This window comes from Nelumbo lutea, chromosome 1, assembly GCF_056320005.1.
Source record: "Nelumbo lutea isolate HS-2025 chromosome 1, American lotus-T2T, whole genome shotgun sequence".
NCBI lineage: Eukaryota > Viridiplantae > Streptophyta > Magnoliopsida > Proteales > Nelumbonaceae > Nelumbo > Nelumbo lutea.
The window spans coordinates 106,063,207-106,351,564 of record NC_142684.1 but is presented as its reverse complement, the minus strand read 5'-3'; the positions used below and the strand labels follow the sequence as shown (position 1 = coordinate 106,351,564).

General features: G+C 38.6%; 4 protein-coding genes and 1 long non-coding RNA gene across 11 annotated transcripts; 1 reads left to right on the top strand and 4 right to left on the bottom strand.

Annotated features, from left to right (window-relative positions):
• Window positions 1–25,151: 25,151 nt before the first annotated feature.
• Window positions 25,152–26,771, bottom strand: LOC148876618 (transcription factor bHLH30-like). 3 transcript variants are annotated; one of them, XM_088965872.1, is made up of 3 exons: window positions 26,639–26,771; window positions 25,887–26,142; window positions 25,152–25,812 (listed from the first exon to the last, which is right to left on the bottom strand). In XM_088965872.1, the coding sequence occupies exons 2-3, from the start codon at window positions 26,115–26,117 to the stop codon at window positions 25,339–25,341; spliced, it is 705 nt and encodes a 234-aa protein (XP_088821998.1). In that variant the 5' UTR covers window positions 26,118–26,142; window positions 26,639–26,771; the 3' UTR covers window positions 25,152–25,338. The 3 variants fall into 3 exon arrangements, with proteins under 3 accessions (XP_088821998.1, XP_088821997.1, XP_088821999.1); XM_088965871.1 differs by lacking the exon at window positions 26,639–26,771 and adding an exon at window positions 26,239–26,605; XM_088965873.1 differs by lacking the exon at window positions 26,639–26,771 and adding an exon at window positions 26,327–26,605.
• A 31,288-nt stretch (window positions 26,772–58,059) lies between these two features.
• On the bottom strand, window positions 58,060–64,756 carry LOC148876617 (uncharacterized). 3 transcript variants are annotated; one of them, XM_088977586.1, is made up of 3 exons: window positions 63,017–64,756; window positions 61,567–61,643; window positions 58,060–58,755 (listed from the first exon to the last, which is right to left on the bottom strand). In XM_088977586.1, the coding sequence occupies exon 1, from the start codon at window positions 64,636–64,638 to the stop codon at window positions 63,172–63,174; it is 1,467 nt and encodes a 488-aa protein (XP_088833712.1). In that variant the 5' UTR covers window positions 64,639–64,756; the 3' UTR covers window positions 58,060–58,755; window positions 61,567–61,643; window positions 63,017–63,171. The 3 variants fall into 3 exon arrangements, with proteins under 3 accessions (XP_088833712.1, XP_088833794.1, XP_088833629.1); XM_088977668.1 differs by having other exon boundaries at window positions 58,275–58,746; XM_088977503.1 differs by lacking the exon at window positions 58,060–58,755 and having other exon boundaries at window positions 61,313–61,643.
• Window positions 64,757–92,645: 27,889 nt separating this feature from the next.
• Window positions 92,646–94,719, bottom strand: LOC148876616 (uncharacterized). Its single transcript, XR_016102741.1, has 3 exons — window positions 94,430–94,719; window positions 93,083–93,211; window positions 92,646–92,919 (listed from the first exon to the last, which is right to left on the bottom strand). It is a non-coding gene; the product is annotated as an uncharacterized LOC148876616 (long non-coding RNA).
• A 3,650-nt stretch (window positions 94,720–98,369) lies between these two features.
• On the bottom strand, window positions 98,370–229,575 carry LOC148876615 (kinesin-like protein KIN-14B). 3 transcript variants are annotated; one of them, XM_088977309.1, is made up of 25 exons: window positions 229,237–229,326; window positions 228,794–229,006; window positions 215,386–215,509; window positions 208,990–209,081; window positions 208,589–208,675; window positions 194,361–194,531; window positions 194,068–194,174; window positions 193,401–193,532; window positions 193,085–193,263; window positions 192,056–192,217; window positions 186,263–186,354; window positions 180,090–180,241; window positions 179,654–179,827; window positions 173,972–174,118; window positions 173,608–173,793; window positions 173,192–173,263; window positions 158,604–158,659; window positions 158,265–158,481; window positions 147,997–148,188; window positions 147,654–147,869; window positions 112,963–113,313; window positions 111,860–111,958; window positions 99,665–99,805; window positions 99,404–99,562; window positions 98,370–98,993 (listed from the first exon to the last, which is right to left on the bottom strand). In XM_088977309.1, the coding sequence occupies exons 7-25, from the start codon at window positions 194,068–194,070 to the stop codon at window positions 98,544–98,546; spliced, it is 3,180 nt and encodes a 1,059-aa protein (XP_088833435.1). In that variant the 5' UTR covers window positions 194,071–194,174; window positions 194,361–194,531; window positions 208,589–208,675; window positions 208,990–209,081; window positions 215,386–215,509; window positions 228,794–229,006; window positions 229,237–229,326; the 3' UTR covers window positions 98,370–98,543. The 3 variants fall into 3 exon arrangements, with proteins under 3 accessions (XP_088833435.1, XP_088833354.1, XP_088833517.1); XM_088977228.1 differs by lacking the exon at window positions 208,990–209,081 and having other exon boundaries at window positions 229,237–229,575; XM_088977391.1 differs by lacking the exons at window positions 98,370–98,993; window positions 99,404–99,562; window positions 99,665–99,805; window positions 208,990–209,081 and adding an exon at window positions 111,127–111,343 and having other exon boundaries at window positions 229,237–229,524.
• Window positions 229,576–235,698: 6,123 nt separating this feature from the next.
• Window positions 235,699–236,286, top strand: LOC148876614 (uncharacterized). Its single transcript, XM_088967694.1, has one exon. The coding sequence runs from the start codon at window positions 235,699–235,701 to the stop codon at window positions 236,284–236,286; it is 588 nt and encodes a 195-aa protein (XP_088823820.1).
• The last annotated feature ends 52,072 nt before the right edge of the window (window positions 236,287–288,358 follow it).

Below are 288,358 nucleotides of genomic sequence, written 5' to 3'. Positions count from 1 at the left end.
AAGAACTTACTCTGATATCCCCTGGACAAGTTCTAGGAAGATCGAGGGAGGAATTCTTTAGTGGATGCAAAGGTGCAGAGGACAAGGAGACTTGGGACGCAGAGGGTCGAAGGGTTGCCATTGCGGATCATACAAAGAAGATGGGAAAGAAGAAAGTAGATAGAGCGAGCTTCCAGTCATGGAGGAGGTTGGATCACCATTTGTCTACAAGGGAGACGGAGAAACCGAAGAAGGAATCGATTAATCCCTTCTGGTTTTTTCGAACACTGCTTCCTATCACCATGGAGCTTAAGGCTATGTTTGGTTTGATAGAAAATAAAAGTGAAAACTAAATATTTCCTTCATCATTGAGGGTTTAGAGCTTTTCCTCAAATTTCTGTTTCTCTACCAACCAAATACAGCCAAAATAAAATAAAATAGGGTAAATTTTTAAAGTACCCTTATGGTTTAGTTAATTGACTAACTCCACCCCTACTATTTGATTATTATTTTAAAGTACCCCTACTATTTTGGACAATTGACTAACACATCCCTTACTGTCCATAGGATCCGTTCACATGTGACATCAATTTGGAGGAAGAAAGTGGAAGGAGGAAGGAGAGGAGGGGAATGAAGAAAGGAGGAAGGGAAGGGGGCTGAATAGGTAATGCATGATGACCACCTCCCAAAAAATGCTTCATGAATCATGATCATCTCCCACTTCTCACCTACACACCCACACTGCCCAAACCGCCCTTGTTCGTAGTCGCCGCACACCCAGCACACCTCCCCTGCACGCTTAGCAACTTTAAAACAATGTTTTAACGCCTTTACAGTACAAATAGTTCACTAGTCGCCTTTAAAATTTGTAAAATAGGGCAAAATAATGTTTTTACCCATAAAAAGAAAAAGAAAAAGAGGAAGGAGGGAGAAAGCGAAGAAAGTTGCTACTGCCGCTGGTTCGAGTTTTAGCGGCGAGAGAGCGAAGAAAAAGAAAAAGAGGAAGGAGGGAGAAAGTTGCTACTGCCGCTGGTTCGAGTTTTAGCGGCGACAGCAATTGCAAATCCTCGGAACAGTAGTGGTCATGGTGGAGAAGGAGGAGAGTCTAGCGACAAGAACAAGATGGAGGCGATTTTGGCACTAGTAAAGATTGGGAGGTCTTTGGGTAATATTCTGTTGGAATTGGCTTCCGCTGGTTCAAGTTGCAATGGCCACGGTGGTGGTTGTGCATCCTCGGAACAGTAGCAGTGGTGGATGTGAATCAGATTTCCAACGTTCTTCAGCTTGGGCTTGGACTTGAACGGCGATGAGAGCGAAGAAGGGAGTTGCAGCGGTAACCCACACAGTCGATGGTGTTCATTCTGCACTCAGATTCAAACTAAGTTCTTCTCAATCAAGATGCTATTAAAGTGATGAACAAAAACATAATTTCCAATTTGGCACGTTTATTGAAATAGGGGTAAAATTGATATTTCACTTTACCCTAATTAGTATTTAACAATTCGAAATAGGAATGGTGGAGTTAGTCAATTAGCTAAACTATAAGGGTGCTTTAATAAATTTATCCAATAAAATAAAAGGAAAATCGTAATAGATATTCTATAATTTAGGCCGAATGCCAATTTAATACTTGAACTTTAAAACGCGACAATCTAATACCTGATATTTTAAAATGCAACAATCTAATACATGTTATTAACCAGCCGTTAAGTATCATGTGAAAAAACACAAATACTCTTGACCTAGAAAGCTGAATACCTATAAACAATTGAACAGTTGACCCAAAAACCGGTGGCCAAAACGGCTCCGGCTTTGGATCATTTTTGAAAACATTGAAATTTTGTATTACAGTTTCTCTGTTATCCTTCTCACATGACATGGTTTGACAAAAGAAGCAAAGACCAAGCCAAACTATCTCTTCCGTTGAATCAAGTTCAGACCGTCAAATGCTTACATAGCAGGGACGCGAAGACCGACGACTACACCCATGACTAGAAATTTTCGTTTAAGCTGACCAAAAAACTATGTTACCGTTCCTAATGGGTTTTAGTGCCCCTGAAACTTTGATACTCCACGATTGTGTCCAAGTCGTCCTGATGTATAGAGTAAGCATCCATTAACTCAACAACATTCTGAACTACTTTAGCCATAGAAAGAGGCTCAGTTAATCGTTTCAGAAGAAGAGTGAAGTACAAAATGCAAGAAGATGAGCATGCACATTTTCCAAAAGCCTCAATTTTTTCCCACTATAGAGTTCTTTCCAAGCCACCTACCAAATCTATTAAAATTGCATGTGCTCCCCCTGTTAAAGGGTCTCTCTCCTCCCATGCAGCACAAAGCAGCAGGGATTATGCAAGATGCAAAGCAGCTAGTTTGGGAGGGTTTCCACTGTTGATATCTTCTAATTTAAACATTGATTATATCGCCATTTGGAATAGACTTTGTAGCCCGTGCAAACAAGTTCAGTCCGTTGATCCCATTATCATCCTTGCCGGCAAAGCTAGGTACATAATTGATGCAATTTTCCTGCATAATAAGAGTTACTATATCAGGGTCGCTCATGCTTAAGTCAATTCTCTCATCCATTTCTCAACTTCCCCCATTAAAGCCATATAGCTTATCATCGGAAGTAAAAGGGTGAAATGTCTTCATCCTTTAAACTATTAAGAAGACCGTTTCTTATGTCATCGTATTTGATTTAGTGTCATTCACATATCTCCATTAACCCTCTTTCTTTCTCTCTGCAAGTTCATCAAATACAAGCTAATTAGTTTGAAGTCCTTTGTTTGCAGGAAAAAAAAAGCCTCTTTGCCATCTGTTGTTTTGTCTATTTCTAAAAAGTAAGAATCAAACAACACTACAATAGTTGATAAGGTTTTTAAGCTTTTAAAAAGGTAATGTTGATATTTTTCAAAAGTTTTAAATCGCAAATAAGGTCATGTGATATACATAACTGGCGGTTCATTAACAGTAGGTACTACATTGTCGTATTTTAAAAGTTTGGGTATTAAATTGTCGAAATTTAAAATTTGGGTACTGAATTGACACTCGGCCTAAAGTACAAGATACCTATCAGGAATTTTCCCTAAAATAAAATTTATCTTGAAATATTGTCAACAATTGGTAGGGTTTCACTGCCCATCCGAATCTGACTACAGTAGATAATACATGCAGAAATGGTGTATAGTATATAGCTTCAACAAATGGGTCGGACAGCCCAACCTTGGGCCAGATTTTAGCTCAAGGCTTCTTTTGTAAGTTGCAAAGATAAGCATCAATATGGTGTTGCCGCTTGAATCTAGAAAGTACATTTTGCAATAAACAACGAGATAAGTAAGGCTTTGCTGGTTCACGGTGAAATTATATTGTACGCCCCTTTTGATTGCCATAGCGGATACCGCATTTCGGAAACAGCCCTCATTGCTTAGTCATGGGTATTCAGTTATTTGATGTTGGTTTACATCAAATACGAATCTTGGGTTGAACACCTGGGGTTTTGAAAATTCAATTGATTCCATTCATTTTTCTTTTTTATTTCCGTATATTTATGGCACTTCTTTCTCTCATGTTCTTTGAATTTCTAAAAAAATAGAGCTTAATGGAGGGGCCCATCTCCTCGCTCCCCTTCTCTCTTTCTCCCTCATTACCTCTGATTTTGTGCATCTTCAAAAATTTGTAGTTGCTTTATTATTGTTAAGAACCCATTTGAGAAAATCATTGAAGTTACAACCTCTCTAAGATAACCTGAATGTAGAAATTCGTCCAATAATAGAACCCTCTGAAGGGATCCAACCTTCAAAATAAGAAACCAGAAACTAGAGAAGAGAAGAAGCAAGGGCCCTATCAACTAGTGGAATTTGTTTTTGGAAATGTAGATTTAAATTAAAGAAATTGTTTTGGGTTCTATACCGAGGTAGTGATTTGGAGACGAAGGAGAAGAGGGTTCAGATCTATCTCTTCGCAGAAAATTCTATTGTTTCAGTTGGTGTCTGTGGTTTTCAGTAGATTGCGTCAGGACGCAGCATTATAGTCTTGAATATTCATGAGGAGAAATTGATGAAAAAGACATTTGAATTGAAGGAACTAAGAAACAAAGGCTTACGCCAAGTTACAAGGGAGGTTTGAGGAGCTTATTCCCAACTTCCAATAGCATTTCTTCCAATGATTTCTCTGAGTACACCATTTCCTATTCGTTCCAGATCCTCGAAGCTTCGAGCTTCACTGCCACTTACACCATTGAAACCCTAAACAAACCCTAAAAACCAAACCATGGATGTGACAAGCAGAACTGTAAAACCGTTGAGTTAGAGGTTAAAGATGGGGAGAATTGCACGATGCTGACGTGGTTGGGAATTGCTTCAAAGGGTGTCGTTGACATTTACGATGCAGGCATCATCTCCCGTCTCTGTCCACATTGTCACACAGGCATTACTGGTCTTTCTCTATCCGTTCTATCAAATCTTCAGAAAGCCACTATTGTTCTTGTTGCAAGCATAGGAGGGTTATATCCTTGAAACAATTTCGCAGGTCTATGATGGTCACCTTCGTTAGAAAGGGTATTTTAGGTATAATGTAAAATTAAATCAAACACGTAAAATCATGTGTAAATTGTGTTTGATAAAAACTTAACAGGAAGGGAATTGTGTGGCAATTGTCAGAAATAATAAGAATACTTTAAGATAATTCTAAAACAATAAAGGTATAGTTAATCAATTTCTTAAACCTTACTTACACGCCGCGTGCCGTAAGGGCATTTTCATCATCTTGGCCTTGCCCAAGGGTATTATCGTTATTTCCTGGTGACATTACTACGAAGACGTTAATTGCAGACGTTACAGTCTCGGCTGAGCAGAGCTCTCCCCAACGCATTTATGGCAAGGTAATGCTGGGCTGCGTGGATCTCGTTCCAATAACTCTCACAATCACGGCCCTCGATAAGCAGAACCATTACATCGCACCCACCGTGCATTCTCGCAGGCTTCAACTATATAAAGGTTCCACAGCCACAAGTATAGCTCTTACGCACTTTAACTACTCTAACTTACAGAGACTTTGACCTTTCTAAAGCCCTTGGCTAAGACTTTGACCTTTCTAAAGCCCTTGGCTAACTTTACAGTCGGATCCTTTTGAATCTTTGAAGTGAGAAGTTGGAGTGATTGTGGGAGAGACTAGGGCCCGTTTGGTGCATCTTTCCTGACGGTCTTTCATTTGTTTAAAAGCCTAAAAGACTGACTTTTGGTGTATTCCTGTTTGGTTCATAAAAGATCTTGCTGTCAAAAGATAAAGCGTCGAAAAGCCACGAGAAGCCCATTTTTGACCGATTTCGAGAGAGTTTGATCATAGCTTCGAAGCGTTTACGCCCTCTCGGAGCTTCACCATACGTGTGCTTGACGCTCATACTGTTCTTTTATGAAAAGTAGCCTCTCAATGAACCCCCCATCCAAAACCCTCATTCGCACATGCATCTCTCTCAGGTCGCAACAGGCTCGCTCTTCCGCTTCCCCCTCCTCCTCCTCCTTCTTCTTCTTCCTCCTCCTCCTCCTCCTCCTCCTGCTCCGCCATCGCCATCCTCTGCTTTGTCTCTCTTCTGTCGTCGCCTCCACCACACCCTATTCCACTATTCATTTCCCCCTTTTTACAGGAGATTACAAATCACTCGGTGCTCGTTTTTCTCGCGGTGGTGGTCGTCCACCATTTGATTGGTGGTTTGCATAGGTACAACTCAATATGTATTGTTAGGTACAACTCAATATGTGGTGGCGGTGGTCGTCCACCATCCCAATATGTATTGTTAGTGTTTTTTGTTTAATCGATTGTTATTTGCATAGGTCCATCTCATATCAATTCCATTTTCTTGCTAGTCTGATACGTGCATGTGCATGCATGCACTAGGCGCACAGCAGCCGAAGACCTGGTCAAAGTGGATAGCAGCAGAAGACCCGATCATGTTAGCTCTTAGTTGGGATAAGCCTTAGCCATTCAGTTTTAATTCTATTAGAATAGATAAGTCTTCAATTATGTTCCTAGATAAGTGCATTCTGTTTTTCTGTTGATAAGCTCCTAAGATTAAGGGGCAGTAGTTCCTATTTCTACTCCCAGTTTGTAGCACAATAAGGCTATAAATATAGCCTGAATGAATGGAGTTGGCATTGGCTTTTCTACAAACAAACTCTCTCTCTCTCTCTCTCTCTCTCTCTCTCTCTCTCTCTCTCTTCTCCTTATTCTAGATCCTTCTTCCTCTTGTTAGATAACTTGAGCGTATCATTGGTATCAGAGCCGGTTCAACCATGGACACCTGTGGAAAGACTAATGCGGAGTTCTGCAATGAGGTCAATGAAACCTTAGCGCGACATGAGTCGAGCATCGACTAAGTGAACACTGTCTTACAAACAGTGTTAACCGAACTCCAAGCCCTTCGAGCCTCACGAGCCACTCCTGAGACCAACCCCTTCGCCCATGAAGAATCCTCACATCCCCATACTTCCCGTTCAAGCTCCACCCATGACCACCCTCATCAACACGTCAAGTTGTCATTCCCAAAATTTAACGGGGATGATCCGAGCAGTTGGATTTATAAGGCGAAACTGTATTTTGAATTTCAAAATATTATTCCGGACCAATAGGTGCAGCTAGCTTCCTTCCAATTGGAAGGCATCGCCTTACAGTGGCACAATTGGTTGACCAAGTATCGTGGACCGCTCACATGGGAAGAACTCTCCAAAGCGGTGTTACAACGGTTCGGCCCCACCGACTACGAGGACCCATCAGAGGCGTTAACCCGCCTGAAGCAAACCACCACTGTGACGGCTTATCAAGAAGCCTTCGAGAGGCTCTCTCACCGAGTTGACGGCCTACCCGAGAGTTTTCTCATTGGCTGTTTCATTGCAGGACTTCGTGATGACGTTCATTTAGATGTGAAGATTAAGCAGCCTTGAACCTTGATAGAGGCGATTGGAGTGGCCTGATTAATTGAGGAATGAAATCACTTACAGTGGAGAGCTAGCCAGCCGATTCGATCCCCATCAGCCATGACAACCCAGAAGGCGTCACCCAAGCCCATGGCCGGTGTACTTGGGCCTCCACTAGGCTCGCGCGCGAACCAGGTTTCCAGTGCTCATTCGCCAACATTTCGACGACTCACCAACCAGGAGGCGTGAGAACGTCATGAGAAGGGGTTGTGTTAATACTGTGATGAGAAGTTCACCCCCGACCACCGTTGTGCACGTCAACAACTGTTCATGATTGAGGATCCTGAACAGGCGGACGTGGAGACTATCAAATAAGAGGAAGAAAACCAAGAAGCCATCCCTGAAATCTCCTTCCATGCTATTGTAGGAGCTGAGCACCCACAAACTATACGTGTTCTTGGGAAACTGAAAAACAAGAATGTGACTGTATTAATTGACGGCGGCAGCACCCACTTCATTGACCAAGCTATCGTCTCCAAGTTCGGGTTGCCAGTGAACCGAGACAAGAGATTTCAAGTTATGGTAGCCAATCATGAAAAGATCGAGTGCATGGGGCAGTGCCGAGCTCTCACCCTCGCCATTCAAGGACACCCCGTTACCGCTAACTATTATGTTCTTCCCGTCGCAGCATGCCAGTTGGTGTTGGGAGTATAGTGGCTAGAGACGCTTGGACCCGTCGAGATGGATTACAAACAACTAACCTTGATGTTCAAAAAGGAGGGACTCTCTTGCACCTTCCAAGGATTGGGACGAGCCAACATCGAAGCCTTAACCAACAAGGAATGCAATGGGTTATAAGGTATGGGATTTTTTTTTCAAATAGTTCCTTCACATAGCAGCGGCCAACCAGGTTTTCTCCCACTCGAGATGGACCACCTTCTCACCAAATTTTCCCATGTGTTTGAGCCGCCCACAAGCTTGCCTCCTAAACGACCACATGACCACTAGATTGCACTGCTTCCTGACAAAGGACCTATTAGTGTGAGGCCATATCAATACCCGTATTACCAAAAGACCGAAATAGAGAAGATGGTGAAGGAGATTTTGCAGACAGGGTTGAGAAGACCAAGCAATAGCCCATTCTAATCACCGGTTTTGCTAGTGAAGAAGGCTGATAGACCTTGGCAGTTTTGCATGGATTACCAAGCACTGAATGAAATCACTATTAAAAACAAGTATCCCATCCCCGTGATTGATGAATTATTAGATGAGCTCTATGGCACCAAATTTTACTCCAAATTAGATTTACAGTTGGGATACCATCAGATTCGAGTGCAAGAAGAAGACGTTCCTAAAATGGCTTTCCGAACACATGAAGGGCATTACGAGTTCTTATTGATGCCGTTCGGCTTGATGAATGCACCTGCAACTTTTCAAAGCCTCATGAACGACCTCTTCCGCCCATACCTTCGGAAATTTATTTTGGTCTTCTTCAATGACATTCTAGTTTATTCTAAATCATGGGAAGACCACCTATCTCATTTGAGAGTTGTTCTAACTGTATTATCCTCTAACAAATTATTTGCAAAAATGTCAAAATGTCAATTTGGTGTTCCGCAGGTCGAATACTTGGGTCATGTGATTTCAGAAAAGGGGGTCCGTGGCTTCCTCGGGTTAGCAGGATATTACCGGAAGTTCATCCGCGACTTCAGAAGCATTGCAGCTCCCTTAACCCAATTGTTGACCAAAGGGGGATTCCAATGGAACGAGGCAGCAGAGCTGGCCTTTCAACAGTTGAAGAAGGCACTCACTTCACCGCCAATCCTACGTCTACCAGATTTCTCCCAACAGTTTGTGATTGAATGCAATGCGAGTGGAACCGGGATTGGCGCCATCCTCATCCAGCAAGACCGACCGGTGACCTACTTCAGTGAAGCATTGAAAGGTTCAGCCTTGGCATTATCCACCTATGAAAGGAGATGTTAGCTATTGCCAAAGCTGTTAAGAAATGGCGCCCATATCTGCTTGGGAAACCATTCACAGTCCGCACCGACCAAAAAACTCTTAAATATTTACTTGAGCAGAGGATAACCACACCGGCCCAAATGCGGTGGCTGCCAAAGATACTGGGCTACGACTATGAGATCGAGTATAAAAAAGGGGCTGAGAACCAAGGTGCGAATTCCTTGTCACATATGACTGAATTTTAGTTTCTTTCCATCTCTATACCACACGCAGACTGGTGGCCGGCGCTACATGAAGAGGTCAAACAAGACACCTTTTATGGGGAATTGATGAAAAGGCGACCCCCCCACAAGTTGCTTCAACGGGATGGGGTATGGTTCAAGGGGGACAAGATTTATTTGAGCCCCGCCTCCACCTTGATTTCAAAGGTGATGGCGGATTGCCACTCATCCCCTGTAGGGGGACACTTTGGGTTTCATAAGACCCTCTCTCGCATCAAGCACAACTTCCTTTGGCCCCACATGCGTCAGATGGTGAAGGAGTTCTTGCAGCAATGTGACGTATGCCAATGCTTCAAAACAGATTGCATGAAGCCAACAGGATTGCTTCAGCCATTACCAATTCCTACTCAAATGTGGACAGACATCTCCATGGACTTTATCGAAGGATTGCCTCCCTCTAATGGGTACACAGTTATCATGGTAATTGTGGATCGGTTGACAAAATATACCCACTTCATTCCCTTAAAACACCCATTCACTGCCACCACAGTCGCGAAGGCATTTGTTGCCAACATTGTCCGCCTACACAGAGTACCAATATCCATTGTTAGCGACCGTGACAAGGTATTCATCAGCTCATTCTGGCAGACACTTTTTCAAATGCATGGGACGAAATTGTTTATGAGCTCAAGTTACCATCCCCAAACCGACAGGAAAATCGAAGTTGTTAACCGAACATTGGAGCAATGTCTACGGTGCTTTGCAGGTGACCAGCCGCGAAAATGGTTAAAGTGGGTTCCTTGGGCAAAATACAGCTACAACACCTCCACTCACTCTTCCACCAAAATGACACCCTTCGAAGCAGTCTACGGGATCCCACCCCCTAGTCTCCTGACCTATGTACTGGGTACTGCTCAAGTAGGGGCAGTTGACGAATACTTGCATGATCGGGACATCATCCTACGCGAGCTACAACATAACCTCTAGGTAGCCCAGAACCGGATGAAATGTCAAGCAGACCAGCACCGATGAGGAGTCTCGTTCGTAGTAGGTGACTTCGTATATGTGAAGCTACAGCCTTACCGGCAGACATCGGTGGCGTTTCGGCATTCCATGAAGCTCACCCCATGTAATTTTGGGCCATACCCAATCATTGAGAAGATTGGTCCAATAGCCTACCGCTTAGCCTTGCCCTCTGGCTCTCAAATCCACAATGTGTTTCATGTCAGTTTGCTACGAAAGCACTTGGGACCCATCACCCCTACTTCCACTCAGCTTCCTCAAATCTCAGATACTTCGACCATCCTACCCCAACTGGAAGCAATCTAGATCGTCGTATTATTCACAAGGGCGAACACCGCCCAAAATCTGAAGTCTTGGTCAAATGGATTGTGGCGCCAATTGAGGATGCAACCTGGGAGAATGAATGGTGCTTCAGAAAATCTTATCCCGACTTCCTTGCGGACAAGGATCCTTCAGGGGGGGAGGAAATGATACGTGCATGTGCATGCATGCACTAGTCGCACAACAGCCGAAGACCCGGTCAAAGTGGATAGCAGCAGAAGACCCGATCATGTTAGCTCTTAGTTGGGATAAGCCATAGCCATTCAGTTTTAATTCTGTTAGAATAGATAAGTCTTCAATTTTGTTCCTAGATAAGTGCATTAGATAAGTCTTCAATTTTGTTCCTAGATAAGTGCATTTTGTTTCCTAGATAAGTGCATTCTGTTTTTCTATTGATAAGCTCCTAAGATTAAGGGGCAGTAGTTCCTATTTCTACTCCCAGTTTGTAGCACAATAAGGCTATAAATATAGCCTGAATGAATGGAGTTGGCATTGGCTTTTCTACAAACAAACTCTCTCTCTCTCTCTCTCTCTTTCTCTCTCTCTCTCTTCTCCTTATTTTAGATCCTTCTCCCTCTTGTTAGATAACTTGAGCGTATCATAATCAAATTTGTTGTGTTACGTATGGATTGATGTTAACCACTGAGATTTTTTTTGTATTTATATTCATCTGTAATGTGGTATGTGGTTTGATATGGATTAATGAGAACCACTGATTTTTTTTCTATGTTTATCATCTGTAGTGTGGTATGTGCTTTGATATGGGAATCACTAATCTTTTTGTGTTTATATTCATCTATAATTTGGTATGTGGATTGACATGGATTAACTTGAACCATTGATTTTTTTTTTCTGTGCTTATATTCGTTCGTAGTGTGGTCTGTGCCTTTATATGGGAATCATTGATTTTTTTTTTTTGTGTTTATATGTCATCTGTAATGTGGTCTGTGGTTTTCTATGGATTAATGTGAACCACTGTTTGTGTGTGTGTGTGTGTGTGTGTTTATATTCATCTGTAGTGTGGTCTGTGCTTTGATATGGGAATCTCTGATTTTTTTTTTTGTGTTTATATGTCATCTGTAATGTTATGGTTTGATATGGATTAATGTGAACCATTGATTTTTTTTTTTATGTTTATATTCATCTATAATGTTTTGATAATGGATGGATGAATGGCTTTTGGCTTAAGATTTACAGTCACAAAGGAGGCTATACAAGAGAGATCTTTATAATATGCAAGTCATTTTAGGAAGAGGCTATAGTCTTGCATACGATTTTCTTATCTTGGTTTAACTACTGTATATTAGAAGCAATTTTCTTTTTTTCATTTTCTTCACATTACATCTATTAATTGGATTCAAATCAATGGCACTATAGGTAGCTAGCCTTCCTTACCTATAAACTACCAATAATGAACAAAGAAGTTAATCAAATACAAGAGAGATCTTCATAATATGCAATTCATTTTAGGCAGAGGCTATAGTCCTATATACCGTTTTCTTATCTTGGTTTAAATACTATATATTAGAAGCAATTTTCTTTTTTCCATTTTCTTCACATTTCATCTATTAATTGGATTCAAATCAATGGCACTATAGGTAGCTAGCCTTCCTTACCTACAAACTGCCAATAATGAATAAAGAAATTGGCTCATCAACTTGTATGCCATCACTAGGTTCTGCTCTCAGATATATCAGATACAATGAGTTCTTAGATATACATACATGCACAAACTAACCTTACAAGCTTTGATTTAATTGAACCACCTACAGTGCCATGAAAAGTATAACCAAGTTACTACAAAGGTATAGAAGATCACAATAAGCCACCAAAAAAAGTTTTTTTACCAAGCAGAGTACAATGAGTGAAGTTTTGATACTAGGACTGCTATGATACTATAATCATACCATCACCAAACATCTATTATGATGCTAGGATCATGATGACTGCTATTGTATTATAACATGATTGAATTGGTTGGCATGTAGCTTATGGATGGAGAGAGTTAGTGAGAGAGGTAAAGAGGGAGGGAGATAGAGAGAGAGTTGGTGAGAGATAAAGAGGGAGAGTGAGATAAGAAAGAGTTTTATTGTGTTATAACATGACTAAATGGTGGTTGGCATGTAGCTTATGGATGGAGAGAGTTTAGTGAGAGAGATAAAGAGGGAGGGAGATAGAGAGAGATAAAGAGGGAGGGTGAGATAAGAAAGTTTTATTGTGTTATAAAATTATTGAATGGTGGTTGGAATGTAGCTTATGGATGGAGAGAATTTAGTGAGAGAGATAAAGAGAGACAGGGAGGGAGAGAGAGGGAGATAGAGACAGTTAGTAAGAGATAATGAGGGAGGGTGATAGAAAGAGATGGGGAGGGAGAGAGAGGGAGAGAGAGAGTGAGAGAGAGATGTGGATATTGATTTAGGGAGAGAGGGGTATGTGGTTGACCTATAGGGAAAGAGATAGAGAGATGTGGAGATAGAAGAGTTAGAGAGACATTGAAATAGTATATGACTGTTAGAGAGTGAGGGACATAGAGGATTGAGAGGTATAGAGAGGGATGGACATATATATGAATGACTATGCAAAAGTTATATATAAACTACCTATAAGCATGTGCTTGTTTTATTCTATGAGTTTCTTTATTGCTTTGCTATTCGGTGTATGGTTTGCACATATTGGTTAATGTGGACTGTACTAGCAATTTGCTGAAGCTATAAAAGTACCATTGTTATTGCTTGTAGGATCATAAATCCTATCCACTTACAAACTATAGAAGGGAATAGCTACTTCAGGTGACTCATATAACCATCAAACCTTGTTATTTTGTATTAGTTGATTGGAAAAAAGTGATTGAATGTCAATACCATGCGTGTCTCAGTCGTCTCTTGGATATAATTATGGAAATTTTTACAAAATTGTGTCAATAATCAAAAGTTTATTTGATGATGACTAGATGGCGACTAGTGTAACTAATACATCATTTGAAAATGCCCCCACTACAAATGCAAACTGGACACTTACACAAGAAAATTTTTTCATAGATTTACTTGTACAACAAGTCCAGAGTGGAGGGGGGGATGGTAGTAGGTTATTTGAAACCACCTGCTTGGAAAGAGGTGAGGCTGAGCTTTTTCACACAATTTTGGCTGAAGTTCAATAAGGAATCATTTAGTAACAAGATACATGATTTAAATGGTTGTAGCCTCACTAGAGACATGGGATAACTATTTATTGGCATTTGCTAAACATATGCGATTTTTTATTTAAATTCAATACATTACATATAAACTGGTTGGTGTCCCAATGTCTTTTTTTCATAGGCTAACCCCAAGGCCAAAAGGTTTCGTAATGTGGGCTGCCTAGAGTATAATAACCTAGAGGCCATACTTGGGGGAACAACACCCATTGGAAAGTTTTTAATATCATTGGCACGAGGCATAGAGTCCCTATCCCGAGACAAGGGAAACATCTCAACTGACCCACTAGTTGATGAGATCCAACAACCATTAGTAGGAGTTGATGAACCAAGCAATGATGACATTGACCAGGTTTCGACTATAAGCACCAAAACTCCATGTAGGCTGAGAGTTCTTCTTCCATGGCACGACCATATAAACCCATTTACAACCAACAGTTGCTTCCCAGGAGGAAGAGCAGTGAGGTCCCAAGTATGATTATGATGAAAGGCTGAGAGTTCTTCTTCCATGGCACGACACCACCCTGGAGAGGCAAGGGCTTCCTGAACATCTTTAGGAACAATAACTGATGATAACAAGGTAACAAACTGGTGATGGGAAGCGGAAAGGTGAGTAAGAGAAACAAAATTAGAAATGGGATGAAGGGTGCAAGTACGTTTACCTTTCCGCAAAGCAATGGGTAGATCAATCTCAAATTTTAGGTGGGGGTCTGGTGCCGGATCCGTTGACGGAGATGTAGCCAGAGGAGTAGTAGCTGGTGCACATGGGCGATGTGTATACACATGACGGATAGGTGGGCATTCAACAGGTGGTGGCACTGGAGGCAAGGGTTTGGTCACGACTGGAACAAAGGGAGGAGGATCGACAACGGGAATTGGAAGAGGAGGAGGTGATGAGGAGGAAGAAGCATCACCAGAACCCAAAAAGAACGGAGTAGACTCAAAGAAATTGACATCAGTACACACAAAGGACCGTCGAGAACCAGGATGGTAGCACATATACCCTTTCTGGGTCTGAGAATAGCCAAGGAAGATGCACTTGAGAGAACGGGCGTCAAACTTGTCGTTCCCGTGACCTAGATTATGGACAAAACAGACACACCCAAAAACTCTCAGCGTAAGAGGAAACAGAGACAAAGTGGGAAATAAGACCTGAAACGGAGACTGACCATCAAGTATGAATGTGGGCATCCAATTAATAAGAAAACAAGAGGTAAGCACTGCATCACTCCAAAAAGGTTTGGGAACATGCATGTGATGCATTAGGGATCTTGTTGTTTCAAGGAGATGGCGATTATTTCTCTCAGCCACCCCGTTTTGTTGTGGGGTGTAGGTACACGAGGTCTGATGTATAATGCCGTGTTGGTCTAAGTATTCCTGAAATGAAGAGGATAAATATTCGCGGCCATTATCAGAATGAAAAACTTTGATGTGGGTACCAAATTGGTTATGAATTTTAGCATAAAATTTTTGAAAAATGGTAGACAATTCACTTCTTTCTTTCATTAAATAGAGCCACGTCATCCTTGAAAAATCATCCACAAAAATGACAAAATATCTGTATCCATTATATGACATTACTTTATAAGGACCCTAAATATCTGAATGAACTAAAGAAAAAGGATTCGACACACGGTTATCAACCCTAGAACTAAAGGGAACACGATGGTGTTTCTCAAACTGACACGACTCACAATCCAAAACAGAAAGCTGACTCAAGGATGAAACCAAGTACTTCAAGACTTTGAACGACGGATGACCAAATCGGTAGTGCCACTGGAGAGGAGAAAGAGATGACTGGAGAGCTGTTGAAGTTCTACCACCACCACCATCAAAATAATACAGTCCACCTGCTTCATGCCCTCCACAAATCTTCATCACCGTCTTGAGATCCTGAAAGACACACATAGAAGGATAAAAGGTAATGGAACAGTTAAGTGATTTGGTCAGCTTACTAACAAACATATGGTTAAAAGGCAATTTAGGAACATACAGAACTGATGAGAGGGATACAGGATCTAGGTCAACATTACCAATACCACAAATTGAGGATGTGGAACCATTAGCAAGGGTGACAGATTGTGATGTTGAGCAATGAGATAAGGAGGAAAACACGCCTGGAGTTCCAGTCATGTGATCGGAGGCTCCAGAGTCAATGATCCAGGGATTGGGTGTAGATGCCAAACAAGCCATACCTGAGTGAGCAAAAGTTGCCATGTTCTGCTGTGATTGGATAAACCTCTCATATTCATCACGGGGAACACTCACCATTTGCTTCATGGGACAATCTGTGGATGTAGGAGGCAACTGGTCAGATGATTGATTCTCCTGTCTAAAGCTAGAACTTGAGTCATCGGTCGCGGCATGATTGGCCCAAGTTGAGGGAGGACCATGTAAATCATAACAATAGTTGATGGTATGTCCATCCATACCACAATGAGTGCACTTCCTCGGGCCTGAGCTACGTCCTCTACCACGGGCTTCCCCTGAATCTCTGCTCCCAGTACGACCACCACCACGATTATAAGTAGACCCACCATTGCCACTTTGGCCATATGCAGAACCACTACCAACACCACGGCCAGACTGAGCTCCCCGAGCTCCACCTCTACCACCACGGCCTCTTGATGCAGCAAAGGCAGATCTGTCTGAGATATTAGAGTTCTCAGTAGATCCGATAGAAATCCTCTGAAGTCGAGAAAATACCTCTTGTAGGGATGGAAGAGCTGATCCCCCTAATATTTGAGCCCGTACTGGTTCATATTCAGACTTTAATCCCACAAAAAATCTAGTCAAATCAAGCTGCTCTCTCTGTTGTTGCTGAATCTTGACATCTAAAGTGAGAGGATGATAGACATTCAACTCATTATGTATGTTCCTCATGTTGGCATAGTACTCCTCAAGATTCTGATTGCCTTGTTGCAGATTAAAGTACTTTTGATAAAGCTGATAAACTCTGGTTGTATTGTCCTGCCCCGAATACAATTTCTTCGCATGGTCCCACACATCTTTTGTAGTATCAAGGAACATGAAGTTCACACTAATCCTGGGTTCCATACTTCTCCACAACCATGTGATGATATAAGCGTCCTCTTGCTCCCAATCTTCATACTCGTGAGAGTCAAAGGAGGGTTTCTCATCTCTGATATGTTTTACCTTTTTCTTTGCCTTTAGAAAGACTTCAATGGATTTAGCCCAAGGCACATAATTCTCTCCATTTGACTTAATGGAGGTCATCTGAACATTCAAGTAGTCTATAGGCACCATCACACTAGGTTTATAATCATTGTTGTCTCCCATTATGCTATCACCAATTCTGCACATTTGCTGAATTCTATTATCACTGAGATCTGCACATTACACACCACTAGGTCACACCTGTCACATTGATTGCAGCACTAATTGTTGCTGGAATGTGTGCTCTTTACACCACAAACCCTAAATCACACATGTCACACTGATTTCAACACTTGTTGTTGAAAAATGTGCTCACACCACAAACCCTACTCCTACAACTACCTGAAATCTCACCACTATATGATCATATCTATTCCTTCAACATGCACAAAGAAATCAACATAAACCCTAGCACTTACTGGCCGAAACCCTAGTAAATGGTCTGAAACACACCTCCTATTTAATCCATAACAAACATCATGCACTGAAATCTCTTACCTTATCGCTGAAGTAACACCCATGCGAGCAGGAGAGCAGTCCACACACAACAGCCACACACAGCTTGGCCCTCTATTATTCCTCTATTAGGAGAGGGCAATCTCATAAATCACAGCAACTGACCACATACGACCTGACTGGAGGCATAGAGACTCCCATGGGAAGAGGGCGATCACTCTTTTTCAGCCCTTTCCCTTATCTCCAATCGAACACAGAAAAAAAAGAGAGGAAAACCCTAGATAGGGTGCGCAAAGAATGAACCTTAGGCAAGCAGAAATCTAGGCAAATTTAACCTAGCTCTGATACCATGTTATAATTCTGGTCTGCCTTAGAGTTCGGCCTGACTGAGTTCAGTTATGTAGAAGAAGAAAGAGTAATAAAGAAAGAGAGAAAGAGAGAAAGAGAGAAGAAAGAATTCTGGTTCGAACTGAAAGAGTCAATTTTACTTCTCCCAGTCGGCCAATAAGTATTTATATTATTATTAAAACATAACTGAAAAGATCTATGTGCCCTTACTTAAGTTAAGAGCACATGTTTCAACACAACATTACAGATCAACAACATCAATCAAGGTATAAAGACAGAAATGCCCCTATGCTAACAAAAACAAGGGTAGATAGTCCAACATCAATTTCTTGTGTGCTAGAAGAGGTGAACACCATTAAAGAGCTTGACCATAATGATTATGTCAAGCTATATGTGGTTTTCCAGAACGCAAATGCAAGAGTGGTTTCTGAACATACCCTCCACCCTTAGGAAGAATTGGGTGATGAGTGTCTTAAATTGTTGAACATGGTGGTTGTTTGACTTTCAAAAAGTTGACTAGTAGCTTTTGTTTGTTTGTTTGTTTTTTATTTTTTATTTTTTTTTATGAGCAAATGGTTGTTTGGATGGTTAAACTTGAAACACATATGACTTGATGCTTTGTTTTTTTTTTTATAGTAAATGGATGGTTTGATAGATATATATTGTGAAGACAGGTTTATATATATTTTTGCTCTCATTTTTTTGTTATGGTTATAATAGTTACATGTTGAATGGATGTAGATGTTGGTGATTGTAGGTTTAGTTGCTCTCATTTGTTGTTATAGGTATATAGGTATATGGTGAATGGATGGATTGGGGAGAGATGTATGATAAATGCAATTTTATTTGCTCTTAATTGTATGTTTTCTTCCTTGAAGGTTACACTTGACATAGGTGCATGGTGAATGAATGCATTGGGTAGATATGAATGGCTATGTGTTACATGTTTGAGACAAGATAATGGGCTTGAGGCAGGTTGATGATTAATGAATGGATGGGTATATTTTTATGCTTGTTTTTTTTCCCATATGCACCATCAAAGGGATGGTATTGTAGATTACGGGAAACATGTGTTTGATTATCATGATGTAGATGTCAATGTATGCTTATGGGTCACCATCATGAGATATGTCATTTGACATCATGATCTAAACTCGATAGGTATCTTATAGTCGTTCATTATTCATATGCTAGATCAAAACGGTTGACAACCCAAATAGGATGGCAATGCTGCAAGAAGTTTTAATTGTTGCAGTTGATGATGAAGAGCAATGGATGATGTCAAATGCCCTCATTGCGATAGAATTGGAGAAAGAAGAGATGTCAATCCTTAGGACACCTTACCATGATGACATACTAACAGGGTCAGAATATTTAAATAATGTCATCTACAGTGGTGGCACTAAATGCTTGGATATGTTCAGACTGACACCAACAACATTTCTTAGATTAGTGGCCTTGTTGAGACAGAGAGGGTTAGTGAAAGACAGTTGATATGTATTAGCTAATGAGCAGGTTGGGATTCTATTGCAAGTGATAGGGCACAACAAATCAAACCGGGATACTAGAGACCATTTTCAGCATTCTAGTGAAACAATTTCATGAAACTTTAATAGTGCTTTGAAGGCCATTTGAGAGTTTGGCAAAGAAATTGTGCAACCCAGTGTTATGATAGTTGTTCCACCCCAGATTTTCAATAATCCGAAGTATTATCCATGGTTTGAGGTAAATCATTTTAACTATGGGGTGTTTTACTTTTCCATATACCATAATAACAAAACTTTTGCATTTCTTCCTCTCTCTTTACAGAACTGTGTTGGTGCTATAAATGGTACACATGTCCATGAATGTGTTCCAACTAGTGAACAAGTGCCATTTAGGAAATGCAAGTCAATTATCACCCAGAATGTGATGTGTGCATGTTCATTTGACATGGTATTCATTTTCAATGAAACATGATGAGAGGGTGCTACTCATGATTCAAGGGTATTTTTGGAAATAATCCAAAACCCAAATAATAGGTTTCCTCTACCACTAGGAGGTCAACAAAACTACTAAAATAATTCCGATATATTAGAATCATCATTACACTAATAAATACGATTGCAATTTCGTGTAGGAAAGTATTGTGTTGTTGATTTAGGTTACACAAATATGCCTGGATTTCTATCTCCATACCAATCAGAGAGATACTGCCTGAGAGAATTTCAAGTTAGAGGTGGTTGTCCAAGGAATGTCGAAGAATATTCAATTATGTGCATTCTTCACTAAGGAATTCCATAGAGCGGCGTTTTAGAGTTTTGAAAGCACGTTTCCCAATTTTGAAGTTGATGCCTCCCTACCCAATTCACAAGCAAATTAGGATTGTTTTTGCTTGTGTGCTACACAATTTCATCTAGATGTTGTGGATACAAGATCTGTATTGGAATGGATTCCTACAAGCGGATGTTCCCATTGAAGGAGAGGGGGGGATGTTTCATGGTGTAGCACAAACTCCTGGGTCACAAGCCACTAGACAGATGGAACAAGTTAGAGATGAAATCATGTTCAAGATGGTTGATCACTACAATGTACATGTTAATCATAATCGACCAAGAAATAGTAGGAGACAATCTACATAGCTTGTGTGGGTTTTGATTTGATACTTGGATTGCTTGTTTTCTCTTTAAACTTGTATGTATACTACATTGGTTGTTACTTGTTTGTATTTGTTTAATGTTTGGATGGTATGAATTAATTGAGTACTTATGGAATGAAGCTATGGCCACTATTCGAAAGGGGCCTATTTGTGCATGCTGTGAGGTTATTCATGGCAAAAACCAAAAAAAAATTATGGAAGATGGTTTTATAAGTGCCCTAGTGGTGAGCTACGAAACCAACAAAGCAATATTTGTGAGTAATATTACTTAATATGAAACATGAATAATGTGTAATCATTTTTTGCTATTATTATATTTCAGCCACATGTGAACATATAATTATACATGGGACAAACCTCAAGTATAGATCATTGAACAACACAATTGCAAATTCTTATGAAGATGTTTATGTAAGGTACACCTACATAGAGATACAATATCATATTATTAGTTGGACCAATTAAAATTAAGTCAAGTGGGACCCACAAATGTTGTGGACCCCACATTAAGGACATGAGGACCCCACCCATGCTAAAGCCATACGGGAACCGTATGGTGTTTATAATCAATGCAAGATAGTACTCAGTATATGTGGGGCTTACACATTGTTATTATAGATGGGACCCACAAGATTCGGATCCACTGTCATTTGGGTCACTGTGACCCGACCATGATGGATCAAGTGTCAAACATGCAATAAGTCGCCCAGATCAATAATGTGCATACTCGAGCAATTCCAAATGGTCTTTGGGCTGATATTGTCTTCCAATAGATCGATGAATAACCACACTTACCAAATGATCTACAGGTTGTTCAAATCATATGTCAAAAGCTTAATGCATCTTTTGACTGTCAAAGCTATCAGAAGATCTTCTCAAAAAGGCTTGCCAAACGGGCCCTAGATTTGCTCTTCATAAATCATGCCTTACACCAATCTCACAGTACTTGCAAATGAACAGTTGCAGCCTACCATGAAGAGCAAATCCAAATTCGTAGTGGGTGTTATTATTGATTAAATAGTCCCTAATACTAATTAAATAATGTCTATTTAATGTCTATTTAGCGGGCTGCGGAACCAATGATATACACAGGGCCCATAGTGAATAGTTCATTAGTTGTGTATTTCATGTTTTTTATTATTGGAGTGGAATTTTATCATTGGTTTCACAGCCCACTAAACGGCTATAGAGTTTGGTTAATCCTTTCTCAAAATTGCTACCCTCAACCATCCAATGAAGAGTTAATTTGGTTGAGCTTTAAATAATTATAAAGCTCATGGCAATGATGTGGGTACATCTTATGTTCTTTTTTTTTTAAGCTCTCATGATGACTTTTAACGTTTGATTCCCAATTCTATGTTGAGCAAGACTAGTCCTACTCTGACATTGCCAAAAGCTTTAGGCCTTATTTGCATCTCGATAAGTTGTATTTATCTAGGTAAATGCATTAGGAAAATGTTTCATAGGAAATACTTACCCAAATAAGTAGACTTATTAGTTTTCTTTTACTCTCTATGCAAAATTATACAATAACCGTTTTATCTGAAAAAAAATTGATATTATTAAAGGAAATTGCCCTATCATGCATTAGCAGTTTTGTGAAAAATGGGAAAGTGATTTATTGAAGCCTTAGGAGAGTATTACTTGCTCAGGTAAATGAGCCATTAGGGAATCATTCTTTTTTCGCGGAACTAACTAATAATGAAATACGAATGTGGGTTTATTTTTATCCATGGGACCCACCAACATACTTGCCCCCACTTCTTGGAAAATGAACAAGGCGTTAGAGTTAGGATGATTGAAACTAAATTTCGATGGATGTTTCAAGAAAGTGAGAGATGGCTCCTTTGTAGTTGTTCTAAGGAATTCCAATTGGGGTTTAATTTATTGCTGCTATTTGTGGCCCTGGCTCGCTATTTTTCCATTTCAAGCTACGTTGATAGCTTTGATTGAAGGTTTAAAGTTTGCCAAGTTTTAATTGTGCTAAGTTGGTTGTTGAGAGTGATTGGCAATTGCTCGTGGAGTGCATGTTTAATCATGACATCATTCCACCAAAGGAAGCATTATCTCTTTTTGTTGAGTTGTGGATCTGGGTAAAATAGGTCATGTTTGGTTCAACTCTCATTCTTATTCAAAATCAAATTCTAAAATGGACAAGAATGGGTAAAAGTGCGTAGAATGAAAGAATATTTTTATGGACTAAACACTTTTTTCCTAAAAAAATAAATTTTGTTCAAACTAACAAGTGCCCTATGTTGTCCATTTTCATTATTTAAAAAAACTGCATTGACGGTCATAAACTGCCAGCCTAGGTTTCCAAAACCGTTGACATAGATGTTTACCAGCAGATGGCTAGCGATCAATGTTTGTCGGTGTAAGTTTCCATGACAATCCGTTAATAAACATCTATGGTGGCAGTTTTGTAAACCTAAGCCAACGATTTATAACCATCAACATAGAGTTTCTTTAAAAAATGGAAATGAACAAGACGGGGCATGATGATTCTTTATGCTACAGGCTACCTCAATTTTTGTGTTATGGGCTGATTTTTCATTCTGAAAGGAATGTGGCCCACGAAAAAACTTTTGTAACCATGCAAACACTCTAATATTATTTATTCTTCCCAGAATGAGCAAGAATTAAACAAATGAGGTCTATAGTAGCAAAGCAAAATTGGCCTTAGTGTTTGCTTGTGTTGTTTGGAGTTTGTAGTCTTTGTAAGTTGTTTGTTTCGTTGCTTGTTGTAATTTGTATATTTGCTTCATAAATCATTTTTTTACCAAAAAAATCCTTTATAGAGGTATATGGATTTTTAATATTCATCAAAATTCATTGGAGGTTGTGATTGGTGTTAATTTTTTAGGTACCATACTTTTACTACATATATATTTCCTTTTTACTAAGTGATTATATAAAGTAGAAACTTGCCTTCGTTGGTTGCATGTCATAAAAGTTAAACCCAATTACTATATACCATATATGGTTATACTTGCAACTTGCAAGTTGCAACATACATAGCAGTGCTCTTACACTAATATTTAACAATGAATTTGGATTTGTTCCACATATAACGCTCCTCACACCAATCTCACGACATGTTGTAGTCATGTGGTGAGAACATCTCCTTATGAATGACAACATACAACTATGAAAGTTGTATAATATATATTATACTTTTTTTCCTTCAGTATTATATTATATGGTAAATTACAAAGACCCCCTAGTACTATGGGGTCACAGACAACTACCCCCTTGAACTTTCATTTGCAGTAAAGAACTTGAACTTTTACTTTATGACAAATACCCCCTCTGTTAGCTAACTTTGAAAAGTATTTTCATTTATTTGAACGACTTATGATTCAATTAGCTTTTTAAATATAATTTTGAAGTCCTCTTAGTTGCTCCGATATATCCTTGTAGATTTCTGGTTGGATTCAATACTTAGATAAAATGATAAAGGTTTCTTTCTAATAGATATAAATTTAAGTTTTTGTTTGTTTTTTCTTGATTTATTGGAGAAAAGAGTGGTTATATTTTAAGACAAAGAGAGACATTCACGTCAATGAAATGAAACAAGAATTAAAAGAACTTGTTTTTCTATGTTAGTGAAATGATTGTTGTTATTTTAGTTGGTTTCATTTGGAGAAAATGTAAGAGAAAAGGAGTTACTCAAACTAAAAGAACACATTGGTCGGATATTGTAGTGCAAAGTTATGGCTTCCCGAAGTTTGCGTACACATTTAATGTGCAACCTGTGACCCAGTCATTAGGTCGAATGGGTCAATAGTCCAATCATCAGGGTTAGATGGTTTTTTGACCAAGTCAATAGTTTTGACTATTCTACCATTCAACCAATCAGATCAACGAAAGGTTGAAAACACTATCTCAAAGTGAAAATTCAAGGCTGCATTTGGAAGAGGTGTACAATACACTGATGACGTTTTACACTGAACCTTAAATATATATGACCGTTGTATTTTGAAATTGATGTAAAAAGTTGTTTAAGTTTTACATCGATAAAATCGATGTAGTTTTTACATCGATAAAATCGATGTAGTTTTTACATCGATAAAATCGATGTAGTTTTTACATCGATTATCGATGCAAAACTTTAAATGTAATGAGATTTTGCATCTATCATTGACGTAAAACTACACTCCATCCAAACACATGCAAAACTGAACCGGAGTGTAGTTTTACGTCAATAATGATTACACTTTTTTACCAAATGTGTACAAAAGCGAACCGATGAAAACACTATCTCAAAGTGAAAATTCAAGGCTACATTTGGAAGAGGTGTAAAATACACTGATGACGTTTTACACTGAACCTTAAATATATATGACCGTTGTATTTTGAAATCGATGTAAAACTTTAAATGTAATGAGATTTTGCATCTATCATTGACGTAAAACTACAGTCCATCCAAATACATGCAAAACTGAACCGAAGTGTAATTTTACGTCAATAATGATTACACTTTTTTACCAAATGTGTACAAAAGCGAACCGATGTAAATTTTACATCAGTTCTTGATTTACATCACATCCAAATACAGCTCAAGGGGTTTTTGTGCAAATAAAAGTGTAGGAGGTAATATCACTAACCCATACTAAAGGGGTATTTGAATAAGTTCTTACTATATAAGCACTTAAAAAAAGTTGGAATTTTAGACTCATTCCATAAACACTTATTTCGGACTTATTTCCCAAATGGCAATAACTGAGGTCAATAAGTGTTCTTATTTTTAAACACTCCCAAACTTAGCCTTAGTTTTATTGAAAAAGTCTCAAAGGATTTTCGATAATATTTATTTATTTATTTATTTATTGCCAATTTGACCTGTATCTCCATCTTTGAGTAATGCCTCTTTCATAGAGAAAGGAGAGGAGAGGAAGTGACTTTTTTTTCCCATTGAAAACTTACCTGAGAAATCAATACCCATGACCTAATTCTTCCACAAAGAAAAAGAAATTCCAATTCCCTAAAAAAGAGAAACAAAATGAAAATCATTTTACAATTCCGAGCTCTGAGCTCAATCTGTATTTGCATAAAAGAAGGGTTTTTTTTTTTTTAAATAAAAATAAAAAGAAGGTTGAGAAGTCAGAATTATTGGTAATGACTTGGCCGGAAAAGACGCGGCCGCTTATTTCCCGGCAATATCTCGCCCCAAGCAGGCAAAACGGGCTTGTCGAAAACAGACTTCAGTGCCCTTCGCAGCATCTCCAAATCTTCGTTATCTCCGCTACCTCCCCCATTTCGCCTTTCTATCACAAACACGCCTTTGGTTCGACCCCCCAACGTCGCCATCTCCGCCTTCAAAACCCTCCCCCCGGCTGACTTCAGCATTTTCGTCAGATCCGACAGCAGGTCCGGTCGGTCATCGCAGCACAACGACGCTTTTATCGTCTTCGATTCCTCGTCGCAGTAACCCAACGTCAGCTCGTCCGTCTCACCCGGGAACGCCCACTCTCTGCTGCTGCCGTTGCATCCTTCTCCATCCTGTGCTGCCAAGTTGGCAGCAAGCTTCTTCAGCTCCTTCACATGCCGGACCACCTCTGCTAGCAGCGTTGCCTTGTCCGTCTGCACACCTCACACGATTAGTATTAGATCAACAACTGATGCCCTTACAAGCTCCGGATTTTCTGCGACTTAACCTTGGTTATGTTTGGAAGAAGAGTACGAAGGGTGGCGAGGTGACCGTTGATCCGCTCCCTGCGTCTCCTCTCAGCTTCACTGTGACTCTTACATGCAGCCACCGCTTTTGTCTCCGCCGTTATTCTCGAACCTGAAGTCGGACGTCCATCGTTCATCATCTCCAGTGACCAGAGAAAGCAATTCCGACTTGAACTATTATTCCCCCATTCGTAGTAACTTGGAAAAGGCATCGTCGTCTTCTTCTTCTTACTTTATCTGAAAGAAAGAAAAGGAAGATTATAGAAATCGGACCGTACCCAGAAAAAAGAAATCTATAAACTGTACAAAGAAACGAAAGTACGTAATAAGTACGTAAACTACTAGGCTACATCTCTCTCCCAGTGAACAGGAACATTTAAAAACGGTAACAGGATACTGAGAGAATGGAGATATATATAACTGTAGACGATTCAGGGCATTAATTGGACGAAGATACTCCATAAATAGCAAATATTCATTTTCTTCTTCATTTATTCAGACATCAGAGGGAGAGGGGGAGAGAGAGAAAGAGAGACAGAGAGACAGAGAGGAGAATAAAGATTAGCTTGATCTGTAGGGAATCTTTCCTTTTATAGAAAGTAATAAGAAAACCGTATCAAAAGATATCTCACAGAGAAACAAAAACAAAGGAGAAAGAGATGACAAAAGCAAGATGAATTCATCCTAGTGATACTTATTCTTGGTGCAACACCAACAAAGATAACCCTCGAACCTTTCCGGTTTTATTCTCCACGTAACGAAGCAGAAAATCCGAAATGCCAATATTCTCCGTGATCTCCTCTTACAAATTAAAAATCGATAAAGAGAAAGGAGAGCTTCATGAAAGCAGCCTGAAACAAGATGGGAGTTTCTTCTTGTTTCCACTTCTATTAGTAGTGGTGGTGAAACGGTGGAAGGGTGAAAATTAATGCACTTTTACTGCGGGGTGTTCTTCTTAATTACTTTCCAGTTTTGTAGGATAAGACAATTGATCTTCATCATAGGGCAGAAAAATAGCGCCACCCAGCTGGGAAAAGACATTTGATCTTCATGTGAAAAACGTCTGAAACATTGCAAAATTGAACTTGGGTCAGAAGACTCGGGACTCAGGAGCTAACCGACATTGTTTAGGGCCCTGTTAGTCTGTTACTTTGTCACTTCAGAGAGAAAAATGAGCCCATTTGAAACATGGGCCATACCCATATTTGCTTTCTACAATAAATACTTATAAAATCCTTGAAAGCACTAAAATCAATACAAAACTAAGTTTCAAGGTAAATATTGGATCAAATGGAGTGTCTATCTTTTACATATTCAATATGGCAAGTTATGAGTTAATCATCCCCACACCACAATTACTGATCTGTAGTTCCAGTTTCCAAATAGTTGTTCCTTTTAAAATTCCAATTGTTTGATCTAATAAGAGGTGGGAATTAAAAAAGAAATAAAAAAGAATCTCATATATCCGTCCCTTTACTATATGAACAGATCAATTCATGAGCAAAAATCATCCAACTATGTAACATTGAGGAAGACAATATTAATGTTGGAGCTCATGATGATCTTACAAGGTAAAAAAAAAAGGATTAGAATATATTAGTTTAAATTAATAGGATAGATATCTCTTATTTATTTTTTTAACTTACAAGTATTAAAGGTGATGTCATGCCATCTGGAAGCTCCTACGTGTTTGATGACTTGTACTTTCGACTTGGATGTTTGCTTGACTGGGCCGAGTTGTGCAGGGCCGAACTGGTGGATAGTCGAGCTGAAGTATACTGCAAAGAGAAGAGAATGAGAGTGCCTAGATGCCTTTTACCCGAGGAAGACACTCCGATGCTTAAATCAAAAAGTGTTTGAGAGTTTTCTGAGAGATTTAGAGTACTTAGTGCACGTACCTTTCCAAGTGGAAATAGGTGCCTTTTATAGGCATTAGAGCTTAGGGCCCCCTTGGTAATGGGCCTGAGCTCTTCATGGAACTGTTTCCATTTTGTCTGGCACATTAATGCATCAATTGCGAGATCCCCGCGGCGGTTATGATCTGCCCAAATTAAGTCGAGGCGCATGGTACGGGGAGCCATTGTAACGGTGGAAATGCCGATGCTTTTGATAGCGCAATGCTGAGCATAGTTAGCAAGCTCTTCCTCGCAAGTAGCCTTGGACTCATATAGCTCGGCAGGCTCTTGCTGAGCTGTTTTGCTTGCACCTAAGTGTCATCTGAAAGTCAAGTATTGCTATACGATTGGGAAGAGCAAATTATCCCTCATAAAAAGAGTTTTACTAAAAAACTTTTATATCGATATTATTCAAATATTATATCTATATTTTAATCCTTATAACTTGGTTGAAGATAGCATTTATTTCAAAATGTAAGGTGGCAAAACATGACTTTCATTTTTCATATACTGTTTTCACGTTGGACATTGGTGCGTCCGTGAAAAGGAGACAATGTAGCAGGAATAGTTTGGTCAATGGGATCACTGGTTGGTGTTTTGTCTTTTAACGAGCGTACGTATGACTTATTGTTTGAGTGGCGCTAGGTTTAAAAGGTCTACAGCATCTGCATCTGCATCTACGTCCACTAGAAACAACCAATGAAAATCAGGCTAGACGACAGTTCAGAACTAAACACGTCAGTCTGGAAACAGTACGAAGCACTGATATGTTTGCTTCGGGTCGGTGTTTCTAGCCTGCTTCCCATGTCTTGTTTGTAGCAGCTCTTCTGTCTTTAATGGTAAAAAGACAAATCTCTCTGTGTGTTTAGAGAGAGAAGGAATTTCTATGTTTTTGCCTCCCAGTAAAATCGCTTTTGAATGAAGCTTACACCTAGTTTCTTTCCGATGCAATTTCATTTGTATTGCTTTTTTTCTTAATGCTGCGTTTGGTTGTAATGCAAATAAATTTGTATTGATGCAAAATTATGATGGTGTAAATAATTTGAGTGTTAATTTTGACCTATTTTTGTTTTAAATTTTAGCTTATTTTGTTTGATAGCAGTAAAAATGAAGTAAATTAAGTCATGAAACAGAACAAAATAAAATCCAAAACAAAATTAAATAAGAATTTGCATTTTTTATATTTGCACTGTAACCAAACACAGCTAAGGAATACAAATACAAATATGTAAAGTGCAAAACCTTGAATTTTGTGAATATATACATACATACACGCTCCGCCCCTATATATATATTGTATTTGTATCCAAACTGAGCCAAAAAAGGGAAGTTACTAAAATATACACACGAGTTCAACTATGAGTTCATTTGAACTAATATATTATCCCTATTAGTGTTTCCTTATTACAGGTTGGTCAATTTCAAATTAAGAAGGAAATAACTCTAAACAAGAAATAGAATCCTTGTCAAGATTAGATTAGGCATCCAATGAAGAAACACTCAGAGAGAGAGAGAGAGAGAGAGCGAGCTTAACACCACTAGATTACAACTACAACTTTAGATCACTGTGATAAAACATAGGTTAAATTGTATATTAGTACCCCCATTTCAAAATGTGCCACTATAGTACTTGTACTCTCGAAAATTGCCAATTTAGTCCAAAATCATTAATTAATGTTAGGTGGCATGTACAGGACAAAAATGCCCTTTTAAGTGTAATCTAATTTTCATTTTCAACCAAACATATTGAACTCACTTTATCTTAACACTTTTCTTTCTCTCCCATATTAAGTCCCTCTTGATGTTGCTTCCACTCATCTCTTTACAATCTCATATGTTGAAAAGACTATTGCCATGGGTAATCATTGGGGAACAACAATAATTTTGTTTTTTTCTTTTTCTTGTTTCTTCTACTATTAATGGTCCTTGTGATTAATGAATAGGGTATGTTTTTTTTTTTTTTTTGTTTTTTAATAAGTTTATTTATTTGAGAATGATCAATGCTAAAAAGCATATTAAAGTTCAATAGGGGAAACATTTTTCAGGTAATGGCTATAAATAATGGTGGATTTGGGACTCTATCAACCGTTACTCTGGTTTGATCTCAAGAAAGAAAACAATGAATAGTTCTTATTCTAAAGGGTAAGTTTAGAATTTTGAAATGTTACAAATCGCATGTGACATCATGTGCGTCAGATAATTGGCGGACTACTAACGATAGGTACTAAATTGAAAGTTTTTGAGAATTCAGATACTATAGTGGCACATTTTAAAATTCAAGAAATAAAGTGAGACTAGCCCTAAAGTTTAGGGTACTAATATGCAATTTACCCTAAAACATAACACATATTGGCTGTTGTGCAATGAAACTAAAGCTATTCCCATGGATTATTAGCAATTACCTTTTTCGTCAATTTTATTTCCAGATGTAATTACTTTTATTTGTTAACATCGTGAGCTTACGTGATGGTTGAATCACTGACCTTTTAATTGCAATCTCGTCGTTTAGATGTCCTGTTCATTTGTTTAACATTGTTGCAACCAAGAGCAAAAACAACCCAATTAATGAAGATTTTGAAAATTTTCAATTTGGTTTATATCTTCTTCCTAAAATATTTTAGCTATATTTTCACTTTTTTCTGCACAGTTAACATCAAAACAGATAAAACAGGGCAAGAAATTTGTAAAAGGAGCTGGAACAGTAACTAAATCATGCTTTGGAAGAAATCTAGCCTTGGGCACACAAACAGAATGACCTACTCCATGGTTCTAAGACTATGTTTGGTTTAAAGGTAGGGAAAGGAAGGGAAGGCAGGGAAACCTATCAAGGTTTGTAAATGTTTCCTTGCCTTTCCCTTCCTTTTCCTACTATTTCCTTCAAACCAAATACAACCCAAGGAAACCATTCTAAGGCAAAAGTTGAAGGTTGATTGTCTTGATTGATCTCCAAGTAGACCCATGCGACGAGTTTTGTTAACCGAAAGTTAAACAATAGAAATACATAAGAGTAGACAATCATTTTAAATTTTAACTTTTTAAATAACTAATAATTATTTATATTTTATATTACTACTTTTAATATTTTTTTTGCAATACAAAATTAGTAATAATAAATTTCAGCTAGGGTTGTTCATCAACTCGACCTGAACTAGTCAGTTTTTTAGTATTTCCAGTCAGCTTTGGTTCAGTAATTTCCCTTGGATCAGTTTTGGTTTGACCATCTGTAAACCAACCAAAATTAAATTGACCCGACCTTAGATATACATTAATATTTTATATTTTAAATATAATTTTGTAATATGACAAAGTGGGAAAATTCTCATATTTCTTAGTCCAAAATATTTTATATTATAAATTTAAATTTTTTGAATTTATTTTTTCAATAATACAGTTGTAATTTTTAAATTTAAATTTATTTTTTAAGTTTAAATATTTTGAACCGACTAACCAAACTGAAAACCGACCCAAACTGATACAACCCAAGTTGTCCAGTTTTCACTAATAGTCGGCTGGTTTTGGGTGACCAACTCCCCAATCTGACTAGTTGGTTCGGTTGGCCAAAGAATCTGCAACGAATCGACCCAACCCGTGAGCACTCCTAATTTCAGATAAATTAATAGTTAAATCTCCAATAAATAACAATAGTTTAATTTCCAATAATTATTGATAATTTATAGTGAAAATACATAATTATTGAAAATAAATTTATAACAAAAGTACAACAAATAAATAACAAAGATAAAACAAATACAATAAAATATTTAAAAGTTTTCATTATTTAAATTTTATTTATTTGAAAGTTATTACATAATATTAAATATTTTGTTATATAACTATCGTTGTTTTTAATATTTTTTATTTAAAATATTTAGTTAATGAAATAATGAAAAAAATTTAACTATTTTAAAGTTTTATTATTTCAAAATAAATTTAAATAATTGTGTTATTGAAAAATTTTAAATATTATTTAGTTATTATATAATATTAAATATTTTGTTATATAAGTATTTATCTATTTTTAATATTTTGTTATTGAAATATTGAAATAATATTTTAATATTTTAAAATTTTATTATTTAAACAAAATATAAATAATTTTGTTAATAAAATTTTTAATCTATAAAATAATTATTTATATTTTTACTACATAATTTCATTATGAGTTTCATAAAAATATAAAATTATTAATAATCTGAACATTATCAAATGTATTATAATCATTTTTTGTTTTTAACAAATATTTTTAAGTTATTACATAATTTTGTTATAATATTTAAATAACTATTAAAATTTTTAATTCAAAATTTCTTTAGGTAGACATTGATGAAAAATGAGGGCGATGGTGAATAGGAAGTAGAAATAATTTAGGAGAGAAAATATTTCACAAATTAGAGATAATCTAGGAGATAAATAAGAATTAGAGGTAATAAGAGACAGTTTAGGAGGAAATAGGGGATAGTGGTGCAACTTGGCTAGAATAGGCATGTAAGATAGATTAAGAGGTATTTTATGAGGAATTTTAGATGGGAGAAATAACATAGGAGAAACTTTAAGAGGGGGCTGGCTAAGTGATTAGGAACATGAGAGAGAGGGAGTTGGAGTGAGACTCTAGTGAAGGGAGTTGGGTAGCCTATGATCTGAATCACCCTCTTGGCCCGTTACCCACGAAAAAGAAAAGCTTCAGTTTTTCAGTGACTATTGCTGGTCTTGCAGGAAAGGCTGAGTGGGAAAGAGTCGATGTCGATCAGTTGAATACAATGAACCCTAGTTCATTAGAACAGCTTACCTCTTTACTTTGTTTCTTCATAACTTGGCTAGTTTTGTTTAATCTACTAGGTTTGATGAGAGAAATATCCTATATATTTTCATAGTAAGCAGAATTAAGAGAGAACCTGTCAATTAATTTATGTTATTGAGATAAATAATTTTATTTGGAACTAATGAACAACTAATCAATTAATTCTAAAGGAAAAGAAGAATGATCACAGCAACATCAAGACGTTATAAAGTCATAAAGATATATACAAACCTGCCTGAAACACTAATGTGGCGTTTGGAACTGTGTTCATCTTGTGGATGGACCATTTCAGTCCAAGCCATAGGATGAACGGTGCATTTAGTTTGTTGTGGATGGGATCGGTCCATACTATCTCATGGACTAGTCATGTCCACACTCCAATTTCTCGGCAATGCCTTTTTTTCGTGGATGGGGTCGGTCCATGGGTTGAAAATGCTAATATGCTTCATGCATGCTCTTTATAACCCTATATCCTTTACCGTTGTCTCCGCCGAAAGTCTCCAAGCTGTTTTACTCTACTAAGGTTTCCATCAAAGCTCTCCTCCATTCAAGTTCTTCACTGCTCCAAGTCTCCACCGAACCTCTGTTGTGCTCCACTGAAGTCGTCTAAGCTCTCCGTCCAAGCTTGGCACGGTCATTTCCTCTTACCAAGCTTCTAGTTGCGAGCAATAGTCACCATTCATCGACTGAGAAAGAAGATTAGGTGCGAAAAAAAATCTTAGATCCTTTGTGGCATTATTCCTATCAGGTAAATCCCATTTTCACTGTGTTTTCCTCTATTCTTTTTTCGTTCAATTTATCTTGCATCATGGTTTACCTTATTGTTTCGCTATAATCTCTTACATTTTGAAGAGATGTATATATATGCTCAGAAGTTTTTGAGAGATAACCAACTATTTTTTTATGCGATTTCGCATGAAACTTGCTCTATTTCCTTAATTTTGATCTGCTTACTCTAGATACTTAGTTATACTTCAATGGTTATATTCCAGCTTTGTTAATTTTATTGTAAAGTTGCTTGGTTTGGTTTCTTGAAGCTGAGATGGGAAATATTGAAGTTGTTTGGCTATGTGAGTGGCAGTGGACTGTGGTTGGAGGTTATCGGCAGTGTGAGACTCTGGGTCACTGGAGCTCCTTCCATTATAAATAAAATTGATAAGTGGAAAAAGACCCATGTTGCATCTTTTTTTTATCTTGATCAACATCCTCTTTTTTTGCTCTTCACCGAAGCTGTCCAACCTCTATTATGCTCCACTGAACCTCTGCTGTGCTTCTTTTTAATCTTGACCAACATCCTCTTTTTTTGCTCTTCACCGAAGCTGTCCAACCTCTGTTGTGCTCCACTGAACCTCTGTTGTGCTTCTTTTTAATCTTGACCAACATCCTCTTTTTTTGCTCTTCACCAAAGTTGTCCAACCTCTGTTGTGCTCCACTGAACCTCTGCTGTGCTTCTTTTTAATCTTGACCAACATCCATTTCAGATGATCCAATTTTTTTCTCATTTTCATCTAACTGAAAGGGCTCTATGGCATCATCCATTCTGTTTTGATTTATTTCATATGCATTGGCAGATTTTTGCGAGATCTTTTCAACCTCACATTTTTTTAATGTTTTTATCAATGAAATAATATTTTATTTAAATATTCAATATATATTTTATAAATTTTATAATTATTTTACTATTTTTTATAAAAAAATTGATATTTTTTGTTAATATTAATTCATTGATGCATTTTTTTAAATATTTATTATACAAAATGCAAAAATTAGATATTTATAATTAAGTGTGTATATCATTCATTTCATATACATGAGATACATGGAATAAAAAGAATACAGAATGTCGCTATGAATATGGACTGGTACTGTCTACGGTTTGTCCACAATTCAAAATAACTGTGAATTATGGTGTGGTGTGGTGTGGATTAATCCCTGCCACAAAGTGTAGTATAGACCATTCCACACCCATCAATTTTTCATCTACACTACATAACACCCCCTAAATAGTTAAGTGAGGACAAATCCAATCACTGAACAATCAATCGGTTGCAATTGATTCATGGTCAAAGAATAACTTCACCTTCTAAACCAAATATCAAATATCTCAGGTCGATGAACAGAAAACTTTAGTGAGACTTGGTAAAGACATCTCGTATCTTTGCAGGCCACCATGAACAGGCAATATTCGTAAAGACATCTACGTACCTACTCTTTTTTTTTTTTTGCAATTTGGCGTGAGCATTATTTGCAGAATCACTTTAGAGACACTCATGTTGTGCACTAAAACGCAATTAGTAGCTAGTGTTGAAGGTCTTTGTGAATTGTGACAGCTGAATCCGAATTCACTAATTTTCCAAGTGGGATCCATGTGATGGTGGATTCCAATACTCAAAACATGTGACAAGTGGCAACTTATGTGCTGTCCAGATCCATATACGGGTCTCATCAAAGCTCCAGATTAGGTTCTTCCCATTAAGGAATATGGATGAACAGAAGGAAGACATCCTAGTTCTTAACACCTTTCTCTTTTTATAGTCAAAGTGGATGAACATGATTGAAATATTGCTCCAATAAGAGTTCTTGACGTGTGGAGAACAATTTAACAAGAGAAAAATGGTTATAAACAGTCAATACCACGGTGCAGTCTACAGACTTCGGTCAGAGATTGGATCCATGTAACCAAAACTAATTTTGAGCTGAGATTATCAGATGGGTTGCTACCAAATCCAAGGGAAAAGAGAATATATTCATAAATTATCTGATATGCAAGAAAAAGAACAGCAATAGGCAATTGGTTGTGTACTGATTCCTTCATGACACCCTTAAGCTCTATTGAATTTGAATGGAATTCATTGAACTCGGACGCTGGCGAGTCCAATCCGAATACAACCCGTTTACAGTGGCAGCCTGTAAAAAGGCAAGAGTTGAACGAATCTTCTTCCGGGAGAGGCTTTGACGGTAGAAAGGTGAAACGTGAAGGTGGTGTAATAATTTTCCGGCACATTAGGGCGGCGCCGACAGCTTTTCTGGCCTCAAGTGAGACTGTGGGAGATCAAGATCACGAGCCGACAAGCCTCTTCACACCCTGTGGCTGGATGCATGCTTCGAGTCTTTCAAATCGATCTGCCACTCTTTGTTTGCTAATGGTGTATGTATAAATCAAGCCTGTAAAATCATTAACTTGCGTTTACGTCGTTCATCATCATCATTATCTAATGTTGACACCGACCCATGCAGAGGCAACTTGATTATCCGTTCACTGCCTCCCATCAAACTGTTCAGCCGCTGAACCGCCAATCTAATCAAGGGTTCGACCATATCGTGGCCCAAGCAATAATGGTATCAATGATCAAACTCCAAAGCACGTCAGTATATATATATATATATATATGAGTAATAAATAATGTAAATATATTTTAGATATATTATATGTATTATTTTATATTTAATTTATATTTTTTAATTCAATTTATATTTTTTAATTATAAAAAATATTAAAAATTGTAATTTGAGGATAAAAAAGTGTTTTTTTCTGCAAAAATAATGGAGCAAGGCGCCTTGGGATGCATAGATATAGAAAAGTTATCCAAAATAAAAAAAATTACTCCAATCGGACATTGGAGTTCAAAGAGCAAAGTTATGGCCTCCAAAAGTTTTGTATGCATTTAGTGTGCAACCTGTGACTCGGGTACTAGGTCAAATGGGTCAATGGTTGAACTTGCTAGGTCAAACGGTTCTTGACCAAGTCAACAATTTTTTACTGTTTAGCGGGTCTTGGCTGAATTGTGCCTGGAATCCTGATCGGGTGATTGTTCGAATGGTTCGACCGGCCTAGTCAATGGCAGGTTGAAAACATTGTACGCTAGTAATAAAATATATGGTACAGGCCGGTCCTGATCAAGTAAGCATAGCATTGTAAGCATAGTATTGTGGTAGCGTATTATTAAAAAGATTAAAAATGGCTTTTGACCATTGTCAAAATCTATATCTATACCACTTTAAAAATCACGAATAGCCTCAATAATATTTCTGAATTTTTTTTCAGGACAACATTTACCCTTCCATATTTAGATTTAATGATAAAAAATGAGGGCAAAAGGGTAATCAATTATTAATATTAAATGAGTTGAAAAAAGACAATTACAAGATATTCAATGCATTCAATTTCTTCTCATTAAATCCAACACTTAAGGTATTAATTTGCATTCACCTTCACTGAATCATATATTTAAGGCATTTTTATTTCTTCTCATCATTAAATTCTATTAATTAAATCCATACATAATAAATTAATAATTCCACTAACATAAAAACATACTTTTAAAATCTACCTGAAAAGATAGTGTTTTCATTTAAGCAATGGTAAGAAATTAAACTATTTTGTGTCAAATGGGCCAATTCATGTTGTCACAATTAAATAATAAAATTCAAAAATAGATAAAATGCAAAAAATATAGAAATTAAAAAAATTGGAAACATTTTTAACAACATATATTCAACATATTAAAAAAATATGTAAAATTTAAAACCAATTAGAAATAAAACTATTTTCCTATTCTCTCTCATTAAATCCCATATTAAGGTATATTCTCTTATTAAATCCACAAAATTAATTTTAATATTATAAACATAAATATTTTGAAAAATAATTTTAAAACAAAACTATTTTCTTCCCTCCCATTGGTGGGTAAGCAATTCAACCATTTTGGGTCAAATGGGTTAATAAGTAATGTCATAATTAAATAATAAAAAAATGAATATATTCATAAAAATAAATATTGGGTACATTTCTAATATTATAGATTCATTATCAATGATGGAAATGTAATATAAAATTTAGTGTCAACCTAGAAATCAAATTATTTTCCTTTTTGAGTTGTGGGTTAGTGGTTTGGGTCAAATTGATTAATCGGTGATATGATAGTTAAATAATAAATCTTTAAAAAATAAAAAGTACAAGTAATCAAAAGATTATATAAAAAAATTATATATTAATTATGCCAAACAAAAATTAAGTATGATAAATAAACATTATTTATATAATGTAGATGATATATAATTTAAAAAAAAATCCAAAAGTAAAGCAATTTTCTTATCTAGATGGTGGACAAATAGTCCAACTTTTCAAAGAAACTCATGATATCATAACTGAATAATAAATATTTAGAAAAAAGATTGAACAAAAACAATGAAAAAAAAACAAAGTTCAATCGCATTTGGGAACATTTATAATGTTATATATTCATCATAATAAATAAAAATAATTGTTAAAATAAAATTTATTCTTATTTAATGCAAAAATGGAATATAAAATTTAATAATAATAATAATAACAATAATTATTATTGTAATTTAAAATTTTCAACATGCAATGCACGTGCACATTTACTACAAGCATTTGAGTTTATTTTTAATCATATTGTTACTTTTGTTAATTTTCAATTTTTACCTTAATTATGATATATCTAAAATTCAAGTAAACTAATATGAAAAAAATTTCTCACCTGCAATGCACACACTTAATTACTAGTATTTATAAAGTGCTCATGAAATGTGTTTACCATGTCGTGCCTACTAGATATGGTCCCGATACATGCACCTTTTACAGTGGAGTCCATGAATTTACTATTGGTGTGGAACATTATCATTGGTTTCACAGCTTGCTCAACAACCACCACATTCAACTAATCTGATCTATTCATGATTGGGGCTGCAAATAGTAAAGTATTAATTATCTAAATCAAAATTATGGGTGATCCAAATTTGATCTATTTATAATCGAACCAAATATGGATCCATTCCTATCCATTTTAATGTATTCAATTTGATGAAGGGTTATTTGGCCCGACCTAGTAAAGAGGGGACACGTGGACATGACCTGACCAAGAGATAACTTAGCCTAACACGACCAGTTCGCAGTAAGACCAAGCTCGGATATTCAACCACCTAGGGATAAGGTGACCTCGGGACACCTCGGACGAGATCACCTTGATGCTAGATCACAACAGATCACTTCGATCCCAAAGCACTTCGGCATTCAATTCAGTTCGGAACCTAAAAGCATCAGCTCAGGGATACCAACTCTGGACTACTACGTGGTGACCCCGAAAATCCCTCCAACGGATTCTGAATCACCCGGGATCACTCCGCGTAACAGCTATCATTATCTCCTCCCCACCCGATTCGAGCAGAATTGATAAGCCTTATCAGTTGACAACGTTATCCCTTAATTAACGAAGAGACGAATCTCATCGTGACGAATATCCCAGAACTGATCCGCGAAACCTGCAAGGACTCAGCTATATAAAGTCTCCAACCCCGGGGGCATGAGGTATGCGTGATTTCTCTGCTCTCTAGCTCTCTACATTCTTAAGCTATTTCAGCTCGCAACAAGTATACTAACTTAAGCATCGGAGCAACCTCGCCGGGCTAGCCACACCGGGTTCTCTGATTGTCCTCTTGCAGATCAAACTAGTTTGTCGTCCGACTGGAAGCCAGGTCACCTCCAGTAGGGAGCAGCTAGATCGCACAACATCATTTGGTGTTGTCTATGGGAATCACTACAGAAATCCTTTTCCAACATCAGTAACAAACTCGAATCCATGCCATTTTCCAGCAATGCCGGACAAAACAACGAAGTGAACGTCTTCGGGGGCAGCCTCAGTTCCCGTCTATCTGCATCGGTCAGTTCACCATACCACTTACTGCGGCTAGGGTCCCGACGCTGACCATGCCTCAAGCGACTATACAAGTAAACGCACCACTCCCCCTGTAGTTGGCACGACCTTCGTTGAACCGTCTGTGGTTCCCCTGGAGTCGGGAAAGCCCAATTCGATGACCTGGTACATTGTGTGCAGGCCATTCAGGTCCAAATGCAACAGGTCTAGCAATTCCAGCACTATCAGTAGCAAGTCTTCCATCAGTTCTACCAGCAATAGTACCAACAACAATTCCCTTTGTTGTAGCAAAACCAGTAGTCGGGCCCACCCCGACACCCAACAGTACAGCTGAATCAGCCTCATTTACAGAACACTCGCTCTTCCTGCTGAGGCAAGACTCCCCAAGTTCCACCTCCTCTTGGGAGCCAGGTCTCGCCCCGTGGCAAGAGGGATGGACAGGTTACTGTGCCCGCTTCACAGGGCAACGGTGGAAGCCGATCAGGAGATACTCAGCCCGCCAGGGCTATCTTACCTCGGCCCTCGCATCAAGAAGGTTTGCTCGCGGGAAACCGGTTTGGTGTTCTGACCGCGAACTCAAGGTGAGGCCCTTCCGTCCATGGCAGTCAGCCTTAGCATCTAGAGCCACTCCGCGCCAAAACAGTTCTCGACCACACAAAGGTCAGTAGCACCAATGCGGAGCCGATCAAGAAGCAGCAGCGAAAGCGTTGCAAGGCACGCAAAACCACAACTCAGAATAGCCAGTTCGCCAGACCCAGCCAGCCAGAGCAAGTAAAAGGTAAAGAGGAGACGAGCTCAGCAGCTACAAAGACCGCTCCCCTCCTCTCTGGGTCATCACCTCTGTCCTCCGAGCTCCTAGCGACCCCGATGCCGAAGGGCTTTAAAATGCCGTCTCTCAACAAGTATGATGGATCATTCGATCCAAATGACCATATGGACTCCTTCCAGTCCCAGATGCACCTAGCTGGGGCTGACGAGTCTTGCATGTGTGTAGCATTCTCCACCATGTTTAAAGGAGTAGTTCACACATGGTACCGGAACCTCGCGCCAAGAACAATCAGAAGTTGGGCACAATTCGTAGAGATGTTCACCTTGCACTTCATTACCAGCAAGAAGTGCCCGAGGTCCCAAGAAAGCCTCCTCAACATAGTCCAAAGAGAAGGGGAGTCTATCAGAAACTATATTAAACGCTTCAATGACACCTGCTTACAGATCCCTGATCTTGGTCCAGCTATGAGGCTCACAGCAGTGAAAAAATGTATTACCCACAGGGAATTCAAGTGGCACGTAGTGGCCAATAAGCCTAAAGAAATCATCGAATTCCTCAAGCTCACCGACCAATTCATCAGAACCGAGGAAGAAATGAACCAGAAGACTGAAAACCCAGCGGAAAAGAGAAAAAGAGAAGGAGACAACACAAGTAATGGCGGCAATTAACGAAGAAAGAGCAAGTCCCCGACCAATGGAGGAAACAAGTCCGAAAGCCGATCTCCTTCGCGATCTCATAAGTCAAGTCGGCGTTCCCGAACTCCGTCGGTTGAAAGGACGAGCTACACACCCCTTAACGCGAAGCGAGAGAAATTCTTATGGTGATCAAAGACTCCTCCTACATGAAGTGGCCACCTCGGTTGAGGGGAGATCCTACCACCAGAAACAGAAATGTCTATTGTCACTTCCACAAAGACCATGGACATAGTATAGAAAATTGTAGAAACCTTTGTGACGAGATCGAGGAGCTTATCTGTCGAGGTTATCTAAAAAATTTCATACAAAAAGAAGATAGGAATCAAGCTGATCGCCAGACAGACCGACAGGGGGAGCAAAGAAGAAGTACTCCCGAGTCCAGCAGCAAACAAAGTGAGCAGCAGACAAGGCAATTGCCAGAAGAAAGACCCATCCGTGGAGTAATCAACATGATTATTGGCGGGTCCATCATCGCGGGCTGCACCTCGGCAGTAGGCCGAGCTTCAGTTTGCGAACTAGAGAATGAGGAGCAGAACCCATCGAAGCAACCCAAGCTCAAAGATCCCATCTACTTCACAAAAGATGATGCACACGGGATCCAATATCCTCACGATGATGCCCTGGTAATAAAGCTGAGGATAAATGACTTTGAAGTCAAGCACGTCCTAGTGGATTCGGGCAGTTCGGCCGACATTCTATTCAAGGATGCCTATGACAAGCTCCAGCTCCAAGAAAGTGATCTCAAGCCAACAGATACCCCCTTGGTAGGCTTCAGCGGTGAAGAGGTCAGACCGATAGAGCGAGTCTCAGTACCTGTAGAGGTCGGCACGTGGCCTAGCATTGTAAGGTTTGAGCATACTTTCCTAGTGGTCACAACTCCATCCGCGTACAATGCCATAGTAGGTCAGCCCATTATGCATGCCCTTCGTGCGTTAGTATCCACCTACTACTTGGCGATGAAGTTCCCTACGGACTATGGAGTAGGGGTTGTGCAAAGCGACCAGCTCGAGTCTCGCAAATGCTATGTTGTCATTCTCAATGGGAAAGTCAAGCTAGCAGCTAATATCGAGCTCGAGAGACCTACGGAGTATCTCAAGGAGTGAGCTACACCAACAGAAGAGACGGTTCACATCCCAGTCTCAACAAAAGATCCAGCTAAGACTCTCCAAATCGGAACTTCGATTGAGGAACCGCTCTGCTCTCAGTTGGTAAGTTTTTTATTTAAAAATTTAGATGTATTTGCATGGTCCGCGGTAGAAATGCCCGATATAGATTCCATAGTCCTAACTCATAAGCTAAACACTGATCCCTCAGTTAGGCCCGTTCAATAGAAAAAACGCAACCTCACCCCGGAGCGCTGGAGGATAGTTGACGAGGAGGTAAGGAAACTTTTAGCGGCTGATTTCATCAGGGAGGTCCATGACCCGAGCTTGGTAGCTAACCCAATTCTGGTAAAAAAGGCCAACGGTAAATGGCGCATGTGTTTCAATTATACCAACCTGAATCGAAACCGTCCAAAGGATTGTTTCCCGCTGCCCAAGATTGACCGCCTAGTGGACGCGATCTCAGGGCATGAGTTGTTGAGCTTTCTGGATGCGTACTTGGGAGACAACTAGATTAGAATGGACTCTGCCGATGAAGAAAAAACGGCCTTCATAACCGAGCTAGGACTATATTGTTATAAGGTTATGCCCTTCGAACTAAAGAATGTCGGGGCAACCTTTTAAAGGCTTGTAAATATAATTTTTGAGCCGTTGATCGGCAATAAAATTGAATGCTATTTAGATGACATGGTCGTTAAGACCCAACTTTCAAATTTTTTATTAAATGATTTGCAAAGTGTCTTTGAAATTTTGCGTAAATTTAACATGAAATTAAACCCCAATAAGTGCATCTTCGGTGTCACCTCGGGTAAGTTCCTGGGCTACATAGTCAATCGACGTGGCATCGAAGCCAACCCCGAGAAAATAAAGGCCATCTTAGATATGAGACCACCTCACAAAATAAAGGAGGTTCAAAGACTGAACGGCAGGATAGCCGCTCTGAGCCGCTTCATGTCCAAGTCGGCAGATCGCTGCCTACCTTTCTTTAAGGCCATAAAGAAAAGCAAGGACTTCAAATGGACTGTAGAGTGTCAGCTTGCCTTCGACGAGCTAAAGAGATACCTAGTTAGTATCCTCGTTCTGACCCAACCCGAGGAGGAAGATGTGTTAAAGCTGTACCTCTCTGCAAGCGACGAGGTAGTCAGCTCGGTACTAATAAAAGAGGTTGATCGAGCCCAACGACCCATCTACTATGTTAGCAAGGTTTTGCAGGATGCCAAAACAAGGTACCCAGAGATCACGTCATCATCCACACCATCATCATCCTCACCAACAAGCCTCTAAGGAAAATCCTGCTCAAGCCCGAGGTGTCTGGCAGACTGACGAAATGGGCCATCAAACTTAGTGAGTACAACATCCGGTACGAACCTCGGACAATAATTAAGGCCCATGCCTTAGCCAATTTTGTAGTAGAATGCACGTTCAGCACCGCAACCCCTGAACTGGCCAAGCTTGGGGGCACGGAGGAAGCATCATCTAGTGCGGTACCGATCCTAGTTCGAGAAAGTCCGACCTAGGATGAGGAGCCCTGGATCCTCTATGTTGACGGCTTGTCCAACCAGCAAGGAAGCGGAGCAGGCATAATTCTGTACGGTCTAAGTGGGGTAAAACTAGAATACGCGCTCCGATTCAAATTCGTCGCATCCAACAATGAAGTAGAGTACGAGGCGTTAATAGCCGGGCTCACCTTAGCAATAGAAGTAAAGGTTAAACATCTCATCATCTACAGCGACTCCCAACTTGTGGTCAACCAGATCAATAGTGAGTATGAGGCCCGCGACCCCACCATGGCTGCTTATTTGGGCTAGGTCAGAGAGGTTCTACACGACTTCCCGGTTGGCCAGCACAAGTAGTAACACAATGAGGACAGTGTACATAGAGGACCTGCCTCGGCCTAGCATTCTCGAGGGGGTAGGAGAGGTCACTCCTATAGTACAAGAACAACCGAGCTAGATTGACCCACTCGCGAGCTATCTGCTTCACGGGACCCTCCCTACAGATCGTAATACGGCCTGAAGGGTAGAGCGTCAATCAGCTAAATACGTCGTTATAGATGGACAACTGTACCGGAGATCTTTCATGCTCCCCTACTTGCGACCCTTAGAGGCCGAGCTCGTTCTCCGTGACACCCATGAGGGCTTGTGTGGTGGGTACTTGGGGTGCAGGGCTCTCGCTCAGAAGGCACTACGACAGGGGTACTACTACCCCACAATGAAAGCAGACACACTTGAGCTCGTCAAGAAGTGCGACAATTGTCAGAGACATGCCAACATCCAACACTGACCTGCCGCCAACCTCAAATACCTCACCAGCCCGTGGCCCTTCGCACACTGGGGGATCAACATTCTTGGCCTGTTCCCGCCAGTGACTGGACAGAGGAGATTCCTAGTGGTAGTAGTGGATTACTTCATGAAGTGGGTGGAAGCGGAACCCCTAACGACGATCACAGCCCGCAACATACAAAATTTCTTTTGGAGGAATATAGTATATCACTTCAGGCTACCTCGAATACTCATCTCCAACAACAGAAAGCAATTCGAAGACATCAAGTTCCATAATTGGTGTGCCGTGATGGGGATACAACAGAACTTCTCCTTGTTGGCACATCCCCAGGCAAACGGGCAAGCGGAAGTCACCAACAAAGCCGTACTCCTTGGACTGAAGGCTTGCTTAGCTCGAGCCAAAGGACTGTGGGTGGACGAACTGCCCAGTGTGCTATGGGCCTACTAGACTATCGTCAAGACCGCCATGGATGAGACCCCCTTCCACCTCACCTATAGCACGGAAGTGGTGATCCCAGTAGAGATCGAGGTGCCAACGCTATGTTTAGAGGCTTACAATGAGGAAACAAATGACGATGAGCTCCGTACCAACCTCGACCTGATGAAAGAAGTATGGGACATGGCATACATTCAGATTGTAGCCTACCAGCAAAGGGTGGCTCGGTACTGTAACGCCCGGGTCAAGAAATGACACTTCCGTATCAGCGACCTAGTTCTTAGGAAAGTTATGGTAACTGAGCCCAGTGTCAGTAAGCTCAGACCGAACTGGGAAGGTTCGTACCGAGTAAGACGGGTACTCGGGGAAGGTACGTACGAGCTTGAGACCTTGGAAGAGAAACAAGTACCTATGATACTACCTATGATCGTCGAACTGGAGAGAGGACTACGAGACACTCTCAGAAGCCCAAGGGCCATGGTGCTGAGCTGGCATAAGATCTTGGCACTACGACAAGTCCCAAAGCCTCCTCGGCATGGGTAGACAAGTCTCAATCACCTCCTTGGCATGGACAGACAAGTCCCAGTCGCCTCTTCGGCATAGGCAAATAGTCCCCCACGCCTAAGGCACAGACAGTTCGGGTATAAACCCTCCAGTTCGGAGTATAATAACAGGTTGAATCCACTAGCTCTAAGGGACAACCGACATTTGAGTAGCACATGCGTAGATAGGTCGAATATATACCCTACAATGCCCGCTCACCTCGGCGTAGATTATATGAAGTTACCCCTATTAGTAATCCAACTCAGGAGCTCGACTGTTCGGGGTAACCACTTAAGATTCTATTTTCGGCTACCCTTACTTGTTGTCCAGCTCAGTAGCTCGGCAGTTCAAGGTAACCTATACCTACTCCTATTTGGTTAGTTCGCCAGTTAGGAAGTTTGCACTTGGAACATTTTTCATCAAAAAGACAAGTCAGAAGTGTATTCCATTAATATAAAAGTTTGGTACAAAAAAAAAGAGAGTTCACTATAGACCGAGCTCGGAGGCCCAGGGTATACAATATGAAAGATAAGGGAGTCTATTCGTCTGGATGCTCTTCGTCCTTGCCCGAGGCTTCAGTAGGGGGGTCCACGCTCTTGTCACCTCTGGCCTCTTCAATGCCACTGAGCAGCTCGCTGTCACTTTCCGCCTTGGAGTTCGGATCTTCGGCAGCCTCGACAGCCATCTCATCTGTGACCCTCGAAGTGGTGATTGTGCTCAGGTCGAGCTGCGGGAATTCACGTTGGGTCAGCCATCTACTGAGCTTGAAGCCCTTGCGATAGCCTTCCGTTCCTGCCTCGATCAGCTCTCCATGGAACTCCTCCGAGGTTTTATATTCCTCGACGACCTTGGTTTTGGCCTCCTCCACTGCTTGAAGGAGTATCCAGTTCGCTCCTTCACGAGGGTTTCCTGGTTCCTCCTCGACCAAATCGATCATTGGAGGTTGTGCAGTGGAGGGCTGCTCGAGCTCAGGGACTATAGCCGGCGGAGACTCGACGCAAGCTCTTTTGGAAGCTCGTTTCCTCTTCCCCTTCATTCTGCCAAGAAGTTTGTTCGTAGGGAGTTTCATGATTGCTGTAACAAAAGCAAAATGTCAGAAACAGTATCAAGATAAAACAAAGGCAACACAAAAGTGACGACCTACTAGGACTCAGACCAGGCTGCACGAGCTTGTCTTCGGTCACATAGTCTGCGAACTTGAGACCGATCTTCGCCAAGGAATGCAGCGCTTCCCGTGTCTTCAAGTCTAGCTTGACACCGGGGTCTTGGATGGCGGCCCTCCAATGGGTCGGGAAAGGCCACCCCTCAGTGTTACGGACCAAAAAGTAGCCCCTTTTCCAGGTCGGGACCTTGTTTGGGAGTTCGTATAAGAGCTTGTAGCCCGGACGGGGTGACAAGTAGTAAATCCATTTGTGCTCGGGTAGAACACAGGAGGAGTTCTTCTTTATTGAAAGGATAGAAGAAAAAATATCAAGATCAAGGGGCAGGTTATAGTCGTGGAAGAGTGAGATGGTTCCTACTACATTGTGGATGGAGTTCGGGTGCAACTGATCTATGGTAATGTTGAAAAGTTCAATGACTTCGACAATTAGGTAGTGAAGTGGAAGACGAAAACCAGTTGTGAGCTGCTCCTCGAAGATCATGATCTCGTCGTGACCGTGCTCCCAGGGAAAGTTACCTATCGGAAGACTATAGACAAGGTCGCTCGGAAGCCTATACCGAGCTACTAAGGCCTGAAGCCTGTCCACTGTCATCGTCGATGGGCCAAAGTTATCTGGCTGCCGACCTCGGTGCGAGGTGGACGCCAGACCACCGGAGGCCTCTCGTGCCTCCCGAGGTGATTCCACCTCAGGACGACCGTGGACTATTTCTTGACCCGAAGTAGCTTTTTCGGTAAGGCGATCTACGACTTGAGCCGAGGTACCCACCTCGGCCCCAGCGGATTCATTGCTCCCATCTAGGAGACTATCAAAGCTAAAACTAGACATGGAAATGACAACTGAATCAGAAAGGAGAGCTAGGGAAGACTCACAAAGGAGAGACCGAACTGAAAGAAGACACCGAACTGGAAGAACCGAGCTAAGGAGCTTGAACGCGACCTCAGATCGAAGGCTAGCGAATTTGTGGTGAAGCAAATGAGTCTCGGGCCCCCTATTTATAGCCGCTATGTCCAAAAATCAACGGTCGAGATCGAAGCAATCCAACGGCTCCTAGGAAAACCGGTTGCACGACCCTCGAGATTGAAATTGGTTTAGCTCATTTTTTGACGTCCGCAGAGTTTATAGATCGCGTGATGTCCACGCGCAAACTAGACGCAACCTGGGTTATTCCCGGTTGAGTCGGGCAGCCGAACAAGTCCGACCAGCGATTCGCCCGACAAGCTGCCTTAACCTCAGGCCAAATCCACTTGGACTCGTCATGAACTCCCTGCATTGGATCAAGACCCCTGGCTCGAGGAGTGGGGGGCAATTGATGAAGGGTGATTTGGCCCGACCTAGTAAAGAGGGGACACGTGGACATGACTTGACCAAGAGATGAAAACTCAGCCAAACACGACTAGTTTGCAATATGACCGAGCTCGGATATTCAACCACTTGGGGATAAGGTGACCTTAGGACACCTCGAACAAGATCACCTCAGTGCCAAATCATAACAGATCACTTCGATCCCAAAGCACTTCGGCATTCAATTCATTTCGGAACCTAAAAGCATCAGCTCGGGGATACCAACTCTGGACTACTACGTGGTGACCCCAGAAATCTCTCCAACGGATTCTGAACTGCCCAGGACCACTCCACGTAACAGTTAGCATTATCTCCTCCCTGCCCGATTCGGGCGGAATTGATAAGCCTTATCAGTTGACAACGTTATCCCTTAATTAACGAAGAGACGGATCTCATCGTGACGAATATCCCGGAACTGATCCGCGAAACCCGCGAGGACTCAGCTATATAAAGGCTCTAACCCCGGGGGCATGAGGTACGCGTGATTTCTCTGCTCTCTAGCTCTCTACATTCTTAAGCTATTTCAGCTCGCAACAAGTATACTAACTTAAGCATCGGAGCAACCTCACTGGACTAGCCACCCCGGGTTCTCTAATTGTCCTCTTGCAGATCAACCTAATCCATCATCCAACTGGAAGCCAAGTCACCTCCAGCAGGGAGCAGCTAGATCGTGCAACATCACAATTCATTCAAGTTAAATATATATGTTCATATATACTTAAAATTTATATTGAATTTATGAATAAAGTTGGTTTTAATGTTCTTTTTTACCAAATTGTCATGGACTTAAGTTTCATACAAGTAATTTTCCATTCATTTTGCTTAGGAATTACAATGTAAAAATCTTTTTTTTTTAATTCATTTCATTAATAACAAATAATAATTTTATTATTTTTATTTAAATTCGTTTATATTAGGATAAAAGACTTAAACATACTACATACCCTAAGTTTTCATAAATTTACTTAATCATACCTTAAGTTTTTCAAATAGACTTAAACCTTGTGGGCTGACCCCACTTCTGGTCTGTAATTTAAAATTTTAAAAATCCTATTTTGCCCTTCTAAACATGAAAGAGAAGAAAGAGAAATGAGGTGGAAGAACTTGGTCTGTAATTCAATGCACCTAAGCTACAAACACAGGGATGGACTTGCCCAGATAAGATTGCCATTTTGTCCGATATTCTTCTTAAACCAAAAACATTACATGAAGAATATGAACTACCAAAAACATTACTCGAAAACTGATTATATGGCTGGACCGTCCGTGTATTGAAATCCATGAACAGATGATATTTCCAAACTATAAGCACCAAGCCCATTATTGGTAGTTCTGTTGACCGAGAAGGAGGACCGGGCCTCTCTGAGGTGGTTGGTGAGTATGCATTGAACTTACAGTCCATGTGAACTTCCACATCTGTTCAGGATGATGGGTGGGTACACAGTGAGATGAGATAAAAAAAAAAAAAAAACCTGGTGCTGGTTCCCCAACCAGCAAGCACTACAATAGGTCTACATAGGTACAAATATAATCAATACGTCTGAGCAAAGAAAACTGCAATCTGAAGATATTTGATGGAAAAAGACATTCTGATTTCTGGCAAAATCTCTTCCACTGCTTCACCCTCCCAAGCTAGACTCTACTCAGCTTGATTTATTGATCCAAAGACCTTAAAACAATTCAATCATAAAGCATGCAAAGGTCAGGGTCATGCCCTGTTAATAAGCTGGAGGTTGAGCAACTGTTGAAACTGAAACAGCAGCTTACCCCATTGTTTTCCCCTACAGATGAGAATGGCAAACTTGTGTGACAGTCGGGTTTTCATATTGTCCCTCTCCTGGGAGACTACTACCCTTAAAAGAGCTGGGTCCCCATTGGATTGGAGGTCACGGACTCACAGATTCAAAGTTCAAACCTGAAACAGGAAGTTGAAGAAAAGCGAAGAGGAGGGAGTACTAGAGACACCCAAGACAAGCGTTGCAGTAGTGGAGCCTTACGAGTTACGGCTTGTCTGCCCTTCCCATGTCAAACCAGGAGACCAGTAAGACCAGTAGCGCCCCAGCCCCAGGTCGCACCCCATAAGGCTGTCAACGAGTACTTAACCATCTGGTCCGGGGGAGAGGGCAAAGGGTTCAGCTTACATGGTTAATTAGTCAAAGAGAGGAAGAGGATCGACGTAATCAGGGGTGATGCCTCTTTGCACCCATTGATTCAAGAATAGAGCCAAGGGCAACGGACAAACGATTCCCTTCAGAAAAGGTTTCGGATTCTGTTATTATACGATACGAGCAAGTCCGACTAGCCATTTATAGCGTGAAATGTCAATGGTTCCTTTCTAGTTTCTACGATATGGTTGTGTTGTAGAAAGAGAGAAAAGGGGAAATCCAGATGTCAACGGGTCAAGATAGACCCGATCCTAAATCGATGAAAAGCACACCCAAATTGATTAAAACCCGAACAGACTGTATTGGGAGGGCTGAAACGTACGCAATGTACAGCTTCTGCATTTCTGAGGTGAGTCCGCATGGATCGACAGTTGAGTTGTTGTGTTAATGTGTTTGGCGAAAAAATTCAAATCGGCTGTCTGTCAGTCATCTGAAGGGTTGTCCGCTTCTCTGCCTCTGAATGGCTGATCTGGAGCGCTTCAAAACAACTGAACCAAATCTTCAACCCAACCCTTCCACAGCGACATATTGTCAAATTACAGGTTAAAGCTTAAAGAATATTGTCAAGACTCAAGTGTCAACTATGATAGAGTCTTACTGGTTCAGACCCCATTGTCCCATGCCAATTAATAATTGGGTTAGTTATTGGATCTATTGTTACGGACCCCAATAGTCTCTGGTGCAGAACTGGTTATGCACTTTTATTGATGGGTCGGGACTGGATTTATTCTCCCTCACACCAGACCCGACCCAACCCGACCCAGTGACAGCACTATCCAAACCGACATGCTACTTGCCAAGAGGCGCAATGCATTAAACCTTCACCTCCACCATTTGTTAGACCCCTTTTGCCTCCTTTCCTGCTCTTTCAATCATATTTCACAATCTGTCATTCAGTTGCAGTGCTTAATTTATTAAGGCTTAGTTTGGAAAGAATATAAATAATATAAAATATAAGGTTTTTGTAATCAATAAATAAATACATTGTATATATTTGTATTTATACTCTTTTCGAATTGAGTTTAAATAAATGGCGCAGATAAAAAATATAGGCGCGGTTGCATAAACAAATTGTTAGGATGGAGGTCGAGTGGATTACAGCGCTGAACTCTGGCTCTGGCTTCGCAGGGGCTATCACTGGATTATTTTAGTTAGCCTAAATAAAAATATAAAATGATTTTAACTAATCTATATGGCGCAGAGGAATTGAAGGGGGATTATAAAAGCAATTTACCGACTAGTGCAGTTAAGAGAGAGGAAGCGAAGCACAGGGCTTCGACCTGTAGTAATGATAGGAAAATAAGGGAAGAAACGAAGAAAAAGATTGTTAAACATTTATTTTCTCTAGTTTCAGAACGACAACTTCCTCCTTCCCTAGTCTCTTGCTACTTCTTTCGGTTTCTGAAAAAAACTTTGATGGCGAAATCCAGGTATTTGATGGAGGGCTCTTCAGTCAATTCATCAGAACTTAAAAAAGAATTGCTGGAATTGTCCACAAAAACCTATCTAATCAATTCTTTCAAGTTTTCATTGGGTTCCTACATAGTTAAAATGGGAAAATAGGTAAAATCTGTAGTTTAGAACTCAAAGCAAAATTCCAATTTAATACCTTGAACTTTTGGGGATAACGTCAAGTTAGTACTCAAACTTTTAAACGTGTTACTATAGTACCTAAACTTTCAATAAGTGTCAAGTTGATCCCTATCGTTAATTGATCATCAGTTATTTGTTGAAAATGTCAAAACTACCTTTTAAAAAAGACAACTGAACCGGTTATCTTCAAAGAAAAAGAGAGAAAAAACATGAAATATGATAGAAGGAAACAATAACTAAAAGCAAAAAAATAACTAGACAAGAATGTGTTTCAGATCTATAGGTAGAAGACAATGACTTCATTAGTCTAAAATCTCAAACACCTCAACCGGTTCAGTCTCAAGGCAGAAGACAATGAACGGTGTCTTCTTTTGAATGATAGTTTTGACATTTTCAATAGATAACTAATGATCGGTTAATGGTAGGAACTAACTTGACACTTTTTGAAAATTTAGGTACTGCAATGACACATTTGAAAATCCGAGTATTAACTTAACACTACCCCAAAGTTCAAGGTACTAAAATGAACATTTCCCTAAAATTAATAAACCAACCTAACAAGTATATTACTTGGGGGAGCACATTTAATGGTTGCCTAATTGCAGAAACATAACATTAGTGCAGAAAAGGTACAGATTTTTAGCTTTTTCACATTTCTTAAAAAAAAATAAAAATAAAAAACAACAACTTACAAAACGAATTGGTGAAGCTTTTAAGCCTATCTGTATATAAAGAACAATCGGTGCAAGAACTGTGACGAACAACAAAAAAACCAAGGCTTTCAAAAAAACCAGTCATTCAAGATGCCAAAACTTACTGCTGAGAACCGCTCATTCCCTGCTAAAGCCATATGCCAATGTTGATTTCATTAGAGATCGAGAGACGAACTGGCGAAGGTTTCAAAGGAGGGAGAGAGGAGATGAGAGATGAATAGGGTTCGAGAGGGAAGAGAGAAAGCAATGGGTTTGAGAGGAGAGAGGCCAAAAAGACCAGAATAACCCCGATGAAAACATGTGGGGTGGTAGAAACTAAAAACTTTAGAAATACGCTCGAATGGCATAATACGTATAAAACAGTTTAATGAACCTTACACACTCACATTATGGTCTGCTCATAGGGTTACCATTTATTGAACGCTTTAGCATTCACATAGCATTATTTTGTATATTCAGTATCTAATATTGATAGCGGAAAGAGTTTTGACCGATCAAAACACACCTATGAATTTTGATAAATAATACCATATTCCCTACCACATTTATGATTGTGATTTATTGGTCAATTGTTTTCGGATATCATATTTTTTCCATATCTATGATTGTGATTTATTGGTCAATTGTTTTCGGATATCATATTTTTTCCATATCAGAGTATCAGAGTCGAACCCAATTGATAGACAATCATTACCTCCCTAAAACATAGTCACTTGGTGGAGGATGTAAAGACCTTGGCTTACTCACATGGTCTTATCCTTTTTAAGTATATTGTAGGTTGTTAAATAATATATATAGGTGGTTTCCATGTTCAACATTCAACAATAAATTTTGTACAAATAGTTTGGTTGGCATTTTTTTCTTTGATATTACATATTAGGGATATGTAGGAGTGTACGGGAGGTGAAAGATCTCCTCACGAGAGGCCTCACATCCAGTTTCCTCTTCTCCTAGCATTTGCGAAAAATTAAAATCAGAGAATTTATTAAAATGAAAAAAAAAATGAGCTTTTAAATTAAGCATCTTAATCTCCTATCATAAAGTCTCATAAACTTCAAGTTACAAACATATCTCCTCATAAAAACCCTCTTAATTTTTTTTTTCTATTAAAATCTATCATTACTCTTCTCTAATAAAGTTATTCCCAAATCTCTCTCTCTCTCTCTCTTCAATAGTCAATATTTATAACATATTCCCTCTCACATTAAATTCCTCTTTTCCTATTTTATGTCTTTGAACCCCTTTTGACCCTCACTATTAAAAGATGGGTAGAATTTAGATGGGTTAGGCCAGGTCAAGGGCCAACCCAAGACCAACCCTAAACACAGACCTTGGATTAGAATCAAAGTAATGTCAAAATTTGCCAATCCAAACCAAGGTTTCAAATTTCGATATGATACGCCTAATACGGGGCATATCATATCATATCTTTCAAATTCTGATACAAGATACGGTAGAAAATTGATGGTATCATCTTTTTTTTCCACCATATTAGGCCGTACGGAGGTGTATCAAGCATATTGACTGATGTGCTATGAAAAATATAGGGAAAATAACAAAAAAAAAGGAAAAAAAAAGGTTCTTTCCCTTGAAACAAACATTCTTTCACCCCTAAATGACTTTAGAACTCCAAATCTCATTCATAAAGTTCTAGATATGCAAAAAACACAAAAAAAAAATGTGTGAATCATCAATGTTTTTGAATTATTTTCAATTTTTGAAAAATATTACAAAAATATGCAAAATTTTCACCCCTAAATGACTTTAGAACTCCAAATCTCACCCCTAAATGAAAAAGTGAAAAAAAAAAGGTTCTTTCACCCCTAAATGACTTTAGAACTCCAAATGTCATTCATAAAGTTTTAGATATGCAAAAAACATACAAAAAAAAAATGTGTGAATCATCAATGTTTTTGAATTATTTTCAATTTTTGAAAAATATTACAAAAATATGCAAAATTTTCAATTTTTCATAATATTTTATGTTTTTTTCCTTAAATGTTTGAAAATATTTAAGTCTATGTTGATCTACATTAAATATGTTCAAAATCACTTTTTTTATGTGTTATGAATAGATTTACGGAAATTTTATGAGGAGATTTGAAAAAAATGTAAAATAACAAAAAAGATTGAAAACGTATTTTCTCACCTGCCTAGAAAGACTTATTATGTTTTAGATCTATGGATTATCTATCATATACAAACAACAACTAAAATTTATTCTTTAATAATTATTTTTTGATATTATATAATGTTTATTTATTTTTTATTTTTATAATTTTTGAAAACAAAAAATAAATAATAATTATTTAATAAGAAATAATTATTAATTATATTTTCACTTAGAAATTGTGCAAATGTATGTTTTATGGTTGGATAGGATAGTTAGATTTTTCCATCCCTTAAAACTTAAGAATTATAATTTATAAATTATAGTTAATCATATGATTAAAGTATAATTCACTATGATGTATTTCTTCATAAAACCATTAAAGTATATTAATTTAATGTATGTACACATCATTGAGGCCTTATACTTAGTATCTTAATCAATGATTAAAGTATTGGTATCGGGTATCGTATTGTACCACTTGGATATAGATACAGATACGCTTTGGGAACACATAGATATGGACGAAAAAACATGGAAACGCTTGGATATGTTGGGAAATGCATATAAATTCCATAAATATATTAATAACATTACATTTTAGGTTAAAATAGTCAAAATTAATGTAAAACTACATGAGAAATGTATATTCTAATGGTATTTCTAAATAAATATATTACAATTAATATACTGGGATGCATAGAAATCATACAACTTTATTAATAATGTATCAATCCAGAGTCTTAGGACATATTATATAAATTTTTACAAATTAATACATGCACAAAGCTATTATTTATTTTCTATGAAATTCATATCACAAAACACATGCAACTATTATATGTAATTATTATATCAATTATTTTTTGTTTTTTGTTTTTAACATAAAGAAAAAATCAACTAAAAATTATTTCTCAAATGTTTGGTAAACAATATTTTTGTTTTTGTAAACAATAAATGTTATTATAAAATGTAGTTAAAATATCAATTAATAATTTATAAAAATATATAACCTTAGCTTAAAATATCTCAAATATACTAAAATTTCTAAAATTCATATCATATACAATTTTATAATTTATAGTTATTATTTCATTATTAATATTTTTATTTTTATAATTATATGAAATAAAAAATCATTTTTGATATAAAAGTAGATTAGTTGATTTGACAAATTCAATTTACATTACATTCTCAAGTTTTTTTGTAAATAATGATTTTATTTAATGCAAATTAAAATATTGATTAATAATTTATAAACATTTTAAGATACATATCATGTTTGAATTTATAAATTTTAAGTACTAAAATAAATATTTTGTAAACAATATTTTTATTTATAAATTTATAAACAATATTTTAACTTATTATCATAAGATAATTGTTGTGTGAGTGGCTTACCGGCATGTATAAGTCTTATGTGCTGATGATTTGGGTTCAAATCACGTCAGTTGCACTTTTTTAAATTAAACGTGTGAAAGTGTGAAACGCAAATCACATTGTTATCAGACGAATCACATGTGCATCACACTATATCGGCGTGAATCGACCGATACAATGCAATACGGATGCATATCGCTCTAGCATCGACAGTTAAAGGAATACAGGCTTAATCGTAGTGTTTCATGTATCCCTCATGACTGATATCGATACGACCGTATTGTGTCGATATTTAAACCCTTGATCTTAATTTTTCTCTGATACATATGCATATCCTGATATATCTCTTAAAATTGCCTTTTCGATTCACTTAGTGTTCCCGATACTTTGAACCTTCACCTAAACCTAAACAAATTTCTATTAAACCCCATTCATCTACATGGGCTTGCTTTCTAATTACCAATGTTTTAAGAAACTAACCTAGAATCAAAACCATTTTGGCCACTTTGGGTTGATAGTTTGATTGTCCGGTTCGGATGGATGGCCTGTTCTAACAAAAATTTAAAATTTAAAAAATAATTAAAATGAAATGGCCAAAATTGTTGAACAAGTCAAATGGGTCAATAGTTTGACCGTTTGGGTCAATGGGCTATTGACTAATTCAACTGTTTTTAGCCAATGACCGAGTTTGGGGTAAAACAGAACTAGTTGCTTAGATGATTCCAATGCCGAATGGTCCAACCATCCAAGTCAATGGTGGTTCAAAAACCATGGTAGTTACAATGGGATTCAAGGAGTGAAGCAAAGCCACCTCAAATCTCCTTCTTGCACCATTGTATATCCTTGCTACATAACTTATCATAATGCTCAGTTTGGAAGGAGTACAAATACAAATATGTAGAGTAAAAAACTTGTATTTTTTATTATTTTATATATATTTACACTATACATATTTGTATTTATACTATTTCCAAACTAAACCTAAGTGAACATGTCAATGTTCCATACAATTAAAGCTGTAATCGGGTCCGATTTGGATTGGACTCAACAAAATCCAACTCCATTTCAATTATAGGAAGATTGTATCCGAATTTGAATCCTTAAGGACTCATATCAGATTCAGATTTAATCTGATTCTGCTTTAATTTTTTAAAATACAAAAAATAAAATATTTATTTACTTTTCAGCTTTTATATATAGTAAGTTCATGTAAATATACATACTGAATTATATTTTATATATATATACATCATCAGAATTTGATCCCAAGTATTGCGAGCATGTATATGAAGCACTGGCATGTTTACTTGTGATTGGCTATATAAAACAATATACAGTTATACAATGGTGCGAGCAGCAGATCCAGATCCCAAGTGGGACAAGTACACGTAAAGTCCATTGACCTTACTATGGAAAGCCTGCATACATGTGGGTTTGATCTTGGACCTCCATATTACGAGGTACACTAAAGCTATGTCTGGTTTGAAGGAAAAGGTAAGGAAAAGTAGAAAAACCTTTACAAACCTTTATAAACTTTGTAAAAGTTTCCCTGTCTTTCCCATCCTTTCCCTACTTTTTCCTTCAAACCAAGGACAGCGTAAATGACCATCTTAGCTATTGGGTTTGTGTCATTGGCTTGATTGGGAATTCAAGACCAAAACCATGAAAATTAAAAGAAAGAGCTATTTTTGTAGGATTTAAGAGCCAAAATCTTTTCTCCAATGATCCCTTGACTTGTAGGCTTAACTTGAAAAGAGTGCAAATACAAATATATATAGTACAAAGCCTTATACTTTATATTTATTTGAATATATAGACAGATATACAAGCATATTCGGGTAGAGATATCATTAAATATTTTAATCCTTTATATACATTACTATACATTATTAGTTTTTTTGGTAAGAACATTACTGCTACACTATTAGTTTATTTCTAATAAATGCACTTAGTTTTGCATCCGGTGCTTCCTCAGAGTTTGAAATGCTGAAGAAATGGTTAAAAAAAAAGTGGTTCCAATTCCCAAGATGGTTTTTGTTTGAGTTTCAGACTTTCAGGCAATACACACCAAAATCTGCCGATATGCTTCTAGCCTTCTAATTTATAAATGCAAGAGAGATTTGATTGTTTATAGAATGATCGATCATTTATTGACTTATAATCATCACGGAAGCCGAAGGCAAAAGTAATCACTTTGGAAGTTGGAACTGAGAAAACAAGGAAAAGTGGGATTGGAAATTTTGGTTGGAAAGCAGAATGTCACGGACCCGGCCATGGCATCCCCCCTCAAATACCAGTTGTCCCAAATCCCAACAAATGATGCCTTGCCCACACCGTAGCCCAAGCCCCTTTTTGCGACTCCATGACAGTCAGTGAGTCAGCTTACCAAGTGGTCTTGGGCCAACATAACCGATGTGGACTCCAAATATTTTCTACCCATGTTTTATAAATCTGGAATACAGGATCGCCGTCCGATTGGGCGATGGACTGTGACATTCAGTGGCAGCACTCATCATCATTATCAATTCCTTATCCCAACAACATCGGAGTCAGTCTTCACGAAACAGTGCTCACACCATCCTCAGAGCCACTTACCACCGTGTATTAGGAATATCTTTGTATTTTGTATATTTTTATTCATGAAAGATAGATATTCCTAATGCACAACTGCAGGTGGCTAAAAGTATCCTGTGACAAGGTTCAAAGTATCGGCCCCTATCAGCCAATACATATTGTTCCAGGACCCTTCCAATACACTCCTATAGTGAATGTATCGGAGGTCTAACCGGTTCAGGGGGTGGAAGAGCCCTAAACCGGCCCCCCTGAATCGGTTTCAGAAAAAATAAAATAAAAATAAAACAAAAAAAAATAGTATCGATTTGCCTAATACGCCCCTACCAGCGTATCAGGCATATCGAACCTTGCCCTGTGAGAACCATATCCCCTGTTCAATTATGCGGACCCCAAAAACAGAACTCGGTCCCTTAGGCCCCCCAAGGATCCCTTTCGGTCTTTCCATTCTCCTATTCTACTTCAATCAGTTGGCCGTGTAGTCGTCAAACGCCTTCTGCCACTAAGAAATGTTTTAAAAGCTGGGGACATGAATCGGCCGAGTTGGCGATTCATTGTTGTAGTTTTTTAGCTTTCCATTGTCCTGCCGAGTGCTGATGCTGATTCACTGTGATTTCTTAAAAAGAAAAACAAAAAACAAAAGGGAAGAATGGTCAAATCCATAGCAAAAATTTACCAACATCATAACCTAATCAAGGTAATATAGCCTTTTGCTTATGGGCCCTTTTCATTGAGACTCATTCAGAATGATTTTCTGTCTTCTGAGACAATAATCTGAGGGTTAACCCCAGCCACAGAGCTCAGCAGTCAATGACAAGGAAAAAGATCAATCAGTAAATTGGATATCCGGTTTGAATTTACAAAACTTTGGTCAAAATGGCTGATATCCAACTCATTTTGTTGTTGATAATAAAACTATTATTAAAAAAAAAAAAACTTAAGAAATGGTTAAGCAGGGTGCCAACCAGCTGGTTGGTAAGGTCTCCTGCTGGTCGTAGAAGACTTGGGGTCGAATCTCACTTGCACCTGGGTTGGGGGATGGGCTACCCCTGTTGTGTAGCCCTTCAAAAGAAATAAATAAAAAAATTAAAAAATAGTTACAAGGAAGCAAGGGGAGGGATGAAATCTCTTAACCCTCCCCGAGAACAAAAAGAAAAATACATGGCCCAAAAATGACTGTTCCTTCCCACCCACATCGACAAAAGAGTTTGCACTTCTTCTCTTTAACCCACTGAACTCCAAGTCCTGGGTCAACCACTTAAACTTCTTTTTTACATTGGCAAACTCCCAAATTCCTTTCTCTTCTTTTGGAAGCCAGCCTATGGCCAGCATTGAGTCACCTTCTCTTAATCCAACTCATTATGCTCAAACCATTAAACCTAAAAGGCTAAAACCACTTGAATTAACCTATAAAATAGTATATTTGGTTTATATAAACATAAGTTTAAGCAAGTACTATTGAGAAGTCCAGACGATACAAGCCTCAATCATTAATATCAAATCAACTTCCTTAATCTTGCCCCTGCTATTCCACTCTGCTGTATGGAGATGTTTCATCAATTCAACGGAAGTCCATTAACAACTAAAAAGCAGAAGTCCAAGGTACACTAGGTCTTCTAAATCTTATTGCATGTGCATTCCCCTATAATCTCTTTAATTTGGATTTCTATCCGGAATAAGTGTGAAAACGAAGGTTGAAAGCCTCAGAAAAACCCACCCTCCCAAGACCCAGATTAGAGGTATTCACATTAAATGTCAAACTGACCAAACCAGCCCACCCCAACCCAAGTTGGTCGGTTTTTCAAAACCACCGATGGTTTCAGTTGGTGTGAGAAAATAAACCGACAACTCAGTTCCATTTTGACTGAACCGCCATGTGCAAAGCAGTGTTTTACAAAGATTTCTTGGTATTTAATAGAGAAGAATAACCTTCTTCGTTTATCACTACCAACAACAATCATCAATCACAAACAAAATGAAGATTTTCAACACATGCGTCCACATGTATGACAGGCTGAAGAAAACACCGCTTTGCACGTTTGCAGGTTATGTGCATCATTAACCTGATTAGTATCATGCTTTGCAGCTTTTTGGTGTATATTGGGCTGTAGCTCCTGATATTGAACCATTAATCTATTCCTGGAGATCCCAAGCTTTCAGCAAGAAGGGTAAAATACTGTGGAATATGATTCCTCTAGTGATCTGTTGGTGTATTTGGAGAGAGAAATGACAGAACCTTTCAAGATCAGTCTCTTCCCATTGAGAAATTGTGTGCCAAGAATGAGAGTTCCTTAGAGTATTGAAAATATCATAGATGTACTAGGCTGTTGTGGAAACCTCTCCCTCTACACCATTTGCCAAATTACCTTCATGTTTGGGTGGGTTGCTTTTGGTTTATCAATAACCAATTAGGTTGGATCAGTTGAAGAAAATAACTCAAACCGACCCAGTCCGACCTGTGAACACCCCTAACCCGGATAGCCAGGACCAGCAATAGTGATCATTTTAGGAGCTCAAATTTGGGACAATCAATATATATAAATTAAAAACAATAATAATTTATATAATAGGCAACCCCAGTAGCTCAACCCAGCCCACATACAACCAGGCCTGAGCATGTATTATCAGGCCCAGATAGCTAGCTGGGCCAGGCCCAGGGCAGCTCAAAACGCTGTTATAACCCTATAAAATCTCTATCTAGTCCGGCCCAGTCCATGATTATGCCTAATTCAACTGCTCATGTCATAATGCACAAGGATGGCAAGGGTTTCTTTTCAGAAGCTTATTTCTGGTAGTGTAACGAGACAATAGAAACGTATGATTAATCCTAAGCACTATATTGTCAGTTCTCCCTTTCTATTGACATGAAAATGAAAGCTGCTTCTTTTTTTTTTGCTAAACTTGAAAACGAAGTTTTAGACTTTAGACGAGGATAAAGATATTGGGTTGGATCAAAGGTACATGATACTGATAGAGAATGATTTTACAGTAATACAGTCACCAGCCACATTTTTAGTTCAAAATGACAAATCTAACCCCCTTATAGGATGTATTATAGGATAAAGTTGATGCTAATTCTTACATATTCGCAGAGTATTTTGGTTATCCATGTTTTCATTTCCTTGTACTATCTCGTAGCACGTGATCTAAAAGGTTTTAGAGGAACAAAGAAGGCTTGGAAAACAATGCCTTATAACATGAGGGATGGATACAAAGCAAAATATTCTCCTCAATGCACATGGCTATAAAGTTTTTATGTGAAAAAAAAGTACTCATTCAAAGATTATATGCCTAATGCCGCAAGACAACAGAGGAAGAGCCCACCCCCCACCCCCACCCCACACCCACCCCCACCCAAAAAAGAAAAAAAAAAAAAAACTCCATGTATTACTATAACCAAAAGAAACAAATTTGAAAGCAACCTTACTCGTGGTTCCAGTGACGCACCAGAGTCTCCACCTGCCTATGTATCCCAGCAAAAGCAGAAAAGGATGAAGATAAAATCTGAGAAGAAAGATACATATGACAGAATCATTTCTATTATTTATCAAAAGATAAAAATATGTATGACAACCACAAGAAAGAAAGCGACTAGAAACCTATCTCATATCTAAGTGAAGTAGTCAAAGGCATTTGTAGAGATATACAGTTACTTGTAAACAATTCAGAAAGTATAGATTTTGTGATCAGGTAATAATTCCAACACCATATTCACAAGTCTCCATTTCCAAACTCCAATTTGGTTGAGTTAATAGGTTACACAATTCAGTTGAGTTACAATCTTGATAAGAAATTTTTGTTGTCGTTAAGGTGATAAAAACAGGTTCTTTATTAAAAATAAAAAAAACATATAGAAATGCATTGGTTAGTTTGGCCAAAGTTCAGAAACATTTTTGCATTGCAAATGTATGGTTCATTTAGAAGAAAGTTGTGCAAAATATTAGATGAATGGCAGAATAGATGCAAAAATTCATGTGGTCAACCAGGTAGCCTTATCTCAGGAAGGAAATTTGAATCCATTTGGGCTACAAAAGCAGTAATTTATGCTTTCACTAAGGCTCAGTTTGGAAAGATACAAATACAAATATGTATAGTACAAAGCCTTATATTTTGTATCCTAAACCTGTATCTTTTTTTTTTTTTTTTGGGGGGGGGGGGGTATTCAGTGCTATGCATCATTAATAACTTCCCCCTGACCCCTTTTCCCCTGCGGTATTCGATTCCGCATCAAAGCTGGACCAAACCAGCTAACACACCAATGAGCCAGCCCTCGGTTGGTTATCCTAAACCTGTATTTGCACTGTACATATTTGTATTTGCACTCTTTCCAAACTGAGCCTAAGGCTGCATTTGGCTGCAGTGCAATTTTATTCACATTAGTACAAATGCATGGGAGTGCAAATGAAAACAATGTAAATTTTGTTTTGGGTTTTACTTTATTCTACCTCAGATCTTATTTTACTTTATTTATACTGCACTATTATAATCTTGCACCAGTACAAATTTATTTGAACTGCAACCAAACACAGCCTAAAGGATGAAGTAGATCAAAACAGCCTAGAGCTGGGGAGAATCATATTCATGGGATAAACCAGGGTAGGCTTCCTCTAATGAATGAAGTTGAACTTATCCTTTTTTACTGGTAGAAAAATTTGAATTCATCTAAACGTCAGAATAAGTAGTTCATGCCTTCATAAAAGAAGAATATAAACAAGGGAAAATAAGTCCTTCAAAAGAGCCTAAAGCCAGAGGATTCACATTGCTGCAGACTACAACTTACAATTTGCCTAGAAGGCAACCAGTTGAAGTAAAATTCTGGTTGCTTGGTTTTATACTGTGCAAAATGACAATCATACAAAAAGCTACAGAAGCTCTACCTTCCTGAATCTTCAATTTTCCATGCTCTACAGAAGAAAGTATTTGCAGACTGCCCATCATCAGGTTATCAAAAATAGCCATCCAGTCAGCAGCATCTTCTGATTGCTCGTCTTTCAGACTATCCAAAATGTTACAAATATAAACATCAGAAATTCTACACCCCCGCACCATCAACCTTGTTATCCTCTACAACAGAGAGAATTGGCAGACTGCCAATGATATCGTCTAGTCCCTCAAAAAAGCCAACCCCTGGATCTTCATCTTTTGTTCCTGTGTCTGTGCTTTCACCCGTTGCAGGTGTAGACTTTTCTACCTCATTCCTCAACTCTTCATTCAAATCCCCTTTCTCAGTTTCTTGGGGTGATTTTCTTTCGACCTTCTTACTGGGTGAGCTTTTGCGCATCTGCTTCTTTGTTTTCTTTGCCACCATCTTTTTCTTTCTCTTCTTCTGAGGTGATGCAACTTTGGGCACCTCTGTCTGCTTACCTCTTCGAGCTACATTTCCATCTTGAGAACCCTGACAATCCTTTCTCATAGGCCCCGAAGAGTAATCATTTCCCCTGTTTGCATTATCCGTCCGCAATCCCCCAGGTTTCTTAATCGTCGAAGCTTTCTCCTTGACATCGGCGGTTCTCCCCTTTTTTCTAATGTTGGTGTCAGGAGACAAATCGCATTCATCGGAAACATCTTCAACACCTAAACTAGTATTGGGTGCTCTCTTGTTACGTTTCCCCTCTGGCGGTTGAGCAGGGGGAGCGACCATCGGAGAGAAAGGCATCCAATTGGGAAAGCTTGCATTTTTGGTAGAATCTAAATTGGGCAACGAGAACCCCAAAGGGAAGAAACCCCAACAACAGTAATAAACCTCCTTTCCCGGAGCGACAGGAGGAGGAGAGAGAACCATAGCGGCATGAAACGCCCTTCGACAATTCTGACACCTAAGAGAACATTCTTCATAAACCTTAGGGTACTCGTAGAGATTATAACAATAAGGGCATGCAGTCCAGAAAGTCGTCAATAATGGCGATAGCGCTGGCCTACCCTCGTTAAATGAAGTAGACTTGGGCTCCCTCGGTGACTTCCGCTTCTTATTTCTAGGGCTCCGTCTAACCGGGTGTTCTTCTACTTCTATTTCTCCTTCTTCATGTCGTTCTGGTTGCTTTCGTTGGTGGCAGTGCTGCTCTCGAGGTTGTTCGTTCTTCGAAGCAATCGAGAACAGATTGAGCTCCTTATCGTACAGAGACTTCTTGGATGGATTAGACAACACCGTCCAAGCATCGGCGACGAGCTTGAACGCGTTAGTGGCGAAGACGCGCTTGTTCTTGTCGGGATGCAAGAGCGAGGCAAGTCTTCTGTAGTTTCTTCTGATGAGCTCCAGATCGTCGGACTGACTATCAAGTTGCAAAATAGCGTACCAGTCCAGGTGGTTGTTGATCCGCTTCTCGGAAGCCAGAAGAACGTCGGCGATGGCGAGGATCTGATCTATGCCGTCCAAAAGTGGGTCCACCCCTTGAGCTCGGACAGCAAATTTCTTACTCCCGATGAGATCTCGCGCCGTGAGTAGCTTTTCCGCGATTTTGATGCATCGTTGAGCCTCGGCTCTGTTCCTTTCTTCATCCATTTCTTGTTTCAGCTCGCAGTCTCTCTCCCTCGCAGCGATCGCTGTGACAAAGATTAAAAGAGGAAAGTAGTTCCTCTTCCTCCTTCCACTGGAACCCAGGCATGCAACTCGTGTTTATTTGCGAGTGAAATTGCAGAAATCGAGTTCGTGCAACTCTTAGTTTCATCGCTCTACAGACAAGACGGGACCCATGAAAAGATGTCCCCAGTTTCTCTTATTATGCGTCTTTTCAGGGGCCCCACCACGTCTAGAGGGTGAAGTATTAGTAGATGCGTTGCTTACTAGCACCTCTCGTGTTTCTATTTAATGGGAAGATCAGGATCCTACGGTAATCTGTGGCATTTTCGTAATTTCAGGTCTCGCCATTCTAGAACTTGGACACGGTTGAGCATGGCATCTTTCGCGCTAGCCGACAAAATGGACAACGATGTGGCACTTTTCTTTCTCACGTGATGGGCTGACATGGCCAATCTGATAACTGATATCTGAGAGCTGTTTTTCTTCTTCTTCCCTGTCTTGCCACGAGAAGAGAACTCATTGGAACAAAACTCGGCAGACGAGGAGACAATGTTTCCAAAAACAGGGACGTGGTCCGACGTTGTTGGGTCGAAACAGGTGAAGGAGGTTCAATCCATGTGGCAAAACTCAAAAGATAGTTTCTTAGGAGAAGCTGACATGGCTGATAAAATATTAGCCACGTGTCCAGCACTTATATGGATACTTGTGGTGCCGATTACCCACTAGAAGTTCAGGATATAGGATCTGCCATCGGATGCCAATGCTACAAGCGAGCAGAATAGATATTGAAAAGAATGGGTTTTAACTGTTCAGTCCACCCTTAGAATTCTTAGCTCCACCCTAAGTGTGGAATGATGACCGTGGATTGATGCCAAATCATCAGCAGTCGTTTCATGTAGACTCCACTAGAACGTGAAATTAAATATTTGGTCCACATCCTTTAAATCAAAATTTTGGAATATTTTTCCTATCAGAAAATAAATTCAGAATATTTTTATCACATGATTGAATGAGACTTTGGGCTTCTATAAGACGTGCATCTGTGGTTTATCAGTTAGGATTTAGGACGATGATAGTATGGGCTTGGAAGTAGGGGTATAGCTTCTGAGCTATAATAACTAGTGCAAAGTCAGGGTACCTGGTCTCAGCTGCTTGCAAAACCTTACTGATATAATAGACAAGCCTTTGGACTAGGGGTGAGCAAAAAAAATCGAAAAACTGAACCGGTCAAAAAAATCGATCAAAATTTAACCGAAAAAATGAACCAAACCGGTTAGTTCGGTGTTTCCAAAAAACCAACAATTTTGGTTTGGTTTTGGTTAACCATTTAAAAAACCGACGATTAATATATATATATATATATATATATAAGTTTTTTTTTAAATCAAATAACAAAGTTCAGTTTTCAACCTTTCTCTTCGAAAATCAAACCTGCCACTACCAATTTGGGTTGTCTAGCAATCTCTCAGTCTGACTCTGACAGTCTCTTCGAATGATGCGCCATTCTAGTTTCCAGTGTAAGAGAAATAGAGAATACGAACTATTAGACTAAGAAGGACGTTTGGTGTTCATTGTTCAAGTATTACTTCAAATCTTCAATAGCTTCTCCGAGTTCTCTCAACGTCTTGAGCCCTAGAGGCCCAGACTAATGCTTTTCCACACTAGAAACGGTTTCCACCCTTCATGGGCCTTTTTCCCTTTCCAGTTTTCTTTGAACATAGGAACACCTTCAGCTGCTTCAGGAATGCCTTCTCTGTTTGTTTCGCCATGGTCGAGAGATTCTAAGAGAAGGACGACTGAAAGGAGGAGAAACTAGGCACTCTACAGTCGGCTAGAGTTGTTGTTCATCTTAACAACTATCAAACCCCCTGTTCTCTCTCTCAAACTCTTCTTCTTCTTCCCCAATGGCCAGACCTACTCTTTGTTCTCTCTCTCTCTCTCTCTCTCTCTCTCTCTCTCTCTCTCTCTCTTACTTGACACTCACTCAAACTCACTCAGTCTCTTCTCTCTTAGTAGGTCTTTTCCTTTCTTTTTTTTTTCAATGCATAAAAAAATGAAAAATCAAAACATAGTTAATCGATCCACCGGTTTGGTTTCAGTTCGATTAAATTTAAAAACCTAACAGGTCGATTCGGTCTAAAAAATTATCCCACGGTTCGGTTAACCAAACTGTGAGCACCCCTACTTTGGACCCGATCTACTTCTCTACTTCTCTTATTAGTACCAAACTAACTACCTCGTCGCTCGTGAGAGGTATAGTTTTAGCTTGTCCCTAGGTTTAGGTCGGGTCAAAACCAAGGGTGAACTTAAGTATCTTTTGAGCTCGTCAAACACAAGTTGGCACTCTTTGAACCATTCAAAGTCCTCGTTCTTTTTTATAGCCTTGAAAAAGGGCAAACATCGACCAGCTGACTTAGACATAAATCTAAAGGGTACGACTTTATAGCAGTACAACCCTAGTTTTGTTACAAAAGAAGTCTTATCCTAGTCGGCTAAGTCCATTTGAATTTGGTTGTAGCCGGAATAAGCATCCAAGAAGCTCAGCAACTTGTGTCCTGAGGTCGTGTCTACCAAGCGGTCAATTCTGGGAAGGGGTAAGTTGTCCTTTGGGTAGGCTCTATTAAGGTTAGTGTAGTCGACGCACATGTGCCACTTGCCGTTTGCTTTCTTTACGAGCACAGGATTTGCTACCCAGCTTGGGTACTAGACCTCTCTAACAAAATCTATTGCGAGGAACTTCCTGACCTCTTCATCTATTATCCTCCACCTCTCTGGGGCGAGGTTTCTTTTCCTTTGCTTGACTAGCCAAACTAAAGGGTCCACATTAAGTTTATGAGTAATGATACTAGAGCCAATGTCGAGCATTTCTATTGCCAACCATGCAAAAACATCTAAATTTTTAAGTAAGAAACTTACCAGTTGCAACTGAAGTGGTTCATTTAGGCAAGCGCCAATTTGGAGAGTCTTCATGGGCTTGGTATCAAAGATCGGGACCTGGACCGTATCCTTTATCGATGCAGCTTTCTCGTCGGTGTGTTCAGGGGGGTGGCTCTAGCTTGACATCTTCTGCTAGCATTGCTTTGCCATTTAGTGTCGCGACGTAGCACTTCCATAATTCTAGATGGTCGCCTCGTACTACCCCTGCTCCATACCTCGTCGGAAATTTCATCGAGAGGTAGTAGGTCAACACCACCGCCCGAAGTGCGTACAAGATGGACTGACCCAAGATAGCGTTGTAGGGGGATAGGGGGGGGGGACCACGAGGAAGGTGTGTTCAAATCAGACAGTTTTGGGCTCTGCTCCTGCTGCCACTGGCACTTTGAGCCTATCGAGGGGCTTCACTACATCTCCACTAAAACCGACCAGGGGCATGTCTGCTAGCTAAAGGTCTTTCCGATCCAGCTCCATCTTCTCGAAGGCTTCCAAGAATAATATGTTCGTGAACTGCCTGAATCCACCAAAATTTGCTTTACCTTGAAGTCGTTGATCACCATTTTGACCATGAGGGCGTCATCATGTGGATACTGGACCCCGTGGGCATCGTCCTCAGTGAAGTATATGACTTCCTCCACTCGAGGGTGCTTCAACGGGTTCTCATCGTCGTGCTCCAGTTCTCGAACTACACTCTTGCCCGTCCTTGTGAAGTATATGACCTGCCTGTAATCATATTAATCACCCCGCGGATCGGTCTCTCCGGTGTTGGTGGATCTCGGGGTGGATGCTCTCTGTCGTTCCACATGCTCAACTCCGGTGCATCTCTGCCTTGCTCGGTAGGTCGGTGGTCTCTGTTCTCATACTTGATGAACTGTCTGAGGTAGCCACGACGGATCAGCTCCTCAATCTCATCCTTCAAGTTACAACAACTTTCTGTATCATGCCCGATATCCTAACCGGTTCGGGTTATGGTTGATTGGGTCTCCTCTCATCCTAGGTGGCCACTTGACTTAACTGGCTTCCTTAATCTGCATCAAAATTTCACCCCATTTTGCATTTAGGGCGATATAGTTTTGGTTCAAGACTGGGAGGGGGGGGAGGGGTTCTAGATCGCCGACCTAACCTAGACCCCCAACGTGGTGACCAACTCTTTCTTGGTGACCTACTTCGCCTACTACATGGTGACCTGCTTCTTTTTGGCAACTTACTCTTTCGTCGTTGATGCTTGTTGTTGCTGCTTTCTTCCTCTGCTCTCTTCCTTTTGCTGGCCTAGTGCAACTCTAATCGGGACCCGAGAGTCTCCTCAGCCTTGATGAACTTATCAGCTTCTATGAGGAATGCCTCCATAGAAGTTGGTGGGTTCAACTTAAGCTGCCAATGGAGATCAATGTGGCAGACTCCCTTCTGAGCCATAATGAGTTGTACGGCCGGGTCAAGGTTTGGCACCTGTAGCCTTTCTAAGTTGAGTCTTTTGAAATAGTCCCTAAGGGACTATTCTCTCGCTAGACAACATTCAACAAGCTCGTCACTGACTTGGGGCACTTCTTGCTCTTGGCGAAGTGCGTGGTGAAAAGATCCATGAACTGGCTCCAACTTTTTATCGAGCCAAGGGGTAGTCCTCGGTACAATAATCTCGCCGTGTCTCTGAAGGTCATAGAGAAATCCATATAGAGATAGGCTTCATCTGTCCCATGGAGTAACATCAAGGATTGGAAGCTATCACTGTGATCATTGGGATCGGTGCTTCCATCATAGGTCTCTAGGGTGGGCATTTTGAAGTTCTTCAGTCGCAGGGCTGAGAGAATCTCTGGTGCTAAAGACCAAGGGGCCAAGAAAATCTTTAGAGCTAAAGGGGAAGGCTGACTTAGTGGAATTGAGGTTGGATGAACTGTTACCAAGCTAACTTCTTCCCTCCTCTTCTCGACTTCCACGGTAGGGGTGGCGCTACTCTTTCCAGCAACGTGCGCATCTGCGGCGTCGCTTCTTGGTCACCCTGTTGGTGTTGTTTGCTTTTGTGTTGGCCAGAGTCTCCGCCCTAACATTCTCCCGGTCTCTGACATTGTCTCGAATAGGGATCGAGTCCCGATTGTTGAGGTGGTAGGATGGATCCGGGGCTGGGACCCTACTTCTTACATCGAGTTGTTGGTTGTTGGGTTATTGATCATCTTGTAGATGGTGCTACTGGTCATGTTGGTCATAGCAGTACTAGTTGTTCTGTGATTGATGTTGTTGATCGCTCTGACGACTACATTGTGACTAGTTATTCCGCTAGTCGACCATAAGATCTCAAGGTGGTGATGGACATCGAAGAGGGGCTGGATCCCGAGGTGGTAACTGGCCCCAAGGTGGAGATGGACCCTAGGGTGGTGATTGATGTCGATGTTGCTGGTTCTACTAATCTCAATACCGATGCTGTTGAGGCTACTAAGGTGGAATGTATGCTCTAAACCTTTCCTCCCAAGCTCGTGGTTGTAGGTTCATGATCCTGACATTCTACACTAGCTCATAGAACTATCGTGCATCTATCCCGACGAAAACCATAGAGGACTCTACCACTGAGAGAGGGGCTCTCACATGAGGCAAATGCGCGCTGGCTTGCTGTAGGGGGAACGCTGGGTTCGGGACTACAGAAACTCCTGGAATGGTGAGGGCCACAGTGAATTACCCAATAGTCACAGAGGGGATTTTTGGGTTGACTGCAAGCTGATCTTGCCCCCCGATAAAGGGAATCTCAACATTCTTGTTGTTACTTAAGGATGCAATTGAAATTTGCAAGAGTGAAAAGGGTAGGAACTAAGCTTTCGTGTAACAGTTCCCATAGACAACACCAATTGATGGTGCACAATCTTAGCTGAAAGGCAGCTCGGATGTCAGTCCACTTTGCTGGCCAAATGAATTGCAAGAAAAAGTCACTCAGAGGACCTAGGGTGGTTTACCCGGTGTGTGTGCTTTGATGCTTAAGTTAGTACTTTGGTATACGAGTTGAAAGCTTGAATGTTAGAAGGCTAGTGAGCAATATTGTGCATACCTTGTGACGTTGGGGTTGGTTCCTTTATATAGGTGACCTTTATGAAACACCTCCAAGATCCCCGACCTCGTACTACTAGGAATCCATTCCAAACCAAGAGGTGGACTTCGTCCGAGCTGATAAGACTTATCAAGTCTGTTCGATCCGAGCGGAATGAGGATAAGGCTAGTAGACATGTGGTGTGATCTCGGAGAGGTCGGAGATAGCTGGCTAGCTTCTAGAATTTGGCTACGTGTCACCTTAGCAGGTCGGGGCATCACGAGCTGCTCGAACCTCGATCTTGGTCGAGGTGCCCGAGGTACCAGAGCTAACCTAACTTGATGAGGTGGCAAGGGATTTTGAGTCATCATCCAGTCAGCAGGTTGCTTCCACATGTTTGGGTGTTGATAGGTCGGGCCAAATTAACCCTGATCAGGTAGAAAGAATTTTATAACATAGTAGAGGATTTCTGAGTACAACGAAGAGAGAAGCAATTTTGTGCCATCATTTACATTAGGATTTTATTGGGTATGTTGTGGCTTCAGAGATGCTTGCACTGGTGGAGCTTAAATTGCTGTGGTCGTGAATTACTCAGTTCCGATTACCTGGGATTACACTTGTTAATGGGTTGGATAGCCCAACAGGCCATCTTGGCCCAGCCTGTTCTAAGTGGAGATTGGACTTACATTTAACCCCATTAGCTTATACGAGGACCCAAACGTACCGGAACTAGTTGTATTTCTCGGCTTAGGGTCGGGTATTTTCATAAATGCCTTGCCCGATCCTGAGCACACTTAGTCGAGCTTAGGTTAGTGACTGTATAACATCATTATGGATATAAATTCTATTAAGCAGGATTTTGTCAAGAATATCAATAATAGCTATCAAGGTCCTTGGGAAAGAACTAACATATCTATAATTTAATCTATAATATTTCGGGTGCTGAATTTTGTTCTAGGGTGGATAGTATTTTAAAACATACTAGAGAAATTCCGAGTACAATGAACATAAAAAACCAATTTTTTCCTAGCACTTACTTCAGAATTTTATTGGGTATGTTGCCACTTCTAGAGATTCTACTATTTGTGGGGGATAAATTTTGTTGGTCGTGGCTTACCCAATTCCATTTCCCAAGAGTTAAACCATTTTTTGGGTCTAACGAAATGAATTTTCTTGGCCCGTTTCAAGTTGCTATTGGTCATGAGTTTAAACCCACAAGATTGTCCACGAAACCAATATACCAGGCCCAAACTATTTTTTCAGGTTAGGCTTGGGCTTTTTCATAAATGCCCAACCCGAGCCCTACCCCATCCCACTTAATCGAGCTTGAGTTGGTGACAATAGAACATATGTGTATATATAGATTCCATTAAGCAAGATTTTGTAAAGAATATCAACAATGACTATCATGGTCCAAGTGGAAGATCTATTTCATTAATAGCTGAGTCTAAAATTTTTCAAACGTTGAGTTTCATCCATAGGTAGAAAGAATTTTATAACATAGTAGAGGACTTTCGAGTAAACGAACAAAGAAAACCAAATTTGTTCCGGCATTTACTTTAGGATTTTATTGGGTATGTTACAACTTTAGAGATGCTTGTGTTGGTGGAGGTTAAATTGCAATGGTCGTGGGTTACCCGGTTCCAATTACTTGGGATTACACCTATTAATGGGTTGCGTAACCCAACTGGCCATCTTGGCTCGGCCCATTCTAGGTCGGGATTGGACTTGCCTTTAGTCCCATTAGCTCATACGAGGACCCAATGTACAGGAACCGACTATATTTGTCGGCTCAGGCTCGAGCTTTTTCTTAAATGCCCAGCCCAATCCCGAGCCCACTTAACCGAGCTTAGGTTGGTAACTGTATAACATCTTTGTACATATAAATTCTGTTGATCGGGATTTTGTTAAGAATATCAACAATGGCTATCAAAGTCCTTGGGAAAGAACTCAAGTATCTATTGTTTAATCTATGATATTTCGGATGCTGAATTTCATTCTAGGGTGGAAAGGATTATAAAACATACTGGAGAAATTCTGAGTACAATGAACATAGGAAACCAATTTTGTCCTAGCATTTCCTTTAGAATTTTATTGCATATGTTGAGACTTCTAGAGATTCTACTATTGGTGGGGGATAAATTTTGTTGTCGTGGCTTACCCGGTTCTGTTTCCTAGAAGTTAAACTAGTTTTTGGGTTAGGTAGGTCGCTGAAATGAATTGTCCCAACCTGTTCCAAATTGGGATTGGTCATGCGTTTAGACCCGCAAGTTTGTTTGCAGATCCAATATACCAGGCCTAAACTATTTTTTATCGGGTTGGGCTCGAGCTTTTTCATAAATGCCTAACCCAAGCCCTAGTCCCAGCCCACTTAATCGAGCTTGGGTTGGTGACAGTGGAACATCTGTGTATATATAGTTTCTATTGAGCAGTATTTTGTCAAGAATATCAATAATGGTTATCATGGTCCAATAATAGTTGAGTCTAAAATTCTTCAAACATTGAGTTTCATCCTTGGGGAGAAAATAATTTTATAACATAGTAGAGGATTTTCAAGTACAACGAACAGAGAAAATCAATTTTGTTCCATCATTACTTCAGGATTTTATTGGGTATGATACAACTTTGGTGATGCTTGTGCTGGTGGAGGTTAAATTGCGGTGGTCGTGGATTACCCGGTTCAGATTACTTGGGATTACACCTGTTAATGGGTTGGGTAGCCCGACAGGCTGTCTTGGCCCGGCCCGTTCTATGTTGGGATTGGACTTTCATTTAGCCTCATTACCTCATACGAGGACCCAATGTACTGGAACCAAATATATTTGTCGGCTCGGGATCGAGCCTTTTCATAAATGCCCAACCTGATCCCGAACCCACTTACTGAGCTTAGGTTGGTGATTGTATAACATCGTTGTAGATATATAATCTGTCGCACAGGATCTTGTCGAGAATATCAACAATGGCTATCAAGGTCATTGGGAAAGAATTGAAGTATGTATTGTTTAATCTATAATATTTCAGTTTCGAAATTTTGTTATAGGGTGGAAAGTATTTTAAAACGTACTAGAGAAATTAGGAGTACAATGAACATAGAAAACCAACTTTGTTCAAGCAATTACTTTAGAATTTTATTAGGTATGTTGCGACTTATAGAGATTCTACTATTGGTGGGGGATAAATTATGTTGGTCTTGCCTAACTAAGTTCCATTTCCTGGGAATTAAACTGGTTTTTAGGTCAGGTACGTCAATGAAATGAGTTGTCCCAGCCCGTTCCAAGTTAGGATTGGTAATGAGTTTAAACTCGCTAATTCATCCATGAATCCAATATACCAGGCCCGGACTTTTTTTTTGTATTGGGATCTGGCTTTTTCGTAAATGCACAGCACGAGCACTACGCAACCCACTTAATCGAGCTTGTATTGGAGACACTAGAACATCTGCGTATATATAGATTCCGTTGAATAGGGTTTTGTCAAGAATATCAACAATGGCTATCATGGTCCAAGTGGAAGAACTATATCATTAATAGTTGAGTCTAAAATTTTTTGAGCACTAAGTTTCATGCATGGGTATAAGAAATTTTATTACATAATAGAGGATTTTCGAGTAAACGAACAGAGAAAACCAATTTTACTCCAACATTTACTTCAGGATTTTATTGGGTATGTTGCGACTTCAAAGATGCTTGTGTTGGTGGAGGTTAAATTGCGGTGTGATGCGTGCACAATTTATACATAATTCTAATGTTTATGCTTAGTTTTTGTGCTGATTTGTGTCAAGTTTTCCCCAATTCAGCCTAATTATAGGAAATCTTCAAGGGAAACCAGCTTAGGAGAAAAAGAGCATAAAACAAAGGAAAAAAGAACTGATTTGAAGGAAATCTAGCCCATCTAGAACAAGCCCAGCTGAGAAGTCAAGAGAGGGCCATTCGGCCCATGAAGCCCATGCTGCACTCTCGGGGAGAGCCCAAAGAGAGAGCCTAACCATAGCCTTCCAAGGAGCTTATTCGGCCTAGCAAGGAAGAGGCCCATGTGCAACCCATTTGCAGCTCCTAAGCAGCCCAATGTGCAGCCCAAAGAAGCTAGGGGCGACAGCTTCTAGAGAATTCAAGAAGAGGCTAGGGGTAGCTACTTCTAGAATGTTCAAGAGAAGTTAGGGGCAACAAACTCTAGAAGGTTCAAGAGAGGCTAGGGGCGGTAGCTTCTAGAGAGTTCTTGGAGAGCTATTTAAGGAGGTCTCTAGGAAGGGAGAAGGGGTCCAACACTTGATCTCAAACTCTCCTTGAGTTTGAATTCTAAGAGAGTAGAAGAGAGAGATAGGCGCAAGAGAAGGAGGAGAGAGGAGAAACGAGCAGCTTCAAGAGAAGAAGCTGATTTTGAAGGGGGAGAAAGAAATTGGAGATCAATGTTTCATTCCCACTTGATTTCTGCACAACTTGGTAATCGAATTCAGGCAAGATCTATGTAATTTCTCCATAAATTTTTTTTTTCTTGCTGTGATTAAAGCATAAGTTATGTAATTTCAATTCTATAATTTGTTTGTTGAGATCATTCGAATAGATTGGATTCATTCTTGTAGCTTCTTGCTTGGAATTTTAATTATGGAACTGTTGGCCGAACTAATATTCTGAGATCTCAAATCTAAAATTTCAGATCATGAATTTACAAGATCTAAATTGCTATTTTGCAAACTCAAATCTGTAAATTCAGATCATGAAATAGTGATATCCGAATTGATATTTTATAAAATCAGATATGTGATTTCATATCATGATCTTGTAATACTTGAATTACTTGAGAGAGAATTCAGGTAGCTTCAATTCAGTCTGGCTGATTTGTTCCTCATTCTTGGAAATCCTAGAGTGCTTGAGAAAGACTATAAGATTTCAGATCTGCCAATCAAGAGCCGAATTGAGTGCAAGGTTAGAGATAACTTGCACAATTCGGTTGGTGTTCATTCAGTTGAGTTGATGATCATCCAGTTGAAATGAAGCCCTAGAATTGTTAGATCTGAATGCATACATGGTGATTAGATCCTTGATAGAGATATAAGGATCATCACTCATGCATAGATTGAACATGCGCTCGAGAGAGGTTGCTCATTGCTTTGGGGTTTCACCAAACCAAGGCTAAATCCTATTCTACTCGAATTGCCTAGAAAACTAGTTGCTGAAATTATTTTTTTATGCATCTTTAGCTTGTTTCCTCACTTGCATACAAGGTGTTTGGTCCAACGTGTTAGAAATAGCTTTGTAGTTAGAATTTCAGATTTTCATTAGTTTTACATTTCGACTGATCAGATAACAGTAAACTGATTTATTAATAGTAGTTGCTACACAAGTCCTTGTGGGAACGATACTCTACTCACTACTCTATTACTTGAGCAGCTAGTGCACTTGCTAGTGTCACCAAGATGCATCACAGTGGTCATGGGTTACCTAGTTCCAATTACCTAGGATTACATCTATTAATGGGTTGGGTAGCCTGACAGGTCATCTTGGCTCGACCCGTTTTAAGTTGGGATTAGACTTGCATTTAGTCCCATTAGCTCATATGAGAAAACAATGTACCGAAATTGACTATATTTGTTGGCTCAGGCTCGAGCTTTTTCATAAATGCCCAACCCAATCCCGAATCCACTTAACCGAGCTTAGCTTGGTGATTGTATAACATCTTTGTAGATATAAAGCCTATTTATCAATATTTTGTTAAGAATATCAACAATGACTATCACGGTCCTTGGGAAAGAACTGAAGTTTCTATTGTTTAATTTATAATATTTCAGATGTTGCGTTTTCATTCTATGGTGGAAAGGATTTTAAAACATACTAGAGAAATTCTAAGTACAATGAACATAGAAAACCAATTTTATCCCAACGTTTACTTCAGAATTTTATTGCGTATGTTGAGACTTCTAGAGATTCTACTATTGGTGGGGGATAAAGAATTTTATAACATAGTAGAGGATTTCTGAGTACAACGAACAAAGAAAACCCATTTTGTTCCAATAATTACTTCCATATTTTATTGGGTATGTTGCGACTTTAGAGATACTTATGTTGGTAGTTGTTAAATTACGATGGTCATGTATTACTCGGTTCCGATTACCTGGGATTATACTTGTTAATGGGATGGGTAGCCCGACAGGCCGTCTTGGCCCGACACGTTCTAAGTCGGGATTGGACTTGCATTTTGCACCATTAGCTCGTATGAGGACTCAATTTACCAGAACCAACTATAATATTTCAGATGTTGAGTGTCATTCTAGGGTGGAAAGGATTTTAAAACATACTGGAGAAATTTTGAGTACAATGAACATAGAAAACCAATTTTGTCCCAGCATTTCCATCAGAATTTTATTGGGTATGTTGTGACTTCTAGTGATTCTAGTTTTGGTGGGAGATAAATTTCGTTGGTCGTGGCTTACCCGATTACGTTTTACAGGAATTATACTAGTTTTTGGGTTTGGTAGGTCGATGAATTGAGTTGTCATGGGCTTAGGTTTTTTTATAAATGCCCAACCCGATCCTGAACCCATTTAACCGAGCTTAGGTTGGTGACTGTATAACATCTTTGTAGATATAAAATTTGTTGAGCAAGATTTTGTCAAGAATACCAACAATGGCTATTAAGGTCATTGGGAAAGAATTGAAATATCTTTTGTATAATCTATAATATTTTGGATGTTGAATTTCATTCTAGGGGAAAGGATTTTAAAACATATTGGAGAAATTCTAAGTACAATGAAGATAAAAAATCAACATTGTACTATCATTTACTTCAGAATTTTAATGGGTATGTAGCATCTTCTAGATATTCTACTATTGGTAGGGGATAAGTTTCGTGGTCATGGCTTACCTGGTTCCGTTTCCCAGGAATTAAACCAATTTTTGTGTCACGTAGGTTGATGAGATGTGTTGTTCTGGCACGTTCCAAGTTAGGATTGGTTAATAGTTTAGACCCAAAAATTTGTCCATGGATCCAGTACACTGGGCCCAAACTATTTTTTTTTTGGTTGGGTTTGGCCTTTTTTGTAAATGCCCAACCCCAACCCCAGCCCCGACCCACTTAATCAAGCTTTGGTTGGTGACAGCAGAATATCTACATATATATAGATTCTATTGAGAAGGATTTCGTCAAGAATGTCAACAATTACTATCATGGTCCTAGTGGAACAACTATATCATTAATAGTTAAGTCAATTTTTTCGAACGTTGAGTTTCATCCATGGGTAGAAAGAATTAGAGGATTTTCGAGTACAACGAACAGAGAAAACCAATTTTGTTCCAACATTTACTTTAGGATTTTATTGGGTATGTTGCGATTTTAGAGATGCTTGTGCTAGTAGAGGTTAAATTGTGGTGGTTGTGGGTTACCTGGTTCTAATTACTTAGAATTACACCTATTAATGGGTTGGGTAGCCCGACAAGCCATCTTGGCCCAGCCCGTTCTAAGTCGAGATTGGATGTGCATCATGCCCCATTAGCTCATACGAGGACGCAATCCCAATCTCAATCCCACTTAGCGGAACTTAGGTTGTTGAATGTATAACATCTTTGTAGATATAAACTCTGATGAAGAGGATTTTGTTAAGAATATCAACAATGGCTATCAAGGTCCTTGGGAAAGAACTTAAAGTATCTATTGTTTACTTTATAATATTTCGGATGCTAAATTTAGTTATAGGGTGAAAAGGATTTTAAAACATACTGAAAGTACAATGAACATAGAAAACCAATTTTTTCTTAGCATTTACATCAGAATTTTATTGGGTATATTGCAACTTCTGGTGATTCTAGTTTTGGTGGGAGATAAATTTCATTGGTTGTGGCTTACCTGATTCTGTTTCCTAGGAATTATACCAGTTTTTGGGTTCGATAGATCGATGAATTGAGTTGTCTTGGCCCGTTCCAAGTTGTGATTCTTCATGTGTTTAGAGCTGTAAATTCGTCCACGTATCCAATATATGGTGCCCGAACTATTTTTTTCGGGTTGGGCTTGGCCTTTTTTGTAAATTTCGAAACTCAACCCCAGCCCCAACCCACTTAATCAAGCTTTGGTTGGTGACAGTGGAACATCTATGTATATATGGATTCTGTTGAGTAGGGTTTTGTCAAGAATATCAACAATGATTATCATGGTCCAAGTGGATGAACTATATCATTAATAATTAAGTCTAAAATTTTTCAAACGGTGAGAAAACCAATTTTTCTTTAGCATTTACTTTAAGATTTTATTGGATATGTTGCGACTTTAGAAATGCTTATGTTGGTGGAGATTAAATTACGGTGGTCGTGGGTTACCCGATTCTGATTAATGGGATTACACCTGTTAATGGGTTGGGTAGCCCGACAAGCCGTCTTGGCCCACCCGATCTAAGTCGGGATTGAACTTGCATTTAACCCCATTAGCTCGTACAAAGACCCAATGTACTGAAATCGACTATATTTGTCGGCTCAAGCTTGGGCTTTTTCATAAATGCCCAACCCGATCCTAAGCCCACTTAATAGAACTTAGGTTGGTGACTGTATAACATGTTTGTAGATATAAATTCTGTTGAGCAAGATTTTGTCAAGAATCTCAACAATGACTATCAAGGTCCTTGGGAAAGAATTGAAGTATCTATTGTTTATTCTATAATGTTTCGGATGTTGAATGTCCTTCTATGGTGGAAAGGACTTTAAATTATACTGGAGAAATTCAAAGTACAATGAACATAGAAAACCAATTTTGTCCCAACATTTACTTTAAAATTTTATTGGGTATGTTATGACTTCTATAGATTCTACTATTGCTAGGGGATAAATTTTGTTGGTCGTGGCTTACCCAGTTCCGTTTCTCAAGAATTAAAACAGTTTTTGGGTCAGCTAGGTCGATGAACTAAGTTCTCTCGAGTTTCAAGTTTTGATTGGTCATGAGTTTAGACCCGCAAGTTCGTCCACGGGTCCAATATACCATGCCAGTACTATTTTTTTCGCATTGGGCTCGAGCTTTTTCATAAACGCCCAGCCCTAGCCCCCAACCCACTTAATCGATCTTGGGTTGGTGACAGTGAAACAGTTAAGTAGGATTTTGTCAAGAATTTCAACAATGGCTATCATAGTCTAATTGGAAAAATTGTATCATAAATAGTTGAGTTTAATATTTTTCGAATGTTGAGTTTCATTCATGGGTAAAAAGAATTTTATAACATAGTAGAGGATTTTCGAGTACAATGAATAGATAAAACCAATTTTGTTTTAGCAATTACTTCACAATTTTATTGGGTATGTTGTGACTTTAGATATTCTTATGCTAGCGGACGTTAAATTACGATGGTCGTGGGTTACCCGATTCCAATTACTTGGGATTAAACCTGTTAATGGGATGGCTAGCCCAATAGGCCATTTTGGCCCGACACATTCTAAGTTGGGATTGGATTTGCATTTACACCCATTAGCTCGTACGAAGGCCCAAGGTACTAGAACTGACTATAATATTTTGGATGCTAAATGTCGTTCTTGGGTGCAAAGGATTTAAAAAAATTTTGGAGAGATTTTGAGTACAATGAGCATAGAAAACCAATTTTGTCCCAACATTTAGATCAAAATTTTATTGGGTATGTTGCAATTTTTAGAGATTCTACTATTGGTGGGGATAAATTTCGTTGGACGTGGCTTACTCGATTTTGTGGAAGAACTATATCATTAATAGTTCATTCTAAAATTTTTCAAACGTTGTGTTTCATCCATGGGAGGAAAGAATTCTAATAACAAACAAAGAAAACCAATTTTGTTCTAGCATTTACTTTAAGATTTTATTGGGTATGTTGCGACTTTAAAGAGGCTTATGTTGGTGGAGCTTAAATCACGGTGGTCGTGTGTTACCCGATTCCGATTACCTGGGATTACACCTTTAATGGGTTGGGTAGACCGATAGGCCATCTTGGCCCGACTCGTTCTAAGTAGGGATTGGACTTACTTTTTAGCCCTATTAACTCGTACGAGAACCCAATGTACCAAAACCAACTATAATATTTTGGATGCTGAATGTTGTTGTAGGGTGGAATGGATTTTAAAACATATTGGAGGGATTCTAAGTACAATGAACATAGAAAACCAATTTTGTCCCAACATTTACTTGAAAATTTTATTGGGTATGTTGCGACTTTTATAGATCCTACTATTAGAGGGAGATAAATTTCTTTGGACGTGCTTACTCGGTTCCGTTTCCCAGGAATTAAACCAGTTTTTGAGTCAAGTAGGTAAATGAAATGAGTTGTCCTGGCCTGTTCCAAGTTAAGATTTGTCATGAGTTTAAACCCGCAAATTCATCCACTGATCCAATATACCGGACCCGAACTACTTTTTTCGTGTTGGTCTCGGGCTTCTACGTAAATGCATAGCCTGAGTCCTACCCCAGCTCACTTAATCGAGCTTGGGTTGGTGACAGTGGAACATCTACGTATATATAGATTCTGTTGATTAGGATTTTGTCAAGCATATCAATAATGGGTATCATGGTCCAAGTGGAAGAACTATATCATTAATACTTGAGTCTAAAATTTTTCGAATGCTGAGTTTCTTCCATGGGTAGAAAGAATTTTATAACATAGTATAGGATTTTCGAGTACAACGAACAGAGAAAACCAATTTTGTTCTGGCATTTACTTTAGGATTTTATTGGGTATGTTGCAACTATAGTGATGCTTGTGCTGGTGGAGGTTAAATTGCGGTGGGCATGGGTTACCCGATTCCAATTTCCTGGTATTACACCTTTAATGGGTTTGGTAGCCCGATTCCATTAACTCGTACGATGACTCAATGTACCAGAACCAACTATATTTGTCAGCTCGGGCTTGGGCTTTTCCTTAAATGCCCAGCCCGATCACAAGTCCACTTAATCGAGCTTAGGTTCCTGACTGTATAACATCTTTGTAGATACAAATTCTATTGAGCAGGGTTTTGTTAAGAATATCAACAATTGCTATCAAAATCCTTGTGAGAGAACTAAAGTATCTATTTTTTAATGTAAAATATTTCGGATGCTGAATTTTGTTCAAGGGTGAAAAGGATTTTCAAACATTCTTAGGAAATTCTGAGTACAATGAACTTAGAAAACCAATTTTGTCTAGCATTTACTTCAGAATTTTATTGTGTATGTTGCAACTTATAAAGATTCTAGTATTGGTTAGGGATAAATTTCATTGGACGTGGCTTACCCGGTTCCATTTCCCATTAATTAAACCAGTTTTTGGGTCAGGTAGGTTGATGAACTGAGTTGTCATGGCTCGTTCCAAGTTGGGATTGGTCATGAGTTTACACCCACATATTCATCCGCGGGTCCAATATATCGGGCCCGAATTATTTCTTTTCATAAATGCCCAACCCGAGCCCTAGCCTCAGCCCATTTATTGTTAGATAGTTATGGCCTTAGCTCCAATAAGATTAATATATCTTTTGACATTTATTGTAATTGAATAAAGTATATAATTGATTCATGTCATTGTGGTGTGTTTCTGTGTAATACCCTTAAATTGGACACTTATGAGACTCATGTTAGTTTAAATATTCATAGCCATTGGATAGATCTAGGGAGATTTATCCTGCAAAAACTAGCACTGATTTGCCGCCAAGTTGGTTGGGGTGACTTGTTTCAGCTACCAAGGTAAAACATAAGATACATGTAGTGTGAGTTTTCTTGAAACACTGAATTGGACCAAAATTTCAGTATTGCCCTGGACCTTGGAGATAGATGGGCAAAAGTGAAAAGTTACACAAAACCCTTAGACTCGATTATGGTAATGCACTAGGTGTTGGATCGAATTGTCTTTGATATGCCAATTAGCGAGATTTTTAAAAGGGGTCAAAACCTGGGTATGTTGGGATAATCTGAGAATTCATCTGAGTGGGTGATCATAGTGACAGGATTAGCCCCTTCGTCGGACAAAGTGAATGATCGGGTAATGCACTATCTCTGATGAAAACCTAAACTACCGATAATTGATTTCAAACGTTAAGATTTGTTTTTGCAAAATATATTTATATATATATACATTATGGTTTCAAAATGTTTGCAAAAGATTTTAATTCACATGATCCATGTGAGTAGAGAGTGCAACACTATTCCTGGTAGCCGAGTGAGATATTATCTCTTGTCGGATAGTGTTTGATCATTATGGGCTAAGAAGTTAAGTGTAATACCATTGAAGGTAATACCTGATGGGCTAATCTTGCTTCTGCCCATAGTCTTTAGGTTTTCATAAGGTGGCTGGACCAAATGACCATTTAGTGTAAATGTTGAGCCCATTAAGAGCTCATGGTGATGAACTCAGGGGTTCACCGTCTCCTACAGTGAATTCGGCCAGGCCTTGTAACAAAGGTTGGGCTAAACTCATGTGGCTGATGTGTAAATCAATGTTTAGGTCTCATGCTATACAAAAAGAGCCAACTGGGTAACAGGTTAAGAGGTTAAGTGAGTACATAAGCTTAATGGGCCTAAAGCCCAATTTGAACTAGACTTAAGTTAGTTAATTAAAATGAGGCAAGATATGATTTATAATCTGATTAGGATTAGCTGAAAGATAAGATAAGTCTTATCCATTCAAGAGTCCAAATCCAAATATCAAATTTGGATTAAGGAACTTTCTCCTAATTAGATTAAGAGACTGATCTTGAGAAGGCTATAAATAAAGGGGGCGAATTCCTCAATTACATAACACAACCTGTAGAATTTTCTCCTATTCTTGCCATCCCTACCCATGTTCGACCTCTTCTTAAGGAATTGATCAAGAAAGATTCTTGATATTGTTTCTTAGTTGAAGAAACAATCTGAATTCGTGCTCACTTGCTCATATTTGATTCTTGTTGAAGGATTATGGTTCTTGTTGAAGAGTCATCCTGCTGATCATGCTTCATTACACAGTGTCATCTTTGGCAGAAGCGGGTTTTAGTATTCTCCTTAGGCGTGAACACCTTCATTGGGAGAGAGATTTTGGATTCAAGGTATATCCCGCTCATCTTTTGGTTCCAGATCTGATTCAATTTTGGATTCAAGAACAATCCCTGAAAATATAGTTTTCTAAAATAATGAATGCGATTCCTAAATGAGAGAGAGATTTTTGAAATTTTGCACAACTTCCTACGGGTTTCGGCCATCCATATGATGAATCTCTTATCCCTTTACTTATGTGAATTTGGGTTGGTGATGGTGGAAGATTTGCGTATATATAAATTATGTTGAGCAAGATTTTCTCAAGAATATCAACAATACCTATCATGGTCAAAGTGGAAGAACTATATCATTAATAATTGAGTCTAAAATTTTTCCAATGTAGAGTTTCATCCATGAATAAAAAGAATTTTATAACATAATAGGGGATTTCTGAGTAGAACGAACAAAGAAAACCAAATTTGTTGCAACATTTACTTCAAGATTTTTTTGGGTACATTGCAAATTTAGAGATGCTTGTCCCGATGGTGGTTAAATTGCGATGGTCGTTGGTTACTCGGTTCCGATTACTTGTGATTACTCCTATAAATGTGTTGGGTAACCCAACAATGCCTCTTGGCCTAACATGTTCTAAGTCCCCTATTAGCTTCTACAAGGACCCAAAGTACTGAAACTGACCATATTTGTCGACTTGAGCTTGGGATTTTAAATAAACACCCAACCCAATCCCGAGCCCACTTAACCAAACTTACGTTGGTGACTATAACAACTTTATAAATAAATTTTGTTGAGCAGGATTTTGTCAAGAATATCAACAATGACTATCAAGGTCCTTGTGAAAGAATTTAAGTATCTATTGTTATAATATATAATATTTCGAATGCTAAACTTAGTTCTAGGGTGAAAAGGATTTTAAAATTTATTGGAGAAATTCAAAGTACAATGAACATAGAAAACCAATTTTGTCCCAACAATTACATCAGATTTTTATTATGTTGAGACTTCTGGTAATTCTAGTATTGGTGGAAGATAAATTTCGTTTGTCATGGCTTACCTGGTTCCATTTCCCAAGAATTATTCTTGATTTTGGGTTTGGTAGGTCGATGAATTGAATTATCCCAACCCGTATGAAGTTGGGATTGGTTATGAGTTTAGACCTACAAGTTCGTCCACGAATCCAATATACCATGCCTAAACCATTTTTTTCGGGTTGAGCTCAGCCTTTTTCCTAAATGCCTATCCCCAACCCACTTAATCGAACTTTGGTTGGTCATAATAGAACATCTACGCATATATAGATTTTGTTGAGTAGGATTTTGTTAAGAATATCAACAATGGCTATCATGGTCCAAGTGGAAGAACTATTTCATAAATATTTAAGCCTAAATTTTTTTGAACGTTTAAGTTTCATTCATGAGTAAAAAATTAACGGAACTGATTATATTTGTCAGCTCGGGTTTAAACTTTTTCATAAATGCCCAGCCCAATCCTAAGCCCACTTAACCAAATTTAGGTTGGTGACCTTATAACATCATTGTAGATATAAATTCTTTTGAATAGGATTTTGTCAAGAATATCAACAATGGCCCTCATGGTCCTTGGGAAAGAACTAAATTATCTATTGCTTAACCTTTAATATTTCAGATGTTGAATTTCATTCTAGGGTAGAAATGATTTTAAAATATAGTTGAGAATTTCTAAGTACAATGAACATAGAAAACCAATTATGTCCCAAGATTTGTTTAAGGATTTTATTAGGTATGTTACGACTTTAGAAACGCTTATGTTGGTAGAGATTAAATTACGATGGCCGTGGGTTACCCGATTCTGATTATCTGGGATTACACCTATTAATGGGTTGGGTAGCCTGATAGGCCGTCTTGGCCCGATACATTCTAAGTCGGGATTGGATTTGCATTTAGCCCCATTAGCTCATACGATGACCCAATGTACCATAACTAACTATAATATTTCGGATGCTAAATGTCTTATAGGGTGAAAAGGATTTAAAATATAATAGAGAAATTCTAAGTACAATGAACATAAACAACCAATTTTATCCCAACATTTATTTTAGAATTTTATTAGATATGTTGCAATTGTAAAGATTCTACTATTGGTGGAGGATAACTTTTATTGGCCTTAGTTTACTCGATTTCGTTCCCTACGAATTAAACAAGTCATGACCTTAATAATTATTTAAAAAACTATTTTTTGAAATAATAAAAGAAAGCTATTCATATTTTAATAATTATTGAAATTTTATTTTTTGAAATAAATATTTTTAAAATTTTAATAATTATTTAAAATATTAATAAATATAAAATTTGACATTATTGATTCCGTAATGTATTTATTCTATTGGATCATTCACAAAGCAATGTTTCAAATCCCTAATAGCTAGCGGTTCGGTGAAATTATTTAAAATATTGAAGCAAATAGGAACAAATAAAGAAACGAAATAAGATACAAACACAGGAATCAAGGAATGACCTTACCTGACTGGGATGTCACCTAGGACCGAAATCGACTGCTACAAAGTATACCCGGCTGGATCTCGAGTGAGTTTCACTAGATTTGAGAAGAGAAAACTGACAGTTGATATTTGATTCTGGCGTAACCGGCGAAGTAGATATTCTGTTCTCGTCAAGAAGACGATGAACTGTAGCTCCGAATTCAGCTCAAGACTGTGAGTGCCAGTGAAATAGTTATGCTGATGGAAATGTGATTCCGAAAAGAAAAACAAAGGTTCATCGACGATGAGAAATAGGGAAGGGAGAGCCGCCGTCGCCACCCCTGTTCCGTTCGGTGAAGAATCTAACCAGATCGATGGGGCGGAAGATGAGGGGGAGAGAGAGGACGGAGGATGGAGTGTTTCGAAAATTCTGGGTAGGAGAGCTTTTAGAGGGTGGATTTGTTGTCGCCGTTGGCTAAGCTCGAAGACACCGCAGCAACGACTTGCAGCCGCGAGGGAGACACCTTGGATGATCGTTGCAGCGGCCGGAGATATGCCTTGGATGATCAATGGCGGACTCGAGAGATCTGGACAGAGAGAACAGTGGAACAAAGAACGTGTGAGAGATTGAGAGAGCTGCCTTCGCCCTGCCACCGTCGCCTCCCATATTTGAATGGGGAAGGCGATGAGTAATAACTCTGAAAACCTCTCCCTCGTGAGATTAGGAGAGAAAGAGCGAGGGGTGAAGCCGGTGTGAAACAGCTGCCGCTTGGGCGGGCAAAAACAATGATGAACAGTCCCAACCAGTTGCAGCGGCGGAAGAAGAAGAAGAAGAAGAAGAAGAAGAAGAAGAAGAAAGAGGAAAGAAAAAGGAAGAGGGAGGGAGAGAGAACGACCGGAGGTTTAAGGGGGAAAAACGTCTCTGGGTTCGTCGCCGCTGCAACTCTGTTTGAACGAAGGGGAAGAGGAATAGGTGGGGGTCGATTAGGCTAATGAGAAATGTTGAAATGTAATCTTCGTTTGATGAGGGGTAAATGAGAAATCTTGAGTTCCTGGGTCTAATGGTTGTGTCTGATCTAATGGTTGAGGTGTAGGTGGGGGTCGATCAGGGTCATCGGATAGGTATCGGGATAATTTTAACGGTGGATCTGAAGGTTTTTGGGGGTAAAATTCGGGTTTTTTTTGGATTTTTAAGTGTTTCAAAGAGGTTGGATGAGTCTGATTGGGTGTTTAGGGTGAATTTGGATATAGGCAACAAACTAAGCAAAAATCGGGTGTTAACAGTTATCCCTGTTTGTTATAAGGTAGGAAATTACAAAATAACAAAGACCAAAATAAAACACATAAAATTTTTTGCAAAGGGTAAACTTGAAAGGGTCGAGACGAGGAAGGGGGATTGAGACGAAAAAGAGTTCTTATGTAGCATTTCATTATGTTCAGACCATTTTATTCTTGGCAAAGTGACATCTCCTAGGTATCAAGAACCTTTGAAATCAGGGTACATTTATCGTAAAAGAAAATAATAAAAACAACTGATAATATGAGAACTACTATTTTTGGAAGAAAGACCCCTCCTAAGTATTAGAAACCTTGCGGAATCAGGGTACATTTGTTGTAAAGAAAGGAATCAAAAGCCAATCAAAACACAACATTGAAAATAATTCAAGAGTAGAATACTTAAGCTTATCGCAAAGAGTAATCACGACACAAACACATATATTCTTTAGAAAGCATTTTAAAATCCTTGGCAAAATATTTCGAAAACTTAACAAAGGTCTTGTGGATGATATAGCGTAACTGCTCTTTTAATAAGCAAGAGACATCATTTCATGTAAGATCAATCTACGCTTGAAAACTTCTATGAAACACCCAAAAAATCCAATAAGAATGTAGAGTGTTGTGCTTTCAGATGTGTGAAAGATGCCAATGCATGATTAATATGATTCCTTTAGTTACTATTCTCATTTATGCTCCTTGAGGGATGACGGGGCAACTTCAACGCAATAACAAAATCATCAAAGGTTGTAAGATTGTTGGATATGCTACCATACGCCTAAAAATGAAGTGGACTTGTCATCAAGATTCTTGTTGCTAAAGTTTTTAATAATATGTTGTGCTACAATTTTAAATAATGTGTGTTATATCGCAACACAATAGCAATCATTGTAAGCCGAAAAATCACAAAAACTCATGATATGCAAATTGGACAATCCATTATAAGTCGGGAAATCAACAAACTTTATGATGTGCAATTGTGCAACAATCAAAATTTTTAACACGCTAAGCCATGATACAAATTGGACAATCCACTGTAAGCTGAGAAATCACAAAACTTATAATACTTGAGATTTTTAACACATTAAGCCGTGATGCAAATTGGGCAACCCACTATAAGCCAGAAAATCGAAAAACTTATAATATTTAGGATTTTTAGCACATTAAGCCATGACGTAAATTAGACAATCCACTGTAAGTCGAAAATAAAAAAAGCTTACGATATTCAGGATTTTTAGCACTTTAAGCCATGATGCAAATTAAATTATCCACTATAAGCCGTGAAAACACAAAACTTATGATATTCAATATTTTTAGCACGTTAAGCCGTGATGCTAATTAGACAATCCACTATAAGTTGGGAAAATACAAAACTTATTATATTCAATATTTTTAGCGCATTAAGCCATGATGCAAATTAGACAATCCACTATAAGTTGGGAAAAAACAAAACTTATAGTACTCAAGACTTTTAGCACATTAAGCCATGATGCATTGATACTCTGTCGTGAGGGACTTTAAAGCAAACATAATTATTATGATCAAATATTGATTTCTATGCTATAGGGTGGAAAATGATATGACTATTTAGAAGCTAGATGATTTTTAAAAGAATTGAATGATTGATTAGAAAATACAATTCATCTTGTAATGAATGACTTTCAAATGAGATTTTTAATTGATTAATCAATTAAGAAAAACATAATGCAAAATGCCATATTCAAATGATTCAAAGCAATGGATACTCAAAGATAGCTGAATTGGAGAATTTCCTAGACTTGAATAGGAGACAAAGTAACCACCTCCACTTCGGAATAGAATGGTCAACAAATTTTAAATCTTAAAGACATAAACATTGGGTATACAATGATTGTTAATCAAAGATTTACATCGAGAAACATCTATTAAAAGGGGGTTACCCCCAATATGGATCAATTAAGAAGGATAATTCACAAAGGAGCTTACTATTCAATTTTGCACAAAAAAGATTATGATTCATTAGAATGGGTGCTGATCACAAGTTTTAAAAGATGGATGAAGCTAAATTTGCTCAAACTGGGTTAATTGTTACTCTTTAATATTATAATTGATATTAAAAAATTAAAAGCTTAAATAGATAACAATAATAATTGCGCAAGTCATGATACACAAGTATTAAGTATATCTATGATTAAATTAGGTGTCGCTTGCCAACTTTTTCTAGGAAGATATTTTAATAGTTTAGATGGTCAAAAGATGTAATGTGTTTTTGGGGTCATGCTTGTAAAGATACTAGTAAGTGTGTACGTATTTTGCACGTGTTAATTCTAGATGATGATAATGATAATAATAATAATATATCCAATTTTTTATAAATTTTATGTAATTTTTATTTTTTGATATATTATATATATATATATATATATATATTTGTTTTTATTATTAATCAGATGAGAGTTGAAAATTCAAATCTGATTACATATATACCTCATCCAAATATGTGATAATTGGACCGAGTTGTGAAGTTTCAAGTATCATTGATAGCATACTTGTTTGGCTAGATTCTTCTTTTTGTAATATTTAATTTTTTGGTTCATTTTTCAAAAAAAAATGTAAGATTTAAATAGAGGGAATTGAATGGGGTGAAAAGTAGTAGTTCAATTTAGAATTTAAATCCCCATAGTTAAATAGGGACTAAATTCAAAATTAAGTATTTTAGTCAAAAGAAATTTCCACAATGTTATTCATATTTTTAATAGTAGTGTAAATATAGAATTGTAAATGTGTTTAATTTTTTTTTCTATAACCTTATTGTGTTTTTTTGCAAAATTTATATATTTTTATATTTTATTAACTTTTATTATTTATTTATGACATTAAAGATTAACATGCTTGACCCAAATTTTGAACTATTGATCTTTGCCAAATAGTAAAATAGTTTCACTTTTGGTTATTACACTTATTTTTTAATTTGATTGGTAAAAATATCATAAATGTGCCTAATTTTTTCTATATTTTTGTAAGTTTCTATATTTATTTTTATTTTAAATTTTTTCTTAACTAACTATGACTTTGCATGCTAATGAATTTGATTTTGATGGTTGAATTGCTTAGCAACCACTTGGATTAAAAATTGTTTTGTTTTCGTCAATTTTAAAATATGAGTTTATATTGTTAAAAATATTGACACGGATCTAATTTAATAAGAGAAAACGAGAGTTAATAATTTAAGTATAAGACTTAATGAGAGTGGATTAAATAAAGTGGAAAGTAATAATTGAAGTTACAATTTCCACCTTACCATTAGAGATGGACTAAATACACAATTATGGACATTTTAGTAGCCATTGAAGGTGACATTAAAATTGTAATAAAATGACTTTTATACCCTTTTTCAAGCAAAGAAGTAAAGGGTGATTTTAGCCAAAAAAAAAGCTTCACATTGCATTCACACTTTTATATATAGTATACATAGACATTTGGTAAGTATCATCTACTGTGATCTATATATTGAGTTGTTAAATGAAAAATTTTAGATGCAAAGACAAGAAGTTTCATTTGAAGCTTTTAGGCTCCGTTTGGTTTGTAGGATGGGGATGGGAAAAAATGAATATTCCAAAAATATTCATTTTTTTCTCTCATTTATTTCAAGGGAAACAGGGGGATGGGATGAAAAAAAAGTGGGATGTGAGATCCCAAAATTATGTAATCGGGTTTGCACCAAAACTATGCAACCCTGGTGGAAAAATCGAAAAAACTCGAGTTTCGTCTTCATCCTCATCACTATTGGTAATTGCCGCTACTGGTAATAGCCACCACCGCCATCACTGTTGCTAGTAATCGCCGCTGCCCTTCTACCTTATGCTGCCACCACCGTTGATGGTAATCGCCTTTGCCCTTCTCGTTGCTGCTGCCACCACCGCTGCTAGTAATCACCGCCACAAGTCAACAAGAGAAGCTAGCTTCTTCGTAAACTCAAGGTCGTTCTTCTCTTCCACCTTGTAAAACTTAACATTCTCAAGGAGTAGAATACCTCATTATGAGATTGCAGCCACCAGCTTCTTGACTTCCTCACCGATAGTCATTGGCCATCTCACAATTCCAGTTTCGTGAGATTGTAGCCATCTCACCTGTACCGTCTAGGATTGCAGCCACCAGCTTCTGGGATTACCCTTCTCGTTGCTCCTTTTGAGATTGCAGCCATCTCTCAACTTTTTGACTTCCTCTGCCGCAATGGTAGAATCCAAATCAGAGAAATCTACCAATTCCAGTTTCGCATGAGGTAACACCGTTGATGACGATCCTCACCAAGGCATTTACCGATGATGAGGACGGATTGATCTCTACAAATTGAACCTCTGAATTCTCTGTTTTGCGTTGGGTAATTTTCCTATTATTTTCCCATGTAAAACCAAACAATGAAAAATTAAATTTTTACACTTTTCCATCCTACTCAAATCTTTCCACAAACAAAACGAAGCCTTAAGATTTTGGTCATTTTGTGCTTTCATGAGCATTTCTAGGCATAGGTCTTTTTGATATCCCGTCTTTTATTGTCAAACATAGAAAGACCAAATTTTGATTTTCCAAACTTTAAGAAAACTGACAAACCTCCTTTAGCAAAATAGTAAGGCATTATGCACATATGAAAAAAAATATTAACCATATGAAATATGGCATTTTGATTTTTTTGATTCATCTAACATCAAGGTAATATGATATCTGGATTTAACTTTTATAATGTGCACATCCAACACAAGTATCGAAGTATCGGCTTTATATAGTATAGACATAGATATGGCTTTTGAGTTTGAAGATGTAATCAATGAATTGGGTATTGTATACCATGGATGGTATGGATCTACCACAGATCCCACCATATGATTAAATGTGGACGTACCCTTTGGCCCAAATCCTTGTTATTTTTTTGGACATGGATTTGAAAACCATGTCACAAAGTCTTAAATGCCCCTAAAATTTTTTGAAATAAACCATGCTGCCTCTTCTTTTAAACCTAATTTGAGCCTAATTCAAAATTTCCCTCTACAACGATAGAAGAAAACACCATCTACCATTATTTTGGGCATTTAAGACTGTTGTCATAATTTATGGATTTCTTTATGAAAATCAAACTAGTTCTGGTTATTTAATGAACCATTGAAGTTTCACAAATAACAAATAGCAGCGGATAGTTTAAAATGTCAATGCTTATAAGATCATATCAATCCTTTGATCTTCAAAATCACAGTTATGAAATTCACAAATGGGCATATACAACAAATGAAGAAAAAAATAATGTGAGGACCCGAAACACTTGAAGCATAAGTTTATCTGCTACTTCCTGTAATGAAAGAAGTGAAGATTTGTGGTTCCCGGTTTTTCCGGTAAGTTAAAATACAAATTCAAGAGTACGGTAAGGTAATAATAATAAATTTGTATCAAATGTTTCAAGTTCTAACAACACACTCTATCTAAAAAAAAAAAAAAAAACTAAAACAAAAAAACAAAAAAACAAAAAACAAACAAACAAACAAATAGCACACTCTTAGAATTAGAATACCCAAGCAAACAAACAAAATAATGTGTATCAAATGTTACACAAACGCATTCTTCACTTTCTTCTATCAACAGTCGCTATCATGCTCCAATCCCGGTTGTGCGCTTTTGACCTTCTACTAAGTCCCTAAGGTGGTGTAAGCATGTTTAGTATTTCCAAACAATTTGTTATTCTCCCTATAAACTCCAGTACACAAAATGGTGAAACCATAGACATAGATTATAGTCCATAGAATAGAACAAGTGGTAGCATAGATGGCTAAAGAAAAAAGGTGTATGAATTCACATACCTGATCATCATTTAATTTCCATCTTAAGGTGTTCAAACGCTGAGGCTCATCCTCATCCCAAGAAAGATGGACTTTACTTTGTTGTAGTGCACGTGTATGGAAATCTAATCCTTGATAGTTTGTTGGTGCCTGAAGAAAATGGGATAAATAAGTGATGTGCCCCACAAATAAACATCCTTAACCACTTATCATAGTTCACAGAAATCTCTAACATCCTAATGTTAAAGTTTTAGGATATACCGCAAAGATGTTAGGAATTTTCTTTTTATCAGTAACTGAAGATGTTAGGAAATTTATGAACTGGAAATTGAAAATATTTCAACTGAAGCCATATACTTTGGCTAAAAACAAAGTTTTTTTTTTTTTTTTTTTTCTCTTTTTGCCTTATGTAGGCAAAAATTCCTGAGAAGACGCCTTTTAGACTGGGAACAAAGAAGGTGTATCTTACAATGAACTGGCAAAAATCCCTAAGAAGGTAATATTGTCCAAACACCCATGGCCATTACAATGAACTGCTAAGCTTAAGAATGTGTATCCATGAAACAGACCAAATACTATAATCATCATGCCTTTTGAGTCAACATTTTTAAACCAGAGTCCAAAAGCTTCTGAAACATTTATAATTACAGTATGTTGGTTAGCATATACAACTCATGCCTGTTAGCAATGATCAGTGTACTGCAATTATTACCATTTCAAAAAATAATAAAGCCTTTGAACGAACCCAAATAAATATCAAATTCAGATACAAACCCAAATAAGGAACAGATAGCCTAATTTGTTCCCTTTTGACCTTCTCACTGATACTAAGACAAGAACTGCAAAATGGGAAAACTTCAAATAACTGTATAATTACAAATTACACGAGATCACTAAAAAACCAAATATAAAGGGTTAGTTCACACTTAACAATGTAGAAAAAAGGATATTCGAAACAAGAACTAGCTGAAGCGAATCAAATCAGTCTAGATCTACATCATATCCCCACCATAACACATACAGGGCCGAAAAAAAAAAAAAAAACAGAAAAGTTCATATAGTCCACACAAACATAAAAGAGAACATTATACACCTTCTCCAGCTAAAAGAAATAAAGCTACTACAGAACACGAATGAAACACACGAACTACGCTAGATCCGACTCAGGATCCCATGCAACTATAAGATTTGGACCTCTTCATCTAATAAGTGAGAAAACCCTTAGATCTTCAGCTCAGAACCAATAAAACAAACATGAATAGCTAAAACTCAAGCACTGAGAATCTCAGCATGATCTAGCTGACAAAGATGAAATTAGACAACATTGTATTGCAAGATCTGCTGAACTAGCCCTAAAAATCCAAGTACCTTGCTTCTCTCTTTCCGTGAAGAGAGGAAGACGTTGGGCGTCGGTGAAGAGAATACGAGCTGAAGAGGAGGAGAAGTCGAAGAGAGACTGTATCTTGTGGGGGCAATTTTGAGATATTCCTTTTTATCTATTTACCCTCCACTCGGAAAACCAATTTCGAACACAGGTAAATTGGTGAATAGAATGACCAAACTAGACCAACGGAACAAGGGCAGAATCAAATGACTATGATGGTGTTTGATATTATGGTACTTTTCTTATGACCTGTTGTTCCTATCTCATTGACGCATGAAAAATCGGGAGAGTCGTTGGGTTATGTATATGACCCAAATGTAATTTGCTCGTATTATTACATCATTACGTGTTATATACATACATACATTCATACACACTATATAAAGTTAAAAAAATGCTCCTTAAAACAAAAAACATAATAATTGTTTTCACAAAAAAGAGACATAATAAAACTGTTTTATTAAATATATAAAAATATAGATGAGTTTGCATGAGCCCCACAAAATGCAACTCACAGCATATTAACATTTCTCATTCACAAGTATAGAAAATGTTTTCAATGCGTGCTGAGCTGTGCGAAGATAAGAAAAGCAACTGTCTCCCCACTCAAATTAGATAAATTTTGTTCTATATCTAATTTTCTTTATTCATATTTTATACAAATTTTTATAATCAAACATCTATTTTATGGGCAAATTATTAATATATAATAGAAAGCTAATCAAATGAGCTCTGAAAAAATAAAGTAATTGAAGAGTCTCATTCATGGGCCGGACCTCAAATAAAATCTAACCAGACAGCTTCAGATTAGAAGATATAAAAGGATAAAAATCCTTGTCCGGATCCATATAAAAAACACAATGATCTGGATCAATATCAGACCCTTTTAATCAGATCAGATCTTGGCTTGCACTCTCAAGTCTCAACAAAAGTAACACCCTGCCATCCATATCCAACCCAATTTGAATTCTGATATGTCATGTTGAATTCAGTTCCAACTTATCTAAACCTATCGTGTGGAGCATAACAGAGCTTGGATGACATGCCGTAACACTCAATTCACAAAGACTGCAGGCTGCGAAGTGCAGAAAGAATTAATTGTATTTTGCAGTGTTTTTAAAATCAGACCGGACTGGATGGTTGGACCGGAAAAACTGGGAATTGGTCATTTGATTGGTTTTGTTTTACCCAAACCATTAAACTGTCGATTAGAACAACATTGTTTATCCATTTTTTATTTTTTATTTTTATTTTTTTGTCAGAGTGGGTTGTCTGTTTGGACTGGATGGTTACATTTTATGAATGATATACACAATTAATCATAAATATCTAATTTTTGTATTTTATATGATAAATATTTAAAAAATGTATCAATGAATTAATATTAACCAATACGCATTAATTTTTATAAAACAATAGTAAAATAATTAAAAAAATTAAGAAATTAAAAAATATATTTTTAATTTTTAAAAATATTATTTTATTGATAAAAAACATTATAAATTTATAAAAATTAAAAAATTAAATAAAATAATTAATATTTTAGATCATACAACCAAAATGTAACTGCAAGAATTTCAGAGATAAAACTAAAGGTGTATCTCTGTGTATTTGCAATCTGTCTTGGTTCACATAACTTCTGACCCATACTCCTTGAAGCATGGGATCAAAAATAAATTGTGGAGGGGAAGTGTCTACGAGTTTTTGCCATTGACAATATATTGGAGTGTGGACGAGACCTGTTCATACTATATTGGGGTGTGGACAAGACCGGTCCCATCCACACCCAGCCAAACGAGGCCAAATCCTGTGGATGGTACCGTTTTTGGTCCTATCCATGAGATTTACGTGATTCCGAACACCGCCTTAATGAAATCATTTTGCCTTCTGTAAGTTAGTATTTTGAAAAGTCGTAACTCTCACATACGTTTCTCTCAACTTTCTTTAAGAAGAGCTCATCTTAAAATTGAGTCCAGAATTGAAACTTAAAAAGTGAAGAACGATTTATCTTCTTCTTCCCCAGTTTGACATCCAACATCCAGCTTTAGTCTTCATCAGCACCCCTGTTACTCTCTTTCATTTTTCAACGGTAAAAAAAAAAAATGTGTAGTGCCCAGTCTAAAATTAAATCAATCTATTGAATCGTTTTTTCTTTGTGAGTTTCTTGTCTTCTGCTTGAGTTGGGTGTTTTACTGCTTTATTTTTTTTTTACCTCGAAATTGGATTTTGTATCAATTCCGAAATCTGATTGTGTGGTTTTTATTACCCATAACTGAGATAAGAATAAGACAAAGGAAGATGCAATGTTTTAAAAGACGACCCAGAACCGGAACCATTTTGGCCACAGGTCTACAGGTCAGCGGCTCAACTGTTCAGTTTGAATGGATAATCCATTCTGACAAAAGAATTTAAAAATTAAAAAAAAATAATTAAAATAAAAAATGGTCAAAAACCATTGAACGGGTCGAACAAATTGATGGTTTGACCACCTGGGTCAATTGGATCATTGACCGATTAAATGATTTTTGGCTAAGAACCGGATTTGGGGTAAAATGGAACTAGTTGCCTAGATAGTTCCTGAGCCAAACAGTCCGACTATCTGGATCAGTGGCAGTTTGAAAACCATGGGAAGATGTTAAGTTGGGGCAGGCCAATCTGGTGACTGGTGCCACTCACCCTTTTGAGTGAAGAGTGGCACAAAGCCTCAAATACAACTTTTCTAATTCTCATAACTAAATTCCAAGGTGAAATTATGAATCTAAATTTAATGGGATTTGTCTGGTAATTAGATCCATTGAAAATGTAGACAACTACATTTCAAGGAAACTATGTAAGGCCTTTGGATATTAACAGAAAGGATTCGGGTTGGGATTATTTGATCTGTTGTTTTACTCGATTGCTATTGTTCTTTCAGTTGGAATTGAAGAAAATGCAAAAAAAAAAAAAAAAATGATGTTTCGAGTGCGTTTTGAATGGAAAAAAACTTCGGTTCAAGAAAGCGATAGAACCTGGCAAGTGAACATATACTGGGAAATGGTCATCAATTGGAAGTTTGGGCTCTCTGCATATTCCGATGGTTGATTTTATTCGAGTCTATCGTGCAAACTGAAAATTCTAGTGGCATATCAAACATTTCATAAGAGTTTTAAGAATGCATCAACACATTTCTCATTTTCCTTAGGCCCATGAAAAGTAACTGGAAGGCATAGTGGTGAACCCAAAACTCATACTACTAGCAGTAGCTGTAACATCAAGGCAATCTGATTGAAGTGCATCCCGTACCCACCAAACCCATTGCAGGAAATCCCGACTCCTTTAAAATTCATCAATGCTTTGAAAACTGGCCTAAAAAAATCAATGCTTTGAAAAGGATTGGTGCTTTAGAATGCTTATTTTCATCATTTGATTATTTGTTAATGTGGCCTAAATGGACACTTAAGTAATTTTATGTTGACTATCAACCCTATCATCATGGTTTCTGAACCGCCGTTGACTCAGACAGTCAGACCATTTGGCCCAGAAACCATCCAGACAATCAATTCCATTTTACTCCAAACTTGATCCTCAACCAAAAATCATTAAATCGGTCAACAACCCATTGATCCAAGCATTTAAACCATCGAGCTGTTCAATAGTTTTTGACCGTTATTTATTTTTAATTATTTTTAATTTTTTTATTGTCAAAATGGGCCATCCATTCAAACCGGACAGTCAAACCATCAACCCAGAAACTAGTGGCCATAACGGTTCGTTTCCAGGTCATTTTTTATAACCATGCCTATCATTGAGTCAAGGGGAAAATTATTGAAATCTAAAAGTTGGGTTGTTTTAAAACCTACAGAAAGGGGATAAAAAATGCGACAGTAGTATCTCTAGACTCCCTTACCCGACCCGACTCTTAAGTATTACATCTGAACAGGAACCTTCATTCCAAAGAATAAATCAACTAAATAAATACTATTGTTGTAGTAAACAAGTTCTGTATACAAATCCCAAAATGGTATTAACAGTCCCGAAGAATAACTTAGGGCATATCAATAGAGGCTTGTCTTTAATACAAAGTATACAAGGCATCTGCAAAAAACTCCAGCCCTTCACTTATGACCTCACATCTTTCAATGCCCCTCCTTTCTCAAGTTCACCAATTAGATCCCTCAGTGATGGGACCTTCATTGCGAGAGTCCTGTACAATCTAGAATATCGAGCTCGGGTTCCATCTGCTGTCCTTGCTAGAGCCAGCAAGCTTAAAGCCTCTGGAAGTTGTGCAAATACCTGCTTCATTTCTTCCACGCTCATATTTGCCAATACGGTAGGTCTTGGGACAACTCTGATAATTTCCCCACCTTTGGGGTCCTGAACACGAGCATCTGCTTTGACAACCAGCTCAGAATTAGAGTTTGATCCACATTTGATGATAAATGGTGTTGTTGAGCCTGTGTTGAACTGCAGGACATTCCATTGTGACACATCAGTTTCAGCACCTGATCCCCAATCTGCAGGTTGAAATGCATGTGCTTCTTGAAGATGGTCGCCTTGTTCTGGAATGGACTGAAGAGTCAAGCCAATAAGAATGATTCAGAAATTGCTTGTACTTCATAAGAAATTTTACACCCTAAATTTTATATTTCTTGGATAATTTCACCACCAAAAAAAAACTGAATAATCTATTTCCAATATCTACCCAAGAGAGGCAAAAAATCAGAATACAAGCTACTATAATGGACAGGTTAGGAATATTGGGTTTGATAGCTGTTCATGATTGTATTCTATTCCCACTCACAAGGCAAAGAACTACCAACACACCCAACACTGAAGCCTGAAGAAAATTAACCCAATGACACTTTATGAGAATACATATTACCACATAGTTGCATATCTTCTTGATTAGCTTGAAGCCTGAAGAAAACCACTTATGAGAGAAGTATATTGTGCTGCAGAAGACAAGATTTGTAGCATACCTCTACCAAACTACGAGCATCTGCAATTTGCTTTTTAGCACATGGATGGTCAATATCAAGAAGAGAGGGCATTCGCTCTGCCAGTTCATCCAGAGATGCAAGCATTGCTTTCTTCTTACTTTTAGTCAGTGTGTTTGCAGAGGCCTGGCTTGTTATTTCCTGTAACATAAAATGTTTAGTTTATAGTCTGTTGGGCTTCATCAAGAGAATGATCCCAAAATCATTTTAAGAAATATATGGATCAAGTTTATCTCTGAAAACCTTGACTTGCTTCAATATGCCATCAAGGGATATAAGAGATGCTAAGCGTGCATCTTCAGATGCTGTAGAAGGATTCCGAATGGGTGAACCACCTTCTTCTACTGCTAGTAAGGCTACATCACTCCGCATTTGTTGTAAAATCTAAGTAGAAAAAAGAACATTGTCAAATCACAATAAGAAAGATTATTTAGTAGTTCAAAATTGGTCACCAACTTACTGAGGCATTCAGGTAAACCTACAATGAGTATGATTATTACTAAGCAATTGAACATGGTCAATTGACAGTTCAAAGAAGTTTCTTTGATATAGAAATACAGGTATAAGACATTTATTAGAAATGTAACAGTCTAAAAGAAAGGTCTAGGACATCACCTCTCTGAACTTCAGAGTAAATATTAATAGCCAATACATTCTAAAATATACATCAGACATAATTAAGCATGATAAAACCAGAACAAATAAATCAGAAAATATTCACCAGGTAAATCATTATTGGTAGAAATATAAAGGAATAGAACACGCAATTGATAAGAAATCCCTTTAAAAGCAAACTATTCCAATGCTAATTAAGTAACAAACCAAGTGCACTAATACATATTTTATGCAGTATCTACCAATAAAAAAAAGTAGTCCCACAAGGGAATAAAATAAATAACCACCCCAATTAGTATTGAAATTCGTATTTACATAAAAAGCACCTATGATGCCTAAATATGGATAACAACACAGAAACTGATATTGGGAGAGGAGGATAAGACTCTCATTCCCTAAGATCCTGGGCACAAATATTGGTATGATTATCCCATTTAATGTGCTTATATCAAGTGTCACTGATTGATACTTATATCTTTCCAGAGTTAGCATTTTACACTGCTTAGGGCTCAGGCCTTTACACGTGCCCATTCAAATTTTGAGAAAAGCCCAACCCGAGCCCACCCAAGTTGCACCTCTGAGATGTTTTTATAGTATTATTTGTTAGAACATAGCATTTGTGGTGATGCTATAAAGCGTAACCTAGAAAGATCCATGCAATATCTATTGTCATATTAGGTATGTATTGTGTGCATGATCTGTGTGTGCACGGTCTGTCATTCATTGATACTTGTGTCCTGTCACATTTAGCTAAGGTTCTGATTGATACTTATTCAGAGCATAAGAGGCATAGGCCTCTCGAACACAAGGAGGCATAAGACTCCTTAAGAGGAGGGGATGAGGAGGAATAAGAGGAAGGAGGATCTCATTTTTCTTTATTTTTAATAAGAATATTTTATATTAAGAAGAACAAAGCAGCATAATACTGGCTGAAAGGGGGGGGTCCTTTTCTTTTCTTTCTTTTATCTTTTTTCCCTTCTTTTTCTTTCTTTCTTTCTTTCCCTTTCCTTCCTTTTTTCCCATCCTTTCCTTTCTTTTTTCATTATTTTTTTTTCTGTCTTTTTGTATGAGGTGTGTGTGAGGCCCATGCCTGTAGCACGCCTCATGGAAAAGGTGCACCTCCAGGTGTACACCTCCCACACCTTTTAAAACACTGATTCTAACATATACTGATTTTTATAGAATTATTTGTTAAAACATAGCATGTGTTTTTTTATCACTAACTGAAGATTCACAGAGAATAATATTACAAAGGAGAGGAGCTAAAATTTCTTAACTCCCCAAGACAGTCAAACATATACCCAAGGAACAAAAAAACAGTTACAACTGAGCCCAAAGCACAGAACTCTTATTCACCCCTTGCCTGGCTAAGCCATCAGCAAAATGAATTTGGACTTCTCTTTACCCATCTGCATCGAACTTCTATGTTCTTAGCAAACCATTTAAATTTCCTCTTCTCATTGCTGTAGTTCCAAAGCCTAGAGGTGTCTTTATTTAACCAATTCACTATAGTCTCAGAGTCTCCTTCTATGATCATTTTATTGACATTCAGATCTTTAGCCCTACCTGTTTTGGAATGGTAGAATACTGATGTATTTCATTCTATTGCAAATCGGCATATTTATATGTGTTCGCTGAAATAGGGCTGTCAAATGAGAGAAGAAGAGGAAGAAGAAGAAGGAAAAATGAGATGGGCGGCAGAATAGTGCTCAGCCAGCCCTAATCTATTATATATAAGGATATTACATAATGTTATATAAATAGACAAGAATGCCCCTGATTAGTGATGGGACACCTAGTCAAAATAAACACTAAATAAGATTAGGCCCAGTAACTAAGGCCCAATAACTAAAGACTTGAGACCCAACAAAGATAAACATACAAATTAAGACTGCCGAACCAACACTCCCCCTCAAGCTAAGCATGGATGTCAATCATGTTTAGCTTGCCAAGTAAGTCCACGAATTTCACTGTAGCTAGCCCTTCAGTCAGAACATCTACAATCTGCATCTTGGAGGGAGTATAAGGAATGCAGAGTTCTCCTGAGACAATTCTTTCTCTAACAAAGTGACGGTCTATCTCAATATGTTTCGTTCTATCATGTTGCACTGGGTTATTTGCAATGTTGATGGCAGCCTTGTTGTCACAGGACAACCTGAGAGGGCACTCAATCTTTATTCCAAGTTCACCAAGCAGGATCTTAAGCCATAAGAGTTCAGCAACACCATGAGCCATAGCTCGGTACTCGGCCTCTACACTAGATCTAGCAACCACATTCTGTTTTTTACTCCTCCATGTAACTAAATTTCCTCCAACAAAGGTACAGTACCCAGAAGTAGACTTCCTGTCCCCAACAGAGCCAACCCAATCTGCATCAGTATATCCTTCAACTTCAATTTTACTATTTTTCCTGAACAGAATCCCTTTCCCCGGGCAAGACTTCAAATATCTGAGGATCCTTTCCACAGCTTTCATGTAAGGGATTTTAGGAGTGTGCATGAACTGACTGACAACATGTACAGCATAAGCAATGTCAGGGCGAGTGAGGGACAGGTAAATCAACTTCCCCACCAGCTTTTGGTATCTTTCCTTATCAAGGTAGTCCTCTCCTACTGACACCTGTAGACCATGATTCTGTTCTATTGGAGTATCGGTTGGCCTACACCCCATCATGCCTGTCTCTTGAAGAAGATCAATGATGTATTTCCGCTGACATATATAGATGCCCTCTTTGGATCTTGCAACTTCAATACCAAGAAAGTATCTCAGTTGGCCAAGATCTTTGATCTCAAATTCATCAACCAAAACCTCCTTTAGTCTTTTAATCTCTTCCTGATCATCCCCTGTAATTACCATATCATCTACATAGACAATAAGTGCCGTAAGTTTACCATTTTTCTTCCTTATGAATAGGGTATGATCTGCCCCACTTTGAGTGTAACCCCCTTTCTTCATGACCCCACATAGCTTCTCAAACCAAGCTCGAGGGGACTGCTTAAGGCCGTATAGGGCTTTTCTCAGTCTACATACCTTCTTCCAAAACCATAACCTGGTGGAGGATCCATGAACACCTCTTCATGCAGGTCGCCATTCAAGAAAGCATTCTTCACGTCCAACTGATGTAGCTCCAATGAGAAATTTGCAACTAATGATAATAGAACTCGGATTGTGTTGAGTTTTTCCACCGGAGCAAAGGATTCTTTGTAGTCAATCCCTTCTTTTTGAGTAAACCCTTTTGCTACCAGTCTAGCCTTGTACCTCTCAATGGACCCGTCCTCCCTATGCTTCACAATGAACACCCACTTGCATCCAACAGTGCCTTTCCCTTCTGGTAGATCCACTAATTCTCAAGTCCTTGCTTTCATTAAGGCTTTCATTTCTTCGTCCATAGCCTCTTTCCATTTTGGGTCAGATACTGCCTCAGAATACCTGGTAGGAACATGCACAAAAGATAGAACAAACACAAAAGAACAATAACGATGAGACAAATGTGAGTAAGACACAAAATCAGCAATGGGGTATCTGATAGTACAAGAACGAATAGACTTACGAAGGGCAATAGGAAGATCCAAGTCAGAGGAACTGATAGGATTACCTTGAGTTTCTGAGACAGGTTGATCCGAGTCCAATTGGTCGCTGTCATGAGTTAGAGGACCCTTCTTCCTTCTGTTGTAGGTGATTCTGATATCTCTTTGCAGCCTGCTGGAGTCTTCAGTAATATTTCAAACATCACTAGTAGTAGCTGGTACAATGGGAGCCTCACTAGATTCACCTGGGATACCACAACCAGGTGGATCAGGAGAAGAAGATGGAAGGCATGAGGTCGAGAGAGGTACAAAGAATGGGGGAACAGAGGAATCCTCTTCCATCCCACTAGTCTCCCCCTGAAGAGGATTCTGGGAAGAGTGAAAATAGGATTGACACTCAAAGATTACCACATCCTTTGTGACATTTTTTCTGGGTGACTGGATCATAACACTTGTATCCCTTTTGAGTAGGGGAGTACCCCAAAAAGATTCCCTTTGTAGCCCTAGGATCCAATTTGGTCTTCTTCGGATCCTTGACATGTATAAAGCATACACAACCAAAGACTCTCGGTGGAAGAGAAAAGTCAGGAAGATGAGGACAAAGAACAGAGAAAGGAGTTTTCATCCCCAATACCTTGGATGGCATTCGATTTATCAGGTATGATGCAGTAAGTATTGCTTGAGACCAATAGCTTTTTGGAACTTTGTGCTGAAATAGTAAGGCTCGAACAGTCTCCAATAGGTGCCTATTCTTGCGCTCAGCAACCCCATTCTGTTGGGGGGTACTAGCACAAGATGACTGATGAATCATTCCAGAATCCTCCATAAACAGATTCAAGGACCTTTCAAAGTATTCTGCAGCATTATCTGACCTGAACTGTTTGACCTTCGTACCAAATTGTGTTTCAATCATTTTGCAAAATGTCATGGTTACCAAACACTTCTTCTCATGCTTTTAATAAGTAGATCCATGTGCATCGAGAATAGTGATCAATAAAACTGATAAAGTATCGAAAGCCATCAACAAAAATAATGCAAGAGGGGCCCCAAACATCAGAGTGGACTAAGTCAAAAGAAGCTCGAATTTCATTACTTGAAGTTGAATAAACAGTTCTACATTGCTTTGATAGTTGACGGACTTCACAAACTAACTCTTGACTTGAAACACCTTTGAATAATTCTAGAAACAACACTTCCAGTGATGAAAAAGGTAAATGACCTAGCCTAGCATGCCATAGATGTAACCTAGCTATTGACTCCACATTGGACCGACTACAAGTAGCAGATGTTTGCAAGCCTGAACTGATCTCTGCATCAAGGTAGTAGAGACCTCCACACTCATGACCGCTCCCAATCGTTCTCTTCGTCAATCTGTCCTGAAAGACACAATGAGTAGGAAAAAAGGTTATGCTACAATTCAAATTTTTGGTAAGCTTTGAAACAGATAAGAGATTTGAAGAAAGATTGGGAACATGCAAGACAAATTTTAGTGAGAGGTCCTTGCCTAGGTCAACCACTCCTTTCCCAGAGATGGTAGAGAGTGAACCATCAGCAACCCTCATTTTACCTTGGCCAGACAATAAATGATAGGAAGAAAATAGAGAAGACATGTGTGTCATGTGGTCAGTTGCACCAGAATCACTAATCCAAGAGGCAGGATCAATAGTACTAGTTGCACTAAAGGCAGAGACAATACCTGATCTGGCAAGGGAGGAGGATGGAAGAGAATTGGTCCTTAGACGGGCTAGGGCCCAGCTAAGTACCTCTACCTCATCGACAATAAAACCCAAGGACCTGGTTCGAGGGGAATTAGTTGTCTGCCCCATGGAAGAGGAAGTAACTGTAGATGAGTGTTTTGAACCATCATCACTTTGACCCATAGCCAAATTCACACTTGCAGATTGACCCTTCAGATGCTTCTTATCTTTCCTTAATGCAGCTGGCTTCAGATGCGGATGGAGAACCCAACAAGTCTCTTTCACATGCCTTTCCCCTCCACAGTGGGTGCACTTCAGATGTCTCTTGTCAGAGTGCCTGTTTCCCCTTTGATTTGTAGAGATTAGGGCCGAATGCTCCAGAGACTGTTCAACTAGTTTTGTTTGAGTATCAACCTGCATCTCTTTTCTTCTCACCTCTTCATTCCTCACAAGGTAGTAAACATGATGTAAGTCTGGCATTTCATCCCTTCCCAGAATTTGGGACCTTATGCTCTCATATATAGGATCTAGGCCAGCCAGAAACTTAGATGCTCTACCCTCTTCAATTTGTTTGTCATGCTTTTCTGTCTCTGACACTCTCCCAATCAATAATAAGGTGGTGATCTAACTCTTCCCATAGTCCTTCTACTGTAGCAAAATATGTTGCAACACTCATACCTCCTTGCCTCAAGGCAACAATGTCTTAATTTAGTCTATAAACTCTGGCATTATTCTTTTTCTGCCCATAGGTTTTAGAAACTTTTTCCCATATCTTGGCAGCCGTGGAGAAATGTTGAACAGTCCTAGCTACTCTTGGAGTCATTGAGGCAAGTAGCCAGGACATAACTGTAGCATTCTCTTTGCGCCAAACTGCATATTCAGCACTCCCTACTTCTGGTTCCTTCTTCTGCCCGTCCAAGTAACCAGTGAGTTCACGGGATGTGATGAAAAACATAGCTGAGACAGACCATTCTCTGAAGTTGTACTCATCCAACAACACACTTGTGATTTGTAGGCTGTGCAGATTTGGATTCTCCAGATTAGGAGACCTCCCACAAGCCCTAACAACTCTAGAAGACACTTCCCCGGTTATGGAAGACATCTTCACTTACTTGTAAATGTTGAGACTGTAAACGCAATATATAGAGAACAGTTTCACACTTACGGAACTTGCTGCACTGTAAACTCAGTCCTGAGAACCCGACACTGAGCTGAAACACCGAGTACTACACTGCACACTATGCCCTAATTACTACTGTCACAGATTATACTCTGTTGTGCTACCTTCTGCTGTGTTCTAATTACTGCTGCCGCAGCCTGCAACTTGCTGTGCTGGCTTCTACTGTGTGTTAAGCACTGCTATCGCAGGTTATAACCTCACCCACGAACAGTTCTAGGACTACTGAGATTAGTCCTTCTGCCTAGATCTGTTCTACACAGATCTATCTTAGCCGAATGGCTACAGTCTGCTGTACTGCGTCTTATTAGGGCATCAACCTCTGGGTCTAACTCCCCTTGGGCCCTACAACCAAGGGAAACCCTAGATGTAGGTCTAGCTGTGTTCTACGACCAACCCTAGGGTTTCTTTGCAGCAACCAAAAAGAAAGATGGGAGAGTTACCTGCGAGTAGAAGAAGAGGCAGCTGCTGTAACCAGTCGAAAGATCAGTGCTCTGATACCATGTTTGCTGAAATAGGGTTGTCGAATGAGAGAAGAAGAGGAAGAAGAAGAAGAAGGAAAAATGAGATGGGCGGCAGAATAGTGCTCAGCCAACCCTAATCTATTATATATAAGGACATTACATAATGTTACATAAATAGACAAGAATGCCCCTGATTAGTGATGGGACACCTAGTCAAAATAAACACTAAATAAGATTAGGCCCAGTAACTAAGGCCCAATAACTAATGACTTAAGACCCAACAAAGATGAACATACGAATTAAGACTGCCGAACCAACAATATGGTAAGCTGCTGCAATAAATAGAAAGTACAAGAATAGAAAGAAAAACTTTCTAAATCAATCCTTCCACAATCCTAAGAATATATACAATTCTATTTTTACACAACTACCAAATATAAATCTGCACCAGTAACCCCACGTTTTCCAACACTCCCCCTCAAGCTGATGAATAGAGATCCTCCATTCCCAACTTGGCTATAATTCTTCGAAAGTCTGTACTATTGAGCCCTTTAGTAAGTACATCGGCCAGTTGTCCTTTTGTAGACACATAGGGAGTGCAAATCAACTTGATGTCCAGTTTCTCTTTTATAAAGTGTCGGTCAATTTCGATGTGCTTCGTCCTGTCATGTTGAACAGGACTGTGAGCAATATTGATGGCTGACTTGTTATCACAATATAGTTTCATAAGTTCTTCTCGTGGAATCTTCAGGTCTTCTAAAATTACCTTCAACCAGAGTAATTCACACACTCCTTGTGCCATAGCCTTGAATTCTGCCTCTGCACTTGACCGAGCCACTACATTTTGCTTCTTACTCCTCCAAGTGACTAAGTTTCCTCCCAAGAAGGTACAGTAACCAGAAGTGAACCGTCTATCTACTGGAGATCCTGCATAATTGGCATCTGTATATGCTTCAAGAGCAAGTCCCCCATTTCTTCTTAATAAAATTCCTTTTCCTAGATTGGCTTTCAAATAGTGCAGAATTTGATGAGCAGCTTGCGGATGAACTTCTTTAGGATTATGCATAAACTAACTTATTACACTTACAGCGTATACAATATCTGGCCGTGTATGTGCAAGATAAATGAGTTTTCCAACCAGTCTTTGGAACATCTCCTTGTCTACACTTGCATTCTCGCTGGCTTCTCCAAGTGTATGATTGGGATCTACAGGCGTGGAAGCTGGTTTACATGCCATATTTCCTGTTTCTCTCAAAAGATCAACAACATACTTTTGTTGAGAGATAAAGATGCCTAGTTTAGAATGTGCTACTTCAATTTCGAGAAAATACTTTAGTCTCCCCAAGTCTTTTATCTCAAATTCCCTGGAAATGCAGTTTTTCAATGCTTCCTTCTCCTTTTTATCATTCCCAGTAACGATTATATCGTCCACATGGACTAATAGTGCAATAACTCCCCCTGAGGCTGTGTGTTTGATAAACAATGTGTGGTCACCTTGACTTTGCTTGTAACTTGTACTAAGCATCACCTTTGTAAACCTTCCAAACCATGCTCTCGGAGATTGTTTGAGGCCGTATAATGCTTTCTTCAACCTACAAACTTTGTTCCCCTTAATGCCTTCTCCAAAACCCGGTGGAATGTCCATGTATATCTCATCTTCTATATCACCATGGAGAAATGCATTCTTTACATCAAACTGTTGCAAATCCCAATTATAGTTAGCAGCCAAAGACAGCAACACCCTTACTGTATTCATTTTAGCTACTGGGGCAAAAGTTTCCTAATAATCTACCCCATAAGTCTATGTATATCCCTTGGCTACCAATCGTGCTTTGTACCTTTCTAACGACCCACCAGATTTGTACTTAATTGTGAACACCCATTTACAACCTATAGTCTTCTTGTTTCTTGGTAGATCCACAGCTTCCCATTCTTTTCTAGTGCCTCCATTTCCACTCCTTATTAGAAAGTGCCTCGGCTAGAGTATTAGGAATTGGAATGGTGTTAAGGTGGCTAGAAAACTTTTATGGGATTTAGAGAATCTTTGGAACGACACAGATTTGGCTAAAGGGTACAATGGGCGTTTGGTACATTCTCTGGTTCCTTTTCTCAGTGCAATAGGTACGTCATACTCAGATTGTGAAGGTGCAAGTTTAGGTTCTGCATATCCCTCAGTTCCAGGATTAGGAGTTGAATCTTGGACTTGCACAAGTTGAGGATCTGGTATCTCACATCATCATGCACATCATTGGTGGGATTAACAGTGTCTGAATTTGGTTCAATGGTCGGGTTGTTTGACTCTTGTTGAGACTCGGGAATGTAGGGCTCAGAGGATTGTGACTCAAAGGGATGTGATTCTTGACGATTGGATGATTGTGAGGAGGGTAATACATCTAAGGAGAGTAGATCTGAGGCCTTATCTTCCATTAATGAGGGCTCCCCCTAAAGATAAGGTTGAGTGAAAAAGGATTGTCCCTCCTCAAATGTGACATCGATGGAGGTGTAGAATTTTCTGGTGGCTAGATGATAACATTTATAACCTTTCTGAGTTGGGGAATATCCCAAGAAGGCACACCTGATTGCTCGTGGATCCAATTTTCCCTTACTATGGACATGAACAAAGGCAGTGCAGCCAAAAATTCTTGGTGTGAGATTATTTGAGGTTCGAATATCAGGGTAGAATTGAGAAAGGACTTGTATTGGGCTTCGGTTGTCAAGAACATTAGATGGTAGTCTATTTATGGTGTATGCAACAATAAGGACAGCTTCCCCCCAATATTGTTTTGGGACCCGATTTTGAAAGAGAAAGGCTCGGGTGGTTTGCAAAAGATGGTCATTTTTCCTCTCAGCTATCCCATTCTATTGGGGAGTGTTAACACAGGAGGATTCATGCACAATGCCTTCTTTTTGAAAAAATGGGTACAAATTCTGATTAAAATAATCTGTAGCATTATCAGATTGAAACCTTTTAATTCTCACACCAAACTGAGTTTGGACCATGTTATGAAAGTTGGGAAGAATGGTACCCACATCAGATTTAGACTTAAGAAGAAAGATCCATGTGACCCTAGTGCAATCGTCAATAAAGGTGACAAACCATCTAGAACCAGCAATGTTGGGAATTTGAGAAGGGCCTCATATATCCGAATGAATCAAATAAAAAGGAGTTGAAGATCTTCTATTGCTGATTGGGAAAGAAACCCTTTTGTTCTTAGCAAGTTCACAAACATCACAATGAAAGGTTTCAACATCAATTCCTTTAAACAAGGAAGCATTGTTTTTAAAACAGGAAATGAAGGATGACCGAAACGGAAGTGAATTATCCTTCCAAATTGAAGCTGAATTTGCAGTTTCCTTCCACTTTCTTAGCAAATCATCCACTGAGAAATCTGCAAACATATCCAGAGTTTTCAGCCATTGAATTATCCTTATGTGAGTCACCTATAGAACTGCTTCCATGCTTCTTTCCTTTTCTGAGAAAATCCTTAAATTTCTTTCCTCCCAAACAGTCCAGCATATGGCTGTCCTAACACATCTCCACATAATCTCGCCCTTTTTGTTGGCCAGTCGGAGGGAAGGGAAGTAAATAAGCTCTGCGCATTCAATGGAGAATTACACCTGCACCCAAACAAAGAAGCAAACCATTCCCACATATATTTTGCAAATTGAAAGGTGATTAGTAAGTGAACACTAGACTCGCCATCAACTTTACAAAGGACACATCAGTGAGGAGACAAACATCTATTGGGCTTTTTCTTTGAAACAAATCATCCGTGTTAATTCTTTCCAGAAAAACAAAGGCTTCCCAACAGAAACTCCCAACCTTCGAAGGAATAGGTTCATACCACACCTCTTTGATAGGGAAAGACAAACCAAAAGGAACAATTGGTTGTGCTAGGGCTTTAAAGAAAGAAGAAACAGTAAAGGAACTCGAAGGAGAGAGGGTCCAAATTCTACTATCTACCTTTGTTGGTTCCAGAAATCCCCTTCAAGGATGGATAATATAGACAAAGTACTCTCCAATTCTAAGTCCCTAATATCTCTTTTCAAACCCAAGTTCCAACCAAAGCCAGAAGTCAAATTAGAGAGAACAAGGAAAGAGAATATTAGTTTATTCTTAAACGTAGAGATAGCAAAGAGAGCCGAAAATTGGTCTTTTAAAGGATTATCCCCAATCTAAACATGTTCCCAAAATTTAATGAGACTGCCTAAGTATAAGTCATACCTGATCCATGGAGAGAATAGAGGCAAAGTAGCTTGGATTGCTTTCCAGGATGATGCCCATCCGTTCTCAACAAGCCCGTGAATACTGCCCACTATCCTAGTCCACAACTTTTCTTTTTCTAGTGAGAATCTTCATAACCATTTCCCTGGTAGTGCCAAATTTCTCTTCCTTATATTCCCGATGCCAAGGCCTTCATCCCTCTTGCTCCTGCACACCACTTCCCACCCAACCGTATGGTCCCTTTTAACATAGCATTTGTGTTAATGCTATAAAGTATAACCTAGAGATATCCATGCAATATCTATTGTCATATTAGGTATGTATTGTGTCCGCAATCTGTATGCTACATGTATAAGGTTTATCCAGGCAAGTATCATAGTAAACCACACAAGTAGGGAAATGATCCTACAGGTTATGGACACAAAAGATGTGGTTTAGGAAAAACGGAAGTGTTGAAAAGAAGAAAGAAAAAGAAAAGAAAGAAAGTAGAAACTTACAATTACGAGGATATAAATGTGGATCTTGGAATGGAGATCAAAGCATGACTACAATAATGAAATAAAGACAGATATCAAATAGTCCAAAGGAGGAAATATGGTTTGAAAGGTTTATTAGGTTCTAAACAACAGGAGACTTACAATGCAAAAGATATAAATCCAATTGTTCACACATGACTAGGTATTTATATAAACAAAGACAAATCAGAGTTCCATTTATGATCAGAAGTAGATACCTTCCTTCTCTTGTGATCAACAGACTCAAGGGCAGAGCGCAGCTTTGCTACTTGTGCTGGATCTTCTGCCTCTTCAGTTGCCAAGGTACCTGCAATATCCTAATCAAGGACCAATGCAAGTATCAAGAGAATGTACATCAATAAGATAACACAAACAAATTGATAAAAGTGCACAATAATTAAAAATGTAGTGATGAAATGTCACCCAGCTTATAGGTATCAAATGCAAATGCACCCTGGATAGTAGCTAACCAAATAGGTGAAACTTGCAAATGACTGACTTGACTCCTGTGGAGGCCAACTTGGATGATTTGATGTGATCGGGCAGAGTCCTTATAATCTATGATGCCTAGATACAGATACAGATACAGATATGGAAAATGGGAATATGATTCTCTGTTTGCAAAAATCCTGGACACAGATAAGGGCACTGGCATCTATTTAACTAGCTAAATGTCATTTTTCAAGACTTATATCTTGCCAAATTTAATTAAACTTCTAACACATACATATGTTTTTTTATTGTATAGTTAAACATACCCAATTTAGTTAAACTTACACATTTTAAAAGTTTTAATGCCAAGCACATATAGAAGTACCCAATGCAGTATCCAGTATCATATCTGACACTGGTACACTGGAGATGTACAAGTATGGATATCATAGCTTATAATAATAAGACGGTATTAAAGTATTATGAACACCATGTATGTATTTCTTTTCTTTTTATCTGTCGTTGTACACTTTTGTCGTGATCCATGTTATGTTAGTCATTGCAGAAAGGTTTATTCTCATCCTACTGAAGCTAACATGACTAACCATACAATTTTATTTTTCTATTCTCCTATTTATATTTTTATGAAAAAGGTAATATAATTTGCATTGCAATCAAAAAATATATATATACAGAAGCCCCTAAATAACATCGGGAACTCATTTAACTTAGACTTTTTCCAAGTCTCAGCACCCATCTAGGTCTGCTAACAGTATCCAATTATCCAAATTCAAATCCAAATCAGATTCCATTAAGGATGACCTGAATTCAATCTGTTGAGAAGATTACATTTGCAAAATTAAACATCAAATATACTACATAACAATACCTTCAAGTGCTGCAATTGAGAAGTGTAAACCCTCCTTGCATATTCAGATAGAAGCTGACCAAGAGCATCAGTACTGGGTGGAACTGCAGCACCAAGACCAGCCATCCATCCATCCATAATTGCTGTTGAAAGAAGTTCTAACTGACCAGCCGTACCCCCAATAGCATCAGCTCCAGTAACAGAAAGAAACTCGAAGTTCTCAGCAAGCCAGGATCTGATTTGACGCTGCAGTTCACCAGCTGGAGTATGAACAAAGAGGGCAGCAAGAGACTTGTTTCCAACTGCAAAACTTTTGGCTTCCTCGGTTATTTCCCTAAGCTTTCCACCAGTTACATGTTGCCTCCATGTTTCCTGTCAATTTAAAATTCACAACCTAAGAAAATAGATACATAATGTCCACTTACATAAGAACTTAAAGAAAAAGAAACACTACAACTTTTGTATATTACATGACAATTGTGAGCACAAAAAAGTGTAAACATAGTCCACAACATGCATAAGTTTACCAAAACATTCTCTCCAAGGAGAAGCAAATGTATGATATTGCTTCTGATACTATGTGAACCAAAAAGTTCCTTCACCCCCACAAAAGAAAAAAAAATGAAAGTGATACTATTATGATATTATCTTCACACAGTTTCTCTGTTGTTTGATCCACTAGCATTTCCTTTAAAGAACATATTTAATAGGATAAAGATAACTCAGTCTTGGACAGAGTATTAACACAATAATAGCCACGAAAGTGGATTTGCAACTTGTCTTCTGAGGTACTACAATATAATACTTCTCTGTACTAGATAACAAAGAAAATTTATCAAAGAACAAAGAATGATGTATAAAAACAAAGAAGCAAGGTTCACCTAGTTGACGGGAGATTTTGTGCTTTGAAGTGAGGTCTTGGTTTGCTGGGAAAATGGATCTGGTGGTACATTGAAGAAGTTGCCAGCTCATGGAGTGAGGCAAAGTACAGCTCAAGAAATGATTACTGGGACCCAGGCCAGGTTAACCTATGGAATGTCCATATGGAGGTAATCTAGAAACCTATTCTTCTTTCACCACGGGTGTAGCTTATGAGGTTGGTAATGAGGAGAATATTCGTTTCTTGTTTGACAGTGAGAGAACAGGTCTCTATGATCTACTACAATCTGTTTTCAATTGCAGTCTGCAGAGAATAAGGAGACAAGGGTAGCATAGCCTGCTGAAATGGAAAACGGGAATGCAATTAGACTTCACAATTCACAGGAAAACTGGAAAATTCATGGTTGAGAAGAGTATGGAAGATCTCCTTCATGAGATGCAGAATCATTGAACAGAGGTAAGTGATTGTAGAACATGCAAGTGGGAGAATTCTGGTTACTTCTTGGTAAAATCCCTGCTCAGACACGTACATCCTCTACAAGTAGGAGATCCTTCACAGACAACATGATTTAGAGAATCCGTGTCATCCGAGGTAGCTTTCATGGTTCGGGCAGAGCTTCTCAATATAGTTCAGAATCTTGAACCATCATGCCTATTGCTGAACTTTCCCAAGGTATCTAAAAGCACTTTTAGAGACTTGGAGAGCAAAGAGCTTTCGTAGAAAGTAAAACTCATTTTGAAATCCATTCTACCAGCAATCATTTGGTCAGTGTGGATGAAAAAGAAAATAAAAGAATTTCTAACAAAAAGGTGGCTAAAGAGGACAATGTCTTTTAGAAGGTTGATCTATATTCATGCTTTCATGGCTGCTGGAGTATGCCTTAGATGTCTGTCTTTGCTTTTTTTTTTTTTATGCGCAAAATTATTTTAAGGAGTAAATCAATGCATATTGTAGTCGTTTTCTTTGTACTCTTTTGGCCTCTCCTTGAACAGATTCTTGCTTTATAGGAACTATTATACTCTCTTGGCTTCTTACACTAGCTCTGGCACATTTTTAGAATTTAATAAAATACCACATCTTCTTCTTCAAAAAAAAAAAAACAGAAAGAAAGAAAGGAAACATCTATGATGCTGGAAAGACACGATAAGAGAAAGGCTTTGACCAATAATGAAAACACCCCATGAAATTGGTTACCACTTTTATGGTGCCAGTTAATCGGTTAAAATTCTTTCCAGTATCATAGTCGAACCCAAAAGAAGAAAGAAGAGAAAAAAAAGGTGTCGGATAATACCATTTTTACCAAAAAAAGAAACATAGTAAGGCGACAGTACAATTAATAAAAAGAATGTAAAATGACAGTAATACCCCTATGGCATATACAGAGATAAATACACAACACTCCCCCTCAAGTTGGGGCATAGATATCTATCATGCCCAACTTGTCACAAACCTTGCCTTACGTGATGAAGACCCTTTGTAAGTACATCTGCCAACTGGTCTTTAGAGCTGACATAAGGTGTACACACCTCCCCACATTCAAGCTTCTCTCTAATAAAATGTTTATCCACTTCTATGTGGTTAGTTCTATCATGTAGGACTGGATTGGCTGCAATATTAACGGCGGCTTTGTTGTCATGGTAGAGTGACATAGGACCATTGACATCAATGCCCAATTATTTCAAATATATTCTATATCCATAGGATTTCTGTAACTCCATAAGACATCTCCTGATACTTGGCCTCTACACTTTGACTACAATGCTTTGTCTTTTGCTTCTCCAAGTGACCAAGCTACCTCCTACAAAGGTACAATACTCACTGGTAGACCTGCCATCAACTGATCCATCCTAATCAGCATCAGTGTATAGTTCTCAACCAGCTATTGAAGAGAAAGAACCATTGGCTAGTCTCACCTTTTCTCTGCCAGAAAGGAGTATAGGACTGAAACAAAACAGACTTACCAGTCATATAGTTAGAAGTTCCAAAGTCAATAATCTATGGTGATTTCAAAGACTGAGAGGAAACATGGAAAGCAGAGGTAGTGTTACCTGATGTAGACACGAAGGAAGTTAAGGGAGTATACACAGAATCCATGCGTCAAAGAGCCCTACCATATAGTTCCAAATGGTCACAAAAGGCATTGATGAAGTCTTCCTTGGGATTCAAACCAGAAGAATACTGTTGAGATGTGTTCATAGAAGAACCAATTGTTTGCTCCTGAGAAGCCACATTGGCAGAGTTTGGTTTCCTGTTCTATTCCAGTGCTGATTTCTTACTCAGTTCTTGAGCCCACTTTGGTTTTCCAACTAGGTCCCAACAATTTTCACGTGTATGTCCAAACCACTAACAGTGGGTGCACCACAACTTATCCTCCCCATCCCTTTTCTTCTAGAAATCACCTTTCTTATTGATATTCATAACACCCCTTGCAGATAGAGCAATCTGCTCCCCCTCTGAAGTGTTCATTACACTCATACTTTCCTCAGATTGTATCAAAGCATACACTTCATTGATGGAAGGAACATCCTTGCCACCTAATATTTGAACTCTGATAGGCTCATACACCGAATTTAGCCCCAGTAAAAAGGCAAACACATGTGGTTGAGAAACTAGGGTCTTATAGGCTTTAGCATCTTTATCACTCTCCCATTCAATGCTTTGATAGTAATCGAGTTCCTTCCAAATGGAAGAAAGGGCAGAATAGTAAGTAGATAAACTTTGTTATCCCTGCTTGCACGTAGAAGACTCTGCTTGCAACTAATAGATTCTAGCATAGTGCCTCTGTTCAGATTCCACCTATCATGTTCAGCAGTGTCAGTCTTTGGTTCTTTTACTGTTCCACTGATGTAACCGATCTTCCCCTAGCCATAATGTATAACTTCATATCTTTGGACCATGTTAAATAATTTCTGCCATCAAGTGGAGTAATGACCATTGGAAAATTCACATGGTCAATGTTACTATTCAATCCTTGTCCAGATGCAACACCAGAGGTAGCACTGTCATCCGAGGCCATTGTAACTGCACCCTAACTGCTTCGGTTCAAACTGGATTTCCCACAAAAAACTGCTATACCCTAAACAGCACCTTCCCAACACTGATCTGGGCACTTCCAGGTCTGTACGAACACAATTCTGTAGCATAACAGACCCCACAAATGCACCGCAGCACCAGTTCACAACTTTCACTACACTACAAGGTCATATGAGACCTACTGAGGATACTTTCCTCATTACAGATGGATCATATGATCCACAAGAGGTCTCTAATCTCCACGGCATCAGTTTTAAGTTTCTGGGTTTTCTTGGTACACGACCAAGAAGAAAAAATGAATGGGGTGTCAACACACCCAGAGCAGAATACAAAATTCTGGGGATGAAAAATGGATGATTCGACCCTACCCCAAGGGTCCTTTATATAGAAAGTGAAATTACAGAAATTATGGAGAGGCCCTTGTAGGGCAACACAATTTAGAGAATTTACAGAGAGGCCCTTCCAGGCTGAAGTGAAAAATAATAATAAGAAAACAATACAATAAGGACTACAATAGTACATCAGGGAGTTTCTTCACACTCCCCGTCAAACTGATGCAGAGGCATGAGCATCAGTTTGCTTACTAGAAATAAGTGTCTAGATCTCATCATGGCCTTTGTGAAGATGTCAGCAACTTGCAAATCAGAGGCAACATGAGGGAGAGAGATAGAGTTTGCAAGAAACAAATCACAGATAAAGTGACAATCCACCTCAATATGCTTTGTCCTTTCATGAAAGACAAGATTAGAGGCAATCTTAATAGCACTAGTGTTATCCGCATACAGAGGAATGGGCGTAGGAGAGGAATGACCTAACTCATGAAATAAAGATTGAAGCCAAACAACTTCACTACAAACAGATAACATTGCCCCATACTCTACTTTTGTAGAGGACATGGAAACAGTATGTTGTTTCTTGCACTTCCATAATATTAGAGAGTCACCCATGAAGACACACCACCCGGTAGTGGAGCGTTGTGAATCGAGGCATCCAGCCCAATCTGCGTCAGCATAGTCCTTTAGTTGGAGAGAAGAAGATAAAGAGAAGAAAAGACCCTATGATAAAGAACCTCGAATATAGCGGATGACTCGATGCACCGCAGCCAAATGAGGTTGACAAGGTGTAGAGACAAACTGACTAACAACTTGAACTGCATGTGAGATGTCAAAACGAGTCATGGTCAGATAGATGAGAGACCCTACAAGTTGCCAATAGTGGGAAGCATTAGGAAGCAGGGAGCCTTCTGATTTGGATAATTTGACATTCAGCTCCAAGGGAGTATTAACCTGTTTATTATCAGTGAGGTTGGCCAACTTAACAAGATCAGAGGCATACTTGTGTTGTCAGATAAACTAACCTTGGGAGCTCCGTTGGACTTCAAGACCCAAGAAATAGTTACGAGGGCCGAGATCCTTCATGTGAAAGGAACTATGGAGAAGAGACTTGAGGCCCTGGATTCCTTCTATATCATCTCCAGTCAATAATATGGCATCCACATAAAGTAAGAGAATGGTAAGGCCTCGGGGTCTTTTCCGAACAAAGAGAGAGTAGTTTGATGCACTTTGGCTATATCCGGCTTGCACAACATCTCTGAATTTTTCAAACCAAGCTTGAGGGGCTTGCTTGAGCCCATAGAGGGACTTCTTTAGTCTACAAACGAGGGAGGGATCACTACAGTACCCTGGAGGATGTTTCATATATACTGTTTCCTTTAGATGCCCGTGTAAAAAGGTATTTTTCACATCCAATTGAAAGGTTGTCCAAGAGTGAGCAGTAGAGCTTATATCCCTGTAGTAATCTTGGCAACTGGAGCAATACTCTTCATAGTCAATGCCATACTCCTGCTTATATCCCTATGCCACAAGCCTGGCTTTGTAACGGTCCAGAAACCCATCAGATTTCAGCTTGATGGAAAAGATCCATTTGCTCCCACTAATAGAGCCATTTGAAGGTGTTGGGACAAGGTCCTAAGTGTCATTCTCATGCAAAGCTTCAATCTCTGCATCCATGGCTTCTTGCCACTGAGGGCTGCAAGTAGCTTGCTGGTAAGAACGGGGAATATCTGTAAAGGTCAAAATAGCAAAGAAGGAACTATGGTTTGAAGGAAAACCATAGTGGTCAGGTGGTTTAGAGATACAAGTAGAACGACGTAAAGGAACAGGGGAATAATTGAGGAATCTAAAACTGAGGCATCACTTACAGGGTTGTTTATGATGGGCGAGGGACCCAGACCAGAAGGAAGAGGGGTTGTAGGCATAGGAGCTGGACCACGAACCCGCTTGCAAGAGAAGACGAGTATCCGTTCAAAATCATGCTCCAGTTTACCAAAGGAAGAGGGGTTGTAGGCGTAAAGGAACAGGAGGAATAGTGGATGATGGAGTATCCGTTCAAAATCATGCAAAACTGAAACAGAGGGTGCAGAAAACTTGGCTATTCCTGAAAAAAAGGAGTTATGCTCAAGAAAAATCACATTTTGAGAAATACGAATTCAACGTGAGGGATCGTAACAAATGAATCCCTTGTGGTTCGGGCTTTACGCCATAAAAGCACACATGACAAGCTGAGCCGAAAGTTTTGAACGTTCATGAGGAGGAAGATGAACAAAGCATAGACACCTAAAGACATGAAGATGGGAAAGATCTGGGTAAGATCCAAACAACTTTTGATGAGGAGAAATGTTAGCAAGCACAGATGATGGGATACAATTGATAAGATATACTGCAGTGCTAGCAGCCTCAACCCAGAATGTGGGAGGCGCATGTGATTCTTCTAGTTGAGTCCTTAACATCGAGAATGTGACCAATCTTTCTTCCTGCCACACCATTTTGCTGAGGAATGTCTAGGCAGCATTGTTGGACTTGTATGCCATGATGTTCCAGGTAAGCCAAAAATTCACCGTCATTGTATTCTCCCCCCCGAGTCTGAGCGTAAGGTTTGTACATTCACTTGGAAATGAACTCGAACCATGTTATGAAACAACCTAAAGGTTGGAAAAACTTCTGATTTGTGTTTGAGAAAGTAGATCCAAGTGTACCTGATACAATCATCAATGAATAGCACAAAATACTTGTATCACATCCGAGAAACAACAGAAGTCCAAACATCACTATGAATAATTTCAAAAGGCGAAGTAGCATGTTTAGCTCGATGAGTGAACGGTAAAATATGACTCTTAAACAGCAAGAAACATAAGATGTATCAAAGGATTTCATAGAAGAAATTTTAGTTTTAATATAACTAGACTCAAACAAGTATTTAAGTTTTTCAGAATTTGGGTGGCCAAAGCGTTTATGCCACAAATCCCAAACATATTTTCTCTGACTTAAAACAGGACTCAATGTAGAAGAGCTCAAAAAGCAAAGGATGATGCTGATGGAGATTTCTAAAACCCCATTGCAAACAAGCGGTCCATCCTATGCCCCTTCCCTTTCACCTTCCCAGTGCATTGGTCTTGAATCAAACAACCATCAGAGGAAAATGTTAGAATATGACCTTCATCAACTAATTAACCAATGAAATAAGGTTGGCAGTAAGTTTAGGTAAAGGAAGGTTTTAGCAAGGGACAAGGAATTTGAGGGGTGTTATGCAGGAGAGAAGAAGAGAGGAAGAGAGAAGAGAGAGAGAAGAAGAGAAGAGAGGTTTGAAAGCGAAAAGTTCTGCTGGCGGCACCAACTTTTAATATTTATACTAGGGCGATAGGATATAAAAAATAAAGGGAGAAAGTTACAATAGTATCCCTACGATACTATACTTAAAGAACAAACAGCCTTTTAACACTCCCCCTCAAATTGGGACATAGATGTTAATCATGCCCAACTAGCCACATAAATCATGATGTCGTGAGTGGTGTAACCCTTTTGTAAAGATGTCTGCAAGTTGATTTTCAGAGCTAACATAAGGAGTACACACTTCCCCTGTGACGATCTTTTCTTTGATAAAGTGTTTGTCGACTTCAATGTGTTTAGTTCTGTCATGCAACATTGGGTTAGCAACAATGTTTTGTTAGACAGTTTTGTATGCCCTTAGCTTCAATCAGAATGATGCACTTTATGAGTTTATTGTAAATGAATAAAAGTACATATTTGATTCATGTTCCCTTGGTATGTTTCTGTGTAATACCCCTTAAACTGGACACTTAATGAGACTCGTGTTAGTTTAGAATGTTCACAGCCAGTGGGTCGGTCTGGGGAAACCTATCCTGACAAAGCTGACACTGTGGTGCCACCAAGTGGTTGGGGTGGCCTGTCTCAGCTACCAGGGTGAGACCCTAGGCACATACAGTGTAGGATTGTTTGAATCTTTGAACTGGACCAGATTTCCAGTATCACCCTAGACCTTGGAGATTGATGGGCAAAACTGGAAAGTTATACCCGACCCCTAGACTCGATTATGATACTGCACTAGGTGCCGGATTGGGCTGTCTTTGATGTACCAATCAGTGAGATCCTTAGCGGGGGTCAAAACCTGGGTATGTTGGGACAGTCTGAGAATTAATCTGAGTGGGTGATCATAGTGACAGGATCAGCCCCTTTGTCGGACAAAGGTAATGATCGGGGATGCACTCTCACTGATGGAAACCAAGACTGTCGGCAGTCGATTTCAATCATTGAGATTTGTTTTGCAAAATATATTTTATATGAGATATAAAAGTATATATGTGTACATATATATATATTATGGTTTCGAAATGATTTGCAAAAGGTTTTAATTCCCGGGATCCATATAAGCAGAGAATGCAACACTGTTCCTTGCAGCCGAGGGAGAGGTCCTCTCTTCTCAGGCAGTTTATGATCATTATGGGCTGGGAGGTTAAGTGTAAGACCATTGAGGATAATACCTGATGGGCTAATCTTGCATCTGCCCATAGTCCCTGGGTGTTACAAGGTGGCTTGGCCCAGGGACCACTTAGGGTAAGTGTTGGGCCCATAGAGCCCATCTGATGGGTTTCAGGGGGTGCACTGTCCATAACAGTGTATTCAGCCAAGCCTTGTAACAAAGGCGGGGCCGAACCCATGTGGCTGATGTGTAGATCAATGTTTGGGTCCCACGCCATACAAGGAAGCCCAATTGGGCAGCAGTTTGGAAGGCTAAATGAATACGTAACCTTAAATGGGCCTTAAGCCCATTTCGAACTGGGCTAATTTGATTAGTCACTTAAGGGGCGAATTCTGAGATGGATCAGCTGATAGGATTGGGCCCAGACCCTATCCACTTAGAGAGTCCAAGATCTAAATAAGATTTAGATCTAGAAGCCTCCTAATTAGATTAGGAGATGGCTGATCTAATCTGCAGATAAGATAAGGGTTATCCCTTATCACTTAAAGGGACTTCTAATCCAAATATGATTTGGGTTAGCAACTCCTAATGGGATTAGGAATTGATCCCTTTGAGATTATAAAAGGAGGGGGCAGCAACCTTTAGACATGCAATCCACAGATTTTTGTCTTAAGAGCTGAGATTACTAGAAGAGAGAATTTTGCACCCTGCAAATACTCTCTTGCCACCTCCTTCCTGCAACCGCTGCCTCCAGTAGTTCGATTTCCAGTTCTTGGGCGAAATCAAGACTTGATCTTGATACCAATCTTTTGGAGAAAAGATTGGTGGGAGTTGTATTCACAAGTCGTCCAGTTGATTCTAGCGAAAGGTTCAGTTCTTTTGGAAGAACACTGTTGATTCTGCTCCAACCTACACTGCGACATCTTCAGTGGGAGCAGATTTTGGATCCTTCCTTGGGCGTGAACACCTCCATTGGGAGATACTGCTTCTCTGTATCAGGTATTATCCCTCCCTACTCCTTTTGGTTCAGATCTGGTTCAAGAATGATCCTTGAAAATATGATTTTCTAAATAGGGAATTCGATTCCCGGTTGAAGGGAGAGAAAAAGTTTTGAAATTCGCCCCCTTATTCCGCAATCTTTGGGCGTCCATGTGATGGATTTCCTATCCCTTCAGTTTATGGCTGCTTTGTTATCACAAAATAGAGACATTGCTATCAATTGGAAAGCCCAACTCACTCAACAAAATTTTTAGCCACATAATTTCAGCCACTCCATGAGACATTGCCCGATATTCAGCTTCAGCACTAGATCTAACTACCGCATTCTACTTTTTTCTTCTCCGGGTAACTAGATTCCCTCCTATAAAAGTACAGTAGCCGCTATTGGCTTTCTGTCATTTAGGGATCCTACCCAATTTGCATCAATATACACTTCAACCTTCAAATGCCTGTGCTTTTGAAACAACAAGCCTGCACCTGGGAACTTCTTAAGATATCTAAAAACTCTTTCTGCTGCTTCAAGGTGGGTAGTCTTAAGGGATGCATGAACTGGCTAAGAACACCCACTACATAAACAATGTCTAATCGAGTCAAAGAAAGATATAACAATTTTTCTACAAGTCTCAAACTATTTCACATCCTTGATGGGTTCACCTTGACAGTCACCTAATTTGTGGTTAGGATCAATAAGGGAATCAACTGGCTTCACTCCCAATTTTCCTGTATCCTGGAGTAGATCTAGGACATACTTTCTTTGGAAAATGAAGATACTCTTTTGTGAGCAGGCCACTTCAATCCCAAGAAAGTACCTTAGAGGACCTAGATCCTTTACTTCAAACTGGGTGGCAAGAAAATTCTTCAACTTTTTAATTTCATCCTTTCAATCATCAGTGATAACTAGACCATCAACACATACTATCAATGCTGCAATTTCTCCTTCCCCTCTTTTCACAATGTGTGATTAGATTGACACTGCTTGTATCCTCTTTGCTGAACTACTACATGGAACCTGTTGAACCAGGTTCAAGGTGATTGTTTCAACTCATTTAATGATTTCTTTAACCTGCACATTTTCTATTCATTACCTTGAGCCTGAAAACTAGGGGGTTGTACCATGTATACTTCCTCTTCAAGGTCACCATTTAGAAAGGCATTTTTTATGTCAAGCTGATGAAGATCCCGGTCAAGATTAGCAACTAGGGATAAAAGGACTCTAATGGAGATCATCTTAGCAATGGGTGCAAAAGTTTCTGCATAATCTACTCCATACACTTGTGTAAACCCCTTTTCCACTAAATGAGATTTATACCGCTCCACCGTGCCATCAGCCTTACGTTTTACTGTGAAAATCCATTTACATTCAGCTGGATCCTTCCCCTCAGAAAGATATACTAGTTCCCATGTGCCATTTTTATGTAAAGTATTAATTTCTTCCTTCATAGAATCTGTTCATTTAGGCACCGAAAGAGCTTCTACCACATTCTTAGGGATAGTAACACTGCCAATGGAAGAGAGAAAGGCCCGAAAGGAGGGTGAAATGTTTTTATTAGGATTCGGCCTGCCTCTTAGGCTGATAACAGTCAAGGGAAAGAAAGAAGAGAGAAAGAGAGGGAGAGAGAGAGAGAGAGAGAGAGGTGAAGAGGAGAAGAGAATAAAGGGAGGAAAAGGTCTACTTCGAATGAGAGAAAAGTCAACTCTCCCATTCGGCCAGATTGGTTTTATATTGTGAAAAAGTCACATGTGCCCCTACTTAAGTTAGTGACATTAGATGTAACATAATCTTACACATCAACAACCAAAACATAAGCACAGAGATAGAATAACCCCTACATACTCGACACTAACACACCCCCTCAAGCTAGAGAGTATATTTCATACAACTCCAGCTTGTTACATATGTAGTTCACTCTTCCCCGACTCAATCCTTTAGTAAACAAATCTGCCCACTGGTTCCCTGTGTTAACATATGCAGTATCTCATGAAACACCGAATCAGAGGAAATATGAACTGCAACCTGATTGTCATAGTAGAGCTTCATCGGAGTATCAACAGTGTATCCCATCTCCTGTAGAAGGTTCCTCAGCCACACTAATTCACAAGTAGTATGTGCCATAACTCTATATTCTGCCTCTGCACTGCTTCTTGCCACAACTGTCTGCTTCTTACTTTTCCATGTCACCAGATTATCCCCAAGAAAAGTGCAATAGCCTGTAGTAGATCTCCTATCAAATATAGAACCGGCCCAATCAACATTAGTATTTCCTTCTATTTCAAGTTTTCCACCACTTCTGTATATCAAACCACGAACAGGAGCCCCCTTTAAATACCTCACAATCCTTAGAACCGCATCCCAATGTGGAACCAGAGGTTTCTGCATGAACTGACTTACCAAACTAACTACAAATGAAATGTCTGGCCGAGTGATGGTTAGGTAGTTCAGTTTACCACAAGCTGCCGGTATCAACCAGGGTCTTCAAACACTTCACCCATATCACTACTTAGCTTAGTGTTTGTTCCATAGGTGTTTCAGCTGGTTTAGCACCTAACAAACATGTTTCTTCAAGCAGATCAAGAACATATTTCCTCTAACACAAGTTAATACCATGCTTAGACCTTGCTACGTCTATCCCCAAGAAATATTTCAATCTACCAAGGTCCTTTGTCCGAAAATGTTCCTCAAGAAAAGCCTTCAACCTGTCAATGCCCATTTTATCATTTCCGGTAATGACAATATCATCTACATACACCACCATAGGATCTTCCCTACCTGAGAGTCATGACCGAAGACTAAATGGTCAACTTGGCACTGTTTCATACCAAACTTCTTTACCACCTCACTGAATCTACCAAACCATGCTCAAGGAGACTGTTTAAGCCCATAAATGGCCTTCAATAGTCGGCACACCTTACCATCCTCCCTCTGAGCAACAAACCCCGGTGGTTGCTCCATATAGACCTCATTGAGCAGATCACCATGCAAGAAGGCATTCTTGTTATCAAGCTGATAGAGGGGCCAATCATACATCGCAGCAAGAGAAATCACAACACGAACTGAACCAATCTTAGCAACCGAGGAGAAAATCTCTGTGTAATCAATACCATAGGTATGGGAATACCCTTTGGCAACCAGTCTAGCTTTCAGCTGCTCTACACTACCATCAGGTAAGTACTTAACGGTATAAACCCACTTGCAACCAACAACCTTCTCACCAGGGGGAAGAGTGGTGAGTTCCGATGTATGATTATGAGCTAAACCTAAGAGTTCTTCTTCCATCGCATGACGCCATCCTGGAGAGGCAAGGGCTTCTTAGACATCCTTAGGGATAACAACAGAAGTTAACAGGGAGAAAAACTGGAGATGGGAAGAAGAAAGATGAGTGAGAGAGACATAATTAGAAATAGGATGAAGGGTACAACTACGTTTACCTTTCCTCAAGGCAATGGGAAGATCAAGATCAGATATTGGGGTTGGGGCTGATGTGGGAACAACTGCTGGATCTGTCGATGATGATGGAGATGGAGGAGGAGCTGATACATATGGGCGATGTGTATACACGTGACGGATAGGTGGTCGTTCAACAGGTGGTGGCACCGGAGGCAAAGACTTGGTCACAATTGGAACAAGAGGAATAGAATCCACAACTGGAAGAGGAAGGGGAGGAGGTGATGAAGAGGAAGAAACATCATCGGACCCCAAGAAAAATGGAGTAGACTCAAAAAAGGTAACATCGACATACACAAAGGAACGTCGAAAGCTAGGATGATAACACTTATACCCTTTCCAAGTCAGGGAATAGTCAAGGAAGATGCACTTAATAGAACGTGCATCTAACTTGTCCCTTCCTGGCCCTAGATTATGAACGAAGCAGACACACCCAAAAACTTGAGAAAGAGGAAACGGAGAGAATGTAGGAAACAATGTGGTGAATGGAGAATGACCATCAAGGATAGACGTGGGCATCCGGTTAATCAAGAAGTAAGAAGTAAGCATTGCATCACTCCAAAAAGGTTTGGGGACATTCATGTCGATTCTTTCTCTCAGCCACCCCATTTTGTTGGGGGATATAGGTACATGAAGTCTGATGGATAATGTCATGTTGGTCTAGGTATTCTTGAAATGATGAAGAGAAATATTCACTACCATTATCGAAACGAAAAATCTTAATGTGAATACCAAATTGGTTGTGAATCTCAGGATAAAATTTTTGGAAAATGGTAAACAATTCACTTCTTTCTTTCATTAAATAGAGCCACATCATCGTTGAATAAACATCAACAAAAATGACAAAATATTTATATCCATTGTATGACATTACTTTATAAGGACCCCAAACATCTGAATGAACCAAAGAAAAATAACTCAATATACGATTATCAACTCTAGGAATAAAGAGAACATGATGATGTTCCCCCAACTAACACGACTCACAATCCAAAAATGACTCAACATACGATTATCAACCCTAGGAATAAAGAGAACATGATGAGAACATCTGAATGGACCCCACTGTTGTTGACGTACTTCCACCACCATCAAGATAAAACAATCAGTCTTGAATTCGAAAGCAAAAAAGGAAAGATTTCAAAAGAAAAGAAGAGAGAGAGAAAAGAAGAAGCACACGAAGGGTTTTAGAAAAAAAAGAGAGGGTTGATCTTAATGATCTACTGACCCACCCTTATTATTTATATATGTTGACTAATTGTAAAAGGGCTGAATTGCCCTTATTGCTTACATGGCAAATAAACTAATAATAAAGCTGAAATAACAAGCAGTAACAACAAATTGAAATAACTACCACTAACACTGACATAACCAACAAAATAAATATGCTATGCTACCATGCAAACACAGTGGGGACCACAACAGTGGGGTCCACATCAGTGTTCTCTACACTCCCCCTCAAGTTGGGAATAGATATTTGTCATTCCCAACTTGCATAGGTCTGCCTCTAATTTCTTCCTTGGAACAGCCTTGGTGAGAAGATCTGCGAGCTGCATGCTGGAGGTGATATATGGGAGACACACTTCTTGAGACGAAACCCTTTCTCTGACAAAATGTCGACCGACTTCAATGTGCTTAGTTCTATCGTGCTGTACCGGATTATGAGCTATATTAACAGCAGCCTAATTATCACAATACAACACTAATGGCTTCTCATAAGCAATACATACTCCTCAAATAATGACTTCAGCCATAGGATTTCAGCCACACCATTAGCCATAGATCTATATTCAGCTTCAGCACTAGAACGAGAAACAACACTTTGTTTCTTACTCCTCCAGGAGACAAGGTTACCTCCTACAAAGGCACAATATCCAAAGGTAGACCTTCTGTCATCAATACTCCTAGCCCAACCAGCATCTGTATAGACCTCTACCTTCATGTGATCATTATTCTTGAATAATATACCTCTACCTGGACATCTCTTCAAATATGCTAATACTCTCTCAATTGCAAGGAGGTGAGTAGTTCTAGGAGAGTGAGACAAAGATAGAGGAGTTTTCCAACCAACCGTTGGAACATAGATTTGCCTTCAAGAGGCTCTCCACCCTCTGCACTGATCTTGTGATTCTGTTCAATAGGTTTATCTGCAGGCTTAACACCCAACTTTCCAGTTTCTGCTAATAGATCTAGAACATACTTCCTTTGAGAAATAAAAATCCTATGTTTAGATCTAGCAACCTCAATACCCAAGAAGTATCGTAGCTCTCCCAGATCTTTCACCCCAAACTCTTGATGGAGTTGTTTAAGAGACTCAATCTCACTGCTATCAATCCCTGTCACTATAATATCATCCACATATACAACAAGCAAAGTCAAGGAAGAGTCCACTCTTTTAATGAACAATGTATGATCTGACTGGGCCTGTACATAGCTGAATTTTTCAAGGGCTTGTCTGAATCTATCAAACCAAGCTTTGGGGGACTGCTTTAGTCCATACAAGGCTTTATTCAACCGGCAAACCTTCTTACCTATCTCTGCATCATAAAATCCAAGAGGTAACAGCATGTAGACTTCTTCTTGTAAGTCTCCATCGAGGAAGGCATTTTTAACATCCATCTGGAACAAGGGCCAAGAATAATTGGCTGCAAGGGATAGCAGAACTCGAATAGTGGTATCTTTGCTACTGGAGCAAAAGTCTCCAAGTAGTCTATACCATAAGTCTAAGTAAATCCCTTTGCAACTAATCAGGCCTTATACCTTTCAATGGAACCATCAACATTATGTTTCACAGTAAATACACATCTACATCCAATCGGTTTCTTTCCTTTAGGCTGGTCAACTAGCTCCCAAGTACTATTCCTTAGAAGGGCATCCATTTCAACCTTCATTTCATCTTTCCAAACAGAAACTGACAAGGCTTCCTACACTGTTCTGAGAATAGGAATATCAACAATGGATGTGAGAAAGGACCTGTAAGAGGGGACAGGCGATCATAGGACAGATACTGGGAAATGCAGTGAGCTGTGGATGTGGTGCAACACCGTTTGCCTTTACAAACAGCAATGGGGAAGTCAAGGTCATCCAAAGAAAGTGAAGTAGCAATAGTGGAAGGTATCTCAGGGAGACCTAGATCTGATAAAGGGGCAGTGGTACCTGGATCTGGATCCGCAGAAGGAACGGGAACTGGCCTGGACTGCTGATGACCGAAATCAACCTGCCTCCACCACCTGTGATAGACTCTCAAATCCTGACACCTCTGACAACCCTCCCCATTACATCCCTCATCACTCAATGGAACAGGTAAATGAACTTCTGATGAGTTAACCCCACTCTCACTACTCTCCCCCTGAGGAGAAACCCTAGGGTAACAGGGTACCTCCTCAAAGAAAGTAACTTCCATCAAGACAAATCTCCTCCTAGAAGTAGGTTCATAGCAACAATAACCCTTTTGAGTTTGTGCATAACCAAGAAAAATGCATTTGGAGGCATTAGGATCAAATTTGGAACGATGAGGTCCAAGAGTCTGAACAAAGAAAATGCAACCAAAGGTTCTAAGGGGAATAGTAAATAATTCTTTATCGAGGCATAAAAGAGTCAAGAACCCGTGAAAGAACTCGATTAATGAGATACACTACTGTAAGAATAGCATCGCCCTAGAAATGGATAGGCACATTAGAGTTAAATTAAATGCTTCTAACCACCTCCAATATGTGCCTATTCTTCCTTCTCAACATCCCCATTCTGCTGTGGTGTACAAGGACAAGTACTCTGGTGAATAATCCCATGATCAAGTAGATAAAGGCCAATGGCTTGGTAAAGTATTCTTTCGCATTATCGGATCTGAAGATTTTGATTTTCACACAAAACTGGGTTGAAATCATCTGATGAAAGATCTGGGTCAGAGCAGAAACCTCATCTCGAGAACGCATAAGGTAAACCCAAGAAAAACAGGTATAAACATCAACAAACAAAAAGAAATATTTGTATCCCCCCATAGAAGGAATGTGATACGGGCCCCAAACATCGGTGTGCACAACATCAAAAGAATTACTACTTTTATTACTCAAGGAATAAGATGTTCTACAATGCTTTGCAAGCTCACAACTCTCACATCTCAAATTTGACATCTGAACAGACTCAAACAAATTTGGAAACAAACTCTTCAAAGACCGAAAGGATAAATGACCTAACCGATTATGCCAAAGTATAACCGGACTAACAGACTGAGAAACAAAAGACTTCCTATCTTCATGACCTTTTCAACGAGAACTCTCTCCAAGCAGATAGATCCCATTTGTCTCACGGCCAGTCCCAATCACCTTCCTTGTCTCAAAGTCCTGAAAAATACATCAGTCAGGGAAAAAAGTTACTGAACAATTCTGATGTTTTGTAATGCTACTGACTGAAAGCAAGTTAGTATCAAACTTAGGAACATGCAATGGAACCATCAGCAAGGGACACCTTATCTCTACCAGAAGATAAGTGATAGCTAGTGAACAGTGATGGCAAGCTAGTCATATGGTCAGATGCACCTGAGTCTATTACCCAACAAGGTTCATTGCTACCTGAAGCTGGAGCATGGTAACCTGAGGCCCGAGTACCTGAATGAGCAAAGGCTGATGGGGAAGGAGCTGATGATGACTGAGATGATTGAACTGAATTCCCAACTTCCTTTTCCAACTGAGTTAGGGCAGCCCGAACAACAGCTAAGGTGTCTAGAAGCATGCCTTTTGTGCCCGATGAGGATGCAAAATCGGTATTAACAGCCATATGGGCATTACCCCTTTTGTTCCTCAGTTTTGCTGGGACTAGATGAGGGTGCAGCTACCAACATGTGTCTTTAGTATGCTTAGGTTTCTTGCAATGTTCACACACTAGATCACGCTTATCTTCCTTCTTTATATCCCTTTTTGTATCACCCCCAGACTTAGGTTTAACTGCTGCCAAAGCTAGTGGGAAGGGTTGATGCTGCATCATAACCTTTCTCCCAGTCACTTCACTATGCACCAAGGAGTAGGCTTGAGATAAGGTCACACTGTCCCTTGTTAGTATTTGTTGTCTCACAATATCATAGTTAGGATTCAGACCAGCTCGGAATTCAAAAACCCTATTAGTTTCAACTTGCTTTCTATGAGTCTGCGCATCCTTCTGACCTTCCCACACAAGTGTTTCTAGGTGGTCAATTTCATGCCACAAAGATTTCAAAGTAGAGAAGTAAACGGAGACTGGTTTCTCTCCTTGCTTAAGGTTATTAACCTCACACTTCAATTCATAGGCCCTAGCAACATTAAGGGGTTAGGGGTAAGTCTCTTTCATGACATCTCAGATTTCCTTGGCTGTTTTTGCCCCCAAATTGTTCCGGCTGATATGTAGCTGCATAGAGTTGCACAACCATGTCATAACCAAATAGTTCTCCTGAACCCATTTGATATACATTTGTTCCACCTTAGATGGTTATTTCACATCTCCCAACACGTAGCCAAGTTTTCCTCTACCCCAAATGGCCATCATGGCCAATTGGGCCCATTCTAAGTAGTTGGATCCATCAAACTTCACAGTTGTAATCTGAAAGCCATTCTCAGACAAGTTACCAGAATTGCTAGCCCCAAAAACACCTTCCCCCTGATTCTTGAACTCCATTCTTGGTCAAGAATGAGCAATAAAAAACTTTTGAAGCTACTGTAATAGAAAACAGCACCTAAAAAACTGATAACAGCCGGCATAGGTCTTCCAAAAACAAGGAAAAACAGAATTCTATATGAAACCAGTTCAAATCTGATCTGAAACCAACAACGGTTCTGAATTTTAGGGTTTTCTCTCAAAACCCTAGAAAGAAAAAAAAAGGTTTTTCAGTCGTGCCTCTCAGAATAGACCAAGATGATTCTTTCAAAGTTATTCTCAAGCAAAAAAAAAAACTTACTTTATGAGAGAAAATCTCTGGCCGCCACCTTCTGTCTGATGCAGAACCCTAATCTTGGGGATCTAAAGCCTTTTCTAATTCTTCCTGACTACTGGAACTCACCCAGCCTTCTACAATCTTCTTAGTAGTAGCCGCACACTACCAGTAGCCTCCAAGAATCATCTGATCCTCCTTCTTTGTTGAAAAACTTCTAAACCTAGGAAATTCTCATGTAGTCAATCTAATTAGACTAACATAAGACCTCCTTCTCTGCAACCAGTTTTAGGTTTTGAAAAGAAATTCTAATCGCCACCTTCAGTCTTGATAAAGAAACTAATCTTGGACTCTTTATCTTCCTCTAAATCTTCCTGATTATCGAGAACACAATCCACTCTTTGGACAACTGCTACAGTCTCTGTTAATCTCCAAGAATCAGCCAAAAAAGGGATCCTCTTAATCTTCCAGCCCTAGGCAACTCATGTGGTTGGCTGGATCAGACTCACATGAGAAACCCTAATCCTTGCTCTGATACCAAGTAGTCGATCAAGACTACAATCAGTCTTGAATTCGAAAGCAAAAAAGGAAAGATTTTAGAAGAAAAGAAGAGAGGGAGAAAAGAAGCAGCACACGAAGGGTTTTAGAAAAGAGAGAGGTAATAGAACAATTAAGAAATTGTTAGCATTACCAATAGTGGAGACCACAACAGTGGGGTCCAAATCAGTGTTCTCTATCCAATCCACCAGCTTCATGCCCTCCACCAAGAAGAAGGGTAAAAGGTAATAGAACAATTAAGAAACTTGGTCAACTTACTAACTGACATAAGATTAAAAGGAAATTTAGGGACATACAAAACTGAGGATAAGGGTACAGGGTCCATGTTAACATTACCAACACCACAAATGAAGGATGTGGAACCATTAGCAAAGGTAACAGATTGCAATGTTGAGCAATGAGTGAGGGAAGAAAACACACCTGGAGTTCCAGTCATGTGGTCGTGTTCTATTGAGATGTGGCTTGAACAAACCTCTCATACTCATCACGGGAAACACTGATCATCTCCTTCCCGATAACATCTATGGATGTAGGAGGTATCTGATCAGCTAAATGACTCTCATGTCTAAAGCTACTGTCACTAGTCACGGCATGATTGGCCCAAGTTGAGGGTGGACCATGCAAGTCATAACAATAATGAATGGTATGTCCATCCATACCATAGTGTGTACACCTCCTCGGACCCGAACTACGACCTCTGCCACGAGCTCCCCCTGAATCTCGACCTCCAATATGACCACCACCACGGTTATATGTAGGTCAACTACCACCACTCCGACCATATGCTAGTCCATTGCTACCACTACGGCCAGACTGAGCTCCCCGAGCTCCACCTCTAGCACCACGACCTCTCAATACTACAAAAGTTGATCTATCAGAAACACTAGTGTTCTCAGTAGATCCAATGGAAATGCTCCTAAGTCGAGCAAACACCTCTTCTAAGTAAGGGAGAGCTGACCCTCCTCTTCTTCCTTCCCTTATCTTTATCGTATGATTCTTCTGCTATACAATTTCTTCCATCAAAAACTCTTTTCCCTCTACTGTAATCACTTTTCTCCATTTCCCAACCATTGAGAACCCTTCGTTAGAAGAGAAGGATTCAGAGGAGTTTGAAAGCGAAGAAGCAAAAGAAGAGTCATTGGCTGAATTTGTGGGAAAATTGGGTTGAAAAATAAAAAATCCAAATGAGCTGAAAACATACTTGAAGAATAGAAAAGAGGAAGAGAAGGTGAGAAAAAGAAAGATGAGTGAAGTTGAAAGGATGAAGCTAGATGTGGATGGGGAGAAAAAAGTTCGTAAAAGAAAGGGAAGGGGAAGGAAAGGAGGTAAGATAGGAAGAAAGGAAATTAGGGACAGATAAAGAAAGCAATATGAAGATTGTGAGTTGGAATGTGCGAGGTTTAGGGAATGCAAGAAAGAGGGTGTTAATAAAGGAGCTGCTAAGAAAGGAGAATCCAGATATACTACTAATTCAGGAATCTAAGCTCATGACGATTAATAGTAGGTGGGCCAGAAGTGTTTGGAGAGAAAATGGTATTAGTTGGGCAATGAGCCCTTCATGGGGATCTTCTAGAGGAATAGTGACCCTATGGAAAAATGAAGTTGTTGAAAGAATTGAAAAATTGATTGGAAAATTTTCAGTTTCTGTCAAATCCAAACAAGTAGGTGATGGAATTTGAATGGGTGTAAAAAGGTGTGGCAATGAAGTACTACAAGCATGAGGAAATTCAATGAGTTTATTAATGTGTTTGAACTCAAAGAATTGAATCTGACGCATAGTCATTTTACATGGTCCAACCTCCAAGCTGATCCAATCTGTTCAAAATTAGACATTTCTTTTTACTACTAATTGGGAAGAACATTGGGGAGATTTGTTGTCAAGGACAAAGCCTAGAGTCACCTCTGATCACTGGCCAGTCTTGATTAGTAAGGTGGAGCCTAGGAATAGAGGACCAACCCCTTTCAAATTTGAGAATATGTGGCTTTCCCACCCAGGCTTTAAGGAGAAAGTGAAAGAATGGTGAGTAGCAAGTAATCCAAGGGCTAACTGGAAGGGTATGAAATTTCAATGGAAGCTGAAAGATTTGAAAAACAAAATCAAAGAATGGAATATTCTTCATTTTGGGAGACTTGAGGAAAGAAAACAACAATTGATGAACATGATTGAGGAGTTAGATGCAAAAGAAGAACAAGGTTTGTTTGGGGAAAGGGAAAAGGAGCTTAGGTGGGAGCTGAGAAAGAACTTGGAGGATGTCCTCTTCAAAGAAGAAATTAGTTGGAGACAGAAGTCCAGACATAAGGAGGTGAAGGAGGGTGATAGAAACACAATTTTTTCATGCTATAGCCAATGGCAGGAGGAAGAAGAACTTGATTTCTAAGCTAGTGATTAACGATGCAATACTGAGAGTTTGGAGTGGCTAAGAATCCCAGAAGACCTATGTCTAGCAGATTACAGATTGAGAGTTTGGAGTGGCTAAGAATCCCAGAAGAATCAAGGGTGTGGTTGGAGAGAAGCTTTTAATTGGAAGAAATAAGGGTAACCATATTTTCAATGAATAGATCTAAAGCACCTAGTCCTGATGGATTTACGATGGCTTTTTATCAAGACTGCCGAGAGATACTTAAGGAGGATATTCAAAGGATCTTTTCTGAATTCTTTGAAAGAGGGGTGATTAATCCAGGTCTAAAATCTACCTTCTTGGCTCTAATTCCGAAAAAGGGAGATGCTTGTCATCCCAAAGAGTTCAGAAACATTAGTTTGGTACACAACCTCTATAAAATCATTGCTAAGGTGCTTTCTCGGAGGATTAGAGAGCTACTACCCTTAATAATTTCCCCAAATCAGGGTTCCTTTGTGAAGAACAGACAAATCTTGGATCAAATCCTAATTGCAAATGAAAGTGTGGAAGATTTCAAAAGAAGCGGGAAGAAAGGGCTCGTGTGCAAATTGGATCTCGAAAAGGCTTATGACTTGGTGGATTGGTCATTTCTATTGGAAGTTGTTAGAATTCAGGTCTGCCTTAGAGTTCGGCCTGACTGAGTTCAGTTATGTAGAAGAAGAAAGAGTGATAGAGAAAGAGAGAAAGAGAGAATTCTGGTTCGAACTGAAAGAGTCAACATGACTTAAGTTAAGAGCACATGTTTCAACACAACATTACAGATCAGCAACATCAATCAAGGTATAAAGATAGAAATACCCCTACGCTAACAGAAGCCTTAGAGTATTTTGGATTTGGGCAGAAGTGGTGCAAATGGGTGAAAGGATGTATTAGGACTTGCCATTATTCCATTTTAGTGAATGGTAGGGTGGTGGACCATTTCCAGGCTACCAGGGGCATCAGACAAGGAGACACCCTTTCTCCTTTTCTTTTTACCCTAATTGCTGAAGTCCTAGGAAAACTCAGTGAGAGGGCAGACTCTAGAAAATTGGTGAAAGGTTGGAGGGTAGGGAGGAATAGGGTTCCAGTAACACATCTATAGTTTGCTGATGACACAATTCTTTTCTGTGGTGGGGATGAGGTAAGTTGGGTGAGTAATCTAAAACAAGTGATCAATGTCTTCGAACATGTGACTAATCTTAAAGTGAATCTAGACAAGAGTTGTGTGGTTGGCATTAATTTGAGTGAAAGTTAAGTGGAGGATAGAGCCCGAATTTTGGGTTGTGAGATCGCTCATTGGCCATTAACATATTTGGGGCTGCCACTAGGGGACAACCCAAGTAAAAAGAGTTTCTGGAACCCGATGATTGAGAGATTCACTAAGAGGTTAACATCTTGGAAGAAAAATTACCTATCCATGGGAGGTAGAATAACCCTGATTAAGTCGACATTGACAAATCTACTTGTATAGTTTTTTTCGGTGTTTAAAATGCCCAAAGGAATATGTGGAATTTTGGAAAAGTTGATGAGAGACTTCTTATGGGAACCAGAAGAGGAGAAAAAGGATCCTAGGGTCAAGTGGGATAAAGTTACCAAAACCAAAAGTGATGGTGGGCCTGCTTTAGGCAATTTGCAAAAAAAGAATGAAGCTCTGTTGGGGAAATGGCTTTCGAGATTGACTTTGGAAAGGGATAAATTATGGGCTCAAGTTGTCTTAAGTATTCATGGGCAAGCGATGGATGGCTGAGACTCTAGAGTTTCAACTAGGGCTACGAGAGCTTCTCCTTGGAAATCAATTCATGCCATACTTCCTTCTTTTCTACCTCTAATCAGGTATCATATGTGCTCCCGTAACTGCGTGAAATTTTGGGATCATGTTTGGGTGGGAAGCACTCCACTGAAAGAACTTTTCCCTTCCTTGTATTATTTATCACGGTTTAAAAATGAGTCGGTCTCCACTGTTTTGACCACCTATAATTCAACCAATGATTGGAATTTGGGTTTTAGAAGGGCCCTTAGAGAACCGGAACTGAACCTCATTGCTGACCTGCTAAATATCCTTGATGGGGTGGTTACTGACCCCCTTAGGAAGGCTAATAGGATTTGGGCTCCTTCTCCTTCGAGTATCTTCTCTTGCTCCTCATTCTTCAAGTAACTGGCTCATTCTCCTCCTATCTTTGGAATCCCTTTTCTAGTTTTGGAAGTCTGGGGTAGACCAATTCCTCCCAGAATTAGTGTTTTTTGTTGGGAATTTTTCCTTGAAAAGTGTAACACTTGCGGCTTATTTCAAAGAAAAAGGCCTAATTGGTGTTTATCCCCACACTGGTGCATCCTTTATAAGAAGAATGGTGAGACTTGCTATCACTTATTGGTTTCTTGCCCATTTGTTTCAGAAATTTGGTGTTGGTTTTTCTCTCTTTTTGGTGGCAGGTGGACCCCTCCCCCAAATGTTCAAAGCCTATTTCATTCTACTTCTATTAGGGGGCTAAAGAAGAGAGGGAAAATTCTGTGGAGGTGTGTAAGAGCAGCTGTAAGTTGGACAGTCTGGGAGGAAAGGAATCAACGGACCTTTCATGGGAAAGAAAGAAATAAAGGTGTAATCACTGAACTGATTTCTATAAGGGTGATCCATTGGGTTAATACTTTGCAAAGTTTTGAAAATTATTCAGAAGGAGACATCACCAAGAAGTGGAAAGAAGTGGCTTGGTCAGCTCCAAGAAAGAATGTATCCCACCCAATTTGGTCCCCTCTAGTTTCAGGTTTCACTAAACTAAACTTTGATGGTAGTAGTGAAGGAAATCCAGGTCTGTCGGGTGTAGGGAGAGCCTTCAGAGATGATGATGGTTGACTTATTGCAATGTATTCTAGTTCTATTGGATGGGGGGACTCCCTTAGAGCCAAAATATTGGCTCTCTTGGAGGGTTAAAAAGAGCGCGAGAGTTAAATATCAGAAAATTGATAGTGGATGGTGACTCTAAGTTGGCTATAAATTGGTTGATGAAGGATATTTCTAGTCTATGGAAGTTTCTGAATGAAAAAAAGAAGGTTAGACATCTCACCCAAAATATTGAAGTCAAGTTTCAATGGATAAAGAGGTGTGCCAACTCCTTGGCAGATTCATTGGCCAAACAAGGGGTGGGAAGTGTTAATTTCTTCTGGGCAACATTGTAATCTGAATTGCTTTCTTGAGAGGGTTAAGAATTTTTTCCCCTCCTTTTGTACCTTTTCTATTATTATCTTTTAATAAAAGTCTCTGTTATTTATCAAAAGAAAAATCAAGTCACGTCAAGTTGTTCTCTTTGTTGTTGCTGAATTTTGACATCAGAAGTGAGGGGTGAAACATTCAATTCATTACGAATGTTTCTCATACTAGCACAGTACTCCTCAAGAATCCGATTACCCTGTTGCAGATTAAAGTATTCCTAATACAACTAATATACCTTGGTTGTATTGTCTTGACCCGAATACAACTTCTTAGCATGGTCCCACACTTCTTTGGCAGTATCAAGAAACATGAAATTTACACTAATCATAAGTTCCATATTGTTCCATAACCATGTGATAATCTGTGTATCTTCTTGATCCCAATCATCATACTCATGAGAATCGGTGGAGGGTTTTTCTTCCCTTATGTGTTTAACATTATTCCTTACATCAAGAAAGACTTCTATAGATTTAGCCCAAGGTACATAATTTTCTCCATTCAGTTTAATGGAGGTCATTTGAACATTCAGGTAGCCAGTAGGGACCATCACACTAGTCTTGCTATCACTGTTGTCTCCCATTGCTGAATTCTGGTATTGCTGAATTCGGCACACTGCACACTAGACCACACTACACATTGAACACACTGGTTTCAGCACTTAGTATTGCTGTAAACTGCACCCTTACACCACAAACCCTATCTCACGACTACCTGAAACTTCACCACACTGTTTCAGGACCACTCCCCCTTCAAATCATACTGAAAAATGCACAAACCCTAGCACACTACAATCTGAAATCCCACCATACAGTCCGAAACAGACTTATCATTCGATTCACACCAAAAAAAATTGCATAGAACCTCTTAGCTAATCACACAAGAATCAGACAACATAAGGCACCCACTGCACCACACGAATCAGCCCTCTTCTCTTCATCGATTAGGGAAGGGCTTCTTAGAAACCATAGCAACCAGCCACAGCCGGCACAATTAGAGGCATAGAAACCTCCAAGAGAAGAGGGCGATCACTCCTTTTCAGCCCTTTCCCTTATCTCCCACTGATGGTGAAAAAAGAAAGAGAAAACCCTAGACTGGGTGTGCAGAGAATAGAATTCTGGGCAGATCCGATTTGCTCGATTTGGCTCTTATACCATATTAGGATCCGGCCTGCCTGTTAGGCTGATAACAGTCAAGGGAAAGAAAGAAGAGAGAGAGAGAGAGAGAGAGAGAGAGAGAGAGGTGAAGAGGAGAAGAGAATAAAGGGAGGAAAAGGTCTGGTTCAAATGAGAGAAAAGTCAACTTTCCCATTCGGCCATATTTGTTTTATATTACTAATATATTGTAGAAAAGTCACATGTACCCCTACTTAAGTTAGGTACATTAGATCTAACATAATCTTACACATCAGCAACCTAAACATAAGCACAAAGACAGAAATACCCCCACATACTCGGCACTAACAGTTTTTATAGGAAACTAAGTGAGAAATGGAGTGCTTAGTGGTGCAAGATCTAACACCTTTCCAGTGAGCAATAGGATGGTCAAAGTCATTGGCAACAGAAGTGCCGATAGCAATAGCTTCAGGAACATCAATAGGAACCATGGTACCTAAATGGGCATGATCCACCCCCTGAGAGTTTGATGGCATTGGTGGTACAACTTCTAAGTGCTCCACAACTCTTGAACATGGTTGGCCTTTGTGACGACAAAATAAGACACGAAAGGGAGGAGGATCAGGAAGAGGAGGGAGCTAAACCAGTTTCTCCTCATTCCTACACTCCTCCTGAGTGTACCCCATAGAAACATGATACCTTCGAGAGACAGGATCAAAGCACCGGTGTCCTTTCTGAGTGAGAGAGTACCCCAAGAAGATGCAAGGAATAGCACAAGGATCTAATTTTCCACGAGTGGGTGGCAAATTTTGAACAAAACAACAACCGAACACATGAGGAGGAATAGAAAGGAGAGCTTTAGGAAAAAGAAGCTGATGTGGGGCTTTGCACTCTAACCAACGAGAGGGCATATGGTTGATGAGATAGGTAGCACAAAGGATAACCTCAAGCCAAAAACGTTTCGAGACATTGATATGAATTAGTAACCCCTGGGCCACTTCAAAAGGTATCGGTTCTTTCTTTCAGCAACACCATTTTGTTGTGGTGTTCAGGCACAAGAGCTACGGTGAAGTGAACCACGTGAAGCAAAAAACTCCGTGAGATCACTATGAAAATATTCTTTGGCATTATCCGATTGAATAATTTGAATTTCAGTTTGAAATTGGGTAAGATCATCCGCTAAGTCTTAGATAATTTTTGTTACTTCATCCCTGGTTCGCATGGGATATACCCATGTATATCTAGAGTAATCATCGATAATGGAAATAAAATACTTGTAACCACTCTCAAATGGTAAAGTAACAGGGCCCCAAACATCAGAATTAACAATGTGGAAAGGAAATTCAGATTTGCTTTCTTTGAAAAAAAATTGAGTTCTACATTGCTTACTCAATTGACAAGTTTGACAAGTAAATTCTAACACTGGCGCTAACTCAAACAACTATGGAAACACCATTTTTAAAGACTCAAAAGATAAATGACCAAGACGCCTATGCCATAAATAGACCTGACTCTTACAAGACTAACTCTTAGACTATGTGCTTGTAAAATGAGCCTTATTCTCCAGCATGTAGAGACCATCCACCATACATTCTCTACCAATCGTCATCCCCGAGGCCAGATCCTGGATCACACAGTAAGAAGGGAAAAAGGTCACTGAGCAGTTTAAGGAATTAGTAATACTACTAACAAAGAACAAATTAATAAAAAATTTCAGGACATCTAAAACATTAGGCAGGGTAAGGGCAAAGGGAAAAGAAATGGTTCTTTGACCAACTATGATAGGGTATGATCCATCAACTAGTCTCACCTTGTCTCTTCTAGAAAGGAGGTGATAGGTTTGAAAGTAAGAGGACTTACCAATCATGTGTTTAGACGCTCCAAAATCAATGATCCAAGGAGTGCCAGGGAATGGGATGCTACATGGAAAGTTGTGGTAGATTTACTTGATGTAAACGCAAATGAAGTTGAGGGAGGAGCATCCATCTAACAAATTTCTCTACCATAGAACTCTAAATGGTCACGGAAGGAATTAATAATATCCTCCCGTGGGTCAAATCCAGAGGTGTGGCGGAGTCACAATGGTAATGGGGGTTGATTCTCCTGAGTAGCCATGTTTGCCATAGTGTGCTTTCCTGTACCTTACTCAAATCTTGAGTCCATTTCGGCTTCCCATGAAGATCCAACATGTATCTCGGGTGTGTTGGGGTTTCTGGCAGTGAGCACCACAGTTTGTCTTTGTCATCCACCATTTTCTAAGAGTCCCCCTTCTTAAAGGTATATCCCCCACCTATAGTAACACTCCCTTTCGCTGCCAACACAACTGCATCCCCTCCAGAATTGTTCATCAAATTCCTTCTATTTTCTTTTGATTGTACTAGAGCATAAACTTCTTGGACAAATGGAAGATCCTTCTACCTAGGAGAACTCTGATAGATTCGTATGGAGGCTTATTCAAGCCATGGAGGAAAGCAAACACTCTTTGCTGGGAAACAAGTTTCTTGTACAATTTTGCATCTTCATCACACTTCCAGTACACACTCTAAAAATGATCTACCTCCTTCCAGACAGAGGTCAAGTCTGAATAGTACATCAAAAGGCACCTCCCCCCCCTGTTTACAAGTGGACAATTCTACATGTAACTGGTAAATTTTTGCATAGTGACGTAGCTCATAATAGGTTGATTTTTCTTGTTCCCATATCTCATTTGTCGTTTCAGCCTACATAAAATTCCTTCTTATTTGAGGCTGCATAGATAGTAAAAGCCAGGACATGACCATGTTGCTTTCCTGGTTCCATCTGTCATATTCAACACTCCCAGAATTGGGTTCTTTGGTTCTCCCATTTATATATCTCATCTTTTCCCTTGCAATAACGTATAACTTGATCCCTCTTGACCACTCTAAATAATTTAAGCCATTGAGAGGAATAACAGCCATGGGAAAGGATAGGTCCACACCCCCACTCATTCCATTCTGCATTGAGGAAACACCGGATGTAGAAGAATCTTCACCGCTCATGGTTACAGATTCAAAAACTCTTTAAAGTGGGCACAAAACCTTAAAAAAAAATCTAACACCAAGGGAGATAGGAACCCCTTTTTTCCTTCGGAAACACAACCTTTTTTGTTAAACACGGGTGTTGTTACAGCACTAACAAGTCATCCCTTGACCTACAGAATCAAACTGGTTGTTGTCGCAATGCATACATGTCATCTCTTGATCTACGCATCAAACAGAGGTGCTGTTACAGAACTTACAAGTCACTCTCTGACCTTTAGATTGACCATAAAAGCTGCTATCGCAGCACACAAAAGGTATTCACCGACCTACAGTTTATACAGGGATCAGTCGACCCCACAAATAAGGAAAGAAAAAGAAGTTGATCACCTCACATCCAACCAGTAGACCTAGTACAGGTTTTGCCCTAGCGCACGACCAGAAAAAAAGGAAGGAGATAGGTTATTTCAATGCGTGAGAAAAAATTGGATCTTCAATCACCTAAACAATAGATGAGGACAGCAGATCTGGAAATTTGGTGCGAAGGAAACAATTCACTCGATCTCTAAGTTCATATCTGATAGTCCCACTCTGATACCATGTTATGCAGGAGAGAAGAAAAGAGGAAGAGAGAAGAAAAGAGGAAGAGAGATTTGAGAGCCAAAAGTTCTACTAGCGGGCCAGCTTTTAATAATTTATACTAGGGCGACAAGATATAAAAAATAATAGGAGAAAGTTACAACTTACAATAGTACCCCTGTCGTACTATACTTAAAGAACCAACAACCTTTTAACAAGGGGGAAGTTTGATACACAAGTCATCACTCACAATTATGTCAAGTTTCTCACTATTAGCAGCGACAAATGTGTCTATGGTTGGTCTTAGATAATCTGTTTGAAGGTCCAGGTTAGGCCCCAGTCATATGATTTGTAGCACCAGAATAATTATCCAAACGGGAGAAGAGCAATAACCAAAGAACTCACCAGATAGGCCGCTAGTAGAAAAGGCAGATGAGATGGCAGAAAATACCAATTGTTGTATCACTTCGTTATTCATGGAAGCAGAGGATTCTCCCTTGGCAATAGGGGTATTGGACACTCATCCCTCAAACACTTGATAAGGTCGTGGTCGATTCTTCTTCATGGGTTCCTTGGGTGGACGAATTGGGCAATCTGGAATGATATATCCATGTTGTTTGCAATATGTGCAAACATTCTTCTTTTTGCAATGAGAGGCTATATGTCCATATCCTTTACATTCATAGCATTGAGTTTTAGAAGGGTCCTTTCCACCAGATTTCTTATTCCCTCGTCCAATATGTGCCTGAATAGTATTCTTGTATCTTTTTGCCCTGATAGATTGGACTAATGATAAACCTTTATCAAGTAGGCATACATCTCATAGGCAGTCCTCAATCTTCTCAGAGGAACACTAATGTGAGGCACAAAGGAGCTCAAAATCCAAGAGACTAACTTTCCGTTGTCAAGCTTCCATTGTGTATAGGCTTTACTATCAGCCTCAGCCTCACCAGGTTTACATACAGTCCAATTCAAGTAACCTTCAAGTCCCTTACCCTCAATATAGAAATCAAAATGGAACTTCCACATATTGTAGTTAGTTCCATCAAATTTTACAAGGACAAAATCCACCTTTTCAGCCATCATAAATGAGCAAAAAAACAACCCAGAATAGCAGTACAGATGTTGGAAAAGTACTCAAATCAGCAATGAACAAGGCAGAAAAATTACTTCAGCTGAACACAGTATTCTACAGAAAAGAAAAATGAGGGCTGAGGCAAGAAATACAGACAAATCCAAGGCAACTTCAGCAGAAAACTTTAGAGAAGAATAAAAAGTCCTCCAATAAATATCACAGAATTAGGACAGCACAAACTAGGGTTCCAAGGACTGATAACAAAGAGAAGAAAATACCCTAGGGCAGCACAAAAACTAGGGTTCCAAGGACTGATATCAGTCGATTATGACAATAGTGTGATACACCAACCTGAAATGAGAAGATTTCCAAATCAGCTTGAAGAGAGGACCTGATGTCGGTTGAAGTTCCAAAGTCAAAAAAGAAACCAGGTTCGAATACTGCTGCTGTTGAGGGAGGAAGCAGCCAGACCATTGAGACTCCTTAATCTGTGACTGTTCGAAACTGAACCACAAAGAGAAAAGCTGCTGCCACCCAGGAGAAATCAGTACACAGTCGGAGGAAGAAAACAAAACTGCTGCCGCCTAGGAGAGAAAACCAGAACTCCTCCAAGACTTGTCAGTTTCTGCAGATTTTCTGAGAGAAAGAAGAAGGTTCTGGGCGACACAGCTGGTCAGAAATCCTTCCAGACAGAAGCTTTCAAGAGGAACAAGGGTTAGAAGAGCCCTAATACCAGCCAAAACACCTAATATGCCCAACGAATGAGCAAGGAAAGAGCATCCTACTTGATACCATGTCAACAGACCTAGAGCAGAATACAAAATTCTGGGGATGAAGAATGGATGATTCGACCCTACCCCAAGGGTCCTTTATATAGAAAATGAAATTACAGAAATTTCAGAGAGGCCCTTGTGGGGCTGAAGTGAAAATAATAATAAATAAGAAAGCAATACAATAAGGACTACAATTGCCACAGATCAGGAAGTTTATTCACATGGGGAGCCCTACAGTTGTCTCAGATCAGATCTGTAATCTATAGGTGTGTTTTGATCCAAGAGAGCAAGAGGGAAAAGAAAAATAAAATCTCAATCTGTCCTCAGAGCCCCACAGCCTGCTCCGATACCATATTATTAATGATAAAGAAAGAAAACTGAGAGAGAGAGAGAAGAGGAGAAAAAGAATGAGGGCCAAAAGTAGAGCTGGTGCCACCTCTATTAGTATATATAGGGCAATACCCCTACGGCATATACAGAGATAAACACACAACAGAATCCTCAAAGGGCACATTGGAGTTATCTCTATTAATAAAATTCCCAAAGGCTCCCCATTTCCATTCACCTTGCCTGCATTCTTATGGCACTAAAGACCTATCACTCTTGACAAGACTATGCTACAATAAAAAGATAAAACAAAAGAAAGTAAACAAAGAAACTTTTTGATATTGCATTGGAACCCTAGGTGATTGACAGCTTCAATTTGGAAAACTAGTAAAAGTTTGAAGGTGCTTTAGTAGTGAATCTTTTTATGCATCTTTTGTAGTTTTAGACAACAGGAGTAATTTGATCATTTCACATGTCTGTTGGGGGAAGGGGGGTATCTGGCCTTAGAGTTTGATTTGTCTTCTTATAGTTAGTTTATGTTTAAAATTGCAGTCATAGGTTAAATCATTTAGGATTTACTATTTTCTTATGATAGTTACAATTCAGTAAGTGTGTCTGCTTGTTATGCTTATTGTGACTCTCATAAACCCTATGGAGACTGTATGGGAATGAAATTTGAATATTGTTTCTGCTTGCTATGCTTATTGCGACTCTCATAAACCCGATGATGATTCAGCCATGTGAGTGATTCCTAGGTTTTTCTTCCTCTCTCCATCTTCTCTCTAAATTTTGCAAGCATTAAGGGAGTTTATTCTGAAACCCAAAATTGATCCAGGTATGCTTTAAAGTTTATATTGAAATCTGAAATTTCCCATTTCAGTAGTTTTCAAGCCTTTTTCTCAAACCAAGTTCCATTGATCCCATATTTGGGCACTCCCAAATTTTGTCACCCCTTAAATACATCTAGGACAAATCCACAAACAGAATTTCATAATATAATTCAAAATCTAGACCTATTTTCCAATTCAGAACTTCCAAACGTATCTCTACCTTTCATCTTAAGGTCATCCCTAAACCTTATTTCAGTCAATAAATAACATCATGGAATCATTTTTGAGTTATAGTGGTCCTACATCTCTACCTTGTGCAGTAGAGCCATGTCAACAAATTCTCTATGATTTCGTAACTCATCAGATGATCAGTAAGCCTTCGAAGTAGGGGTAATCATGGGCTTGACCGAGCTTAGCACCTATGGTAAGGGTATAGCCTAGGCCCAGAACTACATGGGCCTGGGCTGCGTTCCTGCCTATATTTTAAATATAAAATATTAGACATATTTAAAATAGAACATCAAATCTATATGATATATGGAAAAATATATGTATAAAATTTATGTTATACTTTATATAATATAAAATAGCAAATACATTCTTTACACTTCAAAGGCCAATTGGTCCATCACTTCTCAAATCTAGCACAATCTTAAGGATCTCCGTCAACGATATAACTTTCATAGCCCATACAGACTTAATAGGCCCCATCAAGGAGAGATTAGAGCTGACATCTAGTTGAAACATCTCTATAAACCGAGCTAGGACAAAGAAATAACAACACCTAGTGTTCTAAAAGGTCTCCCTTGGTTGGTTAGGCTCGTTTCAGCCTCATCAGAACCCAAGTGTGTCTCAACTGGCTTGTAGCTATTTAATGAATTACCCTTGAATTTTATGCTTGAATAATGTAATACACTGTGTTGTAGAAATTGAAGTCAAAATTTTAAATTCGTTAACCTATTGTAGGAACTGAAGTCCAAAGTTACAACTTTTGCATTAATAATAATAACTCAAACTTTTTTGATAAATATGGAACTCGAACTTATTGAGCCAACAGAATTTTATTTCTTTCATAATTTACATTTGCATATACCAAGCATCACTGGAAGCAGGGATGATAAATAGGGCAGAAGATGAACATAGAAGCTGGTTGTCTATACACAATGTATTTAAAAATGACACTTTCTTCTTTTTTGGATGTGAATTTTTTGGCATGCCCCTAATGGATTATACTTGTACAGCATCTCATTGTACGGAGGCCATTTTTTGATTTTAATGAAATTAGACTTTACCTTTCTAAAAAAACTGCTTACTTCATTCAGGATCATGCTACAAGCTATACGAAAACCTTGTGCTATAACTGTGCATCTCACTTTCATAATACTGAGAATATCATTACAATAGATATACAGTTTATCAATATCTGACAGATGCACATCACCTAGACAAACACACATCAAAATTAAGTTTGATGTTCTTACACCAGTGAATACCAAGTAATGCAACTATGTATTTTCTTTACCTTAAAAAATAACCTAGGACAGTCACTCGTTCTAATTTATTTTCTTTTGAGTGAATTCAAGGTGAGGTCAGATGAAAATGATTTTCATTTTTTTATGCATAACACAACATATATGCACCATACTGAAAGTGAAGTTGGAAGAACTTTTCCTGTTGAATAAAATGATACTGGAAAAACCGATGAAACACTGAAAAAAATTGACATAGGAATGTGCAATTAAGTTACAATATTAATAAACATAGAGTGGTAGACACAACGATAAAATGTTTCACCTCTATAAAACAGAAGATGAGCCAAAAAGCATACCAGAAGAGTTGACTACAGGTACCTGATCAATTCCTCGGAGTTTCAAGACGATTGATGAGAACTTGGACTTCTTTTCTTGCTTTATATTTACTTTAAAACCATGGATGTGCTCATCAACCAGAGAAGTTCTTGTACTGGAGTCATAACGAACAGGAGACTTGCCGGGACTACTGCCCCTGCTGGAGCTCCTACTGCGGCCAGTATTGGCTTTCTCTAAAAAGCGTTCAACTGGAGAAACCTACGAAACAAAAGACAGCAGGCAATTCACCCACCTTTATAACTGTAGGAGATGCAACACTAACAAGTATATTCTCAACAATCAAACTAAAAGAAAGAGAAGGTAGTGCAACTTTATGTTCCATTACCTTGATGGATTGCAGTTCAGGTGATCTAGCAAGCAAAGATCTTATGTACAGAATTCTAACACGAGATACAAGCATAGTATCCATCACTCTCCTAGGCTCCATTTTACGAATAAACGAAAAAACAGCATCTCTGATTTCGGCAAGGATTTCATGCTCTCTTGCTGCCCCTGCTTTAATTACTGCAGCCAAAACCTGAAGTACAGTAATTGACCAATTTATTTTGTTTTCATTTTTCTTAATGGTAACAGATAAACAAAATTTACTAAGAAAAGTGCAGTAAACTAAGGACATGAGAAAAAATATATATATAATGTATACTACCACTGGCTGGCCAAAGACACATCCAATTGGTAAGATCATTTAAAGAGATAAAAGATAAAGCTTTCTCCCCCCACCCCTCTTTTTCTATCAGTGTGGCGGGAGGAGACTAGAATGCACCCACCATAACTGACAACTAGTCACTATCAATGTCTTAAATCAGAACAAACAAGCATGATTGAAAAAATATTGGCATATTCCCATGGGTGTGGACAGTAATATTACTAGAATATATCTTGATATATTCTCAAATTCTATGATATCTTTTATATTGACTTTAAAATTGCCAGTTATATCAATATAAGGTTTCCAATTAACAGGTAAATACATATCATCCAAATAATTTGTTTTAGTATGACTGTTTTCTCTTTAATCAATTTTAATATTTTAAATGATATTATCATTTTAAAAGCATCTTTTTTTACTTTATAATGATACTTTTTTGAGAGTAGTACATCAGTAAAATAAAAAGCACCATGTACAGCAAGAAGCTTTACACAGGAAATAAACAATAGCTGCCCATGCAGCACTGTATTTTTAAACAATTTATGTGGAGCCAACCAAGAAAACATTTTCCCCAAATTTTTCTGGAACACTGAATCCACTGTACTGCTCTCATTTCTGAATATCTTTGTGTTTCTTTCTTGCCAAATGCTCCAAAAAACTACAGCCAGAACCACATTCAAGGCCAGCTTCCCTTTTCTACTTAAACCTTGTACCCTCCAGCCCTTAACAAATTCCACCACTGAATCTGGACAGGAGCTCCTCACTTCAAACAAATCCCAAACTTTGACCCAAACATCATAAGAAAATTTACAATGTACCAATAGATGGTCAACCGATTCAGAGTTCCCTCCATACAAAACACAGTCTGCTGAATCCAACACCATACATTTAGCAAAAGGTTGTCCCTTGTACGATTCTTTTTAGGCAGTCCATATAAAAAATGTTATTTTTGTGGGAACGTTCTTGCATCAAATAATGTTGACAGGGACTGATTGTTCATGTGAACAGTCAAGCATGGACGTGGACTCGATTCCCACAACCACCAACTTTAGGGGTTATTTGAGGTGTGTATCACCCAATACCAAAAGTAAAAAATAAAAAATAAAGATTTCACAGTGAAGTTTCCTGCTCTCTCACCGAGTGCCATATTCTTCCATCAGGATTCCAGCTTCCACTTGATTGCTGTACAACAAATGTGGCATTTCCACTCTAGCCTGTTTATCCACTGCTAACTCAAAAAGAGCAGATAAAAACTTCAAACAGGGCCTCCGCACAAAACAACCTTCCAAAACTTCACATGCATCCCATTTCCAATCTTAAACTTCACTCCTTTTTTAAAATCATGATATGTTTTTCAATTCCTTTCCAAAGACTGATAGGAAACACCCAGGGTCCAACCCAAATTTCTAATTCCATGTTTATCTTGTACCACTCTTCTCCACATCCCTCCCTGACTCTCCCCAAATCTCCAAAACCATTTACCTAAAGAGGCAATATTTATATTCTCCACCCTCCTTACTCCCAAACCCCATTGAGCTTTAGGCTTGCATATTTCATTCCAATTAACTAAATGAAATTTCTTTGCTTCTTTCCACCCTCTCCATAAAAAGTTCCACATTTTCTTCTCAATGATGGCTGCCATTTTCTTCAGCATTGGATATAATGATAGAAGATACATGAGGTGTGAGGACAATACACTTTTCAACAAAGTAAGCTTACCTCCAAACCAAGGTTCAAAATTTTGATACAGGTCGATACACCAGTTGGGGTGTATCAGCCTGTATCTTGGCTTGCTTGTTTTTTCAGTTTTTTTAGCTGGTTCAGAGAGGTCGGTCTAAGGCACGTCTACCCCCTGAACCAGGTCAGACCCCGAAACACCCACTGTAGGGGCGTATCAGGAGGCCACCCATATGATGCATATCAAAATTTTGAACCTTGCTCCATACAAAAGGTATTTGGCTTTCCAAGATGTCAATATCCTATCAATCCTTTCCACAATTGGTCCCAAAATTGATTTTAGATGCATTTAGCTCCCAAAGGCATTCCCAAGTATTTTATAGGTAGTCTTCCCACCCTACAACCCCACTCTTCTGCCCATTGGGCTAATCCTGCACCTCCCCCATGGCTATCAACTCACTCTTATGCAGATTACTTTTAATCTAGAAACAATTTCAAACCATCTCAGAACAACCATGATATATTGCAGCTGCTCATGAGAAGCATTACAAAAAAGAAGGGTCTCACCCGCATATTGAAGCGAAGATTCCTCCACTCTCTCATTTCCCACCGCAAAACCTTCTATGAAACCACCAAACTTAGCCCTTTTCATCTTTGGCTTGGAGCTTCCATTACACAGAAAAATGGAACAATAAGAATGGGCCCCCTTGTCACTTTGAAACTCTCACAAGATGTTTCATTTAGCAAAACTGAAAAAGAAGGGGTAGTAACACATACCTTCATCCAATTACTCCATTTGGAGCCAAATTTCATTCTTGCAAGAACATAATCCAAAAGCAATCGCATTGACTTGATCATAAGCCTTCTCTAGGTCTACCTTGCATAACAAACCAGCCCTTCCACTTCTCAACCTAGAATCAATCAGCTCATTAGCTACTACTGCCCCATCCACCATTAGCCTTCCTTCCACAAAAGAACTTGGCTCTGCAAAATGATACTCCCAAAACAGTTTCAGCCTCTTTGTTAAAACCTTGGCAATGATTTTATATATGCTCCTACGGAAAGGGATCTCACCTTGTGAGTTGGTCTCAAGTGTACAAACCTAAGGAGGGTGGCGGCTTGGGAGTAGATTACCTGAAGGAATGAAATACAGCTCTTCTTAGCAAATGGTTGTGGAGATTCCCTCAGGAACAAATGCTCTTTGGACTACAGTCATCAATAGAAAGTATGGGAAGCACGCCAACAGTTGGGATAGTAATATTCACTTGAACCGGGTTAAAGACACCAACCCTTGGCAAGATATAATCTCAACTTACAACTTCTTCAAAGACACCAACCTTTGGCCAATTCCTTCCCTCGTTTCTTCAGCCTTACTCTAAACCAAGAAGCTCACATCTCCCATGTTGTCTTCAACCCTTCCCTAGTTCAACTGGAATCTAGACCTTAGAAGACCACTAAGGACATGGAACTCAGTGAAGTTACTAGTTTTCTGCACACCCTTAGAGAGGTATATCTCTCCCCAAACACCTCTGACCTAGTGTTTTAAAAAAAAAGGTAAAAAAATTCAAAAAATAAAATAAACATAATGTTCATAAAAAATATAAACTTAAATTTTAAAATAAATGTTTTAAAAAACCCATTATCTAAAATTAAAATACATAAACATACCAATGTAAAGTGTATTCAAATGAAAATTTTAAAATAAAAGCAAGCATATAAAGCATTTTCAAGCATGTAAAACCCACAATCTCTTTTTTTCCTCAATTGCGTTACTTCAAGTAAAGTGATGTAAAACATATTGCATTCTTGATTCTATGAGTCACTTTGTACCATGCCCCTCAAAGCAAGCCCGAACAAGAGTTTTAAAAAAACAAAAAGCACCGAATTTTAAAAAGGCACACGCCTGGGTTGAGGCACAAGGCACATCAGGCGCACCAGGTGTGCACCATTTGAAAGGGACCTGGGCGAGGTGCATACCCAAAAATGTGCCTCGTTTGTGTGCCTAGGCGCACTTGAGGCACGCCTTTTAAATCACTAATCTGACCTTCAAGTCCAGACCCTTCACCTAGGAGGTAAGTTATCAACCAAGTCTTGCTTCAAGACTTTAATTGATAAAGAGCACGCACATTATTAGTTCCCCTTCAAGAGAGCTTGGTGTGTGTGGGAATCCACCTTGAAGAGAATCAATATTTACAGCCTTCTTCAAAAAAAGAACCTTAGAAGATCTTATTTTTCCCCACGTGTCTGCTGCTTCTGTTGAAAAACTGGGGAATCAGCAAACCATATCCTGCTTCACTATGAGGAACCAGAAAACTTTGGAACTTTTTCCTCACCCTTTTCGATTATAGTTGGATTTTCCCAAAACATGTGGCAGACTTCTTAAGACAATGGATGGGAAGAAGCTTCAGTAAAAGAGGAAAGGCGTTGTGGCAATCTGTTGCTCATGCTACTCATTGGAGCATTTGGGAAGAGAGAAACAACAATGTTTGTAACAACAGAACTATAGATGATTCCTTTGGACTTCCAGTTCACAGTACTTTAAAGGAATCTCTATTTCTGATCTTCAAAGGAATGCAGTAAACTTTTTATATTCCAAACATGTGTACTTCACTACCCCCCATAGTTTCAGGGTTTCTGAGGAAGGGGAGATAACCTTGTGTTCCAATGTAAGTGCCTTTCGTAATCCAGGTGAAGCAGGATTTGGAGTTTTTTAGAGGAAGAGATGGAAACATTAGTTGGGCTTTCAGTGGACCAACTGGGATAGCCTCTTCAACAAAGGATGAAACCTTGGCAGCCTTAACTGGTATCCGGATAGCAAGAGACCTGGGTTATTTGAATATCACCATCAAAGGAGAGTCTGCTAATACTATTAATTGCTTAGCTGTTCCTGATAGTGGTCCCTGGGCTTTAGCTCATTACTTGTCTGAAGCAAGAGACGTCATTTCCACTTTGGAGGCACAATTGGGCTGGGTCCCTAGGGAGCTAATCACTGCAGCTGATAGTCTAGCAAAGGGTGGTGTTCACAGGGATTGCCTTTTCAGTGACAGCTCTCTTCCTGCATAACTCTGAGTCTTTAGCCTTCTTGAACATCTTCTCATGTATTTTTACTTTCTCAGAAAAAAAAAATTATGATGATTAGTCTATAATCTTTGAGTTGTTCTGCCCCTTCTTTCTATGGGATTAGGGTGATGAAGGTTGAGTTTAAACTCCTTTCCAAAGCTGTTGAAGCATGATATCCACCTCTAGGAAGTCCCAACAATGTTTATAAAATGGCATGGTGAAGCCATCTGGTCCTGGAGTCTCATGACTCCCATCCCCTTCCATTTCCTTTGATTGCTTCTCTAACTTCCTTTTCCTTTAACTCCCTCTGAGATGATGTCAAAATCTAGGCCATCAAGCTTGAGTCTGAATCATGCATCACAAAAAAAAAACGAAAAAGACTTGGGCCTTAAATCTGAATTTCCAGTCTTGTATAAATTTTCGAAATATCCAGTATGGAATTCTTGATTTTACTCTTTCTTCCACCACTTCTCCATTCACTATCGATCTTTCAGAAGAGTTTCTCCTCCTTCTAGTAGATGCAATCTTATGCAATCTGAATTTCCAGTCTTATCATATTCCAGTTTGGCAAACATTCTTCTTCACTTTTCTACTTGAGATATTTGGCCCTCCTCTCTTGCTCAATCATCTTCAAGAATAATTTAAAAGAGTGGATAATCATTTTTAACACCAAAATATGCCGCTAGAAACATTCCATCAAAAATAAAGGAAATTTTGAAAAAGAAAACATTAGTGAAACCCATTAAGACATATTGAACCTAGGCAAGAATTTATTCTGACAAGTCATTCTAAACAAGTCACAATATTATCCAGAATCTAGATATCAATATATTATACATGGCTCAAGGTATCAATAGTTATCAGTGTATCATAAGATAAGTATTGATTTTCAGGGTCACCAATACATGCTTTATTAAAAGTCTAAACTTTTTAAAGCTTTCAATGTTCAATCATTAAAAGACAAAAAATGCATCTTCTATTTCCACTATCAACTAGTCAAAAAAATGTAATAATAAGTAAGAGTGTCAATGATTCAAAACTCTCAATACACAAAAATTTGTATCTCAAGGGTATCAATACTCTGAACCTTGATATTACACAAGTCATGAAAGAAATCATTATGTTACATGTTCATCTTCTATATGAATCACCTAATGTGATTAAGTAGGTCCAAATCCAACAATATAATAATTTTATCCATATAAAATTAATATGATTATTAGCAAAGTAGGTTTGATGTGTCTTTTTTTTCCCCAGGGGTCATAGGTTCAAGTCTTAGAAGTTACATTTTTAAGTCATTGTACTCAACAAATAAAACTAAACTCATTTCTAGTTCACTTTATTTAAGTAATACTGATGCAGGAGACAGAGTTAAAATTGGAATTCTCCAAATTTTTATATATCTTTAAACTGTTGGGATACTTTGGTCACTTTACATGTTCTATATGGGGGCATAGCCATACAGTTAGATTTGTTTGATTGTAATTAGTTTGTTTTCAAAACTTTAGTCATTTGCGAAGTCATGTACGAGTTAGCATGTTCTCTTATGATAGTAGCAATTGTGTAATTTCCATGTTTCCTAGTTCTAGTAGGATCAGACACTCCTATATATTACGTAGATAATATGTGGAGTCAAAAATGTGGAGACTGATATTGGAATGATAATAAATTGAGTTTTCTGCACATTATGCTCATGCTGATCGATTCACATAAATCCTAGAGTGATTCTAGGTGCTCATGGAGTCTAAAACTAATTTTTTCAAGCTTACATATTTCCATTTTGGCAGTTTTTGTCTTTTATACAAAGCCATGTCCAATTGGTCTCATACTTGGGCACTCCCCATAGACCTTTATTACCTTTCATGTTCATCTCACTATGTTTCATCTAAAAAATCCACCTAAAACCCCAAATTCTGTTACTCCCAAGTATGTACATAAGAGATGTACAAAAGGCCTCAAAGACAAAATGAAGGCCTGAAACAATAAAGAAAGCATTGAATCAGAACCATACAAAATTATCTGCTGCATGATTAAGCTAATGGGGGATCCATCTGAAAGAACAGTTCAGCAAGGACGATAGTTCTCCATGGTCCTTCCTCCATGCCTTTACCCACTTGATGATGTTCCTTGAATCACCGTCAACAGCTAAGGGGCTAAGGGGCTAAAGTGTAATCTATCAGTGGAGTGTTACTGGACCACTATAAACCCACACAATGTCTCCATTTAAGTTCTGGATGATACCACTGATTCCAGCTGCTGGGGTGGGGGAAACAAAGGATCTTCTAAAGCTACCATCAAACTGCAAGTAGTCATTCTCCCTCATTATGGAAATGGACTGAAGTGACACAAACAGATATACACAAAGCAGTAAGAATGGAATGGAAACCTCCAGAGCCAAATAAACTGAAACTAAATTTTGATAGGAGCTCCTTTGGCAATCCGGGGAGAGCAGCTATAGGGGGAACCATCAAGGAGTAGTAGTGGCCTTATTCTCAGGGTCAATTGGTTTTGGAGACATGGGTAAGGCTGAAATAACGGCCCTATTATGAGGACTAAAGCTAGCATTACAGCTGGGTGTTAGAGAGCTCGAAGTAGAGGGAGACTCCTTATTGGTCATTTCTTGGGTGAAACAAGTCAACTTAGCCACTTGGAAACATAGATTTGCCTTCAGGGAATTTGACTTTCATGCAAAAAGTTGTAACTCTAGTTTCGGCTGTGGGTAAAAAGAACAGCAAATGCCATCCATAAAAAAAAAAAAAAAAGAAAGAACAGCAAATGAGTTGGTAGATGTCCTAGCAAAACAGGGAGCAGACAGATCCATATTATTTTGGGCAATTTTGTAATCTGTGGTAATAAAAGAAGGGGGGATGGAAAACCAAAATAGGGTGGGCAAGGTACTTTTCCGTTGAGTTTTTGAGCTACTGTGTAGCACTGTAGCTAAAGCTTTCTATCTTTCTCAAACATTAATTAATAAACCCATTTTGCTGATCAAAAAAACAAAAAAAAAAAAAAAAACCAAACTCCCTCCTGGGGAAAGGGTACCTACTGCAGGGGAAGGAGCTGGGGATTTGAACAAAATTTATGGCCAATTCCATAGTAGCCATCTTTGTTAAAAGCTTGAGAACAGCTTATTGGCCAGCAACCAGGAAAAAAATTAAGGACAAGATCTTCTCTCTTATACTTTCCCTGAAATTTCTCTTACAAGACATCACAGGTGTTCCATTTGCCACAAGAAGCCTCCCAAATAAAAAAGGTAATTCTAGTGGGAACAGAAGAGAGCCAAATCCTTTTGTCTAGGAAAGCAGGGGGAGGGGGATCAGCTCTAAGCTTATAGAAATAAGAGCCTGAGGAAAACTGGCCTGTTGGGGTGAGGGACCAAATTAGCTTGTCTTGAGAGAAGGGAACAAAAGGCTTCAGAAGTTGAGGAGAGAAGACAAGAGATGTCCAAGATTTCAGTACCTCTAAAGGCTCTACATAAATTGAAGTTGTAAGTGAGGTTGTTGTTAGCCCTGAGGATGGTTGAAGAACAGGGGCTTGTTTATCTCTGACAAAAAAGAATAAGGGAAGGATTCTGATAGGGGTTTATTAAACCACCAGAGATCAGTCCAAAATATGATTTGATTGCCATTACCCAGTCTAAATCTAATGAAGGGCTTGAAGGTGCTTTGGATAAGAAGGATACCGTCCCAACGATATAAAGCAAGTAGCTCAGAAAAGGTTGAGTACTGCCCCTTTCAAGAGAGTTTCTTCCATATTTGCTACAAACTACTTAAGTACAAAGAGAAACCTGATACATACAAATTCACTTCCCAAGCAGAGCCCTGTCCTCCAGTTTACCAAATGATTCCTTTTCTCTTCCACCCCATCCCAAAGTAACTTCCGATTTTCTTCACAGCCCATATTTGGTTTTAGTACTCTGAACTACACCAAATTTGATCAGTACTTACATCTACATAGGACAAATCTACAATTTGACAAAAAAAAAAGTCATTTTAAATTTCAACACTAGACCTATTTTTCCCAATCCCCAATTCAAAACTTTTCACAGTTTGGGGACAAACATGCAATTGTTACAGTTCATCCCCGAGACCCTTCTTAACCTAAGCAACCTATACATCTTTTTCTTAAAATCATTCCAAAACCCCATTCTAGCTAACTTATTTCTTCTAGGGTTCACCCTTGGGTCATTCCAATACTATATCAGTTTGAGACCAGAGCAGGTGGTCCTACAACAAACATAATATTTTAGTCATTTTTATTTAATTTATTAATCATTTAGATAATATTTTAGATTAGATGTGAGACTAATCTAAATCAAATAGATAAGATTAATTTCTATTTAAAATAAAAAAATGTGTGAATAGTTTCTTAAACAATAATAGAAGCAAGTAGTCATACAGCATATTCAGATAAGCATCTCTGCATCACATGAAAGGTTAAACTCGAAAAACAAGTTCTTGGTCAAATCACAAAAATGTCCATATAAAAATGCCACTCCATATGGATCAAATAATTTTCAATAAATAAATCTAAGCCAATTTACTGGTAAGTTTGTATCAAGTAAATTCATTTATAGAGTTTTTCTGCAGCCAAAAGGCAGTTCTGTGGAGGATTTAGCAGGGAAAACATTTATGGTGTTGGAAAGGGGTAAGATTGAGAAGAATGGTTGAGTTCAGAGCTTCTGAGCTTGAGGAGTCGTCATCAGGAAAGGTTTGATCTACCTGGGGAGAAAGGAGGTTCGTTGGGAGGTTAAAAGCATTGGTGGTGGTCTAGTGGCTTGGAAACATTAATTGGAATTTTGTTTGGGAATTGGATTGATTTGTTTTGTTTCTATTAGGGTGGTTTAGTTTAAGTGGGTGGTTCTCATTAATTTGTTTGGATGGTGTTGGGTTCCTTTTTTTTTAGGTTTTGTGGGGTGATTTCTCATCAACAATCATTGTATGTTGTTTTTTCGATTTTAGTAATTTTTCCTTTTATTTCTTTTCGAAAAAATGGCCTGCTATAATCCAATATAATTTATTTATCCAAAAAAAAAAACACAACTGCACAGACATCAGAAAAATATTTAACTTGGTATTGCCCATTTCTACCACTAACATCAGTTCTAACTTATAACCTTACTTTTAATTTTCCTTGCTAAAATTAGTCAGTTATTTCTTCTTTTGAGAGATAGTCACAGGCTGGCAAATGAAACTAACTCAAAATACCAGCATTAATAGCTTGTTTGCTCCATCAGCTACAGTGGCGAGGCTGCCATATTGTTCAGGATCAAAGTCCATCAATGCAGCAGTAAGATATTCTCCTGCTGGAGTTGACTTTACTTTCTCGGAACCTGATTTAACCAGAGCAACTGCACTATCAGTTTTATCAGCACCTGATGGCAATGGAAGAACATCCGAAGAAGGCCCTTTGCTATTATTCATCCTGCCAAAAAAATACAAGATGTATATTGCTAAAAAATCAAGAGAAGTGTGAGAATACTAGAAATGGAAAAATTAAAACCTTCAGAACAATTACAGAATAATCCAATACAATTAAAAGCATACCTCCCTAACTCCTGAGTCTGATGGTCCAATAATTCTTTAGGGGATGAGTTTGACACCTAATAAATTAAAAAGAAAGAAGAAAGATTATACGCTAGTGTAACTCAGTACATATAGTGCTTGGTTAGCATGAAGTTTATAGAATTTATATGTGAATAACTGCAATAAAAAGATCTCCTAAGGATTTACTTTTCATACTAAATAAAAAGATTTACTAAAAAAAGCAAAAAGCAGATAGCTACATCCATGGGAGATATGGCATCACAAAGAACAACCCAAAATCAAAAACCTTGCACACCCTTAACCAACTGCCAACAGAAAGCAACATACCATCTTGCCAATCTTATCAACCAACAACTTGCTACGATCCAACATTATACATTCAAACAACCCTCTTACCCCCTCCCCAATTCATTCCAATCCACCTCTATCATCATCCTACACACTGCCCCTTTCTGAATCTACAACAACCACCCAGTCCAAGCTCAACATCCTCTATTCTCCTTTTCTTCTTCCACTAATGGAATCCTCTCTTTCCTCTTGCATCTGAAATACTCTCCTGGCCGCGTTTATTGCCCTATGTAAAAGACAACCAATGCTTCTATCTCCAACTCACAATAAATAAATTTACTCAACTCCACCTTTCCATTATACATATGCACCTTTTGTTCTTCATTTTCATCAGATTCTCCCCCATAGACTGATATCCAACATCAGTTTCCTTTACCTTATTAAGAGCTGAACCATCACCGACCTTTACTTGTTTCTCTGACACATCATCATCTTTCTCTCTATTAAAAAAAAAAAAGATTTTTTCTTTATTCTTTAGGGTACACAATTCATGTCATAGATTTTTTCTAGCGTTTTTCATGCAGTAATGCACTAACAATCTGACATACCATAGTATCATACTAGTGTCTTCTTGTAAACCCCCTTATACTTCCCATATTCTAATACTGTTCTTTTCCTTTCTACATGTTTCTAAACTGTAAACAATGATAGAAATGATATTAATGTAGAAAACTATTAAAAAATGTATTCTGAGTGCAGCTACAGGACTTCCCACTTAAATTCCATGGAACAGGACACAGTATAATCAAGACTTGCTCCTGAAACATATTGGTTCATCCTAGAAACCTATAGCTACTAGGTTTCTACAAAAACTAGATAGGAAATCCTAAATATACTATTTGAATTCCTTTAAAACAGAAATCTAATGGGGAACGATGACAATAACTAGAAGGTAGCTTTAGATCAAAGATATTTATGCCTATGAAGAACCCCAAACACTCAATTGAAGGACATCAACAAGTGTTTGCATGGAGATGCACATCGACAAAGGAGTAAGCAACCCATATGTCCAAACATCTGATTTTGCGGAATGATGAAAATATTTGGATTTGTGGACACATCTATAGAAAATATATATTATAAAATAGTTAACAAGTTTTTAAATTCTAACCAGTGTTTTCAACCCATCACCAAGATAACAATATGGCCAAAACCTGTTCAACCTAGACATTTAAACCCCTGAGCTGTTCAACACAGTCATGGGACATAGTTCATTTCAATTTTACAAGTTGCCATAAATCAGCAATTAGTGACCTCCTGTCATTCAACCCATTCGAGCAAACCCCCTTCATTCTTACTTCACACATATTTTTAAGTTATTCTGAACTAAGGATCTAGATTTACCATTATGTGTAATAGTCCAACATGTTTTCCCCAGACAACCAAACCAGTGATCCATCCCCCAAAAACAAAACCAGGTTGATCTGCATTTGGTTTTTAAAACATTGATCATAACACTATATAACTATAAAATACGTCTAAGATGTTAGTATTTGTTACTAAGTAATGTTTAACTAGAAATGAATTCAGTGTGTACTTATTCATTTGTGTCAAATAAGTTAGAAGAAAAAGGAAATGCCATTTAGAAATACCTCTAAAGAAATAGAGTGAAGAAATCCAACATTGACATCTCGTTTACGAGAGCCCACATAAAATTCATCAATACAAAAGCAAATAAAGAGTGTTACTGTTAATGTTTAATGTATTACGGGCTGCAGGAGTACTGTGACCTTTTCGCTTACTGTTATTGGTTTATTTATGTTGCCCTACTATATAATAGAAAGCTGATGCTGCCAGCCAGAGATTTTTGCCTCTCCAAATCTCAGTTTCTCACTTCTTCTCTCCTCTCTCACTCCTTTTTCTTTTCCCCCTTCCTTGCTGATATCCAGATTGATCTCAGGAGAAATCACATTAGACTGATTTGGGAGTAGTCTTGATCTTCCTTCTCCTTTTATTTCTTGGTTTGTGTGCCAAGATAGCTGTTTGCTAGTGGTGGACAGGATGCTGTGAAGTTTTTTTTTTGTGGTGTTTAACACCTGTATGGATCACGTGGTCCTTCTTATACAGTCATACCCAGATGGGTGGTGTTTTTTGGTCAAGTATGATCAGTAGTGACAGTAACAGAAGTGGTAAGTTCAGTTTGGTGACTGTGATAATTGTGTGACCTCATTGTGATAACAGCCGTGTTTTGGGTCTGGTGGAGAACCCGGCACTGTAGCTCTGTGTTTCTGGCCCCCCAGTAGTGCTGTCTTGTCTTGCCAGGTATGCGGAGTGTCCTATACCAGATTTCTTTTTTGTGGTTGAGACCAAGGTTCAAAGTAATGATACAGGCAGATACACCGGTAAGGCATATCGGCCAGTATTGGTGCTTTTTTTTGTGTTTTTTTATTTTTTTTTTCGAATCTGGTTCAGAGGGGTTGGTTTAAGGCCCGGCTACCCTCTGAACCATGGTCTGACCCAAAACACCCCTTCTAGGGGTGTATCAGGAAGGCCACGATATGATATGTATCAGCCAACACGGGCCAATATGTAACGATATTTTGAACCTTGGTGGAGACCTCTGATTTGTGAAAATGGTGGTAACTCCTTTAAGACAGGTCATTCCTAAAAAAGAGTGGAGGACAAGGACAAACTTTGGTGTACTCACTATCATATGTCTAGACACACTAGAGAGACTGGGACCTCCATGGGAAGTCAAAGTGGGCTTAGGAGTTGAGTAAAATATCAAATGATTAGAATAAGAAGCCAATCCAGCAAAGCCAAAAAAAAAAAAAAAAAAAGTATAATTCAACAAGTGTGGCAACTCAAGAGACTACGTGCCTGTTGTACACTTGTATGTCAGGATTGTCGTTCAATTTCTGATCCGAAGGAAGAGATAATCAACTCTTTCCGTAACCATTTGGAACTGTATGGTAGGACACTTTGTCGGGTGGACTCTGGTCCTACTTTATCTACCTCCTTTATGTCTACATCAAGTAACTCTGCCACTGCCTTCCATGTGTCATCTCACACATCTGAATCTCTTTGGATCATTGATTTTGGTGCCTCAAATCACATGATGGGTGAGTCCAACATGACTCAGGCATATAACCTCCTCTCTGGGAGAGGCAAGGAGAGACAAGCTGATAAGTTGTTCTCTACCATAGCTTGTTAAGGAACCATCTCCCATTTGGCCTCACGCTTTCTAATGTGCTACATGTTCCAAAAATGCCTATTAATTTACTTTCCATTAGCAATATTTTTACTCACCCCTTAAATTGTTTAGTAACTTTCTCCCTTCTTATGTGTTTCAAGAATTGAGCTTTGGGAAGACAATTGGTAGAGGTACTATGGTGGCTGGTCTCTACGTGTTGGAGAATTAAACTGGCCTTGCTACTTTAGAGTCTACAAGTAAGTTTAGTAAGATTCAAGCCTATTTATGGCATAGTCATCTTGGTCATTTGTCCTTTAAGTCGTTTAAAATTGTGTTTCTAGAGTTATTTAAGTCTATGTCAATAAATGAGTTGCAGTGTCAAATGGGTCAATTGAACATTGTAGACACTCGTCCTCTAAGATGCTTTGATCTTAGGTTATTTGTGTGTCTTCTTAGGTTATTCTTCCTCTCAAAAGGGCTATTGATACTTTGATCTTTGTCTATCACAAGTATTATGTCTCCATGGAAGTGTCCTTTTTTCGAGAACAAACCCTTCTTCCATGTTTCTCCTCAAGGGGAGAGTAGGGTTAAGGAGAAACATGCTCAACTTCAAATTCCTCCTTTATGGTCCTCCTCCATACTGTGTTTTCTTTCATCGTTGTAAGGAACAGCAGAGTTCAACAGTTGTGGAACAACCTAAATCAATGCAACTAATGCCATTAGACACTCCAGAGGCAAATCCTTCACAACCAGGTATTCTCATTCCAATTAATATGCCTGACCCCATGGATGTAGATACTTCTACTATTGATTATCTGGATATTCCTATTGCTAAGAGAAAGGGTGTTAGATCCTATACTACTAAACATCCTATCTCTCACTTTGTTTACTATGATCATGTTTTATCCTCTTTCTGAAGGGATAACAGATCCATCATATAGATGGCCGAAACCTGTAGGAAGGTAGGGAGAAATTTCAAAAATTTCTCTCTCTCCCATCTGGAATCACATTCCCTGTTTTAAAAAAACTGCATTTTTCAATGATCAATCTTGAACCAAGAACTGAACCAGATCTGAACCAAAAGGAAGGAGAGGGATATACCCGATACGAAGAAAATAGTATCTTCCGATGAAGGTGTTCACGCCCAGAGAAAATCTCCAAAGACTGCTCCCACTGAAGATAACACAGTGTAGGGTGGCGCAGAATCAACAGTGTTATTCCCAAGAACTGAACCCTTCACAAGAATTCGATGGAGGCAGTGAGCACAACTTCAAATCAGTCTTTCTCCAAAGACTGATATCAAGATCTGATCTTGATCACTCCTATGAAACTGGAGAACGAACTGGCAGTATGGCGGCCGCAGGAGGATAACGCAGGGAGAAGGCGCAGTCACACTGCATTCGACTTCTCTCAATGCTCTGAGATCTTGTATCTCTGGAAGGCAGGAGTATTTGATGATCTGAATGGTTCGCCCCCTTCCACCTTTTATAGCCTTAAAGAGAGCTCCTAATCTCATTAGGAGTTTCCTATTCCAAATCTGTATTTGGATTAGGAGTCCTCTTTAAGAGATAAGAACAAACCCTTATCTTATCTGCATATTAGATCAGCTCTCTCCTAATCTCGTTAGGAGGTTTCCATATCTGAATCTGTATTCAGATCTGGACTCTCTGAGTGGAAAAGGTAAGACCCTATCCTATCTGCCGATTTAATCCCAGATCCGCCCTTTTATTTAACTGATCATATCAGCACAATTCGAAATGGGCTTTTAGGCCCATGAAGTCTAAGTGCTCAAACTGCTTCCCAGTTGGGCTTCTTTGTATGGCGTGGGACCCAAACATTGATCTACACATCAGCCACATGGGTTCAACCCAGCCTCTATTACAAGGCCTGGCCGAATTCATTGAAAAGACAGTGAACCCCCTGAAGCCCATCACTTACACTAAGTGGTCTATGGGCCACGCCACTTTATAAAAACCCAGGGACTGTGGGCAGATGCAAGATTAGCCCATCAGGTATTACCCTCAATGGTCTTACACTTAATCTCTCAGCCCATAATGACATTACAGTGCCTAACAAGAGAAGACATCTCCCTCGGCTGCAAGGAACATTGTTGCACTCTCTACTCACATGAATCCCGGGAATTAAAACCTTTTGCAAACAATTTGAAACCATAATATATATATATATATATATATATATATATATTTTTATATCCGTATATAAAATATATTTTACAAAACAAATTTCAACGATTGAAATCGGTTGCCAGCAGTCTTGGTTTCCATCAGAGAGAGTGCATCCCCGATCATTACATTTGTCCGACAAAGGGGCTGATCCTGCCACTATGATCACCCACTCAGATGAATTCCCGGACTGTCCCAACATACCCAGGTTATGACCCCCGCTAAGGATCTCACTGATTGGCATATCAAAGACAACCCAATCCGACACCTAGTGCAGTACCATAATCAAGTCTGGGGGTCAGGTGTAACTTTCCAGTTTTGCCCACTAATCTCCAATGTCCAGGGCAATATTGAAAATCTGGTCCGATTCAGGGTTTCAAGTAAACCTACACTGCATGTACCTCGGGTCTCACCCTGGCAGTTGAGACAGGCCACCCCAACACTTGGCGGCACATTAGTGTCAGCCTTAGCAGGATAAATCTCCCCACACTTATCCAACGGCTATGAACATTCTAAACTAACACGAGTTTCATAAGTGTCCAGTTTAAGGGTATCACACAGAAACACACCATAATAACATGAATCAAATATGTACTTTATTCATTTACAATAAATGTCATAATGCACATCAATCTGATTGGAGCTAAGGGCATACACTATCTAACACTTTCCATATTTTTCTTACTTCCATTAACAAGGTTTTGATTCCTAAGAATGTGGCAAAAGCTTTATCTATACGTGAATAGACAAATGAAATGAAAGAAGAAACTAACACCTTACATAAAAATGGCACTCAGGAATTGGTAGATCTTCCTGAAGGAAAAGAACTAGTGGGACGTAAGTGGGTGTTCATAGTCAAGTATAAGGTTGAGGGTTGATGGTACAACGGAAAGGTGTAAAGCTAAATTGGTAGCAAAAGGGTTAAATCAGATATATGAGGTAGACTATGTGGAGACTTTTGCACTTGTAGACTCCATTAGAGTCCTTTTTTTTATAATTTCCATTAGAGACCTCCTTTCATTGGCAACAAATTTTGATTGGAACCTTTAGTAGCTAGATATCAAGAACGCTTTATCGAATGACGATTTATAAGGTATGCAGCAAAGTTATCAAGCACCTAGGCAACTAGGCGATTTTTAGAAGTTGCCTCGCCCAACGCCAAGTGTTTTTTGTATTAGGCGCTCACACATATACACATTATATCATTTTTTGAATGCCTTTATATATATTGAATCATTTTATTTGTTGGTTTTATTTTATTAGAATACATCTTGTTGTATGTTACAACGTTATTTATAAAGATAAATCTTTCTTACTAAAGCTACGAAAGTTTCTTTGGGTTTGAGTTCTGAACTGAGACTAAGAAGAGAAACCAAGGACTCAATCCAAGTCATCTGAGACCTCCCGATAAGTTTCTTCTTCTTAAACAATCCAATTGTTTTGTGGTCCTCTTTCTCACTTTTTTGGAATGAAACAGGGGATCCGCCTCTCTAACCTCCTCCTCCCTCCTCCATTCTCAAATAAACCCAGTACTCCAATAATTTATTTCCATTTTTTTTTTTAACTTTTGGAAACGAAACAAGGGTTCCGCCCCCTTCGTCTTCTTCTTCTTCAACAAGCGTTGCGCTCCAACTTTCCTACATTTTTTTGCACTTTTTTTAGTTATGCTTTGTTTGGGACAAAATAGGGGCTTTGTCCCTTTATTTTTCTCTCCTTTTTTGCAGCATTCTCCCTTTTTATTAACCCGAAACAGGGCCTCTGCCACCTTAAACACAGTTCAAGTCTCTTACTCCTATTTTTCTCTTTTGCTCCATGTCCTTTAACTGCTATGTTTTTTTCTTTTGTAGGAAATATTTTTTGGGAACAAAGCAAGGGCTCTGCCCCCCTTATTTTTCTCTCTTTTTTTGCTACATTCCTTGTTTTTTTGTTAACATGAAATAGGTATGATGTATATGATGGAATTTTATGTTTTATTTGAATAAATTTATTGCTAATAACTAGTATATGGCATGTTGGTCAATATAAAAAACTAAAACAGTAGATTTAGAAGGGTTAGGGATCTTTATTTTATACTTTCAAATTCCATTGCCTAGGCGCCACCTAGGTGACCACCTAGGCATCATGTGGTCGCCTAGGCGCCTTGTGGTCACTGAGGCACCTTAACAACTATGTTATACACTATGCAAGTTGAAGACTGTAGAGATAATGGGCCGAATGGGTCTTAGTTTCATTGTTTTGCTTTAAGTTGTGTTTATGAATTGTGTTAATAGCTAGTGGGCCCTAGTTATGAGCTTGTTTTCTCTTTTTTTATTGTTTTTTATTGTTGTCTTTACTGATGGACGCCCTACTAAGGGCACTCATGTAATTGTCCTTATATTTTACAACAAAAGAATAAAAGAGATCGTTGGGGGCTGAAGAGAGGTTCGGAACTACTCTATCTTCTTCTTCCATTTCTTCCATTTTCCTCCACTTCTCTCTCTTCAATCTCCTTTTCTCCTTTTTTTTCTTTTAATTCGGATTATTGCAGGTGTGATTTACAACTCGGTATTAGAGCAGGTTCTCACCTTCTTTTCTTTCTTCTTTCTTTGCCCATACATTGTGTATGGAGAATTGATCGGATGATTAGGAAGCAGCTTATGCAGCCAATTGGGAGGGGTTTTGGAGAGGTTTTCTGAAATCTATCATCCCAGTTGAAGTTCAAGGCAGGTTATTGGAGTTTTTTCCCTAAAACCCTAGACAACTAGAGAAAACTAGTTAGAGGTCCTAGAGACACTTTGAAGTTGGCGCTTGGGATCAAAGGGTAGCCTTTTGATTTTCATTAAGGTCGATTTGAGTTGGACAAGGTTCTGGAACCTCTAATAGGAGCAGTTGATCTTTCTCCTCTTCTCTCATTCGAGTGGGTCCTATGAAACTCTAGATTTGGTTGTTTGAAGAGTAGTTTTTTGCTTGGGATAGCAATTCTATCTTAGTTGAGACTTATTTTGATCTTCGTTTCACTCAATGGAGCAAACAGGAGGAAAAACTAGATATCCCACAGATTCTAGGTTTGGACATGGGGAGTTAATGGAGAATCTTTTAGGGGCAGTGGCCATTGTGAAGTTGGATGACACCAATTATTTAGCCCGGTCTCTATCTCTTAAGATACATGTGTGTTGTAGAGGGAAATGGGGTTACATCACCAAGAGCAAAAAGAAACCGGGGGAGGATGACCCTATCTATTCGAGGTGGATGTAAGAGAATTGTACAAAAGTGGGTTAGTTAGTATATTCTATGCAGCCACATATAAGCCAGCACTACTTGTGGATAGAAACTGCAAGGAGGTGTGGGATAGTGTCACGAAGACCTATTCCAAAAATTGAATGTTGTCCAGGCTTACAAATTGAAGAATGATGTAAATAATCTAAGAGAGGGGGAGAAGCCCTTAGTCATTTACTTCTCCATGCTAAAACTTCTTTGGCATGAGATTGATTTGATGGAGATTGTGGTTTGGGGTGTACAAAGGATGTTGAAATACATAAGAAGCTAGTGGAAAGAAATCGGGTTTTTGAATTCCTTACTAGACTCAACTCGAAGTATGATATTGTGAGACAAAATGTTTTGACAAAGGATGAGGTGACTTTATCTCAGGCTTATGCTATGATGAGTAGTGAGGAGAGCAAGAGACAAGTTCAGTTTGTAGAGCTACAGATGGATCACTATGCTAATGTTGGGATGAAGCCAAAGGTCAATACTGGGAAGAAAGAAAGATGTTTGTGAATATTGCAAGAAGCCTAAACAAACTAAAGACATCTCTTGGAAGTGGCATCCAGAGCTTGTACCTTGAATACTCAAAAATGCAAACAGTGGAAAAAGGAATGAGACTGGGAAAGGTGGAAATGCAAATGTACCCACCTCCTCACAGAGTAAACAAGGGCATAGTGGTGAGAAGTCAATGGGAGAGAAACTAGCAGCCTCTAGGGCAGAGTATAAGAAGTATGGCTGAATAATTAGTCACCTAGAGTCTACTGCTACAACATCTACTTCAATAGAGGCAATTCCCTCCTCATTTGTATATGTCCATTCAGGTATTCGTGATATTGTGAATCATGCTTCTATCTCAAGTAATCATAGGATCCCTTAGACGATTGATTCTGATGCCTATGGCCATATGACTAGTTTATCCTATTTATTTTCTAGTTAACCAGCTTTTATCAAGTCAAGATAAGATTATCCTTGTTGATGGCTCTCTTGCTCCTATCCCTGGCAAGGGAAACATCAGAGCTTCAGACACCCTCGCCTTAACCTCAATCCTTCTTATTGTGTTTTTTTAAGGAAATAGACCTCAAAAGGTGATTGAGAGTGGCCATGAGGCAAATGGGATATGCCTACTAAACATGCCTGGACAAAGTCAAGTATCACCTCCGAGAGCAGCTTTTGGGTCAAATGTGTCAAAGTCAATCAATCGTACTATGTTATGTCATTATCGTCTGGGCCATATTTCTTTTTCTTCGGTGAGCTTTGTTTCCGACTTTGTTTAAAGAAACTAAGTTGCCAAGTCTACATTGTGAGTCACGCAAGTTGTCAAAGCATTGTAAAAACTCTTTTTTTGCAAGTAGAACTGGCAAAAAGTTGACCCAACCCGCGAACCCGACCAAAACCAACCCGAAAAAACAAGGTTAGGGTCTCATACTTAGCTACATGAATGTGAGAATGATCCGACCCGGCCCAACCCAACCCAGAAAAAAATGGGTTGGGTTGGGTTGGGTCATGGGTCAACCCGCTAACCCGATTGTCAAGTCTAATTAGGAATATTTATGCACCATTAGAAGTTTCCACTCTTTAATTTTTTCTATTTAGTCTTTACTCTTCATTGTTTACTCTATAAATTGTTAAATGTTCAATTTTTTTATTTTATATTTGGAATTTCAAGGTTAATTCCTTTAACTTCGGCATTTTTCATGTAGTTTTTCTTTATTCTTTAAATTTCAGTTATTTATTAGGATGACCCGAATTGACCCATGGGTCAACCCTAACCCGAACATTTAGGGTTAGGGTCTAGCATTTGATAACCCAACCCGAAATTCAACCCTACCCAAAATCAACCCGACGTGTATTTACCCAACCCAATTGCCAGGTCTATCTACAAGTAATAAAAGATCTATAATTCCTTTTCATATTGTTCACTCTGATGTGTGGGGGTCATAACATTTACCTTGCATGGGTGGATATAAATATTTTATCATGTTTATTGATGATTTTTCTCGTTACACCCGACTTTATCTTTTGTTTCCATGCTAAAGTAGCCAAACTAGTAAAACAATTTCATGAATTTGTGCATTCATCAAAAAAAAAATCATGAATTTGTGCTCACTCAATTTGATACCTGCATCAATATATTTCGATCAAATAATGCTAAGGAATGGGGTAGCAGGGAATGTTAACCTGGTTTTATCTTGTTTCTAACCTTGAGAAGTTTGGGGTTATACATCAAAGTTTTGTCCCTATACTCCATAACAGAATGGTATAGGAGAGAAAAAGAATCGGCATGTTGTCGATGTAGCCAAGAGCATCCTTTTTGCCTCCCATGTTCTAGTGAGATTTTGGGGTGATGCAGTGATGACAACTATCTACCTTATTAATTGCATGTCTTCTCGAGTATTGGGGTTCAAATGTCCCTTTGGTGTCATGTTTCCTATGAGTGAATTGTTTCCAATTCCTTTGTGTGTCTTTGGGTGCACGAGTTATGTTCATGTCCCTAGCTCTCAGACACATAAGTTTGAACCTAAGGCCTAGAAGTGCATTTTCTTAGAGTATGCCTCCACACAAAAGGGATATTGTTGTTTTGATCCCACTAGTGGAACTCGTTTTGTCTCTAAAGGAAGATTAGATCCATCATATGGATGGCCGAACCATGCTGGATGGTTGGATGAAATTTCAAAATTTTTCTTGCAACCTTCCAGGAATCGTATTCCCAATTTTAGAAAAACTGCATTTTTCAATGATCGTTCTTGCACCGAAACTGAACCAATTTTGAAACCAAAAGGAAGGGAGAAGTATACCTTATACAAATTCCACAAGTGTAGTTCCCAAAGTAGTAGTTCACACCCAAACTAAATCCCAAAACCTGCCTCCACTAAAGATGGCGCAGCTTGGAATGAAGCCAGTTCAGCAACACAGTTTTCACCAAAACTGCAATACAACATATTGGATCGTACAAGGGAGGTGAGCACGAAATAATTCTGATATTTTCATGCAAAATCAGAAAGCAGAACTGATCAAGATCAGTCAAAGGTGGAGAACGAATTAGGGTTTCCAGGGCGGCAAGAGCAGAGAGAGAGAACTGATAGTAGATGTGTAACTGGAGCAGTTCGATCTCTCCTTACTTATACCTTAAGGAGCACCACCCCTAATCAAATTAGGAGGTTCTTAATTGAAATCTTTATTTGGATTTGGACTGTCTAAGTGGATAAGACTTATCCTCTTATCCTAATGGATGCTCTAGACCCTTATCCAAACCCATATTCACCCAAGTCACATTACTGCTTAAGTTGTCATGTGACCACTTGATTAATCCAATTAATCATGAGCTTTAGGCCCATTAAGTAAGTGGCTCAAGTCCCTAGGTAGTTACTGGCCGATTTAGGTTCACTTTCTATTGCATGGGATCCCAACAATGACCTTACATAAGCCCACAAGGGTTCGGCCCAACCTCTATGAAAAGGCCTAGCCGAATTCACTGTCAAGTACAGTGAACCCCTGAATCCATCAGTATGGGCTCTTAATGGGCCCAATATTTACAGTAAATGATCCTTGAGTCTAGACATCCTATGAAGGCCCAAGGATAATAGACTTAAGTAAGATATAGCCCATCGGGTAAACAGCCCTTAATGGTCTCTTACACTTAACCTCTCAGCCCATAATCATCAAACACTGCCCAATAGGGAAGGACCTCTCCCCTGGCTGCAAGGTGTAGTGTTGCACTCTCTGCTCGATTGGGTCCCGGGAATTAAAACCTTTTGCAAACCCTTTTCTTAAAACATAATATATATGTTATCATATAAATATATTTTGCAAAACAAATCTCAAACACGGTTGAAATAGACTATCGGCAATTTTGGTTTCCATCAGAGAGTGCAGTCCCGATCATTCACTTTGTCCGACAAAGGGGCTTATCTGTCACTATGATCACCCACTCGAGTGAATTCTCAGACTGCCCCAACATACCTAGGTCTTGACCCCCAAAGGATCTCACTGATTGGAATTTCAAAGACAACCCAATTCGACACCTAGTGCACTACCATAATCGAGTCTAGGGCTAGGTGTAACTTTCCAATTTTGCCCATCAGTCTCCAAGGTCCAGGGCATAACTAGAAATTAGTCTGGGTTCAGTGTTTCAAACAAACACACACTACATGTGCTTCGGGTCCAACCCTGGCAACTGAGACAGGCTGCCCCAACCTTTTTGGCAACACATTCTAAACTAACACAAGTCTCATAAGTGTCTAGTTTAAGGGGTAATTACACAGAAACACACCAATCATAACATGAAACAATTATGTGCCTTTACTCATTTACAATAAATGTATTAGTACATCAATTTGATTGGAGCTAAAGGCATACACTGTCTAACAGTCTCCATAGATATTACCTTTGTAGAGTCACTTCCATTTTATGGTCATTCTTCTGAGGGGGTGCATTCCACTGAACTGTTTTCTCCACCACTTCCTCAACCTTCTCTTATTGATCCTAAGGTTGAGCCTCCTGTGGTTCCTTCTACTCCAATGGCAAAGCCTTCATCTCCCAATTCTACCACTCATGCTCCTCCTACTAATCCTCCAGTTTTCATTACTCATCTTAATGTTCAAAGATGGTACCAGAGACAAAGGCTACGATATATGATCAGGTTGTTTCCTCATCTACAATTGAGCCTCAGACACTCAACCCTGAAGAGAGGACAAGCCCTTCACCATCAAGTTGTTCCCTCCCAGAGTTGGGCATACCAATTGTTGTGAGAAAAGTTAAGTTCCAAACACATGTCTTACAACCTGTTATCCCATCTTATTATTAATTCTTAGCCTCCATTTCTTCTCAACCTATACCCAAGTCAGTCATAGAGGCCTTGTCTAAGCCAGAATGGAAAGAGGCTATGAGAACTAAAATAGCAAGACTTCATAAAAATCATACCTATGATATTATGGATTTGCCTCATGGGAAGGAACCGGTGGGATGTAAGTGGGTGCTCACTATCTAGTATCATGTTGATGACACCATTGAGAGGTATAAGGCTCGGCTAGTAGCCAAGGGTTATACTCAGGTATATGGAGTTGATTGTATGGAGACTTACTTAGTAGTTGCAAAAATGACTATAGTGAGAGTTCTTTTATCCTTTTTTTAGAAAAATTAACCGATTTCATTTTATCCTTTGTAGTGAGTTTCGACTAGCCCTTACATCAATTTGATGTGAAGAATGCTTTCTTAAATGGAGACTTGAATGAAGAGGTTTATATGTCACTTCCACTAGGTATGTATGGTATGGAAATGCAAGGCAAGGTATGCAACTTGAAGAAAAAGAAAGCATGCATCTAACCAAATTGGCTACAATACTACAATCAATTAATGATTTAATTATTTAACTTGGTTAACCGAGATGATTACTTTCATCAATATTGCAATGACTAAACACCAAATTGAGTTTTTAACTGGAAAAAACATATATGTACTCATTTATTGCCATACTCAACAACTTTTGAACAAGATCAAGTAATTTGTAATTTTATGTTTTCCTCATTAAGTGACCAAAAAATTCACTTAAATAGATGTGTAAAATAGAACAAGTTATAAGACTAGTTACATTTTCTTAAAGTAAATAAGGCAATTCACCTACACTAAAATAAAAGAGCACTTACACCATGAAAATACAATAAACTGCTAATAAGAATACTAACCTTGGTTGATCCACCTAATGCAGATTTTTCTGTCAACCTATCAAACAGCTTCTCATTTTCTTCATGCAACCTCTGCAGAAATCACACATTAAATAATATATAAAAAATTGAAATTAAAAAAAAAAAGAAATGTAAAAGAAAATAAAGTTTTCATGTCTGAGTTCCATTACATGATATCACAATTCGCAATACTTTACAACACAAAAATCTTGAACAAATCATAGGACATGATTAGCACTGATAGGCAAACTACGAATCTCTATATTCATGGACAGAAAACAGCCCAAATAGTACAGAATCTCTACCCCTAATAATTAAACATCCTAAGAAGCAATTAAAAACTTTGCCTGTTCCAAATAACCATTTGAATGATAGTGAAACCTCAACAAAGCACTAAAGAGCATATGAGCATATACCTCAATAAGTGCATCACGTTTTGAGAGTTCCTCCTCAAGTTTCTTGGTAACAGCTGAAGAATCATTACTGTCTCCTGTTGATTTTGTAGTTGGTAAAACCCCAGTAGATTCTGAACCAATTGCTGACCTCGCATCAGCAGAACGGAGAGTTTCGTTCAGTTGCAACTCGATGCTCATAATTTTTGCCTACATTAAAAAGGAAAATTGAGAGGATATCTGATTAACTTAGGGAAAAACAAATTATACACCAATCCAGAGAATATCTCAGATCTCACAATTTCAAGAGTATTTATCATGGTTTAGCACCTTTATATCATAAAGCAATGATAGAATCTCACAAAATTTAATCTAGTTGCATTGATACCTGCAGGGCCTGAACTGTTGCATCCCTTTGTTGTATCTGCATTTTCTGTTCTTGCTCTAATTGTAAGAGATGAGCAACTTGATTTCTAAGCTGAGCATTTTGATCCTTTTCAATTTTAAGCTTCTCTGCAACCATTATGTTTTCTGACTGCAGCAAAGGAAAAAATATCAGAAATTTGATAATGTATGAACCTGTCATAACAGAATCAGCACAATGATATCAACGAAAGTAGACAAGAGTACAAGACTAGTAAAGAATATTGTGTCAAGGTTTTGTTTTGATAAATAGTATAGTATCAAGTTAACTTCCACATTCAAACCTTTCAAAGTTCTTTGGATTAATTGTCAGCAATGATCATATATCATTTTTCAAGGACACTAGATGGATACCAAAGATGGTCTTTTGAGATGCATATAAACATGCAGTCCCCTTCTTGTTGGAACCTGAAAATTACATGACATGTGGTATTCCTGTATATTAGCATATAAAGCTGCACTCAAGAATGCAAACGTTGAACTGAAGCAAATTTGCACCGGTTCAGTTGTAGGCATTTGGTAAGAATATGTTTTTGTATTGAAAATGACAATTTGTCTGATATGCTTGCATTCAAAATGGGAGCAAAACTTGCTACGAAAAAATGGAAGCAAACTTTTGCACTCAAAGTTGCTCAATGTAAAAAAAAAAAGAATAGATTCCATTCTTGGAATTCGTGCTAGTACCCACCACAATGTTTGGTAAAAATACAAAATTTATCAACACAGAACCCAAACCATGTGTGCATTTTCATGAACCATATATATTTGCATTTGCATTATTAACAAATGCAGCCTAAAGGGTGAGAGTCCTATCAAAGGTGAAACAATAGATCCATGGATCAGTTATCACTCCCATAGATCCATCACCATGTCACCTGAGAATTTCATCTTTTTCCCAACTTTTGCTAATTTAAGGTATTTAAATTTTAAATAAATCATACAAATAATAATTTAAAATATGAACTGTTTTCTGCATTTGAAACTCAAATAGTTATGGATGGTCTGCCATAAAAATTTTTTGCATATTTTTCCAAAGAATATATCATTAGAGGCTGCCAAAGCGTTGATTTTTTTTGCTAATAAATAAAAAAGAAATTTTATTAGGAAAAAGAGAAGAGAGTACAAGAAAAGGTGACAAGGAATCACCGACCACCAAAGAGAAGCCCCCCAAAAACATCTCCCCCAAATTCAAAGAAAACAAAAGAACCCAACCAGGCAACTGATGAGACCCAAAAAAAAAAGAAAAAAATAGAAAAAAAAGGAAAAAAAAAAAAAGAAAATGTGAATGTATTCTGTATTTGTATGTTTTTGTAGTAGGATTCCAAATTGTTGGTTTTGGGTAGCATTGTTGACAGATATGATCCAGGGGTATTTTCGTCATTTTATAATTCACATTCTCGTCAAGGGCAGTTGGGTGTACATATGTTGGGTTTTGGTCTCTTGGGTCTTTTGTAATAAAATTTATCTTTAGGGGTTTTGTTTGAAGTAAGTTTTGTTAAGGAGTTATTTGTGAAAAGAAAACATTCTAGGGGTTTATATGTAAATATTTTAATTGGCTTGTCCAGCAAGCCATTGAATCTTATTAAAAGAGAAGGGGGTTTTTTCTGTAGGGATCTATTTTGGTTCTTTCTCTCTTGTTTGAACTGTAGCTCGGCCCCAGTTAGGGTTTTCAAGTATTGGGAGCTTGGGTTTTGAGGAGTCAACCCTTTTTTTTATAATTAGGAGTCAAACCATTTTGGCACCTTCCAATCCCTCTATCACTGTGTATCTGCGTGGGAGGCCAGCTCGATGCCATTGTTACTGTAGCGGAACTGTTCCAGGAGGAGTTTTACTTCAGGTTCAGTTTTGAAATCCCTAAAAATCCAACTTGTTTTGTTGTTTTCAGCTTGGTATTTCTTGTGCATATTGCTGTACACTTGAAGCAGTGCATGTAATTTGTTTTTCTATCCACATCAGCAACAAAAAACACCCGTACCAAAATAAAAACACTCACCAGACAAAAGCTCACTCAGCCAACAATAAAATTTAACATATTTTTGAGCTGACTCCTTACAACTAAATTAACTATGCTTCACCAAAACCAGCCTAAAGGATGCCTAACTAAACATCTCTTCTATCAGATTTAGCAGAGAACTCTGTGTCTCTTGCTTTCTTTGTTTTCTTCACCTTCTTAATGGGCCTGATCCCAAATAATCCCACCCTCAATTTGATGGTTGTTTTGGCTCTTGAATCTTCCTACTGCATCAGGAATCTTTCCAAAAGCCACAGGACTCTTAGGATTATCAACAATCCTTCCTAATTCAAGAACTGCATTTTTCTCAAAAAAAAATGATCTGCTGCCAGATCATCACCATCTTTAAGACTATCCCCTTCAACTTCAACAGAACTCAGACCAGCCTGAACAACTCCTCCCTTTGCAAAAACAGCCAGGTCAAGATTTCTTTCAATCTCATGAGTTTCATCCAAAATCGCATATGCTTCTAGCAATTTTTCTTCACTTCCCTTGTCCTTTGAAACAGGTCTTATTCTATATTTTCTCTTCTTTCTTCTAAAGACTTTCTTGTTCACCCCCTCTAAATCCTCTTCGTCCGGTTCCTTTCCACCTAACTCATCTTCCAATCTTAAAACCTCTCTTCCTTCCCTTTGTCTGTTCCCCCTTCTGAGTAAACATATTCCACCTCCAAAGCCCTTTCAGAGTCCTCAATGTTCAAACCTACAGTTCGACCCACCTCACCCGAGCTAATTTTTACCTTTCACTTATTTGTTGACTCACCTGGAGCTTGTGATCCTTCACTAGATTGCTTCTATATTTGTCTTCATCTTGCACTTTCCTTTGCTCATGCATTCCATCTTCCACTTATGTTGAAAAAGTTACCTCATGTCAGTAGCATCCCCAACCTCAATCACTTTCAACAACTCTCCCTTCGTCATTTCTTTAGACCCTTCAGAGCTTCCACTCTTAGCTTCACCTATTGTCTTCACTAGCCCCTTTCTCCATCTCACGCCCCCTAATGCCTTCTCAACTCCCTCACCTCTAAAATATTCCTCATCTAAAATTACTGTCTTGCCCCTGTCATTAATTGTTTCATTTTCCTCATCTTTCTCAACAAAGAGACTACTCACCTTCCCTTCAACCACCTTCCCCTATTCAGAAGAAGACTTTCTGTATCCAAAAAACTTCTCAACCAACCCAAACATTGTATCTTCTCATTCCACCACTATTCTAAGTTCATATGTTTCACCTGCATATAAGAGATTTATACAAGTTGGGATGGACCGGATTTCACTTAGTCAACAATGATTCTTGCACACTATGGTCGAAACCAGCTTTGGTTATGGGAATCAAATCTTTTAAATCTTCCACAAGCATTCTCAATCTCATGAAACGTTTGAGAACACCAAGCATGAACCGAAGACATGTATCAAAACAAAATTGTTTTTCCTCGATCCTCTAAATGTCTGACCATTGATGTCCATTTCCCCAGTTGCAACTCTGGGCACCTCGATGATCTACCTTCTTCCGAAAGTAGAACCTCTTCTGCATCTTCCTTCTTCTTGAACATGAACATAAACAATCCTGCATTCAGCTTTCTAACATCAATGAAACTAAACATGCTCCTCTTGATCATCGCCCATCTGAAAACATCCTGCTCATCCAGAAAAGAATTGAAAAAGTCTACAAACCAGACACAAACTATCCATTGCAAACTCTCTTTCAACTTCCCGCAATCCTTCACCACTACCCTCATTGACCCCCGCTGCCATCAAAATCCAGCTTTTTAGTAAATACCCACTTTCAATTTCCTCTGCATCTTTGAATAGAAAGAACCCCTAGCTGATAACCATGCATTTGCCAAAGATTGGCTTGTCATCCTTCCTTAATCAGGAGAATGGAAACACCAAGATGGATACCACCTTCAAACAATTCAATAAAACAAACTTTCAATGCTTGCAGCTTCAACAAGCGAGCAAACTCAGGAAAAGAGGGTTTAATCAGAAAGGGTGAAGTGTTAGCCACAGCAATTTAATCTGGTCCAGTTGGGTGTGAAGACTCAATTGGATTAAGATTCCACAGAAATCTTAACTATAGAGATGGAAAGGTAGAAGATTGACTCTTGGGTTGTAGTGGAATGGTTTAAAAAAATACCATAGGCTTATGGCAATATAGATGTTTAATAAGAGAAGAAAGGATTTTAGCAAGGGAGATGAGGACAACATTCACTTGGATCAACAGATCAGCCAGAACTTTGGCTGATAAAAATTAGCAAGACAAGGAGTCAAAGAAAACCTTATTATTTTGGATCATCCCCTAGGAGTTTTATCTATAATTTGAAACAATGACATAAACTAAAGGCTAGGCACATAGTTGTCAAGGCGATGCCTAGGTGGGCGCCTAGGTGAGCCTAGGCGAAAAGGCGCCCTTGAAGGCTCGCCTTGCCCAGTCGCCTAGCAGTTTTGTATAGTGTCTTATAAAATTCTTTTATATTGTTACTTTTTTTAGATTATAATTACAAAATAGACATTATTAAACAAAACTATTCATTTTTTGTGTTTATAAACTAATTTCTTTTTATTATTTTCTTATTTGTTAGGGTTTAATCAACACAAACATTGCTAACTGCTGTATTGAACCCCTGAAAGACTTCAGAATTTAAACCAATAAGTAAGGGAAAAACTTAAAGTTTTGTCTAATCAACACATTTCTTTCTCCACATCTTCTTCTTCTTTTCCTATAACAAAAATAGGGGTTCAGTCCCCATATTTTGTGATTTTTCTTTTCTTTCTTCTTTTTCTTCTCATAAATATGTTGATTTTCTAGACATAAACATGAAGTTAAGAAAATTATGGATAGTTATTAAGGAAATATGGTTATGGCTCCTAGGGGACTACCTAGGATATGTATTTTTCACTTAAAAAAATCCATCACCTAGGCAACCAGGCGACAAGGCACCCCCCTGTTGCCTAGCCTCGCCTTGGCACCTTGAAAACTATGGTTAGGTGGCTAAGCTAAACTAAGCTTTAGGTGTTTTTGTGGCATAATCAAGATTGTCTTCCAATCTTCCTAGTAACTTTAATAAAATAGACACATTACTAGTCAAAAAATTACAATGTATTATTTAGTATTTATTCATACAAATTTTTAGTAATGGGTTCATGAGTAACGTTTTAGATATGTTGATACTTGAAGCTTGATTGCATCATCTTTTAAGGTAATGGTTCTCATTAACCATACATGGTGTGCTGGCTGATCAAAGCCTAGCACATACTGTACTTACTAGTTACCTCTACTTTCTGTTTTCTAACAAAAGTTAATTATAATCCATTACTGACTCAAAAGAAATGAAAACTAGAAGTTGTATGCTACATTTCACACATTTTGTATGCTTTCTCACATCCCCCACAGGCAAAGTCAAGTGGCTTTCCCACAGAAGAATAACAGTGAGAAGGGATGACAGATAATAAGACCATGCTTATAAGCCATAAAAAGATATTGCAAAAAATCCTTACAACATATGATAGAATGAAGCACAGATAGTGCAAAAAATCCTTACAACATACAATAACAAGAAGCACAGATAGAGCAAAAAATCCTTACAACATATGATAACAAGAAGCACAGGAAAGAACAGTAAGAAAGTTTCAACACCTTCAGATCAGACTGTAGGGTAAAAGACACTTTCCAAGCTTTTTGGACTTCATTGAAAAGAAGGACGCACTGATCATTTGCATCATTCAGTGCTTGCTTTAAACCCAACACTTCTTGTTTTAGATCATGGATTTCCTTTTCTTTCTCATATAATTCTTTTCGTGCATCATTAGCCTACAAATCCATCCAAGGTTATGAGTAAGCCAACGGAACATAATGCACTTTAAGACATGAGCAAATCAACACATTAACCAATATGAGATTTTTATAGCATTGATATAATTAGACAAAATTTAGCCAAACCACCAATTATTCCAAGACCAATCTTTTACTACAGTAAAAAAGGAATCACAAAACATTAGACTGAAACTAACTTTACTATACTTGACAAACAACTTTCATAAGGAAAAAAAAAAAGGTTTCATAGGGAACTTACCACATCTCTCCACTTCTTGATGGTATCCCGATTTCCAAGACTTAGTTCAGCATTGCGAGCTCTTGCAGAAAACTTTAGCGAAGACAATGTCTCAGATAGATTTGAAACATTTGGGCAAATATTTACAATCATCAATGTTTTTGAGCTTCCACCTATAAATGGAGCTTGACAATTAAAAACTAAGGTTTAAAAAGAAAAAAGAAAAAAGAGAGAGAGAGAGAGAGAGAGAGAACATTCCCTATGACACAGTACAGATACTTTTTTCTGTTTTGTCAGTAACCAGATCGGAAGAGCTTCATTGATATAAAAGTTGAGAAAGTACAAAGAACTAGTTTCTAAGAGAGGAAAATAGACATTAAACCTTTCACACAAGGATAAATGAAAAAAATGAAATGCATCACTGATGTACAATCATATGCATAACCAATACTTTAATTACATCAGGCTGGCATCACAGATACATCTCATCATATGTACAAAATTAATAAAGAAAACTTCCCTGCACAGATGCACAGAAAATGGAAAAGTAATCATCATAAACAATCAGATCTCAACAACAATCAGTACAAATGTATGAAAGGTAAAGGATGTTATAAAAAATTTGGATCAAGTGATAATGCTAGAGCCCCACAAAGAGCTTTAGGGTGCAGACCCACTGAATAAGGGAGTCTTCACTTCTGCTTATTATTCATGGTCAAGCATTTGCCTTGAAAGATCCTCCTATATGCATTCCTTCCATACTCCCAGCTCAAGGCAAAAAGGGTGGATTTCCACAATGTCTTCCCTCTCCTGCTGAAACCTTTCAAACGCCACGCTTCAAGCAGTACTGGAAGGTTTCCAGACAAGACCAATTGAACATTAATTCAATATTGCAGGAAATGACTCCATATACCATATGAAATTATACTTTATCTCTTCTCAAAAAAAAAAAAAGCATGTCCCATAAGTGACTTTGTAAGGGATGAGTAAGTGTTGATTGTTTCCCCTTCTCCACAAAGATTACATACATGAGCAACGGCCATCCCTTTGTTGGATAGATGACTGATGATCAATATACAGTCCAAAGCAGCAATCCAAATGAAAAAATATGAATATAGATGGTGCAGTGGCTTTCCACAGCCATCTCCAATATGAGAATCAAAATCCATCATTCCTATTTATCATAAAAAATCCAACCGTAAAATTTCCCGAGCTTTCAGCCAACCGTACTCTAGCGTCAAGGGTACCAAGTTGAATCCTTACATGACTAAAAACCTCCAAGAAATTTGTTAGAGAATCCAACTCCCAATCACAAAATTGTCTTAGGGAAGGCAAACAAACAATGCAACCACATACAAGTTCATGACATTCCTTTATAGAAACCCCTTTACTTGCAACCAGGGCCCTCCACACCAAGGGTCCTTCCAAAAGTATATCCATTCACCATCTCCCAGTTTGAAAGTTACAAATTTAGAGAAATTACCTCTAACGATAACAACTCCCTTCTAAATATTGGTGTCATAGGCAAGTTGGATGAGTTTTTTCCATAATCCAAAGGCTTTTGGCCATACTCAACATATGAGCCTTCTCCAGATACTCCCCTTTTTTCCCTACACGTATCTCCATAACCATTTACCTAGGAAAGCATTTTTTTAAGTGCATATTTGAGATCTGTTTGGTCAGATTTTCTTCTATCAATGTACCGATCTGATTAGAAGACATCTCTCAATTTCTCAATGTTGATGCAACTGAAGCTGGAATTGACAGCATACATAGAAAAGCATGTCGACAAATTCAATGAGACACTTTCAGTCATTATGCTTTCTTCTCTTAGACAAATAACACCACTTCGATCCAGTTGGCTTCATCTCAAACCTCTCTAAAATTGAATTCTATAGCTCCTTGGACCTGTAGTTTGCCCGCAATGGCAGGCCAAAAAATTAAATGACAGAGAACCATATCCAAAAGTAGCAGCTAACTCTCTAGTTTTGGCACCTCTGCAATAGCCACCATTTCACTCTTTTAACTTTTATCTTTAGACCACAGGCCACTTCAAAGTATATGAAAAGACATCTGGTAACATGATGTTAGTAAGATATTTGAATCTAGGCTGTCAATAGAACATATTTGGGTTGATATAGACCCATTCCACCCAAAGAAAGAGATTTCTGCTAGGAAGTAGTTCACGGGAAGATAAATACTATGGGCTTGCTTCAAAAGAGAAGACCTAATTCCTATCTCTCCCTAACTAGTATGTCTTATGCAAACCCAGTAATGAGGGTTGTCTTCGTTTATTGATTTCCTGCCCCTTTGTTGCAAATATTTGGCTTTGGTTTTTTTTCTTTGTTTCAGTGCAGGTGGACTTTACTGACAGAGGTTATTATGTTATTTGATCCCTCCCAGTTTACTTTGCCAAAGAAGAAAGGGAGGATAATGTGGAGATGTGTTAGAGCAACCTTGATTTGGACCATCTGGGAAGAGAGGAATGCAAGAATCTTCTCAAAGAAGGGGAGAAGCAAGGAAGAAATCAGGATTTGTGTAATGGTTAGGGTGACCGACTGGATCAAGACTCTGGAGTTGTTTTCCTAGTTTTCTTTGATGATATCTAGAGGAACTGCGAAGCAGTTGGTAAAATCTTGGTAAAATCTCTAAGAGATAGGACAAAGTGGAGGTAGTCTAGTACCACCAATTGAAAGGTTTGTTAAACTGAACGTTGATAGGAGTAGCCAAGGTAATCCAGGCCCTTCTGAAATAGGAAGGGTTTTGAGAATTGGAGAAGGTAAATTTATAACATTTTTTTCTGGCCCTGCAGGTATGGGTGGCTCCCTCAAAGCGTAACTGCTTGCTGCAATTCAACGGGTGTAGATAGTTATTGAGATAAACTTGACAAATGTGGTGATCGAAGGGGATTCAAAAGTGGTGGTAGAATGACTAAAGAATCCCGAGTCTATAACTTGGTGCTGCAGGAGTGAAATGAAAAAATTTACATGGCTAACCAGGAATATGAATTTGAAGATACAATGGGTGAGGAGATCAGCAAATGGGATGGCGGATGCTTTGGCTAAACAAGGAATGAATGGTTCAGGAATGACAATTCTAGTAGCATCCATGATGATCAAGAAATGAGAAACACAAAAAATAGAAGAACAATTTTTTATTAAGTTGTGGTGCATGTAATAGGATGCTACTGTGAAGTGCAATGTGGTAGAACAATAAAAGCAGGAGTTAGAGGACTTATCAGCTAAGGAGTGTCTGGAACACAATCCTTAAACAGAATTTCACCTCCTTTGGATCAAGTCCAGTGTAGTAGTGGAAAATTGACATTTTACTCTAGGATTCAATAGCCTTGAACGGCACTTAAAACCATTAACTCGGAATACTGAGTCACACAAACTGCAATAATATTTAACTCGGAAGTGAATGATGAATGTGGTGCGAGAATGTGTGTGTGCGTGCAATGACTAACTCGAGCATAAGTATAAATAGCCACATTCCTACAAGTGAGAAAGGCGGCGACTCTTTTGAAAGAAACCATATAAAGGCACTAATGAATGATGTGAATTTTGGTTTGAATTGAAAGGTTATTTGAATTCAAAAATGAATGGTCACTTTATTAGAATGAAAACTTACAAAACAATTGAAATTTAAAATGGAAAAGTCACAAAAGATATGTGGGCAGATAACCCACACCCACACCCAACCCAGCCTGACTCAGCACACAATTGCAAAAACCAACTTTCCTTGAGATCAACAGGTGGCCCCCTCGCATTTTAGATTTGAAAATATGTCACTTGCACATCCAACGTTTGCAGAAAATGTCATATTATAAGATCCGGGTGGTCTAAATCGATTGGGGCTGATCATACACATCATATCTTTTCGAGAATTAAAAAAATGCAGACTCTGCAGCTAATAAAATAGGGAAAAGAAAGACCTCCGTGTTGTGTTAGGTTTGAAGGAAAAGGTATACAGGTTTCCCTACCTTTTCCTTCAAACCAAACATAGCCTAAGATCTAGAAAAGAGAGGTATTTAGCAAGGTTCAAAATTTCGATACAGGCCAATACGCCAGTTGGGGCATACAAGCCTATATCCTGGCTCGCATTTTTTTAGTTTTTTTTTTTTCTTTTCTTTAAACTGGTTCAGAGGGGTCAGTTTAAAGCCCATCTACCCCCTGAACCAGGTCAGACCCCGAAACACCCACTGTAGGGGCATATCGGGAGGCCACCGATACGATATATATCGGCCAATATGGCCCGATACATGTCAAAATTTTGAACATTGGTATTTGGTCAACTTAATGAAAGGATGCTAATAGGGAAATGGAATGGAAATATATATAAAAAAAAAAACAAATTTTCATTTGATTTTGAAATAGAAAAAAAAAATAGTTGAAGACAAAAATCAAGAATTAATTGGGACAAGGAATAGGGATTGGATCCAGGTTTGGTAAACACTTTTTATGATTGTGCACTGTGAAAGGGTATTGAGAAATCTTTCAACAAATTCATTTAAGGCATCAAGTATGAGTTTGAGGATGGATCAAAGATGGACTTTTGGGGCTGATATTTGGGCTATGGAAAGACCTAAGGAGGAATTCCCATCTCTGTTAGCAATTGCTACAAATAAGGAGTATTCAGTTTTGAAGAACTATATATGTTGCAATGAAGCTGTTGTCCGTAACCCTTACTTCAGCCATAGACTGAATGATTGGGAGATTGATTCGTTAGTAGAACTATTGCCAACTCTTCAGAACTGCAGGCCAAACAGGGATAGAAGAACAGTGTTTTAAAAGAGAAAGGTGCAAAAAGAGCACAAGGTCCATTTTGCACCCGAGGCGCAAGGTGAAGGCAAGGCGCACGCCTTTCTGAAGCAAGGCACAAAAATACAAAAAAAAAAATTAAAATTTTCAAAAAACTCAAAAAAAAATATTCAAAAATAAGTCAATTGCCAAAAATCAAAAAATGCAAATTATTAAAATAGCAACACATTATTAACTAAAAATATAAACTTAAATTTGAAAATAAATGCTATAAAGAAACCTATTACCTCAAATTAAATACATAAACATAATATGTAAAACATATCTAAAATAAAAATTTTAAAACAAAATCAAGCATAGCATATAAAACATATTCAAGCATGTAAACTCTTAATCTCTTTATTTTTTCCCAATTGCATTACATCAAATAGCTAATGTGATGTTAAACATTATGTATTCTTGATTCTACAAGCCGCCTTTGTACCAAGCCCCCTCCCCCCAAGGCAAGCCCAAACAAGTCCATATTAGGGTATTAAAGTCTTAATCCATATAAAAAAGAAAGGTTTTATAATTTAAGTGTCTTTTAAAATTATCTTTTATTAGGATAAATGAATGAGCAACATTAGAAAATTGCAATTTGCAAATAGGGATCAGTATCAATGTTATATTTTTTCCATAACCCGCAATACTGTTAGAAGTAAACAGTGTGTTAATGGATTAGTACCAATGTTATTGCCAATGAACAAGATAATCTTCCACATATTCATAACCATGTTTACTAATAATGCTGCCTATTACAGTTTCATTTCTTATAAGCAGTGACACCATACTCAAAACTCGGCATAAAGATTACTATGCTCATAACAATATTTTCATGGAAATAGTTTTTTTTTATATATTTTGAAGACAATTTGTATAAGCAAATGAGATCTTTACATACACATAGAAGACCATTTACAGAACCTGTTTGGAAAAGTGATCTGCTACAAGAGGCTAGAAGAGCTGGGGAAAGACCAAAAAGGATTTGGGTGGAAGTAATAAGATATGGTTTAAGCACCCATAATTTAATGATGGATATAGCGCTAAACAGAACAGAAGGGAAAAACAGGATACATGTAGCCGACCCCATATGGTTAGGACAAGGCTTAGATGATGATGATTGATTGATTGATCTACACGTATGTGTGTGTGTGCAAGTGCAAGAGAAAATGGGAGAATATATATATACAACAAGCAAAGCTTAATCCAACATACATTGCAAAAGTGAAAGCTAATTTTTCAAAGAATCAAGTTGCCATGAGTTTCAATCAGCACCATGTAGCGATTATTCAACTTACAAATGAACTCAACAATGAGGTGACCATGCAGAAAGTGGTCAAATTTAATACCTAGAGAAAATTTTCATTGCTTTACAGTTTAAAAAAATAATAATACCTAGAGAGTCTGCAAGTATTCTTGTAAGTCTTGAGTTCTCATGGGGTATAATATCCTTCTTCAAAGTCAAAGACGACAATACATCTCCCAACCTACAAAATAGAATAGCAAAAACAGTAGAAACTTAAGGAGAAATGGCCATAGATAACTGATAAAAGCAACATAAGGAATATAAGATCAAGTAGTTTGTAACAAAAAAAAGAGGTTCATTTGCCAGAACAGCAACTATGTGCATAGAAGGAAAAAGAAATGCAAGAAAATCCATAGTAGAAATACAAAGTTGCCAATCCTTACTAGATGCTAATCTAAATTATTTCTTTGCTATGTAAATAATACATATTTACTTATGTAAATAATACATATTTACTAGATGCTAATCTAAATTATTTCTTTGCTATGTAAATAATACATATTGAAAATATCATCCCAAAGGCTGCAATGTCACTGTTGAGTACAGATTTTGTTAACACAATACAACAAGCAATTACTGAAAGGTAGGACAAGGTGATGAAAAAACACCTTCAGAAGAATAGCTAAAACTCTTCCAAGAATTTTTTGGTTTTGCTTCGTTCTCAAATATTGTAACATTCTTTTGCCCCATCTGGTCCACAAAATCAGCAAAAGGATTCACGGGCAAAAGGGCTTTTCCTCTTCTGTCCAGTATTTTAAAAGCAAAGCACAAGGGGCAATTTGCACCCGAGGAGCAAGGTGAGGTGCACGCCTTTTTGAAGCAAGGCACAAAAATACAAAAATGCCAAAAAAATAAAAAAAAAAGTCAGAAATTTCAAAAAACATTGCCAAAAATTTCAAAAAATGCAAAGAAAATCAAATAATATAAAACATAAATATTAATAATAAAATATAATCTTAAATTTTAAAATAAAAGTTCTAAAAAACCTATTATCTAAAATTAAAATACATAAACATAACATGTAAAGCACATTCAAATGAAAATTTAAAAATAAAATCAAACACATAAAACATTTTCAAGCATGTAAAGCCCAAAATCCCTTTTTCCTTCAATTGCATTACTTCAAATATCTAATGTGATGTAAAACATCTTGCATTCCTGATTCTACAAGCTGCCTTTGTACCAAGCCCCTCAAGGCAAGCCCAAACAAATCCATGTTAGGGTCTTAAATTCTTAAATCTTACACAAAATAAATGATTTTATTTTATTAATTCTCTTTTAAGAAGATATTTTACTAGGATGGATGAATGAACAACATTAGCAAATAGGGGGTTCTCGGAACCAGGAATGTACGATGTTTTATATGTTTGAACAACATTAGCAAATAGTGCAAGGCACGCGCCTTTTGAAAGTGCTGCACCTAGGACCTAGGCATTACTTAAAATGTGCCTCGCCTGAACACGTAGGCACGCCTGAGGTGCACCTTTTAAATCACTGCTTCTGTCAGACCTTTAAAATGCCAGATTAAAAAAAAAAAAAAAAAGAAACTCAATGGAGAAGCCAGTGCCCCAGGAAGCACCACATTTGAAAACTCTAGAAAATGAGACCAGAATTGGTAGAACTAAAAATTGGTGAATTAGTCATCAGTTTCTGGAGTATTAGAGAATAGCACACTACCAGTATCACCAATGCCCTTTTCCTGTTCAGTTCAAAGTTCAAACTATCAACATAAGGCCCCCAATTACAGACATACCATAAAAAGACCTAGATAATATTGATTGTTTGGCACCATAAACAGCTAGGAAGGATCCAAGGGAGGTTGAACTTGGCCATTTAACAAAAGATCAGGCTGATAACATACCATAAGAGTCCCAAGGTCAAATTCTAGGTCAGACTGGTTCAGTGCAGGGCTGTGACTTGGGTCATTTGGCAATTTAGAAGCAAGTCAGTAAAGACTTGTTCCTCCCAGTCATTAAGGTTTCTCCCTAGTTAGAGAGTGAAACTACATCCAACAGATTAACTTTAAAACATTGACCAACTAAAGCATCTCTTTCTTCTGCTGCTAGAAAAGACAGGAATGCAAATGTTTTAGGAACAGTTGCAAGGGGTTTAAAAGAAAACCAGAAGGTTAGAGATCAGAAAATTATTAAAACTTTACTTGTATATATTGGGTTCTACTCATCTTGGGTTCTACTCATCTTAATAAAACTTTACTGTTACTGATCTCTAGACTGTAGTTGTACATATTGGGTTCGACTCATCTTAATAAAACTTTACTGTTCCTGATCAGAAAATTATCAAAAAAAACAGAGAGAGAGAGAGAGAGCAACACAAATGTTTTGGGCACAGTTGCAAGGGGTTTAAAAGAAAACCTGAAGGCTAGAGATAAGACTCGTTATCTCCATATTGTGTACTTGTACATATTGGGTTTTACTCAAATTAATAAAATTTTACTGTTATTGATCAGAAAATTATTCAAAAAACAGACAGAGAAAGAGAGGGAAAGAACACCTCCAACTATTTTAAAATATTGGCCAACTAGTAGCATCTCTCTGCTGCTAGAAAAGAGAGAAAAAGTGCTCCTCCATTAGAGAACAATCATCAAACCATAAGCCATTGCCATGTAACCTGATTTCTCTGATGACTTGTGGTAGATTTTTAAATTCCTCCCCAATACCAATGTCTATTCCATCCACCTCACTAGAATGCATGATGGGCCACTTGCATTCTTGGAAGCTGCTCATGTCTATGCTGTTGATGGTTTTATTTCACCAACCATGTAAAGTTTCTGCATCTTTAGGAAGCCTACCTTTTTTCTGGTTATATCTCATATATGATAGAAATATAGAATTCTATAGCCCGTTTATGAAAAAACATAAAAATAATAAAAGTGAAGCTCACTGCCTCCATTTTACCTCTTATTCATGAAAGCCATTCCATCATATTCTTCCTTGGCTTCAATTCCCTTACCCTGGTCCTTCATTAGAGATACATCCATGCTCCTCAACCCTTCTGATGGAAGACAGAGAATGCAACCATTCACTCTTCCTTGCTTCAATCCAGCCAAAGACTTCCTCTATACTTCCATTTTGTCTTCAATTCCTTCAATTTCCCATTATATGTCTAGCCAATCCAACAAACTCACCTAAATTCCATCTTTACAGTATTAGGTTAAAAGCCTTGTTTCTTGCAACTGCATGTCTAGGCAATGGTCAAAGTACAGCTTCGTCTGTAACCTCTGGAAGGTCTTCTTCCCAATCAGATTAAACCAAAAGCCCGTCTAGTTTTTTCAACATGGTTTGTCCATGCAAAGATAACCCAAACAAGGTTAAGTAAAAAAAAAAAAAAAAATCCTTATGTGATGTCTACACATATTCAGAAAAGCTCTATATACCTGAAATGATTATTGACCTTCTCATGAGAGAATCTGATCGTTTTGAAGTCTACTCCCTTTTTTTTCCTTTGATGAGTAATATTCTACTCCCAATTATGCACCAACAGATTGTTTTAATTTCACTGTCAAAGCTTCTCATGAGAGAATCTGATTGTTTTAATTTCATCTCAATCTACATAATTTGTCTTAGGATTTCATCATCTGGTCCATATACTATCACAATTACCAATTGAAACTTATCAGTTATCATGTTTATTGCAAATGCAGGGAAATGGAGAAGTGGCCCATTTTTTGCCCTTCAAAGTGACTCCCCACATATATCATATAATTATAATATCACCAGCTGTATCTAAACAAGGAAAACCCAATGACATGGCTTGAAAGTTGAAACCCTGAAGCCCACTTATAATGGAGTGAATAAAACTTTGGAGCATTATCACTTGGAGCAACAGGATGTCTGGTTGCCATTTTTTTGAGAAAAGAGATAGGTATATATTTTCTATTTTTTCTGACAAGTACAAGCACAATTATGTTAAATGGTACAAAAAATGCTGTAAATGTGCCAAAGCGCCTCTAATATTGCAGCAGTACCAACTATCCACCCTATCCTTCTTTTATTTCTTTCAACTTTACAAGTCCCCCCCTTGGGGAGTTATTCCCCAAAACAACTGATCATTGCATGCTCCACGCCTCGCCAAAGCATTAGCCACACTAATGGTCAATCCCAGCATAATGTTATGGTAAACTCCCAACTCCCTAGCCAGCTGTTTTGTCTCTGTAATTACATATCTGTAACTCCCATGATTCTGTCATAGAAGCCACCCCATAATAACATAGGAATCCCCTGCCATCAGATTTCTAAGGTTTACAAGTTTAACCAAGCCCATCTCTTGCTGGGCTTCAATCACCAGTACCCTTAAAGAAACCCCAAACCCAATGGGACTGTAATCACCTGTGCACTTCAAGGTAGCCACCAAAAGCGCAACCATTAAAATTTAACTTAATCATACTAGAAGAGGGCAGTGACCATGAGACACGTGAAGATCTCCTTGTTGATGAAGATCATGCTGCAATCTTCCAATTCCTAATAATATCATGAGAAATGAAAGGTGAGAAATCATTCAATGGTTTCAAACAATGAGTCGGATTCATAGTGAAGATTTCCATAAGAACCTCTTTAGATTAAATCTTTTCTTGAGAACTCTAGTATTCCACTTGCAGAATGTAGATGCTCAAAAATGAACAAGATGTTCAGAAGAAGAAGAAGAAGAAGAAGAGAGAGAGAGAGAGAGAGAGAGAGACAAAACAAGAGAGAAATTGAAGAGAGACAAAAGAGCCAGGTGTGGGCTTTCATTGAGATATGCCAATTTAAGTCAAAATTACAGATTAGCCCTCCATTAGTATAAACTATAAAACATAAATAGACAAAAATGACATTAAATTGACACCTCTCAACACTCCCCCTCAAGCTAGATATACATATTGTGCATGCCTATCTTGAATAGGTTCTCTTCCAACTTAGGCCAAAGACAACCCTTTGGTCAAACAATCAGCTAGCTGGTCACTTGACTTCAAAATGCTTAGACGATGAATTATACTATCCACTAAAAGACAAAGCAATAAGTCATTCAGTTCAACCACTTCAGTTGTTATCAAACAGCCCCTTAGACTTCCCTTTTTCTTTGGTTTTCAAGAGAGTGAAGGTTGAAGGTGATTTGATGGACAAAGGATCCCTAATTGGCTCTTGACCACATTTTGACAACATATCAGAGAACTCAGCGATTTAGCACCCAAGGTGAATTGTGAACATCTCATTAATGGACACCAAGGTGAACTCAGGGAATTTTCCTACATTGTTTCTCAATTATAATAATGTCTCCTTCACTCTTACAGGGGCCTTGTAATAGGGACATTTCCAACTTATGCCAGACCTTGCTGTTGTCTTCTTTTGATGTTTAGTAAAGTTATCATTTTTTATTAAAACAAGAAGAAGAAGAAGAATTAAAAACTGTCCTAGTAACAACATCAGTATCCCCCACCTGAAAAACCACACAAAATCAACACTTTCCCTAAAAGGCTATTTCAAAGCACCGGATCCCAAGAAAGCTAATAGCATATCAATTTGCACTATAACAAAAATACTGCAAATCTGCAACATGTCTTTACCGAACAATGCAATCTGATGACCAAAAGGTATAATCAATATTTAAAGAAAAAAAAATGATGAATGGTGGAGACTAATAAATCCAATAGTTGAAAAAAATAATAATGTTAGTAATTTGACAACTTCATTAGACAACTAAACACTATTCAAGCAGGAAAAAAATATATATGCTTAAGTAGGAAGAGAGATTAAAAAACACAATGTATTTTCTGCCAGAAGAAGTATCAAATAACTTAGATACATTTTTATAAGTAACCAATATACATATAGTGTATACAATTCGAAAGAATGAACAAAATAATTACTAATGCTTACAAAACTTACGCAGAAAGCGAGTTCATCACATGCAGCAAATCTGTTACTCGCTCTCCACTAGCATCTTCGTCGAGCAAACCTTCACTTCCAGCCAAGTCCACAAGAGAAAGTTTACTGTACAAGTTTTCTCTGGTAATCCAATTGCTATAGTGCATGTGAATTGTAATGATCCTAAAGAAATCACAGCCAGGAAAAAAAAACATAAGATAAATTTATGATGGAACCTATATTAATAACAAGCAAAAAGGGCACCCCATCATATGCCTTCCAGAATCTAACAAAGCTATCCCTAGCTTCAGGTAAGAAAGATAAACTGTTTTGGAGTGCCATCTCATTTACAGTATATTGTGGCATTTGGAAAGAAATGAATGAGAGGATGTTCTAAGGCAGGAAGAAAGGAAAAAGAGAGTTCACTTTCCAAGATCAATTATCTTGTCCTTGATTGGATCTTGGCTCATCCACAATTTGAAGTTGCTCAAAGAGATGATTTTGGGTCTGATTTTTGGGATGCTTTTTAACTTATAATGGATGGATGACAATCAGTAAGCTCCTTAAGTTTTGATTTTAGGTAGTTTATCTGTTATTGGTGTGTTACCTCAACACCCACAACCTTGTACATTTTAGTTTCTCCAATAAAGTTTTCTATCCACTTACTATCATAGAAAGGGAGTTCATTTCCACCATATGCAAAATATGAAAACTAAGTAACTAAGCAACAGGAGTATGCATCGTTTTCACTCCCATTTCTCCAAACCCATTCTCCCTTCCTCTTTCCCAAAAATAAAACAGACCACACAAGAAAGCAGCATATAATTTCTTCCTATCAAATAAATCTACATTGCCAACTGATAGCAGGGAAACAAATTAAATTTAACAATACCAAAACAAAATTGTCCAAAAAATATTAAAATGATATTATATTAAAATAAATAAAGAAGCCCAGCATTCTACAACTGAAATAAAACACACAAAAATATAAATTGAATAGATTGTAAAAGAAAACAACTAATTCCAGACTAAAGGGAACATAGACCATACAAATGAGAAACGTTGAATTTCATTATGTCTGTCCCTCGATTCTGAAGCCCTGCTTTTAGAACTTTAGAGAAGTCTAAAGGATTTTCAACCTTTTCCTGAACAAGTTCTATGAAAGAATCTGGTGGACCCATGCGGACCTTCGATAGATTATTCCTCAGTTCTGAGAGTAAATCATGTACCTATTAAAACATGAGGTTGGACCACAATTAGAAATATGACAGTGTTGAATTCAAACTACCTCTAAAAAACAAAGTACTGCATCTAACAAATATGCAATTATGCATAGGGTGGCCATCAAGTGTAATTCAATTGGTACCTGTTCATTGTATAGCTCAAAGATTGTAACATAAAAATCAAGTCGTGAAGAAGAAGTCATATCTGAGTTGGACAAATCAAACAGCTCCTCAAAGCACCTAACATACAAACCACGCTCATGACTAGATCCTTCCTGCAAAAGTTCATATCTAGTAAAGAAAAGGTGAAAGAAGGAAGGGTGAAAGATGATGATGATGATGACAATATGTGTTGACTGGATAAAATTTTGAGTTATTCGATTCTTATCAGTTCAAGTTTTGAAGTTTTCGAGGGTTCAAGGTAGCATACATGCTGATTGAACCCTAACAAATGAGAAAAAAAATAAAAAACTAGTATTTAACTTAAACTGAATAATTTAGCTTAATAATGTCTATTTTATTATTAGAATCTCAAAAGTTAAGAATATAAAAGTATCCAAGAGCACTGTGGAGAAAACTTCTCGGCAACTAAGCAAGCCAACCCTTCATAAGTGTCTTATCGCCTAGGCATCACCTAGATGCCACTTGACAAATATGGAATGTATGTTCTTGTTTTAGTTTTCTACAATAGAATATCTTTGCGTCACTTTCTTTTATCAGCACATGTCTCTACATTTCTACTCTTCTTAATTAATATCTTTTGCTGTCAACTAGACACATGTACATATGTGGAGAGAGAAAGAGAGAGACCATAGTGTGTGTCTTTCCTGAACCAGTTTGCCCATAAGCAAATATGGAAACATTATACCCATCCAAAGCTGATTGTACAAATGGCTGGACATCATGGAAAAGTTCCCCTGAAAGTACAAGACATCAAAAAAGGTAAATAACAAAAAACGTATACTTGCACTCAATTGGGAATTCGAATCCCATATAAATTAAATGCAGAAAAACCTAACCAACCTTGAGTTACTAAACAAGAAAATACACAAATCAAAGAAGAAAAGAAATAAAAATAGCAGCAAGAAACCTATGTTCCTTACCTTGTCCAACATGAGGTCCATAAACCCTATCAAATTCAAAATCCTTCTTAGGGTTGGAGAGAGAATCATCAGTAGTAATAACACGGATTGTGAAATCATCAGGAAATTCAACGCAGGATAGGCCTTCATTTTCAAATAGTGGCCTTGTGCGGCAAAACAACTTTATGTTTCCTGAAATCATCAGTCCAGCTTTTCAAATAGAAAACTACCACAATGGTTATAAGAACTTAACATATGTCTTTACTCCTAATATTTGTTCAAATATTTTCATTGATCTGGGTATATATGCAAAGCATAAGTGTAACATTTTACAACATATTCCCCATACATTTCTTATTGTCTTAACTGAACTTTACCATCTTAATTATATCAATACAATGATTTCACTTAACACCCTTACTACCAATATTACATTAAGGCTTCACCCTGTGTCTGGCCATGGCATCAGCCAGCATATTTGCTGATCTCCAGGTCCATATAAAACCAGTGTTTTAAAAGCGCAAGGCACAAAAAAGGTGCAGGGGTCAATTTGCACTTGAGGTGCAAGGCGCAAGGCGCAAGGAGAGGTGCGTGCCTTTTTGAAGCAAAGCACAAAAATGCAAAAAAAAAATCTAAAAATCAAAAAAATATATATCAGAAATTTCAAAAAAATCAAAAAAAATTAAAAAAAATATATTAAACATAATCTTAATAAAAATATAAACTTAAATTTTAAAATAAATGTTTTAAAAAACCTATTATCTAAAATTATAATACATAATCATAAGATGCAAAGCATATCCAAATGAGAATTAAAAAATAAAATCAAACATATCAAACATTTTCAAGCATGTAAAACCTCTAATCTCTTTTTTCACTCAATTGCATTATTTCAAGTAGCTAATGTAATATAAAACATATTAAATTCCTGATTCTACGAGCCGCCTTTGTGCCACACCCCTTGAGGCAAGCCCAAACAAGTCCACATTAGGTCTAAAAATCTTAGTTTTCACACAAAAAATAATGATTTTATAGTTTTAGTTGCTTTTTAAGAAGACATTTTATTAGGATGAATGAATGAACAACATTACCAAATTGGGGGTTCTCGCCTGGGCTGAGGCACATTTTAGGGTATGCGCCTCGCCTATATTCAAAAAAAGCAAAATAGCGTCAAATTTTCAAAAGGTGCACCAGGCGTGCGCCTTTGGAAAGGGTTGCACCTAGGACCTAGGCAAGGCACATATTGTAAAATGCACCTCACCTGTGCGCGCGCCTTTTAAATCATTGTATAGAACTTGCAATCAATTATGATGTGTTAGTGGTGTTAGTGAAGGGGTATTTCAGTCCTTGTACTTGTTGAGAATGTTGATGTGTATGGTTATGTTAGTTTGAGTGCCTCTTACTTAAAGAAGGGCACTAAAGTCTTTTCCAATAAGTTAATAATATAATAACAGGTATGGCCAAATCTAGGGATAACTCTTCTCTAATTCGAACAAGCCTTTCTCTCTTTTCTCTCTTTTCTCTCTTCTTCTTTCCTCTCCTACTTCTTGCTGTTTACTTTACTTTACAGTCAACGAACAAGACAGAATTCTAGGGCAGGTCAAACTTCAACATGGTATCAAAGCGAGGTTCACCAAATCAGACTTGCTAGAATTCTGTCTTCTGCGCATTCGAAATAGGGTTTCTCTTGGGTTTCTCAGCTGAGTTGGAGACTGGGAAAAGGGCTGAAAAGGAGAGATCGCCCTCTTCCCTAAGAGGTTCCTATGCCTCCGATTGTGTCGTTGGTGATTGGTTGTTGTGGTTTCTAAGCCCTAGTTAGGGCTGGTATGTGTGGTGCAATGGTGTCTCAGCCCTTCGTGTGGTTGGCCTTCAGGCGATGAGGTAAAGTTTTTTTATGCATATTTTTCTGTTATGCAATACATGAGAGGTGTAGTACAGTTCGCATGATGGGTTTTCATATTGCAGTATGCTAGGGTTTATGCTAGGGTTTATTCTGGTTTGTGTGTGATTCGAAGGGCAATAGTGTCTACTTAATGGTGAAACTTCCTGTAGTTGTGGATTAGGGTTGGTGGTGTTACAAGTGTGGTTTTCAGCATTTGATATCGCTGAAATCAGTGTGTAGACTTCGGTGAGTAGGGGTTGTGGTGTTGCAGTTTTCAGCATTATATACTGCTGAAATCAGTGTGCAGATTTCGGTGAGTAGGGTTTGTGGTGTTGCAGTTCTCAGCATTTATTACTGTTGAAATCAGTGTGCACATTTCGGTGAAGTGTCTGTGTAGTGTGCAGTGTGTAGTGCTCATAATTCAGTGCTCAGAATTCAGTGATAACGGAGTTCGGCAATGGCAAATAACAGTGATAGTAAACCTAGTGTCATGATATTTACTGACTACCTGAATGTCCAAATGACCTCCATTAAACTGAATGGAGAGAATTATGTCCCTTGGGCCAAGTCTGTAGAGGTTTTTCTGAAGGCGAAGAAGAAAGTGAAGCATATAAGAGAGGAGAAACCCCCCACTAATTCTCAGGAGTATGAAGACTAGGAACAGGAAGATGCACAGATCATTACATGGTTGTGGAACAGTATGGAACCCAAAATCAGTGTGAACTTCATGTTTCTTGACACAGCCAAAGAGGTGTGGGATCATGCTAAGAAACTGTATTCAGGTCAGGATAATACCACTAGGGTATATCAACTGTATCAGGAATACTTCAATCTGCAACAGGGAAATCAAAGCCTTGAGGATTACTATGCCAGTGTGAGGAATATCCGTAATGAGTTAAATGTCTATCATCCTCTCACTTCAGATGTCAAAGTTCAACAGCAACAGCGAGAGCAGCTTGATGTGACACGGTTTCTGGTGGGGCTGAAGTCTGAGTATGAACCAGTACGAGCCCAGATACTAGGGGGATCTGCTCTTCCATCTTTAGAGGAGGTGTTTGCTCGTCTTCTGAGGGCTTCCATTGGATCTATGGACTCCAATGTCTCCGATAAATCAGCATTTGTAGTGTAGAGAGGTCGAGGTGGCAAAAGTGGGGCTCGAGGAGCCCAGCCTGGCAGGAGTGGTAGTGGTGGATCTACACATATCCGTGGAGGTGGTCGTACTGGAGGTAGAGATTCAGGGGGAGCTCGTGGTAGAGGATGTGGCTCGGGTCCACGGAAGTGTACTCATTGTGGTTTGGATGGACATACCATTAACTACTGCTATGACTTACGTGGTCCTCCCTCGACGTGGGCCAACCATGCCATGACTAGTGACACCAGTTTCAGCTCTATACAGGAGAACCGGTCAGCTGACCCGATGCCTTCTACTCCCTCAAATGGTCCAGGCAAGGAGATGGTGAGTGTTCCTCGAGATGAGTATGAGAGGTTTGTTCAATCCAAGTCGCAACAGAACACATCTTCCTTTGCACACTCAAGTATGGCTTGTTTGGCATCCACACCCAACCCCTGGATTATTGACTCTAGAGCCTTCGATCACATGACGGGAACTCTAGGTGTGTTTTCATCTCTCACTCATTGCTCAACATCACAATCTGTTACCCTTGCTAATGGCTCCACATCATCTATCTGTGGTGTTGGCAATGTTGACCTAGACCTTGTATCCATATCCTCTGTTTTATATGTACCTAAACTTCCATTTAATCTTATGTCTGTTAGTAAGCTGACCAAGTCCCTTAAGTGCTCCAACACATTTTACCCTTCTCTGTGTGTTTTTCAAGATCTCAAATCGGGGATGAAGATTGGTGGAGGGCAGGAAGCCGGTGGACTGTATTATCTTGATGGTGGTGGACGAATGTCAACGGCCCTTCAGTCATCCATTTCTCCTCTCCATTGGCATTGTAGATTTGGTCATCCTTCGTTGAAAGTGTTGCAGTCCTTAGTCCCTTCATTGAGTCAACTTTCTGTTTTAGATTGTGAGTCATGTCAATTTGGGAAACACCATCGTGTTCCCTTTCATTCTAGGGTCGATAACCGTGTGTCGAGTCTTTTTTCTTTAATTCATTCAAATGTTTGGGGTCCTTATAAAGTGATGTCATATAATGGATACCGATATTTTGTTATTTTTGTTGATGACTGTTCAAGAATGACGTGGCTCTATTTATGAAAAAAAGAAGTGAATTATTGGCCATCTTCCAGAAATTTTATGCTAATATCCGCAATCAATTTGGCGTTCACGCCAAAATTTTCCGTTCTGATAATGGTCGTGAATACTTGTCTTCATCTTTTCAAGAATACTTGGACCAACATGGCATTATACACCAAACTTCATGTACCTACACTCTGCAACAAAATGGGGTTGCTGAGAGAAATTACCGCCATCTTGTAGAAACGACACGCTCCCTCATGCACCACATGAATGTTCCCAAAACCTTTTGGAGCGATGCAATGCTCACCTCTTGTTCCTTAATCAATCGAATGCCCACGTCTATCCTTGATGGTCGTTCTCCTTTTAGTGTCTTATTCCCCAACATGTCTCCGTTTCCGCTTTCTCCTCGGGTATTTGGGTGTGTCTGCTTCGTTCATAATCTGGGTCCCGGGACTGACAAGTTAGATGCACGTTCCCTGAAGTGTATCTTCCTTGGCCATTCCCGAACTTAGAAAGGGTACAAGTGTTATCATCCCAATTCTCGCCGTTCCTTGGTATGTGTTGATGTTACACTCTTCGAGTCTACGTCGTTCTTCGTGGGGTCTGGTGCTGCTCCTTCCTCCACATCACCACCTAGTCTTCCACTTCCTGTGGCTGATCCACCTCCTCTGGTTCCAGCCATGCCTACGTCCTTGCCTCCGGTGCCACCGTCGGTTGACCGTCCACCCATCCGTCACGTGTATACACATCGCCCGCGTGTACCGGCTGCAGCTCCTCCAGATTCATCACCGTCGACAGATCTAGCTCCAGCTCCGACACCAGCCTCCAACCTAGATCTTCCTATTGCCTTCCGGAAAGGTAAACGTACTTGCACCCTTCACCCTATTTCCAATTTTGTTTCACTTACCCACCTCTCCACCTCCCATCGCCAGTTCATATCTTTGTTATCCTCCGTGGTTGTTCCTAAGGATGTCCAAGAAGCCCTTACCTCTCTAGAGTGGTGTCGTGCTATGGAAGAAGAGCTCTCTGCTCTACATCATAATCACACTTGGGATCTCACCGCTCTTCCTCCCGGGAAGCAGGCTGTCGGTTGTAAGGGGGTGTATAGCGTTAAGTAATTGCCAGATGGTCGTGTTGAGCGCCTGAAGGCGCGGCTGGTTGCCAAAGGGTACTCCCAAACCTATGGCATTGACTACACAGAGACATTCTCCCCGATTGCTAAGATAGGGTCAGTTCGTGTCGTCATCTCCCTTGCAGCTATGTATGATTGGCCTCTCCATCAGCTAGATATCAAAAATGCCTTTTTGAATGGTGATTTGCTCGAGGAGGTTTACATAGAGCAACCACCCGGATTTGTTGCTCAGGGGGAGGATGGTAAGGTATGCAGACTTAAGAAGGCTATTTATGGACTTAAACAGTCCCCTCGAGCATGGTTTGGTAGGTTCAGTGAGGTGGTCAAGAAGTTTGGTATGAAACAGTGCCAAGTTGATCACTTTGTCTTCAGTTTTGACTCTTCGGCAGGCAAAATAATATTGGTGGTGTATGTGGATGATATCGTTGTGACTGGGAATGATAAAATGGGCATTGACAGATTGAAGGCATTACTATAGGAACACTTTCAGACAAAGGACCTTGGCAAGTTGAAATACTTTTAGGGCATAGAGGTAGCAAGATTTAAGCATGGCATTAATTTGTGTCAGAGGAAATATATGCTTGATTTACTGGAAGAAACAGGGTTGTTGGGTACTAAACCGGCTGAGACACCTATAGAAACAACTACGAGGCTGAGCAGTGATATAGGTGAAGTATTTGAAGACCCTGGCAGATACCGACGACTTGTAGGCAAACTAAACTATCTAACCATTACTCAGCCAGATATTTCATTTGCGGTTAGTGTGGTGAGTCAGTTCATGCAGAAACCTTTGGTCCCACATTGGAATGCAGTGCTAAGGATTATGAGGTATCTGAAAGGAGCTCCTGGTTGTGGTTTGTTGTACAGGAGTGGTGGAAAACTGGTAGTAGAAGGATACACCGATGCTGATTGGGCAGGTTCTATGTCTGATAGACGATCTACCACAGGCTATTGCACCTTTCTGAAGGGTAACCCGGTAACGTGAAAAAGTAAGAAGCAAACATGTTGTGGCAAGAAGCAGTGCAGAAGCAGAATATAGGGCCATGGCACATACTGCTTGTGAATTAATGTGGCTGAGGAACCTTCTACAGGAGATAGGATATGACATCAGTACTCCAATGAAGCTCTATTGTGACAATCAGGCAACGGTTCATATCTCTTCCAATCCAGTGTTTCATGAAAGAACCAAGCACATCAAAGTTGACTGTCATTTTGTGAGAGAGAAGGTGCTGAATGGGGTGATAGAAACTGCATATGCTAGTACGGGAAACCAGTGGGCAGACTTGTTTACAAAAGGTTTGAGTCGGGGGAGAGTGGAGTACATATGCAACAAACTGGGATTAAATGATATATACTCACCAGATTGAGGGGGAGTGTTAGTGGTGTTAGTGAAGGGGTATTTCAGTCTTTGTACTTGTTGAGAATGTTGATGTGTACGGTTATGTTAGTTCGAGTGCCTCTTACTTAAAGAAGGGCACTCAAGTCTTTTCCAATAAGTTAATAATATAATAACAGGTATGGCCGAATCTAGGGATAACTTTTCTCTAATTCGAACCAGCCTTTCTCTCTTTCCTCTCTTTTCTCTCTTCTTCTTTCCTCTCCTACTTCTTGCTGTTTACTTTACTTTGCAGTCAACGAACAAGACAGAATTCTAGGGCAGGTCAAACTTCAACATGAAGCTAAGGCTCTCAGCTATTTCAAGTAGTTTCAATATTGCCATGGTCCTTATTTGTTGTGTTGCAGTCGTGTCACCACCACTTTTGAGTCCCCCTCCACAACATGTTTCCTCAAATTTAAGTTCCTCAACAATCTTAAGCCCGGTAATATTACAAACAAGTCAACCCTCATGGACTTTCCTTCCCCTATAGGACCTGAATACATAACCAATATGTTGTCGTTATGATCCCCAAACTCCAAAGATTCCTCCTATACACAAGGGCATAACTCCAGGGCTAGCCAAGCTGCATACATCAAAATTTAGTTTGACCTCTCCAACTATTGGTGGGACCCAATGTAAAGAGACCACAAACCTAAAAGTAGGAAAATGTGCTACTGCACTACACTTTCAAATTTATTAAGATTTAAAAAGCCCTTTGCCTGATTTGCCTGTCCACTGTCTTCCATTTTCTTAATATTGGCATCTGTGACTGAGATCATAGAGAAGAAGGAGATGCACTTCCTCTAGGATGGACCAAATGAGAAAAACAAAATGCCATTTAGTAAATTCAGGACAATTGTGCACATCTGAGGAGAAAGGGGGTACGGTTTTAGACCTGTTAGAATGATTAAAAAAATCTATGTTTTGGTATTAAATAAAAAAGAAAATCCTATTAATAAAGAAAGAGAGTACATCAGCTAGGGTGATGAAATCTTTTTTTTTTTGTAGACATTATTTTTGCAATGTCTGAGAATCACTTTTTGTACAGGTGGTTGTTTTGTATTCACAGTTTCTTTCTGGGTAGAGTGGTGGTGCTTTTTCTTTAATACAATACATTACCTTTTCTCAAAAAAAAAAAAAAAAAAGTTCTACATATAACTCAAGAAAAAACATACATTAAATAAGACAAACAAAGGACACAATTACATGCTTAAGTCCAGTTCAAGAAGAGTCCAAAAACCAGCACCAAGATCTTCCTTAGATACCCCTTCAAATTCTGGAAGTATGAGAACCCAGCCCATTATCTTCTTTCCACATATTAGAGTGATTTGTTCCCTTCTATAAGCCGTATTTTCAAAAATCCTTCTGTTTCTTTCCTTCCACACTTTCCCAACATATAACAAAGAAATGCAGCTCCATACTATCTTTCCCTTGGCGTTCTCTCTCACAGTTGGCCAACAAGCAAAAATGTCTCCTGGAGCTCTTGGTTCCACCCAAGAAGATCTGAATAATCCAAAAAAGAGGCCCCAAATAAACTTGTGAAAGGGCATCCAAAATGCAAATGAAGAGCAATCCCCTCCGCAGCTTCACGCACGTAACAGTGTAACACCTCCCAGACAAGTGGATACCCCTACTTCAATGTGATCCAATGTCAAGTGTCTATCCAGGGTCACCAATGAAGCAAATGTGTCTACGCTTGGTGGAATTCCCCCAAACTCATTTAGTAAAAGAAAAAAATATTAAAAAGGAAAAAAAGATGCTAAATGCATCCACCAATAGGGTTCTGAGACAGCAGCACCAAAAAGATGACAAGAGCCCAAGAAGAAAGAACCAGAGTTTGCCTTTTCAGAATCCTTCCTTCAACAACCCCAATCAATTCCTAGCTTTCCCACAAAGATTTCAGTAACCAGCTGTTTACTACCAACTTCAGGAAAGCACACTTTATCAAAGACAACAAGTCTTTTTTCCTTATCCCTCTCAGCATTCCCCTCCACTGCTGCCAACACCTCTAACCCATTTCCAGATTCAACCTTCGCCCCCTCTTTCTCCCCCCCTCGTTCTTCCATCGACCTCAGCTGAAACTTCAGCACTCTGCACTCCTCGCCTGAACTGACATGGCCTGATCCTTCGAAAATCTAGGAAGAGACCTTGAAGTGTCTAAAATGATTTAACAGAGAACTTTCCACTCGATTCCTTAGTAAGGCCTTATAAAATGATTTTAACAGAGAAAATGCCATTGCTTGGCTCTTTCCACCATCTTGAATCCCTCCTATCCACTTGCAGCCATTAGCTTGGATTCTTGCTGCAATACTACATTCTTAGATATTTTCATTTGTTGGACCAGTGCTTCTGAGTCCTTGCTTGGATTCAATGTACAGTTGCTATGCTCATTTTCGTGGATTCCTTGTGTTAACTTATTTGCTTGAATTCACTATGCTATTGATTTGTTCTTTGGTTATATTTTTTTGTGGTAATAAAAAGAAAAAATATTAAAATAAAAATGAAAAAACAAAATAAGGTGCCCAATGGTTACAAAAGAGAAGAAAGAAAAAAACATGTACCTCCAAAATATCAACTTTGGTTATTTGTTTGAATTCTTATTATATGGAAATTCACGATTTTTTATTTCTCTTCCCACTTTGCTGAGTGAACTAACTATTTTGCATGTAGAATTTTTAAACTTATGACAAAGTAATATTGCATTACGAAATTAATTAGGTAATATTTACTTATATGTAAAATTATTTATTATTAGCTTTGGTTTAGCAATTTCAACTACAATATTAATAAAAACTTTAAAATATGGCACATATTAATATTAAATATCAATGTTTTAAAAGCACAATGGGCTAACACTACCTACAAATAAAGGAGGTTTGGCACTATACCCTGTACATCTTATACTTTTTTATAGAGTGGTCTTGTACATCTTATCCATGTTTTATTTTTCTCTTGTACATGTTTTCTTACAACTAATAAAGTGAACAACTACCAATTAGAAAAAGGAATAAAATGCTAATACATATAAAAAACTAGTAGAATAAAAATCATACTCACTTAAAAATGGCTTTTTACATCAAATAAAATAAAATAATGCTAAAAAACCAGAATACCAACATGGAGCAATTTGTCAATTTGTCTTGTATGCTTAGCTTTATAATTATAAACGGTCATATACATGGTTTTTAAAACCGGACCGGACTGGACGGTCGAACCGGAAAAACCGGGAATCGGTCAGGTGACTGGTTCCGTTTTACCCAAAAACCGTTATTTTGCCAAAAAACATTGATTTGGTCAACAAACCACTGACCTGGACGTTCGAACCGTTCAGCAGTTTTGGCCTTTTTTTTTATTTTTTCATTTTTTGTCAAACCAGGCCATCCGCTCGGTTCGAATGGTCGGACTGTGTGACCCAAGAAACGGACCCCTGAACGGTTCATTGTCTGGTTCGGTTTTAAAAACCTTGGTCATATAATAACTCCAAATTGTGCTTTAGGCTCCATTTTTTCATTGACCAGTAAAGGATATTCATTAATTGATGAAGTCCTGGGTTGTGTAATGTCTCAATGGCCTATGATCTATTTGGGGCTACCTTTGGGTGATAATCCGAGTGCTAGCTCTCGAAACCCAGTAGTTGAGAGATTTTTTTTCTTTTTTGATCAGCAAAAGGAGAACCTTATTCAGTTAAGAGAATCAGTAACAGAATTACAGCAAGTAGAAAGCAGACATTGCACCACAAAGTGTCACAATAAACCCCAAAAAAGTTGTTGCTTATTAACTCCCTGTTTGGCTTATGAACCAGCCATCCCATTTGCATTTCTCCTGATCCATGTGAACGAGGCATTGAGTTCCCTTGCTAGGCTTACAATCTCCCTTAGGGGATGTCTATAAATCCAAGGAGCATTACCCCTTGAATTGGTTCATGATATCACTATTTTTTAGTCCCCTTCTATCTCCAAGTTCTTAAGATCTGCTTGTTTGGCAAGTTTTAACCCCTGTAGCAGAGCTAATAGTTCAGCCTTTAAAGAATCACCTTCCCCTAAAGGTCTTGAGTACATAGTCAATATTTGCTTGAGGAATCTCTGATCACACCACCAATGCCTGCCAGACCTGGATTTCCTATAGAGCTCACATCAAGCTCAACTTGACTTTGTTGAGACCTGGAGGCTTCCACTCCATCACATTTCCTTCTTTCTTCTCAAAAGTGTGTGCCACTTAATTCCACACTCTTACTATATCAGTAATCGAGAAACTTTTAAAAAGATCAAGTGTTTTCACCCAATGTGCAACTTTTATCTTTAGGGCCTCCATTAGATCTTCTTTTGACCTATACTTCTTGTTGAAAATTCTTGCATTCCTTTCCTCCCATACAGTCCATACCATCGCTGCTCTAACTGATTTCCACATAACCCTTCCTCTTCTTGTTGGCTGCCCTAGAAAGTTTGGGTTGAAAAGGCTTACTACATCCTAGGGAGTACTCCACCTACAACCAATGAGAGAACAAAAAGATTCACAAGCAAGGAGCATAAAAGGGCAATGGATCAGTAAATGGGGTAGGGATTCACATCTGCAGAACAAAGAATGCACGTATGAAGGGAGAGGCATTTATTTGGACTCCTTTTTTTTGAAGCATGTCGCAGGTGTTCACCTTCCCAAGAAAAACCTCCCAGCATAGAGCTTGATTTTTTGGTGGAATGGGCTTGCTCCAAATCTCTTTCACCAGGAAATTCTCACCCCCAACAAGAGTTTGCACAAGAGTATTAAAAAAGGAGGCATAGGTAAAGGTGCCATCAGATGAAGTAGACCAAACTCTACTGTCCTCCAAAGATTGAACCAAGAAGGCTGACTTAAGTTCACCAAGCAAACAAAGGGTCCCACACACATTATCCCTCAAACCCCTTCTGAACCCAAAATCCCAACTCGGTCCAAAGTGACAAAAACTGACAATTTGATATAGGTTGTAACTTGTAGTCAGAAACTGAATAAAGTTCAGGGAAAAGATCTTCCCAAAAGAGCACCATAGAACCACAACACACATCAAATCTAATGGGATTAATAAAGATTGGATATACCTCTTGTATTTCTTTCCACGAAGAGCTCGAGGATGATGTGGGGGCTACCTTTGCATCCCCGCTGTTGTTCATCAGCCCATGAATGCTTTCTATCACTTTGTGCCATAGCATGTCTCTTTCCAAAGGAAACCTCCAAAGCCACTTTCCTAAAAGAGAAGTATTTCTGTGAACTAAGCTCCCCAATCCTAGACCCCCTTTTCCCTTTGTTTTGCCAACTTTTTCCCACTTTACTAGGTGTAGGGAATATCTAGAAAAGGAATACAGCTCTTTTGGGCAAATGGTTATGGAGATTGCTAGTAGAAAAAGGATAAGTTGTGGGCAAAGGTGATTATAAGCATTCATAGGCTTGTGGATGACGAGTGGGATACTGGACTATGAGCTAGAGCAACAAGAGCTTCCCTCTAGAAATCCATCCATGATATTCTACTTGTGTCCTTACCTTTCATCAGATATAACCTATGGTCATGAAACCTTGTTCAATTCTAGGAACATATGAGCTTCACTCACCACTAAAGGATCAGTTTTCATCTCTGTTTAATTTGTCTTACCTTAGGGATGGTCGTCTATCTTCTTTCTTGATGCCTTCTAGCTCAAGTGTTCTGGCTTTGCCTAGAATTTGGGGTTTAGGAGGGGGCACAGAGATGCTAAATTAAGTAATGTTTGGGACATCATCTTGCATCCTTTGGTTCTTTCTCCTATGCCTCCTTTTCAGCCTTAATCCAACCCCCAAATAGCCCTGTGGTACCTTTTCCTATCAAAGAGATATGGAACAAGCCTGTTCTTCCTAGGGTTAGTGGTTTTGTTGGGAAGTTTACCTTGAAAGAATGAATACTTGTAATCCCCTTCAAAGATAGGTGCCTTTCCCATAATTGGTATATCCTTTGTACGACTGATGTTGACACTTGCTACCACTTATTAATCTCCTCCCCCTTTTGTTTCTGCTATTTGGAAATGCTTTCTCTCTTTGTATAGGTGTAGGTGGAACCCCCACTAAATGTACAAAGCTTGTTCAATTCTACCTATGTCAACTGGCAAAAAAGAAGGAGGAGAATTATGTAGAGGTGTACAAGAGCGGTTGTTTGTTGTACAGTCTGGGAGGAAAAGAAACAAAGAGTTTTTTTTTTTCAGATAAAGAGAAGAGTAGGGAAGCACTCATTGAAACCATTACCATCAAAGTGGTCCAATGGGTAAAATCTTTGAGCAGTTTTGAAGACATTTCCACTGATGACCTGCTTAGAAAGTGGAAGGAGGTGGCTCTCTCTCTCTCCCGGGTCCCCACCTACTTGTGGGTTTATCAAGCTGAACTTTGATGGTAGTAGTGAAGGGCACTCAGGTCCATCAGACATGGGAGGTGTTTTCCGGAATGAGGAGGGCAGAATTATTGCTTTCTACTCGAGCCCAATAGGTACGGGTGATTCATTGAGGGTCAAAATCATGGTTGTGGTGGAAGGAGTTAAAAAAAAGCAAAGGTGTTGAACATCAGAAGGCTGATAATTGAAGATTTCAAAATGTAATGGTTTTTGTTCTGATGTTGTTTATGGTGTTGCCTCGACACCTATCATGGATGTACTACTTTTTTATTTAATCAAATTTCTTTTATTTATCAAAAAAAAATCATTGAAGGGGATTCAAAGTTAATAGTGAGATGGCTGCAAAATGAGACTGGTTGGTGGAACCATGTTAATGAAAGAAGGAAATTCAAGTGGGTAACACAAAGCATAGAAGTTAAGCTGCAGTGGGTAAAAAGAAGTGCTATTTCTTTTGCTGATGCTTTGGCAAAGCAAGGGGTGGGAAGGGATCAACTTTTCTGGGTTGTGTGGTAATTTGTGTAATCAGCTGTTATCTCAGAGAGAGTAAAAAGAGTTTACCTCTCACTGTGGTGTTCCACTGTACCTCCTTTTCTATATTAATGAAATATTTTGTTAATGATCACAAAAAAGGAAATTCATTGACTAAATTTGAAGTTAAATTTTAGTACAGCGGTTGTACCATTCTAACTAATCCCCAAAAGTAAGAATTTACATTTTTGCCCAGAACAAATGATTTCTATCCACCCCTTCTTTTGCCAGTACATCTGCCAACCCATTTGCAGTTCTTTTAATCCATCTGAAGGTGATATTAAGTTCCCTTGCTAGGTAATCTATCTCTCTGAATGTGTGTATAATTCCAAGGTGCTGAATTACAATGCCTTGTCCAAGAAATCAATATATCAATAAATGCCTTGCCCAAGAATTACAATGCCTTTAGGCTTTGTTGTCTTTCCAAGCATATCAACAAATGTTTAAAAAAATTTTGGCAACATTTTAAATGTTAAGCAGAATCTACATTATTTTGACACAAAATTTCCAACATTTCTGAAATATTTTCTATTGTCAAGTAACTAGCATTTTTACAAAAACCACCAGTTTAAACTTCAATTACCATAAGCACCAATGGAATTTAAAAATTGGAATGAAATAGGTAGAAGTGACGAATAGATTGTGAATTATTTGTCTAAAGAGTATTCCAAAATTTGCAATGCAACACTCTTGGGAGTGCGGAAACATATAGTATAGAGGGTAAGTTGAGGGAAGTTATACCTTTGGCTGTCAACAAGTCATTAAACAACCTTTTCTTCTCAGTGACAAGGGGAGAAATTCTTGCCTCAGTCTCAAGGGCAGCTTGATCTAAAATACACAAAAAAACTTATGCATTATCAAATCAACACATAGACTATATATAAAACCAAAACTATTTATCATCCTATTTAACAAGGGCAATCTTTGATCATCATCTAACATGTTATCCTAATACTGAAATCATTAAAAACAAGAAATAATGAAGGTTACTTCCATCAATTACTTTAAGATCAATCACTAAAAGGTAAAGCAGAGTACACTGTACAATCGTTGCCCCCAAATCAGGGAGGAATCATGAACCTTAGAAGAGGTTAGTAACAAGTACAAAGACAGAACCAAAAGTACTTCGGGAAATTTCCTACCCTGGAAGGTATACACCAAATACAATATGCTTCTCCCAAGTCAAAACCACTCCCCAAGCAAGACTCTTCCACTAGAGAATTAGCTGCCCTCCCTATTTGAGGTTGCGACTAAGTTAGTGCCCATGCATCCACCAGATGAGCATCAAAAAAGACATTAAATTAATGATAATAATGCAATCTCATATATGTCAATAGAGACTGCAAAAAAACATATTTAGTAGAAAACTAAGCATTCATCATCCTATTTTACAAAACATAAAAAGGGTGGATGGGTAAAACTAAGCATCAATATGTTTTACGTTGTCCTCTTGTTTGTGAAAACTTTTGTACAACAAAACAAACAGAATCCAAAATGAACTCTTGATGTAGAATTGAACATTTTATTAGAAACTGATGTTGGATCACCCATTCTGATACTAAATTATGTAAAACTGATGTCGGGTCACCTATTCTGATACTAAATGATGTAAAACCGACTGTCCTAAGAAGAGATCAGTTAGGTTAGGAAGGGCTTCAAGGCTTAACTGTCAGATTAATAAATTTGTCCCAAAATGGTGAAAAACTATGGTAAAATGCTAACTCGGGCCAACCCAATCTGTACCCCTAGTACTACCTTAAGACAAGCATAATTGATCTTGTCTCTTTCTTTTTCTTTGTTATGCAGCCATAGTAATGATAAGGTGCCCACGTTTTGATTTTTGTGACCTACGTGGGCACGTTATCACCTATCCTGTTGATATAAGTCAAGGCATTCAGGTGAGGCACCCAACCGTGGGTGCCTAGTCAACTAGGCAAAACCTGGACAACACCTTGCTATCAGACTTAGCATAAGATGTAAGAACTCAAGGAAACTAAATCCATTTATCTCTTTCACGTTTTAGAACTTCAAAATATACATAGACACTATAATGGTGGCCAAACCTACTAAAACTAACATAAATTACAGAATTGCCACTATCATAAGAAAATAATTCCTAACTTTCGACCAATGAGTAAAGCTTCAAACATAAACCAACTATAACTAGAAAAATCAAAATCTAAGGCTAGATACACAAACATGTAAAATAACCAAAATACCAATCCTCATCATTATCATCTAAGCCCTGTCCCAACTATATGGGTCAGCTACATAAATCCTATTTCACCATTCCATTCCATTCGGTACCATATCCATTGTTAAACTAAAGTACTTAAATCATTTATTGCTACTTCAGCCCATGTACTTTTCAGCATGCCCCTAACTCTTCTGGCCTTAGCCTCTTCAACTTGTAACAGATCACTTTTCTCTTAAAGGAACTATAAATGGTCTTCTAAGCCGATGACCAGACAATGTTAGTCAACTTTCTTCATTTTATCACCTATTAGAGCTACTCCTAGGTTCCTTTGATTGACCTCATTTTTTACCATGTAGGCACAGTTTGGAAGGAGTACAAATACAAATATCTAGAGTGCACAACCTTGTATTTTGTATGTATTTGTATTTGTACTCTTTCCAAACTGAGATATCCTTTCTAGTTTTTCCATCCATCCATCTCAGCATTTGCATTTCTACCACTCATTTTTTGGACATGCTGTTTCTTGACTGCCGAACACTACTACATACCACTTTTTCCTGATAAATTTATACTCCATACAACATTACTGTTCATAGAACTGTTTTATAGAATTTTCCTTTCAGCCTAAGTGGCATTTGCTTTTCACATAAGACTTTTTTTTTGATGAATTGCTTTTCACATAAGACTAAGAATACAGCCCTTGAATTTTGCCCATTCTGCTCTCGTTCTATGGGTGGCATCCTCCTCAATCTCTCCCTTGTTATGAATTATTGAATCAAGGTAATGGAAGTGGTCAAATCAAGTTATCTCTTGGTATCCAATCCTAAATTTACCATGATTTGCACTCCTACTAAATTCATGTTGCATATATCATGTTTTAGTCCTACTTATCTTAAAGCCTCTTCTTTATAAATTATTTGTCCATAAACCTAATTTTGCATTTAAGCCTTCACTAGTTTTGGCAATTAATACTATGCCATCAGCAAACAACAAGCATCAAGGGACCTCTTCCTGAATATGTTTAGTTAATTCATCTATGACTAGTGCAAATGAATATAAAATCTGATGACTCACTCCCACAGGTGTACTAACATTGGTTGTTGCACTCTCATACATATCCTTTATTAGGCCATATACCTTTTTAGAACTTCTTTCTTTCCCAAGAGCCCACCATATTATCTCTCTAGGTACTCTATCATATGCTTTCACTAGATGAATGCCGTATGAAGATATATAAAGGCAAGAAAAAACTTTTTGGAGCTGGAGAAGAGAAAGAATGAATGTAAGGATTCAAAACACTTTGACGAAGGGTTGGAGGCGGAAGAGGAGTTTGAAGAGATTTGATCGATTTATGGTCTCACTAAGGTTTAAAATTCCATAATGTGGGGATGGGTCAATGGGCTTTTTAGTGAAATTTGTTCTGCTTGCGTTTGATTTATAAATTTGTAAGGGCATAGGGAATGGCAATGTTAGGTGTTCGAGGGTTCAAGGGTTCATCTGAAATGGGGCTTGGTGTATTTGTTTTGAGGGGTTCTCTAAGTGGGGTAATGCCTTATCATCTGTCACCTTGTATCCTCTTTTTTTTTCTTTTTAATAAATTTTTGTTTATCATAAAACGAAAAGGCCATTACCAAATGTTGGATTCAGCTATCTAAGGTCTTGAGAGGGGTAGTGGGTACAGTCCTAATCATTGAATTTTCTTTTTTTCTGAACAAAGTGGCCGCCCTCAAACTGGAACCAATGTTCTAATTCTGACCAGCCCAAGATTTTAATAGAACACAGTATGGAGATATCTCTTCTCTCTTAACTTCACTACCAACTGTCTCAATAGATGGGTGACTTCCATGGTTTATCTCCCTGACATAAACCCAAAATGGTTTTCCAATATACTTGTTTCATGTTGTAATCTTTGCTCAATTATTCTCTCCAAAAATTTCATATTGTGGCTCATAAGTTTAATCCCCTATCATCTAAAAGCACAAAATACACAAATTTTAGAAAATTCCATATTTGGTCCCTCACCAATTACATACCATCACAAAAATTTTAGAAAATTCCATATTTGCCTGGCATATGTCATAGTCATACTATTTTAAATAGTTAGAAATAAACACAAACAAATAAGACTTTCAAAAACATTGTTATCCTTGTCATTAGTCAACTAATTCAACATAATTAATGCTTAGTCATCCCAGGCAATGTTTTAAACCGAGTCTAGAGGCTGACCCATTTTTCTTCCCAGGTAACAGTTCACCAGTACCACCATCCAAGTTGAATTGGTCAAACCATTTGATCAATGTAATAGATCTAGACCATTAGATTTAAATAATATTTCAGATTTTACACTACATACATACATAATGAAATATTTGAGAGAGAGAGAGAGAGGGTGAAGAGAAGAAAAGAGAATGTGAAAGAGGTGGTTGTGAAAGAAGAAGAGGAGGTGGTGATGATGGAGGTGGCACCAATGACAATGGTGGCTTAGATAGAAGAAGAAGAAGAAGAATGAATGAATTTTTTTCTTTCACACTCTCTGTTTCTCTCTCCTCTTAGATTTTCAGGTTTGATTGTTTAGTTGGCTAGTTGGTGAGACAAATTTTAATTTTTAATGGTCAAATATACATTTTTAGGTTTGACTAGTTGGTGAGTTTTAGTTTTCAATAATAAATCATGTTGTTTTGATAAATAATAGGAATTTTATTACTAAATAAGAGAGAAACAAAAAACATACATCAATAGGACATCCCAACCAAAGGAGTAATGAACAGCCTCAGGACATAATCATAAATTGAACCCTGTTCACCCCTTGCTTGGTTAAACAATCAGCTAGCTCATTTGCCCAATAATCAAATAATATTAGCAAAGAGATGGTGCAAACCAAGACCCATCACTTGGATTGAAGGGTTCAACAATTTAACCATCTAGGTTGAACAGGTTTTAACCAAGTCAATATTTTGTTTTGTATTGACATGTTTGGAATTGGACAGGACTCGCTAGGCCTCCAAGTGACAGATTGAATGGTTCGACTGTCCAGGTAGCAAGTGAAAAGATTGGTCCCAAAAGACTGCATCAAGGATGTCAATTCACTGGTAGACCTGTTCATGGGCCGAGCAGGGCCGGGCTTTCACTTGTCACTAATGAAAATATACTAGGCCCGAGCCTGAGCCCGGCCCTGGTAAAAAGCCCGAAACCCGAGCCCAAGCCCAAACCCCGACCTAATTGAAAAAAAAAAACAATTTTCCCTATTCAAATTAGAATTAAAAATTCAGATAGTATTTTTTTCTATTTAAATGAACAATGGGCCTACAAGATGGTATTTTTCCCTTTCTGTTATATTTTAAAACACAATTTTACATTCTTAAATCAAAAAAAAATTATTCAAATGGACATAATCACATAACTAATTTTAAGTTTAATATTAGGTCGGGTCGGGCCGGGCTCGAGTCAGGCTATTTTGACAAAACCCGAGCCCGGCTCGAATTTATTGTGGGTCGGGCTTTTTGGCCCAAATTTAAGCTTGCGGGCCTATAAGCATGTTCAAGCCCTTCCAGGGGTCGAGCCGGGCCGACCCTTCGGGCCACCCGGCCCATGAACAGGTCTATTCACTGGTGAATGACGCAATCAGTATAGTCCTCAACTAGTCATACTATAGTAGCATCACCACTACCATTATCATTCAATGGACCATGATACAAATGGAGTGGGGAAAATTCTGTAAGTTTTCAGAATTTTCTGCTTGGGCCAAAATTGTAAGGCATATATAGAATAAATGAGCACAAGAGAAAATAGTGCCAATCATCAATACTCAAATTCTAGCAAAGAGTGTTGATGAGGGCAGATTTGGCCCTCCACTGACATCATGACACATGGCATCTCATAACAGCTGGATGACATCCCAACATCACCTAGGCGATGACTTGCCTTAGCCAAAATGATGGAGTCCCAACTGGCAACCTACTTGCCTTTACCGCCGACCCGGGACCTACCTCCACCACCAACCTGGCGACCTACCTCTACCACCAACCTGGCGACCTGCCTCTGCCCACCAACCTAGTGACCTGCCTCTACCGCTGACCCAGTGACTTGCCTCCGCCAACCTGGCGACCTCGTCTACAACTCAGGCCCCCTAACGTGCACGGATGGCTAGCAACACCTCGTCCAGGGCCGACCTGTGGTACCTCGTCAGTACTAATCTAAGTGATCTCGACGTGAGGAGCGACCTCCCTCGAAGGGTTGCCGACCTAGTTGAGGTCCAGGTGGTGATCTGCGAGATGTACTCGCCGACCAACTATGCATGCATCCCATCAATCCCGGGTCTCTCGGAAGTCAGCTCTCACACCGAATGTTTCAGAGGAAACCGAGTAAGGCGCAAAGATTGGCCTATGTGCACGACTACCTCCGAGGACTTCGAACCAGTTAGGCACGTCTTCCCAAAGATCCCAAACGTGGTGTGTGATGCCCACGCCAAACAATGCCTATATAAAGGCCTTACCTCCAACCTTAGAAGGTACATGTGCAATTTAGTTCTCGTAGCTCTCCAACTCTCTCATATTTAACTATCTTAAAAACTTCTGATTCGCTGACTTAAGAATTGGAGTGTCCACCCTGAGTAAAGCAATCCGAGCACTCTGACACATGTTTCCTTGCAAGTCGCACCAGTAAACTATGCAGCTAGCCACCTTCAACTAGGGACAGTTCAGCTAGGCGTCAGAGCCACCTTCAACTAGGGACAGCTCAACTAGGCATCAGAGCCACCTTCAACTAGGGACAGTTCAACTAGGCGTCAGAGCCACCTTCCAGGTAGGGATAGTTCAACTAGGCGTCAAAACCACCTTCTAGGTAGGAACCATTCAACTAGGCGTCCGGGCCACCTTCCAGCTAGGAGTCCAAGCTGCGTTCCAGGTAGAGATTGTTCAACTAGGCATCCAAGTCACTTGCCAACCGGGAGCTGCCAAAACCCGCATCATCAAGTGCCACTATCTCAAGGAATGCTATCTATCTTTCCACAGAAAAGATGAAAGAAATGAGTAATTTTTTTACCAATGTATTAGTTCATATGATTTTAAGATCCCTTAAAAATTTAAGCAAGCAAGTGAACATTCAGTAAACCAAGCACAAGCATGTGATGCCTAAAATAATCTATTAAAAAAAGATGTGGTGCCTAAAATAAGAACTATAGATTAAATGGAATTAAGCCCTATAAACAACAAGAATTTAAAATCACAGTTACATAGGATCAAAGGCATACTCTTATATCATCAACTTATTGATCAATAATAATAAAGGTCCTTCAAGATCATTGATGTGTTCCATACACGATACACCACAACCAGTTCCTTACCTAGTTTTCGAGCCCTATCAGCAAGCACACCAAGATAGCGTGTAACACGATCAAGTTTTGCATTAGAATACTCCTGCAGGTCACTGGCTTCTTGTCTCAACTCCAAGCAATCTTCTCTTGCACACTACCAAGAAGATGTGACAAGATTATTTAAGATTTGAAATGATTTTAGAAACAAGATAATAGTGAGATTCATGATGGAAAACAAATCAACTACAGTTTGAACCTGTTTTACAATAAGAAGTTATAAGAAAAAAATACAACAATCTGGATAAGAAAAAGCAAAATTCAAGTCCAAAGTAGTCCTTATAAAATTTCTCAAGTTTCCATTGACCAATGGATGGAATGCAAATTTGGCGCATAGAGCCTCTTTGGCATCCCCTTGCAAAACCATTCCAAATATCCTCCACCCCCCCCTCTTTTTTACTGTACATTAGGTACAATGTACCTAATTAAAGGAAGATTTAATAATGGGAGAGGGGACATAATTAAAGGAAGATTTAATTATGGGAGAGGGGGCAGCTTTCTTCTTAAGGGCCTTGTCCATGACCTTTTCTCCATTTCCACTAGTAAAGATAAACTGGTTTGTCACTTCCCTCCCACTTCCAACTCTGGAATTATACTTGGGATTACAGATATAGACAACGGCTTAGGGATTGTGAAAAGCTACTGAAGTTAACCTTATTAATATCCTTGATGGAGTTCTTCTAGACACAGCAAAATCACGTTGCAGCATTTGAACCTTCAACCCTTCAGGATTGTTCACTAGTACTATTTTCATTTCAGCTATCTCTTCCTCATCTAATCTTCTGCAAGCCTACACCACCTAAAATCGAGGCTTTATGTTGGGACTTGGGAGGTGACACATATGAAAACCAACACAAAGATCCTTAAAAGTGGAAACCCCATTAGTGTTTTTTTATAATAAACCCTGTTACTGCTTATTTCTATATATTTGTTTTCTTTGACTCACAAGCAGCAAAGCTACCTATTATCTACTAGTCTCCTGCTCATTTGTCTGTAGTATTTGGATTTGATTTTTTTCTCTCTTTTGGCTGCTGGTGACCCCTTCCCTCAGCAGTGGAAGGTCACTTTAGCTCATCCTTTTTAGCATTTGGCCACAAAGAGAGGTAGAATATTGTGGAGAAAGACAAGAGCAATAACCTGTGGTTAGTGTGAGAAGAGAGGAATGCAAGAATCTTTCAAGGCAAGACAAGAACCAAAGAAGAGATCATAGAGAATAATACAATTACAGTGGTGCATTGGGTCAAAACACAAAAGAAGTAAGCCCCCTTAACTATAGATTATATCATCAGTAACAACCCATCTTTCAGAAATAAAGATATAGCTGCCACCAATGCAAAAAATGATTCAACTAAAGTTGTTTTTTTTTTTTATAAGTAACAACTAAAGTTGTTTTTTCTTTCTCCATTCACTATTACATGAAAGAATTTAGTATTACCATCTCTCTCCTTAGACAGTTATAATTTAGCTTTTATCTCTAACCAATCACTTTTCTAAAAAGAATATCCTCCAAGTCTCTCTTTAGTATCCTTCTTCCCTCCCTCATTATCATTATCATGCATTTGTCCCCAGGCCTCCTTAATGTCCAATTATTCAATCTTCCCATTATTCTTTCTCTCCCTATCCTCCCAAAATGATCCGGTTTTTCTTTTTTTTGAGAAATACCCAAAATTGTCTATATTCCATTCCTTAGTTCTTGCCTTTAGCATTTGGAGTTTATTATAGAACTTGATTCCTTTTCATTTAACTCTATTGACCTCTTGTCCCCACCATTCTTTCACTTTATCAATGAATTCCGGATGACAGGGTAGCCACATGTTTTCAAATCTTATAGGTGATGGGCCTCTCACCAAATCTTTTAAGCCCAGTCTAATTGGACTATGGTTTGAGGCCAATCGTAGCAATGCTCTGTTGAGAGTATAAGGGAATTTTCATCCTTTTCTATGTTTTTTGTATTAGGGCACCTAGTTATGGACATTTTTGAAATTTCACCATTATGTTCAAATACGAAGTTTCTGGGTGTGAACAATAACACATCTCATTCTCTCGACAAACTCTTCTTCTCCTTCTCCTCTTCTCTTCCTTTCTTTTCTTTTTCCTCTTTATCACACAATCTTTTGTAACTCAGTATCAAAGCGCCTTGAGATCAAGGGACACGTCTACTGCTGGTCATGACTCACAGACAGACCTGCGGACATCAGCAGTCCATACAGTCAACGGCAACCCATGTGTTTCTAATGCATGTTGATGTACCTCAATTTTAGAAGAATTTTGGCACATGTTTCATGGTACGTTGAAGGTGCTTGAGATTTTCTTTTGGACTTTCTGGATGAAATTTGACGAAAATCCAGATTTGGAGTTTAGGGCTTCTGTGCTCATATGGTGGGTTGGTTTCCTTTAAAATCTCTTGTTCCTGGATCGTGAGAAATTTCAAGTATGCAGGAGGTGATCCCCAATTCTTATAGCCCTAAAAATTCTTTTGAGAAATTTTTTTTCTTCCTCTATTTTTCCGCCAGCACTTGTTTTCTCCCTTTTTTATTGCTGCAACCCTTGTTCAACCTTGTGGGAAGGGGTTTTGGGTGTTCAGCTAGTGTTGGGATATTATGGTGCTGGTGAGAAAAGTTTTTGGGTAGGGTTGTGATCAATGGACTCACACAAGGATGTCTATGTGCCTACCTATGTCTTCCTGAGAGGTAATGATAATGCCAGTGGACAAATTACTACTGTTAAACTTAATGGAACAAATTTCCTTGGATGGTCTCAATCATCTAAGCTTACAATTGATGGGAGAGATAAGCTTGGGTTTATTACCGGTAAGGAAGCTAAACCAAAACCTAAATATTCAAATCATTTCAAATGGGAGTAGGATAATATGTTGGTCATGTCATGGCTTGTATTCTATGCAGCCACACATTGCCCGCAACTATATGTTACTTTCAACAACCAAGGATATATGGTACAGGTTAACTACCACTTATTCTCAAGCTAGAAACGCTACTAGAATCTATTAGTTGCAGAGAGAAGCATGTAATGTGCGTCAAGGGGAGAGGTCAATGGCTATGTATTTCTCTTCCATACAATCAATTTGAGAAGAAATTGATCATTTAGAGGCCTTGGTGTGGAAGGATCCTGTAGATGCTGAGCAATACAGGAAGTATTGAGAAAAAACAAAGTTTTTGATTTCCTTGCTAGACTGAATGCTAACTATGACTTCACCAGACAGCACATTCTTAGAACCAATATCTTGTCACTCTCCATAGCATATTCCCTTGTGCAGAATGAGGAGAGTGGGAGGAATGCTACGATGCAGGTACCTATAGGTGAACAAACTACCCTTGTGTCCACCAAGCCCAAACAGAGTTCCAATAAACCTCCTATGTTTGAAAAAACCGAAGAGATTATTTGAGAATATTGCAAGAAGCCAAAGCACACCAAGGATAAGTTTTCGAAATTAAATCCCCATCTGAAGCCTGAGAAGTTTAAAACTAGAAAGAAGGGAAATGCTCATATTGCTACAAGCAGTCATGAAGCTCAAACTCATATTCTTGAGGGAAATCCTCCTGCTCAGCCACCTACTCATGACACCTCTGATGTGATGGACAAATTGAGAGATATCTTACGTGAACTTGAAAAGAACAGGCTGCCTACATCTGCTAGCTAGTCCACATACACCTTACAATGCCTATGCAAAATCAAGTATTGCACATGTGTGTAGGGGTGTCAATGGACCGGTTTTGGGCTGGACTCCGTCCAAATCAAAATCAATTTGGACAGATTGGACGGACCAATAAGACATATTGAATTTGGACGGACTGGACATACCAATATGACATATCGGATTGGACCTGGTCCATCCATAATGAATTTAAATTGGATTAAACCAATATCTGGTCCATTGATAGAAGATAAGAACATAGGTGTCAATGGACCAGGTTTGAGTTGAAACCAATCTAAATTAACAGGAATTTGAACAGATTGGGCAGTCTCTGAACTGGTCCAAAATGGTCCAAAATATTCATCGGACTGGATTGGACCAGGTCCATTTGTAATGGACTCACAATGGACTGGATCGGATTGGACCAAATCCAGTCCAATTGACACCCCTACATGTGTGCCATGCCTCATCCCCTAGCTCTTGGATAATTGACATAGGAGCCAGTGATCATATGACTGGTACGCCTTCCTACTTCACCACTTATAGATATTTTCAGGGAAAGGTAAGATTACCGTTGTTGATAGATCTCAAACTCCAATCTCGAGTTTGGGTGAAGTTAAACTTACCAACAACCTTTCTTTGAACTCTGTACTCCATATTCCACAATTGCATAGAAATGTCCTATCTATTAGTTCCCTTACCAAATCTCATAATTGTTTCATAACCTTCTTTCCTTCACATTGTGTCTTTCAATATCCGAGTACAAGGAATATGATTGATAGTGGAAATGAAGCCGGTGGAGTTTATCTTCTTGATCAGTCTCCAATGTTAGGGATAACGTGTTAGCCTAAGTCTTGTCATGATGAGAAACTAAAGTCAATTGAAATTATGGCATCACTGTCTTGGGCATGTGTCTTTTGGTTCACTAAAGTTTTTGTTTCCTAGTATGTTTGATTCTAATTTGCAATGTGAAATTTGTCAACCATCAAAGTAATAGACCTATTCATGAGCCAAGCTTCGGGCTTGGATTTACATTGTTTTGACCTTGGGCTTCGAGTTGGGCCCATTCAAATTTTGGCAAAATCCAAGCCCAAGCCCAGCCCATGAACACCTTACAATGCAATGTATAACCACATATTCTGCAAGTAACCAAAATAAGTAATATTGCTTTTCATTTAATACATGTTGACATTTGGGGACCTTATTCTATTCCTTGCATGAGTGGCTACAAATACTTCATTCGTTTAATTGATGACTATTCGCGATATACATGGGTAGCTACAACTTTTCTGGGTTTAACTCCCCCTATCAACCGATGATTTCTATTTTCCACCACTCTTCTTTTCTTTTTCCCCTACCCTTTTCTCCACCCCCAACAGATTCTCATAGTCTCACCCACCTCCTTCGAAAAAGAAACATTGGGGGATCTAATAGTACCTACGTCACCATTGAGCTGGACCACTTGGTTTGTAGTCAGCCCAAATTCACTCCCAACTTCCTATTCCATAAGTGCCACCGCACTTGAATCTCCTTCCGACCTCAACTCTTCTAATACAGATCCAATCCCAATCACCAATTACGACAAATGGATCTACGAGGACAAAGAGCTCGCCGATCAACTCTGTGACTCAGTGTTGACACTCTAGTTCTGAGTTGTTGCTATCGTCACCTCCTTCTCCCTTCCAGGTTGTCTCCCCTCCTGTCAGCCTTTGCTCTATCTAGTTCTTCAAATCTTCAACTTTGTTTCCAAACTATTACAACTTTTTTATCTCCTTCAAATCGAGCTATTACCCAAATCTAATCCTCCTACAAATTCAGATTTCTAACTCTCGTCCTTTTCAAAAAGCCCTTTCTTGCTAGCCTTTTCTCGATAAATCCCTTCCCCCTCCTTATTCTCAGCCCATTCGTCCGAAAGACAAATTTGACTTTGGTCAAACCAATGGAATTAAAGTGGGCCTCACTTGATTTCGAACCCCCTCCAACTCCACCTACCATCTGGGACTTTTTGTCTCCTTTTATTTCAAAATGTGTCAAGCCATCCTCCCTGCACTCAATCCCACGCCTCTCCACCTATCCACCCCCTTTAACTCCCCCAGCCCCTTCCTTAACTGAAATTCCACAATTGCCCTCCCCCCACCTTATCACCTTCTCCTACCTTCAGCCGCCTATTCAATGTTCCACCTTCCCCTCTATTCTCTATTTCATTCTCGTGCACCCCATCTTCTCTTTCATCCTCCCTTTCTTCCCTGCTACTCCCTTCAGTACTACTGAGAGTCGTATTGTCCTCACCTTCCTCCATCAATCTCAAATCACAAGTCTCCCTTTTTTATCAGCAACATAGAAAAAGATTCATTAATTAGGAAGAAGTTGTGGGCAAACAAGCAGTCCACATTGTCCCACTAAATACATCACAGCCCCAAGCAAACCCAAAAGACAATCCCTTTAATTACAACACAGCCCAAAGGGTAACCCAACAGAAATATCCTACTAACTAGAACATAGCCCAAAACATAGATTGTCTTTGTACTCCTTGCTTAGCTAGACCAGCATCCATGCTGTTAGCCGATCTTCTAATCCATCTTATTTGAATCACCATGTCTTTAGAAGCCTTTGAAGCTCCTGAACTCATTCCTTAACTGCCAAATAATTCCCTCCCCTTTCTTCAACCAGTTCACCACAGTTTTTCAGTCACCTTCAACAATCAACCTATCGATCCCCATTTCTTTGGCTTTTTCAACACCAAACACTGCAGCCCTCATTTCTGAACTCACCACATCACCGTGTTGAATAGGACTTGAGAACATGGCTAGCATATTTCCATTCTCTTCCCTTATTACCCCACCAATGCCCGATGGCCCCAGACTTCCCAAACAGCTGCCATCAATTTAGTTTCTTCCACCCAGCATCCGAAGGGGACCAGGATTCAATCACAATATATTTCCTAGATGTAATGTTTACAATTGTTCCCCACGGCCTGAAAAAGTCTTCTGTCTTAAAATCAGCAAATAAATTTAGTGTTTCCACCCAATGCACCACCCTTAGAGTTATCACTTCAATCATAGCTTCTTTGCTTCTTTCTTTGTCATCAAAGATTTTCTTTCTTCCCAAATTGTCCAAGCAACTACTACTCTAGTACATCTTCCCATAATTCTACCTCTCCTTTTAGAACACCTAAATAAGTAAGAGCTAAAGAGGCTTTCCAAATTAGCAGATGGAGTCCAGCTGCATCCAAACAGAGAGGAAAACTGCTCCCAAACGAAGTTAGCAAAAGGACAAGATATTAAAAGATGAAAGGCAGTCTCACCATGCAGCTTACATAAGGAGCATGGATTTGGGGACAAGCACCAATTTGGTCTTTTTCTTTGAAGCAAATCATAGGTATTGATGGAGCCAGGGAACACTTCCCAATAGAAAGCACTGACTTTAGGAGGGATAAAAAATCATAAGTCTCCCTTGCAAACTTCAAGATCAAACTACTTAGAATACAAGAAACGTCCCTCCTTTTTCCATGCCTATTCTTGCACAAGCTACAACTCATACTGCTAGTCCCTCTTCTTCTCCTCCTGCTTGTGGTGGTAGTAGTGCTCTTGTGCCTCCTATTCCTCGGTATTAGCACCAATGGTTCATTAGATAGAAAAGATGATGGCTCCAGAGATTGAATATCCATTACAATCTGACTTCCAAGACTCAAGTAATTTGGAACATGAACTTCCTGCTTTTTATGCTTCTATTACCAGTGTTTTAAAAGCACAAGGCGCAAAAAAAGCGCAAGTGTCAATTTGCGCCTGAGGCACAAGGTGCAAGGCAAGGCAAGGTGCCCGCCTTTTTAAGCAAGGCACCCGCCTTTTTAAGCAAGGCGCAAAATTACCAAAATAAAAAATAAAAAATAAAAAATTCAAAAAATAATAAACATGATGTTAATAAAAAAAATAAACTTAAATTTTAAAATAATTTTTTTAAAAAACCTATTATCTAAAATTAGAATACATAAACATAACATGTAAAGCGTATTCAAATGAAATTTTAAAAATAAAAGTAAACAAATAAAGCATTTTCAAGCATGTGAAACCCATAATCTCTTTTTTCCTTAATTGCATTGCTTCAAATAGCTAATGTGATGTAAAACATATTGTACTCTTGATTCTATGAGTCGCCTTTGTACCACGCTCCTTGAGGCAAGCCCGAACAAGTATATATTAGGGTCTGAAATTCTTATTTCTCGCATAAAAAATTATGATTGTATAACTTTCATTGCCTTTTAAGAAGGTATTTTATTGCAATGAATGAATGAACAACATTAGCAAATAGGGGGCTGGTGGAGCCCCCGGCCCAGCCATTAGACTCAAAAAAAAACAAAAAGCACAAAATTTTAAAAAAGGTGCACGCCTAGGCGCACCAGGCATGCGCCTTTTGAAAGGGGTGCATAGGACCTAGGCGATGCGCATTCCCTAAAATGCACCCCACCATTGCACCTAGGCGCGCCATTTAAATCACTGCCTGTTACTGAGCTTCCTAATGTGAGTTCTGACCTTAACATCCCTATTACAGTTCATAAAGCAACAAGATCATGTGCTAAATATCCTATCTCAAATTATGTCTCTTATGATACCTTATTACCTTACTATTGTGCCTATATTTGTCATTTCTTCAGTTTTTATCCCTCACAGTGTTACTGAAGCAATGCAATTCCCTCATTGGAACGATGCTATGAATCAAGAGATGGAGGCCGTTGAAAAAAACCAAACATGGGAAATTGTTTCTCTCCTAAAAGGTAAAGTTCCTATTGGATGCAAGTGGGCATGCATTATGAAGCATAAAGTTGATGGCTCGATTAAAAAGTATAAAGCTCACCTTGTGGCGAAAGCGTACACTCAACCTTATGGTATTGATCACCAGGAAACCTTTGCTCCTATAGCCAAGATGAACCCGATTCAAGTTATTATGTCTCTAACTACCCACTATTCTTGGCCCTTGTATCAAATGGATGTTAAGAATGCCTTCTTTAATCGCAACCTTTAGGGAGAGGTTTACATGGATCTTTTCTTTTTTTTATTGGGTAGTAGAATAAAAAGGCAATTTATTAAGAAAAAAGGAAAAAGAAAAAGTACAAAGGAGGTCATAAGGAATAACCCGCAAATTAAAAAGGAACCCAAGAACAACACAAACTCCCAATCCCAAACAAAACACAGCTTTAATTTAATACTCAGACAATAACCCCCACTTGCTTCCAAAGCATGCAACCCTCAACAAAAATAAAAAACCCAACCAACAGAGAAAAACCCTAAACATAAACCTCAAAACTAACAACACACTAAGTTAGGACATTTCAACAACCATTGGATATTGAAGCTCTAATTCCCAAAACATTTTTCTAGTGTACTCTTCCCCTCCCAGAACCAATAATCCCAATTTTTGGCTGATTGGTAGACCAGTTTCCACCACCTTTTCCACATCCACTTTTTTCTCCACTTTTCAAACTCCACTCCTTCCTCTTCAGCTTCATCAATTTCCTCTTCTAAGCTATCCTCTCCCCTCCCCCCCCCAACAAAACCCCTTCTTTTACATGGATCTTCCTCCAAGAGTGAACATCCCTAGAAGTGAAGGAAAGATTTGCCGCTTGAAGAAATCCCTTTATGGCCTTAAACAATCACTTAGAGCTTGGTTAGACAGATTTAGAAAGGTGATCTTGAAAATCGGCTTTACGCAATCTGAAGATGACCATACCTTGTTTATAAGAAGAGCCAATGGCCATGTGACTATGTTGATAGTATATGTCAATAATATTGTTATCACAGGGGATGATGTTTCAGGCATTGCTGAATTGAAGTCTTTCATTGCTACAGAATTTGAAATTAATGATATTAGAAATCCTTGTACTTCCTAGGGATTGAGGTTGCAAGATCAAAAATGGGCATTTTTATTTCTCAAAGGAAATATGTTCTTGATTTTCATCAGGAAGTAGGAAGATTGGATTGTAAACCAGTTGAAACTCTAATTGATCTCAATCATAAGATAGGAGCCGATAACAAAGATGTCCTTCCTAATAAAGGTGGGTATCGAAGACTTGTTAGTTGCCTTCTCTAATTATGTTTGACAATACCTGATATATCATATGTTGCGAATGTGGTCAGTCAAATATGCATAATCCTAGATCTTCACATATGCAAGCAGTAAATTGAATACTTGCCTTTTTAAAGGGGTGTCCAGGAAAAAAACTGTTCTATTTTGATCATGGGCATCTCAAGGTTAAGGTCTACTCGAATGCTGATTAGGCAAGTTCTATTGATGATAGGTGCTCAACTTCTACTTATTTTACCTTTGTGGATGGTAATGTTGTATCTTGGAGAAGTTAGAAGCAATTTGTTTTGGCCCAACCTAGTGCAGATGCAAAGCACAGAGTTATGCCTCATGAGGTTTTTGAACTGTTATCGTTGAAGAACTTGTTGACAAAGATGGGAGTACATATAGATACTCCAATGATGTTATATTGTGACAACCAAGTTGCGACAAACATAGCCCGCAACCCTATTCAACATGATCATACAAAGCATATAGTGGTAGGCACTTCTTTAGAGAAAGAGTTGCAAGTGGAGAGATTTGTTTACTTTTTGTGGGGTATGAAGTTAGTTGGTCAATTGTCTCACTATAAAATTTTTGGGTGTGAACAGTAAAATGCTTCATTCTCTTGACAAACTCTTATTCTTCTTTTCTTTTTCTTCCTCTCTTTATCACACAACCTTTTGTAACTTGCTCTTGAGATAGTCCCTTCTAAATGGTCTACCCAATGTAAAGTGAATATGAATCTATTCAATTTGGAGCAAATGGGGTTGCTCAGGAGTTTGGGCCATGTTAAACTAGTTTGCAACATATGAATTTCCTTCAATTCACACTAATCAATAAGTGGTTAAAATTTCTCATAGTTGTGGGTATCTGTTGGTTGGGTTTATTTATCGCATTAAATCTTCCCCCAAGCACCAAGGCCCATTCCATAGACCTCTAATGGCATAGAGCTCTTCCTAGAACTTGTTCCTTTCCTTGAAAAAGTATTTGAGCCATAAACACTTGTCATCACCCATATAAATCCATCAACCAAGTTACTAAGTTTTACTAAGAATGAAAATCTCCCCACCAACTCCTCCAAGCATTCAACTACTTCATTCTTCCACATGGTCGTCTACCAGCCCCTACGTGATCTCTCTTGTAACAAAGTTGATGCGGCATAACTAATCAATACACAACATCATGTCGGACAAATATTTTTATAAAAATGCTTTGTTGTGACTCCCAAGAAAGGCAACCAAGATAAAGGCAACGTAATAAAGTAAATAGTCCAAAAAAGACAAATCTGAAAACTTCCAAGAGCAACTATAAATATCAGCTCACATTCCAAAAGCATACATTAGTAATTAGGTCCAGATTCTGAAAAGGAATATTGACCTTGAAACCCTAAGCAAGGATATTCTCTATCAACCTTTCTACTCTCCGTGGACCTCCAAATCATCAGATCTAAAAGATCTCAATCCCCATCCCACAGTACTCCAACTTTCAGAGTTTCTGACCAACTCAATTAGTACCACCACCTTACTCCTATGTTTTGGCCTATAGCATGGGGCTTTTCTGTTCTCTCACTTTGCCTCCCTTCTAGGTCCAATATTACCAGTTCATCAAAATATTGACAAATTAAGTGCCAAACTCTTTCCCCATCCTTCCTGCTCCCATTACTCTTTTCTTGTTCTTCCCCTGTCTGTTTTTCATCCTTTAATCTCATTATATTCCTCTTCCCTGAATTACTTGTCCGGGTGGATTTCACTATCAGCAAATAGCCTTGGAAGACTCTCTAGCAAGAACCAGGGCCTCAAGAAAATTCCTTGTGTAGGGATCACCAAGGTCGGGAATTAACTTGCAAAGCTTGTAAAATTAAAAGTAGAATACTGGGGATTAATAGCAGTTCTTTTTTTTTTTTTGGAAGATAACAGAAAAAATTATTAAAACAAAAAAGAAGGTAGAATGAAGGTGATAAGCAATCACCCGAAAAGAAATGCCAACCCAAACCAAAATCCTCTGAGGCAATAACAAATCCAAATCAACCAAAACCCAACCCCTTCAAGCATCTTACTAGCAGTATACTGCTATCTGTTCCTTGATTCATATTCATTTTAAAATTAGATTTACTTTTCTTTCAAAAAAAAGGGCAGTATTAGGCAAGAAATGTCCCATCAGTTACCAAACCCTTGCTCTGCTCTCAACAGATCAAGAAAAGGATATATTTTTCTTGAATGATTGGGATACAAAGATCTGTCCTCAAAGGTTCTCTCATTGAACTCCTTTAAGAGACACAACATAATTCCAAGCTTCAAATGAGCATTGGAGGATTGGAGGAGGAAGATTACAAATCCAACCATATAAGGGCAAAGTACCATAACTCCCAGACAAATGAGCATTGGAGGATCAAAAGAACTGCTACAAGCATCCCAGACATCAATTTGCTACTCTTACCTATGGATGTATGATCCATGACAATATGAGATCAACAACCTCATCAGGTTAGCCAAAAAAGATCACAATGTGGAATCACAATCACACTACCAAAGGAAAATGACAATGACTGGAGAGGTATCTGAAATTTGTCATGCATCCTTTCTCTTGTTTCACTTCTGCCTCCATGTCCATAAGAAAAGGTATCCTACTCACCACATATTGCATTCAAACTCATAAGTTTCTTTTGGTATGAGAACAGTGACTTGTAGACAAAATCCTCACAAGTGACCATTTTATAGCCAAGGAGATATGTCCACGATGTGTGCCTTGTTTTGCCAAACCAATAATCAGACTATCCCCCCCATCTTCTGATCCATTATAACCACCCTTTAAAAACATCGCAGAATTGTCAAGCTTTTTGGGCATCAAAGAGTGCTTCCACTGAACTTAGCACCTATGGCCCAAGCATGGCCAGTTAGAAGTTTTAGTGGGAAGAGCTGTATAATGTGGAATATGGTGCCTTTTGCTATATGTTGGAGCATTTAGAAAGAATGTAATCAGCAGGGTTCTTAATAGGCAGCCAACCCTATGCCCAAAGTTATTAGGAAAAAAAGAGAGAGGCTTACTTTATTTTTGGTATTATATTCTGCTTGACTCCAGGCAGGTGAGGTTTTCTGGTTTATGTAATGAAGGGAAGAATATACTTCTTATATTTAACTTTTCGATGTGTAACTTCTATATCATTTCTACCATTCCCATCAACCAACTAAGTTCAACATGATTGTTTTGTAAAGGGAGTATTACCCATATTTATTCATTGATAAATGCTCATCGAATAAAATACTAAACAAATTCTAACAAAACCAATAAGAAACCATCTTTACCGATCCCATCAACCAACCCAAATAGGAACAGTTCAATTTTCTAAAGCTAAAGTTTGCTATATCATAGCCACTAACAGCCTTTAGCATGAATTACTGTACAGTTGACAGCATTTTAAAGGGTAACTCAAGACTCCTTCCAACATCTCCCCACGGACAATCTCCAAAGGTTTCTAATTGACAACAGAGAAACTTCAGTCTTTCAACATACCCAAAAAAAAATAGATTCTGTCAAAAGCCACACAACCCCCTCACATTCCTTATTACTTGACTTGCCACTAAACAGCTCCAACATCCGCCATTAGAACAAACTGAAACCTAGTGTAGAAACTAAGAATAATAATACCGATAACGATTTGCCAGCTCATACCTTAACCTTATCCCTCAATTTCAGAACTTTCGCGGCAAAGGCGTTCCTCGACGAGTCAACGTGCGACAGAACTGACGACGTCGAAATGGAGTACCTTCGAACCAAAGGAGCGGGTACATGATCGTCCCGCTCGAATGACTTCCTCGGTTCGAACCCAGGGACCTCCCAGTTCCACCTGTTCCTCTGGTCCGCCATTACCGCTTCTCCCGAACCCTAGATCTTGAACAGTGAGACTCCTCCGGAGAAAAAACAAAAATCAACGAAAACAAACAAGGAAAATGGTAGACTCGGCCAGAAGAAAAATATGTAGCAAAAGCCTATCCATCGTCATGAAAACTCCTTCTCATCTATATATTTATCAAGCATTTCCATTTTCTCTCCTGATATTAAACGAAAATTGAAGGTTGAACTCCTTTAACACCCACCCGCCTTTAGTCCCTTACCTCCCAAGATGGAGAAAAAGCTCGCTCGCGCTCTCTGTGTTTCAACCGAGACACGCTTTTGCTTTTGCGCTCACAAAAAATTTGCGCCGCAGCTCTGCGTCGCGCCCAATTTTTCGAGGATAAGGAATGGAGGGCACGTGAAGATATACGTGAGATGGTTTCCCTTGTGCTTGCCTCTCACGGGACCTAATCATAATGGGAAGGGAACAAACTAAACCGTGTAAATTTACCGCAAACAGCGAAAAGTAGAGAGGAAAAAGAAAGAAAAAAAACACTCCACGAAGTACATTCTTTGTTGCTACTCGAGAAAATGAGTACTTTGTTTGTTGTCTTGTGGTGGAAGAACATGGATGTCCGCACTGTTTTAGATGAATCTCTCCCTCGGGGTACAGGCTACAGCTTCCCTACGTGTTTGTCGCTTGTTTGAAGCAGCAAGCTCCGTGGGTAGGGCTGAATCTGATGCCAGTCCAATCCCAGTCTGACCTAAAAATGTTTGGGTTTGGGCCGGGTTTAGTTCAGGGAGAAGCCCATTTCAGTATCGAGGGTTTCAACTATCCGAAAGAAGCCCAAACCTATACTTCAAATTTTGGTTTTGTTTTGGAAAATATTAGTGTAAGAGCATCTGCTATGATATATGCGTGTGTACAAATAAGTATTAATCATATATGATATATGGTATTTGAATTTAACTCTTGTGATATTTATAGGACCTAAGGCAAGTATCGGTTTTATATGATATCTAATTTTGATGATTTAAAAAACATGTATTTTATTTTTTTAAACAAAACCTTAATTTTCAAAACGATAACACTATTCAGGATTTTTCTTTTCTTTAATGGTGTAGCAATTTTGAAAACGAACTGAAAACAAAGCATTAATTTTGTAGAACACCCCTTTTAGTTCAAAAAAATATTATGAAAAAATGGGTCATTTACTGAAACACCTAGTATAGTTTCACATATTTACTAAAACTACCTATAGTTTGTGTTTCACAAAAACACCCGCTATGGTTTCAAAATATGTATTGTGTTTTGGGAGCAGTTGAAAACAAAAGCATTCATGATACAGAACACGCCTCTAAAGTTTGAAAAGATTATGGCAAGGGTCATTTACTAAATCACCCACTACAGTTGCACATGTTTATATACAGTTTGTGTTTCACCAAAATACCCACTATGGTTTTGCAACCAATTTACTTAGTCAAACTTACATTACAAACTGTTTGTATTTCCATAAAGGAAATTGTCAAGTGTCCAATTAAAACGAGTGAGAAAAATGTTCAAGGGCACAGGCTCATGGGTTTTGTTTCTTTTGACTAATTTTGTTGGCACGGAAAACATGCAAGACAAATGGCAATAGCGTCAACGTTTAAAGCAAAGATTGCCAAGGTTCTATGACCACTGACCCAAAACGAGTGATACAAGCAAGGAAGGTGTTCACAATAGTTGTCAAAAGCAACATCACAACTAATCTTAATCCATCCCTGAGGAAGCAACTCGTAAGCACTAGAGAGGATATGGGGTGATGGCAAGTGAAAAAAAAAAAAGAAAAAACGAGAGAATAGAAGGCTAGTGATATTTCTAATTGCCAAGCCATGGCACAATGGATAGTTCTAATAGGACAGAGGGGCTCATTTGTATAGAGAAAATGGTTTATGGTAGTCCATATCAACCATCAAATAAAACAATTCCTTGGAAACAACAAGTAGGATTAGAATATTATGAAAATAACCATGGAGAAGATCTCACTAAGCCAATTATCAGAGTTGTTAGAATGAAGTGCATCCAACTGGATACCAAATAAAGCAATTCCATGGGACCAACAAGTATAGGAAAAAGGGATTGCCTTGTCTAATACCCCTGGAGGGCTTAGTATGGCCCTATTGAGTACTATTGGTTAAAAGTGAACTCCACAAGGGAATAGCAACTGAAAATAAGATCAACCCAATATTTATTATGACCAAGTCGATTAAGCACCTTGATGATGAAAGACCATTCAAGGTGATCATAGACCTTGTTTAGATCTATCTTTAGGCCCATATAGTGTCCCTTACCTTTAGTTATAGTTTGAGAAAGTGGAATGCTTCATGGGCTAGGATGATATTATCTGAAATTAATCTATACTTTATGAAGGCATATTGGCTTTGGTCAATGATTAGGGGGAGCATATTAATAGACTTGTACTATGAAATATCTTCAAGATTAGAAAAATTGGGAACCATAGTGATGCTAGTGAAGTTAATAAAATTAGGGAGAACCCACTTTTAATCTCATGAGTGATGTCCTATCTTACGACTCACCAAAAATTTTGGAAAAAAAAATGTCTGACATGGGGGCCTTGCATGCACCAATAGAAAAAACTGTCGAGTAAATTTTCATATCATAAAAAGGGCTTAACAACTCTTGGTTCATCTCCTTAGAGAACTTGGATTCAATAATGCCAATAATGTTATTTTCAATGTAAGGGGCACATGAAGTAAAAGGTTATCAAAATAACCTATAATTACTTGTTGGGTTTCAAGCTCAAAGTGAATTAAGTGTTAAGACTAATTTTTAATGCAATAGATATGATTCATTTGCTGCCAAACAATAGTTATTTTGTAAAAGAAGCTTGTATTGCCATCACCCTTGTGTAACCATTAAACTCTAGATTTTTGTCGCTAATACGTCTTTTTCCGCTTCATCTCAATATCTATAGTAGGCTATAACGTCTTTTGCATCGCCAATTTGTGACCTGATTGGGGTTGAGACTATAAAATAAGGGTTTGGTGCTTGACCGGCCTTTATTTGATTTGGTCCCTGATTTTTCAATAAAAAAACTTATATTCCATATCTTTAGGTTTCCTACCTATGCCCATACTTGAACTCAAAACACCCCTTACACCAACCTCCCATGCTCGCAAAATGGCTTCCAAGAAGTGGAAAGGCTAGTAACCACGACAAGTGTTGGGGGAGGTGTTCAAAATGATGGGGCCACGGTCCGACCCATGACCTCATTGAAAATAATAGCTTCCAAGTAGGATAGGCCACCATTGTATTGAAACTATAAATATATCAAGGTGCTCATTAGTCAGATGGCCCGAGCTTCTTCTATTGGACTAAGTGAAAGGAGCCTTTGATGCTCTAAGATCAACAAGAGCACACTCATTTATCACCTCATTGAAATCTCCCATGCATTGGGAATACGAATTGTACCACATTCCTTATCATCAAGACATGTAATGGGCTGAAAAGTTATTTATATATTGAATATCATTCCAAACCTAGTTATTGTTCCTGCTATCTATGTAGGTCTCTGTAAACCAAGGTACATTTCCATGCATCGTTAATGGGCAGAAAAGTGATAATGATATCCAAAACATGCGGGGAGGGCAATATGCGTTGGACCACCTGCAATGCTAATGGGATCTTTTGGAGAATGATGTTTCCCAGGTCAACAACTCTGTTAGGTCTTATAAGATATTGCGAACAAACTTTAGTTTAACACGAAATAATGAGGGCTGATAAGAAAAAAGTGTAATCATTTGAGTTTTTTTTATTGGCCTCTTTACCAACAAGTCCATGGGCCTCCTACTTTTCTTGAATTTATAGGGGTTAGGGATGGGGCTTGAAATTGGGTTATAAGTGGGCTAGCCCATTAAGTCGGGGCAAAGATAATTACTATGGAATTATGAGAGCACCCAATTTAAGGAGATGAGAGGGCCTAAGGTTGAATTGGAAAAAATCTGAAAGTCGGTCCATCACTGTAGGATAATGATTACCAGGTAAAAGGTGATGTCCCTTTTTAATGTACTTGGACTTGGGACCTTCATCCCATTGATGTATTGGGATCTGAGTCCCATTGATGCATTTGTTGTCAAATGCAGGTGTCGGGCTCCTCCAACATTTTGGTGCAAGAAAATATCTATTGGTACTCCCTAAGCTGCCATCTATCACCAGTCGATATAACTAGTTTCCTTGCCCCATTTGCTCCTTCCCTCTTATGGTCATCTTCTTTGACCATTTCAACAATTGAAATAAAAGCTCTGTCCATGATTTGAGGATTAGAAATTGCATTTGGTGCAATTTTCCACGTGTAAAAAGTCAATCCGAATCCAAGGGCCATAAACTCAATGTCAGCCTTGGCATGATAAACTCCCTAAGTCTATCTAATACCTAAGAACATTTAAACTATCACGAGTCTCATAAATGTTTAGTTTAAGTGGTAATTGCACAGAAACATACCAATATCAACATGAAACAATAATGTACTTTTATTCATTTAAAATAATCGTATTTGTACATCAATCTGATTGGAACTAAGGGAATACACTGTCTAACATCTAAACCACTAACTACTATCAACCATTTATACATCATCCCAACACCAACAAGTATGATCAGCCTCCCATGCCCATAAACCCCCATCCAAAACACCCCCCCCCCCTTGATGGCAGTAGTATTTGATCCTAGTTTATTACAACTAGCTAAAGAAAACCTACCAATTGAAGCATCAGTTGGTTATTTCTTTTATTTATTTATTACTCAGTATTAACTACACATCCAACACTCAAAATATGTTATTCTAACAAACGAGGTGTAATTATTGTTGTCGCCCTCTTGCCTTTTTTGGTGAGTCTCCTCACCTTATTTGGTGAGATTTTTTTTCTCTTACCCAATTGTTTTTCTCAAGTGGGTATGGATCATCCACCAAACTCCTCATGAAGGTCCATAATTGATGATCTGTTTAATAAAATCGAACTTATCCTCAACCCAGTAGATAAACTAATGATTGAAGCAAATCAAGAAGATATTGATGGTATCGTAGATTGCAACATAAGTATGGTGATTAGGGTTTTGACTGATAAAGAAGGCTAGCAGGCTTACGGGAGAACTTGAATACAATCTGGACACTACATAAAGATAGACTAGTGGTGGAGTTTCTAAGACAATTCTTTCTTAGTTCACATCAAATCAGCAGTACATCAGGATGATTCTCTCCATGGAGGACCATGGTCTTTCAATGATGACTATATAATCATGGAGAAATGTCTCCCAAATAAAACACTTGATTCATATCTTTTAGACAGAATTGATGTTTGGTTTCATATTATAGGACTCCTAATTGAATATCTCAAACCCAAAGTTGGCATGAAGATCGTAGAAGCAATAGGTAATCCTTACGAACCTAGAGAAGATGAAGTGAGCAACTGGAGTAAGTTCATTAGAATCAAAGTCTTAATGAATGTTTTTAAAAGCCTAGTGCACAGCACACCCTACACACTCTTGGATAAGAAGGAGATCATAGTGAGGTTTCACTATGAGTGGCTTCCTCGTTTCTACAAGCTATGTGACAGATTATGACATGTTGTTGATAGGTGTAGCCTTCGAGCAGAGATAGAAGAACACCTTGAGACCTGTTAGGATGAAGTGACCAAAGTTAAACTACAACACTACTTAATCTGTAGCTATACAAAGGGCATTCATAGTGAAGTTCATAGAAAGCTTTGTAGTGGTAAAGCCTCTAAAGGACATGGCTAGCAAACTACACCATCATCGACGTTGGATGAAAGGCAAGAATACCATGGCAACCTTCGATCAGGCAACCTTACCAGATCTGTGGATGCAGATTTACCAGATCCAAAATCCTTGGAAGAGGAGATGTCTATTAGAAATTTATATGGCGAGAATTTCGGTAGTGATTTGCATAAAGAGAATGTATCCAACCCAACTATGATGTAAAGGGAGGGACCCCCTTCAGTTAATAATAATTCAATCCTACAATTAGTGGGAGGTAAGCAAGCGTTAAATGGCAAGACAATTGTAGACATCTCACACTCTGAGGATATGGATATTGGGATTTATCAAAAGAGCCATGACCCAATAATGTCAAATTTGTTGCAACTAGAGTCAATCTTAATCGTTGGTTGTCAAAAAGGCAAACGCAAGGCCCAAGATCAAGAAATTTTCTCACCTTGCATGCATTGACCCTTCATTGGGCCTGGTTTCTAAAGTCACGCCAACTCATCGTTTATGCTTAAAGCAAAAAGCTCATTTGAAGGGATCAAACACTTTGGAGGATGCAAACTGAAATGGCCGAGGTGGCAAGCCTTCAATTGCCACCACGCTAGCCATGATTCTCTTGGCCTGGAACTGCAGAAGTGGAGGGAGCAACTTGGTAGTTTGACATTTCAAATCCCTCCCCAAGAAAATTAAGCCCACCATATTTTTATTTCAAAAACTCATTGTAGGTAGAATATAGTTGAATCCATTATTCAACAGTTGCAACGTTATAATTATTTTATTGTGAAATTTGTTAGTTGTTCTGGTGGACTATGGTTAGGTTGGAGTAAGTCAATTCATCTGAATGTAATCTTTCATTTACAAAATATAATACATGCTTCCATTTTAAATTATCCAATGCTTTTCAAATGGGACCTCGTAGCTGTTTATGTCCATCAAAAAAAAAAAAAAGAGCAAAGACATGAAGTTTGGGATAAAGTCAAATCTATTGCTTCTAATATTCATAATCCATGGTGCTTGTTTGGTAATCTTAAATGCAATTAGCAATGAAAATGAGAAGGTTGGGGGCAAAAAGATTGATAGACATCAAATTCGACGTTTCAGTGAAATGGCTGAAGCATGTGGTTTGATTGATGTTGCTTTTATTGGCCCTCCTTTCACTTGGTCGAATAGGCGACAAGATGTCTTAGTGCTTGAAAGGGATAGAGCTTTGGTCTCTTTTGATTGTTTGGTTCATTTCCCTCAATCCCTTGTTAGGCATCTTACTGCCGAAAGAAGTGACCACTACCCCATCTCTTTATATGCTCATACTAAGAGACATAAGCATAAAACCCATGATAGGTTTGAAGCTATTTGGACCAAGGAAACTAACTTTGTTCACATAGTGAAGCTTGCAACTTGGGGTAGAGACCGTATAGGTTCTTTCCGATCTAGGATCTGTCAACTTAGAGATCAATTGTCTTCTTTGCAAATAGATGTTGAGGAAGAAACCAAGGTTCGCCTTGAACTTGACAAGCTCATTGAACTAGAGGAACTTTATTGGAAATAGATAGTCTATGATGACCGGTTAAAAGATGGAGATAGACAAACCGAGATTTTTCATGTGACTGCAACTAGCGGGCATTGTAGAAATTGAATTCATTGGTTACGTGACCACAATGGTGATGGACCGAGGATGAAGGTACAATCTCAAATTTAATCCAAAGTTACTTTATTGATCTACTTACTTCTTCAAGGTCACAATTTATTACTTTTTCAGATTCCCTTATTCCAAGCCAAGTTTCAGGTGAGATGAATGATTTTCTATGTCAAATACCATATGAAAATGAGGTGAAGTAAGCTCTTTTTAGCATTGGGCCCCTAAAGGCACCAGGACCTAACGATGTGCATGCTCTCTTCTATCAAAAATGTTGAAACGAAGTTGGGGGGGGGGGGAATCTAATCGGTTTTGTTCAAGGTTGTCAGCACACGATTTTTGCTCAGTTCCACTTCTCATACCCCAATGGCCCAATCGGACCTCACCAATAACTTTGGAGCATGATAAAATCCAGGGACATCAAATTTCAACTCGAATACCCTCAAATCCATTGTTAATTTATACTATTCCCTTTTGACGACCATGATCACAGCACATCACCACTTCCGCCCCATGATCAAACTTCACCATATGAAGCAAAATCTTTTAACATCCAATCACGCAATATTTCAACCCTAAATTCCTTGATTTTGCCGTTCATTCATAAGAAATTCCATTTCGATGCATCCAGTCTCATTACGCTTCTCAAACCAAAAACCTGCGATCCACCAAAATTCAACACATCATCATTTCCTTTAACCATTCATCAAGATAAGATTCCACTTTAAGCCACCTCATTGGTCGAGATATTCTCTATCCAAATTCCTGTGATTCCAACACCTCCAAAGACATGAAACATACCCATTGAACTCAAAATATCCTTATCAACTACCCATCGAATTTTAGATCCAAAATGCCCATATTGTCCTTCGTATGCAAAGATTCCGAATAAACCACTCATATCACCCGATTTCCTTTGAACTTAAGATTTGCACTATGAAACATCGTTCCCCAGTATCAAACTTCATCTAAACCTTTGTTAACCCCCTATTGACGATTCGTCCAATTTTGAACCTTGAAATTATAGTTTTACCCTTCATCTGGAGACCTCGAATCATCCACTCCTATCACATTACTCTCCAAACTCAAGATCGGCACTTCAAAACACTATCAAACCCCATCTAAACCCTTATTAATCCCCTAATTGATGATCTATCCAATTTTGAACCTTGAAATGATGATTTTACCTTTATCCAGAAAGATTCTAAATAAACTACTCTTATTGCATGATACCCTCTGAACTCAAGATTTGCACTATGAAACACTACTCCCCACCAACAAACCTCATCTCAAACTCCAATCGACGATCCATCCATTTTGAACATTAAAACGATAATTTTACCCTTCATTTGGAAAGATTCTGAATCAACGACTTCTATCACTTGATACTCTTCAAATTCAAGATCGGCACTACAAAACACCATCAAACCTCATCCAAACCTTTGTCAACCCCCCGATTGACGATCCATCCCATTTTGAACATGGAAATGATGATCTTACCCTTCATTCAGAAAGATTCTAAATAAACCACTCCTATCGCTCAATACTCTCTAAACTCAAGATTTACACTACAAAACACCACTAAACCTCTATCAGCCTCTCGATCGATGATGTATCCGACTTTAAACCTTGAAATGACCATTTTGCCATCCATTTAAGAAAACACCACCGACCATCACCACCAAACCAATCAAACCCATTGTCATCCTTTTAATCGACTATCTGGGAAATACATGCCATAAAATGCTCGTTCTGCCGTTCCATCAAGGACGTTTCCACAATCTCATCTTTTGGGTTATAAGAGCTAGTTTTCCTACCCTTGGATGCTCATAAATGGAAGACTTCAAATTTGAAACGTCCATTTGTTCCCACCACTCTCATGTTCCCGAAAGTACTTTTCTAGTCCCTCCCCACCAGATCCCTTTTGTTTTTCTTTTTACATGAACCCCCTTGACACTTGTCACCCACCTAGCCATTAGATCTCCTTAAAACCTCCCAAATACAATCAAGGGCATCAATGTCCTTTCTTTGCTTTCAAAAATTATAGCATAGTTCCCACTCATAAATCTTGTTTCAAAATATTTGCAATGAGGTCACTACCATGTGTCAAAACCCCAACCATTGGATCTCCTTGCTTCTAGCCTTGTTTAATCCCAACCATGGATTGTTTTTTCTATTATGGACTAGATCTAGGTGCCCCTTGCCATTTTTGGAAGATTCACTTTTGCTTCCTAAAAGAACCATGCAACTTTTCCCTCTAAGAAAAGTCATGTATAAGAAAGACAATTTTATTGTTCTTTAAGAAATAAAAAGATTTTTGTTGGAGAAGGGAAAGGAAAGAAAACTCCATTCGTATGATACTAATATGGGAAACTCCTAATAACCCAAAGGGTCTCTAGACGTTCCCCCTTCTCCTTTGAATCCATTGTAGCTAACTTCCAACCAAATTGCTTTTTTCTTGACCAAAAATAGAAGTCTTCTTCACTTAAAAAGAGTTATTTTCTCTCTCTAAAACTCTCTCTCTCTAGCATTAGACACCACCCATCTTCAATTGAAGACCCTTCTCTACATTCACTCTTCCCATCACTGAACCACCTTCCCCTATCCATCTCCTCATTCTAATTTTCTTCTTCCTCTAATCCTCTCCCTCAAGCTCTCTCCATCTCTCTCATTATCTTCCTCCTCCTCCACAATTCTAAGGTGAACCTATCTCAATCCATCATATTCAGCCAAGAAGGAAGAGGGGGCATCCTATCTCAGTCCATCCATCAAAAACCTTCACATAACAGTCCCAACAGTCATATAGAAAAGCCACAAGTGAGGTAGCTTTTCAATAAAATTTACAACTTCTTTTCTTTTTATTTATTTTTACGTTTTTGGCCAATAGAAAAATGTTTAGGTTGGTTTCTGTGATTTTATTTTGTTGGTTAGTTTGTTTGAAAATGAATGAATAGGGCTGATTGGTTTTTTGCTTTTGTTTTTTACTATTTTGATCTCTTTTTAAACTTTTCTCATTGAAAATATCTGTGATTTTATTTAACTTATATTATCTTTATCTTACTTTTATAGTTTATTTTGTTTGATAATGAATGAAGATGTTATGTATGAATTCGGTCCTCCTATTATTGTCTAGTTATTTATGTTCTTATTCTTGTATAAATTAATGCATACATCCTATTCGGATTAGGGGCTTATGAATTCGATTTAGATGGAAGTTAATGGTGGATTGTTTCCCTCGTGGCTTCATCATCTCTCTTATTCCAGTAAGAGTGTGGGAGGCTTTGGATAAAGAGGGGGTAGGATGTGTAGACACTCACCCCTTTGCTTCTTAAGGGCTTTCCACAACCAGGAAGAGGAAAAGAGAAGATTGAGCCATGTAAGAGAACATCCTCTTTATGATAAACCCTCATTGAATTGGAGGAAGCCATTTATCTTTTCATTAAGATTGGGTTTTTTTATTAGGATTTTGATTGGCATTCACAAGATAAGAAATGGAGAGGGGTGCCTAACACATTCCCTCTCCCTCCCTTTGATACCTAGAGTCTTGTTTTGGGATTGGGAGTCATTTTTTTTTTCTTATGTTTTTCTCAAACAAGGGAGGCCCATCACTCATTTGTTTAAGTTGTTGATGGGTGGCGACGGCTCCTCTCATGGCTAGGGGTGACAATGAACCGAGCTTTTCACGAGCTTAGCTCAGCTCGGTTTCGATCGAGATTGAGTCCAATTCATTGGCTCGATTATGAAACAAGACAAGCTCGAGCCTACTTGAGCTCGGCTCGTGAGGCTCGCGAGCCGGCTTGAATATATTTATATATATATATATAAAATTATAGAAAATAATATATATAATAAAAATATAATAATTATTAATTATTATAATTCTTAAAATTTTAAATATCAAATAAAAAAATATTTTTATATATAATTTTTTTTATAAAACATTTTTTCTCAAAAATCGAGCTCGAGAGCTCAAGATTCTAGCTCGAACCGAGCTCAAGCCTTGTAGAATAGTTTCGAGCCAAGCTCAAGCCTCGTACTATTCGGCTAGGCTCGGCTCAAATCCACCCCTACTCATGGCCATGAAGTGACACCCAATTTCAATGGGATGTTCACAAAAGTGTTTTTCAAAACCCGAAAACAATTGCTAAAGTTAATGATACTACCATTGTCCTAATTCTGAAGAAGGAAACAGTGGAGTACTTGATTGATCTCCGACCAGTAGGTTTGACAAATGTCCCCTATAAGATTGTAGCTAAAATTATCACTTCTAGATTACAGGTGTTTCTTGATGATCTCATTACACCTTTCCTAAATGCCTTTGTGCTGGGTAGGCAGATCCATGACAACAGGGTGATCGCGTATGAAGTTGTTCATTCTATGAAACACATGAATGGTTAGATGGGAAGTTTTTTACTTGGATCTGGCTAAAGCTTATGATAGAATTGAATGAAACTTTATTTTATGGCCTTTAAGAAAGAGGGGCTTCTCAACCCAATTTTTTAAGTTAGTGAGGGCATGCATCTCCACGACAACTTTTCGGATTTATTGTGAACTCGGTGACCCCAGCATCCCTTGAAGAGGATTGAGACAAGGTTGCCCTCTGTGTACCTTTTCGTTTTCTACTTGCTTAGTCATCAATGGGACTCTGACTCTCTATGTGTGGTTTCAAGGTGAGTCGAAATTCCCCAAAAAATCAATCATCATATTTGGCGATGTACCAACGGAGAAGTAAGAATGATAAAAGATCTCATCGAACACTTCAGTAGCTGCTCAGGCCAATTGATTAATTTTTCAAAGTCATCTATGTTCTTCAATGGGCGTGAAAAGTACATATCTTTGGGGTCCGCCAATTTTACAAAGAAATAATGCTGAATCTTGGCAGTTCATAGTAGACAAATGTACTCAAAAGCTACGTACAAAGTTGGAAGAGTAATTGTCTCTCACACGCTGGCAGGGAGGTATAAATTGATTGAATCCACTATCTCTGCCATCCCTTCTTATTTCATGTCAACACAATTAATCCCTTCTACCACGTGTGATGATAAGGACGACTTTGAGGGCCTTGGCTTTCGTGACATCAATATGCAAAACATTGTCCTCTTAATGAAATTATCTTGCGTTTCCTGACGAAACAATCAAACAACGCAGACCTGGTGTAATCTACGCAAGTTCAAATACCTCAGTAATTAATGAATCCTCTTTTGGAGAGTGAAGAAATGCAGTGGAGACTCCATAATTTGGTGTAGCTTAGCTTGTTGCAAGTTCATGATGAACTACTAAAGGGTGCAAAATACATTGTTTCTAATGGTTGGAATATTAACGTCTTTGAAGACCCTTGGCTTTGGCTCTCCTCTATTATTATTAATCCGTTGGTGCAAGAGAAGAGACACACTAATATGAAAGTAGCCTCACTCATTTTGATCATAAGATTTGGAAAGAGGACATCATCAACACTTTGCTTGATACTAAAATAGCTGATCAAATCTTGGAAATTGAGATCCCTGCCAATCCCTACTCAATCCCCCATAGGCTTGCTAGCTTGGACCTTGACACCCAGTGGAGAGTTCTCTTGTACTCCTGCATATAGACTGCTACAACGGGATGGGACTATTACATCTTATCAGAACTTGGCTGTTCCAAACATTAGCTGAAAGCCTTATAGTGTTTGTCGGATTTAACCCCTCAAATTTAGATTTTCATTTGGAGGTGTATTATTATATTACTAGAGTGCTTCCTTCCTTGCAAGCTTTGGAGAGGTTCAACGAAAAGATAGATAACATCTGTAGGTGTCGTGGTGATGGGATTGAAAATTTGGATCATAGCCGGGGCACGATTCAGGCCCAAACCCCACGTTGTGCCGGGTTTGGGTTTTAAGACTTAAAATCAACCTCCCACAAAACTGTTCCTATAACGTCCACAGCACATCTCTGCAATCTATTGAAAATATCTCCTGATGATAATTCCAGAAATGATGATGTTATCATCAAGAGATATTTCCAATACACGACAAGGATGTACTGTGGAACATTGTGAGGAACTGATTCCGTCTTTGGGTTTTAAACCCCACCAGTCGGCATGACATGACACGAAAAAGTGGGTCATGCCAATATATACAACCCACAATCCAAGCACAACATGACCTGCATGCTAGTCTTAATGGCAAGTCGACATGGCTCATAGATCCCAAACCTTCATGTTGTGTTGGGCTTGGGTTTTGAGCCCCACTAGCTAGCGCGACATGACACAAAAAACTGGGCCATGCCAGTACAACCAACAAGTCCACAACTCAAGCACAACACTACCTCCATGTTGGCCTTAATGTCAACTGACATGGCCCACTGGTATACATTAATATATTATTTATTTATTATTATGTATAATTTTTATCTTCAATTTTATAATATTACTATATTCTAATTTTATTATTTTTTTCAATTTTATTTTAACATTTTCATTCTATTTGCAAATTTTCTTGCCCATGACCCAGCATGGACCCGCGGCAAGGGCCATAGGTCATGCTGGGCTTCCCTTTGAGGAATTCCAGGCCAAGCGGTAGGGGTGCTCATGGTTCAGGGCCTATTCTTGAAACCAAACTAGTACTACCGGTTTATCAAAAACAGGTAATTGAAAATAAACCAAAGCCGATTGGTTAACCGGTTAACTATTTCGACTTGTCTATTTTTTGGTTTTTTGTTTTTACAATATATATTTTAAAAATATATAAATATATAATAAAAAACTAAAAATATATTTTAAATAATATATTATGTATTATAAATATATATAATGCATATTTATTAATTTATAATATATAAAAATAATATATATATATATACCGATCGATTCAATTAACCGATAGTTTTCTATATTGGTTAATTGAAACTAAACTAATACCTTCTAATGGAGGGTGATTTGTCCCGACCTCGTAGCTCAGGTACACGTAGGCGTGACGTAGCTCAAACAGTGACTCATCATGACAGCACAACTCGGTGGGGAAGTCCCACCGAGTTCAGCACGACAACTCGGCAGGTAGACTACTCGCCGAATGCCGCCTCGCCTGCACCTCCTCCCCGGGGTCAAGGGACTTTGGGGGGTCCTGAGTTTGGGACACCCTAACCCCTTTTAAGACCCGAGCTCCTCCCAATGGACCTCGGGCCACTCCCAAGCAAGAAAGCACTGATTCTTCTTTGGACACCCCGAGGCACAAAGACCTCGGGTCGGCTAGCTCGGCATAACCGGCTGCAGGCAGCCCGTCACTTAAGGGACGGCCCAGCTCAGGGCAATTCGTAGGAGAACAGTTCGGTATACCATAGGAGGGCTTCCTGCCCAACCGCCGTACCTGACAAAACTGCGAATTGCAGGCATGTCCCCTCGCCGCGCCTGCCACCTTTAGGAAGGCGTCCCACACCTGACAGACACGTACTCTGCACGACGGCCCCGCGCATGCCACCTCAGCTCTACCTGTAGTGGCTATGGCAGACTGAGTGGCGGTTATACCTGCCCTGTCAGAAGTCAGAGGGCCAGGAGCAACGGAATTCAGCTATAAGGGACTTACCCTCAAGGAACAAGGCATCTGGAATCACTAGCGCAACCTACACTCTTAGCCTTCGTTCTCTCTTTGCTTCCTGTACGCAATACTAAGTTAAGCATCGGAGCGTTCCCGTCGGGAAACCCCCCGGTAGTTCTTCCTCCTTCCTCTCGTTTCAGGTACATCTTAGGAGCCACGAGAGCGCCAGCTAGGAGTGACCAGATTGTGCTACATCATTTGGCGTTGTTTGTAGGAATCGCTTCAAAAAGCCTTTCTCTCTAAACTTTTTCAGTTCCTTCTTCTTCCTTGAAACAATCCAACGTTCATGGCTTCCTCTAGCAACGTCGAACGAAGCACGGAGATAGATAACTCCAGGGAACAACCTCAGCTTCCTATTGTCTGTATCGAACAATTCACCGTCCCCTCTCAACGGACGGAATCCCCAACTTGAACGTGCCTCTCACAATGGCACCTGTCATCGCCCCACTCCCAGCTATAGTCGGAACGACGTAAATTGAGCCTTCGGTCGTGCCCCCAGCGGCCAGCCCGAACCAGTTAAAGGACCTGGTGCAGTGCATGAGGGCCATGCAAGATCAAATGCAACAGTTCCAACAACTTCAACTCTACCAACAACACATACTGCACCAAGTCTCCCAGTATCAGTATCAGCAGCAGTTCCCTCAGTTGCCCCAACCTCAGCTTTAGCAGCCTCAGCTCTCGCCTCAGCGCCTAGATTCGCAGCAAGCCAAATCTCGTTGCCAGAGCGAGCACTCCAGTTGAGGAGAGGCCCCCCAAAATCTCTCGAAAAACCAGGCCTCCCCCCATGGCAGATGGGAGAGACCGGCTACCCCGATCTCGTCGCGGGTGGACAGGTCGGGAGGACCTCAGCTCAACAGATCTACGTCGCCTCGACAGTCAAAGTTTGGAACCCCGATCCTTGAAAACCGGTTTGAGATCTTGGCAATAGATTCCAAACAGGATCCTTCTGTCTGTAGCCATCACCAGCGGACCGGGCTACCCCAGCGCAAACCATTCTGGATAGAGCGGAGGTGAGCAGCACGAACGTCGAGCCCATCAAGAACCAAAGACGCCGCCACCGAGCTCTCCGATCTGTCACCCGCGATTTGCCCAAGCTCATGGGCAAAGAAGAGGTAGGCTCGGCCAAAGCCAAAGCTCCCCTCCTCTCGGTTCTGTCCCCCTGTCTTCCGAACTCCTGGTAGTCCCGATGCCCAAGGATTTCAAGCTCCCCTCTCTTGATAAGTATGACAGGTCATTTGACTTGAATGATCATGTAGACGCCTTTCAGTCACAGATGCACCTGGCGCGAGCCAACGAGTCGTGCATGTGCATGGCCTTCTCCACTACTTTTAGGGGAGAAGCCCACATGTGGTACCGAAACTTGGCGCCGGGTCAATAAGAAGTTGGGCACAGTTCGCGCAAGCTTTCACGTCCCACTTCGTCACCAGCAAACGGTGCCCGCGAACTGAAGAAAGCATCTTCAATGTAGCACAAAGAAAGGGAGAGTCCATCCGGAACTATATCAAGCGATTCAACGATGCTTGTATGCATATACCGCACCTGGACCCCACCATATGCTTTGCTGCAGCCAAGAAGGACGTGATACACAAAGAGTTCAAGTGGCACATGGTCGTCAACCAACCCATGACCATAACCGAGTTTCTAAAGCTTGCGGATAAGTTCATAGCCACTGAAGAGGAGATCAACCAGAAGGGCGAGGGCACACCCGAAAAAAGAAAGAGAGAAGGAGAGTCTTCCAGTCAAGGGGACACCCAAAGAAAAAAGGAAACAGTTTGGGGTGCAAAGCCAGGTCAATTGTTCAGAGCTTCTGCACCAAACCGAGCTGATTACACCCCACTGAATGCGAAGAGGGCCGAAATTCTTATGGTGATCAAGGACGCCCCATACGTGAAGTGGCCACACCGTCTGAGAAAGAAATAAGAGTTTGTATTGCAACTTTCACAAAGACCACGGTCACAGTAACGAGAGTTGTAAAAACCTCTACGACGAGATAGAGGAGCTCATCTGTCATGGATATTTGAGAAACTTTTTACATAATAATAATAATAACAATAGCAATAGAACAGGTCAGCAAGGAGAGCATGGTAAAGATGCTTCCGAGTCCAGCAGTAGGTCGGCCGAACAACCACAGAGGTAGCCTCCGGAGGAGAGGCCAGTTCGGGGGACCATCCACATGATAGTGGGAGGTTCGATCGCCACGGGTTGTACCTCAGCAGCAGCTCGGACGTCAGTTCGTGAGGCCACCCAGGAAGAGCAGAACCCCCCAAAGCGGTCGAAGACGGAAGATCCAATTTCCTTCACAGAAGACGATGCGCGAAGGGTCCACTACCTCCATGATGACGCACTTGTAATAAAGCTAAGAATCAACAACTTTGAGGTTAGGCGCGTACTCGTGGATTCAGGCAGCTCAGCCGACATCCTCTTCAAAGTTGTGTTTGACCAGCTTCAGTTGCAGAGAAGCGATCTGAGGCCTACGGACACCCCTTTAGTGGGCTTCAGCGGAGATAAAGTCCGCCCCCTTGGGAAAATAACAGTACATGTGGAGATCGGCACACGACCTTGTGTGGTCAGATTCGAACACAACTTCCCGGTGGTAGCGACCCCCTCTCCCTACAATGCCATAATAGGTTGATCGATCACCCATGTCCTACGGGCGGTGGCCTCCACTTACCACTTGGCTATGAAGTTTCCAACAGATTTCGGTGTGGGAGTAGCACAGGGCAACCAGTTCGAGTCCCGCAAGTGCTACGTTGCCGCCCTAAACGGGAAAACCAAGGTGGCCGATCACCTCGAACTGGAATGACCCATGGAGCAAGGCAAAGAGCGTGCCACGCTCACAGAAGAAACAGTCGCGGTCCCGACCTCAACAGCAGACCCAGCTTGGACGCTTCAGATCGGCGCATCCGTCCAAGAGCCCCTACAATTTGAACTGGTAAGTTTTTTACTTCAAAATTTAGATATTTTTGCATGGTCTATGGTAGAAATGCCCGGTATAGACCCTGAACTCATAACTCACAAGTTGTACATTGATCCTATAGTTAGGCCCGTGAGACAGAAGAAACACAACCTAGCCTCGGAACGGTGGAAATCGGTCGACGAGGAAGTTGAGAAGATCCTCGTAGCGGACTTCATAAGAGAAGTCCACAACCTGAGCTGGGTAGCCAACCCCGTCCTGGTAAGGAAGGCCAACGGTAAGTGGCGCATGTGCATCGACTACACGGACCTAAATCGGGCTTGCCCTAAATACTGCTTCCCGCTCCCCAGAATTGACCATTTGATGGACGCGACGTCAGGGCATGAGTTGCTAAGTTTCTTGGATGCCTATTCAGGCTATAACCAGATCAAGATGGACCCGGCGGACGAAGAAAAGACTACCTTCATCACGGAGTTCGGCCTATATTGTTACAAGGTTATGCCCTTCGGGTTAAAAAAAACGCAAGGGCAACCTTTCTAAGGCTTGTAAATAAATTGTTTGCGCCGTTAATCGGTAGAAAATTAGATTGCTATGTGGACGACATGGTCGTCAAAACTCAATTCTCACATGAATTAATACAAGACTTGCATTCTGTTTTTGAAATTTTGCGTAAGTTTAACATGAGATTAAATCCGAACAAGTGTGTGTTCAATGTGACCTTAGGTAAATTCCTGGGATACATCGTTAACCGGCGCGACATTGTAGCCAAACCGGATAAGGTTAAGGCCATCTTAGACATGAAATCACCACGTAAGTTGAAAGAGGTTCAAAGGTTGAATGGCCGCATAGCCGCCCTGAGCCGCTTCATGTCCAAATCGATAGACCGTTGTCTGCCGTTCTTTAAGGCAATGAAGAGCAAAGGGTTTGAGTGGACCTGAGACTGTCAGCTCGCGTTTGACGAGCTCAAGAATTACCTCGCTAGTGTGTCGATCTTAACCCGGCTCGAGGAGGGCGACGCTTTAGAACTGTACCTCTTGGCGAGCGACGAAGTGGTCAGTTCGGTTCTAATAAAGGAAGTAGATCGGGTCCAACGACCCATCTATTATGTTAGTAAAGTATTGAAGGGAGTAGAAACGAGATACCCTGAGATGGAGAAGCTAGCATACACATTGATAATTGCAGCTCAGACTGTTATCGTCCTTACCGACAAACCTCTAAGGCAAGTCTTTCTTAAGCCCGAGGTCTCTGGTCGGTTGACGAAGTGGGCCATTGAACTCAGCGAGTGTACGACCTCCAGTACAAGCCGCGAACTACCATTAAGGCCCAAGCCTTAGCAGATTTCATAGTCGAATGCACATTCAGCTTTGAAGTTCCCAGTCCGGTTGAGCGCGAGGCTCCCACCTCTGGTGAGTCCAAAGTTCTCAGATCGGTCGAGTTCGAACCCCGTGAAGTAGTAGCCAGTGTGGCACCTCTCCTAGCTCGGCCAACCGTGAGCTGGGATGAGGAGCCTTAGATCCTTCACGTAGATGGCTCCTCGAACCAACAGGGCAGCGGTGCCGGAATAGTTTTGCATGGCCCAAGCGGCATAAAACTGGAGTACGCGCTACGCTTCGAGTTCGAGAAATCCAACAATGAAGCAGAATACGAGGCGTTGATAGATGGACTAGCTCTAGCCAGGGAAGTAAAAGCCAAGCACATCATTATCTGTAGCGACTCCCAGTTTGTGGTCAACCAGGTGACCAACGAGCACGAAGCTCGCGAGCCAACCATGATCGCCTACTTAGCCAAAGTCAAGGAGGCCCTGCTCAACTTCCGATCACACTTTATCAGACAAATCCCTAGGTCAGAGAACGTCAAGGCCGACGCTCTGTCTAGGTTAGCCAGCACTAGCGACATCACCATGAGAACCGTGTACATAGAGGACTTGCCTCGGCCTAGCATTCTTGGGGGGGCAGAGGAGGTTGCTCCCGTCATTCAAGCAGAGCCGAGCTGGATTGACCCGCTCGCGAGCTTCTTACTACACAGGACCCTCCCTGCAGACTGCAATGCAGCTAGAAGGGTGCAGCGCCAGACAGCCAAATATGTCATGATAGACGAACAACTATATCGGAGATCTTACACGCTCCCCTACTTGCGCTGCTTGCGACCTATCGAAGCCAAGCTCATACTCCGCGACATCCATGAGGGTCTGTGCGGTGGACATTGGGGGGCAGGGCCCTCACCCAAAAGGCACTTCGACAAGGGTACTATTGTCCAACAATGAAGGTAGATGCTATTGATCTCGTTAGAAAATGTGACAAAGGCTAGAGATGTGCCAATATTCACCACCAACCCGCTGTCGACCTCAAGTATCTCACCAGCCCGTGGCCCTTTGCGTAGTGGGCCATCGATCTACTCGGGCCATTCCCGCCAGCAACGAGTGGAAGGTGGCGGTGGACTATTTTACCAAATGGGTAGAAGCTGAGCCCCTCGCGACGATCACAATCCAAAATTTCTTTTGGAAGAACATCGTATGCCACTTCGGACTATCTCGGGTATTGATTTCCGATAATGGCAAACAGTTCGAGGACATCAAACTTCAAGATTGGTGCCCAGACATGGGGATCCAATAGAACTTTACTTCAGTCGCGCACCCTCAAGCAAACGGTCAGACAGAAGTCACGAATAGAGCCATCCTCCGTGGACTAAAGACACGGCTGGACCGAGCTAAAGGATTGTGGGCAGATGAACTACCCAGTGTCTTGTGGGCCTACTAGACCATGGAGAAGACCGCCACGGGAGAAACACCCATCAAATCTCATCTATGGCACCGAAGCAGTGATCCCTGCAAAGATCGAAGTACCTACGCTATGACTAGAAGAATACAGTGATCAGATAAACGAAGATGAACAACATACCAACATCGATCTACTCGATGAAGTAAGGGACCTCGCGTATATTAGGACCGCAACCTACCAGCAGAGAGTAGCTCGGTACTATAACGCCAGGGTCAAGAAGCGGAACCTCCGCGTTGGCGACCTGGTCCTTCGTGAAGTTATGGTACCTGAGCCCGGTGCTGGCAAGCTCGGGTCCAACTGGGAAGGTCCTTACCGAGTGAAACAAGTGCTCGAGGAAGGAACATACGAGCTCAAGACCCTGAAGGGAAACAAATACCTCGAGCATGGAATATTGTCAACCTAAGACAATGTTATTTATAAGAATCGAGTAGGCCACGAGCCACTCCCCAAGCCTAAGGGCCAGAATACCGAGCTAACATGATCTCGACACATAAGACCCAACTGCCACTTCGGCCTGTTTGAAATCCAAGAGCAGACTACGGGTCCCTCCTTAAGCCTAAGGGCCACAAGAAGACCCTAGTCGCCACTTTGGCCTGGGTGAAACCTAAGAACAGACTACGGGTCCCTTCTTAAGCCTAAGGGCCACAAGAAAACCCCAGCTGCCACTTTGGCATAACAAACTGACAAAAACTTGGTTATCTCTAACCCTTAAGGGAAAGACAGCTCGGGTATGAACCCTACAGTGTCTATACCCTTTCCGCTCTTACTCAGCTCGGTAACCTGATAGTCTGGGGTAACCCACGCAACCCGAAGTAACACAACTTCACTCAGTCACCCTTACCGCCAACTCGGTGGCTTGACAGCTCGGGTAACCTATACATTAAATTGACCAGCTTGGAGTTCGCTCACACTTAGAAGTATTTTTGCACTCAGAGATACTCGAAAGAAACTATATTTAATTAAAAAGAAAGTTTAGGTACAATAATTTTTACCCGAGCTTGAAGGCTCCAGATGGTACATTCATAGTTTAGAAAGGGAAAAGATTAAGTTACAAATATAAAGAGCAAACTACTTCGGGGACTCCCCGCCTCTATCAGGGACCCCCTCGTGGGACAGTATCTGGATCGGGATCCTCTGCTGCATCTTTCGGACCTTCATCCTCGGAATCGGGGTCATCTTTTGACTGACGCACGATGTCGTCAGTAATCCGCGAAGTAGTGATGGCGCTCGTGTCTAGCTCGGGGTAGAGGTGCTTAGTCAGCCACCGACTGAGCTTGAAGCCCTTACGATAGGCCTCCGTCATCACATCGTCGAATCTCGAAGAATTGATGTAGTCAATGACGGTTTGGGTCTTGGCCTCCTCAAGAGAACCTTTGAAGATTGCAGTCTTCTCCCTTTTGCCTCCTTGAGGCCTTCCACCTCGAGCTTTAAGGTATCCCACTCAGCCTTGAGGCTGCTCACCTCGAGCCCTAAGGCCTCTTGCTCGACCTTAAGGCCGCTCACCTCGGCCCTCAACTTGCCCTTGTCTCGGTCCAGCTCCCCCTTCTCTGCCATTAACATCTCGATGAAGCTCTTTTGAGCCAAGGCATCACTTTCCAGGCGATGAACCTGACAACGAGCTGCCCTCAACTCAGTATGGGCTATGCGAGATGACTTCTCAGCCTCCAAAGCCCACCTCATATGCTGATCTGATTGGAGGGGCGCGAATGGCGGTGTTCACCTGTGAAAGGGAAACCAGCCAACAAAAAAAAAAGGAAAAAGAGAAAAAGAAGAGAAACTCACCACCATAGTATGAGTGGCAGCTCGAGCGTCGAGCTGACCAGGATTGAGTTTGACCCACTCGCTGACCTCCCCCGGGTATGCAGCAAGCGTACTCTTCTTCAGGCTGCACTTGGGGTTCAGGATAGATTGGCTCCCCTGACCCTCCGAACTGGAAGCCATCATCTCCACATCATGAGTGGAGCTCTCGGAGGTTTCGGCGGCATCTTCAGCAGGATGAGCCTCGGTAGTAGCGGCGTTAGCCTCGGTGATGCTTTCCTTGGCAAGTTGGGTAGGCTTAGAAATGGGCTCGGTGGGCTTAACGGCAGGTTCAACCGTCACCTCGGCCCCCTTGGGCACAACCCCCTCTTCCAAGTCTATGACGGGCACGGCTGCCACCTCGGACCCCGAGGCAAAGGTCTGCGGAAGTCGAGACTTGGCTGGAGCTGGTGGGGACCCAAAATGCGCCTTCTTTACCATGCATTTCTTCCTCTTCATCTGGTGGAAGAGTTTCTGGTTGTCTATCTTTTCCGCCTCCATGGGACCTACGGTGAAATATGACATCAGTAACTCGAAGCAAATATATGAGCGGAAAAGCCGGAATGGGAAAAACCTACCCGGACTCAAGCCCGCTCAGACGAGCTTCTCCTTAGAAGTGAAGTCTTTATAATGCAACCCGACTTAGCCAGTGACTGGAGCTCCTTCTTGGTCTTCCCGTCCAGGATGACACCAGGATCTTGAACGACTATCCTCCAATCGGTGGGGAAGGGTCACCCCATGCTGCTCCGGACTACGAAGTAGTCCCGCTTCCAAGCTGGGACTTTGCTCGGGAGCTTGTGCATGAGTTTAAAACCCGGGCGGGGGGACATGTAGTAAGACCGCCTATGCCCGGGGAGAGCGCCTGAAGCGCTCTTCTTTATAGCCAAGATCGTACTAAGAATATCTTAATCTATGGAAAGGGAACGGTCAAAACAAAGAGAAATGGACCCCACGACATTCTGTATGGAATTTGGGTGGAGTTGGTCCAGGGTAATGTTAAAGTGTACCAACACCTCAACAATCAAATGGTGAAGTGGAAGTCTGAGCCCGGCTATCAGTTGCTCCCTGAAGATCACGATCTCGTTGGGACCATGCTCCCATGGGAAGTTGCCGGTGGGAAGACTATATGAGTACTCACTAGGGAGGCGGAACCTCTGTATGAGGTCCTGAAGCCTCTCCGTGGTCATTATGGAAGGCCCGAACTGATCTAGTTCATGACCTCGGTGAGAGGTAGACGCCAGATGACCCGAAGCCACCCATACATCGGATGGCTAGGTAGCAGAGGGAACATCCCGAGCCGAGGTACTTACCTCGGGCTCGTCAATGAGATTGTCTACACTAGACGACATACCAAACTAACAGAAAGAAGCGAACTAGAAGGGAAAAGGAAGCTCGGGAGGACTCACCAAAGAAACGCAACCAGACTAGAAGAACATAACGAATTGGAGGACCTGAGCTAAGAAACCCCTGGCGCGAGCTCAAACGCTAACGGTGAAGGCTTTGTGGTGAAGAAAATGGCCAAGGGACCCCCTATTTATAGCCACAACCACGGGTTCTTCGAGGCGAAAATGATTTAGCGCATTTTTTACGTCCGCGAAGTCCAAGTCGCGTGAAGTCCGCGCGTAACCTGGACGCGACCCGAATCTCTTTTCGATCGAGCCAAGCGCTAGATTGGTATAGCTAGACAGAACGCGCAGCGACGCAGCACAAACACTAACGCCAAATCCACCCGGCGCGTCATGGCCTCCCCGCGTTGGGCCACCGCCGCCAGCACAGGGAGTGGGGGGCAATTGATGGAGGGTGATTTGGCCCAACCTCGTAGCTAAAGTACACGTAGGCGTGACCTAGCTCAAACAATGACTCAGCATGACAGCACAACGGACAAGAGCACAGCTCGGTGGGGAAGTCCCACCGAGTTCAGCACGACAACTCGGCAGGTATACTACTCGCCGAAAGCCGCCTCGCCTGCACTTCCTCCCCGGGGTCAAGGGACTTCGAGGGGTCCCGAGTTTGGGGCACCTTGACCCTTTTGAGACCTGAGCTCCTCCCAATGGACCTCGGGCCACTCCCAAGCAAGAATGCACCGATTCTTCTTTGGACGCTCCAAGGCACAAAGACCTCGGGTCGGCTAGCTCGGCCTAACTAGCTGCAGGCAGCCCTCCACTTAAGGGATGGCCCAGCTCAGGGCATTTTGTAGAAGAACAGCTTAGTATACCATAGGAGGGTTTCCTGCCCGACCACCGTACCTGACAAACCTACGAATTGCAGGCATATCCCCTCGCCGCGCCTGCCACCTTTAGGAAGGCGTCCCACACCTGACAAACACGTACCTTGCACGATGGCCCCACACGTACCACCTCAGCCATGCTTGTAGTGGCTATGACAGACTAACAGTGGCGATTATACCTGCCCTGTTAGAAGTCAGAGGGCCGGGAGCAACGGAATTCAGCTATAAGGAACTTACCCTCAAGGAACAAGGTATCTGGAACCACTAGCGCAACCTACACTCTTAGCCTTCGTTCTCTCTTTGCTTATTGTACGCAATACTAACTTAAGCATCAGAGCGTTCCCGCCGGGAAACCCCCCGGGAGTTCTTCCTCCTTCCTCTTGTTTCAGGTACATCTCAGGAGCCACACAAGCACAAGTTAGGAGTGACCAGATTGTACTACATCACTTTCGATTTTAAAAAAAATATTGATCGAAATTGAACCGACCAATTCGATTAATCAAATTTTTTATTCAGTTTCAATCGATTTTTTGATTTAGTTCAATTTTTCGATTTTTCTTCCTCACCCCTACCACACAGCACTGTGGGCAACTCACAAAACAAGACAATGTATCAATTATTTGTTTTGGTAAATGAAAGATGTATCAAATATTAATCCAACAACAAACTATACCCTACCATTTTCTTACCCTTGGAGATAATGCACTGGATCTAGCGCACTCGATGGGCACAATGAATAAGCACGTGACCGGCGTGTCTTGCAGACGTACTTGAATCATCACACAGCTAGGTGGATGAAGAAATGAACTTTTGGGATAGGTGTCACACACTGATTGTATAGTTAACAGATCTGGAATTTTATTGATGACTGTTGGTAAGGCTGTGTCTGGTTGCTGTGCAATTTTATTCGCACTAGTATAAATGCATGGGAGTATAAATGAAGATAATGCAAATTCTAATTTAATTTTGTTTTGGGTTTTACTTTGTTCTGCTTTATGTTTTAATTTACTTCATTTATATTGTAATTAAACAAAATAAGCTAAAATTTAAAATAAAGATAGGTCAGAATTTACACTCAAATCATTTGTACTGTTATAGTTTTGCATCAATGCAAATTTATTTGTATTGCAATCAAATACAGTCTAAGGGTTTTTATTGTTCAGTCCACCCTCATAAATTTTAGTATAATTTGTAATGAATCAAAATTCAAGAATAATGAATCATAGGTGGAGGTCTTGGTAAATAAAATCCAAAAATGCTGTCCATTGAGGTGTATTGAACTCTAAATTTCCTTAATGGGTGTATGAAATGAGGTAGTCCTCAAAGGCGTAGAATGATGTTGAACCAATCAGGATACACAAGTCATTTTGAATCTTGATTAGTGGTTGTTGGCAAACTCTCACAATTTGCAACTGTATATTTGAAATATTTCTGTAGTTGCATGTTTTTATTCATGGGGATATATTTTCAATACACAACTGCAAGTGGCTGTGTGAATTGAATCCCATCTCACCTGTTGGCGTAGTGTATTGTGGTAGCCCAATATTGCTAATAGGACCTTACATGATTTGAATTCCTCAGCAAAGTATAATTGAACATCTAATCTAAGGCTATGTTTGGTTTCAAAGAAAAGATTTCCTTAACTTTCCCTACTGGTAGGGAAACTTGTATTATAGGTTTTCTTACCTTTTCTTTTTCTTTTCCCACCTTTTTCTTTCGAACGAAATGCAGTTCAAGACTTGATCTGCCATTCAACCAGCTTCAAATATGGCTCGTTTTGGGAGGGCTGAGCTGAATACTCAGTTGAGCTGGTTCAGTTGCTTTCAAACCGATACATGATCTACAGTCGTGCATTTCAACTTAATAGATTTAATTTGAAATTTGCATTTTAAAGAAATTTCAAAAATATGGTAATCAAGAGGCTAAAAAGTTGGATGAAATCAAGATGTGTTTGGTTTGAAGTAGACCTAGCAATTGGGTTGGGTGGGTCAGGTTCGGTTGGGTTAAGACACTTCAGGTTGATTTTGGGTCGGGTTGAATTTGGGGTTGGGTTATGAAATGCTAGACCTTAACCCTAAATGTTCGGATTAGGGTTGACCGATGAATCAATTCGGATCATCCCAAAAAATAACTGAAATTTAAAAAATAAAGAAAACTACATGAAAAATGCTAAAATTAAAGGAATTAACCTTAAAATTCCAAATATAAAATAAAAAGACTTGAACATTTAATAATTTAAAGAGTAAACAATAAAGACTAAATAGAAAAAAATTGAAGAGTGGAAACTTCTAACAATGCATAAACAGTCCCAATTATACTTGCCAATTCTGACCCATGACCCAACCTAACCCAATTTTTTCGGGTCAGGTCATTCTCACATTCAGGTAACAAAATATGAGACCCTAACCCTGTTTTTTCGGATTGGGTTGGGTCGGGTTTGCAGGTTGGGTCAACTTTTTGCAAGGTCTATTTTGAAGGAAAATGTAGGGAAACCTTTTTACAAATCTTGTATTGGTTTCCTTACTTTTCCCTTCCTTTTCCTACATTTTCCTTCAAGTCATATTGGACATTTGATAGTCTTTTTTTCCAATAAGCACTTAAATAATCATTTGTGACTATTTTGTCCTTCATTTTCTTTCAAATTTTCAAAATATACCCTAATAAAATTACTTTTATAAAAACATTTTTATGAAAACAATTTTACAAAAGTACTTTATAAAACACTTTTGTGAAAGTACTTTTATAAAATTCAACTACGGATAATTTTATAAGTAACTTTGAAAGAAAAAAATTGAATAAATACTTATTAAAAAACAGGAAGCTTTGGTTTAAAAATTAAGCCCTTATTTTTAAAACAAACACTTATTTCAGGCTTCCCAAATACCAATAAATACATAATGGTGTGACATAGGCCAAATAAACACATACTTTTAAGCACTCCCAAACATGGCCTTAATGTTACCATTTGACTAAAAGGGTTGGTAATTGGTATCAACTTGTATGGCCCAGATGGGTCCATGTTGAGCAAACAAGGCCAATACAATAAATAAGTGGAACAAATGACACCATATCATTTCACCCATGCTTCTAATTACCGATATGATATGGCTTTAATGCGCCTATTGTGTTGATATTTAAAACTTTGATCTCAATTCTCAAACATGTTTTATACTTATATGTTATCATCGACAGATTGTAATTGAGAAAATATGGTTTAATCTAATTTAGCGCATTAAAAGGGAGTTCCAAATAAAAGAAGATTGGATTGCATCCCAATGACAATGAATTAGATCACTATCATGAATGACAATACTTGACCTATCAAAGGGATTCATCGTGAAGAATTGAATGATATAATATCGCAAGATCTTTTATTGAATCCAAAGTGGGAATTCTTGGTGGCAAAGATTCATTTAAATACAAATATTAATGAATAAAAATTTTCCAATTCAATTTGTTTTATTTGCAGTCTTACCTAAGGCCTCGTTTGGTGTATCTTTTTGTACGGTATTTCGACTGTTTACAAGCCGGGCAGACTGTACCGGTGCTTTTTTTTTCATTTGGTTCATAGTAGATCTAACGGCCAAAAGTCAGTATGCCAAAAAGACATGAAAAACCTATTTTGAGCTGATTTTAAGAAACTCCAAATGGAATTTTTCACCACTTTCTTATTTTATTCTCACACTAAAAAAGATATGAAAAGACATTTGATAGCCAAACTAACTTTGGGATACATAAATCTTAATGCAAAAGCTAATCTACCAGAAGATCATTCAAAAAGACTTATTAAAGTACCCCTACATAAATGTTTTTCTTGATCAGTTATTACTTTCACTCCGGGATCAATGATGAGGGTAGCACTTTTTTTTTTCCCTCATTGCGACGATAAAGAGGGTATGAGTCCACTTATACTACATTGCAATTATTAGCCATATATGCCCTTTACTTCTTTGCGTGCACATCAACCAATTAGTTGTTCATGGATACAGTTATAATGTATACAATCATGATTGCTTCGCTGGCTTCATTGAGATTTGAGGCGTTCCTTTTACAGGGTAATTCCTCTCAATGGAAGGGTGACTTAAAGCTGTTCGACAAAATTCTTATTGAAGGAGGTACTATGAGAGTAAGGAGAGTAACCATGAAGTTGACAAAATTTTCTTTTTATAAGTAGAAGGAAGAGCAAAATGAATGGAAAAAAGGGTTCCGAAGAAACATATTCAAATCTTCAAGTTATGGTATAGTCAGGATTTTTTTAGGGTGAATTTGGAAGGAATACAAATGCAAATATGTACAGTGTAAATATATATAAAATAATATAAAATATAAGATTTTGTACTCTATATATTTGTATTTGTACTTCTTACAAATTCAGCCTAATGGGTTATATAACTTAAAAATGACACTACTTAAAGAAGGAAAATACAATTTGGGGGTTTTCTCCTTTGTCTTTTAGTTATTATATAATTACCAAAATACCTTTTGCTCCTTTCATTCATTTGACATTTCAAAATGCCGATTTTTTTTTTTTTTTTTTTTTTACATTTTCAACCGCCCAAAGTCATAACTCAATTAATCTAAAATGCCAATTAGTTTAACAGTCCAAATAAAATTTCCAAATTGACCTCATCCTCTTATATATTTTTAAACCTTACCGAGGTCAATATGGAAAAATAGGCTGAAATAATACACATATGGTTGCATGTGTTTTTTTGTGAACTTCAGGGGTCAAACATGCCCATCAACTTGTCATTTGGGTTATAATAGGTCCAAACTCCAAAGCCCAAATTCGAAGTTGGGCTTGGAATGGCTCATAATAGGCATGTCCGCTGCAACACCAGCTGTAACACCAACAAGAAACTACTGGTTGGAAGGAATACGTACAGTATAAATACATATAAAAATATAAGGTTTTGCAGTACAAATACATACAAAATAGTATAAAATATAATGTTTTGCACTCTACATATTTGTATTCTTTCCAAACTGAGCCCTTGATACACAATTGGGACGTAAGATTTGGGTCCAGCGGGCCTCAGCCTGGATTGGACCAATCTCATCCCGATATAAATATTTTAGATTCATACTGGGCCCAGGCCAGAAATTGTCCCAACCACATCTTGTCCAAACCCAATATTCGCATTTTGTTCAAGCAAAAAAAAAAAAAAGCCCCTACAAAGAAAGCAAGGCAAATTCCTATTATCAATGCGAAAAACAAAGAAAATAGTTGTTCATTATACTAAAATTGTATTACGTCTCTACCTATGGGTTTTAGATGGGCTTCGGCCCTTTTTGGCCCAAAAGCTATAATAAACATTGTAGTTAACAAGTTGAACATTGATAGAAGAGTATGTAAACATTGTATGGTATCTATTTCTTATACAATGGTATGTCTGAGAGAATTTAAGGAGGTGTTTTATACAATGGTATTGTGCTGCCATTGTATTTTGGATTGATCAATGCAAATTTGTGTGTGAGAGATCTTATTACTTAAAATGTTTTAATTTGATCAATAAAATTGCTATATCTACCTAAAACATATAACATGAACAGAATAGAATACAATGAGCCGAATTAGCATTTACACTATTTTGGGCTGGGCCCATTCAAATTTTTACTAAAGACCATATATTATTTTTGTCTAGACACGATCTGTTAAGCCCATCCATTCAACTTGGGCAACCCAAAATTGAATGTTTAGGAGCCCAGCTTTGGGTGGCCCATTGAAAGCCCTACCCAAGCATGCGATGCTCATCATCTCATCACATATTCACATGTTAACGTGATCTAAGCATATCGACGGCAAACATAAAGAAAAAGTCGAATCAAATTAAAGAAGTAAATGCAACGTAGTAATTGCTGCGTAGTCAGGTTTTAATTGAATTTTGATGTAAGGACTGTAAAGTGTAGAGTGCAAAAGGGTTGCATTGAATCAGATACAACTCAACTCAAATCAGCCATAGTCCCTAAGTCTTACTATTTGAATGGGTTATAAATAGGTCCAGGTTCAGCCTACATGTCTAAGGTCTACGATTCATTTGGAATCCAAATGCATTTAATTTGATGAGAATCAGATGTTATATATGATCCATATAATCACTTTTCATCATTTATCTTAAAACTCACCACAACTGTTCATGTGAGTGAGATTTTATTTACAATTTTCATGATCAAATTAAGTTTTAGACAATTTACCTTATAAAAATGAATCCTCTGTTTAACTTTAAAAAATACAAATCACTTATTACAGTCCATTTTTTCTTCATTATTGATGGAGTGCAATCCAGTCGGTCCTATCTGTCAACAATCTTGTCTCTGACTGGAGCAAAAGGTGCTTGAAACGGGGAAGAAAACGAGTGGTCTTCAGGGAGGAGCCCGGTGAGAGTGCTTCAAAGCTCAAGTTAGTATTTCCTCGAAGGCAAGATAAAAAACCAGATGACGCAAAGTTATCATGTACTTCCATTCTTGGGGGGAAGAGGGCCTTTTATAACCACTTCGCGCACTCACTCCCAAACTCCTGTCAGGTGGGATATCATTACCTCTGCACTTCTGTCAACTTGAGTGTCATCACCTCTGCACTTCTGCTAGCTCGGGTGTCATCACCTCTGCTGGGACAGACAACCGCCGCTGCTCTCTGTCGGAGCCGTCTCTATAACTGGAGATGGTGGTGGCAGGTGGCCGTTGAAGTGTGGATGTCAAGCGTCAGATCCTAAGTCAGTCAGGTGCGCCACCTCAGGATACGGACTCCTTTGGTGTCAGGTACGGTTGTTCAGTTCGGCGGCCTGGAAACGAAGTGCTGGAGCGGTGTGCGAGGTGAAGTCTTGAGTTCGGATAGAAATATGGCCCGAACTACCCTGCGGTGGGTCAGTTCAAGTTGTTGCCATTTGCGCTCCTCGCAAGGCTCGGGGTCAAAGGGAGAGTTCGGGCATATTTTGGGGAGCTTGGGTCACGGGTTCCTCTTGGGGGAGCTCGGGGCTCCTCTTCTCAGAGCTCGCGCCTTGAGCACTGCCATGCCGAGCTGTCTTTCCTGCCAAGTCACCCTCGATCACTTCCACGTATTGAGTAGCCAAGAGGTCGGACCAAATCTTCCTCCATCAATTATGAACCGGTAAAAAGAAAAAAGAGAAGAAGCAAGGATTTTGCATCATTGCCGGTTAGTAACAATAGCTTTTGTTAATTGGGTAGAAATATGCAATAACCATAATCGAGACAAATCACAAAATCAAATCTGGTTTAATCAATTTGAGTTGCTGATCAAACCTATTGGATTCAACTGCTTACGTAGCTTTTGTTTGAATCTCCAAATTTTCTTCTACGTCTAAATTGATGCATGCTAGTGACAATAATAAGTGGATGCCTTCTCATTAAACAACCCAATCAGCAAACTACTCTCATCATCTGACTAAGGATCATTCTCCAGCATGAATTGTTTATCTTGTTGAAACTTTCAACTCAATCCTTCTAATTCTCAAACCTTCCAAACCAGGTAATGGTAGAGGAGGTTTCAGAAGTGGCAAATCGATAGATAGTAGAACAGGGTTTTTAGTAGATGGCGACAAATCGGTAGTAAAGCTATGTGTTTATTAGTAGTCAATGGCAAAGTTAGGGTTTTCAGAGGTGCGCGAACCACCAAATCGGCGAAAAAGCTATATATGCATCTCACATTCTCACTTGCCACCAGCAGAGATACTTGCTTAGGTTTTTAGAAGTCGATGAACCACCAAATTGCCGATCTCATTTCCACTCACTATCAGTACGAAAACAAAGTCGTCACCAATTAGATATCGACATTCATTCCTTTTCGAGCGATGACTATCTTCGTCTTCTCAAGCAATTTAGAAGATGCAACGACGACACTTGCTTAGGTTTTCCGAGGCCGACGAACCACCTAATCGCCGATCTGATTTTCTCTCACTAGTATTATGAAAACAGTCATCACCAGATATCGGCAGCGGTTCTCTTTCGATAGAGTCCAAACAGACGGAGTTTTGGGTTGAAAGAATCATAGGTAAATTGGTCCAATATAACAAAGTTACGATGACAGATGACTTTAAGGGAACTTACATGGTTCTCTAAGGCCCTATTCGTTTGTAACAGTGTAGATTATTTGGGTAAGTGTATTTAATTATATTCTTCTAATTTGTATATTTCCTACGTAAATAACAAAATGATGTTTCTATATATCAAAATGAACTTTAAAAATGTTTAAAATGAAAGTAAAAAACTTGGGGCCCATTGTTTAATACAAAAATAAAATAGAAAAATTAGCCAAAGGGAAAAAATTATTTATTGAGCAAAATTCTCATACATATTTACCTGCAAACGAACAGGCCTAAATGTTTTGAAAATTTATTGGCAAATTTAGACCACTTCCTAAAAATGAATTAATAAATCAAACAAAGAATGACTTCGGTGAAACAAGCTAGTTATCGGCTAAACAAGATGACAACTGTGCCTTGGGATGCATAGTAAGAGATTACAAAGGAGAAGTTATTTGCGCGAAAATGGGGAAAATTGGCAAGACCTCTATTGAGAATGCTGAATCATGGGCTGCTCTTGAAGCCCATAAACTGGCTTTACAGGTGGGTCATCTATCATAACAGTCAACGTGGTGTCTGGGACACCCCTTGGAAGTGCAAGGCGCTGCTAGAGGATTGTCAGTTTTTAGTAGGGCTGTTCATAAGAATGCCTAATCCGACCAAATCGATCAACTTGGACCGACTCAATCTGAGTCGGTCGGGTTTTCATTAGTACTGATCGGTTTTGGATTGAGCAAATATATAAACCGATATATCAGGTTGGTTTGGGTTTTTTTCTGTGAAAATCGAAACCAACCCGATCCGAACCAAACTAGTCTTCTACTAGTTCGGTAGTTCATAGTTTGAGTAGTTTCCTACTTAACTATAACTAGTCTTCTACTAGAACTACAAGGCCCATTAGGCAATTATAATTAGAATAGGCAATTTATCATAGTTTCTAACTTTCTATAATCTTTTACACCAAATAGGCAACCCATTAGGCAATTACAATTAGAATTCAATTAGGTGTCCTTTTGTACAAGAGCAAAATCGAAACCGACCCAACCCGACTCAAACCGACCAGGTCAGTTTGGCTTATAAGTGGGTCGGTTTCGGTTTCCACCTCAAGTAACCCCGACCAGGTCGGGTCGGTTGGAAAAACCCCAATAAACCGATCCAACCCAACCCGTGAACACCCCTAGTTTTTAGCTTAGCTTCAGAGACCAATAGACCATCATCTACAATTAGACCTGTTCATGGGCCGATCGAACTGGCCCGTCTTAATATTTTTTTTGGGTTTGGATAAAGCCTAACAGGTTTGAGATTGGGCTTTCTCAAATAAGTCTGGCCCAGTACTATTACATATAATAGAAATATATATTATTTATATATAATAAATATATATAATATGTATTTATTTATTACTATTTAGGAAATATGAATTAATGTATTAATGTATTAAACTATTATCAAATTAATATAATACTAGTTTATTAAATTACACAAAATAATAAGGCATTTTATGTATAAATCGAGCTTTGAGTTTGGATTCGGGCTTTGAACCTTATATAAGGGCTGGACTCGGGCTCGTGCCTAAATATTTTCTGTTGATAAAGAGGCAAAGCTCACCCAAATCCGACTCACTCCGGCTCGTGAATAGGTCTATCCGTCTAACCGGTTAGAAAATAAAAGTCAGGAGCGAGAGGAGTACTGGCATCAAGAATTCCCGTGGTTGTTGATTGTTCTTTTTTTTCTTAATAAAAAAAAAAAAGAGCTGTTTCAGGCTTCTGTGAGCTTTTCAGGATATGGGTCTCTCTGCCTTTTTCATCTTTCATTGACAAATGAAGAAAAGGCCATTTTTTGGTCTAATAGTGTTTGAACTAAAAGATCTTGAAAAGAAGATCACACCAAACAGGCCCCAAAAGTTTGGGTTTTTGGACCTAAACCAACCATTTGTTTGAAACTCAAGGCCCAACTCATATTAAAGTTATTGTTCCCATGTATATGCATCGATGCAATGCCATTTTACACTTGCCACGACACGATCTATCTTGTCATTCAAGCAAGGGAAGTGATGCACCTTGTGACACAAAGGGAGAAGAGACGCCTTAAAAGAACAGCCGTGGCTCTACTCCCACGTGAATGACGTTGTGACGTACGTGGTAATTTGATGTTCCCGCTTGCAGAATTTTGAAAAAGCAATTTTGAGTCGTGCACCAGTGCTAACACAATATCGCTTGGTGCCCTTTTCAAAGAACAATCAATATAATTTGCCTTCAACATAAGAAGCAAATTGCACCTTGTCGCACGAATAAAAGCAAAGTTGGACATCATCGTTGCTTCCCGTGGCATTTCTGGAATAACCCATTTGATATTGCTCTGAAATGTCTACAGCCCAATCAACTGGCTCAATTTTCTCTCTCAGCAAGATTGGTGGTCATGTTTTTCTCTCTACCCTACCTTACCTAACTTACATCTTTTCTTTTTCTTGACAAGAAAATTAGCTTCGATTAAAGCAACATGATCACATGAAAACACTGTTGCGAGAGGCAAAACAAAATACAAATAAATGAATAATACAACAACAACAATCACACACCCTTCCAGAAGAGCCACAGAAGTTGCGCCTCTTTATTAATGCCACCATCTCATAAATAAAAATATGAAGAAGACATTAGGTATATATCTATTTTCCGTGTTTTTTCTTTCATAGACTTTCCATTGAAACCATTCAAAATACGTCGTTTTTTTTCTTTAAAAAAAAAAACTTAAGACTGCTTTTGCCTTTTATTTTCTTTGATTCATAGATGCAAATTGATCCATGGTTATAGATTTATTTTGTTCTCTTCTTGTTTGTTTCAAATCGATGTAAAAGGCAGCAGGGGTGTCAATTGGACTGGATTTGGTCCAAACTGATCTATTACAATGTGAGTTCATTAATACAAATGGACCAGGTTCAATTTAATTCAATGAATATTTTAGACCGATCCAGTTCAATATCTAGACTGACCAATTTGTTCAAATTAATTTATTTTAATTTAGATTAATTCTAACCCAAACCTGGTTCATTGACACATATATTCTTATCTTTTATCACTGGATGAGATATTGGCTCAATCCACCCCGATACTACTTTGGACCATTCAATCTGAGCTGGTCCAATTCAATATATCTTGTTGGTTCATCCAATCCATTCAAATTGATTTTGGTTTGGACGAGTCCAATCCAAAATCGGTCCATTGTACAGTGGTATCTCTGGCTCAATGGATGAAATAAAGTATGCCTTTTATATCAAAATTCAAAATACAATTTTAAATTCATTGAATATGTATTTGGTTCCTTTTATGTTGCTTCATTTTACCTTTCGTTATTCTCGAAAAAATATAAGAAGAGAATTGCTGAAATCACACCTATACGCCCACAGTGCCCAACACCCTCCCAATGAATACAATAATGCACTTTCCTCACGATACAAAAATGTAAAGCAAAAACATTTTTATTTTTCCCTCCTTAATAGTTGTATTTTTGTATGACAAATACGTGTACATGCAAACAGGATATAAATACCCCGATTCAGCGTTTATATGACAAACAAACGCAACCCAAAGGGCTAAAAAGATTCTAACCTGACCAACTGTCTCTACCAGTGGAGCTCGAGTGCCAGGGAAGTTGACAAATGACAAGAAGCCAGCAAGCCTTGCATCTCAACTGGGGAAAATGACTTGACGAGAGACTGAGAGAGGATTCCCGATTCTCCACCTGACCGTGTGGTAATCTGTAAAGCCAAGACCCACGTCCACTTAACACCTTGCCCAGCTTTTGGAAGATTGGATGCAGTTGCAGAACGCAGGCCCAGTACGCGATGCTGTCATCCTGTGTAGTCTATGGTCTGGGTTATTGGGTAGGAGAAGAATCACTGAAGAATTAGACAAAGAAGGGACGTTTCAATTTCTGAGAGCAGTCACCATTCCCGTACCAGAATCTAGTCTACAACTTTACAAAGTCTCCGTTCATTAGACGCAAGGTAATAGAAGGTCTGATCTGATCTCCGTTCATTCAGCGTCAACATACACGTCCCATCGTGACTAGCCCTTTATAGAAATACTCCCCATACGCCCCTTGTCTGGCGGATTTGCAATCTCTCAATTTTCACAAATGCAGCCTACCCCAGACGGACGGACAACCTATGTGCTGACTGAACACATATAACTGTTGGGAAACTCCACCAAACCCAGCTAGAAAGAATCATCAAAATAATTGGTTGGAAAATGTCTCCCAGGCGACCCACATTTGTAGGGTAACCGCCCAGATCTCCGCCTCTACCTAAAAGAGCCCCAGGTTGAATTTTGTCTGAACCACCCACTTCAGCAACCGACAAGATGTGCTAGTAACACAGCACACACCTACGGGCTCTAACAGAGTAATGGCCATGGTAGAGTAGGGCTTGAAGTTTGCAACGTAGAGTTGCCTGCCTGACAACACGCCTTGCAATCGTTCATCTGAAGAAGAAGGAGGGAGAAGATTGCCTAATAATAGACCCAGTGACGTAAGGAGGTGGAAAAGAATCGGTGGCCTGTTGCACTCATACGAGGGCACTGTGACAGTCAGTCAGTGAGACACCATGAGAGAGACGGTAGGATGCCTTCCGGGTCTGGGAGCATGCATATCGAGAACTCTCTCTGCTTCGGGATATATGAATAAGGTGGGCCTGTTCAGACCCCCATCCTAATGCATTTTTATTTTATTTTATTTTATATGGGTTTTTAATCTTTTTTCAAAGGTGCTGAGACCATTTTAAGGAATATGTGTCAAAATATTTTCAAGTGCTCATTAAATGTGTTTCCAACGTTGTACTACCTTCGAATCAACATAGAATTTTTATCCATGCTTAAGTTAATATAAGATTTTAATTATATGTTTAGTACCATGTTATTTTCACGTGCAAGTCGAACCAGGTCAGAGGGTTTAAGTCAACCCTAATCCAATCAGATTTGATTAAAATCAGACTAGGGTGGGGTTCAGATTAGTCTTGGGTTGGCCTGGCTTTTTACTTTCTTTTGACAAAAGTACTTATTTATTACTCTAAAGGTTAATGTTAATTTAATAGTAGCATTATTATGTGTTAAAGAATAAGGTTATCATGTTTATTTATTTTTGGATATAGAGCATGCATTCATGTATAGATAGATCTATAAACACACGTATACATAAATTTATAAATACTTGTATTGGAAAATATATATCTATATATATATATATTATATATATAGATATATACATTTGTGAATGCATAATTGCATATATATGGATACATGTATGAATAATAAAGATATATATATATATATATATATATATATATATATATATATATAAATACTTATATGCATAGGTTTTAACAAAAAAAAGTACCTACATGCATAAATACATATTTATGATGCAAGGTTCAGGTTGGTCAAGGCCTCAATCTTATCCCAACCCCAAAGTTAAGTTTGGTTTATACTTTTCAATCCTAACCCTTACTCGATCTACAGCCCAAGTTGTAGGCCTAGTTGCATTTATACTGGGTTGAGCATAGGAAACTGAGACAAAAAACAACTTGGGCATAGTGTAAAATGTTGTGCATTCATATTTGTTATCCACATCTACCTATAAGACATTGCAACCACATATCAGGAACATTTCTTGGCACTTGTGTATGGGGAGATGTTCTCTATGCACATTTGTCATGTGGTAGCAGATTTAGAGTCCAATGTCACATTTATTTTTTGTTATTTATTTATTGCACATGCATTAGCGCCATTAGGGGCCTCATAAGAGAATATGCCCTGTGCAAATATGATTACCTTCGAGAATAATGCAAATATAAACATTTAGAGTGCATTCTGGTCATGTAAATGCAAAGTTAGATTAATTTTGCATCAATGGTTTCATGTACTTTCTTGTCAAACGAATTTTAATTGTAATAGGTGCAAACATGTCTCCCGAGACTAGGCATGGTGCCAATCAGTTGGTTGGGAGATTTGCGCCCCACAATACATCCCCATTGTGTATTAGAAACATCTCCCAATGCTGACATCATCGATTCTAATACTATCATCAGGAGATGTTCCCAATACATAGTGGGGATGTGCTGTAAGATGCTGTGGAGCACCTCCTGTGGGGCATAGATGTGAATTCATTGATTGGTAAGATCTTCTGAAGGTTGTAGCAGAGACTTGGGACTGAATTCTGACTGCACATGGGTTGTGGGGGTTGGGGAATAGGGGTTGGGCTAGCCACGTTGTGTAGCCTTTCAAAAGAAATAAAAAAAAGTATCCCATGACTAGAATATATCTTCTTAACATTTATCAACTTTGACTTTGAGTGCAAAAATTTGCATTTTAGAAGTAAACACTGCACTCCTTTTTAATGTAAACATGTATTGAAATATGTATTTTCTATCATTGTCAAGACATAAATACAAATTTACCTAATAATAGAAGCACAATTATGCATTTAAACAACATTTACACTCTTCATAAATGTAGCCTACAAAATATCAAACTAATCAAACAAGATTATAATTTGCTAAAGTTTAATCTCCTATGTGGCATTAATGTAATACATACAAGACAATGGAGTTGTGTTGGGACACCTCATGCCCATGCCCTTGCACCCCACATGCACATCCCCCATGCAAGGTTCAAAATATTGATACACCGGTATAGGCGTATCAGGTTATATCGATATATATATTTTTTAATTTTTCTTCAAAACAGGTTCAGGGGGCTGGTTTAAGGCTCTTTCGCCCCTGAACCAATCAAAACCCCAATACACCCTCTGTAGGGACATATTGGGGAGTTCCTAATACGATACATATTGGCCGATACATGTCGATACTTTGAACCTTGCCTTCATGCACGGGGATGTGCATGTGGCCCACACTATGTGGGGAATCCATCAGAATTCAACACAATTATACAAAACACCCCTTAATTTATATTAGAAAATATTTGATACATAAGTAATAATCTAATTTCATGTAAAATGACACAAACACCCTTGACTTAAATTATCATCTTTATTGTGTAAGCCTTGTCCCCATCTATAGTATTGAGATAATTAAAAATTTTAAAAAGAAAATGGTGACATCAAATATCTGATTGTCATTGGATGAGATTCATGAAAAGGATTAAGGGGGTGTTCCATAGTGTAGATGAGAAATTGGGTGGTGTGTTTTCATCCACACACCCCCTAACAAAGTAGTTGTTTTGCAACGTAAACAAAAATGTGTGGATTGAACCACACCATACCTCCATATGCGTTATAGAAGGTTTGTTGCATTTTAGTCCACACCTTGTGTTATGATTCCATGCATCTCAGTTACAACATGGGTTAACACATAATATGACAGTAATGAGAAATTAGGAATGCTTCTCACAAAATCTAGCTAATTTTATAATAACAAGTGCATAAATTCTTACTAGTGGTGACGATAGTTGTTGCATCGATTGATAATGAGGGTAGGAGTGCAAATGGATTGGATCATGATCTAATTTGATTCAAGATCTAATCATATTTGGTCGAATTTGAATCACCCCTATTTGGATCTTCGAGTCGAATAATAGGATTTGATAAAAAATCAGTTTGGATTCGAATCACCCCTATTTGATCCGAGAAGATTCGATCTGATATAAATGTTATATATTTTTTATATAAATATATAATACATATATATATATATATATGTTATTTATTTATTTATTTATAAATATAGTATTTATATTGTATTTTGTAATTTTGTTATATTAATTTTTTTATAAAAAATGTATATATAATGAAAATAATTAAAAAAATACTTGTATTTTTTGTTTTTCTTTATTTAAATTAGTAGATTTTATTTTTCTCATAATAATTTATTATTTTTTAAAGAAAACAAATTGGATCGGATTAAATTCGAATATCCAACTTCTCGACTGGATTTGAATTCAAATCCTTTCCTATCATATTAGATCGGATCGAATATGCAATGAACAATGTCGGCTCAGATTCGGATATACCTTGATTCAAATTCGATTTGATTCATTTACATCCCTACCAGTAGGAAATGGTGAACAATGATGAGCTTCTACCTAACAACGGATTAGCAGTGGCAAGCCTTGTAATGACCAATGAAACCAAACGGTAAGAGAGAAATATTGTACAGAAAAATAAAAACAAAATAAAAGTGGAAAATAGAGATGAGTCACTTACATCCAAGGTTTTTAAAACCGACCCGGACAATGAACTGGTCAGGGGTCCTGTTCCTGGGTCGAATGGTCTGACCATTCTAACAAAAAAATAAAAAAATAAAAAATGATCAAAACGGTTGAATGATTCGAATGGTTCAACCACCCAGGTTAGCGGTTTGCTAACCAAATCGACGTTTTTGGGCAACAATCCGGTTTTGGGAAAAAATAGAACCACTCACTTGCCTAGTTCCCGATTTTCTGGTCCGGTCCAATTTTGAAAACCATGCTTACATCTGATGGTCTAATGATGCAGTGGTGTTCGATGTAGCAATAGTAACTGACATGAGATAGACAGGTAGCAGACATGGGCTTCATAGTGATGAGCCCTAAGTGCAATGGTAAATGTTGAGAATAGTGCAAAGAATTAAAAGACACACTATAAAGTAATGCAAAAAGTATAGAAACAAATTGAAGATAAATATCCACGTTAGCAATAGACTGTACATAAAAAATAACCGTGAATGATATTTTGCTTTATAATATAAATCAATCCATGTGATTTGATCTACACCAAACTATTAGTTCTGAGGTGACTTATTTGAAAACACAATATATATATCGTGGTGCTTCCGCACCACATAAATTTCCTCATTTTAAAACACACTAATGGTCTAAGTCGTACCGTCCAATATACACTTATCGCATCACCTATATCTCTAAACGCTGTGCAAGTCTTGGATGTATCCGTGTTTGTGTTTAATTTCCATTAATCCTATATTTCTATTTGCATGGGTTCGGCTCCTTTTGAGCTTATTAATAAGTATTTATTTTAGAAAGTAATGAGTGGCATAAGTTCGGCTCCTTTTGAGCTTGGGTCTGGGGTGTGGGATTTGAGAAACCAAAATAGCTAAAAAGGTGTTTGGCAGGAGTTAAAACACTAAGCCCCAAAATAAAAAGCCCGGTGCCCGTTGAGGAATTAAGGCTTTCAAATTTCAACCCTTTCACATAGCGACTCCACGAGGTGGGTTTCACTTGGATAGTCCAGAAGCAATTAATGTTTGGTGAGAAAAGGGAAAGCCGAAAGTATAGTTGTTCATATAAGCATCATCAATGGGTTTGAATTAATCCGCCACAACCCTATCAAAAGACTCTGAATTGGTATTTTATGCTAAAATTAGTGTAAATACATGAATCTGACATCACATCATCAGCGATGAACAAACTACTATGAGTTTATCCAGGCTGCCGGCCGACGGGTGGTAACAATGCGATAGAACGCTAAAACAGTGACACCAAGTTTCATGCATCCGTTCCCCATGGATACGCTCGTTGCCCTTCCCTTGTTTGAATCAAGGTTTTAAAAGGCTAAAAGCTAGCAGAGGAGAGGCATAAGCTTCAAAGGCACTTTGAGGCATAAACTTTGAGTCAGAAAAAAAAAATATATATAATTCATAAATAATAAAAACATGGAAACATAAAATCAAGATTTTAAATGACTTATATGATATTGTATGATATTTTAGACATAAACTCACGGTTCAAAGTATCCATCCACCCCAATATGCTCAAAGGGATGTATTGAGTATAAATACTTTGAAGCATGCATAACTTTTCTTTTTCATTTTTTTTTATTTTATTTTATAAGATTAGTTTTATATTATTTAATTATTAAATAGATTATTTCAAAATACTTTAAAAGGGGTATCAATACCCTAAATATATAATACAATTTGGGTTAGAATCTTACCAAAGTAGCTTTTTATTTTTTTTCCTTATTATAAGTCAAACTTTTTTAAGAGCCAACATTGTTTTAAGAGCAAGGCATTCTTATTTCATTTCTTGCACTAATATGCATTAGTGAAGAGTAGACATCTATATGATGCATGTGCTTTAGAAGAAATGGAATATCATGTAGAGTAATCATCTGTATGTTTATTTATTTGCTCATTACACCAATACATATAAAACAAGGCGTTTTTAATTTAGGAAGACACCCCTAGTGGCCCTCAATTTAGACTCACAAGCAGAAATCCTAAAGCTTCTCCAAATGCAACCTATAATGGCATAAATAAGCAATTGTTGGAGACTTTATCTTTCATTTATTATTATATTTATCACTATTATATAATGTTGGTACTTGGTGATAAAATTAGGCCCCATTTGATTCACAGGAATTGGGGTTTGGAATTGAAATTGGAATGGGTTATTTCAATTCTAACTATTTGATTGGGTAGAATTGGAATCTCATTCCCATTCCTGTTGGAATGATATTCTCCCATTTGAGGGAATGGCCATTTCTTGCCCTCCTTTGGGAATGAAATCTCATTCCCGTTGATTCTAATTTCCATTGTCATTTTTGTCTGAACCAAACAAATTATGGGAATAGGTCATTCCGATTCTGATTCTAAAGGATTTTGATTCCGATTTTGATTGTGAACCAATTGGGTTCTTAATACTAATCATATCTTTACCCTGGATGTTTACTTGCTCCCTTACATTAAGGCCTATATGTTTTTTTTTTGTAATTTAATTACCTGTGCAAGTGTTTCCTAGGTGAGACTTTCCCAAATAATTAATGCATTTACGTATGTTCTTTTAACTCTGGAGTTTATTCGGACAATTTAGGCAAGTTATCATTTTTACCCATATATATTCTATTCTTATAAGGGGCAAACATTTAATTGGGAAAGTGTTTTCTAGGTAATGCTTTCCTAGGTAAATATATTCACCCGTGTTCTTTTAATTATGAAATTTACTTGGGCAAGTGATTTCTAGGTAATGCTTTCCTACGTAAATATATTTACCCTTGTTCCTTTAATTATGAAATTTACTTGGACAAGTTAGGCAATTTACAATTTTTACCCTATATTCTATTTTTGTATATGACAATGTTGGCCATTGATGTTTTAGCATTTTTCCTCGGATGTGGAAAAGTAACTTAATTACATGGGAGATGGGTATGATTTCCTAGGTGAGAAGCTTACCAAAATTTGAATGAGAGAAAATTGATGAAGTATCTTAATGATCAACTTTTTTCTATGGTTTTTTATGGAAAAGTACGAACAGATCTAATGCAGATTTCTGAATTTCACGGCAGATTATAAACATTCAAAATATCAAATATCCATATTCTATACACAAATGCCCACCTGTGAATTGTCATCAATTCTGATTTAACACCCACCCTAACTGTACTTTGGGTCTAAAAATTTTGACCCTGAACTGAACCGTCATTCTCCCTTTTTTCTATTTGAGAACATGTTAACGATGTGGGTATTTTGATACAGTTCAAATCATAAATGACACTATAGATGTACAATAGGAACATATCCTCAATAATGGTAACATGCAAATATGTAGTGAAAAGTGGGTAAAATTATTGTGGGTAAAATATCAGAACTAATTTTTTAGGTCAAATTATAAATTATTTTGCATTAAGGCCGAAATTATTTTGTGGGTTCTTGTGGCTAAGCTGCAAGCTCTTTTGGGTTTAAGGCCAAATGGTTTGTAACCTAAATATGAAACCTACCCTCCAAATCATAGATAACTCAGCGCCGTACAGTAAATCCAAACCATGCATTGGAAACAGCTCGCAATGATTACATGTTCCCAATGCACGCTCAGATGTGCATGTCATGTGGGGTGCTAATGGGGCACAAATGCGAATTCGCAAAATGAAAGGCTTATGAGGTAAAAAACGTATTTTCGTGATGTAGGATAGATGATTGATTAATCATTTAGAGGGTATTCTCTAGATGAGAAATTTGTGGGTTTAGATTGTTTTATACACATATTGTGATAGGAATCAATCCACATCATACTGCACTTAAGAACTGTTTTGAAATGTTATGTGAATTGAATCATTCCACGCCAATAATGGAGTTCTATAGGCGTGGTGTAGACCGTTCCATACCACACCTTTTGATTTTAGGCATCTCATATACATTTATAAATGATCTACACCAACGTTTTAAAAAACGACCCAGAAATTATGGCCCCCGATTTTTGGGTCAACGATCCAACCATCATGTTCGAACAAATGACCCGTTCTGACAAACAAATTAAAAAAATAAAAAATGGTCAAAACCGTTGAACGGGTTGACAGTTTGACCGCTCAGGTCAACAGATTGTTGACTGGACAATCCCTGGGCCGAATGGTCTAACTATCCGGGTCAATGATGGTTCAAAAACCTTGATCTACATAGTTAATCATAAATATCTAATTTTTGCACTTCATATGATAAATATATTGAAAAATGCATGAATGAATTAATATTAACCAATAAATACTAATTTTTTTATAAAAACAATAGTAAAATAATTAAAATTTTAAAAAATATATTTTAAATATTTAAAAATATCATTTTATTGATAAAAACATTACAATTTAAAAAAAAATAAAAAATTAAGTAAAATAATTAATATTTTATTGACAAAAATATTAAAATGTGAAACAAACAATAGGGTTTCAACCTTTCAGGGAGAGTGTGAAGTAGGGGATCAAAACTAGAGTGTGGACGGGCCCTAACCACCAGTTTTTGTCGTGAATGAGAAATCGAGGTCTGAACCGGTCCTGTCCATGAGATGAACACGGTGCTGAACACCGCCTTAGTCACTACAGAAGGATGGGTTACGTTTGGAGAATCATATACAACGTCATGCTAGCATTTGACAAATATAATTCACAAAAGATTTATACCTCCCAATTCCCATTGTTCATCACTAACAATCTGCGATGGAATTAGAGGCATGTAATGTATCGGTTCGGTTCAAATTAAGGATTTGATTCGGTTTTTTGTTCGATTGGACCCTGGTTTCACATAAATGACAAGTATTTAATAAATATTATTAATGAAAAGTTAAAATGACCCCAAAATCGAAGGTTTTAATTAATTAACTATTAACTATTATCAATTAAAAGCTAAAATAGGCCCAAAGCCCTATTTCAATGGGGAATTGGCAAATTGATCATTTTCAAAAATAATTAATGACTAACAAGCAATTAATAATGAGTATAGGTTTTAATTAACTATTATTAATTGTTCGTTGGAAAAAATAATATTTAATTAATATAAAGTATTAAACAAAACATTAATGTTTAATATACTTAACTAAACAACAATATTAATTCGGTTCTATTGAAAATTTCAGTCAAACCGAATCAAAACCGAAGACCGATTTTTTTAGAAAATAAAAGCCAAATCAAACCGAATTAGTTTATTTGGTTTGATTTGGTTCGATTTGGTTCGATTTTCAATTTATAAATCGAATTTGAACACCCCTAGGTGGAAGCACGAAAGAATCTGAAAGACAATCCTGAAATTAGGAAAGAATTACCTAGACCAAAGAACCCTGAAAGGGGTTCACCATGGCGTTTCTGATACGTTTTGTGTTTCCCAGCATTCATGTGCTGAGGTTCCCCGCCTTTTTTTTACTCCACTACGGTTCGGACTGTCCGGGGGTCGGGTTTAGGGTTCTGGTTTTACGATTTTCTGATTAATAATTGGGTCGGTTCTGATTTTTATTTGTTCTAAATTGATTCTAATTCTTTTGTTTAATATATAATATTTTTTTAACTTTTTGTAATTTTCATTATATTATAAATTTGAAATGGTAAAATTTATAGATAATAAATAAGATAATATTAATTAAAAATGCTTAATTTATTAAAATAGAAATATTTTTTTTTTGGGTAGAGAACTATACTATTGAAGAACTGACATTGTACATTCATATTATTGGATTTACCCCATTTGAACATGGTTCGGATCTCCTATCCAAGATATTCCCGTGAATTGGAAATATCTCCCCCAGCATAATACTATGCAGAGGAAGAAATATTCTTCATGTATGATTGCAACGTGGGCAGAAGATCCGGACTCATTGAAAAGGGTCCTTTTATGAATCTTGCAAGATGGTTGGAAGAAATGTGATATTTGTAGATACCCTTCAACATTCCCTCGTTTATTTTCTAATATATATATATTTTAATTTGTTCTTCTCATCTCATGTGGTCTCTTCTACAATTCTACATGCTATAAAGAAGTGTTTTCGAACCGTTGTTGGCCCAAGAACTGTTCAGGCAATTGGCTCTATTTCACCTTTAGCTTGGTCATTGGCTAAAAATTGTTGATTTGGTCAGTAATTCGTTGACCTCGGCGGTCGAGCCGTCGACCCCTTCAATAGTTTTTGTCATTTTTATTTTAGTTATTTATTTTAATTTTTTAAAGTTGGAACGGGCCATTTGTTTGAACTGGACAATCAAATAGTCAACCTAGAAACTGGTGGGCATAATGGTTTTGTGTGCCCAAGTCAATTTTTAAAACCTTGCTATAAAAGAAACTGTATTATTTGTTATAAGGGAGCAAAGAGTGTTTAGACACTTGGTGCTCATTTGCTTCACAGTTGGAATTGGAATCAACATTTGATAGAGAATAAAACCTATTTGAGGACCTCAATCTTTAGAAAATCCCTCAGAATCAAAATTGGAATGGTCTATTCCCATAGTCTGTTTGGTTCGGCTAGGAATTGGAGTGGGATTTCTCAAATGGGGGAATGCCATCCCACCAAGGAATGGGAATGGGATTCGAATTCCCATAGTGTGAAACGTTTGTTTGACTAAATTACCCCAAGTGTTGAATTTGATCCCTCTCAAATTTTAAGGAAAAAAGTGTGAATAGAATATCCACTTTTTCCTTCATTTAAATCCCTCTCATTAAGTTTTATATCTAAGGTATTAATTCCTATTAACATTCATTGTATCCTATTCTTGACTAAAATACCTTTATTTATGAATTTGGCCCTTCTCTAAAGTTTTATATTCAATTCCCTCTCATTAAGTTTTATATTCAGGGTATTAAATCCTACTATTTCATTCAATCTTATATTAATTAATCATATTAAAGAAAATTAAGTATGACAAAAAAATAAGTGATTTTATTTATATAAATAAAATATAATTTAAAAACCAATAAAAATGTAGTTGTTTTCCTGTTTATTGACGAATCAATAATTCAACATTTTTATTAAATAATAATAAAAATAAAAAATTTGAAAACACACTAATTTATAAAAGATAAAAAACTAAAAAGATATTTAAGCACATCTTTGATATTGTACACTCATCATATTAAAGAAAAATAAGTGTGACAAATAAGAATAATTTTTATAAACATGAAAATATAAAAAATTGTAAAAATGTTTAAAAACATATTATTTACTATACTTATCATTGTCATAAAAATTTATTACATGCAAAACACATGCACATTTACTAGTATTATTAATGGCATAAAAGGCGACCTAAATCAGATTTTCAGAAATCAATTTACCAAAAATGATTCCTCACGGGTAGTAATTTGGAAGTCACTGATTTCTCCAAAAAGAAAGGGGTAATTTTTACCACCTTCTTACCTCAATACTCTCTAATACAAAGTGGGGGACTACAATCAAATAATCATTCTCCCACCTCCATTTTCTTGCAGATAAGGTGGGACAACACCATTTTACTTCCTGTTTCATTACTCTTCAGAAGCAAACAAAACAATGCCAAATCTGAAGCAAAAAATAAACCAGAATTTAAAGTGAGACAGGTGCAAATAAAATTTGCAAAACACAGCCTTAAGTGCCCGTTTGGGAGGACTTTCATGGTACAGCTTCTTCTGGTATGGAAGGTATGCCTAACACAAAAAGACTAAAAGCTGTATTTGGTGAAAAATCAAATCCAAAAAGCTACAAAATATATATGTGTTGGTTTATCCTACAAACCGACTCCCGTTGAAACTAATGTTAGTAATCTCTTCAATTGGTCAGTGAAAGCAATTCAATCAAAAACTGAAAACCACGCAAACGGGCTCTAGGATTTCTTGTGAAAATGCCTCTCAAGTTGTTAGCGAAGCCTTTTATTTTTCAACTAGATAGTAGTGAGACACGTTGAAGGCACTTACAAGATACTGGAACAGATTATTCATGTGTTCCCAAAGTCAAGGGAGAAAATTCGTTGCAATGTCTCGGTTAATACTTGCACCACGGACGAATTACATTTGTCGTAGCCAGACCTGTTTATGGATCGTGCCGAGCTTTTATTCATTATTAAAGAAAATACGTTAGGCTCGAGTCTGAGTTTGGCCCGATCAATGGGTTTATAAGTTGGGCCCGAGTCCGAAGCCCGACCTAATAAAAAAATTATAATTTTTTCTATTCAAATTAGATTTAAAAATTTATATGTTTTTTTTTTCCTATTTAAATAAACAATGGGCCTATAAGATGGTTTTTCCCTTTCTTTTACGTTTTAAAATACAGTTTTACATTTTTAAATCAAAAAATTTATTCAAATGGACATAATCACATAACCCTTTTTAAGTCTAATTTTAGATCGTGCCAGGCCAGGTTCGGGCTAGACTATTTTAACAAAACCCAAGCCCAGTTCGAATTTATTGCGGGTCGGTCTTTTTGATCCAAGTTTAAGCCCGCAGGCCTATAAACATGTTCAAGCCCGTCCGGGGGCCGGTCCGGGCCAGGCCGACCCGTCAGGCCACCCAGCCCATGAACAGGTCTAGTCGTAGCCAATGCTAAGATGCATGGTGTTTAGTTCGGTTGCCAGTTTATCTGAAAAACGGTGCCAGCTTATGCTACATAGTCTTTTTCCTGAAAAGGTATTTGGTGAAATCGTTTATCAAGTAAATGTGTGTTTGAGAGTCATCTATTAAAGTTCAGCTTGGAAAAATTACAAATACAAATATATAGTGTAAAATAAAACCGTGTATTTTGTATATATTTGTATTTGTATTCTTTTCAAACTAAATTTTGGTTGCAGAACAAATTCTTGTTTAATTTTGTTTTGGGTTCTGATTCATGTTTTAATTTACTTTATTTGCACTGCCATGATTTTGCATCAGTGCAAATTTATTTGCATTGCAATTAAATACATCTTAAGGGAATTTTTTTTAATGTTTTTTTTTTCAATATTATTAATGTATTGAACTTATATGGTGTCTAATGATAAATGATAATGGAACCAAACAATCACAAGGGATTAAGATTACTTTATGGACTCCGTATAGGACCTTAGTGAGTTAGTGTTGGGCCCCACAAATTAGTCTTGTTGTGCAGATACATTATGGTTGTATATCAGCTACCATTATGGTATTTAAAAATGACCCGGAGATCAAATCGGTTAGACGTTTGGTCATTGGATCGAACAGTCTGGTCGTTCAAACCAAATGGTTGGCCCGTTCTAACAAAAAAAATAAAAAACCATTCAAACCATTCAAATGGTTAACCGCCCAGGTTAGCGATTTGCTGATCAAAATCAATGGTTTTGGTCAAAACCAAAATCAATCACCTGACAGATTTCCGATTTTTCCAATACAGCCGTCGAGTCCGATCTGGTTTTGAAAACCATGGCTACCACTGCTCTTCACCCCATGTTATAACATTTCTTTTAAGAATCATGGCCCTTGATGAGAAGAGTGATGTCAAACTATTGGATTGGGATTTTTAGGAGATTGATATCGCAGAATTGGCTTCCCGCAGGTAGCTAGTTTGCATAGGAATTTTCTATATTTGTTAAGAACCAGACCATTATCCTTGTAGCGTTGCCTCAGTATGTGGAGTATCAAGCACAAAGCTCAATTAGAAGCCGAACCCAATGATCTTAGCTCAAAGAAGGTAATAGAGGTTGTTATCCTTATAATTAGCAACAGTTTTTTAAGGAGTTGGAATCGTTCTGATCACTTTGATTGTTTGATTCGCATAGATAATTCGTTCTGACGAAAAAAAAATTAGAAATTAAAAAGTTAAAATAAAAATAACCAAAAACCATTAAATGGGTTGATGGTTGGACTATCGGGCCAATGAGTCATTGATCAATTTAATGTTTTTTTGCCCAGGAACTGGGTTTGAGGTAAAACTAAATCAATTGCCTGAATGATTTTCAATTTAAATGGTCCAATCGTCCAGGTCAATGGCAGTTTAAAAACATTGATTAGCAAGATGCCTTTAAACCAAACGCAAAGTGCATGAATGATTTTCAAGTTGCTCTTCATGATTCCATGAAGATAGGGCAATATGTTGCAAAGCTGAAATGAGTCGAATCAGCCAAATTTTGCTTGTGGATTCGTGTCTTTAGCTTAGACAAGTCTGTACCATTTATAAAAATGATACGGTAATAACTTTTAGTCAAAGAGACTGATTTTATTTTTCCTTTTTATCCTCTACAATTTTTGTTTTTCCAGTAATTAATTTATCTATAATGATTCATGATACTGTCCATCAAACTTTTCTTTACCATTTATAAAAATGAAATGGTAACAATTTTTAGTCGAAAAGACTGATTTTATTTTCCCTTTTTACCCTCTACAATTTTTGTTTTTCCAATATTTAATTTAACTATCATGATTAATGAGGCAGTTCATCAAACTTTTTCCAATGATAGAAAATGAGAATGCAAACTGTTAATATGATTGTATTTTGATTTTACTTTCCATCTTTACCCTCGACAAATTTTGTTTTCCAATATTCTTTTTTGATCACTCAAGTATTTGATCTTATCATAAATGACCATATACACTCTCCCGTGGTGACCTTGTTGCTATATACTATTTCCAATTAACTCATTGCAACCGTCCATAAATTCTCAACAATTACAAAGAAGACACATAAGGACTGCTAAATGGTGGTTGGAGATCCCATAACTAATAATTATCATTATTTATGTTTTTGCTGAAATCATATATCAATCAATTATTATATAAATTCACCTTGATATTTAGAATAAAAATAAAAAATTCATGAACCTCACTTAGGATTAACATAGTGCATGTGAAATCATCTAAACACCAAACCTTGAAAAGAACACAAAAGACACATCTTATTGAATTAATATTAATTTTAGTTTGATAATATTAATCCTATTATGGGCTTAATATTAATTTTTGTACGAAAAAATGAGAATGTTGCAATTGGTTTGGTCAAAACACCCCGATTTTACAATGTATATAAATTGCAAAAAAAAAAATAAAGAAATGTATAAAAAATTTACAAAAAAAATGAGAATGTTGCAATTGGTTTGCTCAAAACATGCTTATATTACTTTCTAACTTTACCCTAAGTTTTCTATTTTTTTTTCATATTGTATATATTGTCATTGCAAAATAATTTTGAAAAAACACAAAAATGAAAAAAAAAATAATATAAGTTACAAAAAAAAAACATGGAGAAAGTTTACAAAAAATATATAAAATCATAAAAATTGAAGAAAAAAAACATAAATTACAAAATACAAAGAAAACCCATAAATTTTATATAAAAAATAAAATTGACCAAATAGTGTCAAATAGACTAGTTGCCTGTGTGTTTTACTATAAATAAAATGATATTTTTATTTTTATTTTCTTTTGATTAAATTTATTGAAATAAACATTAGGTTTAAAACTTTTATTTTTCTCTGTTATCTAACAAAGTCAATTAAGTAAATCAATTGCAAACTAAAGGAATGTTTTAATAAAACGATTTTAGTAAATCCATGAACAATAGGGGTGGTTTAATAAATGACTCTAGAATATTATAGATTTAGTAAAGGCAAAAGGCTGGAAAGGCCCAACTTGCCATTATACTTTATTCAAGGACAAATGGAGAAAAAATGAAAATATAACTATTCTAATGAACATGAAAAGTCAAAAAGATGCCCATGGCCATAGTGAACATGAACAATTATTTTAACGTGGCATGTGTGCATTATCATAGGGTGGAGGATCATTCCTTATCATTGAATACTGTGTCCACAGTCCCCACCCAAACAATGTAATTAGGAACCTAGCTAATTCCAGCTAGATCACAAAATTCCAACTTCTGCCCAACAATAGACGCCATGTTTCCAACATATGGGTAGGATTCCTTCAAATATCAACTCATCTCCAGTTGGGTTTTGATACCACGACAGACCAATAACCTCACCTGGAGAAAAAGTGAAAAGATAACTATTCTAATTCTAGTTGTTCTTGTTTGTTTGTTTGCTTTTTTCTTTCCCACCCCAGAACTGATCTAATTAATGGAAGAAAAGGCGACAAGGGTTCCTGCATGGAGGCCATGCTTTTTACTTCTTCTTTCATACAGTGAGGTGTTGGATGGGTTCGTCCCAATCTCTTTATTCTTTCCTTGAAGATTACAAAACCTTTATAATAATTTGTGCTGTGATAAGATGGCCCTAGTAAGGATGAACATGACGAGGTCTTATTGCAAGACTTACTGTTTTTTTATGAAAATTAAAATTCAAACATATCTCAATCTTGTGGCAATTTCCTCTTCAAATCACATCCAGATGAACTTTGAAGGAGTAGGGAAGGCTACCCTGGGAATTCGGATTATGGTGGGGTCATAAGAGATGGCAATGGTGCTGTCATGTGGAATTGAACTGGTCTCCTCTGGGAATCAAAGATGCAACCTTTGCAGAATTAACAAAATAAAGAATAGCTGCTACATGTCTGTCAAACACATTGCATAAACTATTGCATCACTGATCATGCTCAAATGCAACAATAGGAAACAAAACCTCTAAAAGTCTACTGTTTTTAACTTTTCAATGTGTCACATCAAATAATTAATAATCGTCCCCTTCATATATACAAATGCATGCATTTACCACTGAGACTGAGTTGATTAGCATTTTTGAAGCATAAACAAAGAATGCCTTTTGTTGTCTTATGCTAATATGAAAATAGTGATATGCATGGTTATTTCAACATAAAGATCAGGAAAATGAATTGATGCCAAACAAACACCCATTAAATTTTAAAATAATGCAGTTATCGAATCATCCGGAAAAGTGAAAACTTTTTTCTACCACTACAATCATTCCGTTAAAAAACATGGTTATCTGAAGGCCTTAGCTTTTTTTATTCTCCCTAGCTAAGAACTGGTGGTGGGGTGGGTAAGAAAAACCAAAGCAAATATGAATTGCTTAAAGCAAAATTAATTTTATTTTAGTATCAATTAATTTATGAATGCTTCAACTTTTGCCTGTTTTCATAGGCTTTCTTTTGCCTTTGAATGACTAGCTAATGCCCCACTTGCTCACCCAAAGAAGGGATATGAGTCTATAATTTCCACACTTTTTTATTTGATGATCAACAAGTCTTCCAGGGGTGTGGACACTCCAGCAGATTATTAAGCCTAGTGTGCATGCTATGCAATTTAATTTGCAGTGATGCAAAAGTATGGGAGTGCAAATGAATTGAATGCAAATATTGTTGTATTCTTATTTTAATATTTACATTATTTTGCTATTTTTTATGATGTAAACAATTAAAAAAAATCTAAAGCAAAAAAAAATAAAGCCCGAAGTGAAAGTGAACCAGCACTTGTGCTTTTCTGACTGTTACCTCTCTGGCGCACAAATAGAGTCTTACTAAAAAAATTTAAAAAATGAAGGAAAAAAGAAGAAGAAATGAATCAAAAGTAAAGCAATATTCATACTCAGCCTATTTGCACTTCCAGCATCTAAACCAGTGTAAACGAAATGCATTTACCTTCCTACCTTCCCATCTAAACCAGTGTAAGAAGAAATTTCCACTGTAAATAAAGTGAACATGGTTTCCAAAGAAATGCATTTACCTACCTACGTTCTCATTTGCTTCCCCTTGTGTAGGGTGATCGAACCATGATTCGTTCGTCCAGATTCCTCGATTTCTCAGTTATATATGTATATATAGTAACCCTACAATGCATATAATATACCTATATATACAACTACATAAACTACAAAGCAAGCTTCTTAGAATCTCGGTGAGCTCCATGCATTTTGCCATTTTGTTTCATTAATACACCTTAATTTTAATGCCTTAAAACCTTATAAATGAAGTTGACTTTGTATTTGTATAAGATACCTCTTTGGCCACATTTAGTTTTTGGAAAGTAATTTACTCGGGTAAATACACTTATTCGGATAAGTATTTTTTAGGAAATACTTACTGCTGTAAGTGCATTTACCTTTTTTTTTGTTTCTCCGATAAATAAGACAATGGCTGTTTTATCATAAAAATCTATTTATTAAAAGGGGCAATTTTGTCCCATCAAGTGTTGGCAATTTAATCTAAGTGGGAAAGTTATTTATTGACCTAATAGATGGGTATCACTTAGGTATGTAATACCCATAGAGAAAATGAATTTTCCATGGACCTCATGTAAAATTGAGAAAAGAACATGTGTATCTTTTTACCCTTTCAAAATCCAAAAGATGAAAGCCCCCTAAAAAGTCATATGTTATCATGCATAATTCCCTCTTGTCCCAATTATACTTTTTCGGGAAATGGGAAGGGAGAAAGTTGGTTAGTAGGAAAGTGGTTCCATAGATCAATTTTCTCGTGTTCTTTTTTCGGTAAGTTGTGGGCATTGAAGTAAAGTTATTTTCCCTAAGTGGCACTTAGCCCTCGTTCATTTTTTAGGAAGTGGGGGCAGATAAGTTGGTGGGTTCTATGAAAAGAAATAAACCTACATTTGTATTTTCGCATTAGTGAGTCCCATGGACAGGAATGACACTAAAGTGGCCCATTTACTTGGGCAACTAATACCCTTCTAAGACTTGAATAAATCATTTATCTATTCACATAAAAAATTAATAATACATGATGAGACAATATTTCTCCTCTAATAATAATATCATTTTTTTGTAAAATACTTATTGTACAATTTTACCCGAAGAATAAAAGAGCAATGATGATAACTGCATTAGCCACATTAGTGACTTACCAAGTCACGAGGCCATAGGGTAACACATCTTCTACTTGAATATTTAACTTCTCCCGTGGAGAAATTTATAAAATAGAATAGGACAAATTTTCCTATTTTAACAATGGCTTTTTATGGGTACTATAAATATCATTATATAACTTATTTGAGAATAAAAAAGAATATGGGTAAGCGAATTTACTAAAATAAGTGTTTCCCATGAATCATAAGTATGTAAGACTTATCGAGGTAGGTGGAACCGGGTGGGTTTCTAATAAGGGTAAAATACAAAAACCTCCCCTTAAATTTCTAACAATAAACCTTCTTTCTATTTAAGAAAAATTTGACAAAAACCTCCCTTACGTCAATGATTAAGACGAAAAATGTTAAACCGATGATAATTTTTTTGAAAATATCTATTTTACCCCTCCGGTTACAATGCATGGCACAACCATGAGTTCTCTCTATGCGGCGGCGATCTCTTCGTTTCTAGTTCCAGTCGGCTCAACCATTTCTCTCGCGAGATACCGGCATCACTTTGGAGATTTCCAGTGACGGTGAGCTTCGATCTGAGGCATAACAACCTCACCGGAGAAATCCCTCAGACTGGAAGGAAGACAGCTGGGATGAGCCTCTCCCCGACATCACTTTCTTCATGTAGTTTTCAGTTTCGACAGAGGAAACCTCGTGCCTTTCTCCAATTTAAAAGCTACTCTCGTATCTTCCTATTCGTCCAAACTCCTCCTCGCCCCTAGAGTTCCGTCGGCAGATTGATGAAATTTCACCGAGAATCCAGTAAATATGACGGAGAATTTCACAATCTCTTTTTTCCCGATGATCTTCTTTGATGGGGAGCGCGAAATCGACCTCGACAACGTCAACGTGCATTTGTCTCTGGAGTTCAAGAATTTTCAATCCATTCTGAGTGAGAAAGTCGGAATCCCTCCTCAGCAGATCGCCATTTATCTAATCCGTCAGAAACCATCAAGATCATCACCGGGAAATTGCCACAGAATTTCGATTACCGACAAGGTAGATTTTTCTACAATTCTTGAAGACAAGGATTGCTTCTTCTTCGTGACAATGGTGAAGTGGTTGAGGAGGGAGAGAAGAGGGATAGGGGATAATTACATACTGCCTCGACCAATCAATTTCCTGCATGAGAAAATACCTCCACTAGATCCGATGAGATTCTGGCATGTTATTGCCATTCTATAGTCAAACTGCAATGCCGGAGTGTTTATCCGGGCGCGTGGATTATGAGAATTAGATATGGAAGCTACAGGGGATGAGAGAGAAGTTCATGATGTCTACGGTGAACACGTACATGAACCCACGTCCGTAAAGCGTTACAGAGCATATCCCGATGAATGGTTAGTATTAGTCGTCTGCGAGGTGTGTTCGGATGCAAAAGGCAGAGGTACCATTTTTCAAATGCGTATACGATGCCGTGACGGTGGGGTTTCACTCTTCGGCCAGTCCAGTTGCTAGGCGCCCAAATCCAGTTAGCTTGATTCTTACGTTTTTAATTTCTGGGTCCACTGTTTATTTGATCAACTTGTTTATTTAGGAGGCTCATACCAGTTGTCTGCGTTCCAGTTTGAGGGATTTCTCCGCTAAGGTTATTATGCCTCAGATCAAAACTCACCGACACCACAATCTCCCAAGTGATGCCAGGATATCGTTGGAGAAATGATTGAGCCAACTGCAATTAGAAACGAAGGGATGGCCGCTGCCAAGAGAGAACTCATGGTTGTGCCATGTTTTGTAGTCAGAGGAGGAAAATAGGTATTTTGAAAAAAAAATTATCATTGGTTTAACATTCATCTTGATCATTAACAGAAAGGGGGGGGGGGTTGACAATTTTTTTGAAAATAAGGAGGAAGGGAGATTTTTACGATTGTCAGAAATTTGAGGGGATGTTTTCGTATTTTACCCTTCTAATAATCTGTATTATACATATATAAAGCAAACTATAATAATTAGGCAAGTGCCGTCCTTGTTGAGCAATTGAGTTGGTAATTAATGCATCCATAAGGAGGAAGCAAGCATGGGTCCAAACCAAGCCTCTAGATGGGGAAGTTCCCTATTCTCCAATCCCACTCTCTACTTGATTGTAAATATATTGGCATTGAAGTCATTTTTCAGAGGCATTTTATTGATGCTAGCATCATGTAAGCAATTTGTTCTTTTCCCTACTTTTTATAGTTTGATTGAATGTTTTCAGGCTGTTCCAATCAAACATTAAATGCTTCATACTTGGAGCAATTTTTGAAGAAAATATTATTTTAATATTTCTTACCATAAACACAAAATACCAAACAACATTTTCACTCCTTTGATTATGTAGCACCTAGTGACACTAATAGCAATATAAAATATGCATAGAACTCGGAGTTATTTTACCTATTTGAAAGCATGATTGTTGCTTCCAACCATGCATGGCAATGATTCCAAATACTTTTTTGTTTTACATTGTGGGAATTTACATAATAAATATTAGAGAAACAACCAACAAATGGAGATTTGTTTATAAATTTTTGTTGTTTTACTCTTCTACTGTCAAATAAAAATTTTTTAAAGTAAAACCCTTATGAAGATATCTGTTTTTTTTAGCCAAGAAGTTTAATTTGATGTTGAAAATGGTCGAACAAGTAAAGTGCAAACTAGACTTCAAATGATCTTGTAATCGAATTGCTCACAAAGTTGCCACTACCAGATTTTTATCCGAAGAAAATGTTTTTAGGTTTCTTTTTTCATGTACTTTCTCATGCACCTGGTCATTACCACCCGTTTTTCTTGATCTTATTTTTGGACTCTAGTTTATTTGAGTTGAATTGATGAATGGATTTGCCTCTTGGCATTCTTAAAAAATAAATAAATAAATTCAAATGGAATATCACCTTTTTTAGGTCTATGTTTTCGCTGAAAGGTCAAAGTGCTTTAACGTACATTTTGCATGTTCGGACCGCAGTTTATAACAGTGTTTTCAACCATTATTGGCCCAACCGGTCGGACTACCCAATGATTAGACTTGTTCATGGGCAGAGGGCTTTTACTGTGTATTAACAAATTTTTTAAAGGCCCGAACCCGAGCCCGAGTCTGGTCCTCATAAAAAGCCCAAAGCCCGAGCCTGGGCCCGGGCCCGAAATTTAGCCTATACTATTATTATTATTATTAATGTTGAAGCAGTTGAATAAAGAGAGAGATTGAAATTATAAAGAAAAGAATAATATATATTAAATTATAAATATATATTTTAATAAATATTATATTATTTATATATTTTATATAATATATAAAATACATATTATATATTGTATAAAATATATAATACTGATGCGGGCCGGGCCGGGCTCGAGTCGGGCTTTTTTGACAAATCCTGAGCCCGGCCCGAAACACAGTCGGACTTACTCTGTTAAGCCCAAGGTTAGGCCCGTGGGCCTAATTATATGACCAAGCCCGACCAAGGTGCAGGCCGGGTCATCGGGCTACCCGGCCCATGAACAGGTCTACCAGTGATCATAATTTTTTTTTTAATAATGATGACCATGGACTACGGGTGCTCACAGTTCAATTAATCGATTTTTTAATTTTTATAATATATATTATATATAAATATATAAAAAAATATTATATTTTAAATAATAAATAATATATCATATATTATAAATATAATGCACATTTATTAATTTATAACATATAATATAAAATATATACCAGTCTGTTTAATTAATCACCAATTTTCTA

What these genes read in the sequence shown, in the direction of transcription:
- LOC148876618 (XM_088965872.1), bottom strand. Translation starts at nt 26,117, where the DNA reads ATGCCTTTTCCAAGTTACTACGAATGGGGGAATAATAGTTCAAGTCGG. An exon ending in TTCTTCCAAACATAACCAAG is followed by an intron (nt 25,813 to 25,886) that starts GTTAAGTCGCAG and finishes TGAGGTGTGCAG; the next exon opens with ACGGACAAGGCAACGCTGCT.
- LOC148876617 (XM_088977586.1), bottom strand. Translation starts at nt 64,638, where the DNA reads ATGGATGAAGAAAGGAACAGAGCCGAGGCTCAACGATGCATCAAAATC.
- LOC148876615 (XM_088977228.1), bottom strand. Translation starts at nt 228,988, where the DNA reads ATGGCGGACCAGAGGAACAGGTGGAACTGGGAGGTCCCTGGGTTCGAA. An exon ending in TCAAGAAGTGGAGAGATGTG is followed by an intron (nt 179,828 to 180,089) that starts GTAAGTTCCCTA and finishes ATGGATTTGTAG; the next exon opens with GCTAATGATGCACGAAAAGA. An exon ending in AACTCCGAGGAATTGATCAG is followed by an intron (nt 113,314 to 147,653) that starts GTACCTGTAGTC and finishes TTAAATTGACAG; the next exon opens with GAAACATGGAGGCAACATGT.
- LOC148876614 (XM_088967694.1), top strand. Translation starts at nt 235,699, where the DNA reads ATGAAGTTTGGGATAAAGTCAAATCTATTGCTTCTAATATTCATAATC.